Below are 288,358 nucleotides of genomic sequence, written 5' to 3'. Positions count from 1 at the left end.
AACTTCAGTCGGAGGTAGTCTTTATCTGATTGCGCCTGTGAAGTTGACCAAGGTTTTGCGTTCAAAAGGAGCAGAGTGCGATCAACCTGCTCGAGAAAAATCCCCACCATCTTAAATCAAGTGGAGGGAAGTGTGTCAAGGAAAAACTTTCCTGTCGTCTGTTCTCCCTGCACTCTTTTCCTCACTCGTCTTTCATTTGATGTGCTCACGAGAGAGACAATACTGACAGAGAGATAGAGAACGTGCATGCATGAGGAAAAGATTCATTATTGAGATAATGAGTCCGTGTGGGACAATATAAGACAGTTCACTCCCCCTGTGATTGTCTCCAGCATTCTAGGAGAGGACACTTTTCCAGTTCGGAGCAAGAGGACAGCCAGCATTGCCACGGCCTCGTTATTGTGCCACCCTGCCGACGGTTGCCATTGCTGCTGCCATGCAGAGTTCTGTTAAAGAGCTCTGCCAATGGCAGTTTTCTTCCCTCCATAGAAAAAGAAGAGGTGACAAATCCTGCCTTTGATTGAAAACTACATATCTCAGCTTCACAAAAACGTTTTGTGGAAAATCAGTTTGCATTAATTCTTTTCTATAATCTGACCTGAGTTCTTGACTATGCTTTTGTATTTTTACCTCGTTTACATTGATGCATAGATCATACATGTACAAAGGTGTACATTTCCTTATCTTTTTTTACATTTTACCAAAATTCCACATTCAACATTTACTTGGCACTCGTTCGTTTTGCAACCAATCACAGAGCTAGCCTTCCTGATCATTTTACTCAGTCTGTTGGTGTCACCAGCTCAGATGCTGCAAAGTACAATGCACTCGAGAATGTATCACTCTATCGAATGATAGAAAATCTCCATTCTTTTTCTGCACACACTAGGATCTCAGCTTCCTTCCCGCTCATCCCCTCCTTGTATAGAGGTTTGCAGACAAGCGACCGCTCACCATGTGCACATGTGCACCACACCTTGTTGGCCATTTTGGAAGTGGGCTATCCTGACATGTCAAGTGAGTGAAAAACCTGCTAAACATTATGTAGATGAGAACTATGGCAACTATAAGTAAACAAACAAGTCTATATTCACTCTCAGAAGAAGAAAAACATTTTCACGGCAAGCATCGTGCTCGTTATGTGGAGAAATTGGGCAACGGAGGGCTGAAGATGGATGTTCAGTTACTCTATCCGAGTGTTTTAAAGCCTGGCACTCTCTCTGACTTCATGCTGCAAGACTTATCATTACATTATCATGTTATACAGATGAGATATGAAGGCCTACAAAAGCTTCCATGCTTATCAGTATTTTGTGTCAGAATGGGTAACAAACCTCAGTCACTGGACTCTGCCTGGAACTGTAGTCATTGGATTTAGTGGACCGCAGTAACTGCTCAGGTATTTACCAGATTTTTTTGGCAGATGAGGGAGATGAGAAAGGAAACGTCTAGAAAATAATAATATAAAAATCTTAATGCAAAAATTTGAATCTTGTTTGAAACATACTGGTGATCTTAAAAATTCAAACAAGTTATAACTGATACTTTTTGATCTGATTCCACTGTTTCAGTTAATTGTTTTGGGGTTTTTTCAGCTTCTTCTCTGCAAAGCAGCAGGAAAACAATAAAAAATAAATATTCTCTCTCTGTCCTTGATGATTGCTGCACCCAACAGCAGCAATCATCAAGCAGAATATAGATGTTGACAGGAGGAGAGGAACAAGAGTGAAAGGGCAGGTTTACAAGATGGTATTGAGACCTGCTATGATGCGTGGTTTGGAGATGGGGCACTGACAAAAAGACAGGAGGTGGAGCTGGAGGTGGCATTGCTGAAGATGTTATGATTTTCACTGAGAGTGAGCACTATTGGAATTACCAATAGTGCTCAGGTTGAGCAGTTTTGAGACAAAGTTAGTGATTAAAAGATGAGATGGTTTGGACATTGGATGAGGGATAGTGGATATATCTGACAAAGTATCTGGATGATGAAACTGTCAGGGAGAAGCAGATGGTAGGGAGAAGTTTAGATGGAGGCAGATGATCCACTGTAGTGAGCCCTAAAGAGAGCAGCTGAAAGAAAAAGAAGAAAGAAAAAAAAGGAAAATATGATCTCCTCTATATCCTTCATTTAAGTTATCCTGTAACAAAATAATAACAATAATAACAATAATAATAAACAATTAAATTACATTTCCTGTTTTTCACTCTTGACTATCAAAATGTCTGTTATGAATTTTTTTAAAATCACATTTTCTGTGAATTTACCAAAAGTACAGGACAGTCTAGGCAATAAACTACACATTTTACGCATGTATTACTTGGAATTTCAGCCCAAACAGTCATGCTAAGTTAATTTCATTAACTGCAGCAGTATTTCTTTATCACGTGGGAAAATTGAAGGCATAATGTTGACATTGCACTTTTCCCCCCCTTATATATCAGGGATTAAATGTCTGTTTAAACTTCTTTTCACCAACAGAAAGGGAGATTTACTGGACTGGTCTATTTAAGATCAAAGTGAGCTGTTTGTAGCCCAGAATGTAAAATGAAGTTGATCCCCGGACTAGAATTTAGTAAATCCCTTGCAACCTTATATTGTATACTGTTTGTAACATGTAGCGCCTTTTTCTAGATATGTAAATGAATATAGTGATTTATTTCACCTGGATAAAGTAAGATCATTCCGTATTAGGTACGTATCAGGCATCCAAAGATCAAAAACTCTGATTTAAAGGCTATGTCTACATGATGGGCTCTTTTCAAAAATGCTATTAGACACAATATGGGCAGGACAGTGCTGCAGTGGTTAGCACTGTCACCTCACAGTATGAAGGTTCAGTCAACTGGCTGGCTCTGTGGTCTCTCTCCAGGTACTTTGACTTCTTCCAACAGTCCAAAGTCATGCTTGTTAGGAGAATTAGTGATTCTAAATTGGCCATAGATTTGAAAATGAGTGTGAATGTTTTTCTGTCTATATGTATTTGCTGGTGAGACACACTTGGCGATACATAAACGACAACTTAAACTAACTAGACTGGAGATGCAAATGACTCTAACCTGAAGGCAGCCGACGAAGAATACGCACACAACAAACGTGGAGGACGCAACAACTAGCAGGGAAAAAACACAGAGCTAAAATACATACTGAGGTGATTAGGGAATGTGAAACAGGAGGGAGACACAGCTGGGAGAAACTGGGGCTAACAAGACAGGAGGAGCAAAGCTGGACATACTGACATAAGACACAATCCTTCAAAATAAAACAGGAAACAATACACAAGGACGCAGACTAAGAAACACAGACTTAACACGGGCAGAACTAAACATAAACCAGAATAAGCATAGAACATAGAACATCATCATCAAATAGATGAAGAAAATAACCAAAAATAAAAAATCAAACTAAAACATGAAAACTCAAAATACTGGGTCAAAACTGGCCCAGAACTGTGACATAAACGAATATGCGTAAAAGGAAAAAAAACATTTACAGAAAGTTAAAAAGAGATATTTCAGGGTCAAAAACACTACAGCATTTCTTTCTTTTCTTTTGGATTCTTCTTTTCATGCACTGCTGTGCGGTGCATCCAGATTGCTGAAATAAACCTTAAAGTATAGATTTTTCCATAGAGTTGAGCCGTCAATTTAGCACCAATGGCTGGTGTGATTTTACCCCAGCTGGTTTTGGATCTTGTGTCACAATAGGAGAATCAGAAACGTTAATCAATAGACTCTCCCCCTTCTTGACTTCCCCCTTTTCTTTCTCCTCAAAACAAGTGAACTAAACAGCAGTCCACCCTCACTGACATGGAAAAACAACTTTATGGCAAGAAAACCTGTTGCACCTTGGTTAATATGTCATGTTGTCACAATGGATTTTGCCCCATTCTTTGTCTTTTCATCAGATTTGACACTTTTCCTTTTTTTAACTTCCCTAAAACAAATTATATAAGGCATTGGGGTGGGAAAACCTTGCAAGAGAGAGGGGAAAAGAGCTTGCAAGGTCGGAGATAAGTGGAGGCATTAACTTGTGGAATGAAACAGAAAGAGAGCAACAGAGGTGCACATGCACCATTCATTCTCCATTCAGAGCCGCGGCTACAGTGCGGCACAGAGGAAGCACACTGGGACACTTCCCTTGTCATTAATCACAGTGACAGGCCTTTTGTTGTCACTTAGTAGCTGTTTGCTGGGGAACATTACTGTTCCTGATTACAAGCTCTACACACCACAGTCGCATGTACTTGTGGGACCATGTATGAGTTGGTTTTGACCTTGCTTGAACCCACAAAGATAATTGTTATCTTGCTACAAATTCTTCCTTGTCTGGTCAAAATGCCATCTATTGCAATTTAGCTAGAATCAAGTCAATGCAGAAAGAAAAAAAGGACTATATATATATATATTTATATATCTATATAGATATATATATTAAATTCCTTTTTTTTGTCAAAGTCTATCTCAAAGGTAAGTTCTAGACAGCCAAAGATGACTTTTATTCAAAGATTTACTTATTCATAATTTTTGAGTATTCAAATCAGTAGTGTCAGTGAGTAATGTGTGATAATAAATAAAAAATGTTGAGTCGTGTATGAAGCAAAGAAACACAAAACTAAACCAAGCCAAATAGCAATAGACATCGCCTTGGAGTTACATAGATCAAGAATTTATGGTCCCACATGCAAGAATTCAACCAAAGAAGAGTCCAGTCTTGCTACAAGGAAAAGTTTCCGATTGAGAACCTTACACGGGATGTTTCTGGCAGCCTTACCTTTTGTCCTCGCGAGTAATCTGGTGCTGGTGCGTGACGTACCTTTTATTTTGAGCCTGAGCAAGGCCTCACTGGCATAAGGGGGGTTCATATCCAAGAGATACTTCAAAAGGGGACTGACCTGTAGCTGAGGAGGTAAGGGAGTTGTGTGTGTATAAGGGAGTTGTGTGTGTATTCAATCCAGAGTAACTGTTGGGACCAAGTGGCAGTATTTTGAGAGGTGATGCAGCCTCGAGCTCCTGGTTCAGCTGCTCAGTTTGCCCATTGGTCTGTGGATGGTAACCAGAGCTGAGGCACACCTTGGCTCCTAAGGAAGAACAGAAGGTTTTCCAGGTTTGTGAGATGAATTAAGGTCCCCTGTCTGAGAATATTTCATTGGGGATACCACGGAGTTTGAAAACATAATTTACAAGGATGATAGTCTTACCATTGGGCGGAGGGAGGACAGTGAGGGAAGTCTAATGCCATGTGAGACAAACGAAACCGTGTGGGGTTTGAAACTGGAAAGTGGGGAAGCTACCTTACAGCAAAGGGTAAAAGTTGCTAAATCCCAAGAAATGTTGAAGCTCTCTCTTCATTTGCCCTCCTGAAATAACAAAGCCCAGAAAAGAGACTGTAGAGGTCTTAAATTCACACTTCTCTGTCTTAACATTAACATCTGCCCCCTGGAATTAGTCAAACACAGAGGCAGGGGTTACTTGTTTTTTACAGTGATGTCATTAAGTCCCTGCTAAGCTATACAGGGCCTCTTTGGTGACAAAGAAAATACCTGCACCTACCGGGGAGGCCTGCTACCAGACTCCTGAATGTATTTCTCCATGGACTCCCTCTCAGGCCGCAGCAAGTTGTACAAGCAGCTTGAGGGGAGTGTGGTGGCAGGAAGGAGATAAATGGAGCAATCGTAGTGGCGATGGGGCAGCAACAGAGCCTTCTCTTTACTGAACCCTCTAAAGATGGCATATTTCTTGGGTACCAATGAGGCCAGAAGGAGTGGTGCACAGGTGATCAGTGGTGGCGGGGCCTGAAGGGAGAGCAGATCTAAGGCATCAGGTGTGACAGAATAAACTCTAGTGTGTTCACTCCAGATGGGGTTTATGATTCTCCAGCCAGGGAAATCCGAGGATGAGTGGAATATCTAGAGATGTGATTGTGTAGAATGCTATTGTTTCCCAGAAGTGACCAACTGCACAGGCTCAGTCTAGTGAGTGATCTTGTCAAAAACCTTGATATTTGGAACAGTGGCAGGTAAGTTGGAGAGTATGTTGGAGAGGGATCAGGGGAAGGTCCAGATGATGGACTATTTCAGCGTCAATAAGATTCAGTGCATAGTTAGAATCCTCAAAAGCACAGAGAGGGTGAAAGGTGTGTTGGTGACAGAGTTTCACTGGGAGTAAGAGGCGGGACTTGGGCAGGGAAGAATCGCCCACCAGTACCCCCAAAATTACTGGGCGACTATTTGGCTGAACTGGACAGGAGGCAATAAAATGACCAGCACGGCCACAATATAAGCACTCCTGAGTGCAAAAATACCTGTCTCTCTTTCCACCAGAGTGAGCCTCGACTGGTCAATTTGCATGGGTTCGGTTGGGTCCTTTGGTCGAGGGGAAAAGGGACCGCTGAGCGGCACCGCGGGTGGTAGCGTGAGAGGGCGCAGAAGTCTGGTAAGTGGCCGCGTGTTTCTTACTCTCTGTCTATGCAAAGAGCTAAAGAGACTAATTCCTTGAATGAAGGGGGTTCATTGTGAGCTGGTCCTTCACAGTTGGAAAAAAGGGAGTTTGACTGAGCCGGTTTTACCACCATAGATAGGCAAACAATCTGGTGAAGAGGGGCATTTTTATGAGCTGGTCCATATCAGATCTTCAGGCTACTCTTTGGGGGACCGGCCAAGCTCCATGGGCAAAGCTCTGACCACTAAGCGCTCTAGCTATCTAACCAGGCTTTGGCCCAGTCTGGGTCCTAGTAATCCTGTCCCAGACAGCGTAAACTTGATTTTTCTTATTTCATAGACCTCAAAATCAGAGTTAGTCCAACTGGGACCAATCAGGTGTGCGCTGGTATCAAGAGCACTTGCAGAAAATTTTGTGATAATAAGCATGAATAACCATCTTATCATGTTGGAGGGGTTTTGTGTCCCTGTGATCCCAGGGGATATACTGTCAGGGGCTGTCACAAAGTTGAGACTCAAAGAAAAGCAAAGACCTAGTGTCAGTCTGAATACAATACAAGAGATCCATTTTTTCCCTAACATTTCTTATGCAATTCTGAAGTACACAGCAGCCTGTAATAATAATTTGAATTACATGTGGATGTTGTCAGCCTCATTACCATTTGAGACATTCACTCACCAAAACAACTGGAGAAAAACTGTGGATAATGACCATGTAATGGCCATTACTTTTGAATACACATTATGATGGTTACGCATTAATTGACCTTTGAAGTGTTAGACAATATGCAATTTGAAATTTCTCTCTTGCTACTCTAAACTATCTCTCAAAGCCACATGCACTTTTTTGGGTGATTGTGGATGCAACCTCTTGCCCCATACCACGCTTGTTTGTGGTTTGTCTGTTGAAGCCTAATAACGGTAAAGCCTATTTTAACAAGTCAATTCTCCACGCAGTGTGTTTAATTCAAGCCGCTCGCGGGCACATACATTTATGGTTTTATTCTCTTTCAGTCCCTGAAAACTTGAAGAGTCCTGCAGAGGCAATCATACCAGACACTTTAGAAAAAATAAACCGATCAAAACTTGATTTTTTGTCATGAGATTGTAACAACAGAGGGCAGTATGGTGGTTAAAAAACAGTTGCCATAGAGAATAATTTCTTGGTTGGAACCTTTGGGTTGGCGTTCTGTATGGAGTTTGCAAGTTCTTTCTGTGTCTCTCTGTGGTCCTGTTTCATCCCAGAGTTAAAAAACAAAATGCATTTTAACTGATAACTGATGGCTGCAGGTCTGTAACAAGTATTTCAGATGTGTTATACCTTTCTCTATTTGCACTGTGATAGTCCGAATGCATCAATATTTTTATATAAAAGATGAATTTAGCTTCTGAGTCTGAAAGGCAAAGCTGGTATGGAAGTGCCTTAAGCCTAGTTAAACTCTGATCTCCAACAGGGACAGATTCCTTCAGTTGGCAAAAGAAAAAAGTGGTATTGTAAAGGAGTATGTGCTGAAACATGGTCTTAGACATGTTTTTGTATGCTCCTACTGTACTTTTAAATCTTCTCTCATGAGTGTCATTCAGTGGTATGTTATGGCCCGAATTCTGCCTTTGACTGGCATTTATTGACTTGACTGTCATAGACATAAAGTACTGTGAAAAAGTCTTGAACAGTCCCTATTTCTGTATATTTTGCTTCCATATTTGCTTTATTGAAGCAGTGTGGAAATCATCTTGACCAAAAACAGAACAAAAGGCAACCAAGTTGCAAAGATTTTTGGACTATCCTATAAGAAGCCTGGAACAGTATTGATGAAGACTAGCAAAATAAATTAGTAGAAAGATAAAATGTTGTTATCCAGAATATATATAGATCATGAAACAAAATTTTGGGTGCACTGTCTATTCAGCATCACATCTATTTAACTGAAGAACAGTAGAAGATAAAACACATTTTGTTGACAGGTACACATGTTGCCCTCTCATTTATGCATGGCCATAGTCCCTAGACTTGCAAGTAATGTTCTTTGGTCATTCTGTGATGAATCTGTGATGGCATGCTGATGTATCCAGGGTGTACGCCATTCCTTGCCCTATGAAAACTGGTATAAGCTCCTACCACCAATGATCCTAAATTAGATAAGTGGTTGAGAAAATGGTTAAATTTTTTAAGGGACATAAAAAAAAAGACGATCAAAAACATTACCCATGTTTCTCAAAAAGTGGATTCTGTTCAAGTGAACAGAATCCACTTTTTGGGATTTCCTTACCTGATTGAGCATGCATCAAGATGCTACCCATGTTTCTTTTGCTGGCGCTTAAAATCAACTGCTCTTATCTGCTTGGACTACACAAAACCTCTGAAAATGACTTGTGGTATCAGCACCAAGACAGGCGGGGGATGAACGGGAGGGCCTTCTAGTGAGGTCTGGCCGATTGAAGATTTACCAATGCAGCAGTCTCGTGATGACACTCTATGCTTGTGATAAAAATTGCTGGTCATGGTGCCCTGAAACCATGTGCACCTACTTGAGCGTTGTATTGTTGAGTGATAGGCCTTATTGAGTGAGTCGTGACACTCGCACAGAGGAGGGACACACACAGTTGTTGATGCCTAAGAGCCACTGGGAAATGATTTTCCACGCAGCTCATTATAGCCCCATGGCAGGGCATATGGGATATGATAAAACTCTGTAGCTAATAAAGGCCTGATTTTATTGGCCAGGCATCTGAGCGGATGTGCGCTGATGGTACGAGTTTCAGCTGGTTAACCAGCCGTCCATGCCAATGCGCCCAAAAGCATTTGAGCGCATTATCAGGCCATTTCACCTGAGTGCACGGGGATATTGCTTTGTATTAGTTCCAGTGGATTATGCAATATTCTGACCACCATTTCTGCAAAGAGTGGGGTGCAGGCGCTGTTTCAGGTGATCTCCTCAATCGGCATCTCAAAAGAGGTGCTCACTCCCCAGGGCATGTTGTTCATGTCTCACACGCTCAATCAATTATTAAATATATTCAGATCGGTTTCTTCCTCCCTCAGACTGATGGGTTGGTGGACCATCTGAATAAAACTTTAAAGTCCATGATTCATAAGTTCATTCCTGAGGATGAATGCAGTGGGATTGCTGTTTAGACCCTCTGTTGATCTCAGTGCAGGAGGTATCCCAGGTCTCCACGGGATTTTCTCCCTTTGAACTGTTGTTACAACTAATTAAGGAAAACTGGGAAGAAGGTCCAAGTCTGGTGAAAAATTAGATTCAGTATGTCCTGGACCTGAGAGCAAAGCTGCACCTGCTGGGTAGGTTATTACGAGAGGATTTGCTCCAGGCCCAGGAATGTCAACAGTGCCTGTACAATAGAGGGGCTAGACACAGGCAATTTTCACCGGGAGACCAAGTGCTTGTGTTACTCCCTACTTCCAGCTCAAAGGCACTCTGCAAGTGGCAAGGGCCCTTCGTGGTCACATGGCAGGTAGGTGATGTTGACTATCAGGTGGTACAGTCGGACAGGGGAGGAGTCACACAGGTATATCACCTAAACCTCTTTAAAGCATGGAGAGATCCTGAAATCACTTCTATGGTGAGCTTGGTGGAGGAGAGAGATGAGTTGGGGCCAGAGGTGCCAAATTCCACAATTCCCGCTTCCCTCCATTGTGACAACCATCTCACACAGGCCGAGAGAGTGGATGTTGCTGCATTGCAAAAGGGATTTGCGAATGTGTTCTCCCACCTGCCTGGACGTACGAGTACAGGCGTACAGGCATTCACGACCCTACAGGTTACTGAACATAAACGGTAAATTGTTCAGAAGGAATTGGCCAAGATACTGAGAATGGGGGCAATAGAAGAGTTGCGCAGCGCTTGGTGTAGCCCCATAGTTCTGGTTGTGAAGAAAGATGGGTCTGTACGGTTCTGTGTTGTTTACTGCAAGGTGAATGAAGTGTCAAGGTTTGGTACCTGACGAACTCCTGGACCATTTAGGCACCACTTAATTTTTCATGACACTAGATTTAACGAGGGGCTACTGGTAGATTCCCTTGTGTGTAGGGTCCAAGGAAAAGACAGCCTTCTCCACTCTGTACAGTTGGTACCAATTTGTCAAACTTCCGTTTGGCTTGGTCGGAAGCCCCTGCCATTTTCGAGCGCCTCACGGATCGGGTGTTGCTGCCGCACACTGCATATGCTGCCGCCTACCTGGATGATGTGATCATCCACAGTAACACCTAGGCAGAGCATGTGCAGTGGGTGGCCACGGCCCTGGAGTCTCTTAGGCGGGCAGGGCTCATGGTTAAACCAAAAAAGCGTGCAGTTGGACGGTGGGAGATATGGTATCTGGGGTACCACTTGGGAGATTGGCAGGTGTGTCCAGAAGAACACAGCCGCCATTGCATCCTGCCCACTCCCCAAAACCAAAAAGGAGGATCAGAGGGCTGGGGGCCGTTTTGTCCTAGCAGGTAAAGGGGGGTTGACCAGTCGTGTACATAAACCGGAAGCTGACCAAATGAGAAACGTGGTACCGCACTGTGGAGTAGGAGTGTCTGGCAATCTGGTGGGTGGTCAAGCCCCCGGCCTCAGCCAGGCAGTGGGGATTTGTAGCAGGGGTGGTCTTTTTTCTCTGCTGCGGTTGAGGGGTGGTGCAGCTGCATCAAGGGGCAGTGCCAGGGAGGCTGAGGTCCAGGTGGAGGTAATCAGGCTGATGAGCTCTCTTCCCTTTTTAATGTCGCCAGGGACCAGAGACAGGAGAGAAGTGTGGAGTCAGCTGAAAAGCTGACCACACCAATGACGTTTAGGTGCCGAACCCTAATGTGCGTGTGTGCGCGCACCTAAATAAAAGTGGCAAAACAGCCAATTAATGTCGTGTAGGGTCTGAATTATTCACAATATTGTTTTATGTTTCATACATATTCTGGATAACAAAATTTTATCTTTTTAGTACTTCTACAGGCTTCTTACTCCAACGCTCTTAATTGAGGACAAACTGAAGAACTATGTTTACCTGGTTCATTTTTGCTTCCAACTTGAACTGGTGTTAACTGGTACACACTTTCATAAGACTTTATAAGACTTTGGCCCATGGGAGATTTACTCAGGTTTTAACACATGACCGTTTATCCCACAGTGAATGTGACGAATTAGTTAACTTATCACTCAGTTTTCTGAGATGCCAACAGATCCCAAATGGTGATATGCAATATGGTTAAAATAATGATTATTTTCTTCGTCTGGGTGGCTCAAGCACTTAATGCTCTGCCCTAAACAACTCTAATCCTTGGTGCACACTAGAGAATGCTGCATAGAAGAAAAATATTTTTTGCCTGTTACCACTTTTAAGAAAAAAACTGATATTTGATCGGGTACAGTCACTAAATGAGAAGCTATTAATCACTGTACAGTGGCTATTTTAGGCCATGTCAGACTTCAGTTGGTAGCCATAACTAACAGGCTAGTTTACAGAATAGGATGTGAATGCTGAGCATTAGAATATTAGTTATGTGTTTAGAGATTTGAAGATCAAGGGTAGCCCACACAACAGGGACCTGTCGGTCACTTAGGGCCTCATTATTTTATTGAGTGCTTCTAGCTGGGAAATGCCCTTTGGGTATTAAAGTAACAAAAACAACTCAATTAATATCTTCCCTTAATGCCAATACAAGGTATGTAAAATAAAGATTAATTTGGCCAAGACTGTTATTTTAGTCTGTAGTTATGCGTGTGTGTGAATGTGTGCGTGAATGGGTGGATGACTGGTTGTGTAAAGCGCTTTGGGGTCCTTAGGGACTAGAAAAGCGCTATACAAATACAGGCCATTTACCATTTACCATTTATGCAGCAGTATACCTTACGGCCATAAAATGGTTACAAATACAGACTGAATAACCCCAAGTTGGTGCAATGTCCGAGTTTTATGAGTATCCAAAGGGAGAAATGGACTACTGACGCTATTAGACTCAGCCTGTCACAAACTCAAATGTTGAACAAGTAGAACTTCTGTCACGTTTGTATGATTACATCAGACTCTTCGTCTCGGGAGCACTGGACCTAAAACTGATGGTAATACAATTCCACTGCTGTCAGAACAGATCAATTAGACCAACAGGGTGACAACACACTACCCTTGACCATGCATTTTGTACTGATATTTTTTTCTTCTTCCAGAAACAAGACATTGATGATATGTCCCCGACCTCAAAACTGCCCCTCAAACAAGATTTATTCATCTACACTGCAGCTTTGTGCAGCATTTTCATCCACAGTGATTCTTACGTGCTGCAATCTCTGAAAGCTCAGGACATGAGGAGCATCACCTGAGTAGAAAAGCGCTATATAAGAACCAGTCCATTTACCTTTTACCATCTCTTGAAATTAGATTTGAAATACTGAGGATAGTCTTATATTTGAGGACTCGGCAATTTTGTGTTTATCTGTATTATGGGTTGTTTATGACATTAATGCTTTAGACTAGTAAATGTTACAGCTGGTCTTAATACTGGATCTCTATCACGTTTTGCATTAGCACATGTTATGAAAATGTTCTCTTGATCTGCCTTTGATCTAATCGCAGTTTGCATAGGAGGCTGATATCTTGAAAACAAATATAGTGTGGTCCCAGGTTAGGGGAGGCAAAGCAAGTTAATGTAAAAGTTAATTTAATACCTATGATATGTTATTAATACTGAAGAACAGACTTCAATGAGAGCTAAATGATAAAGATATATTATAGCATTGTGCTCTGAGGAAATTTGCTTTTGGCCACATTTCCAGACTCAGCACAGAAGACAGAAACTATGTCCTCATTGCAGAATATTAAAAACAGCAAATAATATATGAGAAATACAGTTTTTAACAGAAAATAATAATAAAAATAAATAATACGTTGACTGTTTGGACTTGTTTTTGAAAAATTGTGCATTTAGCATGTGGCTAAAACAAAACTGAATCCTAACCATAGTACATGTAATTCCTGGGAACCTAGTAGGTGTTAACATGTTAAACATGTAGCAATTTGGGTATACAGGCATATCCCTAATACCTTCTCTTGAACCTTCACTGTGTGGATTGATGGTCTTCCACATGCTAAAGGTTCAGATTCTAAAAAGTCTAAAGAGTTTAAAAAGATTTAGTGATTATCAAGAAAACCTGTGCAGTGGTACATGTATACAACAGCTTCCCAGCTTAAAAAGAATTGATTTCTCATAAAACAGATGTTGGAATAACAGGTCATCTCATATTTAATTCAGTATACTAGCGACATTGTACATGAATTATTCCTACTGACTTGAGAGGAAGGCAGCTTTGTCTAAACTAGGATCAAATTTAGTTTTTGCAGTCAATTTGTGAATTTACTAATCACAACAACAATTTCCTACCTTTATATTGTATTGGTCATAAAAAACAAACAAACAAACGAAGAAAAATAAAATATGAGAAGCTCGTTTTTCAGGATTATGGTAAATAAAGATAAAGAATACACAAAGCAAGACAACGAATGCTGAATGTACAGCAAACTTGCCCTTTATTTTATTATTATTGAAAAGTCCAAAGTAATGAATTATTTATCTTTCTAAAACAGGACCCGACAACCTTCACTGCTCATCGCCCTGTACCATGGAGCCCAACTGGTATTTGGCACAGGATACCAGAATTGGTAGGTCCACCACTGGCACCTTGTTCTTTTCACAGATGACAGCAGGTTGAGCTACAGCACATATGACAGACATTAAAGGGACTTAAGAAGATGTAGAGAATGCTGCCCAGAACATCAGAATGGCTGATTTGCTCGTGTCTCAGTGATAGTCGAATGGAGTCGAGGGGACACACAGACCTCTACAGACCAGAGAGGTCTGCCCTGGTCCAGATCTGGGAGGAAAACCCCCAGGACAGAAGATTACCCCGATGTTGGTGTCTTTGAATTCAGCCTTCTGTACGTTGATCATTTTCTTTTCCTCCCCCTGCAGGCTAATGTGAAGAATGACGAGTTAAGATACACAAGTTACACAGTTCTTTTCAGAAGCTATACTCATCTCTTATAAACCATCTACAAATTCAGCTGATGAGTAATTGATGGAACTTATATGCATGTTCAATATGTGCATTGCACACATACAGACGTTCTCGCTTCCCTCACACATAAATGGATTTAGAGTATCTGGTGTTTTTCATCCCTCTGCATTATCTACACTCTTGGCAAACAAATGAATAGCCTACATTCAGGCAAGATAAGCTCATCCTCTGTATGTTTGTGTGTGTTTGCGGGTTTACCCAGTGCTTTAAGGCACCGCAGGAATTATGCCCCCAAGATGCTAAATTTTGGACTGATTCATTATCCCATGTTTTATCCTGACAATGCTTCTGGGTCAACACACTCAGCTCTGAACTCTATTTGACCCCAACCTCCCATCGTGCAGCGCTCCTAGAAACCTACCATGACTTTCCACAATTAGTACCCACACAAAGATATACACACACATATACATACACGCACACTCTGTGCAGAGATGCTGACACAAACACACACCTCAGTCGTTTTTCTGCCTGGGCTGTTTGCTCTGTTTCTCAAAGTGACAAAGAGCTCTTGGGCTGTTTGGTGACAGTCCTTGTTTACCTTCCTTCACTCCTCCTCCTCCTCTTCCTCTCCCTATTTGTTGCTCTTTTTTTTTTTATAAACCACCCCTCTGAGAGAGTCTGTCATGGATAAAGCGCTCCTAAGACACAGACTAGGATTGAGTGAGGACGACCCTGTTGTTTCTGCTGCAAGCTGCACAATACATGAACATCTATTTCTGTCTTCCTTTATTCAAGAAAGTGTGTGTGCGTGTGTGCGTGTTTCTGTGCTGCCTCAGAGCTGATGGGTCACACACACAACAGGGCTGTCACAGTTTATCAGCTGCATGTGTCCCATATTGATTCTAATGCCTCAAATGTAAACTGATGAAAGGAGAATCATGAAATTGACATCACTGTTTCTAGCTGGTAAAAGAAACCTCAAGGGTGCAAAGATGGATGGCTCCCTGTAATTATGCCTATACTTACCTATACATGCGAGCAGCGCACTGGTAAGGGAGGCAGGCTTCCTTTAGAAGTGGAAATGAGCAAGGAGATGTCTTTGGAGATGACAGGAGGAGGTGCCCACCAGTCAGATCAGTGGATTTTTAAAGGCTGTCCTCAGCATTATGCTCCCTCGCAACTCGCTCTCACAACTATTCCCTCAGCAATATTACACTTAATAAACAAATATCTGTTTAATTTTTGGGAGATATTGTCATATAAACAGTGTTTGTTCATTTCCTCTTTATTCTTGATTGCGATGACATAATATGTTTTAAAGTTAGCTTTAAATGTAATTATGCTTTCGACCTTTGATGACAGCCAACTAGATTAACTCACCAACTACACCAAATATAAGTGTAAGGCAAAACTGCAATGGGATTATATATATATGAAGGTCCATCCATCCATCCATTCACTTCCGCTTATCCTTTTCAGGGTCGCGGGGGGGCGCTGGAGCCTATCCCAGCTGTCATATATATATGAAGGTCTTTAAATGAAATGCATGCAAAGTATGGAGGACTTTGATTTTAGTTCATTAGTACTAATGTCTTGTCAGGGAGCTTTACATTGGTGGTCTGCTTCAATCAATGAGTGAAAAGAAAAACACTGAGAAACAAAAAATAAATAAACACTTTCCTTAAGACCTTAAAACAGAAGTTTGAAGGACAAACTATTCGGATCCTATATTTAAATGGTGATTCAGATGAATATTAAGGTGATCCAGACAAACCAAAACAAACTAACACAAAGCCTTCTTGTAAACTAAACCAATTATCAGTTAAGTAATTGATCCAAATATAATTTGTTGAATAAAATTATTCGTATCTTTAAAAATACACATACATTTTAAAAGAGAGCTCTAGAGAAAAATACATTTTGATTTGCAGCATCAACCTAGTAGACAGACAGACAAAATGAATAAATAAACAGTTTTCAGGTTGGTAAGGTCAGAGGAGGATCAGGAACTCGGAGATCTGGAACAAAAGATACAGAAAGAGGCAGAGAGGGAACGAGAGGACAGAGAAGACCAAGTACAAACAAGGAAGAGAGAGGAGACACACGTAATGTTATTTAATAGTGCTAAATAAACATGGAGAGAGTGAAAGAGGGTAGAGTGCATCATGGGTCACCTAGGAGAATCAGCCTGTAACACTTGTGTTAGTTTTATCCAAAAGGAAAGACATAATCCCTCCATGTGTGCTGCCCATTAGAACACTAGAGTAATGAAGCGAGCCTGGATCCTCCAGACTCGCACATGATTTTGTCTTTTAACAAAAGCACAGTGCCTAAGTGCACTCCCCATCAGCTGTGTATAATACAGATGATCAGTGCGCCTAAAGATGTGCTCGAGTAAAATGTTCTGCTTAGAAAGTCCTCAGTGTTTAGAAGCAAAGCTTGCTGCTTCAGCTGATTGTGTTTAAATGTCAGATAGAAGAAAATGCTTTTGTCTAAATCCAAACACAGCCAGACCTTGAATTTAGATTTTACAGTTCCTCAGTGCATGAGAATCTGCTGTAAAAGTTGGATGTGTTAGGATTGGGTCAGCTTAAGGCTACATGCATGCTGAACAAGAGCTGTTTTGTAAATGATGAGGGTCAGAGGTTTAGCTAAAGCCTTTGAACATCTTTGAAGTTCAGTGGAAGAAGTTTTATACATACTTAAAATATACAGAGCAGTAATCTGTTTCCGTTTTAAAATATGTAAAAATGTGCACCACAGGGGGAAAAAGCTGTAAAGAGGCAAAAAGTAAAAAAGGAACAAATAACAATGAAAAAAAGAACACAATTGTATCAGGAGCACATCTGGTGCCCTGCCACCTGCTGCTGCAGTGTAAGTGGTGTTTAACAGAAAACAAATGTCTTGCTTCATTATTACGTGCAGTCTAAGGTCTGACCCAGGCTTTGATCCCATCTAACTAACCTGCTAGTCAGGCGGTGAAAGGGCTAAATAACCGAACATGTAGCTTCAGCTTCAAATTCTTGCTGTTTCTCTCACAACAAAGGCAATCTCCAACACTGGCGCTGCTGCCAGGACTGCTGCGTTTTCATTTAAGTATAATTTATTTTTCATGCAGCATGAACACAATATCCTGTCAAAGTATAGCCCTTTCCATTTCTCTGCATTATATGTCCCCATATCATTGTACTGTGTAGGTCAATTTTATTTATAGTGCTCCTTAAACTAGTGTTTTTGTCACAATGTGATTTATAGAGAACAAAGGGCACAGAAACGGACAAGAACAGAGATAATGAAAGCAGGAGAATAACTACTCTGCAGACTCGAGGATACAGACAAGAGATTGTATATCAGTGTTTCAGTTATTCTTGTGTCACCTTGTCACATTTGGTTGTTAGGGTCAGCCAGTACAGCTGAAGGAGGTTTTCTAAGGCTGCATGGAGGGTCAGCTATTAGTGCTTTTGTTTAATGCTTTTTAGTTTTTATTATTTATTTACTGCCATCAGTTTACCTTGTTTTAGAGGCATTCACAGCAATACTAACTCTATACAGACTAGTTTTATAGTCTGTTACCCAAACAGATAATCTGTGGATATGGGCCTACAGGGAACAGGGAAATACAGTCTGTGCAAACAGTCTGTCGAGTGATCTGCTTGCCTCTTTTGTGAGGGAAAGACCCGACAGCAGAGTCACTGAGAATGAGGGAACAACTCCATGTGCTGATTTAGGGTTTAAACAGCAACTTTATTACAACTAGTGACAGGTGTTGTGTTAGCGTGAATGACTAGAAAGGAAAAGCATGGTGTAAGGAACAGTACAAAGAGCCCACAGACACCGCCAGTTGTCCTGTGGGGGGTCGTAGCTGTCATGGTAGCAGGGGGAGAGCTTACAGTTTTGTTGCACCTGATCTGGGAATAGGAGAAAAAACAAAATACATAAGTAAAGTAAAGTTTTTTCCCTGAGCTGTCACTTTTTTGCTTGAGATATATGCAGATATGTTTTTTTTTTTAATTTATTTATTGGCATTCAAATATCTCAGTGAATACAGAATAAAGATCTACCACAAAGCAAGAAAGCACGAGACATGACTAATCAAAAGGTATTGGCTGAAGCATTTGCTTATTACGCCAACCCTTTTAACAAAAGATCTTTTAGCATGTAGCTCATGTACACAGGGCTTGAAGCAAAGAGTAAAACAAAACAAAACAAACAAACAAACAAAAAACAAAACAAACTTTCCACCTTAGATAAGTAACCACATTAAATTAAATTTCATGAACATAATCAAAGCAAAACAACCAAGAGTTTCAGTATTATTATTTTGCTCCTTTCATTCTCGATTTATATATATTTTTCTAATACTCTATTTTAAACATATTTTTAAACAAAGAAAATGAACTCCACCTTTTTAAATCACTGTCAGAACTATTCCACAAGTTAACTCCTCTAACAGAAGCACATCTCTGCTTTATGTTTGTCCTCATCTTGTTTTTTTTTTTTTTTTAAAGAAATCTGTTCCCCTTAAGTCATATTGACTCTCTCTGACTTCAAACAGCTTCTGAGTACTGTGGCAAAGCAAGTTATTTTGTGCTTTATACATTATCTGTGCCATTTTATATTCAACTAAATCATAAAATTTCAGGGTATTCAGATTAATAAACAAAATGTTAGTTGGTTCTATATAGTTTGAGTGTTTTATAATTCTTATAGCTCTTTTTTGTAACTTGAAATTAGGAAGCGTATTTGTTTTATATGCATTACCCCATGTCTCTAGACAATAAGTCATATATGGAAGCATATATGGTATGTCATCACATCGGTTCAAAACCAGAGAGTTTCTGTTAGCCCCCCTCAGATGGTAAAATGGGAATTTAATCTTCAGTGTTTAGAAAGTAATGATGCTTCTCTGATCTAAAAAAGTCAGTGCTACAAGATGGCATGTAAGACAAATCGTTAATTCCCTTTCAAGTTCTTTAGCAGAAAGTAAGGCTTTGTTAAAATCCAGATCTATTATAACCAGCAGACATGGTGCTCAGTGAATCCTGACTAGTGTTTCCTTGGATGCAGAGACTATAGTGATGTAACGTTGAGGGTCTCTACTCTTTTACTCTACTTCATTTTAAGGGGCTTAAAAATATCTGCCCAGGGGAGTTTCAAAAAATGGAAGCCAAGTGAACTTTTGTCATGGTCCTGGGTCGCAGGACCCAGTGTTTCTGAGTTTTCTTATATTTTGATATTCATTGTTTATCATTAAGTCTCATTTAATATTCCAAGTTCGTTTCTATTTTGCCTAGGTTGCCTTGTTCTAGTTTATTATCTATCAGATTCCCCTTGTGTCTTCATCCCCTGTGTTTAAGTCCCACTCGCCCTTCATGTGTTTCATGTCTGCGTGGTTTATGTTCCTGTTTTATTTTGAAAGTCTTGTTTCTATATTCATCATGTTTAGTGTTACCTTTCCCTGTGGCGTCATGATATTCATTTTTGTCAGCTGTTTCCCGTGTGTTTCCACTTCTCCTGATCACCTCCTGTGTGTATTTAGTCTGTGTCTTCTCATTCTGTCCTTGTCTCCACGTCTTGCCACAGTTATCATAGCTGTCATCATAGTTGCCATAGTTTACCCAGTTTAGGTTTTCAGTTAGCTCTCGCCCCTGTTTACCTGCGCTTGAGTTTTGTATTCATGTTATATAACAGCCACTTCATCATCACACTGGCGTACCTCGCCATGACAACTTTGTTAAAGTCATTGTCATTTTGTAGTTTCACTGGTAATCTCTGGGCAGATATTTCTTCCTGTATACATACACTTGCATCAGTTCAACTGCAGCCTCTTTTTGAGATGAACCATTTTTCTTAAATCCATGATCCATTCAAGACGTGGATTTTAGCTATTTTCTTCAGTGTATCTGGAAAGTATTCACAGCGCTTCATTTGTTCCACATTTTGTCATGTTACAGCCTTTTCAAGAATGGATTAAATCATTTTTTAAATGTATTCCATATTGGAATAATATGACAAAATGTTAAATAAGTGAAGCTCTGTGAATACTTTCATGATGCATTGTACATGATCCATTAGATCTAAAATATGTAGGACAAAATTTAATCCAGACAAATTGATTAAAGAGTAAAAATACTGACTGAAGTTTAAAAATATAACTGCTTCTTACTTCTGTCCAAGCTACAAATGAGAGCTATAAGTTGTCTTTATTTTAAGCTACCTGTGAAGCTGGTTAATGGGTTTTAGACAGACGTTGAACATTTTTCTGCGCCTGTATAGCTCATGAGATGGCTTAATTTGAAATAATAATAATAGTTTTCAACAGGATACTTTAACTGGAGAGCAGGTGTTGGTGTAATTTTGCAAAGTGAACTTTACTCCGATCTCTAATCCATCCATGACCAACTCACTGTGGAGCTGTGGGTGCGATTTAGAGAAAGGCTGCAAGAGAAAGAACACGACTCTGAGGCTAATTGGAGAAGGGTTGTTTCATTATTTGTATTTTTTAGTTTTTGCAGGCAACTGTGTAATTAATGTGGTCAGTGCTGAATGCTAGGTAGAGTAATGATAAAATTTATGCTCGTGGAAGATCTAGTCTAATTTTTATCTTAGAGACTCTTCAGTGGCACCAGAGTGCTTCAGCTGTGGAGGCAGGCTTATGAGGTGATGGAAAAAAGGGGGATGGTGAGTGAGAACAACGAGGTGCAGATGTTTCAAAGAATAAATGGCAGATAAGATAACTGGCTGTGATAACTAAGTTAAGTCAGTTAGGGACAGATTGGAAGCAACAGCAGAGAAAAGTGGGGTTAATTTTGGCACCTGATGTTTGTTCAAATTTAGTCCTCACAAAACGTGAATTCATTTTAGTCAATAAAAACCCAAATCATGTTGCTCAACAACCAGGCGGCACAAGCAGGAGGGAAAGACTATTAAGTGTTATGACTGGATGATTTTGCTGCTATCATGAACTGTGGATTGTGACAATATTATTCTTATAATGTTATAATATAGTATATAGAAAATTCATCCATTCATACACGCATTCCTGTATACTTAAGTGTTTTCTATCTAACATTCAAGACCTGAAGCCTTTATGGTTTGCTGTATGAACAACACAAACCAGGTGGTTGCAGGCTTGTGGTGGTTATAAGTCGAAGATTAAATGAGTAAAATACCAGAATGTAACAGCACTCGTAAAAAAGACCAGCGGCTGCCACTGCTGTCCCTTGGGCTTGTAGTAGACAGACCCATGGTAACAATCTCAAAAGCCTAGCTCATTGTCTTCTGAAGTTATAGCGTTCACAAGGTTTTCAGAAAATGAAATTAGAATTTATCAAAGATTTTTAGAAGATGCATCCATGGTGTCATTTTGAAAATCCTTCTTGAGTTGTCGCATTCACAAGATTTTCAGAAAACTTGACCTCTGATCTTGACCTTGATGAACTGCTGAGCCTGCCATTGGGATGGCAGCTAGGATATGGTCCGACCTGGCATCCCCTTCCATCACATCATTTCCTTAGGGATTAATAAAGTATTCTGATTGTGATTTTGATTATCATCAGTGTTCCTTGTTACTGTACTAAAAGAGTTATTAACAACCTAACCACCATCTTCTCTGCATCACACATATTGGCCAAGGTGGTTAGCAAGAGGAAACATAACTGTTTTGAAGGAAGGAAGGTTCAGGGCTGAAGCAATCAGCATCATGGGCTCATCCGGTTAGAATAAGAAAAAGCAGCCATCTGATTCAGAATTATTCACAGGGTTCTCCTTTTATTCTCAACTCAAATCAATAAGGCAAAGAAGGAAGGAAAGAAAGACACACATGGACTGCTCTCTCTAAAAAGGACAAAGTATGATTTAAGTAACTCAAAATGATACATGAACTCAGGAGACTCAAAGAGAAACTCACCTCAGCTGCTGCCCCATGTGGGAGTGAAGAAAGAGTGAGGGGTAGGTGAGTGCAGTCCTTATATAACGAGTGACAGGTGAGTGCAATTAAGGCCAAGCACCACACCCAATCAAAGGTGAGGAAAAGAAACAAGGTGCATCTGGTGAAGTGAATGTGCTAGAAGGTGAGCCTTTACAACAGCCGCCCCCATATTTCTACTGAGAAATATGTTCAAAGGATCAGAGATGCTCCTTTCACAAAGCGGGGGCAGAAGAATCAGACATGCTACAGGTCTATTACCAGGGGGTCGACCTAGAGGTCGACAATGCAGGCTAGACAGTTCAGGGGGCCGACCATGTAGCCAGCGGTGGCGGCAAAGCAGGTCCAAATGCCAACCACCTGGGATGCAGCGGCAGGCCCAGACCAGCAGACCGTTGGGCAGTTTTGCAGGTGCTGGGGGCAATGTACGGGGCTTGGCAGAGGCAGGACCAGGTGATGCAGGAGCAGGCAGCGCCCTGACCACTGGCGGGATGGCAGCCACAGGCGGTGGAACTGGTGATAGTGGCACTGCCGGTGACGACGTAGGTACTGCTGATGGTAGAGTATGAAGTGGCTGAATGAATTCAGAGCCATCAGCGGACACAAGGATGTGCTGGAGCGGTTCTCCTGAACCTGAACTGGAAGATGTGAATAAACATTGGGCATGCGTGGAACTGCTCTGGGGTTGGAAGTCTGTGATTGGACCTTGGAGTGTCCACCCTAACCGGGTTTTGACTGCTGCAGGAGATCCAAATGGTCCATGTCTAACTGGTGCAATAGGCGTAATAAGGTGGGTATTATCAGAGCCTATGAGCAGTAGGGGAGCTGCTTTGTTAGTAGGTTAATGGGATACCTTGAAGATGCTTGTATCTCCGTTGAAGAGAGGATACGGGGTAGGTGTGGTCTGAAAGTGCTAAGTGACTTGTAGAGAAGGCATTATTAATTGTGTATGTTTTCTCTGGATGTGCGATGGGTGAGATTTTGAAACTTACGGAAGAACCTTGAATAGTTTCAACTTCTTGACGGACCGTTCTAAGTGATAATCTCTCTGCTTCCCCAGTTAGGTTGAGATGCTGTGCAGCTGATGTTAGAAGAATGGTACGCTGGGAGCCATCATCAAGTACTGCATATGTTTCAAGAGTTCTTTTGCCATTTCGCAGGAGCACTTTCACAACCTTTAAAAGGACACTGGGACAATCACTAGGTCTATCAAAGTGTAGTGTCCTCACTACAGGATTAGTTTCAGTTTTAGGTCTCTGATTCACCTCACATAGGATCTGTAGATGTCTTTCCATGCAGGTGGCACATGCTTTCCTCAGATCACACTTCGCAGCCTGATGAGTTCTAGCACAACGCCAACACCGTTTGTTTCTCTTTATCCAGTTTATTTTCTCATCCTTTGTCTTGTTAATGAACTCAGGGCACTTGCTAATGTGGTGTTCAGGTGAGCAGCAATATGCACATCTAGCCTTAGTCATTATGATGGGTTGTGCTGCCTGTACAGGATCGGATGCATTTGTTCCATGTAATATTGTTGTGAGTGGAGAGGTGTACTTATGGGCAGGTCGTGGCTGGTTAAAGGATGAAACAGGACTGTCCTTTCTTGGTTGACACTTGCATTCAATTTGCAACCAGGATGAGAACAAAGGTAAGTCATACATCATATCTCCTGGTTACTGACCTGGTAGCCTGGCTGGCCCTGGGTGGGTCCGGGATGGGCGTGAGGTTCTGGGGGCGCTCCGTCTCTGGGCTGGGGCCCGGGCCGGGCCTCGGGGGCTTGGGTTCTGGTTGGTGTGTTGCCGGGGTTGTGGGCGGGTGGGTGCATGGGGGCCCGGCCCTGGAGCAGGGTGCCGCCGGTGCGTCGAACCACCTGGGGGGCTCTTCAACTGGTGGGGGAGATTGTCACATCTTGCAGGAGCTTTCCTCTCTTCAGGAACTCTCTCTGCAGGAGGGGGAGATACAGGAGAGGTGGAGGAAGATCTCAGCCTGGGCGTTTACTGTCTTATGTAGTCTGGAAGATGAGTGGATGGTGGGGTGGGTGCAGTTTTCTCTGTGGTGGGGTTGGGTGGACTGTCCCGGGCTCTGCGGGGCCGGGAGGCGCTGCTGCACTGGGCCCCGGTCTGGATGGGCCTGGGCCCCCTTTCCCTGGCGGGTCGCAGAGTGTGGGAGTGCCTACTGGGGTCAGCGGGGGAGCTGGCCCCAGGGAGGGGTCACCTGCCCCTCCCTTCCTTCCCTCCCCATCTCCAGCTGCCTCCCTCTTCCCGCTCCACCACAACCACCCACACATGCAGGGCCTTGGAGTAGGGGTATGTCACCAGGGTGCAGAGGAGGCTACCCCCCCCTCTGTCCCCTTCTGGCTGCCTCTGCCTCAATTTTATCCCACAACTTAGACATTCACATTATTCACACTCTCATTACACATACATATAGGATCTTGGGGGTGGGCACAATCACGGAGTCCAAATTACCATCAGGGTGTACACCTCACCCCTGGCGTCGTTGCCCACCTCTCAATTTTAAACACACTTAGACATTGAGGGCTATCAGGAGGGACTATGTGCTTACCTGCTGCTCCTTGGCAGGTTGCTCCATGCCCTCCTGGGTTTTAATTGCACCTTAGAACACACATGCATCAACACTACAATGAGCGGGTGGAGGGAGGTTTGGAGTCTTCTCCCACCCCCATTCTCTGCGGCCTGCTGGAGCGGGAGGGCTAGGTGGAGTTGGCTGTCCGACTGCGGTCTGGAGTGTGGGGCCTCCCTGCTGCTACGGAGTCGGGGTGGTCTGCCTCTCCCCACCGCAGGGAAAAGGGTAACACCACCTGGGTCTGGGTGCAGTTCCCCCCTCCAGGGGCAAGGGTACCTAGACCCGGTTTGTAGAGTACGCTTGGGGAGTGTGATCGTGTGTACAACGTCTCTTTATGTCTGTCTCCACGTTGGTTGAGTGTGGAGTAAGTGCATATGAGAGCATGAGGGGGGGAATGGATGTTTGTGTCTGTGTGTGCCTGTATGTCTGTGTCTATATGTCAGGCTGGGTATCAGACGCCACCTCTCTGGGGACACCTCAGGCCCTCCAAGGTTTGGAGGCCTATCTCCACCTACCACCACTTCCCCTGCCGGTGGCGGACTCCCTCAGGTGTCGGTGCGTTGGTGGTTCTTTGTGTTTGGGGATGGGCGTGCAGGTACACACCGGCTCACTCCTTGGCGGCCGCTTATCGGGGCCTGGAGCCTGGGGCTCGCTCGGGCCCCTTCGGGGGTGGGGTGCCCTTGGCCTCTCGGCCTGGGGCTCGGTCACTCAGGCACAGCTGGCGGTCGGCGGAGCTCATGGGCGCGTCACTGCAACTCCCCCTGGCTTCTGCTCCGCGGCTGCTGAGTGAACCCTCATCTGGGACTCTCCTCAGCTCTTACTGGAACAGTGGCGCGGCTGCCCCTCTGTTGGTCTTCCATGGTCTCTTGTGTTCTGGGGGCCTCTGGATGTCTGGAGTTTTGATCTCCTCCATACCTGCTTCATACCCTGGAGGACGGGGCTGTGGCCCCCCCACACTCCCTAGCAGATCGTTACATGGAGAAACCTTTGGAATACAAGCGCGCTGATCCACACAGGTATGCACACGGGTGTTCACTGCTCGTAGACCCAAATTACACCTTTCTTGGCTGCTACTTCGAAGCACATCTGTCCTGCGTGCTGCACAACAACATTGAATATTTAGTATTTACTGCTGTTTACACTTAGCTAGATTAATGCGATGGTGTTGTGTTTAGTATGTTGCTTTGTTTTTTTTGTTTTTTTGTCTTTTTTTTGCTTGTTTTCTATTCTTCTCTCAACAGGTGATCCAGGAGATTTTTATTTTTTTTCTCCCCCCCTTTCTCACTGTCCCTCTCCCCTTCTGTTTTTCCTTTCTTTCCTCTTTCTTTCTCCCTTTCCTATCCCTCACTCATGTCTGTCCCGTCTGTAACATCTGAAAATAAAATATAATAAATAATAAAAACAAAGATCGACCAAATGGACCAATACGGCAATGCCACGATGATCCATTTGGCAAAGTAAATCCATTGGGTATCCTTGTTGGTCTTCAGACAACAATTCTGATGGCTAAAGAACCAAATGGGACAGGCGAAAAAAAATAAATACATCATATCTCCTTGTTCCCTGTAAATATGCCGTTTGAAGCGACTGGAATGCTCTGCGGGCAACTTTTCAAGTAGGCGATCGACATGCGAGCCACAATTTAGTTCTGTCCGTCCTTGTTCACCCATAGTGCTAAGCAAACCAACTAAAGCTTGTACACGAAGAGCAAAATTATCCAGAGTCCGACCATCACCTGCTCTGATAGGAGGAAGCTCCAGTATATTCCGTAGCTCTTTCAATGCTAGCTGTCTTGGTTGCCCATAACGCTCATCAAGAGCTTTGATGGCTTGAGTGTATGGGTCAGGAGCATAGGAAAAGGAAATAGCTAACTGTTTAGCTTGGTCTACTTTCAGATGATCAAGAAGGACATGATATTTGAAATGCTCTGTGTCATGAGGGTCAAGCAGGTTAGTAAGGGCCATTCGTAACAGCCTATACTGGATTTCATCTTCTCTGGTAAGGTCTGGGAAAGAAGGACCCTCAAGTTTATACACATGTGTTCTAGTGCTAACAGGGTGACTAGAACTAGCAGTAATGGGTACTGAAGGGTTTTGTGCATGCAAACCATCAGATGTAGCTGGTTGCTGTTTTACAGGAGGGTGCTGCCTTGGTTCTGGAATGCAAACGAGAGGTTGAGCAGGGTCTTCATCTAGAGGAACAGCAGGTTGAACACATGAAATCTGGTGGGGACCTTGCAGTGGTGTGGCCAGGAAATTAAAAGGAGTCTCATCTGGTGTAGGAAAAACTGGTCTAGGCAAACCACTTGAAGGAACTGCAGCATCTAATATTGTTGAATTAGGGAAAGAAGGGCTAGCAGCCAGAACTGCACCAGAGTGACGGCTAACCTGGGGGGGCTGAGAGGGTGATTGACATGTTGCTGGATCAATCACTGGGAACTGCTCATGTTGCTGATGTGTTTGGGGAATGGCTTGTAAACCGCAAACAGAGGATTTGCTTTCATCAGAGACAGTGTGAATTGAAGATCTGGAGGAACTGCGAGAATGGGGAGGAGATAACTGAATCATGAGTTGCCTAATCTCCCTCATTGTCATCAGGAGTTCCCTCATCACCTCATCTTGATTGGTGGGTAAAGGAGCAGGGGATGTCTCTGGTTGCCTTTCTGACTCTCCGACAGGATCTTGCAGCCCATGTGTGTCTTTGTCACTGTGCTGGCATTCGGTTTGACTCTCTGTCTCACATGTAGCTCTTCTAGCTCCAGGATACTGAACGTCATACTGCTGCAGGTAGGCAGGAGGTCGACTATCACGACTGGATCTTCTTAAACCTTCAGTCAATGGCTGCTTTGAATCCATGACGCTAATACCACTCCGGCTCGGAGGACCATGTTTTGAAGGAAGGAAGGTTCAGGGCTGAAGCAATCAGCATCATGGGCTCATCCGGTTAGAATAAGAAAAAGCAGCCATCTGATTCAGAATTATTCACAGGGTTCTCCTTTTATTCTCAACTCAAATCAATAAGGCAAAGAAGGAAGGAAAGAAAGACACACATGGACTGCTCTCTCTAAAAAGGACAAAGTATGATTTAAGTAACTCAAAATGATACATGAACTCAGGAGACTCAAAGAGAAACTCACCTCAGCTGCCGCCCCATGTGGGAGTGAAGAAAGAGTGAGGGGTAGGTGAGTGCAGTCCTTATATAACGAGTGACAGGTGAGTGCAATTAAGGCCAAGCACCACACCCAATCAAAGGTGAGGAAAAGAAACAAGGTGCATCTGGTGAAGTGAATGTGCTAGAAGGTGAGCCTTTACAACAATAACTATTATGCCGATAAGTGCTAAGGAGTGCTTCCATACAAAGTGAAGACTGGAAATGATCTGTGAAAGCAGAGTCCGCATCAAATTGATATCAGTTTACTTTAAAGACCAAAATTTAGCCACAATATGCAAACCACCAGAAAAAAACTGCTGTTTACCCAGCTCAAGTCATTGTTAATGGGAGACAGATACGCCCCTAAAATGGAGACAATTCAGTTTCCTACGACTGCTAAACAAGAAGTGTTTTCAGTCAGAATAGCTAATGCAGCCAAAAGATGGCAGTAATGTAAAGGCTAGATGGGAAAAGGCCTGGAGGTTCATGACAGCGCTGTTTGAGATGTAAGGATAGAGATGACCTTATTGTGTTATGTTTTAATTTCAGTCTATTTTCACATTTTGTCCTGAGAGATTGCCACTGCTGAAAGGAAAGGATAGAAAAATTTAACCCTGTAATGCCAAATGTATCATATTTGACATAACGACTTTGATACCATCGTCAGTATGATTTTTTGCATTTTGAAAAACCTGACATGTACAGTTGCACACAGATTTGCTGTTGGGAGCAATAAACTGTGCAAAAATGATTGATGTAGCAAAAATGATTGATGTAGCAAAAATGATACATATTAGTACTCACATGTGCAAAATTATATTTAATTCCTTTTTTTAAATGTGTCAGATTATTCAATAAACACTCCACTTTCAAAAAAGCTGAATTTTCTGGCAATTATTTCATGGTTCAATCAAGTGCCAACACAGCTCACGGCTCTCATAATTAACTTTCATCTTTGCTGTCATAGCTTTCAATAACTGTAGGTCAGCAGTGGACTTGAGCTCAGGCCCCTTCAGCAGTAGATACGATCACCTGCACAACTAGGTGAGCCGTAATGGCACCCATACAAATTTAAAGAAACTGTTTCTTTAAAAACGAACTAAGTGTTTCTCCACGTCAAAGGACCTTTTCTATGCTTGCCTCATTCACGCTTCAGCTCTGTGAGGCTGATACCGATCCTCTCACTCTCAGATACAGACCCCTAAAAGTTATTTATGTATTTGATTAAAAGGTGATGGAAAGACCTTTGTGTCATTTACAGTATCTTACCTGGAAAATGTGAGTTTAGATTGATATTATTTGACAGCTTCCATTTTACTAGGATTTTGGCCTGATAGTGCTCGATCTATTTCTCTGTCCATATTTTCTCTCTTCCTGATTTAAGCTACAACAAGCAATGTGTCGTATGCGCACTGTCTCTGACCCTCACGAGCACACACATATACGAAGGACAGAACAGAAACACACTCACAGTGTCTGACAGGGTCTCAGTGGAGACATCCCCTGTCAGTCTGTCAACTCTCGGGGTTTCCAAACAAGCCAAGACAAGCTTTCTTGAAGACAAGATACAAGACAACTCATCACTTTTGGCTAGTGGTCTTTTGGGATGCCAGTCTTATGCAGAAATGTCACATTCACAAAGAACACAAAGGTGAAAAAAAATAAATAAAGACTGTGGGTCATCAGGCTGTCTTAGGACTAATTCATGTCTTCATGAAAATTGATTGATAGGAACTGGTGTGTATTGTGAGACTGCACATGAGGCTTACAGGCAGCTGGCTAATTAGAACTAAACTGTATTAACGCAACAAGAACCGTGACCCCTGCTGAGCCTTGTTCTTAAATGTACACACACACAGAATATGACCTCATTATTGATGCTCTTCTTGGTTAAGATACTCTCACGGTCTCTGCTACTCTGGACTTCACAGAATAAAAACCCCACACAGATATAGTGACCAATTATTGTTAAAAACTTAACACCTTGTTATTTCTGCTTCAAGGGCTCAGTAATCATGGGCAGGGATGTTGATTTTTTCCCTGACACTAATCACTGCTGTTTTAAATGGGATAAAATATAGAGATTTTCTAAAGATGGGTATTTGAGAATTGCAACAATGTATCACAAACACAAAGTTCCACATATTGTGGGAGTCAGTTCCTTAAATGATAAAATACTGTCTATGATAGTCACTTGAAAAAGATACTTTATGTATATTTCAAATAAAATAGGTAAAGGTCGGATTATTTTACCCATCAATCTACTCCCAGTACACAATAATAATAAGTAAACATAATATGGGAATATACAGTACATGGAAAAAAATACTTTACCACAACTCAATCTTTCATTTCAGGTGTTTTTACTTGCTTTGTCTCGAGAATATAATATCAAGCACCTAGCCATGTAATCTGCCATTACAAACATTTGTGAAGGAACTGGTCATTCTAAAGAGCTCGTGGTACTAAAATAGAATGCTATATTTACAAAAGTCAATTTGTGAAATTTATATCCCCCCTATATATTCCATGATCAATTTTAAGTACAGGGTGGGCCATTTATATGGAACCATCGTAATAAAATGGGAATGGTTGGTGATATTAAAGTCCTGTTTGTGGCACATTAGTATATGTGAGGGGGCAAACTCCTCAAGATGGGTGGTGACCATGGTGGCCATTTAGAAGTCGGCCATCTTGGATACAACTTTTGTTTGTTCAATACGAAGAGGGCCATGTGACACATCAAACTTATTGGTAATGTCACAAGAAAAACAATGGTGTGCTTGGTTTCCACGTAACTTTAGTCTTTCATGAGTTATTTACAAGTTTCTCTTTGTTCACAGCCATTGGCATGTCGAAGAGGTTAACATGTGAGGAACGGATCGAAATTGTGTTGCTATCTGGTGAACGCAGTAACCGGGTCATTGCAGCAGATTTCAATGCAAGACACCCTATGAGACCACCCATCTCCCATGCTACAGTTAGCAAACTGCTTGCTAAGTTTCGTGAAACTGGTTCAGTGTTGGATTTGCCAAAATGTGGACGCAAGAAAACTGTCACTAATGAAGAAACATCAGTGGCTGTCCTAGCTTCATTCAGCAAGAGCCCACAGCGTAGCACTCGCTGCATGTCACTGGAGAGTGGCATTAGTCAAACATCACTTCGGCGGATATTAGCTACTCACAAATGGCACCCTTGCAAACTCCAGCTACTGCAGCATCTCAGCGAGGATGACCCAGATCGGCGCACAGAATTTGCAGAATGGGCAAAACAAAAATTGGAACAGGGCCCTCAGTTCACGCAGAAGATTTCGTTCAGTGATGAGGCAAACTTTTATGTGAATGGTGAAGTTAACAAACAAAACCACTGCTATTGGTCTGACACTAACACACTTTGGATGGATCCCTCCAAGACTGCTGGAACAACAAAAGTGATGGTTTGGTGTGGTATATGGGGCACAACGATAGTGGGTCCATTCTTCATCAATGGAAACCTCAAGGCCACTGGATATTTGAAATTGCTACGTGATGATGTGTTTCCCTCTTTGTGCATTGAAGCTGGCACGTTCCCTGAGTTCTTCCAGCAAGATGGTGCACCACCACATTATGGGTGCCAGGTCCGAGCATTCCTAGATGAACAGTTTCCTGGAAAGTGGATTGGTCGTCGTGGGCCAATTGAATGGCCCCCAAGGTCTCCCGATCGGACCCCCTTAGACTTTTATCTTTGGGGTCATCTGAAGGCAACTGTCTATGGTGTGAAGATACGAGATGTGCAGCATCTGAAACTACGGATACTGGATGCCTGTGCTGGCATTTCTCCTGCGGTGTTGCTATCAGTGTGCGAAGAGTGTGAGAAGAGGGTTGCATTGACAATCCAACACAATGGGCAGCACATTGAACACATTTTACAAGTGGTCAGAAACTTGTAAATAACTCATGAACGAATAAAGTTACGTTGAAACCAAGCACACCATTGTTTTTCTTGTGACATTACCAATAAGTTTGATGTGTCACATGGCCCTCTTCCTATTGAAAAAACAAAAGTTGTATCCAAGATGGCCGACATCTAAATGGCCACCATGGTCACCACCCATCTTGAGCAGTTTGCCCCCTCACATATACTAATGTGCCACAAACAGGACTTTAATATCACCAACCATTCCCATGTTATTACGGTGTATCCATATAAATGGCCCACCCTGTAGTATTATTGTATGCTGGAAGTGGCAGTTCACATAAAGTTACAGAGCAGTGTTGCAACGTGGTGAAATGCATAAGATTCAACAACACTGCTGACTTTCTGACATTAGCATTGGTTTTCATGGCCGAACAGCTCCTGTCGGTGTATTGTGTTGTTTGTCCAATACTTTTGTCCATTTCATGTACGGCAGAAAATAAAGGAAGCAGAAAAGATACTGAAACTAGTATTAATAATTTGGAGAATACAATCAGCATATATTTTAATACCAATAATCCACCACTGTCAGGTTTCTTTTTTTTTTTAACACAATTAGTTTGTAAATATATTTCACTACTTCATGCAAAGATGTTTCCCATTAAAAGCCTTCCAGGGTTTTTTTATTCATAAAGAAGATACATCTCAATCATTTAAACTACATCCAAATGACACCTTTAGTACAGCTAGAGTAATTCAAAGGAAAGAACATGGATCAAATGTAAAAGGCTGAGCAAAGATGAAATTAATGAAGTGTTTAGTATTTAATAAGTAGGTTAAAATAAAATGTATCGGCTAAATGCACAACATCAGCAGGTTAGTAGGCATGATAATGTGATAGTATTATGATTATTGGATAAAGAACTGAGGAAATGTATATCATCCTTATGAGGTATGTTTTATAATTATTTGATCACCTTCATGGTTTTTTTTTTTTGTAATCTTGTTGATGCTGTACTAACCGAGCAAGCCACGAACTCAATCTCAGCAACCATTCCAGCTCTGTGACAGTAATCTGATTACTGATGACTTACAATTATACTACGAAGAAAAAAACTTACATAAGGATGGTAAACAGGAGTGAAGCAACTTACAGTCTGTTGTGTTTCATTCAGTTAAATAAGATACATTAAAAAGTGAGATGTCATGATTGCTGCGTGTTCTTTGAATAGTTCATTAAAAAGAAAACTACAAAAATGTTCAATAACTTGCTAGCACCAAATTACAAAATTATCACTCAGTATTTTTTTGTAAGATTATTATAAGAAGGACATGCAGAGGGTTGTTGGGACAAAAGAGGATGCTAGAGATAAGGGAAGTTGGAGGCAGACAAGTAAATGCACACTTCTTCACAATAGATAAAAAGTAAAATTTCAAATGAAAATGAGATGGAATGAATAAAGGTCTTAAAATTACTTTTAACTAAGAAAAAAATCAAATCATGTAAAGGGAATTCTCTTTGGAGAGCTGCGCATACCAGCTGTGGTTCGTATAATGTAATGAGCCTGCGGCAAAAGGCTCTGAAAGAAATGCCAAAAACTGCGTATTAGTGCAATACACCTGTAATTCCATTTGTTGTGTTTTTTAATGTCACTAAAGATGTATGCAGTGCAATTATTCCATTCCCCCCAAATTACCATGGCATGCATGTCCATGATGAGTGCATGTGAACTTCTCAAAATTCAAACTAAATTTTTTAGCGAGGTAATTGTAACAAAACATTTTAAACCTCTGATATGATGAAGCCAGCAGCAACAGACTTCTAAGCATTTCATATTTAAAAGGAACAGAACAAAAACATAAACAGCTAAAAGGTTGGTTTTTTTTCACAATACCTGTAAAACTTATATGAGTTACTCAATAAAGATGCCCTCTTCACATTTGTCTCATACATAAATAAATAAAGAATATCATGAGACTTACGAAGTATATATAAAATAAATATTTCATATGTTTAGATTATGTTTATTTATTTATTTTATTGTAGGGGTGCTTGATGCTCCACAAGAAAATACTGACTCAAATCAGCAAAGTAGCAATCAGTAACATATGTTGGTAAATTAGAACAAATAATCAAAGAAGAATTAATCAAAGTATAACATACTAATTAGAATGAGACGTCTGTCTCTGTCTTGCCTGAGCAAACTGATTTCAGAGCAGATTACATCACCTCAGAGAAATGTAATCTCACTGCACATCAAGCTTGGCTTGACAGACACGTCTGACAGCTGGATTCTGTTTGGCTGCTCAAAGGAAGCATCGCAGATTAACAGAAGAAGACTGCAGAACAGTGCAATGTTAGCTCATTAGGTCCAGCAGACCTGAATGCTTTTATAGGTGTTGCAGGGTCACATGTAGTTACATTAGCTGCCCATAAAAAGATTCAGTCGGAGGAAATAAATTTGTAGAGACAATTTAAATCCAACAATGAATTTAGTGATTAGAATTACCTTTAATTAATGAAAGTTGGTCAAAGCCTTTATTGGCCAGCTCAGTATCTCCACATGGACATTGATAAAGCACTTTCTTTTGGATGTAAAATCTGGGTCACTTATAGTCCTGTGTTTCTCTGAAGCACATTAAAGAGGGGGGCTATTTACATTTATTTTTTCGCCTGTCCTGTTTGATTCTTTTGCCATCAGGATTATTGTCTAAAGGCAAAGAAAGATGCCCAACGGATTTACTTTACCAAATGGACCACCCCGGGCTTGCTGTATTGGTCTATTTGATTCACCTTTGCTTTTATTGTTTATTTTATTTTATTTTCACTTGCTATACACAGGACAGACATGACTGGGGGAAAGAAAAGGGAGAAAGAAAGAGAGGTAGGGAAAGAAAAAACAGCGGGGAAGAGGAACGGTGATAAAGGGCAAAAAAAAAAAACAAACAGACAAAAAATACATATATCAATCACCTGGATCACCTGTTGAGAAAGAAAAAAGTGAAAACAAGCAAAAAAAGAGAGCAATATAATAAACAACATCATCGCGATGACCTATGTGAATATAACAGTAAATACTAAATATTGAATATTATTGTGCAGCACGTAGGATCGACAGCACACAGTGTGCTTTGAGGTAGGAGCCAAAAAGGGTGTAGTTTGTATGTGTGAGCACCCGTGTGTACACCTGTGAGCATGGATGCGCTTGTATTTAAAAGGTTCCTTCATGTAATGATCTGCTAGAGGGTGTGGGGAGCCACAGCCCCATCCTCCAGGGCATGAAGCAGGTATGGAGGAGATCCAGGCTCCAGACATCCAGAGGCCCTCAGAGCACAAGAGACCAAGGAAGACTAACAGAGGGGCAACCGTGCCACTTGTGCTATGGGCTTGAAGATGGCCTCTAGCGTTGTCTGCCACATCCCCATTGAGTTCCTGATGAAGACTCTTAGCGTCCTGTTGATCTTGTATAGTTTTGCATTCCAGGATCCAGGTTTAAGGCATCGAGTCAAAGGCCTTCTTGTAATCAATCCAGGCAGTGCACAGGTTGGTCATCCTAGTCTTGCAGTCTCAGCTGACTGCTCAGTCTACCTGTAGTTGGTGTTTTGCGCCTCTTGTATTCTTGCCAATCCCTTTCTGTGCCCTGCTTATACTGGAGACCCTTTCTTGGATGTCTGCCACATGGTTACTGGACCTGGTTCAGGGAGGTTGTTTTGGTCTGCCCTCAGATCCACTAGCCACTGAGCATTGTCATTATGGGTTGCGTCCTTCTCCCATATGCTCTTCCAGTATTGTTCCGTCTCCAGCCTTGGTGGTGCTGTTCTCATATTTTCCCCCTACCACTGAGTGTACACCTTGGCTGGTTCTGTGGAGAACAGCTGGTTTTTTCTCCTGCCTTCGATCTCTCTGGTGTACCTCTTCAAGCGGCTGGCCAAGGCTGTGAGTCTTTGCTTGGCAGTTTCCAAGGCCTCAGGTATGGACAGCTTGCTGTACTTCTTAGGCACCGTCTTCATTGCACCTTTCTGCAACTCCGTTAGTTGGCTAACCTCCCTCCGTGCTACCTTGATCTTAGCCTCTAACCTCCTTCTCCATGGAGGGTACTGCCCCTTGTGGCTGTTCAACTTGTAGCCAAGCATCACTGCCGCCGTATTGTAGATCAGCTTGTTAGTCTCGGTAATGGTAATGTGTGTCTCGGTAATGTGTGTCTCGGTAACACACACACACACACACACACACACACACACACACACACGTAGAAAAATATTTAGTATACACATCCAGAAATGCATATACTATTATATATTGTACATATATTTATTAGTTTCAGATGTAGCCATTCTTGTATTTTGCTTGTTTACATTATTGTATTTTGCACAACTCTGTTGCTTGTGAAGCTCGCACACAAGAATTTCACTCACATGTGCTGTACCAATGTACCTGCACATGTGATGTGACAATAAAAGTGATTTGATTTGATTTGATTTGGTGGCCGTAGGTATCGTCCGTAGTGCTGCATTAACGTCATCTAGCAGACCTTCTGAGGGTACTTCACGTAGTCTTGGTAACTGGTTACAAGGGGTCCAGGTTTCAAGCTTGGCCATGATCTTATCTTTCAGGTCAGTTCCTCTCGCACTTAACGATTCTTCTCCTATGGCACTTGGGGCTTGGTACCCAATCTCGGGTGGGGGTGATGATATCTCCCCCCTGACCTGGCATCCTGGCTCCTCCTTGCCGTAGCATTTATGTTGTACCTCGTCAATCTCTAGCTGTGAGAGCAGCCCCTTCTTTTGAATGTTAGAACACTGAGCTACTAGTTGTTTCGCCATCATTGTGAATGTTGGGTATCGAAGCATCCATAGGTCCCTATAGATTGATGATTGAGGTGGAGCAAGGCAGAAAGTTGGTGCCTTATTCGCTGGCTGCTCCAGTCTGCATGAAAGCAGATAGAAAGTATTTAGATGTAGAAAAAATGCTTGTGTGAATGAGCCACTTTGTATAAAATGCTTAGGGCTCAAATTGAGTAGAAGAGCGATATATGACAAACAGTCCATTTGCTATTTACATAACTCCAGTGTCATTCTACATTGTACAAAACTGAAAATATTGTCTGGAACAACAGCCTATATAAAAGCTGTATTTGAATGATTTGGTATACTCATTTTTTCACTGCTACTGTATCAGGTGTACACAAAAAGTTTCAGGAACAGGCCAATAAAATTAAAAATCATATAAATTTTAATCATTAAATTTGCCAGATCTCACAGTTCATAATAGTCTTCGTGGGTGTGTCCCAACAGCTTGCATTGGAACTGTTATACTTAGATCACTCCCTGGAAGTTCTTTTCTACCCACTTGCACTGTGTGTTCTGTAATTTCATTATTAGACAGTCCACTGTACTCTTTCAAAATGATTAGAATTTTGTGTGAGGATCGTTACCTGTGATGAGAGGCGTGTCTCTACATAAGCTCGAGCAATTTACAGCAGATTTCAGTTGAAGAGTCCGCAGTTTCCAAGCCCGAGGGTGAAGCATCAGGTAAGGAGAGAGACTTGGAGCTTGCTTGTTATTTTTTCCAACATTCACAATGTAGTGTACTGTGGATTTGTCCCTCAGGGTGATGCTGTCTGTGTGGAGTTCTACATCCTAAGGCACCTGAAGGAGAAAATGACCTAAAGTGTGGTGCAAGCCAGCCTGCTGCCCTGTGCTGGCAGACAGCACACTGAAAATAATTGTTTTAGCCATGAAAACACAATCGGCAATTATCGTTTGCCTTACCCCTTCTCTGGAACTCTTGTTTTCTAAAAATGATAATAGGTATACTGAGATCCAGCACTCACCGCTAAGTAACAACTGCAAAATGATAGAAAAGGACTTGCACTAAGTAGTTATGCCATTATTAATGAGCCCTGAGAGTCCACTTGCTTTGTTGAATTCTACTGGCTTACTGTAACAAATATGAGTAAATACAGTTTAATAAGAAGAGAGGAGATATAAGAGAAACTGAACATGATTTATTGATATGGTAATTAATATGTGCTATTTGGTGATTAGATTCTCAATGTTAGCCTTTTTCATGAACAAGTTAAACAACCACATCACTGTTATATTATTGCAGTGCTAACCAAGCAATGTTAATTGTTCAGTTAAGTAGTAGTTTTATGACTCTCAATCATAATACCGACCTTCCTACATTTATTTAGAATGAAAATGTGGTCATTCACTAGCTCGTGAGGCAATGTCATCCCTTCAGGGCAAGCAAAGCAAGCCAGTGCTTGTCTAGTGAAATCTAAAAATAGATAAATGGACTGGTTATATAGTGCTTCCCTACTCTACCTGGGCACTCAAATTGCTTTATATGCATGCCTTTTTCACCTATTCAAACAAGCATTTTTTTCCAAGCGTAAGTGCTTTCTATTTAACATTGACACATATTCACATTTTGATAGCATCTTGGCCAAGGATGTTTAGCATGCAGACTAGATCGAACCAGCAACATCCATCCTTTAAATCATTGTCATCTTGTGTCTATAGTTGGCTATTGTTTCTGGAAGAAGAATTAATACCCCCTAATTAATGCCCTTCGATTGAAACTGATACCAGTACAGATTGGTACTGATAGGTGTTCTCATGGGCATGTCCGTGTCCTAGTAACAATGACTGAAACTCGTCAAGCTGATATAGAAAAAATTTAATAGCTTGTTTAACATGATAGCAATAAGAAGCTTTGATGATGGACAGGGGAACTCAAGCACAGGCTCCATCAACGCTTACAGATTAGCATCTTTGAGAAATCACTTGGTTGATCAAATGAATAAAGTTTAAACGTGTTTAAAAGTTATTTTGGTAATACACCACCTTCGTTTTCATTAATTTTTAATCATTGTGTGTGTGTGTGTGTGTGTGTGTGTGTGTGTGTGTGTGTGTGTGTGTGTGTGTGTGTGTGTGTGTGTGTGTGTGTGTGTGTGTGTGCAGTACATTGTCTCTATTTGCCTTTTTGTACATTCTGTATTGCATGGTACTGGGCACTGCTTTAAAGAATAACTCCAATAAAAACTGCAAAGGAAATGGGAATTATTTTGTTGTGCAGTAATAAATATATATGGAGAGAGGTCCAAAGGTGCATGTGATGGACGTGGAACATGAGCTCAGGGAAATTTAAATAAGCTACAGTTTTTGATTTACACTAAACTGCTTTAAAAAATGATCTTGAGTGTATCTTTAAAAATGATTTATATGTATCATTAATTATTATTTCCCTTCTTTTTTTGATAGAACTATCTTTGTATCAAGCTTAGTCATATCCAGAATGTTTTAGCCTCAGGTTTTTTCAGCACGTTATGACTAAACTTGTCTCTGTGAGCCTACCTGTTAAGTGCAGCACCTCTGCCCCTCAGCTGTGTAAGCCACAGCACCCTGATAAGAGTTCACTGACCTTTGTGTTGGAGTGGGAAGCAGAGAATTGGGAGATGACAAGCAAAACAGACTAGGAGATGCAAAAAAACAGAAGAAGAAGCAAGCAGTATCTTTACAGTCAGGCGTTTCAGATACCCACTGTTGCCAGAGAGGGGAATTGAAAACGATTATCTCGAAGAAGCTGAATATGTCAGGGCATTGGAGTGGACTGTAGGGTGGGAGATTCTCACTAGTGCTGAGTCTGATCAAACAAGCTATCCAGATGAGAGGAAGATTAGATGAGATGATGGTCTCGGCGGATTCAACTGGCTGACTCTATGATTGCAAACATGTACTGTGGTTACTTTTGTCTAGGGGTATAGTGCAGACCGAATCCATCTCAACTTAATTTAAACACTTTTCTGTAGGGACAGTGTGTGCTGCCTTTAACCTTGTGCCATAAAGTCTTAAGTAAAAACTGGTGTTCACATAATAGCCAGGAGCATGAACAAATACAGACCTGGTCTTGGTTGAAAAATTAGGTTGAGGACCTGTGTATACCATAATGGCATGGCAACAAAATATAAAAATTGCTCTCACTTATCACTAAAATTTAGCAAGAGGAAGCAGTTTGCAGACAGGACTATAGCTTATATTTAACATAGCCAAATGTTCTTCGATTGATTGATTGTGACCTTTCTGTGGGAAGGGTGCATGTTTCTTCTGTATCTCTGTGGGTTTCCTATCCAAGTCATCAAAGACATCCTTGTTAGATTAATAAGTATGTAGTTGTCTGTTTTTCTATGTTGGCTGTGTTATGGAGCAACCGTTTGCCATATGTCAGCTAGAATACGCTTTAATTAAGACACTGAAATGATTATAAAGTATATAACTTAAAATAAGTACTGCTTAAGTACTCCACCTAATCCCCGCGTACAGACAGAGGCTGAAGCTCTCCAAACCTGTCGTGAGGACCAAATAATTGTGGAGCAACGAGGCTGTGGAGGAGCTTCGCACGTGTTTGGAGTCTACAGACTGGGACACAATGAAGGCTGCTTCTAACAGCTTGGACGAGTTTACGGACACCGTCACCTCCTATATCCACTTCTGTGAGGACAGCATTGTGCCATCACGCACCAGGGTGAGTTATAACAATGACAAACCCTGGTTTACTCCTAAACTCAAAAAGCTGTGGCTGGAAAAGAGAAAGGCGTTCAGAAGCGGAGACAGGGACTGCTACAGAGAGGCCAAGTACAGGTTCACTAAAGAAGTGGACGTTGCTAAACATCAGCACTCTGAGAAGATGCAGCAGCAGATCTCAGAGAATGACTCGGCCTCTGTGTGGAAAGGTTTTAGGAATATCACAAACTACAAGCCTAAAACCCCCCACTCCACTGATGACTTGCTCTTAGCCAACACCCTTAACGACTTCTACTGCCGTTTTGACGAGCCATCAGGCAGCCTTCACACCTCCAACGGCCCCAACAATAGAGACACTTTGGACACTAATTCCCCCACCTCTCCCCCCTCCATAGAGCCATCACCACCTTCAAACTGTTCACCTACAACACCCCCTCCTCACCCCACACAAAAGAGGATTTCACACCACCTCCTCCGACCACAACTCTTCATATTCATGAAGCAGATGTGAGGAAGCAGTTTAAGAGTCTGAATGCTCGAAAAGCTCCCGGCCCAGACGGTGTGTCTCCTGCCACCCTCAGACACTGTGCAAACGAGCTGGCCCCAGTGTTTTCTGGCATTTTCAACTCCTCACTGCAGGCATGTCATGTGCCTGCCTGCTTCAAGTCCTCTACCATAATCCCTGTCCCCAAGAAACCTAGGATCACTGGACTAAATGACTACAGACCCATGGCTCTGACATCTGTGGTCAAGAAATCTTTTGAGTGCCTGGTTCTCTCCTATCTCAAGACCCCCACGGCCCCCCTCCTGGACCCCCTGCAGTTTGCATACAGAGCCAACAGGTCTGTAGATGACGCCATCAACATGGCCCTACACTTCATCCTACAGCATCTGGACTCCCCAGGAACCTACGCCAGGATTCTGTTTGTGGACTTCAGCTCTGCCTTCAACACCATCCTTCCAGACCATCTCCGAGGCAAGCTTTCCCAGATGAATGTGCCTGATCCCATCTGCCGGTGGATCACTGACTTCCTGACGGACAGGAAGCAGCATGTGAGGCTGGGAAAGAATGTCTCGGACTCCCGGACCATCAGCACCGGCTCCCCTCAGGGCTGTGTTCTTTCTCCCCTGCTCTTCTCCCTGTATACCAACTGCTGCACCTCCACCCACCAGTCTGTCAAGCTAATCAAGTTTGCAGATGACACCACCGTTATTGGGCTCATCTCGGACGGGGATGAGTCTGCCTACAGGAGGGAGGTTGAACGTCTGGTGTCTTGGTGCAGCCACAACAACCTGGTGCTGAATGCCCAGAAGACAGTGGAGATTATTGTGGACTTCAGGAAGCACACAGCTCCACTCCCCCCCATCATCCTGACTGACACCCCCATCACCTCTGTGGACTCATTCCGCTTCCTGGGTACCACCATCACCCAGGACCTGAAGTGGGAGCCCACCATCACCTCCATCATTAAGAAAGCCCAGCAGAGGATGTACTTCCTGAGGCAGCTGAAGAAATTCAACCTGCCAACACGGACGATGATGCAATTCTACACTGCAATCATCGAGTCCATCCTCACCTCCTCCATCACCGTGTGGTACGCTGGAGCCACTATCAGGGACAAACAGAGACTGCAGCGTGTTGTGCGCTCTGCTGAGAAGGTGATTGGCTGCAGACTCCCATCCCTGCAGGACCTATACACCTCCAGGACACTGCGGCGTGCAGCTCGGATCTCAGCTGACCCTTCTCACCCTGGACACAGTCTGTTTGACCTGCTCCCCTCAGGCAGGAGGCTCCGGTCCATTCGCACCAGAACCTCTCGCTATAAGAACAGTTTCTTCCCCTCTGCTGTTGGACACATGAACAATAAACGTACGACTGTTCCCACCACTAACACATGACCCTACGCTGTGTTCACTGCATCATTCCATGTTTTGGCACTGATCACCACCTGCACTCATGTATATATCTTTCTACGTAGCACTTTTAATTCTTATTCTCATGTATATATCTCATGTATATCTCATGCATATATCTTTCTACGTAGCACTTTTAATTCTTATTCTTACTTCTATTTTTTCATGTCTATTTAAGCGCAATTTATGACAGTATGTTTGCACTGAAGCACCGCAGCAATTTCCTAATGTTGTAAACCTGCTCAACATTTGGCAATAAAACCCCTTTCTGATTCTGATTATTGTTCACATAATGAATCACTCTCCTGTTTACCATAAAACTACATTTAAATCATCTGCCCAATTGGCATGTTTTGATAAAATCAACTTGAGTTCACTGGCCATCATTTCCATTAACTTTTTCAGGGCATTTCAAAAAAGTTATTTGGAGAAGGAGGAAATTGAAGATTGGCTGAACTATGAACATTGTCTACTTTTTCACTTATTTTACGTTCAGTCTTTATATCATAAGTCTGCACCACTGGTGGAATGACTCTTTATATCATAAGGCTGCGTACTCAATGAGTACGTGCTGATGTACCCTGTTTGCTCTAAGAGTGTCGAGAAGGTTCATCATTTTTACTTTACAGCTGGACCAACAGTCATTAAGTTTAAACTTTTGAACTCACTTTAAACCTTAAAACTGTCAAAAGGACGATAAGGAAAGATTTTGGACTCCTTAAAGGAGGGGCAGATATGCCCCCACCTGCTTTTTCTGTATGTGTCTTTGTGGGTCTCTGCTGTATGTGCTTAAAGGCTCTACACCCTGAGGTTTTGCTTTTCTTGTTTTGCTCCATGTTGTCTTGCTGTTCTGTGTATTGTGATGTACTGTTTTCCTGTTCATATGACATATATGCTTCAAGAATTTCACTCTTTTCCAGAGGATCTTTTTGAGTGATTTAATTTTAATTGGATCTAAAAAGCTGGATCACCAAAACCTCATTGGCTATCGTGTTGTCTTTAAAATTTGTGACCCGACAAACCATCTGCCTGCCTGCCTGCCTCTCTATCTCGATCTATCAATCGATCGATCGATCAATCGCCAGGTCTCGAGGGCAGCAGCCTACGCAGAGAAGCGCAGCTTTACCTCTCCCTAGCTGCCTCCTTTAGCTTGTCCGGGTGAACACCCAATCATTCCCAGGCAAGCCGAGAGATATAATCCCTCCAGCGTGTCCTGGGTTTGCCCCGGGGCCTCCTCCCGGTGGGACATGCCCAGGACACCTGACAGGAGGCATCTTTGTCAGATGCCCGAACCACCTCATCTGGCTCCTTTGGATGTGGAGGAACAGCGACTCTACTCTGAGCTCCACTCCGAGTGGCCAAACTCCTCCAGCCACCCTTTAGAGGAAACACATTTCTGCTGCTTTTATCTGCAATCTTGTTCTTTCGGTCACTACCCACAGCTCATGATCATAGGTCATAGATCGACCGGTAAATTGAGAGCTTCGCCTTTACACTCAGCTCTCTCTTCACCCCAATGGACTGGTACAGTATCTGCGAGTGTTCTCATCACTCGTGAACAAGACCCCAAGATACTTAAACTCCTCCACTTTGGGCAGAAACTCGGCCCTGACCTGGAGTGGGCACTTCACCCTTTTCCTGATTCTCATTCCCACCACTTCACACTTGGCTGTCAACCCCTCCAGTGCGAGCTTGAGGCCTACACCCGATGAAACCAACAGAAACACATCATCTGCAAAAAGCAAAGATGAGATTTTGAGACCATTTTGAGTCGGGGCAGTCTGCTTCTCTCCACCCCAGGGAAAATGGTAACACCACCTGGGTCTGGGTGCAGTTTCCCCCTCCAGGAGCAAGGGTACCTAGACCCGGGGCTTAGAGTACGCTTGGGGAGTGTGATTGTGTGTACAGTGTCTATTTATGTTTGTCCCATGGACTAACCTCAAATCCCGTGGTGATAGATCCTTCTCTGTGGCAGGTCCCAGACTTTGGAATAGTCTCCCCTTAAATATTAGATCTGCACAAACACTTGAGCAATTTAAATCTTTACTAAAGACACATTTCTATGCCCTGGCTTTTAACACACTATGACCCAAGCATTTTGGTCTTATTTGAATTAGTTTAGTTATTGTTTTAATTCTTTTACTGTCCTATTATTGTTTTTTACTGTTATTATTGTATTACATTGTTGCTTTTTTATACCATTTTTATATTGTTAAGCACTTTGTGTAGCATCGGCTGTTTGAAATGTGCTATATAAATAAATTTGACCTTGACCTTGACCTTGTCTCCACGTTGGGTGAGTGTTGAGTAATTGCATATGAGAGCATGAGGGCGGGAATGGATGTTTGTATCTGTGTGTGCCTGTTTGTCTGTGTCCATATGTCAGGTCGGGTATCAGATGCCACCTCTCTGGGGACATCCCAGGTCCTCCAAGGTATGGAGGACCATCTCCCCCCACCACTTCCCCTACCAGTGGCGGACTCCCTCAGACATTGGTGCGTTGGTGGTTCTTTGTGTTTGGGGATGGGCGTCCAGGTACACACCGGCTCACTCCTTGGTGGCTGCGTATCGGGGCCTGGAGCCTGGGGCTCACTCGGGCCACTTCAGGGGTGGGGTGCCCTTGGCCTCTCGGCCTGGGGCTCGGTCACTCTGGCACAGCTGGCTGCCGGCGGAGCTCACGGGCACGTCACTGCAACTCCCCCTGGCTTCTGCTCCGCGGCTGCTGAGTGAGCCCTCATCTGGGACTCTCCTCAGCTCTTTCTGGGACAGTGGCGCGGCTGCCCCTCTGTTGGTCTTCCTTGGTCTCTTGTGTTCTGGGGGCCTCTGGATGTCTGGAGTTTTGATCTCCTCCATACCTGCTTCATGCCCTGGAGGACGGGGCTGTGGCTCCCCACACCCTCTAGCAGATCATTACATGAAGGAACCTTTTAAAAACAAGCGCGTCCATGCTCACAGGTGTACACACGGGTGATCACACCCACAAACTACACCCTTTTTGGCTCCTACCTCAAAGCACACTGTGTTCTGTTGATCTTACGTGCTGCACAATAATGTTTAATATTTAGTATTTACAATTATATTCCCATATATCATCGTGATGTTGTTTATTCTATTACTCTCGTTTTCTTCTGCTTGTTTTCTTTTTTCATTCTCAACCAGGGGAAATTAAAAAAGTATCTACTGTTATCTATTGTTAGCTAGTTTATTGTGATGGTGTCGTTTTTATTATGTTGCTCTTTGTTGTTTGTTTTCTCTTCTGTTTTTTTTCTCCATACAGGTGATCCAGGTGTTTTGTTTGTTTTTCTTTTTTTTTCTTCCCCCCTTTCTCACCATCTCCTCTCCCGTCTATTTTTCTTTCTCTCCCTCTCTTTCTTTCATTTCTTTCTCTCTGTCCTATCCCCCAGTCATGTCTGTCCCGTCTTTAAAAAATGAAAATAAAATAAATATATAATTATAATAAAGGTCAATCAAATGGACCAATGTGGCAAGGCCATGGTGATCCACTTGGTAAAGTAAATCCACTTGGCATCTTTCTTGGCCTTCAGACAACAATTCTGATGGCTGATCCAAACGGGACGGGCAAAAAAAGAAAAAAGAAGTGAAAGGCTTCCACCACTTGGCTACAACGAAAAAGTCTGTCCATAAAAGTTATGAACAGAATGGATGACAAAGGGCATCCCTGGCAGAGCCCATCACCCACCAGAAACGAGTGCAACTTATTGCCGGCTATGCGGCCCAAGCTTCTGCAATAGTTGTTTTGCTTCAGCCACTGTCGAGCTGCTTTCCAGCTGGCTTGTCAGTACCTATCAGCTGCTTCCAAAGTCCCACAGGCTAACCAAACCCGATAGGACTCCTTCTTCAGCCGATGGCTCCCTTCACCAGGGCTACCACCACGACAGTCACGAACCACCTTGCAGCCGCAGCTCAGTGCAGCAGCAATGGATGCGCTGAACATGTCCCCAGTCTCCCTCGGAATAATGTTGAAGCTCTACTGGAGGTGTGAGTTGAAGTTGTCATGGACCTGGGTATCTGCCAGATTTTCCCATTGCACCCTCACTATACGTTTACGTGCACCAGGTCTGTCCAGCATCCTCCCCTGCCACCTGATCCAACTCACCACCAGGTGGTGATCTTCACCCGAGTGCCCAGAAAATATGGTCTGGTGATCATCAACCTGCAACCTAGTGCCACGTGCACTTATGGACACCCTTTTGTTCGAACATGTGGTTTGCACAGAAGTCCAGTAATGAAACACCGCCCAGGTTCAGATCCGGTAGGCCGCTCCTCCCAGTCAAGTCCCTCCAGGTCTCACTGTTGTTGCCCACATGAGCACTGAAGTCTCCCAGTAGGACAACAGAGTCCAGCATCCCACTCATGGACTCTATACAACATGCCACATTCACCCATTCAGACAAGTACTGTCTTTGAAGTGCTTTCTAACTACCATTCACACTCTGATGGATGCATCAGAGAGGAACTTGGGGTTAATATCTAGCCCAAGGATATTTGGCATGCAGACTAGGTGGAGCCAGGGATCGAACCGCCAATCACCAACCTTCCGATCAGTAGATGACCTGCTCTACCTACTGAGCTACAGCCACATAAATTATCTGTGGTGTATCACATCTTTGGAAACCTAAGTTCAGTTTCTCCAGCCCAGGCCAGTCAGTTTAACTAATTGTGTGTCTGTGTCATCTGGCATAATTGATAAATAAAGCTTGGTATCATTGGCATAGCAATAAAAATGTATGCTACAGCTTCAATCAGTGTCTCTCTATTAAAGTGAACTAGAACAACAACAACAAAAAAACCTAGAATAAAAAATAGAGACTTTTCTGATATTGCAAAGATGTATTTATTTTTGCTTGGGGACATGCACTCACTGGCTACTTCATTTGTTACATCTTGTTATTACTGGATTGGACCCTATTTTGCTATCATGTCAATTCTTTGTGACATGGACTAAACAAGGTGTTTGAAATATTCCTCAAAGATTTGGCCCATATTGATGTGATAGCATCACACAGTGCAGACTTGTCTGGTTTCCATCCATGATGCAAATCTACTATTCCACCACATTCCAAAGGTTTTCTGTTGGATTGTTTGATTGCTGCACAGATAGACCAGTAAACTGACAACTTTGCCTTTTTGCTGCTAATGCACCAATTGCAGAAAATATATTTGAGGATAATCTACAAATTAAATTCAATTATATAAACAAAAAACAGAAAAAAGTCATATGAGCTCTTATCCATGCAGGAAATTATGATGCTCATTTACACTACAGCGCATCAATTGAGTACAATGTAAGAATAACAATAGAATGAGAAGAATGTTTGTTATGTTATGTTTTTTGAGCAGAAATACAATTTGAAACTTTTTTTTTGGTGTCATGACACAACAGTTTTGCATTGGACACATTCACGTGTGTAATGTTTTCCTGCAACTGAAGTAAATAAAGGCTTCTTGTGGTATTTTGGCTCACAGTATAGCATAGTGACATCTATTAAAGTAACACAAATAAAGTAAGACACTGATGTTTTTCTGTTTTTAAACAACATCTGTTGTGCTTTTAGTGTCATTCTTGTTAGTTTATGCTCCAGATGACTTTACCTGATCTGACCCGTGTTGGTTTAAATCCATTTGATTACACTGAGATGAAATAAAAGGAGCTGAACTGATCAAAAAATTAAAGTGAGAATAGCCACCGAGTCAGGGACTGTGCTCTGAGCCGCTCTGTCACTATTGCGCTATATTTAGCCAACACACACCAACAAGCCCCAAAACAGTAAGCGCGCACTGACCCCCACCATCTGCTCACTCTCTCTCTTTCACACACACACACAAGTATACAGACACACACCTTATGGTTTTACCGCCAACTGCTGCTCACAGACCCCCCAGGTAAACCCAGGTGGACTTATTAAGATTCACGTCATGAGGTGTTGTTACACACACACACACACACACACACACACACACACACACACACACACACACACACGCACACATACACGGGAGGGGGACTCCAGCAATAGAGTTGTTAGTGAATTTGCTCATTATGGTGGATACATATACTGTATATAACAACAAGGCTTTTCAAAGACTTACTGGGAGAGCAGAGAGCTATGGGGAGCCATTTTAATGAGCTTGGATGTGGAATTCTGTGCATGTGTGTGTGTGCGTGTGTGTGTCGGGGGGGGGGGGGGGGTTGAAGTGAGTGTGTATATAACACATCTATCATGCATTTCTCTCCCTCACGCCTTCAATTATGGTAAAAGGACAAAATGACCCGACAACATTTGTATTGCTCCTGTTTGCGCTCACATTTATATTCATATTCTGAGTCACACACTTATACGTGTAATACCTGGCCCCTTAGAGTGCTGTGTTTCACACACTGTGGGATGGATTTTTTTTGTTGTTGTTGTTATTGTTGTTTTTGGGGGTTTTTTTTGGTGGTTACTACCACCTCCTTTAGACAGAAGTGAAAGAACACTTTACACAGGTGCACGACTGCTTGAAAATTAACTGCCAAAGATGCAAAAGGTGACCGAGACAGCAGCTCGTGGGATTTTTCTGGATCTGTTTTCTGCTTACACATTTTCAAACATAATGTTAGCCCAGGCACCAAGTCAAGCTCAATGCCACAATCCTGGCAGGTCAGCCAATCTAAGTGCCAGCCCACGTCAGCATATGGCTCAGCTGACACCCTCCCACATAATCATCTTGTGAACACTTTATATTAACTATCTGTAACAAATGATAAATTGATAGTTTAAACACCTTTAGTTATTTACCATTAGCAAGAAAAATAAAAATCAATATGTTTTCTTTTTGCTATACAGACCTGCTCTTGGTTTATATAAACCTACGAGCTGTTTCTCTCACTAGTTAGTTTTGATCCCATTTTTAAATTTTGATAGCTATTTATTTCTTTTTAGGCAGTACGGTTGGGTTAAAAAAATGACCCAAGAGTGCGACCCATCTCACTCTTGGACACAGAAGTCTGATAGACAGTGGTTTTGGGTTCAAATAAAATTGTTTCGGGTTTTTTTGTACACAAATTAATGACATAAACATAAAATATAATTTTACTATTGATTAGACGCTAAAATAACTAATCATTACTTTATCATTTATTATCAATTGCTATCATAAAGTTATACCAGATGACCCTTTAGGAAGGACTACTTAATCTGCTTTAGTCTTCCCACAGTTGCTGCAAATCTGCAAACCACTCAGCAGTCCACCTTAACCTCAGCTCATGTTAAGTCATAGCTGTTGTCGATATGACAGTATATGAGTGTAAGACAGCATATAGGATACGAGTGTTTTTCTGCTGCTCTACCTGTATATATGTAAATTCATGTAGATGTGCTCTACCTGAATTTGCATATGCGCACATGGTTCCAGAACAGTACCATAGAGCCTTGCATAAATTTCTGCTGTAAATTCAATTCAAGTCAATTCTATTCAGTATTATTTATATAGCGCCAAATCACAGCAACAGTTGCCTCAAGGTGCTTTATATTGTAAGGTTAAGATCCTACAATACTGTATTTTTTGTACTTTTTAACTGGTAATAAAAAAGTGTGGACTGAAATGTGTTCATCTTTGAACTCGTTTGGTCAGTTATCTGGTTACAATGCAGCCTCTTATTCTACAAATCCCTGGAGAATCTGACAGAAATCAGCGATTTGTTTTGGTGTTTTTGGCATGTCGATGGTGTTTAAAGGTTCAGAGAGCACTCTTTGCTCTGCTTTGGAAGATTGGAGCATCCGGGTGAAGATGACAGTGTTGTCATCGCAAGCGTGCAAGCCTATTAGACAGGCAGACTGACAGTGCAGCCTAGTGGTAAAGAAACGAAGCCTCACACACGAACACATACACACACACACACAAACGCTGCAGACGAGGGACAACTCAGCTATAGAGCATAACAGCATCTGAAATATGATGCACATCCATCCGCATCTGTGTGTTTGTGTTTATGTGTGTCTCGCTCCAGCCAGACGTTGCACGTAGGCACAAAGCTCCCCTATACATGCTGTGGAAGAACCATTATGAACTCACACAGACACCCCTGTGTCTCCAGGCCTGAGGAGGGTGGAGGCAGGCGTTTGGCAGGTGCAGCACTGCCTCAGTTTGGCCTTGACACTCATGTCAACTAACCTCCATCCTCTTTGCTTAGTATGCCAGCTGTCTGTATGTTCACACTCAACATTCACGGACAGGCCTCACTTAAAGCCTTAAATATTTTGCAGGATGAGTAATAGTTTACTTCTGTGTGTGTGTGTGTGTGTGTGTGTGTGTGTGTGTGTGTGTGTGTGTGTGTGTGTGTGTGTGTGTGTGCAAGGCCAATCAAGCAGCAGCAGTAGAATAAGCCCTGTCGTGATGGCAGCCAAGCTGTGACAGTGTTGTGCTGCCATGTCCCAGGGCTCACGGGGCGTACAGTTCTGTTTGGAAACTCAGCACGCAGCAGGGCTGGCAGACCCCTGAGCAGACCTCTGTGACACACAACACAGCTACAGCAGGAGGATGAGTGGCTGGCCCTGTGCAAAGGGGAACTGTGGAGAGAAATGCATTCTTTACTTAGATTTATTTATTTCATAATTTAACAATAAAACATATTTGGACTGAGAAGCACTATTATTAACTGAAGTGATGTCTTCAAAAACATTCCAATAATTATTTTTAAGGTTTTTAGAATTACAATATTTTTATTTATTGATGAAAGTCATGTTATTTTTATTATTACTAACAACTGTAATATAATAATAATGATAATAATTATAATCATCATCATAATGTGTGCAAATTATATCTAACAAAAATCTCTATTATAATCTCTTTTGGATTTATCAGTGGAAGAATTACTTAATGGTAGTATTAGTTATTATTTGTATTATCTCCATTAATAGGACTGACAGTTTTGATATATCATTATTTTCACTGATACAAATAATAGAAATTGATCATTAGTGACGGCAGTAGCAGTACTAGTAAAAATAACTGTACATTGTTATAATACTCTACTACAAGTAATTGAAGCTGGAGTAGTAGCTAGGAAAACCAAGCAAGTACAAGTAATTTTAACACTGACAATAGCTGACACATAACATGATTTGTTATGATTTATTGCTAATATTACTATTATTTTAAGAAGTAGTACAGATGTAATAGTAACAATAACAGTATAATGAGTAATCAAGTAAATATAATAATATAATTATTATTATTCTTTTAAATCTATGTGTGGAAAAAAAGAGGTGAATGTGCAGTAGTAGCAAGTAAGCAGCAAGCAGGTGAATTCTGTACATTAGGTGAATTAAATAAGAATAGACAATATGAATGGCCAATATGTGTTGGCCCTGCGACAGACTGGCGACCTGTCCAGGGTGTACCCCGCCTCTCGCCCTACGACAGCTGGGATAGGCTCCAGCGCCCCCCGCGACCCTGAAAAGGAGAAGCGGAAGCGAATGGATGGATGGATAGACAATATGAACATATTTAAAATTAAAGGAATTTGAAATGTACATTATGCCGGTGGGTTTAGAGTGTCTAGAAGAGAGTCCTGTCTCAGTCACATGGGTGATGTGAGAGGGCGGGTGTGTGCGTGTGTGTGTAGGCGGGGGGGGGGGTTAGGGCCCGGGTGGCTTGGGGATAGAAGCTCCTCTTGAGTCTCTCTGTCCTTGCCCGGAAGATGCAGAACCTTCTACCAGATTGCAGAAGTTGGAACGGTTTGTTGCCAGGATGGGACGGGTCCTTCAGTATCTGCGCTGCTCTAGTCCGGCATCTCCTGATGTAGATGTGATGTTCTGTGTGAGGATGCTTTGCACAGCGCCTGTATAGAAAATCGTGAGGCTCTCTGGCGAGATCCTGAACTTCCTCAGTTGTCGTAGGTGGTACAGGTGCTGCCTAACCTTTTTGGTCTGGACCTGAATGTGGGCAGACCATGTCAGGTCTGAAGAGATGTGGACACTGAGATACTTGAAGGACTGCACCCTCTCCACTGGAGCTCCATTGATGATAATGGGCTTGTAGTCTCTGTGCTGACTCCTTCTGAAGTCCACCACCAGCTCCTTGGTCTTGCCAACGTTCAGCTGGAGATGGTTGTCCTGGCACCACGATGCCAGATTCTTCACTTCGTCCATGTAGGCTGCCTCATCCTTGTTGGAGATGGCGCCCAACACCGCTGTGTCATCAGCAAACTTAACAATGGTGTTGGAGCCGTGGGTGGCCACACAGTCTGAAGTGTAGATGGAGTAGAGCAGTGGTGAGAGGATTGTGTTGTGTTGATGGTGATGGTGATGCTGTTAGAGACGCATCTACCCACCCTCACCACCTGAGTTCTACCAGTGAGGAAGTCCAACACCCATGCACACAGACGGCTGTTGAGTCCCAGATCCCTCAGCTTTGTGAACAGTCTGCAGGGCACTATTGTGTTAAACGCTGAACTGTAATCAACAAACAGCATTCTCACATAGTTACCCTGTTTCTTGTTCGCAATCTTGTTTGGTTTTTATGATCATTTTAGGATCATCAGTTACTGCTGTAGACTTTCTCTCGTCTTAATTTAAAAGATAACTTTTCACTTTTATAGTATAATGTAGTTTTTGCACTATTTATATTCCATGTGCTACGATTGGCATGCTAGGTTGGAGCCAAGGCGTCTGTTATTATGCCCGTCCATTTAATTTTTTTTTCGTCTGTTTTTTTTTTTTAATTAGCTGCAATTTTTTATGTGGAAAAAAGTAAAGTAGTAGAGTAAGCAGTGTTATTATTATATTATTAGAAGAAATGGAAACTAAGAACAAAACTCTAATTATCCATAATTAATAAATAGAAAACAATAAATAGAAAACAGGTTTGATGCTATTTGTCACCAGTAGACACACAGCAAATGAAAGTGCACCAAAGACTGTATAGAAAAAAATTCTCACTACTGATTATTTATTTATTTCCTTTTTTAGTGGAGTCGGAGCAAACCTTATTTGGCAGCTAAGATTAGCTATTTTAGTTAGCGAGCTGTTAATTAGTGGTAAGTAGCACGCTAATAAAGTACAAGAATTTCACTTCAAATCAAATCAAATCAAATCAAATCACTTTTATTGTCACATCACATGTGCAGGTACATTGGTACAGCACATGTGAGTGAAATTCTTGTGTGCGAGCTTCACAAGCAACAGAGTTGTGCAAAATACAATAATGTAAACAAGCAAAATACAAGAATGGCTACATCTGAAACTAATAAATATATGTACAATATATAATAGTATATGCATTTCTGGATGTGTATACTAAATATTTTTCTACGTGTGTGTCTGTGTGTGTGTGTGTGTGTGTGTGTGTGTGTGTGTGTCTGTGTACACATATTTTACAAATTAAATAGAGTAAACAATAAATAAAATATATAAAATAAAATATACAGAGTGAGACATGTGCAAAACAGTGGCATTACTGTACAGTATGGAGTGCATAATGTTAAAGTTCCAGTAGTGAAGCTGAGGTGTCTATGACGTGTTCAGCAGTCTGATGGCCTGATGGAAGAAGCTGTCTCTCAGTCTGCTGGTACGGGACCGGATGCTGCAGAACCTCCTTCCTGATGGAAGCAGTCTGAACAGTTTATGGCTGGGGTGACTGGAGTCCTTGATGATCCTCCCCGCTTTCCTCAGGCACCGCTTCCTGTAGATGTCTTGGAGGGAGGGAAGCTCACCTCCAATTATCCGTTCAGAGCACCGCACTACTCGCTGGAGAGCTTTGCAGTTGTAGGCGGTGCTGTTGCCATACCAGGTGGTGATGCATCCAGTGAGGATGCTCTCAATGGCACAGTGATAGAAGGTCCTGAGGATGCGGGGGCTCATGCCAAATCTTTTCAGTCTCCTGAGAAAGAAGAGGCGCTGCTGCGCCTTCTTCACTGTTTTGTTTGTGTGTACTGACCACGTAAGATCCTCAGCCAGATGTACACCAAGGAACCGGAAGCTGCTCACTCTCTCCACAGCAGCGCCGTTGATGGTGATGGGGGTGTGTACTTCTCTGCACCTCCGGAAGTCCACTATCAACTCCTTTGTCTTTGCGACGTTGAGGGTGAGATGGTTGTCTTGACACCAGTGGGTCAGGGCGCTGACCTCCTCCCTGTAAGCCGTCTCATCACTGTTGGTGATAAGACCCACCACTGTAGTGTCGTCCGCAAACTTCACAATGATGTTGGAGTTGTTAGTGGCCGTGCAGTCGTAGGTGTAGAGTGAGTACAGGAGAGGGCTCAGTACACACCCCTGTGGAGCACCAGTGTTCAGTGTGACGGGGGATGAGGTGATGCTGCCCAGTCTGACCACTTGGCGTCTGTCAGACAGGAACCCCTTGAGTGGGTTGGCAAACTACAATATTTATGAGGTAAGTCCATTAAAATCCTTCACAAGGCACCAAAAATCCAGACATGGTGGTAAGGACTAGTTAGCGGAGGTGAGAGCTAACAGTCAGCCACTGGCTACAGCTAACTCTCTGAGCAGGCAGGTCTCTAATTTTAAGCCTGAACAAAATACAACTTTTAACACACTTCACCTATTGTAGAGTTGTTCAGTAGGGAGGAAACACTACGCACCAGGGTGTAAACATGCACTTTAATGCTGTAAGGTTGGAGGACCTGCAATTTTTGGCACTTCCTGTGTTGGCTTCATTTTTAAGCTCCAGAGGTTGGTGCTTCGTGTTAACCTTGAAACAGTAGCTGAGCAAACACTCTCACCTCAAGGTCTGTTCAGCAGCTTGTCTCCAGTTTTCAAAACATGCGACATGAGCGGACCCAGAACTGCTAAGGATATTTTGTCAGCTGTATATTGTTAGTTTTACATCAGTTCACTGCATTCACACCTCATGAATGTAAATGTGGTTAAAGTGACATTTGGCAGACTGACCAATAAAATCAATTTTTCTGTCAGCCTTCTAAACCAGTGTTTGCACGCACATGTGCCTCTGCATGTGCAGCAATTTTACTTTACTGTGGCTCAGGTCACTGCAACGAAGCATATTGAGAGTGCGGGAAAAAAAAGATCATTGACCTGGACACGTGCCGTGATCTTGCACATTTCCCACCATCGCATGAATCAATGCTTGATCACAGTGCTAGAATTACAGTGCTTCTCACACACACAGACACACATATGTGAAGTTGCGCTGTGCTGCACCTGGTCATAGTGAAGGTAATAGCTTTATGAATGCAATATGGATGATCGATAACCGATCATTGTCCTTGGGCCTTGCAGACATGCTGCTGTTTTCAGTTTATCCCATCAGTCAGATATTTGCCACTGGGTAGGTGAGAGTGTGTGTTTGTTGGGGAGAGGCGAGCCAATGACAAATGAGGGTAAATAGAGGTAGAGAGAGAGAGGGAGAGAGGGAGGAGTTGGGGTGTAGCACTGTGCCAGCTCATGACCCAGAGAGATAAACAGAAAGTGAGAGTTGGCCAGGCAGGTAGGACAGGGAGGGTGTGGCGTTCCGAGAGAGCTTTCACTCCCAATGCCGCGCTCTAATTGGCTGCCACCGTTCTGACAGACGCGGCCGTCCCTCCCTCCCTCCTTCTTCCTGCCGAAACTCTATCTATGTATGTGTGTGTGCATGAGGGAGCTGGCAGATTGAAGAGAGCCACAGAGGCAGCCTCTAACTCCAACCCAATGAGCTCACAGCCTTCACACACACACGCAAAATCTCTCCTCAGCGCTCTGCTCTCACTCTCTCTTCAACCCTGGGACACAAGAAGAAGAAGGAGGAGAGAGCACAGAGAGAGAGAGGAAGAGGCAGTGAGTTGCAGAGAGGGAGAGTGAGGGTGAGGGAGTAAGAGAGGAGAGAGGGAGAGAGAGGCAGAGGGAGACTGGCGGGGTGTGAGGGAGAACACCATGGCTTCAGATCCGGGGCTGGCTGCGATGCTGCTATGGACTATATCACTACAGGCTGTGGGCACCTCGGGAAGTAACAGCAATGAAGGTAAGAAAGAGAGAGAGAGTCTTTGTGTGTGTGTGTGTTAATTTGAACAGACAGAATTAAATAATGCATATAGTCAGACAGCGGGGATTAACTTCATACATGTGGCGCTCCAGTGTGAAGAACACAGCGACAATGAGTCAATGCATGACACGCACGCACACAAACACATTAACAAATGTAAACACACACTTCAGAGAGGATGTCTCAACCCAGGGGCAAGACATCAAAGTTTGCTTTGCGGAGCAACTCAAGGAAATCCGCCTGATGTCTGCATGTGTACGTATGAACTCGTCTTGACATTGCTCATATTTGGCCGGGTTGCGTGTCAGCTGCAGTAACAGCGCATGTGTCTGCTGAGGGCTTAGGCGGTGACGTGAAAGTGTGTGTGTCTGCGCTCTTTTTTTATCTGAACCGAAAATTTTCATGAATCCTCACTTGTGTGAGCGTCTTGAAAAAGTGTGTGTGTGTGTGTGTGTGTGTGTCCTATACTCTTGTTCCACACACTTTGTTCCCTAAAGCCCAGCCTGGGTTTGTTTTCTTCCATCCTCTTGTCCTTCATCTTTCCACCATGAGACGGAAAACTGTTGTTATCACTTGTTCAACTAATGCTGCGCGCACACGCCACAGAGTCCCCCGACACCTTCCTTTATATTAGTTTGTGAGTGTGACACGGTCCTTGACATAGGTCTGATCTCAGGAGGCTGAGTGACAGCAGCGGCTCAACTGTTAGGGCCTCTTCTTCACCCCTCGTGACAACACTGAGCTTTATCTGCTGCAGGAAGACAAGAAAAAAGCAGCAAAAAAAGATGACTGTGTGTGTGAGAGTGTGTGGGGCGGGATTGCCTCAGTGGTGGAGAAGTATCCAGTATGAAGTCAAGTAGGGTGAGGTGAGACACGTTCAGTCCTGCGATATCTGCATGTCACATTTTATTTACCTCTCCATCCTTCGGCGGTCCCGTCCTGATTGGTGCTGATTGGACCACAGTGTTCGCTCATATCCACTTCCATGTAAAGCACTCCCATTCTTCCTGTGCCTTTGCTCTTGACATTCAGCAGACGGTGACTGGAGCCCATTGCTCAGACATATATGCTAACTGAATTTAAGAACTTGTCCGTCTCACTCCAAATCTAAATGTAAACGCAAAACAAACAAACAAACAAACAAAAAAACCCAAACAACGCTCCCCCCAAATTGGTAGAAATTCACAAAAGTTTCACTGTCCATCATTTTAGGTCCAAAAGTGTCTCAATCCACCTTAATAAAAAACTGTTGAGAATACTGGCGCAGTGCAAACCCATTTAAATCAACATGGTTTCATATTCTAATATTCCAATTCGCTGAGGTAAGAGTTAATATTAGTTTTCTTAGAAGATTTGGCTTAATTTGACAGGAAATGTGGGAAAAATAAAAAATGATACAAGTGCATCCCTTTGGTATTTTTTGCCTAACAATGAAGACGATCATGTTTGGAAATCCCCCCTAAAAATGCTTTAAAGTAAATGTTATTCCTCTTATTCCCACTGCTTCTAACAAATACAATTTAAAGGTCCCATTCAGATGGTGCAGAAGCTTAGAAAACACGGAAACAGATGTTATGATAGACAGTAAGTGTTTTTATTCTGGTTCTCCCTTTAGTACACTTAGTGTCTTTGTTCTGTCACAGCAAAGTTTGAAAAGCTCAGAATAAAGCTGCTTCTACTGAGCGATTCAAGATCTCAGTCAGAGGACAAATGATTCCTGCTCACAACAAGAAGTTCTCACTCTATTTAAAGAGGACCTCTGAGTGGTGATAATATCTGTCTATCTATCTATCTATCTATCTATCTATCTATCTATCTATCTATCTATCTATCTATCTATCTATCTATCTATCTATCTATCTATCTATCTATCTATCTATCTATCTATCTATCTATCTATCTATCTATCTATGGTCTTATCATCATTTATCGAAATAAAGACATGCAATTAAGCTCAAGTCAGAAGTTGATGCAAAAAAGATAACAATTTTTTTATTTCGGTAGTTTTGTCTGTATCCCGCTGAATTAAAAAAAAGAATTAAAACGATGAAACGTTAATTCTCTCCTTTGCTTTTCTGCAGTTTGACCTGAGGGCAATTCTAGATATTACATGTACATGGAAAAGATAGCTAAAAATGCAGATAAAGCGCTAAGAATTACATTGTTGAAAGAGCGGGCACTGCAACCGTGCAGAGCTCTGACTGACTTGAGTACGTATATCAGAGCACGAGCCAGGGCCAGCCATTTTGTTTTTGTTCATCGTATTCATCGTGTGCAGATCCATACTAATGGCCAGAGGTGTGTATGTGAGGCTGCCTGCGCTTTCACACACAGTGAGACTTTGAATTGTATATATTCAGCTCATCAAACCTTAAGTGTCCTTCAAACATCGTCATTTAGTTACTTGGAGCAACTCTGTTTGTGTGTGTGCGTGGATCTGTGTTTAGGAGGGGTCAGACCTCGAGGAACAAAGAGACAAAGGGAAAGCAAATGATATTTTGACATCTCATGTGTCTGGATGTTCTTCAGCTGGAGATGTGCAATATTGAATCTTGCACCGAATCTATTGTGTGCCCGACAGCTACAGTAATTATTATAGAATCAGATCACTGCTGTTTTCTAGGCAGAAAAAAAGAGCAGCTGTAGGCAAACCTGCCACGATGTACGGCTTGTATGCTTAGCAACGTATTTCATTTACAGAGATGGAATTTAGAATATCACGAGTCACATAAAGCAAGGAAGTAAAGTGTGAAAAGGCTGTGCAGCTTGTACAACTTTGTGCCTATGAAAACAACATGGTATTATGGCACAGTGATAATAGTTTTGGTACACAGGCAACGCTAAAGTGAATTGGTTAAAAAGTAATTAACATAAAAACAAATCTTCAATATTAAACAACTTTGGAGACGTGATTTTCTTTTGACACAATTTAGATGCAGTCTTGCAGGTGAGCGCTGTTTTTGATTTTCCTTTTAATCTTGAATATAACCTATAAAAAAGAAAATTAAAGAAAAAATTTAAGCAAATTATTCAAATTATTGTAATGAAGCAATCATTAAAAATAGCACTATATCTTTATCTCTAATGTTGCGTGCTTTATCTTTAATGCTTGAGATTTTAATATTTCTGTGTAATATACAGAAGCCAAAGTAAAAAAAAAAACACTTTAAGTAGCACAATTATTTTTAAATTACATTAAATACAGAGAATCTATATGATTTTGAAATGTTCCAGTGAATTATTAAACCCACCAGCTCCTCTCATGATGAAATGTTGTCAAACATAAAGTCGTTTGTATTCTATTCCATTCTTTTTTTTTCCATAAAGTGATTTTTTAATTTCCAGATTCTGATTGTGTTTCGGAATAACACTTCTTCATGCTTATCATGTTCATCACTTTTTTTCTGTTGACCAAGACAAACAAGCTGGAGTCAGGTATGTGATGGTCACTGGTCTGTAGGAACGAGCAACCAGAAAAAACGAGGAAAAATATCCGTCTTTAATATTCAAATTGAATTCATTTGCAATTGTGTGGTTACACTAAGTGTTTCAGTTCATGTTCAGTGTGTGTTTATTTTTATATAATTTTTTTGCAAGTCTCTTGAAGCTGTGAGCTGTAAACATCAACACCAGCAGCAGACGCTCCTCTAACTTTGAGCTGTTTGCTGCAGTAATAAAGCTTTCTAAGAATCCATTCACAGAGGAAACACTGACCTATTTTTGACAGGTTTTTGAGGGATGAAAATGACCACATTAAAGTTACTGGCACAAAATACTTATCATCTGTATTTGTATCTGCCTGCAGAAAAGTCATTATAGGCCAAACAGACACACTCGCACAGGAAGCAACACATTTTGCTGCATCTCCCACATATTATTGCAACTTTTGCCTGTACGGGGGTGGTGGTTTTCCCTGCGCAGTTTATCCTGTCTGTGAGTACTGTCCCTGACTCAACTCCGGCACACTGTTTCACACTGTCGCATTCCCATCGAGGACACAGAGCGTTCCTTCAGGTAGTTGTCAGTACTGAGGAACATGAAAAGACCCATGCAGAGAGCAGGACTCACTGCTAATGAGCAAACTGTAGGTAGATGATTATTACAACATACCTCTGCTGCAGGAAGACCAGCTAGGGAAACGAGACCCAGAGGCAGAAAACAATGAGTCGCAGCCAGGATTATTTTTGCTTTACTTTTGAAAAATTTGAGCACATAATTTAAAAAAGGAAATGAAGAAGGAGAAGTTGAAAGCAGCTGAAGTGTTGGGAGTTGCCGTTTTTGCTTCTCTTTGTGCGATAGAAGGCAAAAACAAATTTTTGCTTGTGTGAAAAGAAAAGCTTTTGAATTTGATCACTGCTAGAGTCAGCTCTGCTGTTTATATTGATCTCTCCTCACTCAATGGAGAATGTAGCGCTTTTTCATTTTTTGTCAACATCACACGGAAATAAAACGTAGCACGACTTGACAGAATTAATAGCTTAGAGAGGAAACCTTTCTATAACACATTACAGAGTTAAGAAAAAGCATTGTTGCTATTAGATTTAAGCACTGAAGCTACTTCAGCTCCCAACATCTACCAGGTTGCTGGAGAGCAGTTTAAAGGCAGGGTTAGGGTTAAGTTCTCGTCTGTGCCTTTATTTTCACATAGCCAAGTGGATGTTTCCTATCAGAGGCCCAAATATGTTCAAGGGACCCAATTTAAGGTAGCAGCATACAGTTTCTGAAACTATGCTTCTTAGCATGTGGCTAAAATGTACCGCTACCCGCAAGTGGGTTCTGATCTTTTGGATTTAGAGGGAGGAAAAAAAGAAACCAATAAAACATTGTTGCTTTAGAAAAAGTGCTAGGAATTGAGCTTTGTTCATATCAATTTATTTATGTGTTTATTTACTTTTTATTATTTGGGATACCCAAAAAATAAATCTCATATTCGAACAACTTTAAGGTCAAAATAAATTCCGGAGACTTGATTTAAATTACCTCTAGTTTTGTATTCCAGTGTTTGCCCCTTCCTGATTTCCAAGTTGTTTATTTAATTTAATTTAATTTTATTTTATTATTATTTCATAATTTTTATTTATTTATAATTTGTTTTTATTTATTTATTTATTTTATTTTACTATTTTATTTTTTATTTTTTTTATTTTATTTGTATTTATTTTTTATTATATTTATCTCACTTGAATATTTCAGGTCATCAAACAAATTTTGATATTAAGGTAAAATAATACTTAATAAAATATAAAATGCAGTTTTAAATTATGATTAATTAATTAAGATTGGGGGGACTACCCGCACCTATTCGGGACTATGTGAAAAAGTAATTCTACAGTATTGAGATCAGTTTCACTTCACACACCCAGGCCTGTTACTTCCAGAAGTGTTAAATCAAAAAATCACTTAAATAGCGCCTGCAAAGTAAAATTAAAGCTAAAAGAACTCAAAATTCAACACACCTTGATATAAGGTAACAGACGAGTAACAATGTCACTGAGTCTAGAAAGTCTAGACTTTAAAAGGTTACAAAGATATGTCGAAGGCTTTGTGATTCCACTGAATCACTCTGAGAGTTATCCACAAACTCTTTTGGAAATTTTGGAACAGAGGTGAATCTTCACAGGACCCAAAATGATCAAAATTAGACCAAGAGTGCACTGACGACTCATCCAGGAGGTCACAAAGGAATCCTGAACAACACCCAAAGAACTGCAGCCACCACTTGCCTCAGTTTAGATTAGTGTTCATTATTCAATAATAAGAAAGCAAAAATAACACAAATTTGCTAGAAAAAACAAAAAACCACTGTGATGACCAAGACTTTTGGGAAAACATTCTGTGGACAGACGAGATGAATTTTCTGCAAGGTTTGAGTGCCCCTACATCTCACGTAAAACTAATTCATCCATTCATCTTGTTCTACTTATTTTGGGTCGACTCGCAGAGGGAGGAGTCTAAGGCGAGAAGCTCAGACCTCCCTCCTTCAGTTTATCTGGGGGGCACAGAGGCATTCACAGGCCTGCCAAGAGATGTAATCTCTCCAGCATGTCTTGGGTCTGCATTTCATTAAAAGAACATCATACCAAAAGTCAAACATGGTGATAGTGTGATGATCTGAGGCTGTTTTGCTTTTGTTCTACTTTCCACCAGAAAATCCTAAAGGAGCACGTCCTGCCTTCAGTTTGTACCCTGAAGCTCAAAGGCACTTGGGTTATAGAGCAGGACAATGATCACAAACGAACCAACGAGTCCACCTCTGAATGGGTTAAAGAACAAATCTAAGGCTTAGAGTGTCCCAGGGAAAGTCAACGTTTTAAGAAGACTTTCCACAAGGTTTAGAAATGCGTTTATGGTCATTTCTGACCATTATTCAAAATCACACTTGTGAGGTCAGACGCTGATATTGGACAAGAAGACCTGTCTCGCAGTCTCCACTCTAATTCATGCCAAAGGTGTTCTGTCAGGGTGAGGTCAGGACTCTTTGTTGGCCAGTCAACTTCTTCAACAGCAAACTTACTCATCCATGTCTTTATGGACCTTGTTTAGTAACAAGTGACCCGTTACTGTAATCTGATTACTTTTTTCAAGTAATGTAAGGGATTACTATTGCAAAAAAGTTACTTTCCCATAAACACGCTGCATTACTACGTTACTAAACCGTGATTTTGTTTGTGAGAGTGTCTCATGACAATGACGTACGAGCGTGCGTGCGTCCGTGGCAGCAACGTGTGCAGATCAACAATGGATCATATGGAGTTCAGCTAGAGTACAACCATGCAGCGTTTAAAGCTTGGAAGTACTGACATTACTTTAAATTTTATTCGGTAAAAAGTGACAAAAACATTAGCGTCTGCTGTACATTCTGTGTGGAAAGAAAACTTGGTTGTTCAGCGAAAAATTTAACTTCAAATCTGAGCTGGCGCCAAGCACGATCCCACGGGAATGGGAAATTCACAGAGAACCCCCCGGATCCTCCCACTGACATAACCGCTGTGGCACCGGGCAAACCTCCACCCGCCCCACTCCTGCTAAACAGGTGACAACAGATTTAAGAGCGACTGCTGAATCTTTGATTTTATTTATTTTTTGCTGTGTTTTACTTGCATCTCTTTGAAAGAGTGAGTGTAAACACGCTTATCCTTCTCAGGGTCGCGGACTGCTGGTAACCTATTCCCACATTTATTTCCCTTTACTGTCAGCACAGTTTGTCCAAATAGTGCCCTTTTGTGCTACCTCACAGTCCCCTCTAGTGGTGGTCCTTGTGCCAACCACACAGTCCATTTTTCAATTAATCAATTAATTCCCAGGATATGGTGCAAGTCTATTCAAAACCTCATACATAAAACAGGTAAACTTGAACACAACATGACAGACGGATTGATTGATGAGGCAGACAGAATTTCAGACAATATTTTATCTTGCAAGCCTTTTTATTGATATTTCCTTCCAGCCCTTTGCCACACAAAGCGGCCAAACTATATCCTGAAGTCTCATGCATAAAAAATACAAGCCCGGCCTCACCAATCAATCAGTCTGTCATGTTGTGTTTCTTTCTCACCAACATTCTTCTTTTGTTTGTTTTGCTCTATCACTTAAAGCTGTCTGGTCCCGATCAATAATGGAGTGGGGAGCATTAAGAGATATATAACACAGCTTTGTTTTAGTTAGTCACGATTTTACCTTGAAAACGAGGAATAAAACAGTCTTTGAAGTCAGAGTTTTATTAATTATGCTTTAACAGCAAATGACTGCACTTTACTTTAATGTATTGCATTTGAAGTGAGCATAAAATGTTCTTCTCCTTTTCTTCTGAGTTTGGGCTCAGTACAGTTTACAGTGTCATCCTGAGCAGGGGAGTGCTGTCAGAGTGCATTTAAAAACAGAGAGGGCACGAACTGCTCCATTCCTTTGTCTGTTGGTGTGTCTTCTAACAGGTTGCTGTTGGCTGACCCAGCAGCCCCCCCCCCCCCCCCCCTCCAACACACATATCAGTTCTCCCCCAGGCACCAGTCTTTATTGAGACATCAGACTTGTTAGCCAGCTGTCGGCAGAAATACAGGAGCTAGCTTTCAGATCAATACAACTGGCTCTTGTAGCCCTCCTGGAGCTGAAGCCGACTAGGCCTCACAAAACAGGGGGCTCTCTAGAGCCCTTTCCACCCATTAAAAGGAGCTGAAGCTGGGCTGAGCAGAGTTCAGCAGCCTCTGTGCCGGCTCTGCTGCTCTTTCTGATTGGAGGCGTGTTGCTGGGTAATTCACATTTCTGTGCTTTCTACCATGTGTGCTCGAAGATCCCTCACTGGGATGGCTGAAGATAAAGTGAAAGAGTGAGAGACAGTTGTAGGTGATGCTTGACAGCTCTGTAATGGGCTGCTGTTGTGGCTGTGTTAGCACATCCCTCCTGGAGAGAGACCTCTATGATGTTCCCTTCATGGGGACTGATGAATGACGAAGATCTGGCTCTGGAGCATCAGCTTTGTCTCCTCTGTTATAGACTGGAAGAGGCGTACAGGTTGTGTTAGAGACAAAAGAGAGACTGTGTGATAGAGGAATAAGGGGGGAAGGGACAATGTGAAAGGAGAGAAAGGAGGAGGGATGGAAAGAGTCACAGTGAGAGAACAAAGTGAGACGAAGAGGGGAAAAGAGAGGGAGGCTTGCTGTCTAAAATGTGTCTCTTCAAGTTCCACCGGTGAGTGTCTTTATCAACACCAGTGGAGAGTGTCTAGCTGATAATTTGCTGCTCTCAATTCCCTTCAATCCATTAAAGGATTTAAATGTTCATTAAGTTTAATAGAAGCCCAGTGAAGGTCTAATATGCTCTGATAAACGCTGGCAAACCTGCCAACCTGTTCAAATTGCTGCTGCAACAAAGAGCCATCCAACTAATAAGGTCAAACTCAAAGTTTGTGCTAGGCTCACTTTGTGAAGAGAATTTTCTGAGTCACAGCAGCTCAAACGGCAACAAGCTGAGAGAGAGTAAATCCATGTCCTCTAAAGTAGAAATAGATTATTTTCAGTGCTGTTCCGAATGACCCATGAAATACACACACTTTTCAATTTTTATGGTAAATGGACAGATTCTTATATAGCGCTTTTCTACTCTCCCGGAGTACTCAAAGCACTCTATACAACACGCCACATTCACACCCATTCTCTGAACTTAGTGTTTTCTAAGTACATTTACACACATTCATGCTCCAATAGATGCATCAGAGAACAACTTGGGGTTAGTATCTTGCCCAGGGATTGAAGGAGCCACGGATCGAACCACCAACCTTCCGATCAGTAAGTGACCTGCTCTACCTCCTGAGCTACAGCCACCCTGAAATTTTTAGATCTGATGCCACTTCAGATGGGAAGACATTGTCTGTCACTGCACTCTGAATGTGACGCTTAGAGGAGTACCATTGTCACTGCTTTGCTGCCTTTGTTAAGAAGGAGAGTCAAGAAGAGGAAATTACCACTACAGCCCTCAACACACTGTCACATTGGTCTGAACCATCAATCACAAAGTGATATTTTACTTCTACCAAGGCGGTTTGTCTTATCTGCTCATTAGCAGTACTATTAAAATGCTAAACTAATGTCAAAACTAATTAGGAATCAGCCTAAGATTTTAAAATAGAGAGGCACTCTTTTGATGATTGTTAAAAGACATATTTTTACTAATTTAAAGAAAAACAGTGCAAAACTAAAAAAGTTTTACTCACAACAGTTTTGCTGTTAGAGCTTTATTTGGTTCAGTATAACCATTAGCTTAAAGATGCTAACGTTTGGAGACTGATATCGGTGTGCTCATTTATTATTCTGTTTGCTTGACTGCTGCTCCAAATCAAGGTAAAACACTTTTAAAGCATGACTTTAGTCAAACTGAAATGCAGATTATTCTTTGGGAACTTTGGATTTTCTGCTTTTGCCTGTGTGCTCCTGTTCCTCCTGCTGTCTAAAGTGATGCATGCTCGATTAATATTAAATGCTTACCTAGTTGAATAACCAGTTAAGGCAATACTAAGGTGGAAGTACATCTAAATGTCTTCCTGCTCTTCATCCCATTCAAACGGTACTGTTAATTCACCAACAGATGAATACTTTAAAGCAACACTAAAGAGAGGTTAAAGACAAAAACATAAATGACAGTCCCCCAGTATGACCTGTACTAGTTTCTGTTGCCACTATTTCATCAAAGTGACACAGTTTCACCATGATAAGGGTATCACAAATACCTTCATCTGGCAATGATTATATGAAAGAAAAGCCCACACGACTCGTAAATGTGTATTTGCAATACGAGGCACGGAGCTCATTGAGCAGTCGCTGTTGTGTGAGTGATTAAATGAAAGAGTCGGTGACCCAAAACCTACTGACTATTTGCCCTGGTCACTGGCCAGCCACCTAAGTGGAAACAGTTTGCTCAGCCACTGCTGCTGTGTCAAAGTAATTTCCTTTGTTGCACCTTCCTGAGACAACTGGCTTTGGATGAGAGTCAAAATAGGTCCCATTTAGACAATCCTCAAACTTTGTTTCCACAGATTGTATAAAGTGTGTAAAGAAGCCTGGAGCTTCACCACACAATCTTGGTGCTTTTTGGCCAGATATAATGAATATTCAACAGAAGTGAATGAGAACCGTACGCACAATAAAACTAGTGACTTATCAGTTGGCACGGTAAAGCACACCCTGCTTTACCTACCGTCCTGTTTGACTCTCACGGGAACCGTAATGTACAAAATAAGTATCATTGCAGCATGAGAATATGAACTGGAACTGGAGACTGAGACCATAATTTCATCAGCAATCTCTGCACTGGGGTCTCTGATCAATGGATGGGTGGTTGTTTAGCTTCATCTTCAAATTCACACTTACAGTTGTGGTCAGAGGTTCACATTCAGTCATCATGGGCATGAATATCATGGTAATTTTAGAATGACTGTACAGCTTACACTACTGGTCAAAAGTTTTCCAGTTATTTATTGCAATTAAAATCATTCATGTCCAATGAATTGCTTGAAATGGTACAAAGGTAAGTGGTGAACTGCCAGAGGTGAAACTAAGGATGCAGCAATGGAGGTTGATCAAGTCTTGAAAACTAGTGCTACTAATTCCTACAAGTGTTCCAGCTTTTCCGGATTACTTCCAACCCCCTCTGTCTGCATAAAAGCATTGTTGGAACACACTGTTGTACCATACTCTTGTAAGCATTAGTTGAACTGTATTGTACCACAGAAAGTAGTGTGTTGCTACAAAAATGGTGAGAAAAAGGCAATTAACAATGGAAGAGACACAGACCATCATAACACTTAAAAATGTAGGTCTTTCCTACAGAGAAATTGCAAAGAAAGTCAAGGTGTCAGTGAGCACTCAGAAACTGGGGCAAACTGATAGGTGGCTCACAGGACAACAGCTTCAAGCACAGCTTAATAGTGGTCGTACAGGGAGTGCAAAATTATTAGGCAAATGAGTATTTTGTCCACATCATCCTCTTCATGCATGTTGTCTTACTCCAAGCTGTATAGGCTCGAAAGCCTACTACCAATTAAGCATATTAGGTGATGTGCATCTCTGTAATGAGAAGGGGTGTGGTCTAATGACATCAACACCCTATATCAGGTGTGCATAATTATTAGGCAACGTTCTTTCGTTTGGCAAAATGGGTCAAAAGAAGGACTTGACAGGCTCAGAAAAGTCAAAAATAGTGAGATATCTTGCAGAGGGATGCAGCAGTCTCAAAATTGCAAAGCTTCTGAAGCGTGATCATCGAACAATCAAGCGTTTCATTCAAAATAGTCAACAGGGTCGCAAGAAGCGTGTGGAAAAACCAAGGCGCCAAATAACTGCCCATGAACTGAGAAAAGTCAAGCGTGCAGCTGCCAAGATGCCACTTGCCACCAGTTTGTCCATATTTCAGAGCTGCAACATCACTGGAGTGCCCAAAAGCACAAGGTGTGCAATACTCAGAGACATGGCCAAGGTAAGAAAGGCTGAAAGACGACCACCACTGAACAAGACACACAAGCTGAAACGTCAAGACTGGGCCAAGAAATATCTCAAGACTGGTTTTTCTAAGGTTTTATGGACTGATGAAATGAGAGTGAGTCTTGATGGGCCAGATGGATGGGCCCGTGGCTGGATTGGTAAAGGGCAGAGAGCTCCAGTCTGACTCAGACGCCAGCAAGGTGGAGGTGGAGTACTGGTTTGGGCTGGTATCATCAAAGATGAGCTTGTGGGGCCTTTTCGGGTTGAGGATGGAGTCAAGCTCAACTCCCAGTCCTACTGCCAGTTTCTGGAAGACACCTTCTTCAAGCAGTGGTACAGGAAGAAGTCTGCATCCTTCAAGAAAAACATGATTTTCATGCAGGACAATGCTCCATCACACGCGTCCAAGTACTCCACAGCGTGGCTGGCAAGAAAGGGTATAAAAGAAGAAAAACTAATGACATGGCCTCCTTGTTCACCTGATCTGAACCCCATTGAGAACCTGTGGTCCATCATCAAATGTGAGATTTACAAGGAGGGAAAACAGTACACCTCTCTGAACAGTGTCTGGGAGGCTGTGGTTGCTGCTGCACGCAATGTTGATGGTGAACAGATCAAAACACTGACAGAATCCATGGATGGCAGGCTTTTGAGTGTCCTTGCAAAGAAAGGTGGCTATATTGGTCGCTGATTAGTTTTTGTTTTGTTTTTGAATGTCAGAAATGTATATTTGTGAATGTGGAGATGTTATATTGGTGTCACTGGTAAAAATAATTGAAATGGGTATATATTTGTTTTTTGTTAAGTTGCCTAATAATTATGCACAGTAATAGTCACCTGCACACACAGATATCCCCCTAAAATAGCTAAAACTAAAAACAAACTAAAAACTACTTCCAAAAACATTCAGCTTTGATATTAATGAGTTTTATGGGTTCATTGAGAACATGGTTGTTGTTCAATAATAAAATTATTCCTCAAAAATACAACTTGCCTAATAATTCTGCACTCCCTGTAGTAAGCAAGTCTCAGTTTCAACTGTGAAGAGAAGACTTCGAGCTGTAAGAGGCTTGCTGGACCATGGAACACCACCATTGGACTGCTAACAACTTGAAGAAGGTGTTATGGCTGGATGAATCAAACTCTTAAATCTTTGGTTCATGATGCAGGATTTCTGTATGCTGTCAAGTAGGCGAAAGGATGATTCCACAGTGTGTGGCATCATCACCATCAGGAAGTATGATGGTCTGGGGCTGTTTTGCTGGATCCAGGGTCGGTGACTTGTACAGAGTGAGAGGCAGCCTGAACCAAATTGGCTACCACAGCATTCTGCAGCGCCATGCAATACCCTCTGGTATGTGCACCTAGTGTGTCAGGGGTTCATCCTACCGCAAGATAATGAGCCAAAACTCTATACTGTACAATCATTCCATCCTGGAAAAAGAATAGTTCAAAGAAATCATTAAAAGTCCAAACCTCTGACTGCGACTGCAGGTAGAATTTAGAATCACTAACCGACTTAACTAGAAAGATAGAAGACCTGCATTTACTTCCCTATTTAGACATGAAAGTGACTTCTTTTATAAAGAGTTTGAAAAACGATCCAGTCTTGATTTCATATTGAGTGCGGGAGAGTGCATTCCATCGGTGACTACGGCAGGTAAGCCAAGTGCTCATGTATGATGCAGTAAGCCCCAAAGCAACTATGAAACAGGCTGATGGATCTCTCCCAGGGCCTGTTTCCATAAGGAAATAATGCGTTTTACACCAGTAATCTGTTCATATATCACAGCCCTGATGAAATTAATACCTGGCAAGGGGAATGATGAAAATCCAGACACACATGTACTCTGCACGCGGGGCTACACATATGTACATGTGCATGCTCCCACACACACATCTAACTGAGTTATCTCAGTGGGGATGATATTAATGTCTGGAAAATGTGAAGCGTTAGTCTAAAGGAAACAGTTCAAGATATTTTACTTTTATACACAGATAGGGGAGAAAGATAAAAGGGGGAGAAAGTGAATACATTAAATGAAGAGTATTTTGGTATTTTGGCAAAAGGTTTGGAAAAGTCTATCTCAATGTCTTGCATCAGCATCTAGCCTATGAATTACCTTCTCCTGAAGTAACCTTAGCATTTAGAGTAAAAATAAATAAATAAATAAATATATATATATATATATATATATATATATATATATATATATATATATATATATATATATATATATATATTAGGGGTGCAACGATACACAAAATTCACGGTTCGGTTCGGTTCGATACTTTGGTGTCACGGTTCGATATTTTTTCGATGCAAAAAAAAATGTTCATGCCTTTTTAATTTGTCATTTATTAAATTTTCACGGCACATTCTGCACCACATCTCTGTGCGTTCATCATTTGTTTGAAGCCAGCTCACCTCCTGCAACCACTTTTCCGAGAATACTTCTTTTGTGGTTCGGACTCCTTCTGACATTTCTTTGGAGGTGGAGGAACATCAGAGTAATTGCTTAAAGGAGCTTCTTCGACATCTTTAAGACTTCTAAACAAATGTCTGTCCTCCTCCTGAAAATCTTATGTATGCAAACACGCGTTGCAACTTCTTATCTTGTGCGCGTTTTTTATTTTGACAGCGAATGCGCACCTGCGGACCACTTATGTGCACCCCTGGTTATTTAGCTCGTCATATTGCAGCCACAGAAATTATTTTGTCCATGAAACCATAAAGCTGCACTTTCTTTTTGCCTTATAGTCTGATTTGTCATAACTTTTCCGTTTTGTGGTAAGCTTTTCTTTGGCTGTCACTTCTTCACCCTGACCTGTCTTATTTGGCTCAGCAGAACTAAAATATATATCCTGCTGCTTTTACACACTCACTCACATAAGCTCAGCGATTCTCTGCGCGATCAACCTCTCACATGTTTAAGCTGCGGGAGATTTCACTTGTCATGTTTGCAGTGTAAGCTAACGATTAATAAGACGATGTCAGAGGAATTGGTGCGCAAATTATCATCACTCACCAATCAGTGCTGTCACTCTCTATACACAGTTCGCGCGATTGCAAAGTAAAAGCAAAAAACAAGCGCAAATTCAAACCGATTTCAATATGTCACATATTGACAGTGGCTCACCGATGCCAATGACATAATTACCCAGCTACATTTCTGAAAGAATGCAAAAGCATTGACATATATTTTTCCTTCCTACAATAGCCCGACGGGCAGGGCAGAGATAGATTTTGGTAGCCCGACTGAAAAAAATCGCTAGCCCCAGGACGTCGGGCTACCGATATTGCGAGCCCTGTATCTGATTGAGGAATCACTCATCTTTGGAAAAGAGAGTTTATTACAGAGAAATGTCTCTTTCCAAAATAAAAGCTATACTATCCGCTTCTTCTGGGCTATATTCTCAGCAGCATATTAAACATATCAGGTCCCCATAAGGAGAATCATGTGCTAACGGCTGTCTAAATGACTCGGGTAAAGTTTGTAGCATGTGTGCTTGTTGTTTTTGTCTGCTTCCACTTGTCTTTGCACTAGGATGATGTCGGTGTAAATGTGCAGTCATATTCGTTGTGTTCCCACTAGTGCTGTCAGCGTTAATCTCGTTGAAATGACGTTAACGCCACAACACGGCGAATCTCCGTTAACGAGCTACCGCGGATCGCCCCGTGCATGGGGCTGGATGGCCAACACGTTAATGAGCTAACTGCGCTAACACACTAGTTCCCACCCATGTAATTGAGCATTGCGTGGCACATCCAACATACTGTTTTACTTTAGTCCATGACGCGCTTACCTTCAGGGTCATACGTCACATGAAAACCAAAATAATTCCAAACGCCAGATCTGAATGAGGGTGGGGGAGGTTCAATTTGCCATGTTGCAAGGAGAGCTTAGCTTCTGTCTCGCTAGCTTGCCCTGCACTCAGTGAATCTGCGTTGACTACTCCGCCTAGGCTGCACTGTCGAGCGCAGATCCACTGAGCGCTCAACACAGACAGCATCATCAGAAGGAAAGTTGATAAAATAAATCACAAATTTTGTATTGTTCGATACATATGCGTACCGAACCGAAAGCACTGTATCGAACGGTTCAATATCGATACGAATATCGTTGCACCCCTAATATATATATATATATATATATATATATATATATATATATATATATATATTTAGCAAAGAGGAAATTTTTTAAGGCTAATCTTAAAAGTAGAGATAGAGATAGTAAATGAAACCACAAACAAGCCTGGCCTGTGTATGACATCACTCAGATCAGTAGCACAGAAGCAGCATTTTTAGATCCTGAGCTCTTACACTGAAAAGTCTAAAAGAAGTTTATCTGAAACCTCTGAGTTGGAAGAGGAAGGGCCAGTAGAGAGCTGTGTTACCTACTATGTTTTTTCTCCTCTTGATCCATGTTCTTCCAGTACAACTACCTCTGTGTGATGATGTGAGTGTGTAATCAGTGCAGTGATATCTTGTATAAATGTATAAATGTAGGAAGATCAAAGATTTTTAAGGTGAATGTACGAGCAAAAAGAAAAAAAAGATAAGAAAGAAAGAAGAATAGCCAAGTGGGGAGAGGAAATGCACAGCTGTCTCGGTGACGTGCGGTGGCTAACTCTTTCAAAACAGGGAGTCCAAACACTCTTTTATTCCCCTCTCTGTTCTCTGACATCATTCGTCTTCTGTTCAAAAACAGCCCTTTTCAAATGCATAAACTCATTCATCTACTTGTGCTCAAACTAGATTAACAACAAAGCTGGTGTATCCCTGCGAGTCCCTGAGCAGAGGGCGTGCTGCAGGCTTTTGCGAGCTCCAGTTCGCTCTCTGCACTGGAACGCTCTGCACTTCGACGCATGGCTCCATGGGGAAAACAAACACATTAACACAGCAGCATGTCATTGTGTTGTGCACTAGAAATTATGGTTTGATACTGATTTGCGCACCTTACTTCCTGCTGCTGATGTTTCCATGCTCAGGCTGCTTTTTTTTGGTACTGGCTAATGATGCAGAGAGTCACTACTCTGTAGTTCATTCAAATCTACAGCTCTCACTGGGCTGCACAGACAGTTAGGTCCACCAGCTCTGGAGCAGTTTTCACTATTCTGCTGCAGATTTCTAAAGAAATAATAATTTTAATGATTATGCAAATTTATTTCCCATTTTATATGTTGTTTTGAATATCTTATCAGCTGCAAAATAGTAATTTTATCAAGATAAGACATACTTTATAATGTAAAGGTGCTTTTCAATTGACCTTGCTTAGTAGATTACTCTAGGCTTCTGATAACTTAGAACATATAAATCATTATTTTGTTATTGTGCTATACTGAAAAGATGGAGCCCATTTTACAGCAAAATATTAATTTTAAATTTTGTTTTGTCATTTTGATTTTATTCTTTTGACAAAGTTTTGAAATTTTCTGCTCATTATTGCCTACAATATATTGAGTAGTAGAATAGAAAAAGCTACATTTATAAAAAATACCCTTGAACATTTTACCATTTCACATATATCGTGATACTTTACTTAGGCAGATCCTTTGAAGTATTATATAAACCTTGCCATATGAGCAGTGTTTGTCTCTTTATTCCATATTTAATGGTGACTTGAACAAAATTCTGTCACAAATACAAATTTTAAATAACTAATAATACATAATAATAAATAAATAAATAACGGCTCTGCAAGCTGTCCAATGCTGACATTGTGATGTTGTGGGGTCCTGTAGCTCAGGAGGAAGAGCAGGTCATCTGCTAAAAAAAGGTTGATCATTCGATCCCTGGCTGCTTCAGTCTGTGTGCTTAATATCCTCGGGTAAGATACCAACCCCAAATAGCTCTCTGATATATCCATAAGAGTCTGAATGTGTGTGTACATTAGAGAGAGATCACTTAAGCATAGAACATGTACTTGTGTGAATGAGGCAAGCTGTACAAAGTGCTTTGAGTATTTTAGGTATAGTAGAAAATACATTTAAGAACCAAATCTTTGAATTGTTTTTAGCCATTTTCCGGACTTTGCCCTATAATAAGGTTTTTTCCCTCCCTGCATTTTCTGTTATGAAATTCTCTCCACATTCTTTGAGTGCCACATATTTCCTTATGTCCCTGGTGTCCGTATTTCATTCCATGTCTTCCCTAAAGCTTTTAGTTCTATTGAAACAGTGTTTTGTAATTTTCCTGTACTAATAGGAACTAACAGGAATGCAGCTCAGCCAGCACTGATGGACAGGTTGCCACAATTACAGATACCTACTGTAGGTCTAGGCAGGAAATATAGCCCGCACCCAGAGGGAACACCTGGTCAATGGTTGCCTAAAGTGTAGCATAAAAAGTCATTCATTGTATTTAGTTGTGTTCTTATTGCCTGGCTCCAAAATGTTCCTAAGGCTCTCAGCCTGGAGGCAGAAAACCAGAGAAAACCTTGGGTTATACATAAAGATTTTCATGAAACTAAGTCATGAACACATACGGTACAGGGCATGTGTGCCCCAATTCCTTTCTTCTTCTTTTTTTTTCAATGTTATCTTGCTACTGATACTGCAGTCTCTTTTCCCTCTTCAAGCATGGGCCCTCCAGAGCAGACATAGTGAGGTGACCATGGCATGTTAGACACACTGACTGACAGTAATTATCACCATTCATCATTAAGCATAAGCTAGGGATGATAAGAGCTCTTTATGTAAAATGTCAGCCCGCTGAAATGATGAAAATGATTAAAGGGCATTGGTTTGAAATAGAGACATACATGCTGCACTAGGGCTGAACTGAGCTGACAGCGCAGGGGCTTGTTGATAGAGCAGCCAGCGTGCAGGAAAATAAATAAAGAAGAAGTGTAATTTTACGTATTAATGAGAAAGGCATGGTGAGAACGGAGCTGGTATGGAAACATCACAGGGATCTCTGGGCTGGGCTGCAAGTCGAGTCCGTATTGATAAAATATCACCGTCATCTTGACTTAACTATTCTCTCTGCTCTGTCTCGCTGCTCTTCAGTTCAACACAGCTAACCTCTGCATGAACTCTCTCTGCCATAAATCAATAAGTTGAGCATACTTGGTCAGCTTTTTCAGCAGCATGAGCTACAAGTCAGGAGATCTGTTCTGTTCAGCAGGTGCTGCAGACAACATCCGTCCAGATCTCTGTGGACACCGTGAGCCACAGATATCATACTCTGTCATCTGCTTTCAGACTTTTATGTCTCTTCTCTTCTTGTCTACTGCCCCCTCCTCTCATTTTGCCCCACCACTCCTCTTTACCTGCTCTATAAATAGCTTGCCATGTCTCTCCTTTGCTGCGTCTACATCCCTCTGGATGTTTTCCCTGGGGAAGCCAGGCAGGCCCAGGCAGCAGTATAGCCTGCTATTCACACCTCTCTCCTCTGGGAATGGATGAGTCTCGCTGGCCCTGAGCATCCTCCACCCTTCATCATGCAGCAAGCATGATGCCTTGCAGGGATATATATACAAAGCAGGGTCTCACGCTCAAGCATGGGAGCACCTGGTAAAGTAAGATGTGAGAGATTGTGCTGGGTGGGGTTTGAGTAAACTGCATCATCTCATCAAGCATCCAGCAGAGGAGCAGGTACTGTGCCTGCTCTTTCTGACCCAATCTTGTGCTTGTGGATAGCGGTAAACTGGGCCGTGTTTACGGTGTATTCTGCTGTTTACTTGTTGAAAAAGCGCTGTGTCCAGTGCATTTTGTGCTGATAATATGGAAAAAGTTGTGCAGTGCACACTTCTATGCTTCATTTCCATAACAATCTTGGAAGCTCTGGCAGTGATGACGATGACAGCTTTCTTGTGTCTCCAGTGTTCAAATACCCCCCCCCCCCCCCCCCCCCACATAGCATATTTAGTAGTTGTTTAAAGTCTCCTCTTCTGTTATATACATACTGTTAAAGCGGCAGATGCTCAAGTTAAACATGGCAGTAATAATTCCTGTGAGCCAAAAGCTCTGACATGAAAAAGCTCTAAACGTTCAGTTTCAGATAGTTTTTTTTACTCTTATGTCTTCATGTTAATGAGAGGTGATATCTTTAATATGCTAATATAAGACTTACAGCTCTAACAGTCAACACAGAATCCTCAATCACCTTTTTTCCCCGTTTAGAAAACAGATGCCTCAAAGGCAACCAGCAGCACTCAGGGCTTAAAGTTAGGGTGAGTGTGGAAGCAATATAAACTGCAATTCCTGTAGTGGCCACTAGAGGCTGGCTTTACCTGGAATCTATTCCCATAGACTAAAAATGCCCAACTAAAAAGATGAAAAAGCATTATTTACTGTCAAATGTTTTTTATGGATTTTGTATTTATTTTTTATTTTCTGCCTGTAGGTGAAGTTTTCCCCTTCACAACAACTATTACGATTTCATCAATCATGTAATAAATATCTGCCTTACTTGTTTTTATTTTAAGAGCCTTCTTATTCATTCTTGCCAGTGTTAGGATGATAGTAAGACCTTAGTGAAAAAAAAACACATTTTTGTGCTGTTAAACTTGACACCTATAGCGCTGAGCTGGAAAAAATCAACAAATCAAAAATGCATGAACCAGGTAACGATTGCATTAAAAAAGTATCAACCATGCGGGGGAATCCTATTACTCTGGGATAATGCTAAAAATCACTTTAGTACACCTAACAGATTGAGTTTTCAGTCCTCACTCTCTGTCTGCTGGAGTCCCGTGGGGGCCCTGCTGCTGTACATGGTGCCAGGGATCTGTTTATTTTCATGGATATTAAATGTTAAAAATGAGCTTTGTTAGGCATATTGACCTTCTGTTTGACTGTAGAATTATTGCACAGCTGCTGGACTCTGTATTGTACACCAATTTCTGACCAAGTAATGGCTGGCTCAGTTTTAATTAGATTTTTATTTATTTATTCATTTACTTTAAACTTAACAAAGTCAGTCATGTCCTCAATATGGCAGCACTGAACTGATATTTTTAATTTAGCATTTTTTGGTGCTCTAGTCAGACCTGCGTATTTAACAGTAAAGTTATAATAGTAGATTCTAAGCAGAAACCCTTCATTCAAATTTCTACGTACCTTATTGTCAGGGGCATTTTCTATAGTAAAAACCATCAACCCACCATTCTGTGACTGACTCGAAATATTAGTGGATCTTAAAAAACAGAACTTCAAAAGGTACATTTTTTATATATTGTATAGTCAATATAGTAAAATATTTAACCTTTTTTGTTATAATTTTGATGATTTTGCTGGTATTTTAAAAAGGAATCCAGTGTTTTAAATTGTTAAAATATTGACAATACAGTTTCTTGGTTAGGATTCCTTTAACAAACTGCATCAGTGCAGCATGGCATGGAGGCAGTCAGCTTCTGGCACTGCTGATGAAGCCCAGGTTAGTGTGATATTGGCCTTCAGTTTGTCTGTTTTTGACTTCACTACCAATTAGTCAGCATGTGGCACTGTTACAGCCCAGGTAAGATGCTTAGCTGTTCTCTCTGTTTAAGGAGTAGCTTGATATGAGGAAGTTGGTAATCAGCCTCAGTCCAGTTCTCATCCTTGAATCTGCTTTTGTTGACCCATGAAGGAAAATAAAACAACAGAGATGACTGCCACACTTTTCCTTTCCAGTTAACTTTCTGTTAATGTGCTCGTTCCACTTTCATTAGTTTTGCTCTCCATTTGGGAACTAATAATAATACGTTTTTATTTTTTTCTCACTCAACATGTGTTAATAGACCTCTCTGCATTGAATCATACTTGTTATTAATCTCTGTCTGTCTTCCACATCATATCTTTCATCCTGTTTTCCTTCTCTCACCCCACCCTGGTTCTGCCGGAGGTTTCTTCCTGTTAAAAGGGAGTTTTTCCTTCCCACTGTCACCAAAGTGCTTACTCATAGGGGGTCATATGATTGTTGGGTTTTTCTCGTAATGTATTATTGTAGGGTCTACCTTACAATATAAAGCGCCTTGAGGTGTTGTTGTTCTGATTTGGTGCTGTATAAATAAAATTGAATTGAATTGAATAACTGTGTTTCTATATAAGTATTTAATAACTGAATGTTATGAATGTCCAAAATAAAGCAAATACAAATAATACAATTAAAATATGTAAACGATGTCAGAAATAAAGAAAAAAGAGATTACACATTTTTGTGTATACCACACAAAAAAAGCAGGGGGGAATGGACTAGATTTAAATACCATTTAAATGTGGTAATTGTTTCTGTAAACTCAGAGCATATGTCCAAAGAAAACTTGCAATGCAAGTAACACAGAAACAACAGACTAAAATCTATCAAAATTCAAGGAAAGTTTACAAGAAATTAAACAGTTGTTTCCTGACTAAACGCTGAACTTTAGGCCAAAAAATTAAATAACGATTCAAAAAATTAAAAAGTCGGGTTCAGGATTAAATTTTTGACAAAATACTCAAAAATAAAAAATTTTTGTATAATTATGTAAATTTATGCAAACATATCTGAGCCATTCAAAATACTTAATGTGAATAAAAAAACCAAGTGTATATTATTTTTTTATTTTTTATCCAAAAATTGGTGTGTGTGTGTGTGTGTGTGTGTGCGTGCGTGTGTGTGTGTGCGTGTGTGTGCGTGCGTGCGTGTGCGTGAATGTGTGCGTGTGTCCACACTGTTTCATACCATTTCCACTTGTTTGTTCTGTCTACCACTTTAAAACCTATTGGTGGCACTTATCATATGAGTTCAGAAGCAGAGGGTGAAAAGTTGAAACAAAGTCTTTTCTAAAGGGAACATCTGCATCTGCGTGTCATTATAAGTCTCTCAGCCGTCTTCTCCCGCCATCGGTTGTACTGCTTTCTTGGTACCAAGGACAAAAGGCTTACACCACAATGGAGACATTCGGAGGAAAGAAGAGCCTCTGGGGAGAAAAACTTCAGGGAGAGTCTGAAGAAAGATGAGACGAGGAAGAAGAGGGAGGAAGGTTAGTGTAGGTGTGGAGGTAACGAGATGAAGCTTTAATGATCCCTGTGGGGAAAATGGGCCACTGCAACAAATGCTAAAAAGACACAGCAAGAAACACAGAAAGAAAATGGAAAAAAAGAGCTGAACACCATTGAACAAAGCACCGTTTTTACAGCAAGTTAGACATATGGAAAACTGCCACAAAGGACAGTGAGTATTTATTCAGATGGGGAGATGTGAGGATATGTAGAAAAACATGCTGAGAGTAAATTAAGAAACGACAAGGACAATGAAGGCATAAATGTGTAAAATATTCATTTTCTCTTAAAGAAAAATGTAGCCCATATATCTCTGTTACATCATTGTTTCTCTATTGTGGCTCTACTAAGCAGGGCTCCTCTGTAGGCTGGCAGTGTTCTCTCCTATTGATGGTTTCTTACTGTTTACAGTTTTAAAAATAGAGGTAAAGTCTATAGTCATGTATCTACAGGTCCAAGTGATTGGACTCCACACTGAAGAAAATATTTACACTCAAAATGCTGACTTTAAGTGATTTGATGTAAATTCTTCAAGTAATTTTTTTGCATAAGTACAAAGGAAAACATTACATTTAAATGAAATGTATTGGATTGGTATGCATTCAATTTATACTAAGCATATTTTCCTTAATGATTAATTATGTGAATAAATAAACTTTTGCGTTTATACATTTCAGTTACATTTTACTCAAAATTATTATAATCAGTTTGTTAGGTGAGGAGGTGATTATTGAAATTATTCATGGCCAAAAAGGTACCAGAAAGTATGTTAACTGGCATCAGCTTTTACAATGCACCATAAATACATTAAAATGTGCTTAGATTAATTAAAAAAAATGTACCATTATAATAAGGAATTAGCTGATGTACTCAGGTTTGTAATCCAATCCACATTTTAAAGGCAAACTTCATCAAGAAAAGATGCAGTCACTGCATTGTCGTTCCTTCCCTTAATGGCTGCTCCACTCTGTCACAGATCACTACCTTCTTATCAGTGATGAGCATTCAGTGTTGAACTCTGTGTGTGTGTGTGTGTGTGTGTGTGTGTGTGTGTGTGTGTGTGTGTGTGTGTGTGTGTGTGTGTGTGTGAGAGAGAGAGAGAGCATCTCTCTGTCTTTCTCGAGTCTTTAGTTTATTACACAGTGGATGAGAGCCAGCATTAAGGCTGTACACATGCAAACCTTCTTGGAGCCTGCTTGAAAATTCTTATAGCCTGAAAATAAAAATAGGTTTTCTGTAACAGTTTTATTTTAAAAAAGCAAACAAACAAACAACAACAAAAAACTATATGAGGGTTTTTTAAATGCATTACACACAATATTTACTAATACTATTAACTCAGTAATTATCAAAATAGTATTAAGCAAGAAGGTAGGAAAAGAAGAAAAATGACCACAGAATGCTGGCATAATGTGTAGTAACATATGTTGTGGGTAAGCATTTGCAGCAACACAAACATGTTATGTATTGGGTGTGATCCCAGCCTGGAGTTCTGCTCCCATGTGTTGTGGTTTATTTACAGCTCATTTGTCATCCAGGAAGCCACATGATTTTGTTCCCTTCTCTGTAAAATGAAAGTCAATACTGGCTGAAGAAACTTTACAGAACTCAGTTTACAGGGTTTTTCTTCTTCTTCTGATGCCCTCTTTAAATCTTGTCAAACAAAACTAGACTTGGGGAAATTTAGTGAAGCAGCCCAGATAACTTCAGTTGAGTGACGGAGAAGAATCTAATGTTGACACATTCATCAGACTCATTTTACTTTAAGATAAGTCTTGGAATAGTAAGCAAAGAAAAAGCTGCTTTGCTATGAAGAAAATCTTTAAAGAGGGCCGTGATTCAAGCTAATTCTGATAAGGTTATATTCTGTGAATCTGGGTCTTGACATGACAACTGAAAGTTGAACAGCCCTTTGAAGTTTACCAACATGTGCTAACCCTAACCCTTACACTTTACACTCATTTTCCCCTCTGATCTGTTTTCATGGCCTAAAGTCAATTATTATTTTGCACTAGTACCTAGTACCTATGCAACATGAACGCCACAACAATGTCTTTAAGGCAAATGTGGTGTATGGCTTTGTGTCAGACTTGGGAACCTCGGTCATGGTCTTTTGTGTAGCCATTTCCCTTGTTGTCAGGTTTCAAAAATGGTGGTTTTGATTTTTGTGATGGAGACATTCTCATGACTCATCGAGTGACCCCACTGTTGACATCACATTGGATCACCTCAGATCGCTTGGAACCCCAAGCAGTTACAGAGAGAGTACCTGGTACCAGGTACTACCACCTAATGGAAAACTCCAAAACTGAGTTGTGGAGTGCAAAGATGACCCAAGTTGGTACTGGAGGATATGTTCTCTTTCGGTTGATGCACTCGGTACAACACATACTATGGGATGTCATAGCCCCGCATGTCTTGGCTGAAGACATGTCTATTCATGCCTTTAAGGCAGTGTTAGTGGATCTGTGTGCTAGGCAGAGTTATGTCCCCAAAGTGCAGACTCACAGGCAGGACTGTGAGTTTATAGGTAAACAACTAAACGGGAAGGTTAACTGGGAGATCCTAAACAGGCAGAATTATACATGGAATTACTATACAGACAGGAAACACAGCAAGAAGGAGATCACAACACTGGACAGAAGGAGACAGAGACATTATATACACAAGAGGGAATCCAGGCAGAGAGGAAACACGGCTGGACATAATCTGACTGACGAAACAGGGAAGCAGAACAGAACATCACCTACACAGGACTATCACAATAAGACAGGACATACACTGAGACACAGACTATACAAACAATTGCACACACATGACACTAGGATACAAACAACAGAGTGAATACAGCGGATGAAATACTGAATAACTGGAACATAAATAACTTCATAAACCAAAACTATACCATGAGCCCTACTCAAAACTCAAAACATGATAGGGAGATGAACTGTGATGACTTATGAGCAGCCCTGTAACACAGTTCTCCCTCATTTCGATAACCACTGCTCATCGAGCCCAGCTGCACAGGGAGGCAACCTTGTGTTGCACCCCGTTTGCCTCCTTCAGGGAACAGATGTTACAGGCGTAACATTTTTAGTGTATAGCCTGCCAGCACTCCTCCATCGTAGATCACTAAAATGGAAGCCAGTATTTGAATGAAACGTCTTTCAACAGGTAAAAATAAAATGTAAACACATTCACAATCATGATAAATCTATTTGCACTTCTTCCAGCTCATAACTTATTACCCCAAATAAAATCACATTTTCTTTCTTTAGTTTCTGGACTTTTTCTCACTCTGCAGCATAGCTGTGCCTGATAAGCCATGATTGTACGTTTCTTTTCTATACAGCAGGGCTGTCAGTTAAAAATTAAAGAGGTCCAGTTCAAGAAAATAACAAAGTTCCAGAATGTCATAAAGTTCCACCTGCTTCAGAATTCAGTGCAAGATATTTCAATATATTTAATTCTTTCTCATTCAAAGTTAATCAAGGTTTGCATTCAAAAGTTAAAAAAAAGAACTTTTAGAAAAAGCTATCCTAAAATTAAATGCTTAATTTGAAAAAAAGGAAAACTTGTACTCTGCGTTTCCCCTTTTCTTCTTTTTCCTTCACATGTAACCCATCTCAGCTTTAACCCCTCTTTTCTTGCTGCTCCCCTGACTTACTTCTTCAGGCTTCTCTCATCTCCTCGTGGAGTTTTCTGTTTTCCCACATGCACTCTAAATAAATTATTTGATTGGCTGAGCAGCATCACATGGAATGACTCACAAAGCATGTGATTGGTCTGTGTGTTTCCTGTGTACCAGAGCTGTTGAATATATCCATTAACATCTACCTTATTCATGAACCCATTCAGAACAGCTGTGCCAGACTGAAATAACCAGCAAAGAATGGCATCTGGGTCTGGATCTGGACTGCTGTACAACTCATTGGTGACCGAGGATTCACACTTTCAATCTCAAAAATGCCTGAAAACTACTTTACTTTAATCACCCACCATCATTGGATACTCAAGTGTCCTGGTGTGGTGCATTAACACGATCTACTAATAATATGCTCTCTCTTTGCTTGTGAGCACCAAATGAACAATTTGGGAATCATATCAGTCTCCCTTAATTCATTTCCACCTTTCATTTCTTCATTTCATCTGCCTGACTTGAACCAGCACACCTCCCTGTGACTGTTACTGCTCATCATGAGCATTTAAAAAAAACCATACACTTGCATCTGGAGAGGAGGGGAGCGCTGGCGATGAAAAGAATGCTTGTAAATTATTTCATATTGGTTTGAGTTTTCTTGAGAGGCAGTAATTTATGTGGACTTGTTCTTATAATTGGAGAGTATGGAATTGGTGTTGGGACTGCGAAGCAATTCTAAAAACAAAACTAGAAAGGACAGACAATAGCTCTGTGTGTCCCAGTGTGTGCGTCTGTGTGTGAGAGAGAGACTAAGAGGAAATAAAAGAGAAAAAGCGAGCGCCAGCGTTCGGTGTTTTGGTGAAGCTCCTCTCATCTCCGTGAAGGCTTTTATCGTCCGTGGTCGCAGCAGCTATGAGGAGCGTTACAGGCGGCTCGAAGAGAGACAAGAGAAGGAGAAGCTTGTTAGAGCAGGGAGGTGTTGATGAGATAATTACACAGCTGTCACTGTGCCTGTCTCACACAAGAGCTGTGCCATCAATGAGTGTGTCTGTACATATGTGTGAGTGTGCATATTTGCTTGAAAGGATGTACACTTATGCGTTGGTCTATGCACATTTTTGATTGCCATCGAATGTTGCCTTTTATTTCTCTGCATGTACACATGCTATATGTGTGTGTGCTGATACACTTTGTGTAGAGTGATGGCTGCACTCTCCCTTCTGAAATGTATGACCATGTCTTTTGGGGTGGAAATGAAGTTTTGAGCATCTGCTGTGTTTTGCCATTTCCTCCATCTATACTCGCCTCTTTTTTTGTGTTTGTGTGTATACATATATATATATATATTTATAAAGACAACTTTGTTGCTATTGGCCATACCGAGCCATCGACAGCGCTGCAGGCGAGCCGTTCTGTGACAGCCCATAATCCTTCCACGTTGACTCCAGCCACACATGCACCCACTTTCAGCCGGCCACGACCACTGCTGCCTTTTCAGAGGCATCGGAAGGCCTGGCTGATTTGACACATGCCTGTGACATGAAGTGCCAGGCCGCAGGCGCTCAGGCACGAGCCCCGGCGCTAACCTACCAGTCCGATGGAGTCGTGGGGGCGAGAGAGGAGGGAAAAGAAATGGCACTGCGAAAAAGTTGAGCGCCGCCCTGGGAAATATGTGTTGTGTCTCTGAGTGAGTGGGAACAAGCTCCCAAGTTGGCGGACAGCTTTTTCATTTGGCGCTCCCCGAGATGTGGAGGAGAGCAGCACAGAGAGAAATTGGTGAAGGTGTAGGTGGGGGTGATGGTTTGTGTTCCTGTTATTAAGAGAATGCTGTGAAACAGGAACAAACTCAATTTCAAGCCCGGGGGTCCTCAAGGAGATGCACTCTCGGTCCCTCCGCCCGGCCAACGCCAAACAGAGGCTTTTAACCTCTTCACTGCTGCAGAGCTTTTGAGACCGAGCTCTGCTGCTGGAGCTTACTGGAGGTCAGCCTGTTCCCTCAAAAGCCTTGTAAAGCACTGCTTTTAGAACTTTGTGAAAACAGCGCTTGAAGGTGGAGGTGGGAATGCAATGAAGAAAAGGAGAATTAAAAAAAGAGGATTGAGCTTTTTTCCGCTTTCCTCCATACAAGATGAGACAAAGTGTGTGTGTGTGTGTGTGTGTGTGTGTGTGTGTGTGTGTGTGTGTGTGTGTGTATACAAAGTGCTAATTACTGCCTGTCCTCTCTTCTATTCACACAGTTGCCGTCACATTAAAGCAAAGCAGCAGACATGCCACTAAACCCTATCGCTTGTATACGAGTCATAATTCAGGCAGCCAGCGCAAATTAGATAAATGACTCCCACCACCTTCAAAGACAGAGGGATTTCTCATTTGAGTGGAAATTAAATTAATACCACTGGGAACGGCTTGTGAATCTTCACACGGTAACATGCCGCCTCACATATTTTCAGATTCAGGGAGTGGATTTATTTGTCTTTATTTTTTTGTGCTTTAATAATAACAGTATAGTGGAGCAAAATTCCCTCGGTGCAGCGAAGAATTATTAAATCCACTTGCACCGGTACGCTGCTTTCATTATGTCACTTTGGCGGGCCGGCGGAGAGCACTCAGGGGAGTGTAATTGGCGACATCCATTTGTGACCTTGGCTAGAGCGCAAGGGGCTACTGCATCATCGATACGATGCAATGGGATGTCGGTGCCTTGGCGAGGGAGAGGCAGAGAGAAGGCTGGGAGATGAGGGAGGGATGGATGGAGGGATGAGCGAATGGTGGCACTGCCATCTGTCTGTGTGTTCTGACCCACTGCCCTCCACAGCGGCCCAATGCCCAAATTAGAAGGAGTGACACACCAGCTAATTGCAACACGTGAGAAAAGCTACAGCCTTTGCACAGAGAAATTAGGAGATGACGAGACTCCACTTGGCAAGATTTTTATGGAAAAATACTTGTGTCTTATTACTCTAAATCATGAAGTGGAGCTTCAGTGAAGAAGAGTGCTCCATCCCCATTACTTCATTTTGCACTCATCCTAGTTGCCTCTATGAATTGTGGGTGTTCTTGACCCACTGCAAGCCACAAATTGACACTTGAGAGCAAAACACACAACTCCCTCTGCAAAACAGCAGCCAGTAAGCACTGTTCAGAGTTGGACTAACCCAGATTAGATCTCTTCATTACTTCTAAGAATGGCTGACTCCTGCTATTTGGAGCCACCAAAGAGCCAGACAGCCCAGAATCATTTTAATAAAGTGAGCTGCAAAATAAGTGATTTTGTGCATGTCCGTGTGTGTGTGTGGGTGTATGCACACGCATCATTTGCGTTGAAGGGCTGTCAACCCACACAGGTGTTTTCAATGATTCCGCCTAATTAGAACATTCTTCAGGCTACAGTTAGGAACAACTATGCTAGGAGACTCGAAAGTCACTACACTCTGAAAAGCATCTTATTGCTCTTAATTCATAATTATTACATAATTATCAGCACAAATTACAGTTAATAATAAAAATAAAATAATTGCTTTGCAGTCAGTTGCCATCTTCAGAGTGATTTTGGCGCATCAAGATGACACTAAAACAGCATTAAAACAGAAACAGCCTCCTATTGACAGAGGGGGCAAAAGTACAGATATTCTGTACTTTTATAGAGTAGCAGAAGTACAGAGAGTGTTAAAAAATACTTCAGTAAGAGTCGAAGTACTGATTCAACTTCTTTACTCACGTAAAAGTAAAAAAGAACATAAACAGAGAAAAAGAAGGAATTTAAAAAATATCTCTATTTTGTTTCCTACTCTGTAGAGAGTGACTTTGCCTCTAACAGGAACATTAGTAGAGAAGAGGCTAAAATGGGATCCAGCAGGTGGGAAGGCCTTTGAAACATTCACGGTACAGCAAACTAACCTGTTTATCCTGCACTAACCTGCAGAGGATTTTCATACAACCTTTAAATAACACAGTTAGTCGGCCTCAGCATGTTTCACAATATAAGAAAAAACCCTAATGTCACATGTACAGACCCAATATCTGATTTAAAAACATGAGGACTTACATATAAGCTTCACATTTACAGTTTAACACCACTGAGCAGTCCTCACCTTTAAATCTAAGCTCTCTTCTTCCTCTCCTGTCCAGTCTTTCTTATCTTTCTCCATCTCTGAGTAAAGTCAGCTTTCTTTCTTTTCTCTCCCTGTGAAATACAGCAGCTGGACCTTTAGCTGCAACACACCGTGAGACAAACGTCACACAGGTTGTGCGTTTGTTAATGTTTGATAGAAATGCTGCACTGAAATGACCTACTTAAATAAAATAAATTCTCTTTATGTGCGCTCCTCTCCAGTAGGGCTTGCTAGTTGCTTAAGTACTGCAAGAATAACTTACGGAGACCTGGAGTTGGTAATTAAAAACACCGAGCCACTTTAACCCCTGAATTTGGTAAACAATTTTGCTTCTTTCATCTCTTTTTACTTGGTGATTAATACTGAAACAGGACTGCCTTTCATGTGTCACTGTTCACTCTCATATTTGTTTTAATGTTTGAAGGCTTGCAGGGACGTCAAATAGTAACTCCCCTCAAAATCTGTTAAAGCAAAAGTAACGAGCCTGTTCTGAAAATATAAGAAGTCGAAAGTACAGATATCTGTTTAAAAAAGTAGGGTGTAAAAGTAAAAGTACAGAAACCTGAACATTCTGGTACGGTAACAAAGTATTTGTACTTTGTAGTGTCAAGTCAGGAGTTACATGTAATCTGTGATAATATTGTGACTAACTGCCGTAAATATTTAAAAATCAGTTGCTGTCTAACACTAACCAGAAAAGCTCAGTGTAGTCACTGGGCAACCTCCGATAGGACTGTATTCAAAAAAAAGACCACATAAGCTCTTATTGTAATAAATGTGCTGACACCTTTAGATGTGGAGGGAAAAGATTTTCTTTCGTGCTAGAAGATGGAGCCTTCTAAGATGTTCAACGCTGTAAAAGAGTGTGTTTTTTTGTTAACCTATATCAAACTAACCGGTGGGTGAAACAAAAAAAGGGATATTACTATATAAAGGCTAACAGAGGCACTTTAATGATTACAGGCACTTCTGCAGACACAATAGATACTTCACTCTTTGTTTTCACCCTTATTTTTGTTCCATGCCACATTTACTATGTGAACCAGTCTCTGCTCTCTCATCAGCCGTGTTTCCAGCAGCGACAAGCAACTGTTTCAGTGAACAAACTCTGATAAACACAAAAAAACGCAGCAGGATGCTTCAGATACAGTTTTCCTCAGACAGTGTTGACGTTAGTGTTAGAGCTGATACTGGACTAATCTTGGCTTTTTTCTTTTGTGTCTGCTGAATTTGAAAGAAATTTCCATAGTCTTTTTTTTACTGTATATTATATATACTGCATATTTATTGCAGTATTATGAAAAGATATGTAGGAGTGTTTGTTGTTAAAGTTATGGAGAAAGCCAGACGTCAGTCAAGCACAAAGTGCTCGCACAGTTCTGAGAGGACATCTAATCAGGCAGAAGAGAAAACACCTGTGTAAGTGTACCGTAGCTGTGCAGACGCTTTAAGTGCTCATTACGCGCATCAGCTTTTTTCCTGTCACTTATCGTCAATCAATGTCTGCGCATCTCTTCCTGTGCATGAAATGTCTCTCTGTGGTGCTTTTCTAGTTTTCAGACATCATAGTTACTCATGAACTATCACAGAGGAAGATATGTAAATGTCATCATTTCCTTTTTGCCGGCAGACTGCCATCTACAAAACATGCAAATGCACAAAAGCACAACTTCTGAACAGTCAGTGTCATCATTTCTGAACTTTCACTTTGCAGCATTTTCCAAGGAAACCACAGAGATCACCTCACGGTTGTTTTCTGAAAAATTATCCGTATGAGTAAAAAGCATGAACTCAGCCAGCTGAGGGGGAGGAGGCCAGGCCTTGGCAGTTTGCTTGCTGCTTTGAGGCAAAACGGTTGCATACGGTAGCAAGAGAGACAGGAAGAGAGCAAGTGTCAAGCAGAGAGATGAAGATGAGAGACCGAAAGCTAAGAAGTGTGAAGTGTTTTGTTAAACTCATTCTAATATGGGGAACAGCACTTGGCTGCTTGACAAGCAGCCTTGGGGCAGAGATCATATTAGCTGGAAGTGCTGGAGGGGTGAGATACACGCACATACACACACATACCTGCTTGAGCAGACTGTATGGACACTGCTGCTGTGTAGAATTAATAGTTCACCAAGATGCGATTTTTCCTCAGCTGTCCATCCCATCTTGTAAAGTCCTGTCACTCAGATGTGTTTTGATCGAATGTGGAGTGAGTTTTAGATGCAGCTGTATCGGATAAAGACACAAAACATACAGAAATTATAGGAAGAAGGACAAGTCTGTGTGAGCTGAAAATACTTTAACTTCCATTTGAAGTGAACATGACTCAAGCGCGTGGGTCTCCATGAAGATGCTGCTACAGGTCATTCACAGTAAATGGAGGTTTTTATTTTCAAATTCTAAAATGTCATAAGTTAGCTGTTTGCACTTTTTAAAAGCTTGATGACCAAACAAGCTTACTGGGTTGGTCCTGGGCTGTATTATATAGTGCTACCAAATTGAACTATTATATAATTATAGTTATTAAATTATGTTTATATTAAATATTTATAAAATTGCTGCTATTTCTGTGACATGACTTTCTCTAAAACCTTTTTTTTTTTACTTTTATTTTAACATTTAGCTCGGGCTTCCTATTTGAATTTTCTCTCTAGCCCAAAATGATCGAGGAGTTATGGGAACGTGGTTTGCCATTTGCCAAAAGCAAGGTGGAGCTGATTATGCTGCCCGTGTTCAGACAGCAGTACTTTGTGAATGCTTTGTGTTACTGTGACACACCGAATATCCCGTACAGCTCGTCTTCTCAACTTTCTAAAACAATGAGCATAATGGAGTTACAGTCATTTGAACAACACTTATGATGGTAAAAAAGAGTTCAGCTATGTGTTAGCTATTTCAGGTTGGGCTCATTTAAAAACCAAAAACAATTAAACAAACAAGCAAACAAACAGGGAAAAAACACATGCACCAAATGCTTAACTACCAGGTAAGAGAAAAAAAACTTCTCATTTCAGTTTTTTTGCTGTAACAAAGCTAAAGATAAGTTAAGTGTTAGTCAGTCTGACATAATTGGCTTCAAACAGAACAAATCTGCACTTAAATGCCCAAATAATACTGCAGTACTGGACTGGTATTTTTACTTTTACTGACCAAACAAAAGTGGTTTGCGCTGTAAGCCAAATTCATGCACCCTACATCCTTACCTACGGCCAATACTGAAGCACCAGTCAGCCTAGCATGTACATGTCTGGACTGTGGGAGGAAACCCACACAGAAAGGCCCCAGAAAGGTCTGAAACCACAGCCTTGCTGTGAGGCATGTTCACACTGCACCACTGTGCTGCCCTTGAAACTTCCAGCCAACAAGCAATAAACAAAAGTACCATGAAAAATAGAGACAGGCAAACAGTGTCTGATTGGTCGCCGCCTGCTTGGAGTGACACTTTGCCGTAATGTTTTGTCAAACTGTTTTGCACTCTTGTTAACCTTCTGTATGTCCGTCCCATGTGTTACATGCTGGTGTTTGGTACTTGCCTTTTACATGCCACTTCTTTCCTGACTTAAAACACATATGAAAATGGAGCATTCTGATTGGTGGTTTTCACCCATATAAACAAACAAGTTAATGCAGTGTTTCTATTCCACTCTGAAAAGCAGTGTTTCGTGTCCTGTTCTATTCTGAGCTCATACCACTGAGGTTCTGAGGTGCCGTGATGGGTGAAACAGGTCAAGGTGACATCACGGATGTGACACCTGGCTTAGAGTTGCCGTGACGACCGTCCCGGCTCATCAGTCACACCTGTCAGACAGGTGTATGTGTGTATGTGGGGTGCTCTGTCGGGTGCCAGTGCACACAGAGGATAGTTATGAAGGACAGGATGGATGGGGCAGGATGAGGAAAAACAATCATTTAAAGTTCACCACTTACCTCCTCCGGTGTGTTGTTCTCTTCTCTCTCTTTTGCAGTGAATCTACTGGACACGACTACAATCTCAGGAGACTGGGGCTGGCTAACATATCCATCACATGGGGTAAGAATGACATCTGATACCGGCATGTTTGCAGGGCAGTCGTTTTGTACTGCGTCTGCGCTTAATCCCAAGTCCATAAATTTAAACCCCAAAAATACCTGTTTGCAAGTTATTTCTATTTTTTCCCATTTGAAAGCATGTGAGGTGATTTTCCAGTTGGTGGGGAAGCCTGTTCTTATTAAACGCGATCCAGTTGTAACTCTGACACGAAAGGCTAATTACATGTTCGTCATTTGCAGTCAGACAACTACACACAGCACTCACCTAATTCCAACATTGGCTTTGACATCACTCTTAAGCCCCCTGCACATACTGGCAGCAAGGTGCGTATTGCAGAGTGGGATTTGGGGTGGAGGTGGCTCAGCCCCCAGGGAGACAGGGAGGAGAGAAAAAGATGAAAGAGAGAACGAGGTGAGAGCGAGGGCACGGCGTCGCCGCATTAGCATATTGTAATGCCACATGATGATGCCTGGGGTGATGAATTAGGACTCCAGCCGCGATCTTTATAGCAGAGAGATGCCACCGTGTCCCTGACTCCCTCGGCTGTCAGCGAAGTGCTAGAAACATTTAACTCACCTCCGGCCCACACAACAGAAGGCGGTGTGATTGAACGGCGGCCAGGAGGAACAGATGGATTGTCTTTCAAGTCCTGAGAAAAGAGCTGGAAGAATTGGATTAGAGCTTTGAGTGAAATCACTCCTTCGGCGTGATACCAGCGTGAGAAGTGAGTCTCCTCCATCCTGACAGGTCCATGTTCTAACATCTAGATTACATAAACTCAGCCTGTAGTGTTTCATTTAATTGGTTCAATATGCAGGAAATATTCACTCATAATTTGATGAGAGAGATTTTCTTTCCTCGCTGCTCCTGCAGAACAAACACTTGGCAGAGTAGATGTAGAGTAGGAGTTCAGCTTTGTGGCGCTGTAGTCAGGCTACATACACTATGATTACATGATTGTCAATGAAAACACAGATGGTGTGAATTCATTTGAACTTTTTGGGGGGAGCTCAGGCCATTTATATCCATTCATGCACAGCAAACACGACCTGTAGGTTAAGGTTATGAATCATAAATAAAAGAAACTACTTTGCAAAATCACTGATTACATGCCGGAGAAAGTAATTTGTTACACTGCTAGTTACATTACTTTCTCATTACAAAACACATTGTCTCATAATTACCCAACAGTTCCATACAGTAACACAAATCCCATTTTATACAAAGCCGACAGCACAGAGCAAAGTTGAAAACCAGCATAAAGAGACTTTAAAGTGATCATTGGGGCGAATCTACTTTAGAAATTAAACAGGTAGAAACGGAGGCTGCAGCCTACTGCTTTGTGTTACCTGTTGGTTGTTAGGTTTAACATCTCTCTGGGTTCATGGCTAACTTTGTGTTAACATGCTGTCTGTGCTGTTATCACTATAATGCACATATAGCCTGGATATACTTTGCTTTTCACCATCACACTCGTTGCCTTTTGTGCAATAAAAAGTAATGTTTGTATCTCCCCTGCAGACAGCTTCTCCAAAAAACAGTGGAAAAACAAAATAATAACAACAATAATTATTATTATTAGAATAATAATTGTGGTAACACATAAATTTTTAAGTCTTATCTAGACAAATCCTTTTAATAAAAATAGTTTCCTCAGTGGAAATGAAGTTGCAACAAAGCAAAAACATAAATACAAACCCTCCCCAAAGATTCACAGACATTAAAATATCAAAACATAGTCATTACATGCTGTACTGCTGGCTAGCTGTTATTTTAATATACTGTATTCAGGGATTAAAATGGGATTTGGAAGATGAGGGAATCTGAAGTTATTGGGTAGGTGTGTAGCACAGGGAAAAGACTCATTTAGAAATAGGTCACACAGTACTTTGTGTTATGAACTATTTTAATTTGTTTTTTTCGTGGACGGGCTGGATCAGCTGACCCGTGTGGCTGCTGGCTCTGAGGTTCCAGTCTACAATATATAAGCAGATGTTGCATCCGTCCTAGCAGCTTCCCAACCTTGCAAGCTAGTTTAAAGGTGGAAATCTGCAGTTTTTCCAAAGAGCATCCACAGTTCAAAGTGACGACTTGTTACTCTCCTACATTTAATCCAAATTATGATGACTGGACACCACAGCAAACCAGTGTCCTTATTATTCATTTTATGTCCCATTTGAATTAGGTGAAATAGTTGTATTTGTTGTTGTTTCTCCAACTCATCATGAACAGATCACGATTTTGCCCGACTTTAAAAGAAATACAAAGAGTAAGTACATGTAAGCTTTAGGTTTCCAGTTTATCAAATATCACTTGCTGAGCAGTCTGTACCTTTAAAAGTCATCTCTCACCTTCCTCTACTGTCTGCAGTTTCTCACATCTTTCTCCATCTCTGAGAGTGAAGTTATCACACGTATTTTTTTCCCCTTAAATACTGCTACTGCACCTTTAGGCTAGTGAGGCAGTTGGCCAAGTCGCACAGAAACATCTTGTGTGTTTGATGATATTTGCTGAGGGGTTTTTTTTGCCACTGAAGAAAAAGTAATTCAGTTTATGCTCGCTGCCCTTCCCCACCTGATGGGGATGAGACGAAGGAAAGGGTGTGTGCGTGCAGATTGTGCAGTAGGGTGACATCACTTTCAGGCTTGATGAGTAACTTCATGGCATCAGCTGGAAACCGTGCCAGCCTGCAGCTGACGGAGAATGAACTTGCTTGCTATCATTAAGTATTAAACTGTCTATCACATTTAATTACTTGTTAACTGACAGTGTTGGGATTTTGTTGTGGATTGTTCCAGCCCATTTCAGCTGCTCACTCCATTGACTGTACTGACCCATTTGCACGTGTGATTAAAAATTCTTCTGATCTTTTAATTATAATTTTGTGTTTCCGAAAATCATGCCTTGAATTACAAAAAGCCTTATAATATAACAGTAATACTCAACTTGAAAAAATGAAGGAAACACTTGACCAAGTCAATCAAACTTCTGGGATATTGATCGGGTCAGTTTGGTAGCAGAGGGTGCTCTTTAACAGTTTCAGCTGCTTTGGTGTTAATGACATTAACAACAACAATGAGACAACCCTAAAAACTGGGATGGTCTTACATACCACTGACATTTTTCCCTCTTCAACTTTTCTAACTGTTTTGCATTTGGCATTTGGTGGGATGTGATACCTCAAACGTATCGAGGATCCACAGGTTGGAGGATGCAACTTCTCTAGTTTGGCATTTCCTCTTCATTTTTTGACATTGAGAGAAGCTCTGCATTTCTCTGACGGCTCGTTTGTGTAAGACAAAACTAATGTTTGTAGCTGGATAAATACACATCATGCTGCTGACAAGTTACCTGAGATCAAGAGCGTATCCAGCGCTTGGTATTTCTGGCATGCTGGCATTAAATATTCAAGACTCATATTGCCACACAAATCTATCAACTATACATTACTGTGCATACATAGAATTAAGGTTGTTTGTATTTTCACCACTGATGGCCTCCAGCTGGATTTTGTCATTTGTGAGTCTGGGCACAGAAAATGCTAGGCTTGTTTAATGTAAGTAAGGAACTGCTGTCTTCCATGTGGGAGGTTTGATATACTCAGAGCAGTAAGTGCTACAGTAGAGTGTGTATGTTTTGAGCTTGATAATGATGCATTCAAAATGATTCCTCAGCAAAGCTATTGAAGCAGCAGCAGTGCTTACTGCTGCTGCGGGTCAGCTTCTGCTTTCAGGTTTTTTCAGCCATGGTGAGTGAAAACCAGAAAAGTACCTATGTTTAATGGTTTGAGTCTCCTCGCTAGGACTGCACCAGAATAAATATACAGTATGGCTCAATAAATGATAAAGAATTTAGAGGTCCTGATGCACAGCTGTTTACAATAGGTGGGCTAAGGTTAACTGTGAGCATGAGCGCAAGTGGTGGTGCGATTTGATCAATTGTACCTCAGCACAGGAATCACATGGTATATGTATGGTATGTTAGAGTTAGGCTAACCCTAACCCTATGGCAGGAGAAGCACTGAAAATGTTAGGTGATTCACACTCCTGACACCGGTTGGTGCTCACGGTTGTTCTTGGAAACGGTGGGCTGTGCCACAAGCGACTGCTGGCTCACGGTGCACTTTGATGTCATTCTTGTTAGACAAACTGAGTAGACGTGGACACCTGAGTTTTTGTAGGCAATAATGTGAAAGCATGCCACGACTTTATAGGTGTTTCTATGATATATTAGCATCTCGTGCAGTCAGGACACACAGTGGGGGTACTGCTGCAACGGTGCTGCAACGGTGAAAATTTCAGAAAATTTTGTTCCCTGCTTAAATTTCTTCTTGTCTTGTTCTTGCCAGAAAGAAGTGATTTTTTTTTCTGATCAGCTCCACCTGTGGTGTAGATGAAGACCTGCCTCAAGCATGAGTAAGCATCATAATGGATTACTGTACTCATGTCAGACTGGATGAGCAGTGACTAATGTATCGCTCATAATCCTAGAATAAGGGCTGCTTTGATACAAAACTGTCTTCATTAAATCATCAATACTAACATGTAATTTTTGACTGCATTACTATCATTATATATATTATCAGATTCTTTGATAAACAGTTGAATGCACAAGCCTGCGACATGAGATTTTCAAAGGAAAGCCGACCAAACTTATTTTAGTAAGTGGCAGACAATCTCAGAGCTCAGTGTTCTTGCATATGAGCTTCCAGTGGTGCCTAGATTGTAAAATTGAGATCAACAGTTTACATCAACTGACTGACTGAGCACTGTAGTGTCATAAACCATAAATGTTTTGCTTCGTGTTGTAGTTTTATGAACTGATTGTTGCCACCATGAGCTGGTAAATATGGGCTATGTTTGTGGCTAGAAAAAGTTGAGGGACTATATTCTTTGACTCAAGAAGCTTTATGTTGTAAAGTTGAGACCCTACAATAACAGAGGGAAAACCCCAACAATGAGGCAAGCATTTGGCAGCAGTGGGAAGGAAAAACTCCCTTTTAACAGGAAGAAACCTCCAGCAGAACCAGGCTCAGGGAGCTGCAGCAGTTGGGGGTGAGCAGAGGAAGAGACAACAAAAGACATCCTGTGGAAGAGAGCCAGAGATTAATAATAACTAATGATTCAATGCAGAGAGGTGAATAAGCACGCAGAGTGAAAAGAGGAGAATGAAGAAGAAATTCTTAGTGCATCATGAGAAGCACAAGACCTTGTGTGTGAGGAGAAGGACGTCTCTGTGGAGTTACTAACATCAGAGTAGAGGTACAGGGGTAGTAACTTTGCAAACTGTCTGTGACCTTTTAATATATAATATGTCGATAAAATCGCGATGACAAGAGATGTGCTTCATTTGTGCATTACTGTGCTTCTTGGCAATACTGTTGCTGGTGTTGTGCAGCACTTTGTTCTTAATATTTGTTTGTAACTGTAACTGTTTTTGACCTTCTCAGCTTTGTTGTATAGTGCAGTGAAGAGTGACAGGAAAGCAGAGGGAGAGAGAGGGGGTAGACATGCGGGACAGAGCTGGTCGCAGAACCCGGGCCGGCCGCTCTGCGCCAAGCAGCATGTGGCCGCCTTTTCCCAGTGAGCTAAACCAGAGCCTGCACTCCTTCAAATTTAATACAAACTAAGATATCCAAACCTTCTGCTTTAATATCTGATGATGATAATGTTATGGTAATAATAATATGTGTATTCATAGTCCGGCTTGACTTTTAACTGAGACACAGTGTAAGAGAGGAAAAGATTAGTGAGACCTCGTGGGTTCTTTGATAAGTATATTTTGACACTTTCTAACTCTCCCTGTCTCTCTGTCACACTTCCATACACACATTCTCACGCACACACATGCAGCACGTATACAGGATAAGGTCGTTTTTTGCCATCCTGACAGTTTACAGTGTTATGGATGTGCCATGCCAGCAGCATCCGGTTCTGGGCACAGCAGCTTTCTGATGTTCTTAGTTTAGAGAAAATACAAGTGCAGCGGAAGGACTGTGTCACAAAAAGCTGTTGTTACTGCACAGAGCGTGACTCCTACATGAACAGTCGCACTGTGTTTGACTCACAAAGTGGGTGAGAAGTTTGGATTCAGCAGTATTGTGTGAATGTACTGTGACATAACAAATGCATTAAGCATGGATCTGCTGATAGTCTGCTGGTTCAATTATGTTATTTTTATCTTGAAGTGTTGTTCAGGAAGGGACACACGTGTCACTAAGAGTGAGTGAAAAAGGCAAAGGTGAGAGGGAGAAATAGAGAGGTTGCCCACAGGGAACACAGGAGGAATAAGTGTCAAGTCCATGCCAGAGGAAGATGGATTAAAGCTGTCGTTGTGCGGTTTCCTGAATGTGGAGTCATTTTTAGGCGGAGGGCTAGAGATTGGATGCAGACATTTGCCGTATGCAGCGCCAACAGTCAGATTCATTCCCTTTGATTTGGTGCCTTAAATTATGTACGAATGATGCATGATATCTGCTTAAATGGTATAACTGTTGACATGTGAAATATTTTTTCTTTTAATTTCCTGTAAAATGTGTTTTTGAACAATCTTCACTGAAATTCTTCATCAGCTCAAATTGCCCGTCAACCTCTGTTTCCAGATTTAAAAGGGGGCATGTCAAGCTCTGTCTGAAATGGGCCTTTGGGTCCTCTCTTTCTAACCCTTCCTCCTGGCACTCTGCTTTAGCCAAGTGCTGGAAAAACTGATCAAACAGTGTTTTACATTACAAATGGATAACGACCCACAGCATGCTGCAAAAGCAACCCAAGAGTTTCTCACTGCAAGAAAATGTGATATTTATCATTTCCTTTAAGTCACCTGATGTTAACCCAACAGAGGATGCATCTTTTTATTGGAAGAAAAAACTGAATGTAGGAAGACCTCTGCCAGAGGTTTCTTCCTGTTTAAAGGGAGCTTTTCCTCCCCACTTTTGCCAAGTGCTTGCTCACAGGCGGTCACGTGATTGTTGGAGTTTTCTCTCTGTTAATGTAGGCTCTTCAGTTTAAGATGTAAGCTTCACTGCTGCTGAATTGGTGCTGTGTGCAAATCAAATTGGATTGAATTTGGTTTAATTAAATCAGATGTTAGGAAGGGAGGTAAAGTTCAAACAGAAACCTACACGTACGTGTACACAACAAGCAGCAGTAGCTGGTGGCTGAAAGGCGACCGTTATAATTCTGTCGGGTGGTTGCATGGTGGGTGACCTTGTGGTTCTGTGAACATTCTTAATACTTACAGATAAATACTAATAAAAAATAAACAGTAGTTACTTTAAGGTTTGCCTTGGAATCCGTTTGAACGTGAACATCAAATTTTGTCTCCTGGAACAACTTTAAAAACGAAAATAAAAATAAGATTGTATAAACAAACCATTAAGACACAAAATGAAAACCACCTGACTGTGTTTCCTTTGTGGAGCTAAACAGCTTCTGGGGTACTGACACACGACCTCTGGGGGTATCCTCCACTGTCTGGCAGGAGATCTCTTGAATCTTGTGAATTTCATGGCGTCTCTGTTCACTGTTTAGCTCAGGTGGAGATCTGGATAGTTTCAATTTCCTTCATCTGTCAGAAGTTTTAATGTTGCAAAGGGTTGGTGTATAAGACAGATTGTTCTTACAAATTGGCTTAACTGACACTAAGTTCTTTACAGTCATTAAATGGAGATAGGATTTTTCATAACAAATATTAAATAACCTTATTATATAAGTAAGGCAGTAAATTAGTTAACAAGACTAAAGTTTTGCTTCTAGAAACACGGAGAGATAGAGGGAAATGATGGAGAGAGACAGCAAGAGGTGAGTAGAATATTTTAGCACTGTTACAGCCGGATTAAAATGTTCCCAGCAAAATAGCTGGGGAATGTCAGCTCGCACTTACTCTTCAATCGATGTGTCTGTGAGTGTGTGCGTGCATATGTGGGGATGCATTTGCACACGCACGTGTGTGTTGAGGGGTTATGTCTTTATTAGCACCCTGACCGCTCCCATTGCAAGTCTCGTTTAGATGACATCATGACAGATCACGTCTTCAACTCAAGGGGCTTCTTTCCATCCAATTTATTCAGGCAATGTTAGGACGCCTCTGGGCTGTCCCAGGAGCATCTTTCTCTGTTTTGCCTTCTCTCTCTCTCAAACACACACACACACACACACACACACACGCATGCACGCACACACACACACACACACACACACACACACACACACACACACACTCGTTCAATCTCTAACACACTCTCTTGGAGCTTGTCAAATAGGGCAGGAAGACTTCATTATCCTCCAGTCCGGTCTATGTTGGCCATGACAGGTTCATCCGCCGGCCACCCCACAATCGATACAGCTGACAGTACAGTGTCTGTGTGTAGGTGTGTGTGTGTCTGAGAGCGAGGCAGAGAGCGAGTGTGATTAACTTCAGCCAGGAAAGCCATGATGTGTATGAGCAAGTGATGAGCTGAAGTGTCAAAAACCAACACTCTGTTGCCATTACTTATTATTTCTCCTTTTCCTTGTGTTTGTTTTCTTCACACGCATGCACCACACATGCACATGAACACACACACACACATTGCACATTGACATTTACATACTTGTTTTTCACAGCACCTTCCACTTGGTGACATGTGGCTGAGTAGAACAGCTGGGCAGTTTACACCAACCATACATTTCTGTTTTAGTTTCTGTTTCTAGGATTCAATATTCAAACCCTGGCATAGAGCGGAATAGCATACACTGTCTCACTGTAGCTGGCTATATAATTGTTGTGGTAGTTGGAAAAAAGTACCCAGTAGGCACTTTTGAACTTTCCATAGTTATAACTTCTGGAGGAAATCCTTCCTGCCGTTTAAAGTTCAAAGTTCAACACCCTGTCTTTTATGAGGGTGCTGTAGCTCCTACACCAGAGTAGGTGCTCTCCAGCACAAGAAGAAAGCCTGTAGGAACCGGTAAACATGCATGCATTGGTGTAGTACATACAAGTGACTTGAAAGACCACTAGAGGTCTTTAAAGGATGCCCAAATGGGTCAGAGGTGTATAAAATAAAAAGTTACAAACCCTTAAACAATCTATAAGTGCATTTCAAGAATATTTATAACATATAAAATAAAATGAATATGCACAGTATTCTCAGCCTCATGGTTTCCTCTTGCAGACCGTGGTGATCCAATGACACGCAACGGTGCAACAGATGAAATGCTTTGTAACATGGCAGATGCAACATGCTACCTCGATTTCACATTTTTCCAGGGCTGACACCTAACTTTAGTATTTAATATGAAATATAGATGAGCACAATGAATGGATGGATAATTACCTCTGCCAAAGGGATTCTTTTCTTGGTAATGTTTTCATGTCTTTCAGTTTTGAATGAATTCTGTTAATAATTTGTTAACAATCCATTAAAAATTTGGTTACATCCATCAAGTACTTCAAAGTCAGCTAGATGATTTATTGGTCAAAAACTGAGAAAAGCCCTACAACAGTCACCTCAAAGCTCTTTATATTGTAAGATAGACCCTACAATAATACATTTGGAGAAAAACCCAACAGTCATATGACCCCCTATGAGTAAGCACTTTGGCGACAGTGGGAGGGAAAACCTCCCTTATAACAGGAAAAAACCTCCAGGCTCAGGAAGGGGCGGCCATCTGCTGCGACCAAATAATTTAGAAGAGCCAGGGACATCCCCTCTGCCAGGTCACACCCTGTACGTATCTTCTTGTATACACACCAAATGTACTATAGTATTAGCTGTAGCTTAGGTGGCTGTAGCTTAGGTGGCAGAGCAGGTCAGCCACTAATCAGAAGGTCGATGGTTCGATCCCAGGCTGCCTCCTGGCTGCATGCCAAATATCCTTGGGCAAGATACTAACCCCGTGTTTGCCTACTGGTGGTGGGCAGAGGGCCCGGTGGCGCCAGTGTCCGGCAGCCTCGCCTCTGTCAGTGCGCCCCAGGGCAGCTGTGGCTACAATGTAGCTTGCCATCGCCAGTGTGTGAATGTGTGTGTGAATGGGTGAATGACTGAATGTAGTGTGAAGCGCTTTGGGGTCCTTAGGGACTAGAAAAGCGCTATACAAATGCAGACCATTTACCATTTAGCTTTTTCATTGCATTTCTCTGTTTCAGTAACAGGGAATGCTAGCAGACTCAAAGTGTAGCGTAAACGTGTAATCCAACCGTTAGTGCTCTTGCCTTGTCTTGTGAGTTTACAGCTGCTTCAGAGGTTTTCCTGAAGCTGAATTGATTAACATTAAGATAGAGAGAAAAGTTAAAATGAGCACTAACTTATAACACTAACTGTTTTTCACCAGAGTGTAATTGAAGCTTCTTAAGCAGGACAAGATGCAATTTAAAGTTTTGAGGGCAGAAGAGGAAAGCTGTATAAGAGCTGGTGCCAATGCATTAAAACAGAAACACTACCATACATATCCAGCAGTGTCACTGACATAGCTTTATCTTTTATTCCCATTCATTTGATCAAAAAATCGACTAAAAGTGAAAATCTGTTCTTAAAATGCTAATGCTAAACTTTTAATGATTGCAACTCATTTAACCACATTTTAATCATAATAATAAGTAAATCAATTGGTAATTCAAGTTATTAAGCTCCTGCTTATTTATATTGAAACAGGAAAAGGCTTCTCATAAAAAATGTATTTCACTGTACTGTGTTATGACTTAATTGATGATATTACAGTTAAATTAGTTTAGAATTGCTTTTCTCAATGAGAAAACTAACCCTCTGGGTGCTTTTCTGCTGCCATCAGCAGGACTATTCTCCAGGCCTGATTGCATACTTCCTTAAGACACCTTTAGCTTGTCTTTGAACTATCTCTGCTACCCTCTCGATGACCATCCGCTACAGTGTAATTGGCTCGACAACCTCCCACGAGACAGTAGCATCCTACAATTCAGCAAAACTGCTGCTGGATGGTGGTGGAGCTTACTCACCTCTGCAGCAGCTCTTTGGAAATATTTCTCTTAATAAAGATGTCAGGCGAAGGCAATGATGTTCCACAGGTGCTGGATCACTGGTAAAGACCCTCTCGTGGTTTGAATGCCCAGGTGTTTGAGTAGCTCAGGCTCCCCAGGATGCCACCATTGTGTTGCTGGCTTTAACAGGTGCAGCAGGGATCATCTGTTCAGAGTGAAATGATCTGAGAGTCAAAGCATTCTCCTGTTGCACCAGTGGAAGCTTAATTTTTTCTTTCTTTTTGCTTCTACATTTAGTTTGTGTTTTCTAGACAGAAAACACTTTGCTAGCATACCTAAACCCATTTAATGCATTAAAATAACTTAAAAAAAGAAGTTGGGTTTTCTTTCAGCCACAGTTTTTAGAACATAGAAGCTGGTACCTTCTTAATGAAGTCTCAAACATTCAATTTAACCTTACCCTAAGTGAAAGGTTTTTCCATTTGGTGTCCTTTTCTATGAAATTAGATGCATGTTAACCTGACCCAAAGCCTGCCCATACCCCTAAGGCTGGCCTTAAATGGAGTGCCAATGAACCTGGTGGAAGATGAGTTTGTTGTGCAATGTATTCAGGAAATACCTTTTGGAGTCATATCGACTAACAGTCAAATTTTTTATCCATCCATTTGCTTCCGCTAATCCTTTTCAGGGTTGTGGGGGGCGCTGGAGCCTATCCCAGCTGTCATAGGGCGAGAGGTGGGGTACACCCTGGACAGGTCGCCAGGCCGTCACAGGGCCAACACACAGAGACAGACAGCCACTCGCACTCACACTCACTCCCGCATCCACAGAAAGACCCCGGCCTGATGGTGGAATTGAACTCAGGACCTTCTTGCTGTGTGGCAACAGTGCTGCCCCCAAATTTTTATAAGACCCCAATTTTTCCAGTTATTTATTGCAATTCAAGTCATTCAAGTCCAATGAATAGCTTGAAATGGTACAAATGTAACGGGGGAAGGTAAAGTTACCAAAAAATAATGTACATTTCAGAATTATACAAAAAGACCTTTTTCAGGAAACACAAAATGGGTAAAAATTTAAAGCTGTTCTGCAGCAATAGCGTTTGATCAAGCCTTGAAGCTACTAATTCCTACAAGTGTTCCAAATTTTCTGGATTACTTACAACCTCCTCTGTCTGCATAAAAGCAGTGTTGGAACACACTGTGGTACCATACCCTCGTGAGCATCAGTTGAACAGTACTGTACTGCAGAAAGTAGTGTGTTGCTACAAAAATGGCGAGAAAAAGGCAATTAACAATGGAAGAGACACGGACCATCATAATACTTAAAAATGTAGGTCTTTCCTACAGAGAAACTGCAAAGAAAGTAAAGGTGTCAGTGAGTACAGTTTCCTTCATCATCAAAAGGCATTCAGAAACAAACTCTGACAGGAAGATCTGGCAGACCCAAAGCCACAACTGAATCAGAGGACAAGTTTCTGAGAGTTAACAGCTTGTGTGATAGGTGACAGGACAACAGCTTCAAGCACAGCTTAATAGTGGTCGTAGTAGCAAGTCTCAGTTTCAACTGTGAAAAGAAGACTTCGAGCTGCAGGTTTGACAGGATGAGTTGCAGCAAGAAGGCCAGACGTCAGAGTAAGACAAAGAGGCTTGCCTGGGCCATGAAACACTGCGATTGGACTACTGAAGACTGGAAGATGGTATCATGGACAGATGAATCAAACTTTTAAATCTTCGGTTCATCACACAGGATCGTTATAAGGCGTCGAGTTGGCGAAAGGATGGTTCCACAGTGTGTGGCATCATCACCATCAGGAAGTGTGATTGTCTGGGGCTGTTTTGCTGGATCCAGGGTCGGTGACTTGTGCAGAGTGAGGCACTCTGAACCAAAACGGCTACCTCAGCGTTTTGCAGCACCATGCAGTACCCTCTGGTATGTGCGTCTAGTTTGTCAGGGGTTCATCCTACAGCAAGATAATGACCCAAATATGGGTTCAAGCCCATCAGATTACCTTTGATGAGTCAGATGTTTAAAATACATTTTGGTCTATAAATTGATTTCATGATTTCTTTTTTAACTCCAGTTACTTATTTGTACTATGCTTTAATTTCAGAGTGCAATCAGGCATTAAACTGCATGATTTTCAGTGAAAAAAATGAAAAATTGGGGTGTTCTAAAGCTTTCGACTGGTCATGTATGTTGCAATGGTTTTTCAAGTCCTTCAGCAGTTTCTGAACATGTATGAGGCATTTTTGATAGCTTTAAAAATGCTAACTGTTGGAAGAAATCATCTTGACTGTTCCAGTGAAACTCACTCTCTGACAAGCTACACAAATATGGATTTTCTGTACTGTATTATCTCAATTTTCACTTGAGAAAAAGTAAACCAGTAGCTGCTCTTTTAGCCTGTGATTGACCCTGTGATATCGAAGTTGTCATCATTGATGACCCTGACCAGAACCAGAACCCTATCCCTAACCCTGTTTGATTTTCTCTCACATGTTGCCATTAAATAATAATTCTAACTGATACACAACAAAAACTATTCAGATAAAAATATTCTATTTAGTCTTTCTCTAAAATGTGTTAGGGTTAGCGTTACCCTCTGACCTGGAAAACAGAACATATAAAACATTCTTCTCACAAACACATGTTGGATTCTTCTCTCGTTAGCATAGAAAGGATGAAAAGGAGCTAATATAACTGCTCTGTTTTATTTAAGAATTTGTTCACTGTGATATTCTTTTTCTAAGTTCATTAGTAATAAATGTGATTTACCTTTAGCTTTAAAAAAAAAGACTTTTTGAGAAAATGATAATAATTTTAATACTAACAAAAACTAATAGTTGCTCATTCTAAAATCTAATGTATTTATCCACTTATTGGAGGCCTGTCTAGCTCATAAGTTCCCCTTATTACCCAGGCGCTGTTTGCCAAAACATTATTCTCACACAGTGTTTTGCTCCTGGTCAGCTGGCTTGAAAATTAATTTTGCTTTATTAACATTTATTTCTTGTTTGTATAGAACAAACAATAAATGAGTTTGGAAGGATGAGAAACATGAAAATGTATGCACAGACAAATCCAGATACATCTCCGGGCGTGGCTGGTCTGGCAATCTGGCATTCCCGGCATTTGCCCAGAGGGCTGATGCACTTGTGGGGCGAAGGGTCAATCTAATTACACAGACAGGTTCCGTTTAAGAGATTTTTTAATACAACAGGTCTGGCAGTAACTAGGCCAGGCCTGGGTGTGGCATATAAAACTGAACTCGGGGTATTTTTGTCTAATATTAAAATTTGTCTGATCTGAATCATTTAGGTGTGACAAATATGCAAAAGCACTTTGTGAAACGGATATCATCAAAGATGGAACTGTTCTCCTGCTGGCTGCAGTAGTGAACTGAGACCATAAGCTGACACTGCTGTGGACCTCTGCCGTGGACGCTGCCACTGTAGATACTTTTTTCATACATTCTTTGGAAAAACGATTGTATAACAAATTCACGTTTGTTTGAATATTTTTGCACACAGCTGCGCACAGAATCTGGTAAAAATTGCATCTCAGAATAGATATTAATAGCAATTAGACCATTTCCCCTACTGATCCCAGACCAGTGCAATTAACACTCCTATTCCAGAAAGGTTATCGCTGTCAAAGAGCCCACAGACACCCACACCCACACACACGCACACACATAGATGCGCACACAGGAGTTATTAAGTCTGTTATGGTTGTGTGGCTGATAGTATGAGAAGCAGAAAGGTGCGGGGCAGAACCTGATATTTCCACTGAGTTAATATTCAGACCTGTTACTTCACATAGAGCCCAGCATTAAGCCTGGAAATGCCACCAATGAGCTTCCACATACACATACATGCTCACACACACGCATACACACACAGTATTAGCCAGCCAGCAGACTCCACTTATTCTTAGTCTTCAGCGTCTCTTTTTGTTTCCCCTCCCTCTGCCATTCTTTGGCTGTCCACAGCTCCATCAAATATACTAATCTGAAATTAGATCTCTCAAGGAAGACACCATTCATCAGCTGTGTCTCCTTTGTCTTTTCTTTTTTTTTCATTTCTCTTCTAAAAACTTGTGTCTGCTTTAATGCAGGTTGTGGAGTGGGGTAAAATATTATTAGTATAGTCTGGCCGTTAAGTGCAGAAGTCTGACAGATAGTGTGTTAGTATTTTACACAGGGCATGGCAATAATCTGTGGATTTTAGTAGCCAGTAAAGATGTGCAATCCAGTTTAGTACAGCAAAGCAACACATTGTTCCATTATCCAACTTTTGCAGTAAAAATGGAACAAGCTAACACATTGTCTAAATATTGAACACAGTTAATAACTGTCATGCAGACATATATATGACACTTCTGAACAGTCACGGCTCACAGGCACAACTGCCAGAGTACTGCTGCTCACTATTTCCAGCAGTTGCATCACAGGATCTTCATTAGTTACACAGCTCGTACTGCTAATTGTACACATTATATTTGTTGCTGCTGGCTCCCTTCTTAATGCCCAAATGTTCCCTCATTACTAAACAGATTTATGAATCTATAATTTATGAATCTATACTTTTGACCCTGTGTGGATTAGAGAAAATCCAAAGTAAATGAAAACGTGTGCCCCTGATTCTTGTTTTCTAAAGTGATTTAAGATGTATGCTGTACAATCAGTCCCCCGGGGAAAAAGAACAGTTTCAAGAAATGATTAAAGCCCCAAATTGTATGTAACCTTCTGACCACAACTGTATGGTGCTGCCAAAAAAAAACTGATTACAGCGACTGCCAAAAGGTTGGATGTAAAACACCAACTTGCCTGTAAACACTTTCCAACTACTCTCCAAGTCGTATTGAACTCTTTCTCTTAGCAGGTCATCTGCCTTTACACACCCTCATCTGTCACACCAGAGGAGGGTGCTTGCATGTCGTCTGTCATGACATTTTTCAGAAAAACGTCCTTTGTCTTTCTCTTTTCCTGCAACATTCAACATCCTTTGTCCAATAATATCCACAATCTCGTCTCTGCACATGTCCAAACCATCTTGCCTTTGCTTCTCTAACTTTGTCTCCAAACCTGTGCTGTTCCTCTGATGTACTCATTTCTTAACTTGTCCACGCTGTCACAAATCCCCCCTGAAACTCCTCTCTCTCCACCTCTCTGCACTCTCTTCTTCACTTCTCTTGTGCACATTTGAACTCATCAGCCTTTATTAGCTCTGCTCCTTGCTCCTCACTGTTATACCTGTCTCTCTCTCTCATTCACACACGTTCTGTCTTGCTGCTGCAGACCTTCATTCCTCTCCCTTCCAACCGCAAAAAGTGTGACTCAAATTTGAAATGGAGACCAGTGTAAAAGATGAAGCCACAACTTTTACTCTGAAGGCAGATGCTCTGTGTTCATGGTTCACATTGCACTACAGCTTGGTGAGTGAATCGGGAGAGTTTGCAGACATTCATGCAAACTAAGGGGAACTGCAGCAATTTCCTAGTTAATAAAGTTCCGTTAGATTTTCTGCTTTTTAGCTAAATTGTCTGTTTCATATAATGGGGAAAAATCCAGTTCAGCCACCCACCTACATTAAAAATTAATTCAATTCATTGTAACAGCTGCCACATTAGTGTCAATCAAGGTGTTCATGCTTTGCTATTACTGTTTATTTTGATTATGTTTTTGCAGATTTTACAGGATTAGTCAAAACTACAAATGGAATATAAGGGTGAACAGGGCATCTGAGGTTATTTCATTGTAACCACATGGATGGAGGTCTATGTAAATAAGCATGGGTGCTTGGAGGAAAATACAAATAAGGACAAAAAGAGGGGACATACTGATAGGTTACAGTGAGAAACAGAACTTGTGTCATTTTTGCCTCAGTCTTCTTTTTATTTTTCATTAAGACGTCGATCAGTTCAACAACACTTTGTTTGCTTGTGTGGTCTGAAGCCTGGAGCATACTTGGTTGGAAACTTGTATGAGATGTGGAAACTGAGCAGGACGTATTATTCATCAGCACAGCAGACTCCCTGCGACAGCATGTGTGTTTATGCTACAGTCATGAGCACACATTAACCCCTCCTTTCAACTCCTTTCCTCTCTACATATCTGTGAGTCAGCCTTTGATTCTCTCTGTTATCTTTTTCAGCATCCATTCTCTTTCATATCACACATTATGAATAGACTGATATAGATTTCATGGTACAGGACGTCCAACTTCTGTGAGAATAAACCCGCAAGGTGTAGACGGCAGCTTAGAAACGACTGCTTTAACAAACGCTTTTATTCTGCTTAACAACAGCTTCTCTGATCTCCCGGCCACTCAGATGGCAGCTTCTTTGGAAACAGTAAATGGACGGAGACAAACAAAAGAAATTGAGATTAAAGAGAGAAAGGGAGTGTAAAGAATTGGATAAATCAAAGAATGTGGATCAGGGAAGAAATAATTGCCGCAGAGTTAGCAGAGGCTGAGCTGTTTGACTGCGTGACCCCATGACATCCTGATTGGAAACACAATTAGCAATAAATAAGGAGAAGTTATCACCAGCCTGGATTTTTTTTATCACTTTGTCTTTGCTTGTTATTTTTCCTAATGAAGAAGTGATATATCAGTCATGTTATCTGTCCTTTCAGGGCATGCTTTGGAGATCGGTGGACTGAGGTACAGACAGTCGGTGGTTTATCAAGCACTCTGCCTTATCGCTTCTGTTTACTGTTGTATCAAACTGTTTATCAGTGTTGGTATAGTTACTCAAGAAGAGTAATGGATTACACATTACTCATTACTTTTCTCTTAATAATACAACACATTACTCACCAGAAAAAGTAATTACTTGCACTGGCGGTTACATTTCTTTATTGTTATTCCATTAAATGATATCAAACACATTGTCTCATAGTTACCAGTTAACAGTATAAACCTGAGGCTACAGTCCAACACGCAGACAACACAGTTCTTTCTGTCCTGGACGCTGTTTGTATTTAGTTCTTTTTTCGCCATAAAAATGAGATTAATGTCCAAATCTCTACTCATGAAAAACTTTAGACCATTTTCCTCCTCCCACACATGTCCTCCCTGCACCTCTATGGATTTGCAGATTCATTCCTCAGTTAACTTACACTTTTTCTGATTTGTTGCAGTGCCAACTTATATTCTCTGGATCAAATCGTCACCACCACCGAGCTAATTTATTGAATCGGCTACTCTTTTGGCAAAGCTTTAACCCATTAGATAAAGTTCACAGACCTTAAAGTAACGGGCTGTCAAACCATGAATAAAAACATGTTCTACTGCAGTAGCTCAGTTTCATCTCAAAGAACTGTCACTGGGTTTTTTCTTTCTTTCTTCAGCCTCTTACAATTGCAATTATTAATCTCCACCCCTTCAGCCAGTGCTGACCTGGCTTTCATTGAATCATTGGCACTAAGTGTGATTACCACTATGAACTCAAGTGAATAAAACTCAAGGAAAAAAATGTTTTGAATGAGTGAGAATGTGTTTAAAGTTCTATAAAAACATTAAATATTTCAGTGTCTTAACAGGTGAAACTTGTTCAAGGCTTATCTAAAAAGTGACTTATTTAATAAATGGGTTCAGGACACTGAAAATTTGGTTCAGAAAATGGAAATTTGTCTTTCCGCAGATGAGAGAAATAGTTTTTTAAAATCTTTATCACTTGAACAAACCTGAGCAGTTTTGCCTTTTAACCCCAGTTATCGATGTGGAGGATGGTTATGTTTATTTTGATGTGGTTTAAAAAATGTGCTTTAAGAAAATCCAGTCAAACCGTGGCATGGCACTTTAAATATTTCCGGCGTACATTGTCTGGATTTCTAAAATTAAGCAAACTATATTGGAGAGGAATTTTGCCACATTTGTCATTTTGATACATGCTGCAGTCCAGAAGTACTTTGACCTAAAACCTCAGAAAATACGAGTGGCTTTTTACTCTCCGTCTGTCACATTTGCTTCCTCCTGATGAGAGATCTGATGATCTGAAAGGCAGGAAACAGATGTGTGATTTACAGCCAATTAATTTTGTTCTCTGCTGCATTTTGTGTCTCTGTTGTACTTCACACTCGTTCTCACTCTGTCTGACACACACAATGCCACGCGCACCTACACCACACTGTCAGCTGGCCGCTTTGTGAAGCACTGCATTTCTGTTGTTGGGGTGATAGAAAACTCCCTTATCGTGCTCTCAGAAAGATAAACATGCCCTGCTGAATCTTTCACTTCTTCTTTTCCCTGTCTGTTTGCTGAGGAATAGCTGCAAAGATTTCCATTATTCTCCAAACTAAAGTACAAGCAATCTGGTTCAATCTTGTTCCCTCCCTGCTTGCCGAACTGCTCCCAACCTCCTGACAGTCTGCCGTCAGCTGCTGTGATTTTTCACGCTAGAAGAAAATTACCAGGAGCTAAACTCTGAGATTTCCCAAGAAAAGTGGAACCAAAAAAAAGGTTGAGAGCACAGTGATGGCAAGACAGGAATAATGAGGGAGGTAGAGAGGTATACACCCCGCTAATTAGCTGGGGTCTTTACAAGTTCAAGGACAGTTTCAATTTAACTGATAAAGATGAGAGGATGAGGATGGCAGGGAAGGGTGAGGTTGGTTGAGGCTTTCTACATCTTAATTATCTAGTGGTGGTGGTGGGGTGGTGGTGGTGGGGGGGGGGGGGGGCATGTGTTGAGGAATCTGGGGAAAGGAGGGAGGGCACAGATTGAGTTCAGGATGAGGAAAGAAGTTGAAGGGCTTCTACGGAAAACCCAGACGTCTTATCAGAGGTTGAGTTCAGCTGGGGGTCGGCCCCAAGCTTCCTGGGGTCAACGATTTCCCTTTCAATTACTTCGCCACTTGCGCAAGGATTCTCAGCCCAGGAGGATCATGGATAACCCGGGGGTTAAACACACATGCATTACTTAATTCAAACACGCATACAAATTGGCTTCACTCAAGCTTGTGATACTCAGGAATGATCAGTCCTGAGTTTCTGTGACATCGTGGTGACGATTCAAACGTATCAACTTTACCTCTGATGTAACAGCTCATGGGAAGAGTTTCTATTCTCTTGGTGAAGGAGGAAGTCATTGTTTGAGTAGTTATTTAGAAGCGTTACCTGAGTGAACATTAATGTCAGTGGTCACCATGTAATAAAACACTTTCAAAGTTCGCAACAAAATAAAGATTTAAAAATCTTTCTCTCCTGGAATTATACAAATATTTCTCACATAGTTTAGTTAAAATTCTTTGATAGTCACATTGTATGCAAAAGGTTTCACAGGTTAGGGTCAGGATAACAAATGACAAGTAAATACTTCCTGTTGATGCTGACGTGGCACAAAGATTAAAAAGTATATATTTGTTAGCAAAACAAAGAAGCTTGCAATAGCTGCTGAGTTTGACAGCTACACTCAAAATTTGTCTCAAAGTGTTGTGTGCAATTACAGTGTGAACTGGTATGATTTTTACCCAGGAAGTAGTGTAGGAAATATGGGTGCCAGTTGGTCAACATATAGTCAGGGCCGTAAGCAAATGGACAATCACATTTTGTTGTTGTTTTGTTTTTTATTGCTTCTGTACAGATTGAGTGGATTTTAAACTGTATAGTATGTCAATAACTGTTTTGGAAATACATAGTGTCACATTTTCAGAGACACAAAAGTAAGTGGAAAAACTGACATCACAACTTAAAGAATTGTTTTGAGTAATGACTGCTTGAAGTGTTGAACCATGGACACCAAACGCTGTGTATCCTCCCTTGAGATGCTTTGCCAGGCCTTAACTGCAGCCACCTTTGGCTGCAGCTTGTTTGTGGGTCTCTCTCCCTTCTGTTTTCTCTTCAGTAAACTAAAAAGCATGCCTCATTGGGTTCAGTTCAGGTGACCGACTTGGCCATTGAAGAATCTCCTTTCTCATTGCCTTGAGAAACTCTTGGGTTGCTTTTGCAGTACGCTTTCGATTATTATCTATTTGTACTGTGACGTGCTGTCCATTCAGGGTTGCATTTTTCAGTATTCATCTGAATAAGAGCAGAGAGCACAGCCCTGTACACTTCAAAATGTATCATACCATTAGCAGTCACACCATCACTGAACGCTAGTGACCTGGTTCTGTTATAATGACAGTGGCTCTGTAATAATGTGTAATTGTGCATTTGGTGGGATAAAGTGGGTCCACTTGTCTCTTCAGAGGGTATCGTCACTGCAGTCGGCCATGGAGGGGAGTTTTCTCCATTCTGCCATCATAGCAAGGGTAGATAGATGTTAGAAAGAGCTGTACAACATCTTCATCAAAGCTGCAACATCCATCCATCCATTCTCTGCCGCTTATCCTTTTCAGGGTCGTGGGGGGGCTGGAGCCAATCCCAGCTGTCTTGGGGCGAGAAAAGCTGCAAAATATCTTTTGCAAATGTGGTGTTCATTCGTTAAGTAATGTTCCATAAAGCAGTATGTCAGCAGTAGTGTCTACTGCTGACATACTGCTTTATGGCACCAATTGTTCCTTTAGTTTAGAAGATCGTTTTCTGTCTTTGATATTGTTTGTGTTTTTCAATGGTAGTTATTATGGATATCTATGCCATGGGGAGTTTACATAGTTAATCATCAGTTTGAATAGTGGTAAATGGCAGATCTCACATAAAAGTTACAATTAAATTGATTTCTTATTTATAAAATTACCCATTTCATTCCATACAAATCACCCTTGTGAACAATTCACCCTTTATAAGGACCTCTATTTGCTTTATGTAACATGCAAAAATATTTTTTCAACAAAAGCATGAAAAAGGAAGAAAGCTACTCTCAAAATCACATTCCCCTACAGTTCTGGTTATTTGCATGAAGTTTTGACATCTCAAAAGTCTCCATGTTACCATGAATAAACCAGTTGACAGAATATCCCCACTTCCTCAATGAAAGTCTGGGGATGCTTTTATTTCTATTAGAGGAGCCGAGAAGGATGATATGTACCCTCTCTCATCTTCGTGTATGATGTTTCTGAGCAAGTGGATTTGCACATACAGAGAAAACTATAAGTAGGAAGAATATATAAAGTCCTTCTATACAGCAGTTTACTCAGTCTAGACTAGATTGTAGTAGGTGCTTACATGTAAATTGAACTTCACATGTGTTTATCTTAAATGACTTTTCCATGATATGATAACATTTATTTCATGCAATTAATACAGTTCACATATAATGCAATAATCTTTGACATGTCACAAACTGGGCCATCAGTGGAACCCAATCGTATTCACCATCTTGGAACCATAAACGTCAGTCGGAGGCTATTTTAGATTTGTGAGATAGTCATGTCCGGATCAGTCATTGTGTCACAGAAAGACTGAAACTGCCATCACCGGAGTCGTTTTTCTATCATGATTTGAACTTTTTTTGTACCCAAAGAGCAGACTGTGACTACAACTGAGAGTTTTATAATGTTTACTTACAAATGAAGAGAGTTCAGTGACAGGCAGTAGGGAGTACTGGGGCAGTATCTGTAGAAAAGGAGAAAGAGAGTATTAGATAAAGTTGGTCTCAGTCAGAGAATTGCCAAAATAAAGTGAGTGGACAAGTTGCGGTCTTACTTGTTAGTGCAGGAGAACAGTCCTTGGAACAGGGTTCTGGGAAGATCCAAGGTGAGCAGCAGAGTGTCGATGGTGAGTCAGTGGGCAGGTGAATGGCAGGAATCCACAGAGAGTATCTGTGAGACCGACAAAAGCTTGTGATTGGCTGTGAACTCTCGACTCCTTGAGGCTGATTTTCCAATGAATATGGATCAGACTTCAGGCAAGGAAATAGAAGACAGATAAAAATACTGAGTGGACATAATGAACTGGCAGAGAACGACTGCCACAGTTGGCCCTTAAATACACAGCACAATGAGTTGATGCTCAACAGGTGTGAAAGTGCAAGCCTATGTTCCCTCCATGGAAACACAGGTTTGCACCTGGATATTCAGCTTTTAAGATCCAACAGAGTGAGAGTTGGGTTGCACCCTGCTCACTCCTCCCCACCCCCAACAACAGCATCCAATACACACTCAACACAAGGCTCCAGCCTGTCTCTCTCAACCACCCAGGTTAGGAGGGAACTGAGGAGGATTAATGGCAAGAAGGCAGCGGGTCCAGATGGCATCAGCTCGAGGGTCGTCAGGTCCTGCGCGGACCAACTGTGTGGGGTGATGGAGCACCTCTTCAACCTGAGCCTGAGGTTGGGAAGAGTCCCACAGCTCTGGAAAACCTCCTGTGTTGTACCAGTGCCAAAGACTTCACGCCCCAAGGACCTCAACAGCTACAGGCCGGTGGCTCTGACATCCCACCTGATGAAGACCCTGGAGCGGTTGGTCCTGGCTCAGCTTCGGCGCCTAACAAGCTCATCACTGGACCCACTTCAGTTTGCCTACCAGCCTGGCATTGGCGCGGATGATGCCGTCATTCACCTCCTACATCGTTCCCTCGCTCACCTGGAGACCGCTGGAAGCACTGTGAGAATCATGTTCTTTGATTTCTCCAGTGCCTTCAACACCATTCTTCCCTCGGTTCTAAAGGACAAGCTGGTGAACTCTGGAGTGGACCATCACCTCACTACCTGGATCCTGGACTACCTCACCGACCGACCACAGTATGTGAGGACTCAGGGCTGTGTGTCGGACAGGGTCGTCTGCAGTACGGGGGCCCCACAGGGAACGGTTCTGGCTCCGTTCCTCTTCACCATCTACACTGCAGACTTCTCCCACAATTCCACCCAGTGCTTCCTGCAGAAGTTCTCTGATGACTCTGCAATAGTCGGCCTCATCACTGATGGGGACGACAAGGAGTACAGAGGACTGACTCAAGACTTTGTGGACTGGTGCCAGCTGAACTACCTCCAGATCAACGCCAGTAAAACCAAGGAACTGGTGGTAGACTTCCGCAGGCACAAGCATTCTCCACTGCAACCACTGAACATCCAAGGTATGGACATTGAGGCTGTGGACAGCTACAGGTACCTTGGTGTTCATCTGAACAACAGACTGGACTGGACTCATAACTCAGACGCCCTCTACAGGAAAGGGCAGAGCAGGCTGTACCTGCTGCGGAGACTCAGGTCGTTTGGGGTGGAGGGCCCACTCCTGAAGACCTTCTATGACTCTGTGGTGGCTTCTGCTATCTTTTATGGTGTGGTCTGCTGGGGCGGCAGCATCTCTGCTGGGGACAGGAAGAGACTGAACAGGGTGATCCGAAGGGCCAGTTCTGTTCTAGGATGCCCTCTGGACCCAGTGGAGGTGGTGAGTGACAGGAGAATGGCGGCTAAGCTGTCATCCCTGTTGGACAACGTCTCCCACCCCATGCAGCAGACTGTGACAGCACTGAGCAGCTCCTTTAGTGGCAGACTGCGGCACCCACGGTGTGGGACGGAGAGATTTCGCAGGTCTTTCCTCCCCACTGCTGTCAGACTCCACAACGAAGACTTTAACTGAACAAACACACACATCCACACATGTGCAATAACACTAAGTGCAATAATCTTTTCTGGCATCGTTGTATTTTTACTCAGTTGTATATAGCATTCGTATTCTATTTTTATCTTATTGTATATTTTTATTCTATTTTATTCTACTGTATATAGTATATTATTTTATTCTATTCTGTACAGCTGTGTACTGTATTTATTCTTATTGTATTCTAATTTTTGCATCATAACTTTTGCACTGTCCACTTCCTGCTGTGACAAAACAAATTTCCCACGTGTGGGACTAATAAAGGTTATCTTATCTTATCTTATCTTATCATTTTAGATACATGGTAAAATACAGAGACTAAATGGTGAACAGGCTGATCCATGTATAGCTCTCTTCTACTCGCCTGGAGTACACTATACAACATGCCACATATATCCAATCACACAAGCACTGTCTTTTAAGCTTCTTAGTGCTTCCTAATTCATTCATACACATTTAGACTCTTATTTGGGGTTAGTACCTTGCCTAAGGATACTTGGCATGCAGACTGGAGGAGCTAGGGATCGATCCAGCAACCTTCCAATCAGTAGATGACCTGCGCTACCTCCTGAGCTACAGCCACCTGTAAAATTTTAAAATGTAACTAAATGTTAAATTGGTCTTACAGTCCTACTTTTTATAAGAGTTCCCTTTTGGTAAGCCAAAATTTAAAAACTCCATATTGGGGGTAAATGTAAATCTAACCCTAACTATGAACTTGTCGCTAGCTACAGGATGGATGTCCAGAGGTGACTATATTTTTTATTTAATTTTTATTTAACCTTTATTCAGTGTTGGGGAGTAACGGAATACATGTACCGCCGTTACGTATTTAAAATACAAAATATGAGTAACTGTATTCCGTTACAGTTACCGTTTAAAAAGGTGGTATTTAGAATACAGTTACTTTGTTGAAATAAATGGATTGCACTGCGGTACTTCCCTGTTTCATATTGTCGCGGGTCAGGACTGTTTGGGTTTGTTTGACAGCTACGTTCTGTTGTTCCAGGCGGCAGCGTTATGGTTGCCATGGTTACAGGGCGACGCTCTCTCTCTCTCTGCGACTGTGTGTTTCCTGGGTGAGAGAGCGCCATTTCGTTGTTGTTGTGCTAAGCTAACAGGCAGAATGCTACAAGCATAGCTCTAAAGAATGTAGCATCATGGGCAGTGTAGTCCGTGCTGCAGGGAGAATGGACTGCCATACACGTTATGGGTCTGTGAGCGCGAGGAGCGAGAAAAAGGGGAGTGGAAAGGTACGAGTTGTCATCGAGCAAAAACGGGAGCTGGAAGCATGTAAATATAATAATAACCACTGCAGCCAAGAAGAGTGCCTGACGAGCCCAGTTGTAAGTAAGCTATTAAGACTCGACTGTACACCGTGTTCATGTTTTCCTCCGAAACAATAAGTTTCGTTGGAGCAGCCTTTCAACACCTCTCTCTGTCTCTCGCAATAAAAGTTGACCCAGACAACAAAGTAAAGCTATTTTTCGGCTACGAGCCGACAGGGACCCCGCCGTATTAGTCAGAGGTCCCTTTACTACAGTTCGGAGTCGCGGACCTTCAGTAATAGTAATAAATCACACAGCAATAGTACATTCACGTTGTTGTAAAAAGCATGATAATATATTAAGTAATCCAAAGTATTCAGAATACGTTACTGTCATTGAGTAACGTAACGGAATACGTTACAGGATACATTTTGGGGCATGTATTCTGTATTCTGTAATGGAATACATTTTAAAAGTAACCTTCCCAACACTGCCTTTATTTAACCAGGAATGTCCCGTTGAGATCAAAAACCTCTTTTTCAAGGGAGTCCTGGCCAAGAGGCAGCACATTTCAAAACAAATACATATGAACAAACAAAGTTAAAATTACACAAAACAATTACACATTATTGAGGCAGTCTGTAGGCCTTTGAGTTTAGTTTTAAAAACATTTAAAGACAACAGTTCAGTCAGTTTCCAGTCTTTCTGTAACAGATTCCACGAAAAAGGCGCAGAGTGGACAAAGGCTTTCTTACCCAGCTCTGTGCGGGCAAGGGGAACAGACAGCAGCAGCTGATCATTTGAACGCAAGGAGTAAGAACCACTATTTGTCCTTGTGAGCAAAGTACAAATATAAGGAGGCAGCAATCCAAGCATAGCTTTGTAAATAAAAGTGTACCAATGCCTTATATATGTGCTTTGGGTGTCTCTGTTCTCTTTAGCTGCTTATGAAGTATTGTAAAGTGTATTTTACCTGTACACTCATCATTATCATAAAGTCAGGTGAATTGGACTTTCACCCTACACTGAAATCTGATTCTAGACCCTCACATTGACTAATTTGACTAAAAATGTGGGATTTGACAGTTATGTGTCAACCAGCTATACAGTTTCAGGCATATCTGCATGTGAAATGAAATGCAAATGGATGCTAATTAAAATGCCTCGTTTACATTTGTTGTGCTTGTGAATACAAAAATAGTCTGAGCGGTATGTTTAGTAAGGCAGAGGCCTCTTCTTGGAAAGATGCAGAACAGTGCCCAATGGTGCATTTAAATACATGATTTTGAACTTAATATTCTTGTTTATTGTACTTCATAAAAACTGAACATTTTCTGGGTATCTGTAGATAGACGAATTTAGGAGTTCAGCTGACAGGTACTGTATATCTGCCTCCTCCATACAGGAAAGGAGTGAAAGGGGCTTCCTGTGATTGACTTTCTATCTAAGGCTGAATGTAGATGCAAGGAAGTGTAACACACATAAGCACTTTTGGAAATACCAAAGCATTGCACTTACTATTCCTCCTGTAATGCTATAATTACCCACCAACGGTATTCAGTAAACAGTGTAAATCAGATCACATGCATGTACATGAGGCGGATTACATTAAAGGAAATGCTCCCCATCGGAATTCCATAAAGTGAATTCCAACAATGCTGAAATGTAGATCTTGTGATCGCATGTGTGTATCGTGCACCAGCACGATCAGGTGGAATGAATCAGCATCTAAAATCTTAAGTTTAACAGATTAAAAACGAGAAAAAAGATGCTTTTCAGAGAAAAAGAATGTGAAGGTCAGGTTTTTCTGACTGGCAAACATTTGTCACTCCAACACACGCACAAGATAATGAGGTTTGAAATCACCACCAATCATCTGGAAACTGAGACCTTGCTCTTCACATTCTCTGAGATTCATATACAGCACATGACGCATCTGCTGCTTGACTGCCGCCTCTGTGACGGCACTCGCCTCATGTTTTATTTGATGTCAAAACTAATGATCACAAAAGAATGCATGATCATATAGGAAATAGAAACTATGAATCTGAGAAATGCAGGAACGTCTGACTAACCTGAGAATGTTTGCTTCTCTGTCGTGCTCTCTCTTTCCACAGTGGGATGCCATTAATGAGATGGACGAGTACTTCAGTCCTATCCACACATACCAGGTGTGTAATGTTCGTATTGTACTGTGGGGCTGAGTGTGTTAGGATTAACTGTTATAAGACCTTTACCTTGATCCTGGGGAAACTGGGATTTTTCCATCTAAATTAAGTTTGATTTTAAAACACAAACTGTGAATTAATTAATCATAAATCAGTTCTTTATTTTATTAGGTTATATAGATGGTGCACTACTAATACTGCAAAAATTACAATTCCTCATTATGTACCAAAGTTGAAAAATTTTAACTTATCTGTAAGTTTTCAGTCTGCACCTGAATGATTTTGACAGATGGAACTTTGACATGTATTTGTCTTCATTCATCGTCTTTAACTCACAAAAACATCCAATGAAATCCTAGGAAAGTATATCAGTAGGGCTGATATTCCATGTCCTGACATAGTTGGACACTTTATTGTTTATAAAACAGTTCCCATAGATAAAGCTATTATACTCGAACAATAAGAGAAATCAGCTTATACAATCATTTATTCGACAAAGATATTGATAGAATTATTTTTTTCTGAGTTGACTTCTATATACTGGCTAAATCTGAGCAATCCCATCATGACTGCAGGAACAGCCACTTTGAGCCAAACTGTTGCAGCCGTAACTGTAGATGCCGAGATGTTTTACATCAAAAGGTCTGGTGTTAAGTGACCAGTCCTGGACTTCTAGATGTTGTTAAATAATATTTTAAATAATATAGGGACTATTTTTTGTTTTTTTGTTTGTTTTTCTCCATCGTTCAACTCACATCACAGTTTTTTTCTGAAAGTCTTACCTGAATGGTGTAATGGGGCCGGACGGACGTGGTCCCAGCTAATGAAATTAATTCAAATTGAGAAAAGAATAACGAAATGCAAATATATGTGCGACATTTGTGTAGTTTATAAACACTTTACTTTAGAGTTTACTTATTAAAATGAAAAATTTCAACAATCTGCTTACTTAAATACTAATTATTTGCTCTTAAATATTAATTAACATTAACAAATTAAATTAGAAAATTGCCTGCCAGAGCTAGCAATAAAAATAATCATTTTTTTATTCCCCATTTAAAATTCTTATGTGGAAATATTCTTATTTATTTATTTATTTTATTCTAAACTAATGTTAAGGCAAATGACTTTTATGTACATGTTCCAAATAGAAGCTGTGAAATGACAACAGATCTTCCTCTGAATTAGGTCTGTAACGTGATGAGCCAGAGCCAGAACAATTGGCTGGTGACAGGCTGGATCCCTCGGGAAGGAGCCAGGAGGATCTACATCGAGGTCAAGTTCACCCTGAGAGACTGTAACAGCATGCCTGGAGTACTGGGCACCTGCAAGGTAACAGACAGACTGGAAGGGAGGGGGGGGCGTGAAGTCCAACATTTGTTGACTAAAGCTGGCAAAGAAAATGCACACAGAGTAACTTGTGTTCACTGTATTGAGTATGCTCATTATTCTGAGTATTATGTCAACTCAGAGTAATGGTATCAAACATTTGCCATCTGGTGGTCTGTCTTATGTGCTAAAATTAAAGCATTTTTCATCACAACACTAATTATGACCATCCGAAACCTGAGAAAATGAGAACCAGCTGCAGCTCTGAGGCTGTGTTGTTACTTCATTGAATGACCTAAATATAGACTTATGAAAGCTTTGCCATAGCTAGGAAGCTAACCAGAAGTAACAATGGGACTATTGTGAAGTTTACTCAAAATGATGCTAATAAAATAAACACTGATAGTCAAATTTTACTTATTAAATCTTAGTTATTTATCAACAAGAAGTTCTCAACACAAAAGTGCTCCAATGCTAGCAAGACTTGACAAACTTGTTTATGTACATGAGTCCTTAACTTGACTTTTGGACTGGTAATAGAACAAGATAAGAACAACACTTTTGAATTACTGTGGTGGTGATAGCATCTTGCATTGGGAGGGAAAATAACAAATTTTAGAGGAACTGAAAAGACTACATTATTTGTAGAAAGTGTTTCCAAATGCCACCTTTGGGAGGGAAAATGACAGACTATGTGAACCTTACATCAGTATTTTGGCTTTTGCAAAGCATGGAGATATGGTTCCAACATACCTCTGATATTGTAATATGATGAACAAGTGTGCAGTACTTATGACACCATATTTGTTCTGCAGGAAACTTTCAACCTGTACTACTACGAGTCTGACAGAGCGGTGGGCTCAGCCATACGGGAGAACCAGTTCATTAAGATTGACACCATCGCTGCTGACGAGAGCTTCACAGGGGTGGACCTGGGAGTCAGACGACTCAAACTCAACACAGAGGTACGAGTAACTCAGCAATACTACAGGTGAATGTCAGTCCAGGCTTTCAAAGCAAAATCTCACGTTGGATTGTAAGTTAGCATGCACACCTCCACACAAGTTCAAAACAAGTTGGAAGCATCCACATCCACAGCAGAGCCTCTTCCAGTCACGTCACTCAAACTGTTTTGAGCTCGCGTCTGCACAGCTGTGAGAGAAAACAAATAGCAGCACTTGGCTCAGTGTTTTCAGATGTGATTTGATATTGACAACAGCTTCAAATTTGATATAGGATAGTGGTACTACACTATTATTGATACCTAACTCTGTTGGAAGCAGAACAATCAGTATTAGGACATTTACTTAGTTATCAGCTAACGCTAGCAAGCTGGGTTAGCAAGCTTCATGAAACCATTGTATAAATGCAATACAGTGTTCTAATTGTACTAATACAAACAGAATGTTACTCAGCAATACTGAAGCCTTTTCTGAGTCTCATAGAACAGTCTCATAGACTGTTTAACTCCTCTCTGGAGGGGAGAGGGAGGGGAAACAGGAGGACAAAGGAGGGGGGAACAACTAAGCTGTAGTGCCTCTTCACCTCACTGTACAATACCTTGTGCAATACTTTTTGTAAATAGTCAACAGTGCAATAGATTCAATACTTGAAATGTGCAATTCACTTGTATTTTTATTTTTTATTCCTATTTATTCTATTTATCCCCTTTGTATATTTTATTTATATTTGTCTCTGTATTTATATGTGTGTGTGTGTGTGTGTGTGTGTGTGTGTGTGTGTATATATATATAACAATTCTGTAACTGTAACTTCGGTCGTTGCTGTGCTTTTTTTGGAAGTCAAATTTCCCAGAGGAACCCACCCGAGGGATTAATAAAGTTCTATCTTATCTTATCTTATCTTATCTTATCTTATCTTATCTTATCTTATCTTATCTTATCTTATCTTAGAAGGCCATATAACAACCACATTAACACAGCTGAGAGAGCCAGTAGTGTGGTGTGACTTAGCCTCAAAATTAGCTATCAGAAAGAGCTTTAGCTATAATTTTTATATGAAGCTTATAACAGGCCCAAATGTTTTTTTCTATCTGGGTGTAAACATGTCATTTTCATGACTGAGGTTAGGATTCAGAACAGTGGAGTGTGTATGAAGTTCCACAACAGGAACTGTAGTCTTTTTATATCTTAGATTTAGAAATTTAAAGCTGAATTTTTGCCTTGTTTCAGGTCATCTCACCATATCACCTTGCAGCAGGAAAAAGATTAAAAGAAATATTTAATTAGAGTATTTAAATTCAGTTTCTTTTTTCATGTAGATATTAATTTTTATTTTTACAAATATTATTGTGGCCAATAATATTGTTACTAGATCATTAAAAATAAATGAATTACATTATAATAATTATACTTAATGATATATATTGTAGAGAATCTGTGACTTTCACAAATGAATCCAAAGAAGTAATTATATATATATATATATTTTTTTTTTTATTTATACAGCACATTTAATAACAACAGAGAGTTGACCAAAGTGCTGTACAAAGTAATAATTAAATAATAACATTAACATCAACAACAGGTAAGAAAATTCAAAGAAAATTAGGATAAAAATAATTAGTAACTCTCATGCAGTATCTAAAGCCAAAGTGAAAAAATATGTTTTAAGATGGGATTTAAAAAGAGTGACAGTTGGGACCTTTCTAATGTGGAGAGGTAGATCATTCCACATTTTCGGCGCCACAACCGCAAACGCCCGATCCCCTCTATGAACCATCCTAGACTTGTGTAAGGTGAGGAGTAAACGATCACTTGATCACTTAATGTGCATCTATGTTTAAGTGGGGAGGATTAGCACACAGGAAAATTATAATTTTTGCCTCATGACAAATGCTGATCCATGATTGCACAGCACATGTTTAATTCTTACAAGAAAGCTACAGAAGCAGCCCTGGAAAGATAACCTGGAAAGAGCAGCAAAACTCATAATTAGCTGACTAATTAGCAAACAGTGTTGATGCATCATAAGCTTGATGAGTTTGTTTGATGGTGAAATGCATATTTAATTCATCAATTAGGTGTGCAAACAAAGCTACTGGTTGTGCAGCAGTGATGGTTTTTCAGCATTTAGACATGTCCCTTTTAAAGGCACAATAAGTCAGTTTTGAGGTTGCTTAATAGAAAAAATGAAAATTGAGCTAATGCGTTCTCATGAATGTAGAATTAATCCATTAAAAATAATCAAGAGCGAGTGCAGGTTTGTGGAGGCTGCCATGTTTCCCCGTCATATTGAATACAGTGGCTGAGATGGACATCGCCATCGCCAAACATGGCGCCATCCACCGTGTTTTATGTCTGTAGCTAGAGACCAGCCACATATGTAGTATAGCTTATAATCAATAGCTCTTTCAGTTTATTAGACATGCAAACCTCCTGTCTCTGGACACCTGACAGTGAGCCAGCTAAACAACAACAGCTGGTTATAAGCTAACACCATGCCAGCCAATTAGGTGGCATAGCTGGGACATAAAAAAATCTCACTTTCTCTATGATAAACAATGTGATTACATTCTTGCATTAGTATAAGAATTTGAATAAGTGTCCGAGTACACCAATGTTCTATCCATTTCCAGCAGTATTCCACTACAAAACTAACCTCAGCTAATGTCAGCTAACAGTGTTAGCTCGGTGGTGAGTACCCTTCAGTAATAGTAATAAATCACACAGCAATAATACATCGGAGATACTGAAGTGGCACATAACCCAGATAGCTACCACAACTAAAACAAGGTACTTGCAGTAGGCTAATGTTACTTTTTAAACAAGAACTTACTTCCAGATGTTTCTTTAGGTTTGAGGTGGAGTCTTTTGACTCTGAGAGCAGCTTGGTTGTACAATCAGATTTCGCCCGTCCCTTTCTTCTTTAATTGGAGATTATCTATCGGAATTTCAGGAGCAGGACCAGGAGCAGGACCACGCCTCCAAATACTCACCTTCCAGTTGTCATCTATGTAGGTTCCCCCAGTTCTGAAAGCTGTTCATTCTCGTTTACATGCCCCACCTTCCCTCCGTCCTTGTTCTCAATTCTTTAACTTCTTCATTTCTATTTCATGCATGGGGCTCTGCCAGGCCCGGGAGCCATCGGCAGTCCCCTTCGAGGCCTTCCCCAAACCGTAGCTCAATTCATGTCAAAGCGTTCACTTTTACCTACTAAAACGCTGTTAAACCTAAAATGAGGACGTGGGCCCAGCTAGTGAAATATGAAGTGGTGTCAGAATTTTCAAGTAAGAAATGCATTCCTGTCCGTGCACTGCTGGCTCGGTTGTGCTGGCTCAAGGTCCATTGTTTAACTGATGCCACCAACATTAACATTAATTAAGATATATATACATATATATATATATATATATATTTATTAGGGGTGCAACGATACACAAAATTCACGGTTCGGTTCGGTTCGATACTTTGGTGTCACGGTTCAATATTTTTTCGATACAAAAAAATGTTCATGCCTTTTTAATTTGTCATTTATTAAACTTATAAATATATATTTTAACTCAAAAGTACAGTTTTTAAATTTAACCCTAACCCTTGTGCGTGTTTTTTATTTTGACAGCGAATGCGCACCTGCGGACCACTTATGTGCAGCCCTGGTTATTTAGCTCGTCATATTGCAGCCACAGAAATTCTTTTGTCCATGAAACCATAAAGCTGCACTTTCTTTTTGCCTTATAATCTGATTTGTCATAACTTTTCCGTTTTGTGGTAAGCTTTTCTTTGGCTGTCACTTCTTCACCCTGACCTGTCTTATTTGGCTCAGCAGAACTGAAATATATATCCTGCTGCTTTTACACACGCACTCACATAAGCTCAGCGATTCTCTGCGCGATCAACCTCTCACATGTTTAAGCTGCGGGAGATTTCGCTTGTCATGTTTGCATAGTAAGCTAACGATTAATAAGACGATGTCAGAGGAATTGGTGCGCAAATTATCATCACTCACAGATCAGTGCTGTCGCTCTCTATACACAGTTCGCTCGATTGCAAAGTGAAAGCAAGAAAACAAGCGCAAATTCAAACGCGATTTCAATATGTCACATATTGACAGTGGCTCACCGATGCCAATGACATAATAACCCAGCTACATTTCCGAAAGAATGCAAAAGCATTGACATATATTTTTCGTACAATAGCCCGACGGGCAGGGCAGAGATAGATTTTGGTACCCCGACTGAAAAAATCGCTAGCTCCAGGACGTTGGGCTAGCGATATTGCGAGCCCTGTATCTGATTGAGGAATCACTCATCTTTGGAAAAGAGAGTTTATTACAGAGAAATGTCTCTTTCCAAAATAAAAGCTATACTATCCGCTTCTTCTGGGCTATATTCTCAGCAGCATATTAAACAGCTGTCTAAATGACTCGGCTAAAGTTAGTAGCATGCTTGCTTGTTTTTTTTCTGCTTCCACTTGTCTTTGCACTAGGATGATGTCGGCGTAAATGTGCAGTCATATTCGTTGTGTTCCCACTAGTGCTTTCAGGTTAATCTCGTTGAAATGACGTTAACGCCACAACACGGCAAATCTCCGTTAACGAGCTACCGCCGATCGCCCCGTGCATGGGGCTAGACGGCCAACACGTTAACGAGCTAACTGCGCTAACGCAGTAGTTGGTGGGAACATCCGACATACTGTTTTACTTTTGTCCATGACGCGCTTACCTTCAGGGTCATACGTCACATGAAAACTATAATAGTTCCAAACGCCAGATATGAATGAGGGTGGGGGAGGTTCAATTTGCCATGTTGCAAGGAGCTTAGCTTCTGTCTTGCTAGCTTGCCCTGCGGTCAGTGAATCTGAGTTCGACAGCCTAGGCGAAAGAACAGTTCAATACCGATACAAGTATCGTTGCACCCCTAATATATACATAAAAGAGAAAAAGAACGCTATGTAATCCATTTAGTTCAACGAAGAAAATGTATTCTAATTATCAACTTTTTAAACGCTAACAGAATACTTGCTTAGGCTGCTGCCCCCGCGACCCGGCCCCGGATAAAGCGGATGAAGATGGATGAATGGATGGATGTGTCTCCTTTACGAGAAGAAAAAAACCTTTCATCTCAGGCATTAAGCTGTGAGCACAGCCACATGTTGTACAAACCTAATGTTTGTGAGAAGCAACCAATCTAAAAAAAAAAAAGTGTAAGTGGCTTTGAAGGGAAAGGTGCCACCCCAGCTTGTTTCAGAGTATACAAACTGAGGGGGTGGCCAGTCTTCTATCTGTCTACTAGTAAGAACAAGGTTTTTGCCTATTTTTAGATGCTTTTGCTGCAAACTTTTAAAATAATGTTGTAAATTAGCTCCTTGGTGTTAACAATAGTCAACTGTGATGTGATATCTTATGAAAAACAAGCATATAAAAATGTAAAATCATCTGTTTGCTCATTGTGGTCGGAAGCACAGCAGTTGATTAATGACTGCTGCCAAAGCAAAACACCAAACACGGGTCCAGAGATTAAATTACAGCTGCATTCATACTGTTCCACCTGTTTTGTTAAGAAACCTCTGTATCAACCACTGTTTATGTTTTATGAAAAATAAATAAATAAATAAAACAACTTTCTAAACTCTAGAAAGTTACTACATGCATGCTCATGTACACTTTGGGCTTTAAATTGTGCACAGGAAAGTTCCTGCAAAATTAAGAGCATCCTGCCTTTTAAGAAAAATTGCTTGTCCTGTCTTCTTACAGGTGCGCGGTGTGGGCCCTCTCAATAGGCGGGGCTTTTACCTGGCCTTCCAGGACATCGGCGCCTGCATTGCCCTCACCTCGGTGAGGGTGTACTACAAACGCTGTGTGGGCGTGAACCGTAACCTGGCTGTGTTCACTGACGTGGTCACGGGGGCTGACTCATCATCTCTGGTAGAGGTCAGAGGTCAGTGTGTGGATCACGCTGAGGAGAGGGACACACCCAAAATGTACTGCAGTGCAGAGGGGGAATGGCTGGTGCCCATCGGGAGGTGCGTGTGCTCGGCTGGATTTGAGGAGCACAGGGACTCCTGCATAGGTAAGTCTACAATGAGTCCACTGACGATAGGTCTTTACGGTGCATGGTGTGTTTGCACTTTTGGTTTGGTAGTATTTATATTTGGAGCTTTGCAGTGGAGGCAAAGCTGCTGCTCTGAGCAATCATAGTGTGTCATTTTTAAAATATTTTATTCCTTATTTCATGTTTTGAAAATCAGGGAACAAAGAAAATGACCATTCTAAGTGAAGGGCATCAGACACTGTTTATATTTTCTTTAATAAAAAAAAGCCTATTCACCAAATTGATCTGATAGTTTCCAACTCTTAGCCAATTTAGCAAAAGCTAAAAACTCAACCCTAACCTTAGATAAATGGTTAATGGATTGCTGCTTATGTAGAACTGCTTTACTCTATCTGAGGACTCAAAGCACTTTCACAAGTCACAAGTCTCATTCAACCATTCACACACACATTCATACATGTACACACAGACTCACACTCCAGTGAACTCCAGTAAACCCACTCCGGGGTAACTTAGGGTTCAGTATTTGGCCTGAGGATACTTCAACATGTGGAACCCAGGGATCAAACCACCAACTTTCCAATTAGTAGACAGCCTGCCTCATGAGACACCGATAACTGTACCTGGAAGGTTCTGTTATGCTGCATTTAACCTCGTGATAAACGGCAAGTTTTCAAACCTGGAAGATGTTAGAGTTGAAATATGATTTCTGACATGAATTTTGGCTGCACAGTTTCTCTCTGGGTATAAAGGGAGAGATTTGAACCTAACCCTAATCTTAAACAGCGACCTAGGAAAGGTTAACATGCATTCAAGGTTTCAGTTATAGGTCAGCCTTCATGACATGTGCCAACTGTGGGAACCATTAAGGAATTACTTTACAAAGAGATCTATTTAACTGTGCAGTCATAGTATCCATGGTAAGAAGTATATTTTTTGTACTTCCATATAAAAACTGTCAACTTAAAACCTTTGCTATTGTTCCTGAACAAAAACTGGAAATCCATTTAACAGACCACAGAATGCTCAAATGCTGCAAAAACAGAGAGTATTCGAGGGGAATTGGTGCGTTAGGATGAGATGGTGGACGGCGAGATGAGGGTGACCCACACTGTTAACTCTCCAGAGAGAGCTGGAGGTGAACAAAGTTAATCAGAGAGAGGTGAACTGTTGCTCAGCAGGGGCTGTGCACTTAAACCTGATGAAGTGGGTTATAAAACATGGCAGTTTGCCATTAGCTCGTGGTTTTTACTTTGCTGCTGGTTTCCAGGTGTTTTGCTTTTTATTCGACTTTTATTTCTCGTGCTTGCACATGTGATGTCAACAGGCGAAGAACAGGTTCACATCTACTGTTTGGGTGTCTTGAGCAGAGATGGACAGTAACGCATTACTTGTAACGCGTTACTGTAATCTGATTACTTTTTTCAAGTAACGAGTAAAGTAAGGGATTACTATTGCAAAAACGGTAATTAGATTACCGTTACTTTCCCGTAGGAACGCTGCGTTACTGCGTTACTAAAACCGTGATTTTTTTGCGAGAATGTCTCACGACAGTGACGTAAGCGAGTGCACCGTTAGTGACAACAGCTGTGTGCAGATCAACAGTGCATCATATATCGAGTGCGGGAGAGAGTATGAGCGTGCAGCGTTTAAAGCGTGGAAGTACTGACCTTACTTTGAGTTTGATTCCATAAAAAGTGACAAAAACATTAGCGTCCGTTGTGCGTGGGAAGAAAACTTCTTTTTACAGCGAAAAAAACCTCTAAACAAGCACCGAGTGCGCAACGACGTGATGGGAAATTCACAGAGAAACTCACGGATTCTTCAACTGACCGCGGCACACCTGCACCAGGGTAAACCTCCGCCTACCCCCAGTCCTGCTTTACAGGTGAAAATAGAGCAACAGAACTTTATTTATGTTCTGCTGTGTTTTACTTGCATCTATTTGAAAGACTGAGTGTAAACACAAAAAATATTTTATTTTATGTGCTGGAATGTGCAGAAAATAGGTTTAAATGTTAAACTCATTTATTCAAGTCAGAGAATGTTGCATATAATTAAATTTTTGCTTGATGCATAAAGTTAAAAGATTAAAACTGATAAAACAAGTTAAAAAAAAAAGATAATTTTCCATTTGATTACATTTTGTATGATGATTATGCAAAAAAGGTAGAATTGGGCTGAAAGCTCTATCGCTTTATCACCTCTTCAGGTTGTAAATCGTGTTTTTAAAAAGTAACTAAGTAACTAAGTAATTAATTACTTTTGAAAATGAGTAATCGGTAAAGTAATGGGATTACTTGTTTGGGGAAGTAATCAGTAATTAGTTACTGATTACTTTTTTCAAGTAACTTGACCAACACTGGTCTTGAGTAATAATCGATGCTCTGATAGTGCAAAGGCAAACACATTGCATGTTATGAACACGCATCACATTTTTTCTTTAAAGTTATCTTAAATGTTACACCCTATTGCACGGTGTCACAACTGACCAATTTAATCTGTATGTCTGAATTTGTGGTATGTGATTTTAATGGAAAACGACTTTGCTTCAAGTTTTGTTGTTAAACTAAAGATTAATTAGCATACAGGACATGAGTGCATTACTTTTTATTCAATTTCTATTCAAGGTTTCATTATCAAAGAATGTAATTTGAACTAAACTTCATCAGCTTAAAGTTGAAGTGAAAGAAAAATGCCAGTGAGCTACCCAGACCACCACGACTACACTCCACCCTACCTGCCTACTTAGAATGTGCTCTTTAATTGTTGTACATATATTAAAGGTATTATATGTATCCTTTACAATTTTATCAAATTCATTCCAGTTTATTAACTATTTACATGTTTCATAAACACTAGAGCAAGCACAAATGTTAATGGTTACCATTAAGAATTTTTCTAGTGATTGTGTACAGTAAATGATAGTTAACTGAAATGTAGTAACCTGCCAGTTTATTACATATTAACCATTGTTACTATGGGATATGAACTTTAGAACTATACAATGTAACTATTATCCAATATATCTACTATACATGAGCCAATGAAGAATTGAGTAAAATCTCACTCTACTCGCTACTGTTACTTTCTTTCATGCTCTGATTGCATGTTCACGGTAGTCTGACACCTTTTATGCTGAGCTCATTTCAAAACTTTAATCCTTATGGATGAGCTGTTAGAAAACTTTAATCTACAGTTTGTATGAATGTGGAAACTATAGGGTGTAAATATGCTTGTAATGATCAAAAGTAACTTGGGAATCTATAGGAACGGACTTTCTTTTGGAGTCATCAGAAGCACTGCAGTTTTTAGGTTCATTTGTCAGACCTGGAGCTGGCACTTGGTTCTTTTCACAGCACCATGTCTGATAAACCAACAACTCATCGTGCACTGCCTCATTTAACTGGAATTGTCACTAGTTTCCCGTCAGCTGGGACAAACCCTACTTCAAGGTCGTCAACACTAAACTCCATAAGTGCTGTTTGGGCTCAACGTTGGCAATGGAGACAAAGTAATTGTGTAAAAGGCAGCTTCAGTTACAAAGTAACTACTAATAGATTTCAGATCGCTTTTTAAATTATCAGTGCTATTCAGTCTTCTGATTAGGAAAATGATTGTGCGCATTGCAGTTCCACAGTAAATTAGCTATATGAACATTTCCTCGGAGCATCAGCAGCAGCGTGTGTGCAGAATGCAAAGAGCCTTAGAAGCAACGCACGAATGTGGAAAGGTTCTAACCTTTCTAACGAATCAAAAAGTCTCTTTGAAGCTCCGGCTGCAGATCATGTAAAGAAAATTTTAAATGAAACGAAAAAGTTCAAGGTCTGGTCAAAAGCCTTTCAGAGGTCTAACATTTTCCTCAAGGAGGTAAATACTGATGAAAACAGCCGCCTGTCTGCCCGAGCTCGCTTTTCTTCTTTCATTCACTGATGAAAAAAAACAAGTGAGAGGTTTAAGATGGAAAGATTTTTGATCTGCTATTGTTTGCCCTCACACTCAGTTTGTTTTGTCCTTTTTGATTTTCCCTTGCCAGGGATTTGATAGGCTGACCTCATTCAGAGACCTGTACATATTTCAGGTGGCAATTGGGTTACAGTAATTAAAATCTATTAATCATACAGCGCTGGATAATTAAACGCTAAAAGCAGTTTGTCAGCTAAACGAGCCGAACGAGACACGCAACACCGGTTTGCTAGCATCCCCCTCCTTTTAGCCTTCCTCCTCCCATCATCTACGCGCACTCATCCACACACCCACAAATCTATGTTGTGTCTGAGGCCAGCGGCAAACCCCCTCTCACTTCGACACAGTGAGAGCTACTTGTCAAAATGTGTTTAAAAGCATAGGAAACGGTGTGTGTGTGTGCACGTGTGTGTGAGTGAGTGTGTGTCCGGTTCAGAGGGCCACATACAGACCTTCTATAATTAGTTGCAGGCAATTAGCAGCAGCAGAGAAATGCAAAACAGAGCCCAGTAAAGAAAGCAGAGGAAAGGGGTGGAGGGAAAACCCACGGTGAGTTCATGTTTTGTTTATGGAACAGATTTTATCCAGATTTTTAATGTAACACACTGCTGTACTTTTTCTGAGGTTGTGGAGATAGGATCTTTTAAAGGGAGGAAATAACATGAAAAGGAAGAGAAAATAGAATTCTTTTACTTTGTGATAATCCTCAGCTGGAGGTGCTCCTTTATACCCTGTATTTTTTTGTGTCAGAGCACAAAGTGAGTTTTTGCAGTGGAAAGGGAGAGTTTTCAGTATATCTTCCGCTGATGTCTTGACTCTTCTGGTACCAAACTGGGTCGCTGTGCTAATTTGCCCTCACCACAGCCAGCCACAGTCACGCACACACGAGACCAGACGAGACCCAGAGAGGAGGGAGGGCACGAGATGGTGAAAGGAAGATGGCTTAAGTTGCTTGTGTGTGTGTGTGTGTGTGTGTGTGTGTGCAGAAGGGAAAAAAAATCAGACATGACTGTGTTTGAATATGTGCGTATATGAGCGTGCTTAAGTGGCTCTCCCCAGACAAAGATGCAGAGCTTTGGCAGAGAGCACGACATGGTGTGTGCGTGTGCATGAGCACAGGGTTGCGTGACATGCCGTTAAAAATGTCACAGGGAGGGAGGCAATGAAAGACGAAGGGAAAAAGAGAGGAGGGTAGGGGGAGAGACACGGAGGCGGAGCAGTTGACTGGACCCCTCGTCTACTTGCGTTTACATCAAAACACTGAGTGTGTGTGGGTGTAGCTGTACATGCATGCATGTGTGCAGGTGGATACTGTGTGTGTCTGCGTGTGTGTGGAGAGGCATGCCTCCCGGTGCCAGTGAAGAATGGGAGCTAAAGTGCCCCATACAGTGAGAGCGATCAAGGACACACTGATATGAGACACACACACTTAGTCTGGTCACATTTACTCAGCTCAGTCGGGCCATCCAACCCTGACACACACACACACACACACACACACACACACACACACACATACAAAGGGAAAGTGGGAGAACAAGACAGATAGAGCAAAGGGGAGGGTTCGTACTCACAGATGTGTATTAGCTCTGCTCAGTCAGTGGACCACAACGCGTCCTCCTACTCTGAGAACTCCGCTGTACCTCTCATACTTTCAGGTGATTTATTGTTCCAGCTGCAACGACGTAAAGTCAAACGTGTAGAGAAGACAGGTTTACTCTACATTTCATTGATGTGATGCATATCCATACATTAACACTTTTTTGTGATATTGTGATGATGCCTTTTTCCTTATCTGTCCTCCTCACATATCCCCAAAACATCATTAAAATGTGCAACAACAATAATGTTCTTTATTTGTCATTCCAGATTAAATTAAGTTTTTAAAGATCTTCCTGACATGCTCTCTAAGAATTCACTGACACACATTTGAATAATTGCTGTTTTTATAACTAATATCTTTCATGTTGCTCCAGCCTTCGTTTCCCACCTCCAAATCCCCAGTGGAGCATCGATACCACCAAACTCTGCACAGAGATTATTTTCGGAATTTTCCTCCAAATTGTAGCCACATTTGTTTTCTTTTTTAAAATGCTAAAGCCACTAAAAATAAAACACTTTCTTCTTTACAGACTCAGCAGTGTATAACCTACGTTAGTTTCATTTGTGAAAAAGACAAAGTTTCATTGTCAGAGAGGAAACAGTAAAAACAGAATCACACCTGAAATATTGCTTTGTAAACTTTGTCCAACTTATTACACTCGATAATCTAAGCAATTATAATATCCATCAATTGATCTTTCTGTCTGTCTGTAGATCACTTTAGTTTAACAACATTAATAATTCAATTTTTTACACTTTATAAATCCCTTCATGGATTTATTTCATCATTGTGTGTCATTATTAAATGATTATTATTTAAAATCCAGAAATGTGGATTTGCAACCTGTTATTTATGGTAGCATACAGACACCGTATGAAAGGAAATATTAGAAAAATGAAAGATAAAGAAATAACATAAAAAAGACTTAAATATTGATGGATTTTATTTAATTAAATTTTTCGCCACGGTAATGTATGTCTATAATTTTAAAGGGAGCGTTCACAGCAACATCAAATGTTGTTTAGATTGTGTTTGCTGTCAGTTGCACACTTTTGCTGATCTGCACTGTGGAAGTGTCTTTTCTACTTTTTATTTTTTTACTGAACGACAGCTGCCAGCTGTATCACTCTGCAGAGGAGCTCGTGAAGCTCCTCATGACAACAAGGTCACAGTAGTAGCAGGATGCAAACATTAGTGGAGCTCTCCTCAGCCGAGTCGGCCTGTTAGCTAGCAGCATGGGTGACAGACGTAAACAGGAGAGAGAAAACAGCTCTCTCCTGTTTACGTCTAACCACAGCAAGCTTTGTGTTTCTTTCTTTCTTTTGTAAGAAAATACATTACTGCTGTGTCGAATTTCTTTATGATCTTTTGTGAAAATCAAAGGAAATTTTGTTTAATTACGTTGAAGACAAAGTCTCTAAAGCTGATATCACCTAAACTGTACTTTTGTGGTGAACTGTTCCTTTAAATGATTTTTTGTCCCCCATACTCGGCTTAAATTGATCTCTTTGTAAAGATAAAATCATGACCAGAAGAATAATCAGATTTAGGAAATTGCAATGTCACTCAGAGCCAACAGAGCAAAAGAAGGGTTATTTCTAGTGTCTGATAACATTTAAATCTGACAGGATTATCTTACACTGCTTTTTACCTCCGTGGTGAGCTGGAGATTAATTAATATCAAGAGATATTAAAAATGTTATCAAAAGAATTATGTAAATACATTAATCACAAAAACATGCAGGCATTCGTGCTGAAACTGAGATTGTTTGAAAACCACCAACATTTCTAGTAATGTGACGCATCTTAGTCGTGAGTGATGATGATCAGGAAAATGTGTTGATCTGAAAAAGAAAAGCACGTCCTGACTCAGTTCTCCCGCTTTAGCCTTCAAATGATGTATGTGATTAAACTGTGTGTGTGTGTGTGTGTGTGTGTGTGTGTGTGTGTGTGTGTGTGTGTGTGTGTGTGTGTGTGTGTGTGTGTGTGTGTTTGACAGTGTGCCACCCTGGCAGCTCTTGAAATTCCTCACCTCTCCCTCTTAAGCAGACAACAATTATTGGCTCCTCCTTTCGCTGAGGGATTGTAGGATTGTTCAGGGCCTTTTTTGACTCTTGTGTCAGCAAACTGTTCTCCCTGTGAGGGTGGAGGGCTAGCTGGTGAGGGCTTAAGCAGAGGTTCGACCAGAGAAAGAAAAGAATAAAGGGAAAGGTAAGCAGAATAAAAGGGGGCGAAATAAAATAATCAAACATACAGTTTGTTTGAGTCACAGAGATTATGAAACAAAGTCGAATGGGAGAAGTAATGTGATCGTTATCTGTCAGTGTGGCACCGTAGAGAAATATCAGAGGATGACAGCAGCGGGCGACGAGGAGGATTTAATATTCTTCTTTTATATATTTATTATTTCATCAAACACACACGCAGAGCAGGTGAGGAGCTTTGTCCTTGCTTCTGTCTGTGAGTACCTCCTTCCTCTCTGCTGTCATTCTTCCTCACAGCTTTTATTTTCCACCTCAGAAATACAACATGATGCTCATACACACACACACACACACACACACACACACACACACACACACACACACACACACACACACACAGGTCCAAAGGTTTTTTTACCTGTCATTCAGCATGTGAATAATTGTTGTATAATTGTGTATATCAAATATCATATTATATAATAATTCAAACCATTTTTATCTATCAAATAAAAAGCCGGCATAATTTCAGCATGCAATTATTGGTGAAAAATGTTTTTTCCATCGAGATCAATATATATATATATATATATATATATATATATATATATATATATATATATTGTTCACACAACTTACAGTAAAATTTTACTTTGAATTTTGAACGGTATAATTGGAAACTGAGCAAAAGAAGCAATTTGCAGGAATTTGCACAAATCACTTGGTCTCTGGTGAATATCTTAAAAAATGTCTGTCAATTAAGTCAATTCACTGATTTAAAAGCAAATCAGAAAACTACAAAAGTTTTTTTGGTTGTTTTTCAGGAAAATGCAAAAAGAAAAAAAATTAAAAAGGGCTTTTCACACAGGAGTCACAAAAGTCACTTTACAAGGACAACAGACAGCTTTTTTGTGAAATGAAAGGCAGTGCAAATTAAACGTGGCTACAAGAAAAAGTGCTGGAATTAAAAGGAAAGAGAATAAAAATCATTTTTTAAAAATGCAACAAACTGAAGCAGTGTCAGACTTCTTACATGTAACTTTGCTAATGCTCGCGTGCTTCCATATTATTGGCTCACAGTGTCCTGAAACAATGTGTTTGTGTTTGGAGGATGTGCTGATGTGCTGATGTGCTGTGGAAACACTCACAGCTGTTGACGTTCTCTTAACATTTATGTTAAGTGTTGATTTGAGTTTTGATATGAAAAAGACCCGACGTGTCAGCTGAGGTGAAGGAGCTCAAAGTACCACTTTAAATTTTCACACATGGATAAACCATCAAAACCAAGTTTGATGCATTTATTTATTCGATCACTGAGGGAATGTGGTTAAAACTACTTACACAGCAGTTCTCTTCACATTATACACACTCCACTCATTCTTATATCCCGAGCATCCCTCTGTTAATGTGTGTGTTGTTGTTGGGAATCTTCAGTTGCTGTCTTGTTCTTTTCGTGATAATCAAAAAACAGGAAAATAATAAAGTTTGATTATTTGTCCAAAATGCCCCACACAGAATCCGACCTTTCAAATACGGTATGACTCCCACCTTCCCTCAGGCAAGTTTTCACACAGACTCGTTACATCTGTGCACACGTATAAAACAAACAAGAAAAAAAATCACACAGATAAAAAAAAACCTAACACTGTTTAGCAAAACCGATATCTGTCTGCTTAGGTTCACTAATACTGCAACTCCCTCTCTCTCTCTAGTCTAGCCTTGACAGACACACACAGTATGCATAGTGCCTTGTTAAACCCCAGCAGTGCAGCGTCTAACAAGTTTTCTGGTGAAAAGCCAGCTTTGCATTCTGTGCCCCTCAGGAGTCCAAAGGCTGCTGCTAGGATGGCCCCCCCCTCCGACAACCAATTATAAAATTTCACAACGATGTGTCTCATTTTGTTTCACGTGTTTGCTGACAGCCCTGATCAAGTTTAAAGGCTGAAAGTCTGAGACTATCTATGTATGTATGTACGGAAAGATGGAAAGACAGCTAGGCAACACTACAGTTCTTTGGCTCGTACCGCGTGACGTTGAGCTGCTACGTCATTAATCTGATGATCTGATGATTTCTTCTACGCTGCAGTGTTCTTAATGAAGATGCAGTTAAGTGATTTGGGGAACAGATGATTTGGTGAGAACTTCATTACTCTCCCGCTCACGACCACTTGAGTGGAACACAATATTCATAATTGCTGTCAGAATCAACTTGTGGCAGCCCGCTATCGAGAACATATAAGGAGCTCAAATTGAAATGGTCTCCAGAGTGGGAGAGACGGGGGACTACACAGTGAACAAATTAGTTCCATCCTCCTGGCGGTTTGTAAACAACTGCTGATCAACAACATTGTTACTGTTTGGAGGCAAATGACACAGAGGCTCCAGAAAAACACCCACACTCGCTGCCTGGGGGTGGGAAAGCTGCCCGGTGCGAGCGCACATCCACTCACTCACTCACAAATATGGCTTTAACGCACACACAGCCGATCCACCGGGGATCTGTATCTGTGCAGCTGAAAAACATTTCTTTTTCATCTCCAGGAAGATTGTACACACAAGGCAAACTGCTGAAAGGATGAGATATCAGCTGGCTATGAAACTTGGACTTTGCACTTTGTTTTGGAAGGGGAAAAAAACAAAATATGACCATCGTTTTGGTTTGGTTTTAATGTCTGTGGTGGTTTAGAGTAATAAACAGAACTTTTAGGAGCACATCACTTTTTTCTGGAATTACCTTGAACTTGCTGCCTTTCCATGCTGCTGTCTGTCTTTCATTTGGGATGGAATTTTTTTTAATCCCTAAAACATCTGCATGAGCTTTTCAACCACTCTTTTTTTTTTTTTTTAATATATCAATAATATGGCCAAACTGAAATAAAACAACCTTAAACACATGCTGAATTAATGGCACTACTTTCCTCTTTAGTATTATTTTTGTCTTTATTAGATGGTGGAAATGGAGGAGGGGAAGACATGCAGCAAAGGGCCTCAGGTCAGACTGGAGCCCGGGCTGGCCCTTTGCAGCCTTGTGGCATATGGTCACCTGCTCACCCTGTGAGCTACACTGGCACCGGGTGGTGCACCTTTCTAACCTCCTTACATCCACCAGGTCACTTTTACTTCAGCCGCATGCTAAAGAGGCAAATTTTCAGGAGCTAGATGATGTTACCTTCTTATGTTAACGTTTTACACTAATATCTGTTATCTCAAACCCCTCAAAAAAATCAAACCTTTACCTGATGGAAGTATTTTTTCATGCTGTAACTCCACGAAATCCTGTTTCCTGTGAAATGCCATTTCATTTATTTTCATTTATTTTACTTCTGTCTGATTATAAACAAGTAAAATTAGGAATCGAACAAACAACAGCGTATATGCACCTCCCCTCATACATACAAGATTTAACTAACCACAAAGTGACAATGTAACAGTATTACATAATAATAAGATTAATTTCAAGTAAATAAAATATCTGTGTATTTCTTAATTGACATGTTGTTGTTTTTTACCATATATTTAAATCACTGTATTCCATATTCTGTAAACTTATCCAAAAAAAAAAACCAAAAAAAAAAAAAACGTTTTTTGAAAACCTAATATCCCTCCTGGCTTTTCTCAGCTGAAAGAAATCCGGAACACCTGGCGATGATGTCACCAGCGTCCCTTTTGAAAAGCAGAGCCCAGAAAGTGGAATATCTTGACTAACATTGCAACGATGTCTCGGGAATGATAGTCGTATCCATTGTTTTGCTGATATTCCAGAGTAAATCAGACAAGCACAGAGCTGTGATTGGTGGGGCATGGCAAGAGGCAAAACTGAAACATTTCAATCAGCCAAATTAGGATATTCAACTTGATAATAACGCTGCTACATTTAAATACTCATCACATTCACGTCAGCCACACTGATGTTGCCAAACAAAAACCGCTTCACAAAAGCGCCGAACAACAGCCGTCACAGCTGCAGCGGCTGCATGCTGCGCTTTGGGAAACCAGGCACTGGGACCCTGTGTGTTATTGCACAAATGTGTGTGCGTGTGTCCAAATGTGTGAGTCTCATTAATGTGTCCAAATGTGTGAGTCCAAACGTGTGAGCAGCCTACATCTGTTTGTTAAGGGGCGGGAGCGTCAGTGGAGAGGGATTTGCTGTTGCCGTGCCAAGACTAATTAGTGTTTTTGTGTTGGTCCGGTTGGTCCTCGCCCGTGGATGTCCAACAAAGTAAGGAAGGAGGGGAAGGAGAGGTGCAAAGAGGGGGAAAGTAGATGAAAGGGTGAGAGAAGGAGAGACAAAGGAGAAGAGAAAAGGAGAGGATCTGGAACAACTGAAAGGGGAAAAAGGAGAGGAGGAGGAGGACAGCAGAGGAAAGACAGAAGAGTAATGAACAGATGGAAATGAGATAGAGGAAAATTGAGTCGGAGGATCGAGGACTTAAGAAAGGAAGACACAAGTGTTTAAAAGACGGGCGTGAAGGAAAGAGAACAGATGGGGAGAAGGAAAGAAATGCGGGAGACGGAAGGAGCAAGCAATGAAAGGAAAGTGGGGCGAAGAAAAATGAAAGAAGGGAAGAGAGAACAGGTGAAAAGAGCAGAGAAGTATAGAAAAATATAGGGAAGAAAAGGAGGTAATGAAGGAGATGGAGTAGAAGAAGTGAGGAGAGATGAGAAAAGAAGATCTGAAGAAGGAAAGAACTGAAAAGATGGGTGAGATGAGAGGAAGGAAAGAAGGGGAAAGAGGAGAATCAGTGGAAGAGAATAACTGGCATTATTAAACATCTAATTCTGTTAAGCCATCATGACTCTTTGTGTGTGTGCGTGAGAGAGAGAGAGAGAGATAACAGAATGAATCGTATCTCAGCCAGCCACAGCACAGTTGTGTCACTCAAACTTCCCTCCAATCTTTGTTGCGATTGGCCGAAGCCCTATCTCCACAGCAGGTGCAGAGGGCTGCACGTCAGCACACAAAGCAACTTTGCAGACACACACACACTTGCATACCCATGTTAGCGGCAACACAAAGACGCACACTGGCACGAACAAATCCTCTTATGTGCAGCCCATATGAATGCTTAATTCAGGGCTGAAAATATGCACACAAAAGGCCGGGAAGCTGCTGGCTACATTATTGATTGAGTGTGTGCCACCCTTGGCCTGCAGTAGCCACCCATGTCCCGGTCCAGTGTCTAAGAGCTATTAATGCTGACAGTAAAGAGACAGGCAACATGATAGCAGATCACTGAGAAGCTGGCAGCCTCCATCTGAAGGGACTGCGGGACTTCTTCAAATGATTTTCTGCCCTGACTTCTTGTTGAGTTAAACTGATGTGCACCCGGGGCGCTGTCATTTACTTCTCGCTCTTTCACGGCCTCCGCTGGAGGGATGAGAGTTTGTATGGATGTGCGTGCTCCAATGTATGTGTGTGTGTGTGTGTGTGTGTGTGCCGTGAATTGCAATGATGTTGGCATTTCAAGTAGAGGAACCAGCTGCGACATAATTTCACTCCTCCATCAATGTCAGTTGATTGCTTGGATAAATAAAAGTGAGACTATAGAAATACAGAAAGTTTATGTTGTGTAATCTGTCGTTTCTTATTCAAAGTCACAGAGGCTCTAATGCCGTTGCTTCACCACATAATTGGCTCTCGTTCCCGAGCCGAGCCAAACTTTTCGCCTTTTGTCTGCTTTTGCTCAAATGTGTGGAGATTGAAGTTGGGTCAAAGCTTTATTTGATTTCTTTCTTTCTTTTGGTGCAATAAATAGGTGAAAATCTGAGCTTTATTTGTTTTCATCCTTTTATATTCTTCATTTCTTTCCCCACAAAATTTCTGAAGCTTTGATTTTGTTTTTTTTTTGTTTTTTTGTTGTTTTGTTTTTTAATGAGCTGCTTTTTCTCTCTTAATGACGATGATTTTTCAAAGAAAAGCCTGCATTTCAGTGCCAACAGTAAGAGAAATAAAGAAATAGCCACGTTAAAAAAACCAAAACAATCATCGTCATCCTCACTCTTATATCAGTTTATAAACTATTTTTCACTTTCTTTTTGAAAACTCAAATATAATATGCCATAAATTATCACGTCATATAGTTTATGATTGTTTCTTTTTAGGCCTTTCCTTAAAACATTATTTTGAAATGCAATGGGAAACTTCGGAAGCAGGTGGGAAATATGGGCGCTGTTAAAAAAATGATAAACAGAGAGCTGATCACTTTAATTTTTTAGTGCACAAAACTACACAAAGTAAGTCTAAGCCTATGTTGAGCAGTGGATGACATTTTAAATCCATTTTAGTGAATGCACATGTAGTTGAGTTAAAATAAATTACACAGCATGTGCAACACTGCAACTCGCTAATGTTTTTTTAAAGCATGTATTGCGATATATCTACAATCCACTGTGGGGCCAGTTTGCACAGCTGGTAATCAGTGCGGTGTCAGAAGTAGTAATTAAGATTATTCATGCTATTTTTAAGTCTTTAATGATTAAGAATGAGCTGTGCTTCCTTCATATTCTATGCTGAAGCCATAGAGAAAAAGGAGTGACAGTTTGACACTGCAGTATACCAACACTGCTCTGGTAGACCCCACTGAAGACTGAACTTTTTCAGTGCTGCAATCACTCCCTGGTTAGTTTTAGATACTAAACTCCACTTGCTGAAGTTTAGGAAAAGATTGTGATGTGTGTTCAAATATGCTCCTTCACAACAACAACCCGGTTCACTGAACGATGATGACTTGGGAGTGACAGACCTCCACCATCAAAGGCCACCATGTGCCTAAATGAGCCACATCAGCGGCTTTGACAAAACGGCATTAATTGATGTCCGGAAACAAGCTCAGCCTGGATATTTCCAGGACGTTGACTGCGCTTGTTAATATAATAAAATAACTATAATGCTGCTATTAATACTAGGGTAATGTTTTAACCAAAAAGCTTAAGAATAATACCCACGGGGAGCCTTTTAATGATGGAGCAATCCTCTGCAGATGCAAGAACATGAAACTCACTTGTCCTTTTGACCTCCACGAGCGAAACACCTGGAGCTGTGAAAAACTTCTAATTTAGCAAACATGCTTATAACAACTGCATTTATTAGAGGGTGACGGTGATGTTGAATGGTTCTGACGAGCTCAGCACTTGGTGACCTGCATCCTTCATTCCTGACAGGAATTCTGTTTATCCCGTGAGGATTTTTACGATACTTGTGTTCAAACACTCGCACGTTCATCCTGAAACAGCAGTTTGTTACTTGTTCAGTACATACTTGCTAATCCAAATCCAGATTCTCGTCTTGTTACATTCTTGATGAATCACAGAGGGGTCGTACCTTGTTTTGAATGTTAAGTGTGTGAACTTTCTTCTTTTTTTCCACCCTTCTGTGACGGATTTGTTTTGACTGGAGCTGCCTGGTAGACCGGCTGTGACCACATTAGCGCAGTGTGACTCCTGCCTCCTCTCAGCTCTCCTCCTCCCGCAAGCTTTGTCCTTTTCAAATATATAAATAATCAAAAACAGTTGATTAATTTCCCCTCTGATGCGTCGCAGCGATCGCTAATGTCGGAAAAAGAGGAAAGTTTAGCCTCCCCGCCCCTCCTCCCTCCCTCCGCTGCATCTCCCCACGCCTTTCCCCTCTCGCTTGCGTTTCCGACACACGCGCTTCACACTGTCTGATCTTCTCAATCTGCTGCTAATATGCCTTTCAGAATGCCTGTTTTTTTCCCCCTTTTTTTTTAAAAGCTACCCTTCTTCTCGACCCCTCCCACCTCTCCTCCTCCCACTCCCTCCATTAGACACAGTTTAATGGTGACAGCCATTCAATCGGATAATTAACATCCGTTTAACGCTCATTAACCGGGATGTATTTGTCTCGTTTGATTTGTAATTACCAGGCCTGTTCCACAGGAAAACACTGTGGTAATGTTCCCTTTGTGATGGCTTCATTGATGGAATTGATTTGAACTCAGCGTGGAGGCCAACGGCGAGCTGAGGGGAGGCAGGAACGTATAGGGACTGAAGACATCGACGCCATACTTGTTATTTGTCTTAGTTTTTCTAAAATCAGTTCTTCTTACAGAAATGTTGACAACAAAAGAGGAATCAGTTGTATCATTTATCATAATGATACAAAAGTGTAGGGGTCATTACTCACAGAAAGCAATGTATCACACATGATGCTTAGTTTTTTAAAAAGCAATCCATCCCTTTACTCATTTGTTGTTTTCAGAAAGGAACATTTGTGACGTTAGTCCAGTTTCCAGTTGATAATAAGAAAATATTTCTTTTTTAATTTACAAAAAGCAAATTGTGTAAAAGAACTAACAAGCTTATTCACTACTGTGTTGATGGTGAAAGACAGCCCACAGAGCTGATGGCAGTGGATTTATTCAAGGAAAACTCCTGTAGATCTCTACTTCTTAACATTGTAAAATCAAGCTTGTTTTCGTCAGGCTCAGGGACCTCCTGCTGCTAGCTCTGTGTTAACATCGTAGAACTGAAGTAGGTGTGACGCCTCAAAAGCTACAGGTTTTCTGTCATGGTCCTGGGTCTTTTGACCCAGCGTTTTAAGTTTGAGTTTATTTTGTTCATTAGGTTATCTAAGTTCATTTGGTTATTAGACTCCTTGTGTTTTCTTCCCCTGTATTTAAGCTTCCCCTCACCCTTCGTGTTTCATGCTGCGTGTCTTATGTTATCAAGTTTGTATTATTATGCCTAAGTGTTTCTAGTTATTATTTTCCCCTCGTGTTTCCAACCATGTTAAATCTCCCCTGCTCTTCATGCGTTTCATGTCTGTGTCTTACGTTGTCAAGTTCGGGTTGTCATGTCTATGTCTCATTATGTTTCCTGTTTTATTATGAAGAGGTCTGGTGTTCTGTGTTCATCATGTTCAGTTTTACTCTCCCACTGTGACGTCATTATGTTCATGTGTGCCAGCTGTTTCCTCATGTGTCTCCACTTCCCCTAATCACCTCCTGTGTATTTAAGTCCTCTGTTTTCAGTGTGTGATTGTCAGGTCGTCTGTTGTCCACGCCATGTTTCCTATGCCATGCTTCCAAGTTTCTTGTCTAGGTTTTTCTTATTGTTTGTTTAGATTTCCCAGTTTAGGTTTGTGTTAATTTTGCTTCAGTTTGCCTTGCCCTTTGTTTGTACCTTTTTTTCCAGCCATATTAAACGGCTCACCTTTTGTTAACATTCAAGTTTTGTTCCCTGTTCCTTGGAGTCTGCATTTTGGGTCCTTTTTCAATTCATACAGTCTGCCCTCGCCAGACTGTGACATTTTCTGTCACATTTTCATGAGAAACAGGAAGTATCAGAGAATATTTTATCTCACTTTTATTCACTGATGAAACTGATAATTCACTTCATTATAATTTTTTTCTTTGTGCACAGGTTTTTATCTAGTTTTTGTTCTCATCGGGAAAAACAAAGGTTGTTGATGAAGACTATGACGAAAAGGATTGGTCAATGAAATTAGCACTGATGTCTAATTTGACATCAGACATCTAATTTAGTAGCTAAAAGCAAAAAGATTAGCAAACTGTACAGTTAACTGGGTCCTGGCAAACTTTATTGCTCAGTAAAATGCTGGTAACTCATTTGTGCAGTTACAGCCGATAATCTAAACCAATATCATGAAACTAGTTTGCTTTGAGTCCTTTTTTCCCTCTAGCAACAGTTTCTCTCTCAGGTCAGATAATTACTAGACAGATGACTTTAAATGTGTGTTTGGATCATATTGCCAGGGGAAGACAAAGCACTCAGTCAGAAAAACAAATGCTCTTAACTCGGAAGCTGTAAAGCTGGCCATTTTTCTCCAGTGGATGTTTTTCCTTTTATTTTGGGCTGTGGTGTTAAATGGCCAGCAGTATTTCAAAACCAGTCGGCAGGTTTAACAGCATTTGGTCTCATTTGTTCAAGCTCTAATAAATGTTTCCTCACATTTACTGTGACCCTGCTGACTATCTTTTCTCTATCAGATATACTAAAGCACCTGTTAATGCAGGGATTGGTCAAAAATCTGTTGTTTTACTAAAAAACGTGCTGTCTTTTGACCTCAACACAGCTCAGCTGAACCCATTCATAACTTAAATGTCCTTAAATGATCCTTAACCAGCCCCATCCATTTTCTGCTCAGGGTTAGAAGTATATCGAGCTTACCTCACATTGGAAGGTGACGTCCCCGTTTAAAGTGTGCAGTGAGATGTAGTAGTGCAGCTATTCAGCTGTTGGTATCTGGACTATTGATGTAGCAGGAGGGACAGTGCGGATGGTGAGTGTCCCATTTACAAAGCTGATCTTACCAGCACGTTCATCCATCACTCAGACAGCTTCAGCAGCTTGTTAGTGCCTTCATTTGCTCCCTGGGGAAGCAGCTTCGAAGCCTTTGGCAAAGTTTATCACTAGATTTTGGAGACTGCGTCTTTTATTATAAGGTCAGTGCTTTGCAAGGTTTAAGAGATCAGCGCTGGATATGTAAGTGTATAAGGAAACGCTTACGGAAGCTGTAACCCTAGGTTTTTTAAAGCTGCCATCTTTGGGTTTCAGTGGGGGTGCTATGGCAGGGATGACACCTGTTTTTGAACAACATGTTTCTTTTGAGATGCGATTTGACCTTTGTAAACTGGAGCCTATAAAATGTGGGGCAACATCTTTAATATGTGGGACAGGAGGATAAGAGATAAAAATGCTGTGCAGTCCCACATAAAATGGGACATCTGGTCACCCTGCATCCACACCAATTAATCTAACAAACAGATTTTACGACGCGAGCAAACTGAAGCACCCACAGGCAAAAGGAGAACAATTCAAACAGCAACAAAAGCAAAACAGACAAAAACGACTGTAGCAATGAGCTTAAAATTAGCGCCTATATTTCACAATGGGCACTGCAAGAAAACTTGACGTTTGTACAGCGCAGCAGTCAGTTAAGCAGGAGAAAAAGGGACCAAACAAAAAGCTCTACTAGAAAACCATTAAGAAATAACAAATGGAGTCAGCATAGCTGAGAATTAATTGAGGGGCATAGTGTGTGACCATCAGCGTACTAATGCATTTCAACTTCAACTGCTTGCTATGCACATCTCAGTGCTGTAAGGATACTTTAATGTGATTCATCAAATTTTGACTGTTTTTTCCTTCCTTTAATCGTTCATTGGACTTTTAACACAACATCACAATGTTTCTATTTTGCTCCTCCTTCAGAATTGATTTATTGATTTTATTTATTGATTTATTAGATATTTTCCCCAGCATTACAAAATTACCTTATTGGAGCAGAGAGGGCTCAGAGCCAGTGCTGCACCAACACTGTGAGCTTTCACCGGCCCGTCCAGGCTGTACTTGAAACCCCCACTCATCCGTGCTCCTCCCTCACAGTCTCCTCACGCATGGGACAGTGATGTGCTTTCTCCAGCTCCCACTTATTTACCCACTTATACAAGGAATAAATCAAGGTCAGCACACAATGCTGCACATGGCTATTAAGATTCATTGTGATGCAAATTCTGCTGTAGCGTTTGCACTACACTGACAGGTACTGACATGGTGGGCAATACGCAAACAGCCACACATGCATACACTCATGCATACTACCAAAGTACATACTCTGTAAACAGTTGGCCTAAAGGATCTGAGCCACTTCACACCACACCTCTGCCAGCTTCCTGTTCACCAGAAAACTGCATAAAAGCAGATAAAAGCACAGCTGTTTAATTATGACTGGCTTTCCTTATTGATAAGTTTTGACTGCATTTCTAAGAACTCCTTGTTTCACTGGAACAGCTTTCAAAGAAGTGGTTTGGTTAATTGCTCAGTAGTACCTGAGTGCAGAAAATTATACTACTTGTATATTTTTCGACTGTTGAACGATATAAACTTCAGCTTACGCAAGATTTAAAAAGTGGGCGGGGTCTCCTGTTGTCACGCTTTGTACTTTAGAACTCAGTTGTCCTGCAGGGTTGGCTGACTGACCAACAACAACACAAGCAAGAGTGGCCCACACACTGGTTGTACCGCATACTTTCTACATACCTGACAACAAGACTGACAACAGAGCTCCCCGGAGGCAGCTGGGCAGGCCCTGGAGTGGAGCACTCCCTCTACTCCACCTTAACCCTCTCAGGCTCAAATTAAACTTTTTGTTGCTAATGCACAACCAAGTCCTGCAGTGGTACTTCTGAGTAAAAAAAACCTCATAAAATATGTATGTGGGGTAATCAGGTTGTTAGTTTTTAACTGTTGCAAATCGGCAACGCCTGCCTCAAGAGGGTTAAAATTAGGTTTAGACCTCAGAGGGTTAAAATAGTTCTCTTGGCAATGAGGAGACAATAAATGAACAAAAATGAACTTTTTGTTTTTGGTGGGACTGGAAATAGTTTTTTATGTGTGTCTTAAACATTTTATGTACACATACTTTTTTTTTCATGTTGCTTTTCTCCAAAAAATAAGGTTAGGGTTAGGCTTGGGGGTAGGGCTGAGGTGGGGTCAGCTTAGACTTCGTAATGTTTAAAGGTAAAGTATTGGAATAAAGCTGAGATGAGGTGACAAATCACAGAAGTTTAGGGTCAGTTATGAGGCTTGGGTACGATTTTAATAATAAAACAGCAGCTACAGAGGCGGAAACAGTCTAAAAACACACAAGTTTAATGTACAGGAAAAACAGAGTCACCAGCTTTTATCCTTATTAAATAATACTAAAAATGTATTGTATTTAAAACTAGACAGTGAGGTGTGATTTATGAGAACAGCGCTTGTTGTGTGTCATGTGGAACAAAAATCGTTACTTGAACTGATTCTGTCTGAATCTTCTGGCTCCCAGGATGAGCATACATGTTGTTAAACATCAAAACAAGTGTTTGTTATAAAATCAACAAAATTAGCATTTCATGCTGCTGCAAAGCTGCGAACAACGTTTTGTTCACAGCTTTATTTTCAAACTTGTAGCATGTTTAATTCAATATGTTACAAGTTCTTTATCGCTCGAGGGTTTTTTTCTTCTCCTGCTATGAAGATGTCTGCCAATCCCTGACGCGACAAGCAAGTCGTCACACAAACGCAGTATTTGGATTTAGAACTTACTAGCTAAGCAAACCTAAATATTTCTCCTCTTGACATGTTTGGGGAATCTGCCTTTTAATTAATGTTGTTGACGTTAATTAATGTTCTGGAGGCTAAAATCATCTCTGTGTTGGAGGAACAGAAGCAGACGCAGGTGCAGGCGAGGAGGAGCTGCTGCAGGAATACTGGGCTAATAATTCACATCCACGCTTTATTGAAACACGAAAACAAACACACAAATGTCACTTTGAAGGGAAACAACTTTAAGAACACAGTGCTACGTAAAATGCTCATAATTCATCTTTATTCAGCCTTTATTTGTAGTAAGCAGTACTGCATGATAGTTGTGGCTCTGCCATTCTTCTTCATGAGTAATGTTTGACTCCTGCTTCATTCATTCATGGAAACATCCTATGATGCTGTCGTGTATTCTCTTTACTGACAGATTTTGTGCATAAGTGCATCAACCACCTCCATCCAGGAGTTCCTTATAGACGAACCAGAGTGGATCTTATATAAAACATAACTGGCACCATTTCTGACGACTGCTGAGTGTGGCACGTTCACTAAAGCGCCTGCCTCGTGCTTCTATGACTAAAATAGCACCAGAAGGAGATAAGTATCACATGCAGCTGATCTTTTTAATGAAGATCAGCTCCACATTATACTTTTTTGTAAAGGGGTAGCCCTGAAATGTAATATTATAGAAGTATTGGATTTCACACTTAGAGGGATCTTTGATTTTCTTCTCTTAGTCTTTGCAAATCCCCACATTTTTAAACGTTCAGCCTTCACTGTGGGCCTGTGGTACTTTTAACAACTGCAGATTATACCGTTCTTATTCTTTATCACACTGCTGTAATACAGTCATGTCCCCTGTGGGATCAATAAAGTGCCTATCAAACATCTTTCTGGGCTAAGAGCCCAGTAAAACAGGCTTCATATTGAAATTTGAAGCTGGAATCATAATGTGACATAAGTGTTGAAATTTGCACATAAAATCAAGAGCGCTCATTAGTTTGCATTTTCTTTAATATCACATTTGGAGTTTAATCTCCTATATCTTTGGAGAGAAAAGTGCTTACAGCTGCAAAATGCACTGAAACAATGCCTGAAACTCATTGTGAGAGCAAACATCAGCTACTGGTTGCTGTTGATTAGCTAAAGTAGAATTTGGCAATGCACATTCAGAAATTTAAATAGCTGGAAATGAGAGTGAACAAAAGTGACAATCTCTGGCCGTCAATCAAAACTTTGGGACTGCGAAAGAAACACTCCGAAACAGTTTCTGTTTTGTGCTGTGAAGCAATCCATCAGACCTTGTGACGCAGACAAAAAGCCAAGCAGGCCCTGCTATAGGCTGCTGGTTCTGCTCGTCTTTGCTTGGCACTGATGAGATTTTTTACTAGTTGATCATGTTACTCGTGTTTTGATGACGGCATTAGTTTTTGTAATTCCCAGTTATATCTTAATTTTTCCTCCATCCAGAGCATCAAATGAGCAGCACGTCAGATGTGAAATGAAAGGTTATCACAGCTGGTCCTGCTACAAAGCACCTTCTCTCTGCCTTTGCATATTCACCTGTGGGTTGATAGATTCACGCTGCGTGTGGTTACTGTGGCAGCATCAGACATCACCCTAATGTGTATGTTTGTGCGTTTTTTGCATTACCATAACCTTTCTGTGTGTGTGTGCGCGAGTGTGTGTGTGTGCGTGAAACTCCTGGTGAATCTGTCAGAGACTTCAAAGCTCTCGCCGCCTCTCCCATTGATGAACGAGCTGTTCCGATGTTTATCGTGACCTGCTTTTCAACTCAGGGGCTTCACAAAAAAACATCAAGGGATGGAGGGATTAACGGGATAAAAAAGGAGGAAGAGAAAACAGTCTGAGATAAATATTGTAAACACAAATAGTTTCTGGCTCCTGTTAGGGAGTGAAAGAGCAGAACACTATCACCCCCTGTCTGTTTATCTATAGATACACGTGAGTGTGTGTGTCTGTGTGTGTGTGTATACATATCCAAACAGTTCCTCTTTTTTGCAGATAAGTGTGGGTCTGTTTATGTGGTGGGTTGCTGTTTCAGTGAAGCTAATGCAATTTTTATTTAGAGGTTTTGATCTAAAGGAAATTTCAGCAGTTTAAAACTATATAATATACTGAAAATTAGATTTTCATAGTAAGATTTTCATATTTTGGGGTCTAAATTATTATCCCTCCATGGATTTTCTACAACTGATAACAGGGCCCAGGTCACAGAGGCAGCAGTCTACGCAGAGATGCCTGGACCCTGCCTCTCCCTGGCCACTTCCTTTATCTTTTCAGGGGGACATTCGACAACAGGGGCGATCGTGGCTCAAGAGTTGGGAGTTCGCCTTGTAATCGGAAGGTTGCCGGTTCGCGCCCCGGCTCAGACAGTCTCGGTGGTTGTGTCCTTGGGCAAGACACTTCACCCGTTGCCTACTGGTGGTGGTCAGAGGGCCCGGTGGCGCCAGTGTCCGGCAGCCTCGCCTCTGTCAGTGCGCCCCAGGGTGGCTGTGGCTACAATGTAGCTGCCATCACCAGTGTGTGAATGTGTGTGTGAATGGGTGGATGACTGGATATGTAAAGCGCTTTGGGGTCCTTAGGGACTAGTAAAGTGCTATATAAATACAGGCCATTTACCATTCCTTATGCCAGCCAAGAAACATAATATCTCCAGTGTTTCCAGGGTCTGCTCGGAGGTGCCAAAAACACCTCACCTAAGAGACATTCAGGAGAAATCCTAGTTAGATTGCCCATTTACCTCAACGTGCGCTTCTTGATATGATATGGACCCTCTTGAATGACCAAGCTCCTTATCTGATCTCTGAGGCTGAGCCCAGAAACATTTTGAAGAAAGCTCATTCCCACCAGTCTGAGGCGGTTCACAGCTGAAAAAAGGGTCGAGTGCCCTCTGCAGGTTGGGGATGAGCTTCTGCACCAACTGGAAGAATCTTAATTATTGATAAATGGAGAATTTTGTGCTGTTTTTTGAGGGTTTTCTTTTATATCTGAGTGTGTTGATGCCAAGGTAACAAACTAACCTTAACCAGCAGCTTGAGCTCCACTGTCTCTGTAGCAGGTCTCTGTGCTATTGGGCAGCTTTTTCTTCAGGAAACTGTACTTAAATGCAGGATTTTTTTTGTCCTGTCTGACAGGCCCTGTTTCTGGCAGTCACAGAGGTCACTACAGACATAGCATTCTGAAAGGGAAAGCACATGAACAGATGTGTTTTTATCCATTTCTAGTGCATTCAGCCCTGCAGCCAAATTGCATGACTGAACACAAGGCTGTGAAACTTGTGTAGCACAAGATTTTGTTTCCACCATCACTTTTAAGACCTCTGAACCAAATATTGATCTGTTCTACCTCCCTAAAATCTCAGGTTTGAGTTTTACCCAACTCTCACTTTTGGCAGTGGGTTAATTTACATGATTCTTCTTCTTTGAAATGTTCCCTCTGGGGGTCATATCTGCCTCCATCTCACCCGATCCCTGGCATTCTTCTCCATCACACCAAACCTCTGCATGTCCTCTTTCACTACATCCAAGAACTCTTTCTCTTTTCCTTTTGCCTAAAAGCTCAATATTAAGCATCCTTTGTCCAGTTCATTCACTTTCCCTCATCTGCACATGTGCAAACTATCTCAGTTCTCTAACTTTGTCTCTAAATGCTCAACTTGTCTCTCTGATATACTTCTTTCCAGCCTTGTTCATCCTGTTCACTCCCAGTGAAAATCGTAGCATGTTAAACTCCACCTGCAGCTCCACCTCCTGTCTTTTTGTTAGTACCATCATCCCATACGTCATAACAGGTCTCACTACCATCTTGTAAACCTTTCACTCTTGCTGCTATCTTTCTATCACAAATCACCCTGCACTCATCTCTGCACACACCACCCTGCCTGCACTCTCTTCTTTAGCTCTCTTGTGCACTGTCTGTCACTATGGATGGTTGAACCCAAGTTTTAAACTCACCCACCTTCATTATCTCTGTTCCTCACATCTTCACCTTTTCACCTGTCACAGACATGGTTCTTACTTGCTTCTCAATCCTCGTTTCTCCCATGCTTCCCTCCACCTCCCCAGGGTCTCAAAGCTTCAACAACTTTGTCAATCTACACAACTCTCCCATATCTTCATGGTGTGGCTCATCAGTTTTATCCCTCTGTAGTTACTAAAGCTCTGCACATCAGCCTTGTTCTTGTTCTTGTACCAGTACACTTCTCCATTCCTTAGACATCCTAAGATTATGTTAACACATCATGGCATAATCTAACTCAAGAACAGATGAGAAACAAAGTAACTGACATTTATCAGTCTGTAAACGGTTACAAAATAACTAAAAAGTCTTTGGGACTCCAACAAACCATAGTGAGAGACATTATCTATAAATGGAGAAAACTTGGAACAGTGGTAAACCTTGCTGGGAGTGGCTGGCTTTCCAAAACTATTCCTCACTACTCTGCATCGATGAGTCATCCAGAAGGCCACAAAAGACTGACGAGACAAAATCTGAACTTTTTGGAAGGTTTCAGTCCCATTTCACCGGCGTAAAACTGACACATCATTTCATAAAAGGAACATCATACCAACAGTCAAACATGGTGGTGACAGTGTGGGCCTGGAAAACTTACCATAACTAATGGAACCATGAATACCAGAATTTCTACCAAAAATCATAAAGGGGAATTTCCAGCTGTGAAGCTCGGGTCAAGTGCACTTTTTCAGCAGGACAATGATCCAAAACACTCAAAGAAGTCCACCATTTTGGAGTGACTTAATCAGACTTAAAGTCCAGACTTAAATCTGATCGTTCATACTTGACAACTAATGCAGAAGAATTTAATATGCGATTATAAATGATCAACCATCTTCATGAGTTGATGGAGACCAAAACTGAGTTTAAAGAACACTTTAATTCTTTAAATTCTCCAAAACACAGCTTCATATAAATACTGACATTGTTCTTAAAGTGTGACATATTTCCCGTAAACAACTTTATGATGCAATAGTGTATGAATTATGTATTTAAAGATTGTTTTGCTGCCCCCAAGTGGCAAAATAAAATATATTCGTCTCACTTGGGACAATACTGCTTACATACTGACTCGCTCACTGCTGACAACCAAGGATAAATACCCAGAATGAGCTTTGTGGTGGAATCCATGGACTTCGAAGTAAAGTCCCCCGAACCGTCTTAGCTGAAGTATGTGCTGCAAACACTGCAGATCCCTCTCGGTTTTGCAGGCATGTCAGCCTGATGTCTGTAAATAAAAGCCAGTCATTTTTGTCTCAGCACAGGATTTGTTCGTAAACAGCAGAATAAATGTGAGCTGGTAAAGCAAGCTGTTTCTGCCTCCTTACCAGCTGACCGACCTCAGCTCCCCATTCTGGTTTGTGTTCCCAAATGTGTCAGCCCCCTAAAACTGTTTTCTTATGGCTTTCTTTATGTCCTTGCGGCATCTTAAAGATATTTAAGATTTTCAACATGTGACAATATTACTGAAGATTATTATATATTTAGTTAGGCAATTTAAGATAACTCTGAATAGCATTAAAACAATATGTATGAAAAATTATGCTTTCTGATTTTGACAGTAACACCACAAGTAATATGTGGTGTTTAAATGTAGCGTTTGAAAAGCTAACAAATGTAATCATAGGTTGCTGCCAGCCTTGCATTTCTGTTATTTACTCTTTGGAGTCTCTGGAGAAAACAAAATGTGTGCACGTCAGAGAATTTTCAGCTGAACTTTTCTTTTTTTCCAGCTTTTAATGTATGCGTTTCTCATAGAAGTCTTCTGTTGCTCTTTTATAACATTGATTGTCCAGGTCTTTTGATGTGATCAGCCCTGACAGGTTTTATATGACAAACACACATCTAGAAGCACAGCAGCCCCTCACTCGATCTCTTTCTCACTCTTAATGGACGCCTATATCTTTGTCTGAAAGGACAGGCAGACAGGAGCAAGTCATGGTATATTAAATGGTGAATTATAAATAATAGAGATTGAATTACAGACAAGACTAACAAAACACTGTGCGTGCACCATTGTCTAAAACCCTAGTCATCAAGCCTGATGAAAGGTAATTAATTAAAATCCTTGTTGTGTATTGCAACCAATATCAGCTCCAGCTGTTTGTGATGTCATATTTTGCTAGCTTTGTTATTAGACTTGTTAGTCAGTCCCTTATACAGTACTGTAAGTTACCCACAGATGATGAACACGGCATCAATCTGCCATTTTGCTTAGAGTCTTAGAGAGCTGTTAAGTCAACTTTATGGTTATTTTGGAAGATAAACCTTCTGTTTGTGGTGCTATTAAATTACAGGGTATTATACAGAGGGGTGCTTCTTATGTATACACCACTCAGTGATAATAACAAAGCATCCAAAAATTTAAATTAGTAATTGTTAGATGCTAAAACTTCCGAAAGCCAGAATATATTGTTACTGGCTGTATTACTATTATGGAAATGTTCCTTATAAATTAAGTGCCTTTAGAATAGTCCTGTTTTACATTGAAATTTGTAGAGTTAAAAGACTGTAAATGACCAGTTTGGAACAGAAAAGTACAAAAACCCAACAGATGGCAAAAGAGATGTTTGATCACACAAAGTCAGGAGAGGATAAAAACTACAAATTTAAAATGCTTTTTTCCCCCAGAGTCTTAGAAAATGTAGGTTGACGATCTCTAAACAGCTTCTCTGTGTAGAGTTTATTAATTTAAAATCAGCGGTTCGAACTTTTGCTTCATGGAAAATATCAGTCATGATATCGTTTGAATTGTATCATTTACAAAGGTCGAGGAAGCTACCACACCAGTAATGTAGCTTTTTATACAGAGTGCAATGAAATATTCTCAAAAAATTAATTAATAAATAAAGTAAAAAAAACAAAAACTGACGTACAATATTTTTTGCTGATTTCTGTAAATATTATGTGAATGTAAAATGCTGCAGACATAATTTGGAACCAGTCTGATTTTCTGTAGCCGGAAACCAGTGGAATGCCCACCGTGCATCTGGAACAAGTTGCGAGTGTGAAGTATGGTGAATTTGCTCACAGATGAGGGTAGAGTAGATTGTCTGATTGGTGCAGCATCTGCTTTACTGCATTACAGTCTGTTGTGGTGAGGAAGCTGCTGAGTGTGAATGTAAAACTGTCCAATTACCAGTCGATCTACTTTCCTTCCCTTATCTATGGTTATAATCAGTGGGCAGTGAAGAAATGAAAGAAATTAACCTCTTCTGAAGGGTGTCAGGGCTCTATTGTAGAGATGGGGTGAGTAGAGCTGTTACTCCTCCACACTGGATAAGAGCTATATGATGTGGCTCAGGTATCTGACTGCTGCATCCTAGATGCGTTTCCGCAGGTCCTTCCTCCCTGCAGCTGTCAGACTGTACAATCAAAACGGCTCCCAACAAACACAGATGTTTACATCAGCGCTGAAATTTGCACTAATCAACCGAACAACTACTACTGTTATAACTTGCACATTACTTTCTCAGTTTATATATACTAACTAACTAACTTTTTAATGCACATGTACAATACACAATCTGTATTTTAAACATCTTTCAGTATCCTGCTCCGTTTGCACACTACAACCTGGGTTTGCTAATTATCTGTACTTTAATTTTAATAACTGTACAGTACTGTTTTGGTAACTATTGTCCATGATATGTAAAAATATTGTGTGTTTCTGTTCTGTGTCCTGTGTCCTGTTCTGTTTGTATATGTGTTTTTTCCCCTGTGGGACAATTAAAGGATTATTCTATTCTAGTCTAGTCTATTCTGTTCTATCTGGCAAGTATCTGATTTCTGTGTGCCTCTTAGGGGAGGTGTTTTAGGCCGGGACGAGGCTCTTGGGCCTAGGACATGCTTCTAAGCTGGCTTGAGAATGTCTTGGTGAACCCACTAATATGGATGCCTTTATCATTGAAACACTGCTGACACCTCCTAGGACAGACACTGTTGCTGCTTTCAGTTTCTTAGAATGTTTTGTTACTATACTTGACAGGTTTTAAATGGATTATTTCCTCAAATAATTGATTATAATTTACGGAGCCCCGCAGGGGACATGGGAGAAAAAAAATTAAGACGGACTTTTGAGAAATCTCGCAAAAGCCTCTTCCTCCTTTACCCCCTGAAAGTCATTTACATGTTACCTGTGTAAGTATCTCCCAAAATCTCTAGTTCATACCTTGTATATAAATACTGTATATTTTCCAAAGTGGGTGTAGTGTAAGACATAGTTGGTGTTGCAATTGTTAATTGGTCTCTGGTGTTTGACTTCCTTTTGGGTAAAAGATCAGAGGTTTTCTTGCTTTTCTTTGTTAAGCCTAAAGCATCTAATGAAGAGGTCTACTGACACATGGAGGGAACATCATGATTGTTTGGTTTGGTTTACTTTTGGAGCCAAGAAGTCCTCCACATTGTTTGTATTTTGTCCCCATTTCCATTTCATATTCATATGTCAGTCAAAGCTTACCTGTGCATACCTACTGAGTAGTGGACGGATGACTTCCCACTGCCACCAGGTTCAGACAGATAAAAGCTGTAATTTCAGCTGTGGGGAAGCCAGTGGGATTACATTATTGTGGTAGCAACTTCCCATTCACTGAAGATGGGTAGATTTTAGATAAGGACGGATTCTTATATTGTCTGTTTTAAATAACTAAAAGCTGCTTTATGAGGGATTCTCAAAATATAATATCATAAAAATAACTGCATCAAATGCCTGACCCTACATTGAATGGATTTGCTGAACATTTGCATGGGGAGTGGTTTTAATCATTTACAAACATATCTAAAAATGTCTTCAATAATCAGGAATACATGTCAACTGTATATTTTCTTATAAATTTGCTCTTCTTGATTTTCCATTTTATGTTTCTTTCAGTGTCTTTGATGTCTAAAGCCCTAAAATGGTCTTCTATTTGCTTTAGAAGGAAAGGTTAGGCAAAGACTGCATCTGTAAACTAAAACACAGCATTTTGGGGAATCGCAAATTACCATGTGCGAAGAAGCGCAAACAGGGTGCATCGTTTTCATATATGATGCTTTGCTGCGTGTACGCGAGGTTTACCCCTGCCCCATTTACCAAAGCAGAAGCCTATTAACTGCCTGGAAAGAGAATATATTTATCAGAGCCCCTCTATTATTAATCAGTGCAGAGTTAAAAGTGAATATGTATCAGAGCAGCTGAATAAGGTTGAAACACGGTCTGGATTCAGATGGTCTCACTGGGAGTATCAACAGTGCAGCGCCTTTTCAGCCCAAATCTGAACAGAAAGAAGTATGACTTTCATCTCCCCTGCTCTGCAGTCTCTGCGGTTACAAGGCCTGTAATTATACATAGATTAAGGGGGAGTTGGGATGGGTCTATGTCCTAAAATGAATGCTTTAGAGGAGATGACACAGTTTTGAAAAAGTTGAAGCTTCACGTTGATATGCACAGCTTGCTATAAGAGTGTGATTCATGCCTCTCTGAATGCACTCTCTCTGAATTTTATCACGGTCTGAGTGATTATGGCAATGCAGCTTCCCTGCAAGGTCTCTATTTACTCTATTTATTCTCCCTGCCCCTCTCTCACTCTTTCTCTGTCTCTATCTCCCCGTTTCTGCAGCCTGTGAGGTGGGTTTCTATAAGCCGGTGGCAGGCGATGGTCTGTGTGGTAAATGTCCTCAACACAGCCACTCAGAGACCAGAGCCGCCCTCTCCTGCCCCTGTGACACCAACTACTATCGGGCAGCAGATGACACACCGGCAGCTCCATGCTCCCGTAAGTACAAAAACACCGTGTACCAGAAAGCCCAGTCCCACAGGCAAGGTGTGGGATTGCCTTGAAAAAGTGAAAAGACGTGCACATAAACACACTCAAACAGCACACGATAACCATGACATGATGTGCTGAACTTATCTTTGCCTGAGAAATCGAATTTACTTTTTTTTCAGACATGATCAAACCTCCGAATGAACTCAAATCTCTCTTTTCTCCAGGCCCTCCATCTGCTCCAGTAAGCGTCATCTCCTCAGTCAATGGGACCTCCGTGAATTTAGAGTGGGACCGTCCTCTGGATACAGGGGGTCGCAGCGACTTGCAGTACAGCGTGTTGTGTATGAAGTGCTCGGGAGAAGGAGGGCCCTGTGAGGACTGTTCATCCTTCCCTGGAGGCATCACTGGTGGAGGGAAGGCAGGTGGAGGGGCAAGTGTTGGGGCAGGGGGAGGAGGGATGGTGGAGCGTTCGGGCACGGCTGCGGTCCGATTCGTTCCTCGCCAGACCGGGCTGAAGGAGTCTTGGGTGACAGTGCTCAACCTGGTGGCCCACACCAACTACTCCTTCCGCATCCTGGCCATGAATGCAGTGTCACACCTAACCAATGAGCCAACACCTTACGCCGTGGTCAACATCACAACGAACCAGGCAGGTAGGGTTCAGAACAATGACGTACTGGAAATCATTACGAGGAGTTTAGTAGGCAGCACAGTTAATCACAACCTTATGTATATCCAGTGTATTTGGCTTGTACTTTTCCTCAAAATAAATGTTTCTGTCTGAAGTGCGATGAGAGGAAATGATCTTGGTGAAGAGTCAGCATTAGGTTAGGTGTGTATTTGTGACTTCATTACTTCCTGGTCCCCACATATATAATAGACGTTTTTCTCCAGAGGAGCTGGAGAACAAGCCACACCCTCCACACAAGGATCTGTAAAGTGTAGAAATTCAAAAACAGAAGATAGTAATACAAAGAACTCACAAGAAACACAAAAAAGAAACAAAGAAAAAATTAGGAAATATAAAACTGAAAAAAATACAAGGAATGTAAACTAATATGGAGTACAAGGATGTAAATTCCAATTTGAAGCCTGTAGCTCAGTGATCACCATGCTAATGGCTACTTTCTCAGAGACTTTAAAGTAGAAACAATTGAGTTGTATGACAGAGATTTTGAAATAAAAGAGAAAGTGTCTTAACAGAAACTGAAAAAGTAATGACAGCAGAAAACGAACTGTGAGTTCAAGAGAATTCGCAAGTAGAAATGTTTGTAAGTCTTTTGGTAAAGATTTAAAGAGTTTGTAAATCTCTCACAAATACATTAAGGAGACTTTCTTTATTTTCTGTCATTTATATTCTGTTACAGTGGTGTAGTTTCTAATTAAAATAAAGCCAGTGAATATTAAAGCGATCCCTGTGAGGCAAAAGCACAGGCGTCAGACAATTATGTCTACTCTTGGATCTATGACATCACGGATGTGGTCATCTCAGGCCCAAGGCTTTAGTAGACACAGAATCTCCACCCTCCTTACAAATCTCATGCTCTGAGCCATTCAGAAATAAGTTGGCTTAAAGGGAGTGTGGTGTTAAGTAATAAAATAAATAATCATAAATACAAAATCTGTACGTGTAGCACATAAAGTAAATGGATGACAACGGCGTTACAGATCTATAAAGGTGCACTGAAGCAGGATTGTGACTGGTTTATATTGGTAGCATAAGATATGATTGCATCAGTGGTGCATGTTCATACATGCAAGTGCACACATCTAACCTGAAATAAGTCAGTGTGAAAACTATATAATAATCCGAAGCCAAAAGAAGAGAAATGTCATGAAAATTAAATGAAATAAAATGTTTAAATCTCAAGTTTAAAAGTCACCTGTGAGTTATTGGCGACTCACTTGCAGTCACATCATTCGGAGCCTTGGCTCTGTATCAGACATACTTTTCTCACTTTGTAGTTCTTTTACTGTCAAATGTGCAGAAGTGCCAAAATAACAATATTTAAAAGGAATGTGCTGTCTCAGTGACATTTTGTGCTGATAATGAAAAACAGGTTGTGCAATGTGCACTTTGTTTCTGTAAGGACTAGTTGGAATAGTTGCTACTGTCAGCAAACAGAACTCATGGCTAACTTTCTTCTATGCTCCACGCTGACGTCATGAACAGAACTCGGCCCATTTCTGTTGTGATGAATGTGACAGCAATGACTTGTAATCAGTCTCTGGTTGACTAGTTGGAAGTAACTGTTAGTGTCACTCACTGACTAATGCATGTCTCCAAAAGGACGTCTGGTACAAATGACAGGAGGTGAAAAGCAGTGTTTGGTCTTTTTAATACATCTGTAATACAACTTTGAATTAATTTTAAGACCAAATGTGAGTACAGCACACAAGTAAAAAGCCAAGTTAATACACTGATAACAATACAATATTTTTGTGCAACAGAATTACATTTAATCTAGGTTTAAAGTAAGACTTCATCAAGAAATCTTTTAATCTTTGTTAATTACACCTTGCCTTGGGCAACAATTAGAACCTCGATCTTATTAGCAGTTAAAATTCTAGAAACTCTAGAAATAAAGTTGGACGCCATCAGCGAGTGAGTTGCAGCTTAAAGCTAACAGCAGGTGAAAAAACAAACAAAACAAAAAGCCTGTCAGAGTAGGCCTTTACTTACTTTATAGTAACCTCATCTCCTTACGCTCTGTAACCATGGAAAAACATCTAGAGTTGACAAAACCTTGTCTTCCCTGTTTCTTGTGCAGCCCCCTCTGAAGTGTTAGCGATCCGGCAGGAGAACACCAGTCAGAACAGCGTGACTCTGCTGTGGCACGAACCCGATCAGCCCAACGGAGTTATCCTCGAGTACGACATCAAATATTATGAGAAGGTACGCCAGTTGCTACATCTGTACCACTCAAGCCTTAAAAACAGTTCTGTAGTCACTTGTTTGAGGCCGATGCCAACCTATTGTGCTTATTTTCCAAAAAGAACTTACGTGAAACTCTTCAGGCATCTCATGAGAGGAAAAACTGTACCTGTAAACGCATTGTCTTCAAAGGGCCTCGACTAAGCTGAGGCACAATATTGTGAGAACAGAGGAGTGACGGTTGGACAGACGCAGGATAACTTAATACAAGAAAAAGACCCTGCTGGCAGCTGAGCTACTTGAAAGGAAATGGGGTTTTGAGAGAATGAGAGCCAGAAAGCGAATGAGACGGTGTAGTTTTTCAACTTAGCGAAAGGGACAGTGGCAGCGAGCGGCTTGGCGGGCGTGACCTGTCGATAAGCTAATTGCCACAAGTGTTTGCCTGAATGTGCATGTATGTGCATTTGGGTGAGTATGTGTGGTTTTCTGTGTGTGTGTGTGTGTGTGTGTGTGTGTGTGTGTGTGTGTGTGCATGCATGTATGTGCATTTGGGTGAGTATGTGTGGTTTTCTGTGTGTGTGTGTGTGTGTGTGTGTGTGTGTGTGTGTGTGTGTGTGTGTGTGCATGTATGTGCATTTGGGTGAGTATGTGTGGTTTTCTGTGTGTGTGTGTGTGTGTGTGTGTGTGTGTGTGTGTGTGTGTGTGTGTGTGTGTGGTTTGATAGAAATCAGCTAATTGCAGAGGGAGCAGCCTGAGAGCCGGCGGTCTCATAGCCAAACAAGCAGGATGGTGTGGGGAGTTCTGAAGGATTAGCTCGTCTCTTGCGCTGCTGTCTTAATCTGGCCTCGCTCAGGGGTGAGACGCCTGTGGGGGATTTTCAAGTGGACAAGTCAGCAATGTGCTTTCGTAAGGTTTTTTAGTACTGTACTGAACAACAGTGAGCCACGGCGAGGATGGTGGCTGCTGCAGCTGACGATGATGAAAACAAGAGAGAGCCAACACTTTATAATTTGGCTGTTATCCTTCCCCGGGACACCCAAATGATTCAGCTGCTCTACTGTCTCCAAGCACCTTGTAACTCTTTATATTGTTTTGTTGAGTGTTTTTCCACCACACATTTAAAATATGTCTAAATTATTGATAATGATATGATAATGATGAACATGATCAAGACTTCAAAATAGGAATATGATAAACTGCACATCCCCTTTTTGATGAATATGTACATGAAAACAGCTGAATTTTGTAACACAGATAGGTATGCATAATAATATTGACAATTCACTTTTAACTAAAAGATGCATCACAAATGAATCTAATATCAAAAAAGAAACAAGAAAATAGGACAAACACGATTCAGGGTTCATTTTTCTGACTGACAGAAGCAGATGAAAAGATTTTCTGAGGCATTTACATGGCAATAAAGTCTAACTGACAGAGCAGGTTATATTCATTTCCTGTGTTCAGCATTGGCTCTAATGAGTCTACTAGTTAAAGAAGACTGTAAGAAATAAAGTGAGTGTTGTGATAGCTGTGGTAGATTCAGTGTGATCTTCCATTTTTTTCAGTCGTCTTTAAAGGCACTTACAGGATAAATCTGGGCTGCAATTTCTTTATTGTCACCGAATCCTATAATTCTGCCTCATAATTCATTACATATTTTCTACGGTGTCTGCAAACCTCAGATCCAGGTCCTCTGCTTCATACTGAAGAGATTCATCATAAGAAATGGGCCTCAATAATAAAGTGTCATTTCCAAAAAAAGCTCAGTTACTTTTTTAAAACAATGGTGGCACTGTAGCTTTGATTAAATATTACTCAAACAGGTGGAAATGCTGCATCTTGTTGAGGTCTATTGTCAGCCATGGATCAATACACATTTGGCGCTCTGGTGGGTTTTCATGGAAGAATAATAGCACATTTGGAAAGGAGTCCAAATAAACTATAGTGTTCATGCATTCATGTGATAAATGTAGTTTAAATTGTTGGTTTGAAGAATATCATCTGCCTGTTGTTTAAGTTTGTTTTTGTTAAAAATGGAATACACAGTAAAAAGTTTTTAATTGCCTACAAAACACAGATGAGGATGCAATATAAAAAGAAAGAGAATGAGAAAAAGTCGGGTTGCTAAGCAGCTTGCAGATGTGTAGCAGCTGTGGGCAGATAAAGCATCTTAAATAATGTGTGCTGTATGAGATTTACTAATTGTATGTGTACAGCAAGGTAAGTTTCCATGTATGGCACTATTCACACTGAGCTAAGTGTTTTATAGAGGCATAGAAAGAATAAATAGCATTTCTGTTGGAGAGCTACTGGGATTACAACTGATTTTGGTTATTTATCTATCAGAGATGATGATGAACACTGATGATGGATCAGCCCACTAATTTGGCTGAATCAGTAGTTAGCATTTCCTTCAATTTTTTGTGTCCATTATTCTTGGCTTGTTTGCATCCAGTGTGTGCATGAAGTGTGTAAGCAGAACAGCCTGCAAGACTGTACGTTGGACTGTGTGTTTTTATATTGGGACATATATATTTGTCTTTACTGTGTGGTTTTATTTATTATTTGTAGAAAGGGTGTATATAAAATGTAAATAAGAACAGAATCCACTGACTTGCAACTCTCATGGCATATCATGAAATGAAAACTATGACTAAGAAGACCTGGGACCCAGGACTGTTGTCTAGATCAGACAAGAATGGGACAGCATCCTCTCCCAAAAATCCAGTACAGACTGTTATTAAAAGAAGCGACACTGGTAAACATCCCAGCCTAATTGCGTTGCCTTCATCTAATTTAAATGAGCTTAAAATTGCAATTTTTCTAATTTAGAATTTGGGACATTTCTGTGTTCTATTATAAACAAAATACGGGTTTATGTAAATCATTACATTGTGCTTTTGTTTACATTTTAGACAGTCTCTCAGCTTTTGGGGGTTATGTCATTATTCTTCAAAAAAACACATTTTGAATGAAATGTGGGATTTTGTATCACTGCTTTAGAATTCACTTGTTCATTAATAAGAAATAAAGCCACTCATGTAATTGTGTGTTAAAGTAAATATTTTAGTTTTATGTCAACCCAGAGTGTTATATATTGCAATTTTTGTATCTCATTGTTATGTTTTTTGCAGGTGGTCCTGGATGCAGTAATATATATATAAATATAGAGGACCTGGGTTTGTCAAGAAAGAGACTTTGATTTGCAGCTTTGTGTTTTCCACTTGATTTTTTCCCCCCAGTCTGCTAATATTTAAATTTTTATTCACTTTTCATTGTGGTATTCAGTCACAGGCTTAGTCACAAAAACAGTCTAGCTTAGTGTAGACCCTAAAGGTTTCTTGCTTAGATTTGGTCTTGCTGTTGTTACAGTTTAATGCATCGCGCACTGATGCCAAATAACAACTTGAATGTAAAACGTGCTTAGCAAAGCATTTGTTTAGGAACATTACTCCACACCTCGAGAATAACAGCCGACTGATTTAATTAATTTCTGAAACACATTTTTGGAAGTCACACCAATCTTCACAACCCTAATCTTTAGATGTATTTGTCATTCTTGCAGGATAATGAAGAGCACAGTTACTCCACTCTGAAGTCCAAAAACACCAGCGCCCGAGTGTCAGGGCTGAAGCCAGGTACCAAGTATATCTTCCAGGTCCGAGCCAGAACCTCAGCAGGCTGCGGACGCTTCAGCCAGAACATAGAGATCCAGACTGGGAAAGCAGGTGTGTGTATGTGCGTGTACACTGGTCTGCGAGGAGAAAAGAAAAGAGAAAACGCTGTATCGCTAAATTGTTTGGTAAAATCTCCTGCTCTCCATGAGTCACTAGAAACCTTTGATACACTGGGAAAAAAAAGTCCAGTAACAACAGTTAAATGACTATCACCTCAAAGTCAAGCCAAACAGCACAGCATGGTCCTAGGCTGGAAAGGTTTGGGTGATAACTGCCCCAGTCCACCCCTCTGTTCCATTGATCTGTGCTTTGTTAGAGGGTCACCCCTGTCAGCAAAGCTGCAGCCTACACAGGCTTCAAACAGCTAAACACAGTGCTGCTGTGGGGTAGAAGTTTCATGTCTTTCACCTGAAGTAAGAACAACACAGACTGTTACAGAAAACTTCTATTCGAATATTTTTCTTTCCTAATAAGGGATTTGGCAGATAATGTCCTGAGCAGGCGCTAGGTCTGCAAAGCTCAACCACCTGCCTAGTTGGAGTCCCAGTGCTGTTTCACTGACTAATAGCCTCCTTTCGGAGGCTGTTCACCGGACCAAACTCTCGCTGACTGAACAAGAGGGCTGTACACATTCCATGAGCCTTCATGCTGAGTAATCAATAAGTCCCAAGTTTTGGGATTAGGCTTAGTCAGTGCACCACTTTAGTCCACGCTGGGTGGATTCTAATGAACAATGGGCATATGTACGGTTCCCAGAGGACAAAGATAGAATAACTTTTATTTTGCTGATACCCAACTTTCATTTCCAAAGGTCTTTAGCTGTTTTTGCACATGAACTGCAGCCCTGGGCTTTCCTTTTGCGTGCTTGCATAGGCAACAGTCGAGTTCATGTGTGACAACTGTTTTTGACAGTTATAAAATGGACTGGTTAAATTTGGTCACTTAAAATAAAATATTAAGGCTTTGATGATCCGTATTTAGTTCCAACATCAGATCAAATTTTTAACTTGTCTAGTAAATTATCCTTTGGCAGAATTCTGTATTGTTCTCTATATATTGTGAAGGTTTGCAGTGGGACCAGTTTGAGGACCATTTGGCACCATCCTGTCTTTTCAGGATTCAGCTTTTTTTAACATCCAGTTCATGTCAGTGTTTGGTAGTGGAGGTTATTTTGCCCTAATCAGTTGACAGTGGCTGGGTAGTCATACAGGCTGTGACATTGGCTCAGACTGTTAAATCTAACATCTATGTGTCAAATCTATATGTGTTTTTTAAGGTTTGCTATTTCTGTTAACCGACTTTCAACAGCCCAGTCCATCCATTTCATCCACATGTCTTGCCATTTCGTTTGCAATCAATTCTGACTCCGGCGCAGGATGATGACATCTCTATTCTTAATCCTGACAAGTACAAGACGCTGATTTCATCAGCTGTTTCTGAAACAGAGAAAGCAACTACCAATAGCCACGCAAAAATGTGGGTGAACGTTAGGTCAGCTGTCAATATCACATAATTACAGAAAATTGCCAATAATTTTCTCACACAAAGCTGTAATTAATTCTACCATCATCAACATTTTCAAGCAGACCTTTTGGAGAAAAGGCGAAATTAGTTTCAAACTCATACTGGAAACCTTCTACTGTCACTTTCAATTTACATGATATATACAGTGGGGCAAAAAAGTATTTAGTCAGCCACCGATTGTGCAAGTTCCCCCACCTAAAATGATGACAGAGGTCAGTAATTTGCACCAGAGGTACACTTCAACTGTGAGAGACAGAATGTGAAAAAAAAATCCATGAATCCACATGGTAGGATTTGTAAAGAATTTATTGGTAAATTAGGGTGGAAAATAAGTATTTGGTCAATAACAAAAATACAACTCAGTACTTTGTAACATAACCTATGTTGGCAATAACAGAGGTCAAAGTTTACTATAGGTCTTTACCAGGTTTGCACACACAGTAGCTGGTATTTTGGCCCATTCCTCCATGCAGATCTTCTCGAGAGCAGTGATGTTTTGGGGCTGTTGCCGAGCAACACGGACTTTCAACTCCCGCCACAGATTTTCTATGGGGTTGAGGTCTGGAGACTGGCTAGGCCACTCCAGGACTTTCAAATGCTTCTTACGGAGCCACTCCTTTGTTGCCCGGGCGGTGTGTTTTGGATCATTGTCATGTTGGAAGACCCAGCCTCGTTTCATCTTCAAAGTTCTCACTGATGGAAGGAGGTTTTGGCTCAAAATCTCACGATACATGGCCCCATTCATTCTGTCCTTAACACGGATCAGTCGTCCTGTCCCCTTGGCAGAAAAACAGCCCCATAGCATGATGTTTCCACCCCCATGCTTCACAGTAGGTATGGTGTTCTTGGGATGCAACTCAGTATTCTTCTTCCTCCAAACACGACGAGTTGAGTTTATACCAAAAAGTTCTACTTTGGTTTCATCTGACCACATGACATTCTCCCAATCCTCTGCTGTATCATCCATGTGCTCTCTGGCAAACTTCAGACGGGCCTGGACATGCACTGGCTTCAGCAGCGGAACACGTCTGGCACTGCGGGATTTGATTCCCTGCCGTTGTAGTGTGTTACTGATGGTGACCTTTGTTACTTTGGTCCCAGCTCTCTGCAGGTCATTCACCAGGTCCCCCCGTGTGGTTCTGGGATCTTTGCTCACCGTTCTCATGATCATTTTGACCCCACGGGATGAGATCTTGCGTGGAGCCCCAGATCGAGGGAGATTATCAGTGGTCTTGTATGGCTTCCATTTTCTGATGATTGCTCCCACAGTTGATTTTTTCACACCAAGCTGCTTGCCTATTGTAGATTCACTCTTCCCAGTCTGGTGCAGGTCTACAATACTTTTCCTGGTGTCCTTCGAAAGCTCTTTGGTCTTGGCCATGGCGGAGTTTGGAGTCTGACTGTGGACAGGTGTCTTTTATACAGATGATGAGTTCAAACAGGTGCCATTCATACAGGTAACGAGTGGGGGACAGAAAAGCGTCTTACAGAAGACGTTACAGGTCTGTGAGAGCCAGAGATTTTCCTTGTTTGAGGTGACCAAATACTTATTTTCCACCCTGATTTACGAATAAATTCTTTACAAATCCTACCATGTGAATTCATGGATTTTTTTTTCACATTCTGTCTCTTACAGTTGAAGTGTACCTCTGGTGCAAATTACTGACCTCTGTCATCATTTTAAGTGGGGGAACTTGCACAATCGGTGGCTGACTAAATACTTTTTGCCCCACTGTACTTACTTAACTTTGAAGATATACAGAATGGACAGAGTGAGCATGTTTTGCTATTACTTTGTACACACTAAAAATTAATAATGTGAAAAAATGTACATGATGCAATAACGTCTTTCACGGTAAGTCATAGTAATGGTAAAAGAAAGTACACCATTTCTGCTTCCATAGGAAATCCAACTGAAAGTAGAATCCAAGTGCTGCTGATAAAATGCACTTGCTGAACTTGATTATCTGCAAGCGTGAGCACCTTTATAAAAGCCGAAATTTTAGCAGTTTATTGGTTTTGGAGCATTTGTTAACTTAGTGTCAAGGAGAAAAGGCATCATCAGCAATTATTGCTGCTCAGTTGTCTTGGAAGGGTTATAAGACCAAACTAGCAAACAATACACACACACACGCACATACATAAAAAAAAATCCCCTCTCGCCCCTGCTGGTGGTCTATCCTTCGAGCTTGGATCCTCTACCAGAGGCCTGGGAGCTTGAGGGTCCTGTGCAGTACCTTAGCTGTTCCTAGGACTGCTCTCTTCTGGACAGAGATCTCTGATGTTGTTCCTGGGATCTGCTGGAGCCACTCGCCTAGCTTGGGAGTCACCGCACCTAGTGCTCCGATTACCACAGGGACTACTGTTAACGTCACCCTCCACATCTTCTAGGGTTCTTCTCTAAGCCCTTGGTATTTCTCGAGATTCTCGTGTTCCTTTTCCTGATTTGCTATCACTCAGTATAGGTCAGCTGTCAGCCATCTTCCTCTGCTTGTCATTTTACCTCAGGGGCATTTTGAAACATCTGCACCTGAGATCTTCCTGGTGCGGTAAATCCCAGACTCTATCAATCTTGTGCTACCTGATATTCCTGCCAGTTCTTTTTGTACTGATGAACGGGTACATGGCTCAAAACATGAGTGTTTTGAGCATGGTATGAGCCCCATCAGATAGAGGAAATGATCAACATCCAGAAATCCTACCAGTGGCTGGACAAAGCTGGACTGAAAGACAGCACAGAGGCACTAATCATGGTAGCACAGGAACAAGCTCTGAGCACAAGATCCATAGAGGCTGGGGTCTATCACACCAGGCAAGACCCCAGGTGCAGGCTGTGTAAAGATGCCCCAGAGACAATCCAGCACATAACAGCAGGGTGCAAGACGCTAGCAGGCAGGGCATACATGGAACGCCATCAGCACGTGGCCGGCATAGTGTACAGAAAAATCTGTGCTGAGTATGGCCTGGAAGGCTTGGAAGGTCAAAATGGGAGCCGCCCCCTAGGGTGGTTGAGAATGACTGTTCCTGTTTGATTTCCAGATATAGACTGACAAACTGGTGATGGTTAACCAACCAGATATAGTAGTGGTGGAGAAGCAGAGTGATAGACGTAGCGATACCAAACGACAGCAGCATCACAAAGAAGGAACATGGGAAGGTGGAGAAGTACCAAGGGCTCAGAGAAGAGCTCAAGAAGATGTGGAGGGTGAAGATAACATTGGTCCCAGTTGTGATTGGAGCACTTGGTGCAGTGACTCTGAAGCTAGGCGATGGGCTCCAGCAGATCCCAGGAAAAACATCCAAGATCTCTGTCCAGAGGAGATCAGTCCTAGGGACAGCGAAGATACTATGCAAGACCCACAAGCTCAATTGTTTATATTATGAGAGATCACAAAAACCACATTGTGTCACAGGGATCTTCACACCTCGGATATTTGCATTTGTTGGCTTGGAGACTATATTGTTCACTAGCCTCAAATTTTGATCAATATTTCTTTTCACTCTATAAAAACTCTGTCTTTCTTGTTCCCACATTCACTGCTACTAAGCTCATCTGATAGTTGGTGCACACTTCTAACACTTACTGTGTACTTCAGTGTTCACTGAACCAAAACGTTTAGTTTTATTATGCAGATCAACTCAGACATCGATGTATCTATGTATGACAGTGTACTTAAAGATATAGATGTAATCTTTTATGACAACATTCGGTCTTTCTGGGTATTTGACCACATTAGCTGGATATTTCCTACCTAATGTGATGGACAAACAGGAGGTGATTGTTAAATGGCGAGGCTATTTAACAAAGCTCCAAATTTCTGTTTATCTTGTTTAACCAATGACACTCTACCTGCCACCTGTGTTTACCAGTGTCTGTGTTTGTGTAAACTGTGAGCATTTGTGGCAGCGTTCCCTCAGCTAACACACTGTGTTTGTGTGTCTCTGCAGTTCCTTTGCGTTACAACACCATGACCATCATCTGGATCTGCATGGCCCTGGTGTCTGGTCTGGTCACCTTTCTGGCCATCATCATCTGCAGGAAACGGCAAGGCTACACTTTACCACACTACCCATCTCTGCTGTGTGTGGAACAATTTCTTACACTACTCTTACGACCATGCCTCTTTGTGTAGTTTCTTTTGATCAAATCTCTCGTGTGCGCTGTATTTCTCTCAGCTGTTGCCACCTAAAAATGTGGGAGAAGATATTGTTTAAGCCTGTGTTTGAGAAGTACCATTAGTACCTTTTAGTACCCCTTATGACGTTAAAATGTTTGTAATGCTAGATGCACAAGAAGTCTGCATGCTATATTTTCAAGCTTAAGTATAATGTATAAAGGAGAATTTTGAAGGCTAATATTCCTTAGCCCTTGCTGTCTTATTTAGCTAATTTCCTAACTTGTAATTTCCACCTCATAGTGGTTTTAATTATGTTGATTCATGTCCAGTAGCTTGCAAGCCAAATATTCATACTTATCCCACCCCCCTACCCCTCCCTTTTGATGTCTTTTAGTTACATCTCTGTAGAACTGTACCAAATAATTAATTTCATTGCCCTTAATTAATTTACACTTCAGTGCATATTAGGTTTTTCATTGCCAATAGAAAAAGTGGGAAAAAATATAATGAGTTAGAGAACTCCAGACAAGATCCTGCTGTCGTGACTGGAGAGTTTTTAGCATATGCCACTGAGGCAAAAGAAAAAGAAAAAAGAAGAGTTGGTATTTGAGTTTAGGGGGATGGCCACTTTACTCATGAAAATATTTAACTACAAGGCAATAATAAACCACAAGGGAAAGGTTTAGTTTTTACAAAGAAAGTAAACTGCATTAAACAGCGTTGCAAAATATTAATAGATATAATATATCTATTATACTGATTAAAATTTTAATGCAATATATATCTAAGAAAATAAAACAAAGTAGCCTAGCTAATGCTAGCAGTCATGCTAATGCTAGCATGCATCTCATTTGTTACTCATCTCACTTTTTTAGCTGATGGTCAGTATTTAGTGGACATACCAGGCTCTAGAGCTCTAGACCTACATATTTACCACCTGCTTTTTTTTTCTAATGACCTGCAGGGGGTGAGTCCTGCAGTTGCAAAAACACTTTTTAAGAGTAATTTGAGGTGAAATTCCTTCTTGTTCTGTGATACTTTCCTGATGACTTTATGGGTTCAGTCACTAGTTTGAGGGCATATTGAACACAACATCTTTTAAATTATGGTCCAAATTAGAGTCAGAAATGAGAATAAACCAAGATTTACTTATAACATGGGTGCAGTGCCCCTCAGTTTTACAGTGTGATCAATCATCCTGTTTTAAAACACCAAGGTGATGACAGGGAAACCTCTCAGCTCAAGGCTCTAAAACAGAACTTTACTAACATTAGGTACATGGTATACATATACCAAAGTATACATGTAGGTTGGTAAATGGGTACCAATGGTAAAATCCATCTTATATATACAGTCTATGCTAATAAGCACCATAATCACTTTGTTGCACTCTGGGTAGGTTGTCAGTCACTGATTTATTATACATCTTTATCAAAATAGTAAACTAGGATATTTTTACATGTAAGCAGGAAATGAAATACCCTGCAGTGCATCAGTGTAGACCTAACATCAAAAAACACATGCCCTAAAGCTACAGTGGCAACATTTGAACGTGTATGAGTGAAGAAGTCATTTTCCTTTTCGCTCTTAAATGTACTCCTGGGATGTCTTTGCTTTGCCTTGTCAATATGAATATTGATTCTAATAATGTTGAGTTTTAATTATGTGGACATGCCCATAGAAAAAGGTTTTCTATTATAAAAATGATACCTCACCTCGCCAAACTAACAGAAAGGAATTTTACTCTTTAACCTTTTACCATCCTCCAATTCACCAACAACCAGTCTAGAGTTAGGGGTAGGGTAATTGGAACCCCTGTGTGGAGAAGCTTTTAACAGAAAACATGCCAAAATGATGTATATATAATGTATGAAACTATAAGAAAAGTCCCCTTTTTTCTACATTACATTTTATTCTGCAGCTATAACAAAAAACACCTAGACCACCTCAACCAGTCTACCCCTTGACTGGTTGCCAGTAACACCGTAAAGTCTCACTGCTTGTTGTTAATAAATGACTAAGTGTCAGTAAGTGATGAATAGCTTTGTTAAACTTAGTAATTAATTATGAGCAAATATTGATTTAGTAATTTTCAACTATACTTAGAGTTTGAAAGTGTTTTCCACTATTGTCCTGTATTCATCCCTCTGTATATGTATGGGCATGTGTGTGTGTGTGTGTTTTTGTGGCCGTGCGTGTGTGTGTGTATGTGTGTGCTTTGTATAGACACTGTGGCTATAGCAAAGCCTTCCAGGACTCCGACGAGGAGAAGATGCATTACCAGAATGGTCACGGTATGTTTGGCCCATTTCTCAATTATTACTAATAATAGATTAGATGGCATTCTTTGACAAAGTCGCATTTTCATCCCTGTTTAATAAAGTTCATCCTCAGAGCAAACAATTTTCATCAGGCTCTGAGTGATTACAGGAGAATACACTCCTTGGCCCCTGCATGCTGTGTATTCTTCCACTCCCTCTGTCTGCTCTTTTTTCAGTGTCATTTCTCTCCTCTTTCATCAGGTTTTCCCTGCACACACCGGTGACGGGGCTCAGATGCGATGTTGCTCTCATTCTCCAATATGTGACCAAATGCTAATGTTGTTTATCTTAGTGTCATTCCCCGATGCGAGGTTCTATATCGACCCACACACGTACGAGGACCCCTGCCAGGCGGTCCACGAGTTTGCCAGAGAAATTGAAGCTTCCAGGATCAAAATAGAGAAAATCATTGGTTCAGGTAAAACCATGAACTTGTGTGTGCTCACACACACACACACACACACACACACACACACACACATACATACATAGTGAGAATCATTGGCTATGCTAACTTAAAATCATTGGCCGGTGTAAAGGCTGTGGTGTGCAGCAGAGAGGAGGATAGCAAAGTGGAATCAGAGCGTTGCGTGGGGCTGTCAATCAAAGCTCCTCAGACAGGAAGAGAATACTAACACTGTGTCAGCCTCACAATTCACTGTGCTACATATGACTGCTGCAGCCAGAGACAAATAGAAATGTATGACACAGACGCATTCAAACAGTGCAACCACCAGTTTAAAGTTCTGTTGAGCTAAAGATAAGAATGGATTGCTAATTAGCTCTTGGCAGCTTTTGCACATATATGTGAACAGATAGTTTGTAAGTGGGTTGTTTTCTCTTATCTACCCTGGCAAATTAAATGACATGTTCTCATTCACACAAATGGCTTAGGCGTGGGTGGAGGGTGCAGGGAAGCACGACGAATATTTACCATTGTGGAACAGATTTAAAGGCTGAATATGTTTGATGTGCTGCATTACTGTGTTCCTCTGCCATGTTTTCAGGGGAGTTTGGGGAGGTTTGCTACGGACGTATGAGGCTCCCGGGAAAACGAGACATCCCAGTGGCTCTAAAGACCCTGAAGGCAGGATACACAGAAAAGCAGAAGAGAGACTTCCTGGCCGAGGCTTCAATAATGGCCCAGTTCGACCACCCCAATGTCATCCGTTTAGAGGGGGTAGTAACTCACAGTACGCTCCATCAACTACAATATATCATTGTGAAAAATATAGATCATTTTCAAAACTATTTGCTTTCAGACACAGGTGTGGCAAGACCTGTATTAATTCTGAACTGCTTATTCCACTATACTTGCAATTGTGGCACAGAAACTCTAGAGAGGGAGGCCTGCCTGAAATGCTTTGGCAGCACACGTGTCGTCAACATTATCAACTATAGCATGCTAGCTGGGCTGGGGTACCCTTCCAGATGGGCAAACACTATTACAAAGGATGTGTTTATTCACTCTAATGCTTGATTTACAGTACTTCATTAAATCCCGATGCCCTATGCAGTTTCCTAGCTTGATGTACTCTTTAAACTCCTCATTGTAGCTATGCAGACCACAACATGCATATTACTACTAAATGATGATAGTGTATAGTTAAACAAAGTTCAGTATTTTTGTTTTTCCCATTTTCATAGCTCACATTCCAAGTCCAACATTAACAGCTCTGTTTAAATCTTAATAGCGGAGCAGTCCTGGCACATCAGCAGACAAGTGTAAAAGCAAACAACACAAGTCTCTAAAATCTGGCAATGATTTTATTTATTTTTTTGCTTTTTTGGCTAATTGGAAACAGAGGCAGAGCCAGACTTTTATCTGCTGAGGCTCTGGCCACGCATCGGACCAATCCAAATAACCAACGAAGAAAGCCTGGGAGCTACACATACTCACAGAACCAGGCTTGCAGCTAGCAACTAATATTTTGTCTAGCAAAAATCTTTAATGCAGAATTACTTCACAGTTGTAGTTTTGTCAGGAACATTCAAACAGTGCAAGCACCAGTTTGAATTCTAATTGTCCCGTTAGATTTATCAAAAAATGAGAACGTGACTTTTTGTGGTCTTCCAAATTAAGTATTAATATCAGCCTTACCACACCTCTAAAAACGGTTTGACGAGGCACTGCAGCTTCTCTGATCACACATGTACATAAAGTCAATTTTGTCTATTGATTAAATAAATAAAGTTTCCAGTGAAAAGCCAGTGTTACTACAGTGCATCCAAATAGTATTCACTGTGCTATAATTATTCCACATTTTGTTAAGTTACATCTCCACGATCTCCTCCATGATGTGGAGAACCACACACCTGCTTATTTATAATGTCCCGTAGTTTACATTGTATGTCATAAACCAAGCCATGAAGTCCAAGGAATTGTCTGTAGACCTCCAAGACAGGATTGTATTGAGGTACGGATCTGGGGAAGGTACAGAAATAATTCTGCAGCATTGAAGTACTCAGTGAGCACACTGGCCTCCATCATTCATAAATGGAAGAACCCTTTATGAATGATGACTCTTCCTAGGCTGGTTGCTTGGCCAATCTGAGCTTTCAGAGTAGAAGGGCCTTAGTCAGGGAGGTTACCAAGAACCCGGTGGTCAATCTGACAACCATTTCTGCAATCAGGTCTGTATGGTTGAGTGGCTGAACAGAAGCTACTCCTCAGTTAAAAGCACATGACACTCCTCCTGGAGTTTACCAAAAAACACCAGAAGGACACTCAGACCATGAGAAACAAAATTCTCTGGTCTGATGAAACAAAGATTGAACTCTTTGGCCTGAATGCCAAGCATCATGTCTGGAGGAAACCAGACATTCACCACTCGGCCAATACCATCCCTACAGTGAAGCATGGTGGTGGCAGTATCATGATGTGAGGATGTTTTTGGGCAGCCAGAACTGTGGGACTACTAGGTTGAAGGAAAGATGAATGGAGCAATGTACAGAGACATCCTTAAAGATAACTTATTCCAGAGTGCTCTGGACCTCTGACTGGGGAGAAGGTTCATCTCCAACAGGACAATGACCCTGACCACATAGCCAACATAACAAAGGAGTGGCTTTGAAACCACTCTAAGTATGCTGTTACAAGCTTGGCACACTTATTTTTGCCAGTTTCTCCCATTATTCTTTACAGAATTTCTTAAGCTCCATCAGGTTTTTCAGATCCCTCCAGAGATGTTCAATTGGGTCCAAGTCTGGACTCTGCGTGGGACACTCAAGAATATTCACAAAAAGTTGTGGCTGTAATTGATGCTTCAACAAGGTTTTGGCCAAAAGCTGTGAATACACTGTAGGTATACTTTAAAGGCTAAAATTGTACTTCTAGTTTCTATTTCATTGTATATCCTTAAATCTCATACTACCATCATATTTAAATATTTTAATCAATTCAAACACCAAAATAAACAGATGAACACACTGTGAAGCTGTTTGGAAAGCCTGGAGAACTATTGATCAAGACTACTAAGAAAGTCTAACTCCCTAAAGAAAATAAAGCAATGCGGGCATTTAAAGACTTTTGCACACAATTTATGATGTAGGCATCCCTTTTGTAACAGCATATACACTGCCAGGCCAAATGAAAAGTCTGTTTCATTGGATCACCTTTACTTTTAATGACAGGACACATTAATTGTAGCATAAGTTTATGCAGTTATTTCCATCCAGAGTTGCATTAACTGTGTGTCAAGATTTTCTATTGATGATGGGAAAATTGGAATACTGTATAAATTCTTCTCCGGCAAATCTCAAGTTTTCTAAATGGGGCTAAGGTCTAGAGTCTGTGGTGGTCAATTCATGTGTGATCATGTTGTCTCAGTGGGCTCAGAGTATAAACTTATACCTGTAGTAGTAAACCACGGTGATGCAGATCAGCGTGCAGCAGCAGACCGTCATGGAGATCAGGAAGGCCAGCCAGTGGGGGCTTCGTTCGGTGGGGGCCAGCGGGGGCAGCGTGGGCTGCAGGTCTCTGTTGCACAGGTCTGTGTTGCAGCACTCGATGGTCCTCCTGAAGAAAAAGATCAGTTATCTGGTAATACTGCCTGAAAGCGTAAAACTGGACTTATCAGACCACATGACCTTTTCTCAATCCAATCTTTTTGCTCCCGAGCAAGGTGAAGCCTTTTTTTTTAGTAACTTTACTTGTTAAGTGTTTTTGTTTAAGCTAAATAGTTACTTAGTCCCAGTTCCTGGAGTTCTCTTCATAATGTGCAGGTGGACATGCTCTTACTGAAACATAGCTTAGGTTTATCTTTTTACAATTTGAGTTCATCAAATGTTTCACTGATTTCCAATCAGGAACATGTGATATTTTTCTTGATTTCTTACTCATACATGATGTTTCACCACTACCCTTCCATCCCCTTAGTTGTTTTCCTTGCTTGGTGCAGGCCAGTAATCGTACCCTTCTGAAAAAGAGTAGTATCTGTTCCACAACCATGGGGCATGTTTTCTAGCATAAAACGATCATCACTGCATTAAAAAACAACCTGTTGCCATGTGAATCATACTAATCAAAGCAGTAATGATTCAATACAAGGCTTTTATCTATTTTGGTGACTTTTAGCGCCTCTTTAATGGAAATGGTATGAGTTGGAAATCTATGGATTAGAGAAATAAAAATCTAATTATATGGTTTTATGGTTTATATGGTTTTGTTGAGATTTAGATGTATAATTTAGCTGTCTCATTTTGGTTGAAGAAGATTCACATTGTGCTGGAATTCCATACAGCATGTAATTTAATAAATGATACTGTAGATAATAATGTAGAGGAGACAGCCAGTTTGGGGGTGGGTGGGTTGTACAATGTGCAGCTTTGAAATACTAGAAGAACATTCCTAGATGATCACAGATTCAACATCTCTCTCTTGCGTATTTTCCAAGTTGTATATATAACTGTCAGCAACTTTTCACAATTTATTTGAACAAATTGCTACAGTAAGCAGCTACCAGCGAAGTGTCGCATTCAGACCTTCCTTGAGTCTAATTAAATTGTTGTCTATTTGTGTGGAAGCACTACAGACTCACAACTTAATTAGAATTAGTATGCAGTGTCGCTAAAGACAAGAAACTCTTCCAAGAAACCACCTGTATAGTTAGACACTGACAAGTAAGAGAGAAGGACAGAATATTACAGGTTTTTGAGTGATCGAATCCCTTTAAGAAAATAGAGGTAAACACATTAAATAATAGAATTAAGACATTGCATCTGTTTTTATTCAGCACCTGCATCACTTACTGTACAGTGTGTACAAACAAATAAATAGCTGATATCCAAATAAGCTCATAAGGTTTTTGGTTGGTGTTTCCAGGCAAACCAGTGATGATCATCACAGAGTACATGGAGAATGGTTCTCTGGACTCCTTCCTCCGGGTTGGTATTTAAACTCTCAGTTAAAGAGCTCTATACTCCTTTTTCCTTTAATGCCATCTCATTTCAACTGTTTTAGTGCACTTCTGACTGTTGATGAGTTGTTCAGCTAACAGTTTGTGTAATGTCTTCCTTCCTTTGATTTTCTCCTAATGCGTTAGTGGAGGGGTTTGTGCTACTCACTTTCAAATGCTAGCTGCATGTCCAAGAACTCAACCCACTGTAGCATCAGAAATAATATGGTAATAGACCAAACACAAAACAGCAATCATGTTCAGCAACTATTGAAATGTTCATGAAACTTTAAAGAAAAGTGTTGCCTTTTGGCAACCATCTTGGTAATGCCTGGGACAGTTATTGTGAAGCTCCTATCTTGGATGGGGAAAGACCCATAGCTGTCCTTTCAGTGATCACTGGCACATAAAAAATGAGATCTGTCTTTTAAAATGCTGTTCATTCTAAGATAAATGTGTCTGGCTCAGTCTACATGAAACAAATTCCATCTTCAGTTTTTCTATGCAGTAAACCAAGAAAATAAATCTTTATCATGAACCGTAACTACGTGCATATATCAATGCAGCATTATAATTGTCTCATATTTTACCCAGTTTCTGTTACTGACTTGGTCTTTTTTGGGCAAAAACTGGACAACCACCATCTGCTCTGCTGTGAAATTTCACTATATATTTATGTTCAGGACTCACCGAGTGCCAAAACTCTGTTTTAAAATCTCTCCAATAACACATAACGTGGTTGTGCAAATGAGTTTGTGCCTGGCTGTAAACTGCCCCTGGCACACACACACACACAGAAATGGAAAATTAAAATAAGGCTTTGTTTTTCATTTATACTCAAATATAATTTTGAAGCAACCTATTCATGAAGCTTTGATTCACAACTTTCATTAGTTTTCTGGTGTTTTGTCAATTTCACTGTTTCCCCTATTAACATTCGTCAGATGGCTAGTGAACCACCACAGGTAGGTTAGGAATAGATTTGTGTTTAGACACGTTGGATAAGCAGTTTCAAAAACTGCTCGTGTGGCCTTTCAGATCATCTCCCTCACGCATTTTGGCCTCTCACCTCTGTGATAAGATTTCCATTTGAGTATGCCATATAGGGAAACACTACATACAGTGCGTTGGTATGAACCTAGCACTAACTTTACCAGTCATAACCAGTAACTGGTGAACTTTTAGCACTTTAAACTCACCTTAATTCTCATTAAAAACACTGAATCTTGTGCCCTCATTAACATCTTTGAAAAATAGCACTGACACCACAGCAGAGATCAATTCAGTTGTTAAAATGGAAAAAAAAAAATCCTATCTTGTGATGTTGGGCATTTTTTCTGTTGATGTTTGGTGTTTGCATGTTTCAGAGTACAGTGACATTACTGACAGTGTGATGCAGAGCTGTTGCAAGGAGTTGAGAATAGTGTAGAGGAGCAAATATGAAAGTTTTCTTTACATCATGTATAGGTTGGTTTAACATTGTATTACATTGACAATGTCAAACAGCTCCTGTATTTGCTCATATGATAATACAGCAGATTATTACTTAAAGCAAATCCCTGTCATGTTTTATTCTCTTATCTTTACTCTTTGCTCTATCTTGATTAAAATCTCTTCTATTATCACTGCTTATCTTCTCAGCTGCTATGCCATCGCATTATTTTATTTTTTTTGATCTAGCCTTAATACTCTACCTCCCTGCCACTCCCTTCCTGATCTTTAAATTTTTTTTGTTCCTTCTTGCAGAGACACGATGGCCAGTTTACCATTATCCAGCTGGTTGGCTTGCTGCGTGGCATCGCAGCCGGCATGACCTACCTGTCTGACCTGGGCTACATCCACCGCGACCTGGCCGCGCGCAACGTCCTGGTCAACAGCAACCTGGTGTGTAAGGTGTCTGACTTTGGGCTATCCAGAGTACTCGAGGATGACCCAGACGCTGCATACACCACCAGTGTGAGTTTTCACATTGAGGCAAGCATTAATGCAGCGACACACTCACACACACACACACACACACACACACATGCATGCAGGTGTGATATTGTCTCCTATTAACTTTGCTATAACACACAAAATGACATATGATTTAAGATGAATGAATGACATAATAATTAAAATATTTGTATAATAACACACTTAATGTAACATAATATTACTAATCACTAGGAATGATCTTTTTTTAACAATAGAATATGCATTTAACTTAATAATGTTTATTTTGCTTATAAGTGACAGTGAAAACTGGAGCAGTGGAGTATAGGCTAATGGAGATCATAGATCACGGTTCACTTTTCCTTCTTTTTAACTCAGTTGTAGTTGTCTCATTCTAAATGTAAAGGTTTAACAACATAAAGCTGTTTATATCTGCAGCTTATTAATACAATTTGTCCTGCCGTTATTTAAAAATGCTTCTGTTGTGCCTTATCTCCCATAAGATCTTGCAGCTTTTAAAGAATAGCCACACTAGCACCACACCAGAAGCTGGTATATCTTGATTCCCGCTGATTCCTTTGAGGCCCCAGTTTTGTGTAAATGCCCAAATAAATTGATGGAGCGCCTTTAATTGTGTTGCTCAAGGCATCAACTTCAGTAAAATATAATCACATTCTGACCTTTAACTATCTAATGATAAATATCTATGCTACACTTTTATGAACACATCGAGCTTCTGAGATTATTATCACAGCATGTCTGTTCTGTCTCCACAACTGTAGAAAATACATTATCCAACACATCTTAAACTATAATTGGTGTTTAAAACCAACACACACACACACACACACACACACACACACACACACACACACACACACACACACATACATATATATATATATATATATATATATATATATATATATATATATATATATTAGGGGTGCAACGATATTCGTATCGATATTGAACCGTTCGATACAGTGCTTTCGGTTCGGTACGCATATGTATCGAACAATACAACATTTGTAATTTATTTTATCAACTTTCCTTCTGACGATGCTGTCTGTGTTGAGCGCTCAGTGGATCTGTGCTCGACAGTGCAGCCTAGGCGGAGTAGTTGACCGCAGATTCACTGAGCGCAGGGCAAGCTAGCGAGACAGAAGTTAAGCTCTCCTTGCAACAAGGCAAATTGAACCTCCCCCACCCTCATTCAGATCTGGCGTTTGGAACTATTTTGGTCTTCATGTGACGTATGACCCTGAAGGTAAGCGCGTCATGGACTAAAGTAAAACAGTATGTTGGATGTGCCACGCAATGCTCAATTACATGGGTGGGAACTAGTGTGTTAGCGCAGTTAGCTCGTTAACGTGTTGGCCGTCCAGCACCACGCACGGGACGATCAGGGGTAGCTCGTTAACGGAGATTTGCTGTGTTGTGGCGTTAACGTCATTTCAACGAGATTAACGCTGACAGCACTAGTGGGAACACAACGAATATGACTGCACATTTACGCCGACATCATCCTAGTGCAAAGACAAGTGGAAGCAGACAAAAACAACAAGCATGCATGCTACAAACTTTACTCGAGTCACTTAGACAGCCGTTAGCACATGATTCTCCTTATGGGGACCTGATATGTTTAATATGCTGCTGAGAATATAGCCCAGAAGAAGCGTATAGTATAGCTTTTATTTTGGAAAGAGCCATTTCTCTGTAATAAACTCTCTTTTCCAAAGATGAGTGATTCCTCAATCAGATACAGGGCTGGCAAAATCGGTAGCCCGACGTCCCGGGGCTAGCGATTTTTCCAGTTGGGCTACCAAAATCTATCTCTGCCCTGCCCGTCACGCTATTGTAGGAAGGAAAAATATATGTCAATGCTTTTGCATTCTTTCGGAAATGTAGCTGGGTAATTATGTCATTGGCATCAGTGAGCCACTGTCAATATGTGACATATTGAAATCGCGTTTGAATTTGCGCTTGTTTTTTGCTTTCACTTTGCAATCGTGCGAACTGTGTATAGAGAGCGACAGCACTGATTGGTGAGTGATGATAATTTGTGCACCAATTCCTCTGACATCGTCTTATCAATCGTTAGCTTACTACGCAAACATGACAAGTGAAACCTCCTGCAGCAAGCTTAAACATGTGAGAGGTTGATCGCACAGAGAATCGCTGAGCTTATGTGAGTGCGCGTGTAAAAGCAGCAGGATATATATTTCAGTTCTGCTGAGCCAAATAAGACAGGTCAGGGTGAAGAAGTGACAGCCAAAGAAAAGCTTACCACAAAACGGAGAAGTTATGACAAATCAGACTATAAGGCAAAAAGAAAGTGCAGCTTTATGGTTTCATGGACAAAATAATTTCTGTGGCTGCAATATGACGAGCTAAATAACCAGGGCTGCACATAAGTGGTCCGCAGGTGCGCATTCGCTGTCAAAATAAAAAACGCGCACAAGATATGAAGTTGCAACGCGTGTTTGCGTACATAAGATTTTCTGGAGGAGGACAGACATTTGTTTAGAACTCTTAAAGATGTCGAAGAAGCTCCTTTAAGCAATTACTTTGGTGTTCCTCCACCTCCAAAGAAATGTCAGAAAGAGTCCGAACCACAAAAGAAGCGCGTATTCTCGGGAAAGTGGTTGCAGGAGGTGAGCTGGCTTCAAACAAATGATGAACGCACAGAGATGTGGTGCAGAATGTGCTGTGAAAATTCCACTCTAGCGGACAACAACAGTGCTTTTTATATGGACGCAAACGCGCGCTGCAACTTCTTATCTGGTGCGCGTCTTTTATTTTGACAGCGAATGCGCACATGCGGACCACTTATGTGCACCCGTGTAAATAACATAATGTTCTGCCGGGTGTGTTGTTGGTTTTCTCTCGATTTCTGAGTCGACAAGCGCCTTTGTTACTGGGACCAGTCATTTTAAGAAAGGCCCCCATTAGAACCCATGAGAAATGCAAGAAATGCATTTTTGCTCAGTCTGCAATATCTTTCCCAGAACAAACACCAATTGCAAATAACATACAAAAAATAAACCTGAAAAATCTGTTTAGAACAGCGTACTATGTTGCAAAGAGTGAACTACCACAGGCACAATTTAGCAGTCTTTGCAAACTTCAAAAAGCAAATGGCCTAGATCTTGGTTCCACTTGCCTCTTACTTGTGACTTCAGTGGAAATTTCAAATTCAGGATCTGACACAGACTGATAAGACAGTTCTTACAAGTTCATAGAAATTTCTGTTCAATTAGAACCAAGTATTTGAGTTGATGATTGTAATTTTTATACAATGTTGTAATTTGTTTTTCAACAATTTTTTGATTAATGTTTTGTTTCCTTTACAATATTATACTTTAATGTATAATATTATAAAGGAAACAAAACATCAATCAAAAAAATGCTCTCTTTTTTATTCGGGCTACTTAAATTTATTTTGGGCTACCAGAGATTTTGAAATTTTGCGAGCCCTGAGATATTTTTTTTTTTTTATTACTTTTTTGTTTCAGCAACATTAAATTTAAAAACTGTACTTTTGAGTTAAAATATATATTTATAATTTTAATAAATGACAAATTAAAAAGGCATGAACATTTTTTTTGTATCGAAAAAATATCGAACCGTGACACCAAAGTATCGAACCGAACCGAACCGTGAATTTTGTGTATCGTTGCACCCCTAAAAAAAAAATAAATAAATAAATAATATATATATATATATATATATATATATATATATATATATATATATATATATATATATATATATATACTGGTTTTCTCATCACTCTTGTAAATCAACCATTGCTAAAAATATTGTATAAATATTGTATAAATATATATATATATATATATATATATATATATATATATATATATATATATATATGAAAGTATCATGTTAATATTGCTTTGTTCTGAGCAATAAAGTATTTCATTTATGTATGGATCCTCTGATTGCTGTGTGCTTGACAAAGTGCTCTTCAATTTGAACTTTATTGTTTAAAATGATGCTTTAAATTTGTACTCAGTCAGCACAAGCCACTGAATTTTGTTCTTTAAAAACATATCTTGATTATATTCACATATCAGATAATTACCAGAATGAAAGTAGAAGCACGACAAACAAAGGCTGGAAATTAAAACACTTTTTATTAGGCGGTACAAATGGATTTTGAGTCAACTGAAAGAGCTACTTTAAAGAATACTCTCATTTTAAACCAGTTTGAAAGAAATATATTGAGTGTTAACTAAAAAAAAAAAGTAAAAGATTCCAGTGCTTTCAGATCCAAATCGGCTTCAACCCATGTGTCTATTAGTCTGTAAAAGCACAGCAATCAGATTATAGACACCAAGGTGATTATGTACAGCATCACCCAGTGTGAAGGAGAAACTGATTATGGATCGTGATATACAGACATTATGGCGTCACAATAACACTTGATTGTAGCTGAAGATTAAAACATTACTGCTTGGAAATTATGGAGGTATAAAGCTCTTCTATGGAGTCAAAGGTGGCAGCAAAGTAACTTTGAAGGAATTGAAAGTACGGAAACTTTGGCCTGTTTTAAATGTTTAGCAGAACACCGAGTGTCTGTAATTGGCTATATTTGGTGAGTAACCTTCAGAGGCTTAAAATTACCCACAGGGAGTGATTTGTTTGTTTAGGAAGTGATGTATCCATTTGTCAACTTAATTAAGTGCTAGTTTAATATCAAGTACAATGCAAGTAGTTCACTTGCTAACACTTGCAAGTCTATTCTTGTCCTGAGAACATACACATACACATCGTTGCCCTTTAGTGTGTGCTGTTATTTTCTGCTTTCATTAACATTTGCTGTTAAACAGTGAGCAGGCATGTAGCTCATTTATGAATCTGTTTTACTTTAGTAGTGATTTTATTTAACTAGAGGTTCCTTCCATGGTTAAAATGTTTTGCTCTTTTTATGTTGCTAAATCTCTTTTATTGATGTCATTACTTTTCACTTTTGATATCTGACTAACATCCTACAATACAGTCGAAGATTTTAAAATATCATTTCAGATCAGGCTTTAAGTAGCTTTAGTATTTAAATGCTGTCCTCCCATTGAAGTTTTAGCTACAGATAGACACTTTTACTTAAAGGAAGTGTGTGTGTGTGTGTGTGTGTGTGTGTGTGTGTGTGTGTGTGTGTGTGTGCCTCTGTGTTTTCTTCCTATATTATACTGAAACCCTTAGCAGAATCCCTAATCACATCATCACTACTTTTTCCTTCAAAATGGTCACAAAAGCTGTTACTCATGACATGACAGCTAAATTTCATGTGTGTTTTAATATACATTATTGGTGCTCTAGGGCAGCAGTTCTCAATCCTTTTCTCAGACAAAGCCCCCAAAGCCTTGTCGGATAAAAACCACCAGCTTATATAACCCTATAAGTCTAGTCTATTTTAACCACTTCCATTTGTTTCACTTTTTCCTGTAAAGTGTTTTCAAATGATCATTATGTAGGTCTGATAATACTTTACCACTCGTTATTTAAATAGATCTGCTAAATAACTATTTTCAAAAATATACAAATTACTACTGCAAGTGATTGAAACTATGCATCTATTGTTTTAGCTAACCATGATACTGATTTATCCTTTAATGACATGTTTACCTACTTATCTATTAAATTGACTATATTTAAACAATTTATTCATTGCTGAGAACTATCAAAAACATTCAGGCTAACTACTTCTTGCCACAACTACTGCAAGCTTTTCAAATTACTTTTAGCTTATCAATTTAACCCTTTATTGATTAGTAAACTATTTATCCATTTATCTAATAACTGAAACTAAATTCTGGTGCTTTTTATCCATTCATTTAAGCTATTTAGTCAATTTATTGTAGTTGAGTAAGAGTCTCTGACTCCTAAATCTAAATTGTAAGCAGGTTCCACAGTAGAGGAGCCGGACAGCTGAAGCTCTGCCTCTCATACTACTTCTGAATACTTTAAGACCACAAGTAGGCCAACAGTCTGAGACCGTGGAGCTCTTTTAGGATAATAAGGTGCTATAATGTTTTTGTCTAATAATTAAAGGTTTTGTATGCAAGGAGAAGGATTTTAAATTAAATTCTGAATTTAACAGTTACCCAAGGAAGAGAAGCTAATATGGGAGAAATTTGCCTGTTTTCTATCCCCAGATTATTTAGCAGATTTAGTACTCTCACTCTAGCATTCTGGATTAACTGAGGACTTTTCAGGGAGCTTTTAGAGTGAATGATAATAATGAATTACATAAGTCCAGCCTAGTTTTTCAGCATCACTCTGAGATAGGAATTTCTCATTTTAGCTATGCACATTTTTATTTAATGTGCATGCTGAAGGACATATCCTGATCAGAAATAACTCCAAGACTCCTGACAGAGTTACAGGAGCAATGTCATCTAAAATGATTAGACACCATCTTTCTAATAGTTTCAAGAGTACAATAAACTCAGTTTTGCCTGAATCTAGAAATAAGAACTTACAGGTAATCGAGCCCTTTATGTCATTAGGGACTGCCTGTCCTTAATGACATTAATTGATTTGTATATTCTGGCTTGATGAATGAATAAAGCTGTGTATCATCTGAATAGAACTGCTTTTCTGTTTCTATTTTTAGCATGACAACGATACAAAATGTACTGCCAATGCAGTAAAATTATACCTGAATAGAAAAATATACAGTGTAACACTATCAGTCGTGGATTGGCCTCCCCAGAGCCTCAACCTTAACATGACTGAAGCAGTAAGAGATCATCTTGACAGAGTTCAGATCTCAGGTCCAAAGAAGAGCTTTTGGAAGCACCTTCAAGAATCCTGGAAAACTATTCCTGAAGAGTATTTAAAGAAATTGCTTGAAAGGGTACCTAAACAAATTGAGGCTGTGAGGACGAGGAAAAGTGCATCATACCAAATATCGAATTTCAAGTTTGTTCGAAATGTAGAAACTCTGGCTGTGCTTTTATGTTTGCACATTTTTAAAATAGATTGCTGAAACTATTTTCCATTTTCCTAGCAAAATAAAAAGTGATGAAGGGTGGCACTACACTTTCGCCCACTACTTGATTTAGTATTTATGTTTATCCATTAATGCGACTCATTAAATACTTTAAGCGACTTTTTTACTGCCACTATAACAATTTAATATATAAACTTTTTATGCATTTTATTTTTTACTTTTAGGCAACCAATTAAAAATAGTATTTAGCAATTTAGTATTATTAGACCATTTTAACTATTTACCCAACACTTTAAGCTATTTCAGCATTTCATTTGTTAGTTTACTCTGATCTATTTAGCCCACTTAAAGATGCTTATTTAGGATATCCATCTGTGTGTGTGTGTGTGTGTGTGTGTGTGTGTGTGTGTGTGTGTGTGTGTGTGTGTGTGTGTGTGTGTGTGTGTGTGTGTGTGTGTGTGTGTGTGTGTGTACAATAGCAGGATGTGTTAGGGTTGGGACAGGACACAGGCTCTGCGGACACAATGGCAGTGAAACGTTTAGCTCTGGATGTGGTCTGTCTTACATTTTTTCTCCAAATCTCCTCTGTATCCTTGCTTGAACTTTTTTGTCTTCCTGGCAGGGTGGAAAAATCCCAATCCGGTGGACAGCTCCAGAGGCCATCGCATACAGGAAATTCTCCTCCTCCAGTGATGTGTGGAGTTATGGCGTGGTCATGTGGGAGGTGATGTCCTATGGAGAGCGACCATACTGGAATCTCACTAACAGAGATGTGAGTGGTGTTTGCTGATTTAAATACCATTTAGCGACCAGAGATAATGTGATGTTTATTTTTATGCTACACATTGTAGCCTTATGCATATTCTGCTGGACATGTACAGGTGATCAAATCTGTTGAGGAGGGCTACAGGCTGCCTGCTCCTATGGGCTGTCCTGCTGCTCTACACACACTCATGCTGGATTGCTGGCAGAAGGATCGCAACGAGAGGCCCCGTTTTTGCCAGATAGTCACCGTTCTTGACAAGCTAATCCGCAACCCAGAGAACCTGAAATCTATGGACACACTCTGCAGGTAGGTGGGCAACGGAATAAATCCATATTTGCAGCGGCACAACATGAGTGCATTATGTCACATGCCGAGGAGTCTTTTTGATTTAATTTGGCAAGACAGCTCGCCAAAATGTAATCAAATATTGGTTCATGTGATTAGCGGATTAAACTGCAAATCAAAGCAAGACACCACCTGCGAGGGCCTGAGAAGATGATCTCCGGGACCATATATGGTGACTGACTGTTAAGCTACTAAGTAACCATCCTGGTGTGGGAAGCAGAGTAAATCCAATCTCATCCCGCTGCTATCAAGCATGGGCGCGGTGGGATAAAGTTGCAGCCTAAAGTTTCCCTCAAAGTTGTCTGGCAGATGAAGTGAGCGGTCATGTTCGTTTTCCAATAAGCTCATCTCTGATAGACACGCTGTGCATTAAGTAAAAGCCTCGCTGTGATATTGACATTGATCCATAGTGAATCTGGGAGCAGGTTTGAAAGGACACCCAGGCTAAAGCTAGACCTGTGTAAATTGCTCAGTTCAGATCTCAGGTCCTATGGAGTCAATGGTGCATGACACTGTGAGGTGAGAGAAACAGTAGGAATATTAAGAGGCAGAGAAGCAGGAGGAGTGTTAAACATTTCTCCCTGTGTTAATCTACCCAAAGCAGCCATCCTGCAACCACGGTCACCACCTCTTCTCAATCATTTTAACTGCTATCGATTTCCTGTCTCACATACTCGTGCATTTCAAAAGCCCCTTTTCCCTCAGGATTCTCCCCCTTGCTCACTTTTTGACTCCTCTCCTTTTCAAGCTGCCTTCAACTAATCTTTTTGTCTTCCGATACATCTTCCTGTCTCTTCCACTTCTGATCCACTGCCATCTGTCTTTATTCGCTGCAGTATAAACAGTCCTACACTGATGGAGAGAGCTATCCCTGACTTCAGCAGCTGTAACTCAGTAGACGAGTGGCTGGACACCATAAAGATGAGCCGCTACAAGGAACACTTTGCAGCTGGGGGGTACCACACTCTGGGTCACGTCATAAGCATGAACCAAGGGTAAGCGCTTCCTGGGGAAGTCTCAGCAGCTCAGAGGCAGTAGTGAGCTGTTAGATGTAGTAAAATCAGCTTTAGTGCTGATTTTACCTGTTGTAGAGTTCTGCTTTGCAATTTTAATTTATTTTATGTATTTTATGACTATTGCTTCTTTTATTAATGTTGTTCTTTTGTAAGATGACCTTGTGTTTTTGAAAGGCGCCCTCAAATAAAATGTATTATTATTATTATTAGTAGTAGTAGTAGTAGTAGTGTAGGTGCTCTACAATCTCTACCAGCTAATGTGAGAGAAAATCACCTCACACAGACCTTAAACTGCTGGACAGGACATAGAATGGCATAGCTTGTGCACAGAAAAGAGGTAATATGTTATATTATAACACTTATTGATTATCATCTCCATTCTTCTGTCCCATGAGCCTCTGAGCTCAGTCGAACACATATTAAAACCTCCCACAAATCTGACCCAGGGGTCAGGAACTTATGCCACCCAGCCTTCAAGCCTGTCCTTCAGCTAGCATCAAACTACATTAGCACAGCTTTCCTATAATATGAAACTAAATCGCTCAGACTCTCTCACACCAATTTCTTGAGTGTCCATTAGTGTATATCCAAAAAAAGGCCATCTCAAGTACGAGGCGTTATAATATTTGCAGCTGATGGAATTACCGTATTTTCCAGACTACAAAGCGCACCTGAGCGCATCCTGTTTTGTACATACATTAGCCACTACTTTGAAGTTTGTTTTTCGCGCTACTTCGTACGGCACTACGTTACTTGGCGGACGGACATGTGACCAACATACCACTCTTGAACCCCGATACTGTGTGTCTGATCACATGTCCTTCCGCCAGGCAACCTAGTGCCGTACAACAGCGGAACAAACAAAACAAATCCTCTTATGATATCACGAAAATCATGGACAATCCATAGAAAAGCCGCACCTGACTAAAAGCCGCAGGGTTCAAAGCTTGTGCAAAAAGTAGCGGCTTATAGCCCGACAATTACGATAGTCCCTTATATAGTAACACTAGGGTAATGTAAGGCTCACTGAGCTCTGCCATGTCATATCTTTTTTTATTTAATTTTAATATCCAAATTTTGTTGATTGGGATTCTGTTGAAAGTAAACTGCTGGTATGAATCCACAAACCAAGCTGTGCTGCCATGTTCATTTTAGAGAGAAGAGGCTTCGTCTTGGAAAACCTTCTAAACAAGCTGTAGTTGTTCAGTTGTTTTCCTGATCACATGTCATAAACTTTAACACACTAACTGGGGCCTGTAGAGTCCAACTTTCATAAATCTTCAAATCTGATTTGTTTTTGTGTGTGTGCCATATAGGGATATCCAGAGGCTCGGGGTGACATTAATGGGCCATCAGAAGAAGATCATGACCAGCGTCCAGCTGATGAGGGCGCAAGTCCTCAACAAGAGTGTGCCGTCGGTGCACGTATAATTCCAATGCCGTGGTTTCTCTGCTAAAATCTGGAAACCCAGGCTTCTAAAAGGTCACGAGGGACTCCACTGGAAATAAAAGGATCAGAAAACTGGGAGATGTTGGGAACTTTCCAAGACTTTTCTTCAAGAGATGAAAGAACAAAATGTGAAAAGTTTTACTGACAGAACAAGTAAATAATGACTTCTTTGGGAAAAGTCCAACCTTTTATTTTGTTTTTTTTCCCAACCCAATTAAATTTTCTGAGTTTAAATGTCTTGTTTGTAAATGAAAAGACTGCCTTAATTAGCACAAATGATTTTATTGTATTCTACAAAGAGAAAATAATTTATCAATCATGAATTTACCAGAGAAATAGCAAGAGTGGATGGAGTGATGTAGTAAGTGGGGGTGGGGGGTTTAAATGTTTCGATGGCGCTTGAGAAGCTTGAAAAGAATGAGGTCCACAATGAAGCTCGAGCCGGGACAAAAAAAAAGTTGAGGAAAGTGAAATAGGGCTCACCCGAGTTGCCAGATCGCCTCCGCAGTGTAGAGGACCTATTTCACCTCGGGCTATTAATACCAACAACAGGCACATTTCTCCACCGCCCAACCTTGATGAATGACCCCAGGAGAGCCCAAGAGCCCTCTGCCCAGTCTGAAGCTGCACGGCGCACAACTATTGTACTCGGAAGATGTGTGTGATTCAGTTACAGTGCACTTTATTCTACAATCTCTCTGTGTTGTAGAGGTCTTGCAGTTGTGTCACAGATCTCTTTGCAGCCACAACTGCAACTAGATCTTCCTCCAGTCCTTTCAAAAGTTAGCTGTTTTAAAGAATAATAAGGAAATAATGAAGTAAAACATTAATAAACCCAAGAAGTAGAAGAGAAATCTAACATTTATTGGGGTTATACAGTAAATACATTGCTTATGAGATTTATTTCAGTCTTTTCTTCACTGCGTCAGAAAGCAGAAAAGAAAATATGTTGAAATATTATGCACTGTTATTCCATGTGCATAATATTAAGCAATGCTGGCCATTTTTATGGTGTGGTAAATGCTATAAATCGGATGTATTTTAAGTATATTTGGGCATATTTATTCCAAGTGCACTGTCATCTGAAATTCATTTCAAATCAGGTGTAAATGTGACGCAAGATGAATCCGTTTAGTTTGTAATGACCTTGAGAACAGCAGGTTGATGAATTGACCTTACTTCTTAAGTTCACTTGGCAAGAATGTGAGATCAAGCTAGTAAGCGTCGAACTGTTTTCATGCCAATGGTTTTAAAGTCTGTTTTCATCTTATTGTACTTTTCCTACAACATATGTTGTAGGATATCAAAGCAAATATTTCCTGAAACAAAACTATGTTTTATTGTTGCTTGAATGGGTCAGTGTGTCAAATTTACTGGAGTCTATAGGCGGAACTGAAATAGAGGTTTTAAACCTAGGATTTCATTAGTGGCCTGTAAGCACATGTTGTATATAAATGATACATGACACTCATTGGTTTCTGAACATTTTGATGCCTCAAAGTTAGCATTTTGCTGTGTTGCTTTTGGAGCCAGAAATTAGAACATTTACATAAAGGGTTGTGTGGTTAAATAGAGGTTAAGGGTATTAGGCTTGGTTAGCGAGTTGCATTCAGAGAGTCTATGCTTGCAACCCACAGTATCTGCTAATTAGTAGCAGACTAATAAAATACTAGAAGTTCCCTCAACAAAACTGGAGTACAAATTTCTTAGGCAGGATGTAAACCACAGCAGGCCATATTATTTACCAAATAAAATAAAATGCTACAAAGGGCATCGACAGCACAAACATGGCCAAGAAGTCCAGTTCAATGAAAAAAATTAGAGGAGGTGAGGATTTACGAGTGTACTGACAGTACACCTGTAAATCAAAGTGGCTATGCCTCTAACATCAGTATCCAGATTAACACATTATGACAGGAGAAGCTGTCATAAAAGCACCAGGCTGTAAATTTACTTTTAGCTCTCCTAAAGCTGGGAATTCAACGTTCTTCCTGAGATATTAGAGCGATCCAATTTTTTCCGACTTCACAGTGACTTCAAATTTAATTTCCCAGAGGTTACAACTTTATAATACAGCAGTTATTTTAAAAAACGTGTCAGTTTTAGACCACTTCTTATTTATATAGGTGGAAGGGTTATCTTTCACATGGCCTGCCAAGTTACAAGGCCATGAATGGATAAACCTAACTCTGGCTTTTTGCATTGAAGTGAGGCTTTCATCTGTAGGACAGCAAAGGAGTCAGCTGCAATGTGCTACCTCACCATTAAATCTTACACGGTAAAACTATTTTAGGCTGCTTCCTTATTCACGCGTGATTACCATAGTGGAGATTTCCATGTTTGATTTGGCAGAGGTTTTATACCAGATACACTTTCTGAAAAAAACCCAAAGAGCATCCTCCCGGGACCAGTGAACTTTTGCTTTTTAGGTAAACATTTAAACCACTACACTATAGAGACATTGTTCCTTTTCATTTTTAAAAAATAAATTTGTTTTTTATTGCCAGTTCACAGAGCTGTTAAGCTATGTTTAATGAAGGAGAGTGCTAAGCAGATATTTATCTGTTAGCAAGAAAAAAATCTACAAAATGCAAAATAAGTTACATGCATTTGTGAAATAAATGTAGCACAAATTTATATATTTGCCGATTTCCGTTTTCACATAAGAGAACACCTATTTACTGAATATGGGTGTCAGTGTCCCAAATACTGAGCACCCAATGTTAGCTAAATCTATTCCATGTTGTTACCACCATTACACACAACAAATGTTTGTAGTCCTGATCAGGTCGATCTCAAAGTTCCCCATAAATGACAATGAAAATTACTAAGCATATTGTACATTTTTATATTTTGTACTTAAATAATCCCTTAACTAGTATTCCAGTAATAAGTTACTATAGCTTGCAATTGAAATTAAATATTAGAGTGAAAATTGCAAATTCTGTATCTTCTGAATAATATTTTACTGGGTGTGTTACAACTGGAAGCCCTCATACTATTTTGGCAGTTCATGAACAAAATGCTACAAAGCGTGTTTAGTTCAGTGAAACTTACTCCTGGGATTGAGCACTGACACTATTCAGTGCGATAAATCTGTATCCCAGCGTTCTGTCTTTCAATAATGGGATATAATACACATAAGCTACGCAAACTGTAAAATAAAGTGTTACTTCTGATCAAATGTGATCACACTGTTTACCTCAGTGTTTGAGGGAAAGGTTAAGAAGAACATGTAAGTAGAATGTTTATTTCGAGACACTATGAAAAAGTACATAATCAGTCCTAATTTATACCCCCCTCCCCCCGAGCCATCAGGAGAATGTCTTTTCTTGTGCACCTTGGTAGGTTTTTCCTCTAGATGGTTGATGTCAGTTTTTATTAGAAGAACCTCATGATATTTCATGAATATGTATTATAGTGGCATTTCACTGCTGGTTTATTTTTCCTTTAGGATGCTTTTGAAGATACTGGACTGAAAACCCATATTTTATAAAGTTAGGATATGTTTTTGCTAGATGACTTGATTTATAATGTATACAGCAAGTTCAGTCACTGGAAGGAAGAAAAAAATAATAACAACCGAATTTATTCACCTTTCATTATTTATTCATGCTCATTTGTTTTCCAAATAATACAAATCAGAGAGGTTTTATTACAGTCGATGAATCATTCTTGTTGCTAATGATAAATCATTAATGTGCAAACTGTCCATAAATACACAATAAAGGAACGTTTGTCTGTGTGTGACTGCAACAATGATGTTGCGACTGTTTTTAACACAATGGTTTTTACTGTTTTTAATTGTTGCTGCACTAGCTTGAGTCATGAATGTATGCGCAACTTAAGCTTCATCAGAGCTGTTGGTGTTTTTTCACATTTGTTGTTTTAGTCAAATGAGTCCAGAACATGAAGTGTGATGAGCAGTTATCACTTTCTAGTTATTATATGCTTGACTGCATGAGCTGAGGGACTTTCCTGCTGGCACTGATTATTTTGTTATGCAACTGTGATTGATTACATCACTGTCAGGCAGCTGATCTGGGATCTTTTAGATTAGCAAAGCTGCTAGTTGAATTTCTACCTGCTTTGCTAGTATTAAAGACCTCTGAAAAATAATTTTGTAACTGCAGTTGAAAACATGACTGGTTTTAGTAGATTTCTATTGAGAAATAAAAAATATCCTTAAACTAAAATATCTATGTGACAGCATCCCATCCAACAGATGGCTAAAGAGCAGCCAATTTGCACCATGAAAATGAAAACAATTACATGTTATTTTTAAATGTATCTGTGACTAAGTTAAACACAGCATCTCTTTTTACGTAAGATTTGTGTGAAATATACTAAATGTATGTGAGTATATATATTTGAAACATTTTTTATTGCTATAATTCACATTAACAGTCACATCAAGGCACTATATAACTGCAAAGAAAATGCCGTACATTAACAGTGAGAAAACCCAAACAATCAGATGACTGAATATGAGCAGTGACGGTGGGAAGAAAAAAAAACTCCCTTTTGACAGGAAGAAAACTCTGGCAGAACCAGGCGAAGGGAGAGCCAGTCATCTATTATGAACGCTTACCGGTAAGCAGAAAGAGAAGAGAGCGGAGGGAGACAGGACCAGAGGGACACTGTGGGTGACAGAGAGCTTGGGTTTAATAATTACCAATGATTAAATGCAATAGTGGTGTATAAATAGAGTTATACACAGAGACTGAAAAGAGGTGGGTGAAGAAGAAATGCTCATTGTATCATGAGATGGACTGAGCATCAATAGCCCACAATGACACCAGAAATCCAATATCAGCAAATTCCATGTCAAATCATAACCTCATGGGGTGGTTATAGCTCAGGAGGTAGAGTAGGTCATCTATGAATCAGAAGGTTGGTGTTTCTATCCCTGTCCAGTCTGCACGTCAGATATCCTTGGGTAAGATGCTAACCCCAAGCTGCTCTTTGATGCAGCCATCGGATTATGACTGTGTGTAAATGTTAGATATAAAGCACTTCAATAGAAAAAGCATAGAAAAAGTGCTTGTATGAATAAATGAATGAGGTAAGCTGTATAGAGTGCTTTGAGTGCTCAGGTAGAGTAAAAAAGTGCTGTATAAGAACCAGTCCATTTACCATGGCTTTAAAGACGGAGAGAGAAGAGACAGAGAGCAGATAGAACCAAATTATAATATTCAAAAGGTTTAATATGATATGTTTTGAGTTGAGCATTTACAAGAATACCATTATTGTTAACTGTAAAGGATGTGCATTACCAACTAAAACTACACAACTGAAAATATAATATTATTATTATGTTTTGTTACTAATGTGAGAAAATTAGCACACATGTGATATATTTTAATTGTACATAACGACTGTGATCTGAGAGGCATGTTTTAAACCAGGCATGTAAAGTACCAATGGAACAATAGATTCTAGTCTCTTCAAGAAAATATCATCAGCGATTATGTCAAAGGAAGTATAGTTAGGAGTGCAGAGTCTGCTTACATCAGTAGACCACGTGTGATTTTGACCAGGGCTGTCTCTGAAAACCATACTGAAATTAAGTATTATTAAGGTGAGTGAGGTAAATCTGCATAGCAACACTTTTTCATACATTTTTGAAAGCAAAAGTAAACTAGCACTAGGACCATAATTATTTTCACTGAAAGCGTCTGCACTTGGTTTCTAAAGAACTGGAATTATCACAGCTGTTTTGAGGGGTAAAGGAACAAAGCCAGTGATTAGGTTTTCCCTAATCTGTGTTAATGCCAGTAAAAGGCAAGAAACTGAGAGGACAAACTGGATTTAACCACATGAGTGGGAAGTGGGTTAAAATAACAAGTGGAAAGTTTACATTTCTTAATAAATTCCAATATTTCCTCAACAATCAGGAGTTTAAGCTAGAAAGAAGAGAAGGGGGATCATTCAATATATTACCTAGAAGACTCAGCTGTTGGCATATTACTATTAAAAATTTGTCAAGTTGTCAAAAAATATTGTTTATAGTAGAGAAAAAAGTCCAAGTATTCCTTTCACCAGACCTTATTAGTGTTGCATAATATTCAGGTTTATCTGTAGACACAGCATCCTTGCAGTGGTCAGTTTTGGGAAGGTTACTTTTAAAATGTATTCCACTACAGATTACAGAATACATGCCCCAAATGTATTTTGTAACATATTCCGTTACGTTACTCAATACCATACCAATAGCAACTAGATCTTAATATAAAATGAGTAACAGTAGGTGGACATTAGGTAAGGCTGCACTTTTCGCAGCGATCTTCTATAGAAAACTATTCCGCGCGTATATAAAACAGGTCCGCAGCTCCGAACCGTAGTAAAGGGACCTCTGGCTAATACGTCGGGTTCGTGTCGGACTCGTAGCTGAAAACTAGCTTTACTTTGTTGTCTGGGTCAACTTTGCTAGCAGAGACAGAGAGAGGCGTTGAAAGGCTGCTCCAAAGGAACTTATTGTTTCGGAGAAAAACACGAACACAGAAGACAACAGAAGTGCTCCAAAATGCTAGGAGCAGTGTTGAGCTTTTGTTACCTAGTGGCTACACAAGCCAGGAAGTACCAACCGGATTTGGTGTGTGGTAGTAACAGGTAAATTAACATTTTTTGGAATTATTTGAATATATGTGAGTGCTTGTGTATAAATACACAAACAATACACATATGCTTTCATGCTTTCAATTGTGTAATTTAAGTGCTCTAGGTAGCTCTGTTTTGGAAGTTCAGTTAACGCTAGAAATGTGTTTTGGACAGCCGGTTCTCTAAAAAGAGCCGGAAATCCCATCACTACTAATGCTGGGCTTACACTGTGCGATTTTTTCAGTCACGCAATTCAGCTCCTGCTCAAACTGTACGATTGACACGCAGGGGTTAGAAGTTCATAGGTCACGATGCAGGGTCTCACAGTATACGGCCTGATGCGACCCGAGTGCTCAAACTGTGCGTCCATAAAATGAAGGTTATAACAGAAAATCTGTCACTCTCTCTCTCTGTCTTTCACTCACACAGACACACCACCACCATCAACTTTGCTAAATTGCTAATGAAAAACATTGATCAAGCAGCTGTGATTGAGCAGCAATGTAAATCCAACTATTTTCACGGTTGTTGTGGTCGTGATAATTTTGTGAGGCCACATCGAAAAGGCTCGGATGAGCTTTCCAAAGTTCTACAAGTTGTGCCTCCATCACTTGTGTCCAGATCACACGCTGCACTGCCGTGCTGCTCCATCTCTCCATCTGCCGTGCCAGGTAATATTCAGAGTATGTTTTTTTTGAAAGAAGGAAGTTATAATTTAAGGGGTTTTTGTAACTTCAAAACAATGAAGGTACGTACTACAAGAAAAGGCTTTTGTGTTTCTGTTCAAGGAGTGAAACTATGGAACAAACTGAATATGGAATTAAAGCAATGTCCAAACATAAAACTGTTCAAAAAGAGTTATAAAAATATGATCTTCTCGATCTATAAAGAAAAGGAAAATATTTAAATATTTAAATTAAGTGAATGTCTCTATTTAAAAACAAACAAAAAATTCATGATGTGATATTATAGTATATAGTATATCAGAAATCTGTTCACTATTTTTATTACAAATTATATCAGTAAGGAAGCTGACTAAATATTCACTGATAATTTATGGGACAGGGGTGGGATTAAATAAGTGTACACTTCTTCCCACTCCCTTTCAACATGTAAATTAATCAGAATGTTTTTTTGTATGTAATTTGTATAGTATTTTTTTTTCTCTCTTATTTCTTTTCTAAATGTACTTGTATATTGTTCACATGTTGAAATAAATTACCAATCAATCAATCAATCAATCTTTTTCACCGACATTTATATGTTTGCGTGTGCGCAGTGTGAGAAGCTGACGCCCTCACGACAGTTGTGAGGATTTCAAACCTGTTTGAAATCCTCACAACTGTTGTTGTGGCCGGACCAGGCGTAGCCGAAGCAGAGGCCGGACCAGGCGTAGCCGAAGCAGAGGCCGGACCAGGCGTAGCAGAAGCAGAGGCCGGACCAGGCGTAGCACAGGCAGAAGCCGGACCAGGCGTAGCACAGGCAGAAGCCGGACCAGGCATAGCACAGGCAGAAGCCGGACCAGGCAACGGCATATTTGTAATTTGGAAAGAACAGTTTGGGGCTTACATCAAACTTCTTCCATTCTTTCCATCTTCACAAACATTTCTGGCATTGTAAGCTTTCAGAGAGAGATTGTGTGGAGAAGTGCTGCATCATTTAAGCAAGACCCTCATACTGTCCAAAAATTATCTTTAATGGATGACTTTCCTTATTTCAGTGAGGGCAGTGTTCAGGAAAATTCATTTAGAAAACACCCGTGTTAAAGCAAACCATCATTATGTGCTCTGCTTGGTCATATACAGGGAGTATATTTATAATCACCACGAGGTTTTTGAGAACTTGCAACTTGACAGAGCCCTGAAGATCACCCTGCAATACTCAAGCTAAAAGCTACTGTCTTCTCTATTATACTGATTGGAGGAGCTTTTGACTAAATAGCTTTTTTGTCTGTGGGAATGAGCCCTGACCCAGCTTTGAAACATTATTTTGTTTACAGCCAGAAAGGGAATGGTCTGGTGAATCTGTTTCAGAGTAATTGTCCTTTCCTTCACCTTAGGAGGGCTGCTCGGAGATAATCCTCTCCTTAGTGAAACGAGACCTAACACAACATCATTAATCTCATCTCAAGGCCATGTTGCTTTGTTGCCATTGAGTCCCACGCCCAATTATCAGATGCTACCCTGTCTTCGTGATGATGCTTATTCCCACATATCACTGACAACAATCTCTGCTGTCCCCTGACTGACTTTTCTTGAGTGGCAGTTATAGCACTCTGTATCTGTAGTCACAAACCCTCAGAGCACTTGTGTCCATGCGTCCCCCCCGTCATGTTGGTTGCGATCACAGCGCAAAGCCGATCATGACAGCAAGTGGTTTTGCCATTTCTTATCGCCTCACAGCAGGTCCACGTTGCCAGCAGAAAACAATATACACGGATTTAAGCGTTTATTGTCAAGTTTGCTTCTGTCGTTAAAGAAGTACAACAATAAAAATTCATTAACACACTCTCAAATCTATGTAAATCTCTGCAGAGTTGTAATGAAGTCTTTGTGAATAACCTTGGAACAATGCATGTTCATAACTCACTGCTGTAATTCCCTCTATATATTTCATCAGGAAAACACTGAAAGAAGCTCTCATTGGAGACTGCCTCAACAGTTCACTTTATAACTGGTTTAGTTTTTATTCCCCACTGTGAGCTCTAAACAGAACATCACCTCCACTATTACACAGTAGTTTATTTGACTGGGAGAAAGGTTTCATCACCAGCTGGATTAATTTGTCACTGTTCTACTTGAGATACAGTAGGGCTGGGCAATATATCGAGTTTTTAAATATATCGATATATTTTTATACGAGATATGAGATGTGACAGTTACATTATAATTACACTTGTGGAACCGCAAGTTTGCCTCTCTTTCATCCACTTTTGTCTCTACGCAACGTTACTCTGCCTCGCCTCTCTCCTTCACTGAACATAACTCCCCTATTGCTTCACCTGCAGGCAAAGACAAGATGGACACGGCAGCTATCAAAGAGGAGCTGGTTGATAAAAAGAAACCATTTTGAGATTACTATTTTAGTGCTGCAGCGTTACTCTCGTTAAAACATCATTAACGTCGTAACTGTATTAACGCGGCAAATCTCCGTTAACGAGTTACCGTGGATCGCCCCATTTGTGGGACTGCACGGCGTCAACGCGTTAGCTTTGCGGTTAGCTCGTTAACGCCGTGCAGCTAGCACTACTAGTATTTTCACAGTTTACAACAGCGGCATGAAGTGCAAAATGAAGAGTGTGTGAAACTGCGTGCTGTATCCGAGACCGCGAAGTCTCCCAGCTTCCTGCCCCAAAACAAATCAACTTACAAAACTCAAAAAAAATATACCGTATTTTTCGGATTATAATCGTACACTAAAATCCTTTCATTTTCTCAAAAATCGACGATGTGCCTTATGTAGGAATTCTGGTTGTGCTTACTGACCGCAAACCGATTTTATGTGGTCCACGGCGCTCAGCAATTTGTCAAAAATGTTTTAGTACGACTTTGCTAAGCTACGAAGCCGCACCACTTGATGGATTGTCGGAGCATTATGACTGGCGTAGACAGGAGCCTCGCAAGACATGCATACTGTGCTTCAACATAATATTACCGTATTGTGTGCGTATAAGGACAACAAATGGCACCTGTAAGAGACACAGTTAGGAAGCGGATTTCAAACTCCAGGCTGTCAGTCACGCAGTAGAACTTGGGAACAGAGCAGCTGCAAAATCTGCCTTTGTTATTATGCTCAGCGTTTAGTTTACATTTTGACTGCACAATTGTGTTTTGTTATATACAAAAACAACATTGCTTTATTTTATTTATGGATAATTATTATTTAATAAATGCTGATAATTTATTTCTGACTAATTTTTTCATGTACATCTGTGCTGTATGTTAATAAAAGAGCCTGTGTGACATCTGGGACACAGTGAGAGTAAGAACTCTCTTTTTGTTCTTACTTTATGGCTTTAACAAAATATCGAGATATATACCGTGTATCGCCATCCAGCTAAAGAATATCGAGATATGAATTTTGGGCCATATCGCCCAGCGCTAGTTAATAGAGAAAAGAAGAATGAGATGCTCTTAGTTCAGTGTTAAAGAGCCTAAAACAGGTCTTTGCATCAACATGGAAATATTACATTTCTGTGCTGACAATTGTTTTTAAAGATCATATTCAGTGGTTCGGGGTTCTACAAAAAATGCTAGTAAGTTTGTTTACATGTATTTAGATGAGCTTTCTTTAGATATCGTTAATAAGCAGTTGAACTGGTGTCAGTTGAGTGCAGAAGTCTCAGAGAAGGAAGATTACCCTTGTTCTCTGACCTTAGCAAACACTTTGTCTGATGATGTTAATGGTGATGTTCATTTTGTAAATGTTGTTCCCATTAGAGTCAAAAAGGCAGGATACACTTCAGGGACAAACATCCTTAGCCAGATAAAAGGTAGATATAGCCCCCATAATATTACCCATTGGTTTGGAGATCATACATACATGAGCATTAGCATTTTGGCTATCATGTTGTATTTTTGAAACTATAAATTATATGGATCTGTTATGGCTGCCAGTATCTTCAATTTGGTTAACTAAAGGATATTTTAGTGTAAGTATTAGTTTTGTTTAGTAGAAAAAGTGGTGTTGCCATCTCTCAGTGATTCAGAAGATTTTCCACTTGGGCATCTCGTGACGACAGCCTACGCTCAGCCTTTGACAGAATGATAAAAATTTATGATGACTTGATGCGCCCTGAAGCAGCGCTGACCTACCCGCATTTTAAATTAATTCATGACTGGCTTTACCGAGTGAGTCGTGACACTCGCACAGAGAAGGAACACACCCAGTTGTTCCCTGATGGTGCGCATTGTGCCCGGAATGTCAGCTGGTTTACCTGGTTAAGCTGCGCCCATTACCGTTAATGGAGATCCCATTTAAGCATATTAGCATGGACTGGAGTGCACATGGACATGGCTTTGTGTTAGTTCTGGTGGATTATATAAAGCCAAATCCCAAAGCAGTCTCACTGCGCACCATTTTTGCAAAGAGTGTGGCGCAGGTGCTGTTTCGGGTCATCTCTCAAATCAGATTCCCGAAAGAGATACTGAACAACTACAGAACATCATTCATATCTCGCACAGTAAAATGCTGTACAAATCTTTGGGCATTAAATCTGTTCGGCCCAGCATCTACAACACTCAGACTGATCGGTTGGTGGAGCAGCTGAATAAGACTTTAAAGCCCATGATTCGTAAGTTCATTCAAAAGGATGAACGCAATTCGGATCACTCGGGAGGTGCTTGAAGTGAATTACTGAAAATCACGGGGGTGTTGGAACTGATTAAAGAAAACTAGGGGTAAGGTCCAACCCCAGCTAAAAGTGAGATACGTCCTGGATCTGAGAGCAAAGCTGCACACAATGGGGAGGTTGTCACAGGAAAATTTGCTCCAGGCCCGGGAACGGCAACAGCGCCTGTACAACAGAGGGGCTAGACTCAGGCAGGTTTCGCCAGGAAACAAAGTGCTTTTATTACTCCCGCCTATCAACTTAGTGTTACTCGCCAAGTGGCAAGGACCCTTCCTGGTCAAACGGCGGATGGGTGATATTGACTATGAGGTGGTACGGTCGGACAGGGCAGGAGCCTTACAGATATATCACCTCAAACTTCTTAAAGCATGGAGAGAAACTGAAAATGCTTCTCTGGTGAGCCTGGTTGGGGAGAGAGATGAGTTGGGGCTGGAGTTGCTAAATTCCACCATTCCCACCTCCCTCCATTGTGATAACCATCTCACACAGGCCCAGAGGGTAGATGTTGTTGCGTTACAGATGTGTTCACCAAAAAGGAGGTGAGACAGTTCCTGGGGCTGGCTGGGTACTACCGCCGGTTTGTTCCTGGCTTTGCGGAGCTGACTAGCCACTTGACTGATCTCACCCAAAAGGTTTCCCCCAGATCTGGTCCAGTGGATGGAGCAGTGCCAGGCGGCATTTGTGCAAATGGGAGCCACTGCTCCACACACCTAACTTCTCCCTCGCTTTTACTCTGCAGACAGATGCCTCGAACAGAGGGCTGGGGGCCATTTTGTCCCAGCAGGTAAGGGGTCCACCGCCCGGTCCTCAACATCAGCTGACAGACCAAAAAGGAAAATACTGCATGATCGAAAAGGAGTGCCTGGATATCCAGTGGGCAGTCGACTCCGTCCTGTATTACCTCCTGGGAAACTCATTCACCCTCTGCTCAGACCATGCGCAGAGGGTACCAACGCCTGGATCACCAAGTGGTATCTGGCTTTGCAGCCCGTTAACTTCAAGGTGGTTCATAGGCCAGGTGCACTAGTCTCAAAAACTCTGGATGCAACACAAGGACAAACTAATCAACATATTTGTTCTAGTTGTACCTTGAGGTGGCTGTTGTTGTAATTTGGTGTAACATAAATACAACTGAATTGAAATTAATTCTGGGATATTTGTACCACACCATGAGCCATAGTATTAGTAAGATGCTCATGGAAAATACTGCTCATGAAAAGTAGAATGATCCAGCAGTACACACAGTGAGCAGGTCCAGATTAATGACTAATAGTGGATGAGGCCTAGCAGATGCCAGCTACCTGTATTGGGACACCTGTCAAACAACAAAGCAACATCTCTTATTCAATTACTATCTAGGTGTATGAATTAAAAAAATACACCCCATTCAGAGTTTTTATGAGTTGGGGGGAAACTACCCAAAACAATTCTATGTATGACTACTATATATATGGCTATTCGGTCTATAGGGATTAACTCAATTTTGGAATGAGCGGCAATGAGATGAGCAGCAATTTTGTCAATTTCAATGTTTGTTTCATTTTTCGGCTCTAAATACAAAGATGGCAACAAGAAAAAGTTTAGCTTAAAACTACACAATGAGATTTCACTAACCATTAGAAGTTCACCCTCTGTTGGTCTGCTGCCCCTCTGTTGGTCTTCCTTGGTCTCTTGTGTTCTGGGGGCCTCTGGATGTCTGGAGTTTTGATCTCCTCCATACCTGCTTCATGCCCTGGAGGACGGGGCTGTGGCCCCCCCACACCCTCTAGCAGATCATTACATGAAGGAACCTTTAAAAAAAAAACAAAAAAAACAAGCGCGTCCATGCTCACAGGTGTACACACGGGTGATCACACCCACAAACTACACCCTTTTTGGCTCCTACCTCAAAGCACACTGTGTTCTGTTGATCTTATGTGCTGCACAATAATGTTTAATATTTAGTATTTACTGTCATATTCCCATATATCATTGTGATGTTGTTTATTCTATTACTCTTGTTCTCTTCTGCTTGTTTTCTTTTTTCTTTCTCAGCAGGCGATCCAGGTGATTGATATATGCATTTTTTTTTCTTCTTCTTTTTTTCTGCTCATTCTGTTGGTTTTTGTCTTTTGCCCTTCTCCCCCGTCACTCTTCTCAGCTGTTTCTCTTTCCCTCTTTCTTTCTCCCCTTCTTTCCCCCAGTCAAGTCTGTCCCGTATTCAGTAAGTGAAAATAAAATAAACAATAAAAGGTGAATCAAATGGACCATTACGGCAAGGCTGGGATGGTCAATTTGGTAAAGTAAATCCGTTGGGCATCTTTCTTCGCCTTTAGACAACAATTCTGATGGCAAAAGAGCCAAACGGGACAGGCAAAAAAAAAGAAAAGAAAAGAAGAAGTTCACCATTCATTTTAATTTTTGACCATTCTTCCAAATGCTCATTCGTGAGGTCAGACAATGACATTGGAAAAGAAGACCTAGCTCGCAGTATCTGCTCTACTTCAATCCAAAGGTGTTCTATCTAGGTCTTGAAGTCAGGACTCTGTACAGGCCAGTCGAGTTCTCCCACACCAAAACTAACTCATCCGTGTTTTCATGGACCTTATTTTGTGCACTGGTATGCTCTTATATTGGAACAGAAACTGACCAAAATGTTTTGATATGCAGGGATAACTAAGGGGCTGAGCTGCTTTACCTGCCATAGCAGATAATAGCAGTTAGGTGGAAAGAATGGAAAGTTGATTCCATATTTACTTGGTTCCAAGCACATTCAGATTAATAAGTGACACCAAATAATTTCTGTAATAATAATAAGAAGAGAAAGGTGTATGAATTATGCCTTACAATTTAAAAAGGACTGAATAAACACAGCAGATAGATACGTTAATGATAACTTAACACATCTAAGCAAAAATCACTGTGTCAAAATGGAGTTAATAATAATATTGTTTACTCAATGGTAAATATGAATTCGTCTGGTGTCACGACTGTTGAGTAACATGAAAAGCTTCCAGTGATTGTCAGTGCAGACAGTGAGTTTGACAATATATTGTCTATGCACCATTTTTCCCAAACATCATTTAATATGCATATATTCACGATTTAATTGTGTAGCTCTGTAAACAGGTCATATATTATACATAAAGTACACACAGACTAACAAAATAAACATACATATAGAAATTGAAATGAAATACAGGTAAGTAAACGTAACACTCCACATAGTCACCTGGATTCCGTGTCATATGTGAACAGGTCATAGTGTTAATACTGAAAAGAGAAAAGAATCTGTTGAATTTTCCTTGTACTGAAAAGTCAGGGACCCATGTGACACAACTGAAAGAGCCATGCACCACATCTCATGCAATGAAGGGGCTCTGCAAACTGAACCTTGGCATTAGGTCATGTCTTTTATTCAGAAACTCTGACCCATGTGTGTAAATATTTAGGAGACCTGGTGACATAATGTGTATGGCGAAGTGCTGTACTGAAGCCAGGCTTTTAAAATGAAACCTGAGGAATCACAAAGACGCCTGTGCTCACATATCAGTTTTCACATCATATCTTAAAGATTAGTGGTGCGTCACTAACCCTTTCCCTGGATTTTGAGGCAAAAACTGAAATGATCATCATTGGTTTATGAAGTCCACAATAACATTACAGAACAGATCATTAATATGATTCAGTTCAAATACTGTGAATATATTATATCACCAATTACAACCAGTGACATTACTGGTTATAGCGATCATTTTGGCAATCTTTGAAACAGTCATATGTATCAGAACTTTAAAGACTGCAGTAACACTTGTGTTATATTGCACAATGGATGTACTGGAACTACTGCAGGACTACATGAATGGAAGGAGCACTGATGAGCAAGCAGATTTGATTGATTGAATCTTTATTTTGAACATGTTGAAAAAGTATAAAAAAAAACATTCATGATGTGCTTTGCATTTACTGTGCATGGTTAACACTGTGAAGTCAGTGTCAGTGATGAATCTTGGCAATCAGAGGACAAAACAAATAATCTCTGTAAAACACTGGTGTAGAATTAGGACTCGGAGCTAGGTGCTACAGGTCATCATCAAGTGTCAGAATGGCTGAGTGGTCAAAGGCGCTGTGTTTAGGCTGCAGTCTCCTCTGGAGGCGTGGGTTCAAATCCCACTCCTGACAGGAAATTTCTGCTGCTATGTTAACTCAATTTCCCCCTGGGATTAATAAAGCTTGTCTCATCATCAGTTGTAACTTAGTCCTCAGGATACTCAATTTAAGCATGCAAAAGAAAACACATTTGCAAGTGTATTGTAATTTATACAGGCAATGTTCCCTGCAATGGGCTTATGCACTATTTTATACTGATTGTAAAGAAAAGATGAGACAGGAACGTCACACAGAGTTTTTGAAGTATGTGAACTTTTTTCTCTTTTTTTGGAGCCAGAATTAGTGATTAGGTTGGAGGGTAGAGTCTTGCTGCATCCATATAAACTATGAGGTTGCACTGCACAGTATGTACTCGGACAGAGTGTAACAGAGAGCAAGCCGTACTGTCAGAGAATTCCATTAAAAATGCTCCAAAAGGCACCAACAGCATAAAAAAGGCAGAGAGGTCCAGGTCAGTGAATTGAGAGGCCTAGCTGACTGGTTACATCTTCCCGTGTCAGCACAGAGACAGTCTGTAACTTAGCCACAACTTTAGGATGTGTAATAAAAAGGAAAAAAGGTATCTCCTCATTTTATAAATTTGTATCTTTTGTGAGGACAAACCAATTGTTTCATAACAATGAGCTTTGTGTGTCACTTTGTTGGGCCGAAAGTGTCTCCATAAGTGTTTGCCAAATAAGGAATGTATGCTGATGAATTCATTCTAATCACTGTGTAAATGTTTGCCACACAGTAACAGATTTAAAGCTGCACTCATCCAATTATTCACGTGTTTGTTCAGAATAAATTACATTAAGTCATAAAAGTTTTAATTAAACCCTGCAACCAGGTAGCCTTCCTCTCACTAACTAAACATCACCACGGTTTTCCTTTAAAGAGTTGAATGAGATGGGTGTGATTTTACTTAACACTGTTTTCTCTGAAATCACCTGCCCATCGTTGACAGTTTAATGAATCCATGAAATGTATTTACAATTTTGTTTGTCTTTGTCTGTCTGATATAAATATGTTAATTATGAAACCTCCTTTCATCGAGGGATGATAAATGCATTTAACGCTATCACATTTGTTTATGTGCAGCACTGTGTTTTCCCATATGGAAAAGATATATATAAATCTTATAAAGTTTGTATCTGTCTTGTGTGAAACTTGTATGAAAAGCATACAAGAGTGAAAACAGATATAAGATCCCTTGAAAAATTATATAAATGAAACTTGTATGTTTTGGATACTTACTAAAACAATATATGAAAGCAATGAGAAAGTGGCCACTTTCATGAGTAAATCATATAAGTTTTTAATATTTCTTTTCAATATGGGTTGCTTGATTGGAATCAACCTTAAATTAACCTTTGATGTCGGCCGGTCAATGTAGATAATCAATGAAATAGAAGAAAGAGAATCTTTAACACAGCATATAAACTCTTGAGAGTCCCAGAGGTACTAGCCCAATTTCTAAATCACTTTTAAAAAAGAAGCTGCATGCTGAGTTGTTTGGGTTGTACTCATGCCACGTAGCAATAACAAGGAGCCGATGTGAAGATCTGCACACATCAGAAAATTCAACTTGGGAAGGGCAGCACTAGGATACTCTCAAAACAGAAGCTTCTCCAATGCAATAATTAGGGCCGCATTAATTAAAATTTTCATACTACCACTCCACCAAATGCTTTTGTGTGACATAAAAATAGTGTCTCATTATAACGACGAAACAGAATTATCTCTCAGTTCTGTAGTTAACTGGATGGAGCTTTGTAGTGTACTCCAGCTCACTGTTTTGATTTCATGGTCAGGCGGAAACTTTAACAATTTTAAAATATGTTTGTACTGTTAGGTCATCACCCAGTCGCAGAGAAGAGTTGAAGTTGAAGTGAAACCGAGTGCCAAAAAGAAAGAAAAATATCATCCACGTCAAGGAAAATGCAGTTGGAATTTTGGAGAACTGCATTGGAGCACTTTTACTCATTAAAAGTTAAAGGTTAAAGATCCTTATCCTTACACTGACAGACAGAATCACAGAATCATAAATTAAGCATTGTGTTGTTTGTTTTTTCCTGCTGAAGTAGACAGTACTGGCTTTTGAAACCAAGGATCTGTTCATTCTTTTCTACATAAGGCTGAACAGATGCATTTGTGTTAAGTATATCATTTTTTAACTCTTGGTAAAGCTATAGTATTTGTAAGATGTATTTGGTTTTACAACAACAGCTAGGCAAGTTAGGTAAGCTAAGTAGAGCTAAGTACTAGCTTGTTTGTGTTGCCCACTTATTCATGCATTTATTCCAAATGCAGTGACAGCAGACTAATCACTCTAGTCCAGAAATCTCTTCACTCACAGCCTCCAGCTCCATCCTAAGGGATCCTCAGGTAAGATGAAATATGCAGTATGATGTCTGCAGCCTTTTCAGTGTCTCCTGCTAATCAGTCTGGAATACCTCCACAGGGACACATCTGAGTGACATCTTGATCAGGTGCCTGAACCACATCAGCAAGAGCAGCTATTTAGACTTCCTCTGACATACTGTCAGAAGAACCTAAAAAATCGGACACTGCTTGCACCATAAAACCCCTCTTAGCTACAGCATGTAGCATTATACTTTTAAACTGTAAACTGAAAAAAATATTTAGATACCACACAAATGAAGCAAATAAAATCTGGTTATAATGTTTTCAATTATCCAACATCAGGCCGGGGTCTTTCTGTGTGGAGTTTGCATGTTCTCCCCGTGTTTGCGTGGGTTCTCTCCGGGTACTCCGGCTTCCTCCCACCGTCCAAAGACATGCATCTTGTGGGGATAGGTTAATTGGAAAATCCAAATTGCCATTAGGTGTGAATGTGTGAATGAATGTGAGTGCGAATGGTTGTCTGTCCCTGTGTGTTGGCCCTGCGACAGACTGGCGACCTGTCCAGGGTGTACCCCGCCTCTCGCCCTATGACAGCTGGGATAGGCTCCAGCGCCCCCCGCGACCCTGAAAAGGATAAGCGGAAGCGAATGGATGGATGAATGTTTTCAATTATCAGTGGTTTGTCAGCAAGACCACAAGTTCCTGTCAAGAAGTCTAAGGAGCTTGAAGTCTAAGGGGGAGGGGGTCACTCACATCGTGGGCCCTTTGACCTCAGTAAAACACATGATAGCGTGGGGCTAGATTTCACAATGGGTTCACCCAAAACCTCGGCTGATTGTGACCCACACTCGCTTTCACACCTTGGCTCGTGTGATTAGGATTATGGTTTTCTTATATCCCGCATCAGTGATTTTAAAATTTTGAGTGTAAGGTAGACCAACATTTTGAGACTTTTTATTATTTTTATTTATTATTGTTATTATTAAGGGCAGCACAGTGGCACAGTGGCTAGCACTGTTTCCAGAAAATAAAATACCTTGTTGTACCTTTAGAGTTACAATATTTTGATGCTAGGAAGTAACCCCCATAACATTATGAACAATTTGTCCTCAAAGCTAATGTGCTAGAAGCAGGAAAATCTGGTGATTTGAGCAAACGGATCAGAGCATTTCCAAAAGTGCATTTCTTGTGAGGTGTTCCAAGTCTGCAGTGGTCAATATCTATCAAAAGTGGTCGAAGGAAGGAAGAGCAACAGGGTCATGGGCAACCAAGTGATGCACATGGGGAGCGAAGGCTGGCTCATGTGGTCTGATCCAACAGACCAGTTGTAGCTCAAATGTCTCAAAACGGTTAGTGGTGGTTCTCGTAGAAAGATAAAGAATCCACAGTTGGTCACAATTTGTTGCATGCATAAGCTGCTGCAAAGTTAGAGACTAATCTGATCCCAACGATGGGAATTTTCACATTAGAACTGGGCCACGAACCAATGGAAGATGGTGACCTGGGCTGATGACTCATGTTTTCTTACACCAAAATGCACTATGGGACGAACGCAAGTCAGCAAAGGTACAATGTTCTCCTGGGAAACCTTGGGTCCTGCCATGTATACCCTTTAATAGCAACATTATTCCATTTAACCTTGTTAAGCAGGATAATGCACCTTGGCACATTCTAAAGTAAAAATGGTTTTAGGAGAACAACAATGAGTCTGAGGTGTTGACTTGGCCTCCAAATTCATTAGCTATCTGTGGAAAGTGCTGGACATACAAGTCCAATCCATGGAGTGCCACGCCAGTACTCACACACTGGAGTGTGTAATGGTACTTTAATAATTTAGTAATTAGCCCCAGAACACTCTGTATTTGTACCATAAGATGTTGATTATGAAATCAACAAACAAAACTTGGTTTCACAGGCAGCACTTCGATTATCTGTACTGTATACTTCAAAATTCACATCATCCAAATTCAAGGTCAAAACTGCTATCCACAGCCTTTCTGTTGCAGTATACGCTTTTCTTTTTGGATCTGATGTCTTTATTTGTCAGCATGTTATTTGTTTGTCTATGAGTAGGAGGTGTTTGATGTTATATCAGAGCTGCTAAATCAGAGCCTCTACTGGAAGTCCATGTGTGGCACGGCATTGGTTGAAATCCTTTATGCTGATATAATGGACTCGCCACGTTTAGAAAAACATATGCTCAAAAGATGTTAACCAATCGATACATTAGTTCTGTGACCTCAAAGAGATCTGATATCTAGGCAGAAATTACAAACATAATTCATTATGAATTATTCAGATGATAATGAGCAGTGCTCTGTGACCACTCACCAAGCAAATCAAATTATACAACAAATGCGGGGGAAGAAAGCTCCTTCAGCAAATATGATTACAGTACTGTGATAGCTCTAATGTGTTTTGTTTGTCACGGATGTGTACAGATGGAAAAGCAGTGATCACACACGATAGCACATCAGTAAGTTGGTCAAAAGCAGTGCCTGCAGTAAGTACCATTCATCTAGCTTTGGAGTGTGATTGTTTGAAAGTCTGAAATTTCATGACCCAGTTCCCATGCAGGTTTTTCAGAAGTGGCATCAAATGAAACTGTTCACAGGGTGATCATGTGGTGTTAGCAGAAACATCAATGATTCGCCTCACATCAAACACATCATTCATATCAGCACTAACACGGACAATGGCGGGAAATCAATTGTGTGGTTGCGTTTTCTGTATGTGCTTCTACAGTTTGTGTGTGTTTTGGAGGAAAATCAATGCCTGAAAAAAGAAAAAAATTACAGACTGTAATGTTTTCGAACCCTGTCAGTCCTCTTCCCTGCAGCCAGGACAGCTCATCACTTCATCACACCATTGGCCGTTTCTGCACAATAACAAGAGTGCTATTAACATATATGGAAATGCTGCATGATAACAGGAAGCTTCCCCTTCCCTCATGCCCGCTGTATGCACCCGTCTGTGTGTGTGTGCCTGAGTGTGTGTTTTTGCATGCTTGCCCGCTGTGTGCACTCGGATTCTCTGTTCAGAGGGAATTGCTCGCTTTGATGTTCTCTGATGCAGGCAAGTGCTGATACCCCTATTAGCTTGCATGGAGCTGATGCAAGCTACACTAGTGGTCGTCTCCAAAAAACTGGTTCATTTCAATGCAAAGCAGAGCAAGATAGAAATGAGCTACATTCAAGAGCAGCCCGGGGATGTCAGCACAAAGAGACAAAGCCGCACACTTTATTTAGGAAGATAAGACTCTGGAATTAACATGGTGATAATGATGAAGATAAAGCCGCCTTCTTATGACACAGCTAAAGGGGCTGCGATGAATCAGAGAGGTGTGGCTTGTGGTAATGGTGGGTTGGAGGTGAGGAGATAGGAGCTAAGGCAGAGAGAGAGAGAAGGACAGGAAAAGTTCAGGAGATATAACAAGGAGTGGAAGGAAAAACAGCTATAGATGGGAGTTGGGTACAGCACAGGGCATTTTCCAAATACATATTCTTTTTATCGTAAATTTGGAACACATAGCCATGGAAGCCATGGAAATACTGGCCAGAGAGAGGTAACGGCCCCATTTTAGAGACCCGGAAGGCTACATTAGGAAGTTAGTGAGGCAGGTTTGTCATCCAGGAGACCATGATTCAAATCGTTGTGTTCCTTATTTGAAGCCTCAGGAAGTTAAACAGGCCGGTAGGTTTTGCTTTGATGGGCTGTGACTGACCTTGACTGAAAAACACCAATGATGTTTGTACAGCCTGCATGCTCACTGCATGAGATGTAATACTCTCTGTTTTTGGTGTCACAAACTACTGCTTTGAGCAGTCATTTATTCAACTTTATTCATGGTCATTGGGGATCACCTAATCAGTTGGGTTATCTCTCAGTTTTCACCTTTCAATAAAAACAACCTTTACACAGCTGTAATCTGTGTAATCTGTAATCTCCCTGGACTGGTGACGGCACCAGAAGGTACAAAACTTCAAGGCTGACTATGCTAGAGAAAAACAGGGCTATAAATTCTGGTATTAGGAAATGCGCTCTCTTTCCCCTTTCTTTAACAGTAAAGGATAGACAACAACCTAGAGATGGCTGCCATGGTGAAGTGGGAAGGGTCATCTCTGATCCGGTCTTTAAGTCTGATGTCACTAGCTGTTTCTAGGTCCAAATTCTGCTTCAGGTCCCAAAGTCAAACAAACACTGCGTCATCACTGAGAGTTAAAACTGTCTAAATTCTTTCATCTTTAATAAAATGATCAGTGTGGCTGCTCTACCAGGTGTAACAATAAAGTTTAACATCCAGGTGAGACCTGAGTCTGGGAACCACTCCTGGTGGGCGGAGCGGGTTTTTGCCCCTTTCATAAGCTCAGGTGTGGGCAATTAGCTGTTCTCTAACAAACCTGAAACTGTGAGTGCTTGGTCCAAGCTGGGCAAGTTGGTGTTTTTAATTCCTTTCTATGAAAGCTTGATGCGGGTCCCACTGAACTTCTGTTAGAAACACTGCGTTCCTGTGAGAGTAGTGGACTTCACCGCCACTGACCCACATTTATTAGGGTGTGACGCAAACTTGTGGACAGGTAACGAAACCAATACAGTTGAGGGATATGCCTGCTGTGTTTTACTGTCCAGCGTACCGAGCTGCTGCTTTGCCAAGTGGATTTCTGGCTGCGGGTAAAAGGACCGGACACATCAGTGTGTTTTAATTTGTGTTAAACTAGTGTAATTCGACAGACTGTGACTGCTGCAGCTGTCGGTTTTGTTTCTTGTTTTATTTTTCTGTATCAGTAGGCACCGCAGATATTGATGGTTTTCAGTGTGTCATCATATTTTTTTTAATATTTTTTTTAATATGTGCATTTATATCACTGCAGGCGGTGAATGCGCTGTGTGGAAAACAAATCCTTTTTTTGTACTGCTGCTTTTGCAGCACTGTGGTGGGCCCGAGTGAAGACTACACTGAAGGTTTGCTCTCTTTTTCTATCGGGTCGTTAAGTCTGACGTCACTAGCCGTGTCTGGGCCTGAACTCCGCTGCAGGTCCATATATCAAACGATCACTATGGCATTACTGAGAGTTGAAAAACTGTCTAAAGTCTTTCATCTTTAATAAAATGATCAGCGTTCTGCTCTACCAGGTGTAACAATTGAGTTTAACATCCAGGCATCCATGAAAACGGAATTTATGACATTTAACGGAGTTAGAAGTTAGCAGGAAGTTAGCTCGCTAGCTTCAATCTAAATACAATATAGCATGTCCTGACTGCAGGGTTTTGGAAACAAATTCAAACGTACAGCTCTGTTATCACTTCCAGCATAAATGAAGACAGAAAACTAAACAGCAGTGATGTTTATAGGGTTACTGAAGTTTGGCTAGCTGGTATATAATGATGTGTATAATGACTGCTAGCGACACAGCTATGTTAGCATAATATAAACAAGTTAACTTTTTTTCCACTCGATAAAAGTTAACGTGAGTGTTCTCGGTGGTCAGGAACAAATGTAATCGCATGGCAGGATGCTGTAAAAGGTCCAAACTTCAGCCAGGAGAACAACTGAGATAATCCATCCACAATACGAAGTTAGTCATTCATAGGGTTGCCAACTCCCTGAAAAATAAATAAGGGACACCTCGTGGCCAGGGCCGGGCGACCCAGTTGTCTTCACCCTTCCCAGTGTGGTGAATTTTCTAGCTCTTTTTTTGTGTGTGAAATAATTTTTTTAACCATTTGACTTGAAGTTGATTTAAGTAGATGCATATTCTATTCTTTGTGATATGAACACATGTGAAACAAATGATCATTTAGCCATTTATTTTTAGCTCAAAATGACAACATTAACACAATAAAACAGGTCTCTTTCTTAAACAGAAGCCTGTCATGCTTAACTTTTGAGAATATAAGTAAATCTTTCTTTAAAAGAACTCTGTCCTGCTTAACTTAAAATAATAGAAAACAATAGAAAGAAAAATATTCTTGTAACAGTGCACATTTAGTGCATTTAGTACAATTGGCTTCAGTTGAGGTATTATTTCAGCTTTTCTAATGCTAATCAGCTGCTCCCGTTTGAAAACCCACTTGTTCCCATGATTACGCATCATAACTCATCATCATTATTCATCTATGTATTACTTTTATGTATTAGTCATCAATTTGTTGTAATCATCTATCCTTGCAGTTGTTTATTACACAAAATAAGTTATATTATCACACTTCTGGCCACATAGCGCTGATATTCACTGCACATGCCCATCTTAACTTTTTCCAGCCAGGTGTTTTCCTTTTCCCATTCTTCCCTTTCTCTGAGGGGAACAAACATTGCTGCTCTAATGCTGGGCTCACACTGTGCGGTTTTAGGCCCATTTTGAGCCGATTTTTGAGTGATCGGACCGATTTTGGCCTTCATCGTGCGTCGTGTAGTATACGTGGGGTAACGAGAAGTGATTAACACCTCATGACCAGCTCCCGATCATCAATCGCTCGTGAGGGTGTCACCACAGGCGCTCACACTGCTCACGCGCAAACACGTAAACGTCGGTGAAAAAGACGGAGCAGCACGGCTGTGCAGCGTGTGATCTGGACACAAGCGACGGAGGCACAACTTGTAGAACTGCGGAAAGCTCATCCGAGCCTTTTCGATGTGGCATCACAAAATTATCATGACCACAACAACCGTGAAAATAGTTGCATTTACATTGCTGCTCAATCACAGCTGCCTGATTAATGTTTTTCATTAGCAATTTAGCAAAGTTGATGGTGGTGGTGTGTCTGTGTGAGTGAAAGACAGAGAGAGAGAGCGAGTGACAGAATTTCTGTTATAACCTTCATTTTATGGACGCACAGTGTGAGCACTCAGGTCGCATCAGAGCATCGGGCGGTATAGTGTGAGACCTGCATCGTGACCTATGAACTTCTAACCCCTGCGAGTCAATCGTGCAGTTTGAGCAGGAGCTGAATAACGCGACTGAAAAAAATCGCAGTGTCTGCCCAGCTTTAGGTGTACTGTCGTCCGAGACTTGCACCGCAGTGTCGGCGTTTGTTTCCCTGTTGGCCATGCTTCTTGTTGTGGTCATCTGTTGTCTTCCGGTATTTTCTCCGCAAGCGACCTTTCCTCGACCAATGAGATGAGCGGTAATCTGAATTGTCATACTCGAATTGTCATAAGTGTGCTGTCAGCTCATTGGTCACAAAGCAGGAGAGGGGCTGGGAATTATGTTTTCAAACAAAGTGTTAATTCCATAAACATTTATAGACTACTTTTGATTCTCACTGTATTACGGGACAAAGTGCGTCCCTTATTAGCTCAATACGGGACGTGTACTTTTGTTTCGAAATACGGGACGATTCCGTTTTTTAAGGGACGGTTGGCAACCCTAGTCATTCATATAGGGCTTTGGAGTTGACGTCACGCCGCAATGCATTGTGGGAGCGCAGCTCCATTTTCGGGGTCTACGAATCAAAACAAACGCACTGTGTTGGAACGACGATGACAAGAAACACGCTTAAAAGCAGCTCAAAAGAAAACAGACGGTATAGAGACCGATTGCGTCCAGAGGCGAAGCAGCGGTACTTGAAAAAAAATTGAGTGCATCGCAAATCTGGACCCATATGAAATACGGCAGTGGAGTAAAGACCCAGACGACTTACCGCCACTGTCCTACCCCGATATCTTCACGTATCTTGTTTGTGGAGTAAGCGCTTACACAGCGAACCAGTTTCGTAATTACAAGTCACTGGAGGCGCACATCCAATTTACAAATGGCTGGGTGCAAGATTTGGCTATTTTCAAGCCGCCAAACTCTGAGTACGTCGTCATTCATACCAAGGTAAGTCAGCTGGAGTGCATCGAGTGAAATAGCCATTTTCGACCCCCCACCATAATTAATGTTATACATTTATCATTGAACTGCTAAAATATCGTTATCATATTATATGCCCATAATTGTAAAGTAGATGCAAATTAACACATTGATAATCGGGTAAATTATTAACGCCAATTTGTGTCCTCCCTGTCTCATTTCATTTGTCTTTACATCAACCAATCAAGTCACTCCATTCGATGTTTGATCGCAAATTCTATAACTTCCGAGACCACCAACGATGATATTATTCAGCTATAAAGTGTGATGTGAACATATTTAGAACTTACCGGAATGAAAATGTCTTGAGCACACCAGCTGATATCTGGAGACGTAACAGAACTTGATATCAGCTCATCTCACGGCTGCTATCCAGGCTAGACGCCTTCGTTTGGTAATATCCGATACATGAGCTCCTTCATGTTGCTTCCAGGTTGGGAAAGCATAAAAAGACAATCCAAACTTATTCCCGTGCCGGTCGTAAGATCAAACATTGCAGCCGACCACACAGCAAGTACGAACCATGGCTATGCTTTCGCTCCTTACTTAGACCCCCAAAATGGCGGATCGGGCCAAAATCCTTTCCACGCCCACCCCCGTGACATCACGCTCCAAAGCCCTATACTGCTGCATGGGCTGGGCTGTAGTTACATCCTAAGGTTTTAAAATCTGAGCTTTAAAATGAATAGTGGTAATAAAAACTGAGAGGCCGACAGTGATCACTGTTTTTAGGGGTTTGCTCAGATTAAATAGAACAAGATACAAAGCATTAAAACATGTTAAAAGCACAACAGCTGGAAGCAGGGTCAAACGCTTAAAAATCGCTTAAAAACTGGACTACAGGGAGATATTCACAAGGTGCAGAAGATGAAACGTGGGGTCTAAAGGCTTTCCTCCAATTTTTGATCAGTCATGTTGGCATCTATTTCTGTGACCCACAATAAAAGTGTTTACTGCCTGGGCTCTTTGGATCGTTTGGATCTCCTGAGTGAAGAAAGAAACATGATAGCAAGTTTTAACATGAACCTTTAACTGCTATAATAAATTTAAGATAATGCACTTAGTACATGTCTTCTCTCTCATAAAATGAACCCAACAAGCCCCATAGGTTCACGTGATCTCCTTCGTTTTGTTAAATAAGTAGTCTCTCTTTTTTTTTCTTTTTTTTTTTTTTGGCTTCAGTTTCCTATTTGTCTTCCTCCCCATAGTAAAAGCAGCCTTCATCAAGCAAAGGCAAGTGTTGACCTTCTATTCACCCTATTCTTTCCGATGCCTTGCTATTGATGATGCCACACATGTAACCACTAAGCTGCAGCAGAAAAACTTTAGAGTGAAGAGAAATAATCGGGCAGAGGGGGAAACAGCCTCCAGAAAATAAATGGATAGACTTTGAACTTGCAACTCAGCAAGTTTTGTCTGTCAGAAGTAAGCCCAGAGTTCCTTCCTATAATAATAATATATATATATATATATATATATATATATATATATTTTTTTTTTTTTTTTTTTAAACATACTGTCAAGTTAGACTTCATGGACTAATCCAGCTTGACAGCAAACTTAGTGTGATGAGAAGTTCAGATGCTTGAAGCCAACTGAAGAAAAATAAGACAAAACAATTATTGAAAAAAGAAAAGACAAGGGGTGACTTTCAAAGTTTTTTTTTTTTATTGTTTTGTTTTTTTTTGCTAAATGAACAGCAAAAATGTCCAGAACAGTGGCAGTGGAGTGAGATGGGAAGTGTATTAAAGCTCAGACAATTGCACTGGTGTAACCTTTCTTTTGCATGTTGGGGAAAGGTTACCGGGGATTGCTTTGGGGATTGCAGGAAGCACAGAAGCAGAAGCAAACACCTTCAAAATACGTGGCACAACCCAGCAGAAAGATTAAGCTGTAGCAAAAATCGATGTAATAAACCAAGACGTAATATTGCAATGTAAAGCTGGGACTGAGAAGACTTGCTTGCTCTTGTCTGTCATTTCACAATGTGTCATCTACGACTGCAAGTGCTCGCAGTCATTTAAACTCGGCAGAGATTTAAAAGGCCGGACGTGCAGCAACTGATAACAGCTGTTATCAGTTCAAACTGCTAGAGGGTGAAATGTTAAATCTGAAAACCAGCACCTTCTGTGTGAAGATTAAGAGCTACTTTGCTTGAATTTACTTTTAAAAGCGACGTTGATTCAGCATTATTAAAACCAGAGATAAAGCACGATGAGTGTAATGTGTATGGTGTGTTGTTTCCCATTCAAGAGATCAGGTTTTATATTTCCCACGATACGCATTTTCAATCTTTATGTGCACATTTTTTCCATTAATGATCATGTAGAGATAGTAAACCAACGAGGGTTGTTATACATTTAATTTGACTAAACATGAGAACCCCGTGTTTTACAAACTGCTCTAAGGCAGCTGGCACTAAACTGGTTCTCTCTGCCAAGATCCTTCAACATACAAAGCCCACCAAAACACACACACACGCGCACACACACACACACACATCCTGCCCCCAAATTCAACTTTCAAGGGCTTAATTGGAAACCTGATTTTCAAGCGGTGCCAAAGGCACGTCGCCCCGACTAAACTAACTCCTTCCGCTTGGGGAAAAACAGGAAGGGTGAGAGGAGGACGTACGAAGAGTTCAGAGAAGGATAAATGAATGCAAATGCAAAATATAAGATCCAGGCAAGAATGTGCTAATGGATACTAAGATTAGTTTATGAAGATTTCTAGGTCATATCTGAAATAAATGGCATGTATTTAGCACAGGAGCGGAGGAAAACAAGCTACTGTCATGTAATGTGTAGGAGTCACAGTGCAATCAGACACCTGGGTTTTTAACATTTTCATGCTTTTATGGGTAGAAATGAGGAAAACTGAGCTTGAAAGTGTTTGATTTCAAAAACATATGCGTTTATTTGGATGAGAAATTAATTTTGCTGTGAAAGTAACCAGTGTAGGTTCAGGCTCTGATGCAGCGGTAAGCATCGTTGCCTTGAAACAAGAAGTTTCTGGGTCTCCTTGAATCTTTTATGTGTGAAGTTTCAAATCTGTGGTCTTCTTTGATCCACCGTTCCTAGCAATCATTAACCAGCCATCTCAAGGTGCTTCACTTTGCAAGGTAAAGACCTTCCATTATTAAACAGAAAACACCTATTGCCTATGAGCAAGCACTTGAAAACAGTGTAGAGGTGTGCAGAGTGTTTGGTGGACCCAGGTGCTGACACAGACGCAGGAGGCAAAACTTTTGCTAAGCTCAAAGCGAGCCTTTAATCAGGGCTGATACAGAAGGCAAAATAACAAACCATAAACTATGGAAATGACAAAACTAAGAACCTAAACTGGGAGTAACTAAAGGCTAAGAACGAAGACCAGGACTGAACTATGACAAAGTATTGCGGACAGACTATGAACACGACATGAAAAACTGTGAACAAGATCTCGGTACTGGCACACGAAGGTGCAGGGAAACATGACTGGAGAAAGTGACTATGAACATGTCCAATACCGACTCTTGCAGGCTAGAATCCTGACATGCGGCTAGAAATAACAGGGTGCATGAACAGACAACACAACACTGACATGAAGACACACTGGGCTTAAATACACTGAGGAAGTCATCAAGGAATTAGAGACAGAAAGGGAACACAGCTGGGAGGAATAAGACCTAATGAGACGGGGGAACAAAGCTAGAAACACTGACATAAGACAGGAACATGAACCTTCAGAGTAAAACAGGAAACAAGACACCACTAAACAAAGACGCAGACACGACACTGAGAGACAGACTAAGATAAGATAAAACTTTATTAATCCCTCGGGTGGGTTCCTCTGGGAAATTCGGTAGACACTGAACTAAACCTGCAATAAACATGAGAACACAAAACCTACCTAAACAAGAATAACTGAAACATAGATTCATAATGATCATCATTATCATAATAAGAAAAGAATCCAAAATGCAAAAACACACCAAAACATAACAACTCAAAATACTGGGTCAAACTGACCCAGAACCGTGACAAGAGGAAGACCTCCCTTCCAAAAGGAAGAGACCTGCAGAAAAAGGGTGGGGAGGGGCAGCCATCTGCTGTGACTCACTTAAGATGAGTTGAAAGGGAAAAATGAAAATGGTTTGTGGGTTTTAATGACTGCGGGATACCATAACTTATAGCCCACACAGCTGACTACAAGTAATGGTATTAAGTGTAAACTAAAAGTCAGTATCACTCACTGTTGGTGTGTCTGTGTCTGGCTTTTGAGGACAGGTGTCCACATTAATCAGCATTGACTTTCTGGTGCCATTTTGAGACTGATTTTATTTTAAAAAATTATTAATTTTTAGGTTTTCCTTTCTATTGATCTATCTAGGCTCCACAAAATCAGATTCATGGGTATTATTGAGTGAGTGAGTGTGTGTGTGTGTGTGTGTGTGTGTGTGTGTGTGTGTGTGTGTGTGTGTGTGTGTCGATAAAGATTGATTGATTGATTGATTGATATATTGTATCTGCATTACATTTGTGGTCTTAAATGCTATTATATAACTGGCTTTGTTAGACATTAAGCAATGGTTAAATAAATTATGGAGGAACTACATTGTGTGTGGTAATTATAATAATTGTGAATTTTCTTTGTTTCCATATATCTACAAATTAGCCTTGAAAGACTGTTGTATTCACTGCATGCTGTTTTCCATTCTTAATGTTACATGCATTTTAATTTCAAACACATTTTTGTGATGCCTCTGCTTTATATATTAGACAACAAAAGCAGATTTTAAATGCAGACTGGGAGAGCAAGGCAGGAGTTTAATGAAAGCTTAAAATGTTGCCCCAAGATAAGAGCTTTTTTTTTCACTTGGTGTGCGTAGCCACCAGATATTAATTTAATATTATCAATAACAAACACACTTCCACCAAAGGAGACGGCTTGGTGCAAAGTGAAACGTGTGCACATCTCAGCATATATGTTGTAAGTGCAAGTTTGCAGGTGTATGAAGGTTTGCATGTTTATCAGTGTGTTTCTGTAGAGCGTGTGTGTGCATGTGTGTGTGAGAGAGAGAGCAAGAGGCAAAGTGTTGTGTGTGTTTGTCTAGAGCAGCAGAGTGTGGAATGTCCCAGTTAAACAGCAGATCTTGCCAGTGCTTTGTGTTCACAGCATGTGACGGCACCCCTGCTGCTATCTGAGAAGAGGGTTAGGAGACAGAACATGTCGAATGGAGCAACGCCTCACAAACACATAAACACCATGAGCGTGGAAAAGATACTGTATATCGATAAAGTAGATCTGGGTGATTTAAGGAGAATAACACAAACTGACATAATCTCTGTAGATTAAAGTGTGAACTTCACTGCTACCATGAAATGTATTTGGCTAGTTTTTGATCTGTTTGATGGAAGTTACTTTCCTCTATTATGAACTTAGTCTTACAGAGCTAAATGATTTGGGGTATGTTTGGGGTCTAGATGTTTATTTTGAGCTAGTCTATCCTAGAGTTCAGTCAAGCAATGACTAAAAAGATGGCAAACTTTGGGGGACTTTTATAGGCATTCTCAGAAAGCTTATTAACATTTTGTGCTTTTTTTTTATTCCTACAACACTTTAATATTTATTCCACTACAACGTTCCACTGAAACTGAGTGTATATAGACATGTAATAGAGGAAGCTTTCACAGGACTCTATGCAGGTAGGTACAACCTCAGTGACTCCAAAGGAAGTAGCAGAGTAAGTAGCAGCCAGGTGCTGCTACTGTGTGTGCTACTGATTAACTGATCATCACCAAGTGTGAGCAGCTCTACAGAATAAGAGGTTTCGGAGGTTTGCTGGTCTGGGGGACTCATGTGTGTGTTTATTCAGTGACCTTTCCCTAAATTTGGCTGAGAAGTGTTCATACCAAAATTAGACCAAATAGTGACTGAACACAAAACTCAACAGAAAGTGAAAACAAAGTGAAACTAAGTCCCAAATGGGACACAAAAGGCAGTCTTCCATTTTTAAACAGGATCGTAAACAGGACTTTTGTAGTATTACCGAAGCCACTGTATTTAAGGCACCAGCACCAAAGGACACCCTGTGCAAATCTCTAAGACACCAGCAGCTTTGACAAAACTGTATTTGACGTTCTGGGAATGAGACGGGGTTGGTGTTTTTTAGCCTTTTCTTCCCCACTGAACCCCAGGAGATCAATAAGAAACACTTTAAAGGCTTTCTTTTTTTAAAGACCTTGTCAACTCACTCCTTTCATATCCTCTACTTCATTTGGAATTCAAATCAACTGTAAAAAATAAAAAGGCTTCATGCATATAATTCATATATTAAACACAAGCAGCACACCATTCTTGAGGTGTTGTGTTTCTTTTCTCACTGCCTGAAGCTAGAGAGAGAAAATTATTCCTCTCCAGATGTGTTGCATATGGATGAATGAACGAGTGCCAGGGAGATCAGGCGCTACCAATATGCAAATGGGGAGACTAATCGCTCCCAAAATAAAAATGACCAACATCAGCAGGATTCCTGCCTTCCTCAAAAACACAGCTGAACACTAGAGTTCAACCAACACCAGCCTTTGAAGCCTTATACTTGATTTAGCAAGGAAACTGCTGATTGTCAGTGCTGACCTAAACATCTGCTTTGCTTTGTATAGAACACGAAGTCATTGAAGTCAAACAGGTAAAGCTTTTTTATTGATGGATATTGGATAAAATAACTGTGTGAGTATGAAATGGATTGTTTTGAGTTTAATTTTTAATGGAAAAACTTAATACTGATTAAGTCATCATTAGTGGGTGGGATATATTAGGGAGCAAGTGAGGATTTTGTCTTGTAACTTGATGTGTTAGAAACAGAAAAAATGGGAAATGGTGATGATTTCAGTGAATTTCACAAGAGCCAAATTGGGATGGGTAGACTGGGCCAGAGGCTCTTCCAAACTACAGCTCCTGTGGGGTGTTCTGGGTCTGCAGTGGTCAGTGTCTAAAAGCAGCTATAAAAAGTGGTCCAAGGAAGGATCAGTGGTGAATCAGTGATAGGATAATGGTCACCCAAGGCTCAATGATGCGAGTGGTCCAATCTAACAGACGACCCACTGTAGCTCAAACTCCGAAGGTTACAGATGCTGGTTGTCATAGAAAGGCGTCAGAGTACACAGTATATTACAGTTTGTTGCACCATTTCTTTTACACAACACGTCTCATTCACCCAGGTGCTTTTTTCTGTCTATCTTTCTTTCTGTCTAACTTTCACACGTCAGTGAATGCATTTGGGAGAAACTCAGGATTGACTGGAGCAGGAATCAAACTACTAACCTTTCAGTTGGTACATGAACTGCTGTACCTCCTGAGCCAAAGCCACCCCAAAAAGATAATCTTTTTTTTAATTCATAGGAAATCAAAATAAAACAAGGTGCAATTACAGACATACAAACCAGGGCAAAGTCATTGATATAAGACAGGAGTGTCGAATGAAAAATACTATATGTTCAGAATAAAATCAAAAAATCAGTTCAACCAGTCCAATCTGGATCGATGGTGTAGCACACACGCACTGGCCGAGATCTGTGTGCTTTTTCATATCTGTCTGGCATGGAAACACAACATCGTGACAAGGAATTCAGCCTCAGACGTGACACTGTGTTAATGAGTGATTTAAACACACAGAAACAAGCACACGGAGACCAAGGAGAGGCCTGGTTTGACACATGGAGGATTACATCTTACTAAACACCTTTATACAACTTTTTTCCCCTACAGCTCTGCTTCCCCTGCCTTTCATGTATTCATCAGTTTAAAATGCATTTCAGTGTGTGTGTGTGTGTGTGTGTGTGTGTGTGTGTGTGTGTGTGTGTGTGTGTGTGTGTGTGTGTGTGTGTGTGTGTGTGTGTGTGTGTGTGTGTGGCTACTTCAGACCAGCACAGAGATGAGGGAATGTTCATGAATGAAATATGCTCTCCTATACAGTGAGGAATGAATAGAGTAACTCTTAGACGTATACACAGCACAGGCATACAGAGCTGTGTTTCCGTCACTTCAAGTACATTACATCGACCTCCATACATTTCCTAACTATAACAACTATTTGCCGCACCTTTTATATTCATAATAATGTTTATAAATGATGTTAAACTCTTATTCCTAAATCCCACAGATCTGGACAAGCTTCTGTAGACAAGACCTCACCCAAAATTTATATCAGTCATTAATCTGCTCAACTACCAACACTCTGGGGGATCCAGTTTCAATCTTCATGCTTCATTTGGGATTCTGCTCTACAATGCCCAAACTAAAAGTTAGATTTATTTACATAGTTGTAATAAAAAGTCTGTGTGTGTGTGTCTGTGTGTGTGTGTGTGTGTTTTATTTCTTTTTTTTTCTTTTAAATGATCTGTACTCACTGAAGGTCAGGGTACACCAGGTCATGGTCAAAGAGTGGAACAGTCCATGTTCACAGTCTCTGTGTTGGTTACCTCCAAGAAGACTGTAGGTATCAGATCTTAGTTACACAGTCAGTGTTTGGATGATTGGAAACTGGGAGAATCACTACCTTGTTGAGGGAAAATGGTAAAAAGTGTCTATGATCAAATATGTCCCAGCTTTAATAGCTACAAGTGTTTTCAGTGCTGTAGCCACAGCGCTCAAATATTTTCACCTTTTAAAGTAATGTGGTTAATGCGTTCACAGTTGTGTTTCTGAGCACCTGACAAAAGACTAGTAGTCACCGTCAAGAGCACTTCGCTCTCGCTCTGCAGGCCTACTTGTTGTTCCTAGAGTATTTAAAAGTAGAATGGGAGGCAGAGCCTTCAGTTTTCAGGCCCCTCTTCTGTGGAACCAGCTTCCAGTTTGGATTCGGGAGACAGACACTATCTCTACTTTTAAGATTAGGCTTCAAACTTTCCTTTTTGGTAAAGCATATAGTTAGGGCTGGACCAGGTGACCCTGAATCCTCCACCTATTGCAGCCTACACCTATGCTGCAATAAGTGTAGGCTGCTGGGGGATTCCCATGATGCATTGAGTATTTCTTCTTCAGTCACCTTTCTCACTCACTATGTGTTAATAGACCTGATCATGACCATGAATGTCATGGCAATTTGGACTTTCAATGATTGTTTGAACAGTTTTTTGTTTGATTTTTTGTTGTTGTTGTTTATTTGTGTTTTGTTTTTGTTCCAGAATGAAATGATTGCACAGCATACAATTTTAATTATTAAAAAATAAGGAAAAAAAACTTTGTCTTGTCCAACCATAACTCTTTTCTCCAGAAGCCATGTGGTTTGTTCATGTGGGCAAATGCAAATTTCAGTCAAGTTTGAAGGTGTTGATTTGGGGTGAGGCTTCTTTCTTGGTTGGTACCCTCTGAGTTCACGGCAAAGTATTTATTTATCTAGCAGTAAATTCCTCAAGGTTGACTCAAAATGCTTTTATAATGTAAGTTAAAGACCCTCCAATAATACAAAGGAAAGAGAGAAAACCCTAACAACCATGTCACTCCCTATGAGCAAAGATAAAACTCCCTTTTAACAAGAAGAAACTTCCAGCCAAATAGTCTTAGGAGGTCAGGTATCCAAAAAATGTGTATTTGCATACAGTGGTACACTGATAATTTTGGAATCTGCAGTTGTTTAGAAGTTTCTCCATGTGTAAATTTACAATCCTCATTCTTAGATAGTCACCGAGTTCCTTAAACGTTCCCACTGTTCTGAGTACTGGTCAGTCCAGTGAATGCTTTCAAACAAATCCTTTTTATGCTGGAAAAGAGAAACTACCAGTTGTACTCAGTCATGATCTGGTCAAAAAAAAGTTAACAGGCTTTGGCCTTGTCAAGTTAAAAGTCATTACAGAACCTTCTGCAGCACTTATTAAATATTTAACTGAGTGTAAGTTACTACTAAGATACATATTTGGTCAATTGTTACCAAGGATATTTGCTGTGGTTGTTATTTTTTTATTAATATTAATGCTGAGTGGCTCTTAGCTAGGAGGAGTTCAGGGATAGTGTGATTTGGAAGTAGTTGCTAATAACATGCACCACCTACCTTTATGAGGTTCATGTTACCAGCAGCACATTTTATAATGCTCAAGTCATGGCAGCTGCAATGTAAAGATTTAATGTTGTTACACACGAGAAAATGACCTAAAATATTCATAATCAGCAGTCTCAGCCCAACTTCAAATCTTTTGGGTAATCGCGCGTTTCAGATTTCCACAGAATCTTATTAGTGGAGTGTCAGACAGAGTGGGAAGGACTGAAGAGCTAATAAATGAAAAGGAAGAGACCAGTTTTAGTCCCCCACACGACTGTTGCGAAATAAACAAAAAACAAATTCGGACATTGTTTTATTTCCACAAATAAGAGTGGTAGCCATTCCATTAGCTGTAACAGCACTTTAATTAAATGCCTGGTGGCAGCCATTTACCAACGATGACCTGGGGTCTTGATGCCTTAAGTGGAGGAGCAGAGGTGTGACAGTAGCTCATAGCAGTTCGTGGCAGGTCATAACAGGTATTGGTTTGATGCTAATTGGGGCGGCATTGCAGTGGGCAAATAAGGTAGTGCTAATTGGTGGTCAGGGACACATTTCAAGGACACTTCCAATAGAGGCATCTGCGCACTCACGAGCAATTGCAAACAAACACATACACACACACACGTACGTGCACAGTCCCTGGACAAACAGTGGCATCTGTGCTTCTCTGCGGCAGTCTGAGGCTGAGCAGAATGCCTGCTTGTTTTCTGCAACAAGATACACTTTCTTTCTAAAGGGATTCCACATTCACTCTTGATCCGCTCTGTAGAGATGGTAACTTTATAAGGGCATTTGGGTGCACGTATGTTTGCATCATTCCAGTCCTGCATGCCACAGATGAACCGTTGTCAGTGAAAGGGAAAGTTCCAGACATGCGAAGGGCAAACTCATCAAGCTCAGAAACCCAGCAGGATAGAAAAACACAAAAGCCTCCATCTCTCCTCCAGACTGCTAAGAGCAGGATTAGGCCTTCTTACCACAGAACAATGGGCAGACTGTTGAGCTGATAACATAAAGTTAATCACTTATATTTTTTTCTATTGGCATGGGCTTCATGCTTGCTGTTAACTCTTTGAGAAACATTAGCCGTACCCATGCCATCATCACGTGATGCGATACGCTACTGTAACAGATGGTAAGCCCAGCAGGCTCCAGAGGGCCACAAATTCCTTTTACCATGTCACTGAAAAGCACAGGTACCAGAGGGTAGGCCTAGACTGTTGGCATTGATGAATGGGATGAAATCATTTTATATATTAATTTTAGACTAACTACTGATTAATCTTCTGACATATACATTGTCATTGGCTAGGACCAGTGATCTTTTCAAGATTAGTCATACATAGTTTGGGTTAAGTTTAGCACCAGCGACATTAGACAGTTGTGTGTACTATGCCAAACATTTTTATTATTATGTAGCACTTGGTAGCTGTGGATCAGGAGGCAGAGTGGGTTGTCTACCTGTTGGGACTCCTAGGTCCTGCGGCTTGCGTGAAAAGGTTACTAAATAATTGACAGTAGCTAAAGTGTTTGCATCTTTATTGTTTCCAATCAAATTTCATTAAACATTAGTGGCTCATTGGTGGCAAGCATGTGAGGGATCCTGCTGGCATCAACCTTAGTTTGTGAAACTTCTGACAGGTGAAAAGGAAGCAGCTGGTGACTCAATGGGGGAGGAATCTCTGCCATGCACAGTGGGGGCCATCGCATAATGTCGGGTCACTTGGAAAAGATAGAACTAGTCAATGTGCAGATCGAAGATGGACTAATTTATTATGAAAATTTGATGAGTTGCTCTTTCTGAGATTTTCTTCATCCAGATAAAGGGCAGGGAGTATATTGCATAGCATGCTCTGGAGCCTTGTGATTTGTAATACTAAGTTACATAAATAAAAAGTATTCAGCTTGAGGTCCGTTTACACTGAGTTAAAATGGTTCTGACCCACCCATGGGCTCAACAACATTTCTAATGATGCCTTGTGGCTGATCTAAGCAGCAGATCCTTTAAGGTCTGTAAGTTGCAACGAAATCAGACTTGTTCCAGCAACAACCCAAAACCCTTTGGGATCGTAGGCTCAGTATTTACCTACCCTCAGACTGCTCTCAGTACACACAACTGCTAAGTAGAAGCACCCCATAAACTCACAATTGTAAAATTGTTCTGATCCACGTGTTTGGCCAGAATCAATCTCAATCCGAGCTAGGGTCATATTCTCAATTTTTATTTCTCCCACATCCTATACAAGTGAGATAACCTGCCACAGCACAGAACTGCCTATTTTAAAAGAGCAGAAGTACATTTGTTCCATATATGGGTATTTTCCTTTTTTCTCTTTCAGATTCTATTTTTGTGCTTTTATTTGTGCAGACTCAAAAAGAAAGTCGGCACAAATGTGCAGTGTAGGCAGTTGTTGCCAATGCTGGAATAGCAACTTTTTCCACAACTGAATTAGGCTAACTACCATCTGAGGGGATGTGCAAGCACGTCTGTATTTGTAGAACACCTGCACAGGCTAGATTTTCAAAAGCCTGAAAGCCGATCCAAAGGGGGGGGACAAAGCTCAGATTTTTTTTTTTTTTTTTTTTTGGTCAGACTGCTTAATTGCAATATGCTAAAAGTTTATAGTGAAATTATTTTCTAACAATGAAATGCTTAAATTAATAGAAATAAAAACTTCAACCTAAGCTTCAAGATTTAATGAGTGAACTGGGGAGCATTTTTGGCTTTTCACAAGGACATAAATAACAGAAACCAACACTGACTGAGGGAGGTTCTGGTGATGATTATCACTCCACTTTCTCTTTTTCCCGTTTGAATCTGTAAGTTTGAGGATTTTCTAAAATCACACACAGTGTTGTTTGTCTTGAGAGAACATGTCTTTGATGCACTGCTGCTGTTTCTCCTTTTATCACCAAAGGATGTCAGAAACCGGAAGGACTGCACTGTTTGAAAATATTCAATCTAGTATGAGTAAAGAAATCATTGACAATCCCCCCCCCCCCCCCCCCCCCAAAAAAAAAAATTCAATATTCAAAAGTCGACTTCTAGAAAATATATCTGCCTTCAAACCTCGAGCTGAACTCTTGCTGAGTTCTTCAAAATGCACCGCAGTTTGAACTGTGGTGGAACTCATCCTATTTATACTGTCTGTATGTGGTGAATGCCATACATTACAGAGCCACAGACTTCAGTGGTCTGACAGTTGAACTTGTTCTCTGCGTGATAGTTGCAGGTCAGAAAGGTCTTGCAGTGCTGCGTGTCTGAATGGGACCATTGCATGACTGATTTTTCCAGTCTGAAAAACGTGTGTGTGTTTGTGTGTGAGTCTGTGTGTGCTCTCACCAACTGGTCAACTTACTCCAGTCTCTTCTCTCCTCTTTGACTGCACGCCTCACTGGGCTAACACTGTCTGGAGCTCCTCCTGAGTGTGTGTGCGAATGTGTGTGTGTGTGTGTGTGTGTGTGTGTGTGTGTGTGTGTGTGTGTGTGTGTGTAAGAGAGAGAAAGAGAGAGGGAGAAAGAGGCAAAGTGTGTGTATGTATTATAGAGAGAGACGGAAAGAAAGACAGCCAGCCCCTGGGAAGTAGGATGGTGTGATAACACTCAGAAATGATAGTTTAGCCCTGGAGAGCACTTGACACGCAATATCTCCTTCCTCAGATCGACACACACACTCACACACACACTCACAGCTGTCACAGTGAAGGGTAAACAAGCAGTGCCAAGGGCTTTGAGAGCAGGCAGGGAAAGGAGACTCAGCCTCATCTGTATGTGTGCGTGCTAGCGTCGGCGTGTGGGTGGGAGTGGCGTCTGTGTGTATGCCTGTGTGAAACATAAGTAAAGTGGACCAAATTGACTATATTGCCACTCAAACAATAGACAGTGTGAGACTAGAGAGAGAGAAAAAAAAGTAAGGAGTCTACGTGAAAATGCAGCTTCTAAATCTCATCTCACCTTCTGTCTGACTTTTCCCAATTCCCACCCCTGCCTTCACCTGCAGACAGCGTGATGGAACACAAAAATGTCCAGCATAGTATAGACACTTCGGGTGATATGGAAGTGTATAAGTCTCACTATATGCAGCAGCAGGACTTTTGGTCTGAAATTGCCAGGTGATGCCCTAAAATGTTGTGAAATTATCAGGGTGTTTTTAAGAGCAAACAAGAGCTCTGCGCACAGGAATCAGTTTTCTCACTGTGACACCATTATGTGAAGGAGGGCTGAGAATGATCTAATTACCACACTGGCAGAATGTTTGTCTGCGTGAAGTGAAATAACTCCTAATCATTGAATCTGTGACAAAATGATGTGTTAAACAAGGTGCTTTCTGCTGCTCGATTTTGGATTCATTACTTCTAATACAGTCTGAACGGGGTTAGGGCTAGATATGGTTAAACATGTGTAAATCACGTGGTTTAGATATAGTGCTGGTGCCCTGGTGGCAGACCCGTTTTACAAACTATTTTAAAATGACTGTAACTCTGTTACTGTTTGTGACAAAATTCTAATGGTCTTGGGAAGAAAAGAAGATGAGCTTTATGGACATATTTGTATTGTGGCTGCACAGAGCATTCACAAGATACCGCTGTCTGAACAAAGGCAAAAAAAAAAATCAGCTCCATCTAGATTTTACCATGTGCACTTCCCATTACCGTAGCCCCTCAACCAGTGTGGGTTGAAGGGAAAATTCAAATGGTTCCTAAAAGGTGAGAATTATTTTGGAAATTTACAGCCAAAATAACCAAACAAGACCAGCCGACCTGTATGATACTTGGGCGATAACGGGTTTTAACCATTGCACTTCAAGAACCCACTGAATTGGTCATAATTTGACTACTAATGTTGTGCATAGAGAAGTGCTATTGGTGTTTTGGTAGATAAGTTTAGAGCAGCTACAGTAGAACAACAATGCACCACAGCCCCAACATACAACATTGCACATTTCACTACACTGCATTTAAGGCTTAGTTTTTGATATTTGTAACTTAGAATGATTATTGTTTTTATACCTTGATTGAAAAAAAAAACTGGGAGAACAATTTTTAAAAAGAACAAAAATATTGCATGTCCTAATAGCCTAGGGTTAGGGTCAGTGATGGGAACAACAGCGTTACAATTAACAGCGTTACTAATGGTGTTCCGTTTTTCAGTAACAAGTAATCTAACTAATTACTATTCCTATCGTTACAATGCCATTACCGTTACTAACAAGACCGCGGTGCGGTTGCGTTACTATTTTTCAACAAACAGACGCATCTTATATCAGTTGAACGGAATTAGCTGTAAGTAATCTGGGCACTACAGCTTTAAGCAGCTGCGCGCTCCCGCGGACGGCAATCACTTTCTGATAGACAAATCACTTTTTGGCACAACACCTGGAGGTCAGGTGAAAACAACTGCATGAGTGCTGCTGTTTGACTGAGGAAGAATAAAGTAGTCGTGGTAAGCCAATCACACGACCACTTTAAGATGACAAAACAATAAGGTGATATATACCAGTTTTTAAATTGTGTTGATAGTCCACGTAAAACCAGAGACATGATAAACAATATACACGTGTGTTTTTTTCTCAATAGTTTCGTCACGTTTACTGTCTAAGGACAGCGCAGCGAGCACTCTCTGCTTATGAGCAAAAAAACAAAACAAAACAAGAAACAGCCCGTTCGTGTTGGTGGGAAAATGCACCATGTAGACCAATCAAAAAATAATATGACAACATGACATTTGGTTGTTTAGGAAGAGGGGGAAGTTTTAGGAGAGAGAGAGAGAAAGGCAGCAGAAAAAGAGAGAGAAAGAGCGAATTTTGAGATGTGAGGGATTTGTGACGTTTAGCGTGTTTGGAGTGTGTAGTTAATGTGTTGTCTTGTGTAGTTAGTGTGTAGTGTTGTGGATAGCACTCTTGGTGGCGCTGTCACTTGGTGTTCGCTCGCTCTGTGGTAGAGTATCACTTCCTGTTCCTGCTCAAACACAGTGGTGTTTCTGAGTAGCTTATTTGCTTAGCGATTTAATTAACAACTTTTAAATACATTCTTCTTTCATAGTATAATCTTCACGTGCTTCCTCCGAAGCACACTTTCTGTGTACTCACTACCTAATTTATAGCCTAAGTATTCACTCACTGTCTCTGTACTGTCTCGCTAGCCTAGCTTAGCTCGTAGCCGACTCATTAGCACCATGGCTACTTCACCTGTCCCTCCTGCACTTTCTTGCTCATTGTGTCAGATGTTTAGTTACTCCTCGGCCTCCTTTAGCAGTAATGATATCTGTAACAAATGTAGCATATTTGCAGCGCTGGAGGCCAGGATTACTGAATTGGAGACTCGGCTTCGCACCCTTCATTCACCCGCAGCTAGTCAGGCCCCTGTAGCTGGTGCAGCCGAAAATAGCGTAGGCCCCGCTAGCTGTTCCCCGGCAGGTCCCAAGCAGCTGGGGAATCAGGGCGGCTGGGTCACGGTGAGGAGGAAGCATAGTCCTAAACAGAAGCCCCAGGTACACCACCAACCCGTTCATGTGTCTAACCGTTTTTCCCCACTCGGCGACACACCCTCCGGGGGTCAAACTCTGGTAATTGGCGATTCTGTTCTCAGACATGTGAAGCTAGAGACACCGGCAACCATAGTCAATTGTCTTCCAGGGGCCAGAGCAGGCGACATTGAAGGAAATTTAAAACTGCTGGCTAAGGGTAAACGTAAATTCAGTAAAATCATAATTCTCGTCGGCAGTAATGACACCCGGTTACGCCAATCGGAGGTCACTAAAATCAATATTGAATCGGTGTGTAACTTTGCTAAAACAATGTCGGACTCTGTAGTTTTCTCTGGTCCCCTCCCCAATCAGACCAGGAGTGACATGTTTAGCCGCATGTTCTCCTTAAATTGCTGGCTGTCTGAGTGGTGTCCCAGAAACGATGTGGGCTTCATAGATAATTGGCAAACCTTCTGGAGGAAACCTGGTCTTGTTAGGAGAGACGGCATCCATCCCACTTTGGATGGAGCAGCTCTCATTTCTAGAAATATGGACAAATTTATTAAACCCCCCAAAATATGACTATCCAGAGTTGGGACCAGGAAGCAGAGTTGCAGTCTTACACGCTTCTCTGCAGCTTCTCTCCTCCTGCTACCCCCCAAAAACCCATCTCCACAGAGACTGTGTCAACTCCCAAACAGACAAAAAACAAACTAAAAACCAGCAACAAACGACTTAAACATAAACAATTACAAAGAAAGAACAATAAAGTATCCACATCTGAACCAAAGAGTAAAACAGTGAAATGTGGATTATTAAATATTAGGTCTCTCTCCTCCAAGTCTCTGTTAGTACATGACTTAATAATTGATCAACAAATTGATTTACTCTGCCTTACAGAAACCTGGTTGCAGCAGGATGATTATGTTAGTTTAAATGAATCAACACCCCCGAGTCATTCTAACTACCAGAAACCTCGAAGCACAGGCCGAGGGGGCGGTGTGGCAGCAATTTTTCACACCAGCCTATTAATTAATGAAAGACCAAGACAGACTTTTAATTCATTTGAAAGCCTGATGCTTAACATTGTCCACCCCAGCTGTGAAACTCAGAAACCAGTCTTACTTGTTATCATCTATCGTCCACCTGGGCCTTACACAGAGTTTCTGTCTGATTTCTCAGACTTTATATCTAATTTAGTTCTGAGCTCAGATAAAATAATTATTGTGGGTGATTTTAACATCCATGTAGATGCTAAAAATGACAGCCTCAACATGGCATTTAATCTGTTATTAGACTCAATTGGTTTCTCTCAAAATGTAAAAGAACCCACCCACCACTTTAATCACACTCTAGATCTTGTTCTAACATATGGCATCGAACCTGAACATTTAACAGTGTTTCCTGAAAACCCTCTCCTGTCTGATCATTTCCTGATAACATTTACAATAATTGATTACACAGCGGTGAAGAGTAGACTTTATCAAAGTAGATGTCTTTCTGAAAGCACTGTAACTAAGTTTAAGAATATAATCCACCCACTGTTATCATCTTCAATGCCCTGTACCAACACAGAGCAGAGTAGCTATCTGAACGCTACCCCAACAGAGGTCGATTATCTTGTTAATAATTTCACCTCCTCACTACGTACGACTCTGGATACTGTAGCTCCTGTGAAAACTAAGGCCTCAAATCAGAAGTACCTGACTCCGTGGTATAATTCTGAAACACGTACCCTAAAGCAGATGACTCGTAATCTGGAGAGGAAATGGCGTGTCACAAATCTAGAGGATCATCATTTAGCCTGGAGAAATAGTTTGCTGCTTTATAAGAAAGCCCTCCGCAAAGCCAGAACATCTTACTATTCATCACTGATTGAAGAAAATAAGAACAACACCAGGTTTCTCTTCAGCACTGTAGCCAGGCTGACAAAAAGTCAGAGCTCTTTTGAGCCAACCATCCCTTTAACGTTAACTAGTAATGACTTCATGAACTTCTTCACAAATAAAATTTTTATCATTAGAGAAAAAATTACCAATAATCATCCCACAGATGTAATATTATCTACAGCTACTCTTAGTACCATTGATGTTAAGTTAGACTCTTTTTCTCCAATTGATCTTTCTGAGTTAACTTCAATAATTACTTCCTCCAAACCATCAACGTGTCTTTTAGACCCCATTCCTACAAAACTGCTCAAAGAAGTCCTGCCATTAATTAATTCTTCGATCTTAAATATGATCAACCTATCTCTAATAATCAGCTATGTACCACAGGCCTTCAAGCTGGCTGTAGTTAAACCTTTACTCAAAAAGCCATCTCTAGACCCAGCAGTCTTAGCTAATTATAGGCCAATCTCCAACCTTCCTTTCATATCAAAAATCCTTGAAAGAGTAGTTGTCAAACAGCTAACAGATCATCTGCAGAGGAATGGTTTATTTGAAGAGTTTCAGTCAGGTTTCAGAGCTCAGCACAGCACAGAAACAGCTTTAGTGAAGGTTACAAATGATCTTCTTATGGCCTCTGACAGTGGACTCATCTCTGTGCTTGTCCTGCTAGACCTCAGTGCAGCGTTCGATACTGTTGATCATAATATCCTATTAGAGCGATTAGAACATGCTGTAGGTATTACAGGTACTGCACTGCAGTGGTTTGTATCATATCTATCTAATAGACTCCAATTCGTGCATGTAAATGGAGAGTCCTCTTCACACACTGAGGTTAATTATGGAGTTCCACAGGGTTCAGTGCTAGGACCAATTCTGTTTACATTATACATGCTTCCCTTAGGCAGCATCATTAGAAGACATAGCATACATTTTCACTGCTATGCAGATGACACCCAGCTCTATCTGTCCATGAAGCCAGATAACACACACCAATTAGTTAAACTGCAGGAATGTCTTAAAGACATAAAGACCTGGATGGCCGCAAACTTTCTGCTTCTTAATTCAGATAAAACTGAGGTTATTGTACTCGGCCCTGAAAATCTTAGAAATATGGTATCTAATCAGATTCTTACTCTGGATGGCATTACCTTGGCCTCCAGTAACGCTGTGAGGAACCTTGGAGTCATTTTTGACCAGGACATGTCCTTCAACGCACATATTAAACAAATATGTAAGACTGCTTTCTTCCATTTGCGCAACATCTCTAAAATTAGAAATATCCTGTCTCAGAGTGACGCTGAAAAACTAGTTCATGCATTTATTACTTCCAGGCTGGACTACTGTAATTCATTATTATCAGGATGTCCAAAAAACTCACTGAAAAGCCTTCAGCTAATCCAAAATGCTGCAGCAAGAGTCCTGACAGGGACTAGAAAGAGAGAGCATATTTCTTCTGTTTTGGCTTCCCTTCATTGGCTTCCTGTTAAATCCAGAATTGAATTCAAAATCCTGCTCCTCACATACAAGGTCTTAAATAATCAGGCCCCATCTTATCTTAATGACCTTGTAGTACCATATCACCCTATTAGAGCGCTCCGCTCTCGCTCTGCAGGCCTACTTGTTGTTCCTAGAGTATTTAAAAGTAGAATGGGAGGCAGAGCCTTCAGTTTTCAGGCCCCTCTTCTGTGGAACCAGCTTCCAGTTTGGATTCGGGAGACAGACACTATCTCTACTTTTAAGATTAGGCTTAAAACTTTCCTTTTTTCTAAAGCATATAGTTAGGGCTGGACCAGGTGACCCTGAATCCTCCCTTTGTTATGCTGCAATAGATGTAGGCTGCCGGGGGATTCCCATGATGCATTGAGTTTTTCCTTTCCAGTCACCTTTCTCACTCACTATGTATTAATAGACCTCTCTGCATTGAATCATATCTGTTATTAACCTCTGTCTCTCTTCCACAGCATGTCTTTATCCTGTCTTCCTTCTCTCACCCCAACCGGTCGCAGCAGATGGCCGCCCCTCCCTGAGCCTGGTTCTGCCGGAGGTTTCTTCCTGTTAAAAGGGAGTTTTTCCTTCCCACTGTCGCCAAAGTGCTTGCTCATAGGGGGTCATATGATTGTTGGGTTTTTCTCTGTATCTATGAAGCGCCTTGAGGCGACTTTTGTTGTGATTTGGCGCTATATAAATAAAATTGAATTGAATTGAATTGAATTGTGTGTCAGAACAATGAGAACAATGTTTTTTTTTTGGAGTGGCACAAATAATTTGTGTGGCATCTTGTTGAATGCAGAACAGCTGATTGTTATGTAAATAGTTTGAAATGGTTATTTGAAAAATCAAGGTAAACGGGAAATGGATGCAAATAACTTTGTTGTTTGCAAAACTTGTGCATATGATTTTAAAATTGACAATTTATATTTGCATTTAAAGTTCTGAAATATGATTCAATAAACATGTTTGTGGTTGTTACAGTAAAAAATTTAACTTTCTACTCTGATTTTACGTTTTTTGTCTGATTTTAGATCAATTGTGTTAATACAGTCAAAATGACAACATAACTGTAAATTCAGACACGTGAGGTTGTGCTGAAAAGAATGAGACCAAACAAGCAAATAAATAGTTTTTAAAGGTGAAATGTGGAGGGAACATCAAAAGTGGTTAAAATGGCCAATTATAACCTGGACCCCAGAGGGTTAAAAAACTTTTTTAAAGTAACGCAATAGTTACTTTTCAAGTAATTAATTACTTTTAGAGTCTTGTAACTCAGTTACTAACTTTTTTGAAGAGGTAACTAGTAACTATAGTTAATTACTTTTTCAAAGTAACTTGCCCAACACTGGTTAGGGTAATCACAGATGATTTAGACCTCAGAGGTTTAATCAGACTAAGTTGATGAAGTTATTTTAAGCTCAGTTCAAGCTCAGTTTTGGCACCAAACAGAACCAAAAGCCGAAAGACAGACCAAACACTTTAGAACAGCGTGGGCTAGATGTGTCCCAGATAGGGATGGGTATCGTTTAGGTTTTATCCGATACTGGTGCCAAATCGGTACTTTTGAAACGGTGCCGGTGCTTAAACGGTGCTCGAACCGGTGCTTAAAGAATGGAGAACACAAAATTGGTCCAAAAACCTCTCATGTTCAGCTGTTTTTTTGTAAAAAGATAACAATGTTAGCCTTTTCTGCAGCTATGTGGCATATATGGTATCACTCTTGGCTGGAAGCAGTGCTTAAACAATGGAAAAAACACAAACTTTGTCCAAAAACCTCTCATGTTCAGCTGTTTCCCACTTTTTCTTTGGTCATTTTAGCCTTTTTGTCCAGGGTGAAGGGAGTATCTGCCATCAAACAAGAAGACAGCCGCATGTAGCTATGATGATGTTTGCTAGTTCACCTTACGTGCATTAATGTAATAACGTGGTTAGCCTACTCAACGTAAATTACACTCGAACAACATTAAGCGACTCAGCAGAGAAGAACGGCTGCTGCTGTCATCATCATCCTCATCATTTCTGCTACACTGGCAGGGCTAGGGGCCAGGACTCTATTCTTCGGGTTTTTGGGGGATGTTGCTCCGGGTCCGATAACTGGCAACCCACCCAACGTGCACAGTGTGAGGTCTCGCAGCAAGCTATCAAATACGGCGCATTTCTCGGCTTTAAAAAAAAAAACGCTATGCGTCGCCAGGTGTTTCATCGGATTCGAGGTGTTACCTCCTTTGACAGTATCACAGTATCAGCTTAAAGCACTTGTTGCAGGCTGCTGAGTTTGCATATTTTGCTGTGAAGTACAGCCAGACTTTTAACCGCTTCGCCTTGGACATTTTTAATCTGTAGCTCTGCTCTAACTCAACGTACGTACCTGGCCCCGCCTACTATCCTGGGAAACGTAAAATGATTGGCTAGAAGTGTATCACAGCTCAGGAAAAAAAAGCACCGAAATAAAGCACCGAAATGTGCGCTGCTTTTCGGTCTGGTTACTACCGTTTATGTCAGAACCGGTGCCATCATGGCACCGGACACCGGTACCCATCCCTAGTCCCAGAGATTAGCCATTCTTGAGTTAGGATACAACAAATGTTGGACGGGCCAAATTTGGCTCAAATGTTTCAAATTTACCTTACATCTTGTCATCTTGAACTGCAATCTGGACCCAAAGCGTACACTCAGACTACCGCTAGTAGTTTAAAATTGGTTTTATTGAAAGATGAAGTACTCATTGAACTGGTCAGTGGCTCGGGAGGAAGTAAGTGGGGCTGAAGTTTGTATCGAAGAGGAGAAGAAACATCAAGAGTGGCCAAGATAAACCTGGAAAGAGCTTTCAAAGTTTGCAGTATGTTTCAGGGGCCTTACTTGTTGTTTTCCTGAAGAGATGATATGAAGGGGCAACAAGGAGAGAGGTGATTAACAAATGATTTAGTGGAGACTAAGGAGATTGGAAAGAAAAGCATCTGGACTTCTTTAAGTTGCTTGAAGACGTGACCTGGATGACTGAGAACCTTCACAGACATTTAGTGGAGAGCATGGACAGGCGAGTTAAAAGAACTGATTCTTACATAACTTGGGGTTAGTATTTTGACCAGCAATTTTTGGGATGCAGACTAGAGCAGCTGGAGATCGAACCACCAATCTTCCAATCACTGGATGCCCCATTCTACCATCTGAGCTACACCCAGCCCTTGTTTTTGTAATTACAGTGGCAGGCTGTTGATCTCGGGCATGTTAAAATGGATGTTTTTGTCAAACTCCTTGGAGAAATACAGGTAAGTCAACTTGGAAGTTTCACACCAGCTTCAGGCAGCTAGAGAACAAACAAGAATCGTAAATTAAAGGACAAAATGTATAAGACCTTGGAATTAATAAAGCGGTGCTACAACCATGATGGTGACAATAATATAACAGACAGTAGCAGCGCAAGCCAATCTCCCAAAGTGAGTTGTAGACACATGCAGGATCCTATGAGACAAGTAGACTGGTTGATAGTGGCTTTTTGCACCTCTTATTCTCATGTGTTGAATACCTATTCTCTGTGTCATTCCACTTTAATAGACATAACTTCATTTATGGACTGTTTTGATTTCTTTGTATAAGCGGATTATTTCGGTTGTGTGGAGATCAGGGAAATATTTTACTGCTACTATTCATAACCATTATCATTAACCATTGCATTAATTCTTATTCTCATCAAAAACATTGATTGAAGCTGTTGGCATTATGTTATAATTTGTATTACTGGTGTTATCATAATCACGTACTAACCTTTTCATTACAGTTGTAGTTGTAATCATTTTATATGCACTTTGCATTTCTGTGCTTATTTAAAGAGTTGAAGCTCAGTCAGGTAGTTGAAGGTCGTGAACTTTGTTTGACGCTATGATCAGACAATACATGGTGTAAGGGATGTTGAGCTATGGAAAGAACACGCTTACACAACACATATTTTACATTCTTTTATTAAGCCTTGAGTAGGGGCATTTTGGTAAAACATTTATTCAATAAATCACACATACTTTTAGTTAAGATTATTACACATACCACTGAGAGCTTCTGTCGATGCATTTAATAATTACTTTACCTAATGTATCTTCATGGAAACATAAGATTTAAGATAAAAAGCACATTGATTGCGTGGGTCAATTCATTCAAAGGAATAGTTTTTGAAGAGAGGCAGACCTCCCACGGGTGTGTCGTGGGGCTGGGGTCCTTTGCCGGTCAGCCAAATGGCAATTCTGGTCTGCAGTTCTAAGAAGGACTGCCTTAAGCTGAGCTAAAGGAACAACCACTTCTTCTCCTTGGACTGCGAACAATGGATGCTGGAAACCTATAGAGGCTTCAAAAGATGAAAGACTAGTTGAAGATGAAGTTAAGGTATTATGTGCATATTATATCCAGGGCAGATGGGAGCTTCAAGAGGCAGGACAAGACGATACGAAATAGCATAAGGGTTCGATGTAGCTCTTTATTCACTCTGTTTGTCAAATGGATTGTGGGTGGAAACTTCAAAGTAAGCTGAATTTTGCTGTTTTGCATTTTGCGTCATAAAATGCTCTCCAAACTGGTGAAATAAACTAAGACCATCTAACAAAATACAGAGTAAAAGGTAATAATATATGTACAAGTGATTTTAGCTGTGATTCACTCACCAGTATTCCCACTGGAGGCCACTGAAGCTTTTGGCCACATTAGACAAGAAACACCAAAATGCCTGGGCTGATCACAATAAATAGCTTCAATCCTCTGCTGCTGTTCCTCTGGCGAGAGTTTCACCCACATGATTTTCATTTGTTTCTACTGATTTTAAGGTGAGGAGTTTGAAATGCTGGTGCTAGAACCGGTGTTATGTTAACCTAGTCAGTTATCTGTAGACAATTCTCTACTCCAATAGCAAAAGGCACTAATTCATCAAATGATTTTAGTTCATCTTGAGATCTCTATTGATCTTTAATTGGCTGTTCAATGAATGACAGAATGATGGAGCTGTGGAGTCCTACCTGGTTTATTTACTGATTATTTACTTCTGATTTATTCCCATGATGCTAGTTAACAAGGCGTCAAGCTGTTTCTTCTTCATGTAGGATGAAAATAATATAAAAATCAAATAAAAGTAGTTTTGATAAGTGGCTAACTCAGTAGGATTAGTTAACATGTACTTCCGACTTGTTCTCTATGCTCACGGTTATGTTGGGTCAAGTGTAGCAGTCATGATCCACTCCACAGAGGAAGCCGAAAGAAGAAGAAGCAGCACCACAGGTCAGATCACATAGCAAGCAAATAAAGAAAACATGGAGTCATTTTTACGCACTTCATCACATCTAAGAGTCCATCCATGGGAACTTTAAGATTTATTTTCTATATACAGGAAAAATGAGCCAACAAATGGTGCAGCCTTTGGCCAAAGCTATATAAAATAGAAAACAGCAAGTCTTACATTAAAAGCTGCCCTTAAGATTACTTAATTAGTAGTAAAGTAGTAAATGAAAAGATGCAAATGCCATTAATTTTTTAATATGTAGCTAATTTGAAAAACAATTAAGTTAGTTTTTTGGTAAGATGTGAGGATTTGCTGCATATTCTGAAGGTTAAAACACACAGTTACATAAAATCTGCTATTATAATTACAGATGTAAAGGTAAACATAAATAATGGGGCATGAAAGAAACAGAAGGTGAGGAGTTGGTGTCAGTGTACTAACGGTAAACTTTTTAAGCGTTCAGTGAAGGATGTCTGGTAGAAATGAAAAAAATGAAAGGACTTTTATAAGCGTTCTATTACATTTGTCAAATTATGCTCCTCCAAGGACAAGTGCCTCTCTGCAAGCAGCAAAGCAGAAAATCACCCAGAAAACAGAAACAGTTATGTCTGGCAGAAGTCATACATCTCCTTGCCTTTCATTGTCTGAGTACTGAAAATGTATGAGGTGAAAACTGAAAGTGATCAAGAAGCACTGTCAGCCTCATAACATGCTCTCTCAGTTACTCCATCACACCAGGTGCTTTCGTTTTTATAGTGTTTTATGGAAGCTCATTAAAGAGGCATGTCAGATACGAACATTTCTACACCACAATGCAGAGGTTACATGGAAGAACAAGCCTTGTAAAGCGGAGGCTAAGCTTGACATAACTAAGATCTTTATGTTTGGGATTCCCACTGAAAGTTGAGCCTTCAAAATTCAATCAAAGATCATTAATTTCACTCAGAATCAGAACTGAAGGATTCCTTTATCTGCATGATAACATACAGAACTGATGAGAGAAATAAAAATCTAACATGTAATTAAACTGTTATTATCTACCACGCGTTTGTCTTTATGAAATGAGACCCTTTGTTTTACCCATATGTGGTGTAAGATAAGGGAAGTAACTGAATGTAGTAGCATCACAGCCATAGTCATGTGCATCATTCAACTATTGTTAATTTTAATTGAAATTATTGTAAAATATCTTCTATTAATGCAAGCCTGAATTGGTTGTGGAAGCGATTTTGAGCCAAGGTGGAGGAGTGGGCTGCTGCCTATGCATAACAACAGGGAACTATAGCCAGAGCAAAGCAGGTGAGCTGGACAGGTTTTTGACCTGAGGAGAAGAGCTAAGGAGGGTTCTGACAAAGGCAGAGCAGTGTGGATGGTGGATGAGAGGTTACAGGTCCAGTGAGCATAGGCTGATGTGGACGGTGTGATAAACTTTTACTGTTTTACTTTTACAACAGTTATAAATAGTAAGATGTCCTAGCTTTATGGAGAGCAACAAGTTACTTTTCCAAGCCAGTAAAAAGTTTCTAAATTAGTAAAATGCCATTTCTTCTCCAGCTTACGAATTATCTGCATTAAGGCATGGCAATTCATGCCTTAATGCAGATAATTATGGTGAATTATGGGAAGAGGTCAAACATTTGATGCTTCCTTTCATATGCACTTATCAAATGATGATTTGCAACAGTTTGATGGTCTGGAGAATTTATTGTGCGTTAAAGCACTGTCATTGTCTTCCCAGGAGTATATATCCCTGCAAAATCACCACAAGGACAGACGTGCAATGCTTAGAGAAAATGCAAAAAATGCAAGAGCTACATCTCAGACTCTTTAAACCTCAATTAGCATGTTAAAGTCATCTCCCTCCTGCTTTAATGACTACCGTCCTGTTGCACTTACTCCCATCCTGATGAAGTGCTTCGAATGACTAGTCATGCAGCACATCAAGACTGTCCTGCCCCCCTCCCTGGATCCCTTCCAGTTTGCGTATCGGCCCAATCGCTCAACCGATGATGCCATCTCCACTGCACTCCACTCAGCACTCACACACCTGGACAAAAAAGATTCATATGTTCGAATGCTGTTCATAGACTTCAGTTCAGCATTCAACACTATAATCCCCCAACAGCTCATTCAAAAACTGGTCCAGCTGGGGCTCAACACCTCACTGTGCAACTGGCTGTTGGATTTCCTCACCGGAAGACCTCAAGCAGTACGGGTCGGCAGTAATACATCCAGCACCATCATTTTAAACACGGGGGCCCCGCAGGGATGTGTGCTGAGCCCCCTCCTCTTTACTCTGCTGACCCATGACTGCACTCCATCACACAGCTCCAACCTCTTCATCAAGTTTGTGGACGACACAACGGTGGTGGGTCTCATTAGCAACAGGGATGAGACCGACTACAGAAGTGAGGTGAGACGCCTGGCCACATGGTGTGCTGACAACAATCTCTCTCTGAATGTGGAGAAGACGAAGGAGATTGTTGTGGACTTCAGGAGAATGCACACCCAACATGCTCCTCTGACCATTGACGGAGCGTCTGTGGAGAGAGTGAGCAGCACCAAGTTCTTGGGTGTGCACATCACAGAGGATCTCTCCTGGACGTACAACACCACAGCACTGGCCAAGAAATCACAGCAGCATCTCTTCTTTCTCCGCAAACTAAGAAGAGCAGGAGCTCCAGCCCCCATCATGTACACTTTCTACAGAGGCACCATCGAGAGCATCCTGTCGAGCTGCATCACTGTGTGGTTTGGAGCCTGCAATGCGTCCTGCCATAGAACCCTCCAACGCATAGTGAGAGCTGCAGAGAGGATCATTGGTGTCTCTCTCCCCTCCCTCCAGGACATTTACAGCACCCGTCTCACTAAAAAAGCCCTTTGCATAGCGGCTGATCCCACGCACCCAATGCAAAGCTTCTTCAAGCTGCTGCCGTCAGGGAGGAGACTGCGGAGTCTCCAGGCCAGGACCAGCAGACTGAAGGACAGCTTCATCCATCAGGCTGTCAGGAAGCTAAACTCCCTCCCGATTCTGCCCCCCTCTCCCCTCTTCTCCACCACGGTCTCACTGAACTCTGTCACACACACACACACACTCACTCTCTGACGCACTCACTGGCCTGCTCCAGTCACTTTGTGGAGCATTGGACTGCCATTACCTCATAAGACTTTGTTGTTACACTATCTCATACCGTACACTACTAAATCTCCATTTGCACTATTTGCCTATTTTGCACCACTATGCCTTCTTACTTGAATATTGTATATTGTATATTGCATAGCTTTTTTTTTTTGTTATACGTAAAATTGTATTGTATTTATTTAAATTTTTACTTTTTAATTATTTTATTTGCATTTTTCTAATCACTAGGGTTTGAGAGTAACGCAATTTCTATTCTGTGTATGTCCTGTACATGTGGCAGAATTGACAAATAAAGTTGACTTGACTTGACTTGACTTGACTTAAATGTTAAGGTTCATGACAATATAATTTAAAAGAAAAAGACTGAATAGGTATAGATTGTTTGGAAGGTGCTGCCAGGAAAAACCTTTATGTTGTGTCTGAACTCAAGACTTCTAAAAAAAAAAAAACATCCTTTGGACAGATTAAGCCAAAATGGAGATTTTTGGTCATAACGCATGCATCATATTGTGGAAAACAACAAAGCAAAAAACAAATACTTTTATGCCAACTGTCAAGCACGGTGAAAGAGAGGTAATGATTTGGATTTGTTTTGCAGCTATGGGATCTTGGCATCTTTTACTCATTGAATTGTCCATGAACTTACAGTCAAATGTTAGGCCATCTGTCTGACAAATAAAGCTTAACCAAAACTGGGTCGTGCAGCTGAACAATGATTACCAGCACACCAAAAAAAACCTACAACCAAATGCCTTAAAAACAAGAATCAAGGTGTTGCAGTGGCCCAGTCAAAGTCCAGACCTCAGCCAGACTTAAATGCCGTGGTGTGACCCTATGAGAGGTGTGGATAAATGAATGCCTCAATGAACTGCAGCATTGTGATGATGAGTGGACCAAAGTCTTTCCACAATGATGTGACAGAGGAATGAAGTTATAAAGAAAATGAACAGTACAAGTTATTACTGCTAAAAATGGATCCAGAAGCTACTCAATCATGGGGTGTACTGTACTTAGTTTTTCGCAGGACTGCATAAAGTTCTGTGAAAACTTTCTTTTTGTCATGGACATGATTGTCCATGAACAACTAGTATTGTAATAACCACTGAAATAAACAATGGGTAAGCAACACAAAGAAAGAAGATCAAATTTAAATACAGGCAATGCTGTGAATTGTATTTCATTGTGTAATTTGTTTATTCTTTGTAGTGAAGTAGACAATAGAACTTGAATAACTGGCTGTAACAAAATAATCTGTATCTAAACCAAGTGAGGAATAGTAACGGCCAACCACATAGGGAGACTGATTGAATGACTGAACTCATGTGAGGCACAAAACCAGGAAACAAACAGAAAGCAAAACAAACCAGAATGCATGAAAGCGAGAAATTTTGCAATGCAGCAGGAAATAACTCGACCGACAATCATAGCAAAATCCAAAACCACAGCAGTAGGCCCACGTATTAAAATCAGTTGGCCCAGAAAACACGTGGTCCACACAGTCCAGTGGACCACAATCAATTTTCTTAGAGAAGTTAAAGAGTATTTCCAAAACATACAGATTTGCTTCACAGCCATGTAATTCACCACAGCATGGGAGCACCTGGAAATTGGTATCATGGCAGGGTGCACATCTCCCCTCTAGCATTCGCTATTGCAATGGAGGAAATCATTAGGCCATCAAAATGGGTTGTGGGTGTAGAAAGCCAGCAAGTAGGAATTTACCCCCACCCAACGGGGCATTTCCAAATAACATGTCGACCAGCTACTAGAATAGCAACCTGCACAAAAAAGCTCCTTGCCAAAAAGCTTCTCATTTTGAAACTAAAATGAAGAGTGAAGCTATTAATATGAACCTAAGCTCCTGCTAAAAAGAACGTGCTAAAACGAGTTTCTATACAGCTGATAATGCAACTACTGGTAGTAAATCTTGTTGTATGACCTGTTTTCCTCTGTAAACTGTTTCTAGAAATAATAAAGTATTGTTTATTATTGTTGTTGTAGCCACTCCTAAAGGATGCCTCCAATCCATAGAGAGTCCAGAAAGAAATGTTAGAGAAAGAGGGAGAGACTCTGCCAGCTACCTCCATGACAGACATGACACTTGTAAAATATCAAATTGTCATTCAGAAGACAGGCCCGGCCTAGATCATACCGTTTTACCCTGCTCATGCTTGACTTTTTGAAACAAATATAAGGTTTTATTCAGTAAGACTTGAAACTAGTGACTGGGAACATACACTCATCGGGACAGCGCTTACAAGGAGCCAATGATGATTTCTCACTGACTTCTATACATTTGGCATATTAATTTGGCAAACCTCCTGTTCGCAATTAAAAACAAAGCATCTTCACATTAACTTAATTTTTCGGACCAAGAAGTATTTTCTTTTTTTATACAAGCAACCAATCTAGGGTTAAGGGTATGGTTTTGGTTCAAATAACATAACTTTTTATTGAATTAATGACTATTTGAATTGCCCAGATTGAAAAGGATTTACTAGAAAAGTTAATGCAGGAGACCTTATCTGGAACAGGAAATCTGCTATCTCTTCTACTTGCCTATTTAGCATGTGACTAAAGCAAACCCAAACTTAGCGCTAACTTTAGGTGACAGCTAGCTGATATTAAGAGTTCAATCCTTGGGTAAAGGTATCACTTCTAAGATTTATCATTTATTGCAAGAATGGTCAGCTGACCCTCTCCTTAAAGTTAAGGGCTATTGGGCCCAGGACGTGGCATTGGACATATCTTCAGTTGAATGGGATTCATGTTTTCATAATGTTAACACTATGTATAAAGAAACGGGTAGTAGATTTATCCAATTTAAGATAATCCATAGGTGGCATCGAACACCGCAACAACTGTATAAATGGAACTTGGCCCCCAAGGACGATTGTTGGAGATGTGATGGTCGAAACGCTTCGATTTTACATATCTTATGGAGCTGTTCGGCCCTTTGGGATTGGTGGGAAAACATAATGGAGGTAATTATCAGTGTTTTGAAAAGGAGATTTGGTATCTCACCAAAACTGTCCATACTTGGTATAACCACAGAACTTTCTGATGGAGACTTTTCCAGTTATACAAAAAGATGGATTATTCTGGCTCTTACTACGGCCAAAAAGAACCCCCCTCCATATGAAGAGTGGCTAATGACAATGGCTAAGTTGGCGTCTTACGAAAAAGTGACTTATGGTTTATTAGATAAATTGCATCAATATGATTGTATTTGGTCCCCCTTTACAAGCTGGATTTCTGTAACTTGAAGAACAGGAGTAATGAGAGAGTGGTGATGTGGGGATTAGTGTGCGAACAAAGAATAGGACAACCTCCCATTGTCTTTATTTGTTTGTTTGTTTGTTTGTTTTTTAAATTATTTATTTATGTATTTATTTTTCAGTTCTGTTATCGAAGTTTAAAATGAAATAAAAATTGTTGATGACAAAAAAAAGAGTTCAAGGTGACTGTGGCTCATAAAGTAGATCCACCAACTGAAAGGTCAACAGTTGACCCCTGACTTCTCTAGTCTGCATATCAAAATATGCTTGGGCAAGATGTTGAACCCCTAATTGCACCCAATGGATCCATCACAGTGTGAATGTATGTGATAGTTAGAACACATAAAGGCACAGAAATAGGGCTTGTATTAATGTATGAGTATTAATGAAGGCAGCATATAACAAAATAGTGCCAAGCTAGAGTACCAGTCGATACACCATTTAATTGTCCAAAATACCATATATGTCAGTGTCAGCTTCACAGAAATTATGAAGGTCTCAGTACATGAGCATAGTCTTGAACATGTAATCAAGTCACTGACGTGCATCAGCCTTGGGGTGACAAACGGAGCTTTATTGTTGCTGCCAGCTGATCGTCTTCTACACCAACACAGCTGGAAAGTGCTGCAGAAATTCACCACGGGGAGAGAAGTTTTATATCTTCTACCCTTCGTGTGGTAGTAAGTAGCTGGTGTGTTGTGAACACTAAACGTTATGAACTTTTCACGGGCCACAAGATGACAGAACATTTTGCTGAATCTGCAGCCCACAGATCACAGCAGGGAGAGAAAAAGTCCTTCGGTGTTGACGGCCCACAGCCGCAATCACCATCGCCCACAGCTAATGTCACACAACCTCTACAAGGGAAGGAATTTTTCATCACAGCGCTTACTTTGGTTTGTGTCAGAGCTGTGTCCCAAGGCTAGAGATAAAATGGTCTTCATAAAATTGTATCAACAAGAAAACACACACACATGCATGCTTGGATGCGTTCAAATGGCAGTTCCCACCATCAAACTGTTCTCGAGGGTGATCAGAAGGAATTTGCATATATCCTTAAATGTAAACACTGAACTCTGTAATTATGTGAAGCACTGAGTGTGTGTGATAGACTGCACCCATAATTGTTTGTATATGGGAAGAGGAGGCATGTTTTCAGCAGCAGTGAAAGGGGAGGTGCCCTTATTGAATACAGACCCTCTGGCAGCTGTCTTAGACAGCTGTAGCAATTCATAAAAGATACACTTACACACACACACACACACACAAACACTGTGTTAAAACTGAGAAGGCCTCCTGGGGATGATACCTTCCTCCTCATGTTTCTGTGACACAGGCGATGATAATTAGACTAATTCAAAGTCTCCTCAGAGTGAGGGATGGAGATGAAGAGAAAGCAGCTAGGTAGGCATAGAGGCTCAGGGTTGACTGAGAGTTCATTCAGCAAACTGCCATACTGTAGCATAACATTATTGCACCAGGAGATCCATACCCCATTGCAAGCAGGAACCAGGAGTGACCAGGGGCTAAACTGGGATTGGAGCTGCAGGGGGCCTTTAGACTATGACCAAAGAAAAAAAAGCTAGAGGGTGAAAGAACAGATAACACTGTCCCCTGAAGAGATGAAGCTTGGCCTCACTGAATAGTTCCTAAAACTCAAAAGTTCAAAAGCTTGTCTTGTGACCACATGTTTTAGATTTTTAAACACACAGCTTTTTTGCAAATTATGACAGCTTTCAGTGTTAGAGCAAACTTCAAATTAACAGACCATTAAAGCAAAATCATTAAGTGGAACATTAATAGCTGCACAAGGGGACTAAAACTGAGTGAGAGAGAGCCACACCAGGAAACAGGAGGTCGCTGAATAAGCTAAAAATCTTGACTATTAGTCATGATGACAAAACACATCCTAGATTATATGTAAGCGGGGCTATATGTTCAAACATTCCGCTGGCAGATGAGGTGAATAACATTTGATCATTTCTTCATCATGGCACCTGTTTGTGGGTGGAATGGAGCAAGAGAAAGATTTGGCCTTCAACGTTAATGTGTTTGGGGCAGTAAACATGGGCCAAAATATGACAAGGGCCAAATTGTGATGTCAGAACATGTCCAAAACTGCAGATGGCCAGTATCTATCAAAAGTGGTTTTAGGAAGGAACTGTGGTGAACCAGCTACAGGGTCATGAGCCCCCAAGGCTCACTGATGCACATGGGGAGTAAATGCTGGCTAATGTAGCCGATCCAACAGATGACCCACTGTAGCTCAAATTTTGTAGATAGATAGATAGTTAGTGTTTTTTAAATTAATTAACTGCTTTGATGTCGTAGAGATTCTTTATACAAAATGAAGACAAAACACTATGGAAGGTTACAGGGAGCATCACAGTGTTTGTACAATGACAACACTGATGTACAGTAAATACTGCTTGAGGCTTGTTCATCTGTTGTAGCACAAAATAACTGAAGCCTCTTCTAATGGGGCATTACACTCATCTAAACAGCCCTGCTGAGACTCATAAACCTCCACTGCCCATGTTTGTCACTACTGTAGGCTACTGGTGTGCTGCAGTCTGTTGTTGCAGCCAGCTTCATTTAATTGTAAAAGTCATGTTTTTAATTTCAACAACTCTGGGAGGCTTGTTTAACATTCCTCCTGTTCTGTTCTGTTTGTATTTTTATTTTTAAAATGTGTTTCCACTGGTTAGGAAGGTAGATTGCAATTAACAATAGTCTCACATCCCATGATAGAAAACTTCATTTAATCTGTGTCTGAGGCATAAACTCAGAACCCATTTCTTTTCCTCTACAACATACCATGCTGAAAATTCAAAACCTACTCAAAACTAACTGGACCTGTAGGTTCATATCTGATGTTAACATACATTTCACTGGGGCTTTACAGGCTGGAGAAAACCTGCTGGACTGTATGGACAGGGCAGACCGTCATCAGATCATATTAGACAACACCTCTGGTGTGACTGGTTCATATGTAAGTTTCAATAACAATTCAATGTTATGCCGCCCTGAACCTGTCTTTGGGGCTGTAATGACACAAACTGGTGACACAATGAGCTCCAAGCTCATCTGAATTCAGCCATTCAAGTCTGATAAAACTCTTGGATTTTAACTATATGTCAAATCTGACTAAAGTGCAATAAATTTAGGTCAATTGTCATTAACGCAGACAATCTCAAGCTGTGGTATCAAGCCGCGTAATCAACGAAATGTTAATGTTAAGGAAAATTATTTATTTTGTAATCACATTTTTCCACATGAAAGGACTTTTTTGAGTAGAACACAAAAATTGACAGAAAAAAAGTTTAGCTTATTGTGAATATGCTTGTTTTTATTCTTACTAAGATTTTGCATTAAGTAAGGAGAAATAGTCTGAAAGAGTAGGATGGCTGTTGTGCTAATTAGCTGGAGTTGGAACTGTTGGTTGACCATAAAGTACCCCAACTAGCTGTTCCTCCCTGTTTCCAGTCTTTACACAAAGCTAGGGTAGGCCCGTTCAGCTCTTTAAGTTACAACCAAAATGCATCCTCTGGTGCTGACAAATTTAGCCAATGCAGGTGCAAGGAGCTGCAGCCACAAGGTGTTTGGTGTCTGTCTGTCTGTCTGGTAATCCTTAATCCAGGTGCTGGACACCAGAGGCAAAGGGAGATACCAAACTTTCCTGTCTGACACTGTAGCAATCGGACTTATTGTTTGAAGCCAAAGAAACATACCCAAAAGGTTTGTTTTTCCCAAGTGGACCATTATGTCCCCAAGCCCACTGTGGACCCACCCAGGAGCAGAATGGCTAGGAAGGCAGTAGCCTACGTCCGCCGGCACAGGTGCTGTGGACTTCAACTGTAGATATAGTCAGGCGGTGGATGGAATACTTCAAGGACCTCCTTAACCCCATTGACGCGTCTTTTGTAGAGGAAGCAGAGGCTGTTTCTCAGTACTAAAAAAAACTGAAATAAACCAAACAAAAACATTATCTATATCTCTTAGAAATGATTTAAGCGTCTCATGTTTAACTTCCACGGAGTGGCGAACTCGTGGGGTGTTTGAAAACAATGTGCTGGGAGTCAGGCGTTCTCGCCGGCTCTAGTGAGCCTCGACCTCCTGGTCAACTATCAAGCTGGTGGTGTAACAGATATCTCTGAAAATGTGGGAGCACTTTTGCAAGTAGGTGATTTCTTGGTAAATCAAGCAGATATTTGAAGTTTACACATCTACATTCTCGTCTGAATATTTTCCTGTTTATTTTTGTGAGACAGGAAGAGTAATATTTCAAACTTTACTTGCAGTTTTGGCTGCTCTCTTTTGCTATTGCCTCATTTTAATATTGGATGAAATGCATTCTAGCATATTTGGCTGCACCAAGTCCACAGAAGTCACCACCAATGCATGCTCAATAGAATGGGCAGAGCAAGAGCACATCCGGGCATTTTGTGCGTACTTGACTTGATGTGTACTTTGAATTGGAACAGTACTTGGGCTGTGACTGATGATGTCCACGAGAACACAAGTACACACAAGTACACACAAGTATGCATGCTGAAAAACAGCCAGAGTCAAGGTATGAGGGAGACGACTTGCCCATCACTGGGGGCAAGATCACTGAGCTAGTTAAACAACTGCTTGGTGGCCGAGCCCCAGAGGTGGACGAGGTTCACCCTGAGTTCCAAAAGGCTCTAGATGTTGTAAGGCTGTCCTCATTGAAGTGCCTCTGAAACATTGTGTGGTGATCCGGGGCAGTGTATCTGAATTGTCAGACTGAGGTGGTGGTTACCATGTTTAAGAAGAGGGACTGGAGGGTGTACGGGTCAATCTATGCCCCTACCATCACCTACGGTTAAATCAGTGGGTAGTGTCCGAAAGAACAAGATTGCGGATACTAGCAGCAGAAATGTGCTTTCTCCGAAGGGTGGCTGGCCTCTCCCTTAGGGAAAGGGTGAGGGGTGTATTCATTTAAAAGTGGCTGAGAGTAGAGCCACCTTAGTGTCAAAGGAGCCAATTGAGTTGGTTCGGGCATCTGATTTGGATGCCTCCTGGGAGAGGTGTTCCAAGCATGTCCCACCACAAGGAGGCCCTGGGGCAGACCCAGCACACACTGAGGGGATTACATAGTCTTGGCATTCTGCCATAAAAGCTGAAGGATGTGGCTGGAGAGGGGGAGGTCTGGGAACTCTCTGCTTAGGCTGCTGCTCATGCGACCCGGGTCCAAGTGAGTGGAAGAAAATGGATGGATGGATAGAAAATGGATGGATGGAAAGTCATTTGTCTGACCATCTTCAGCAGCTCTTTCATATAGTTTATAGTTCTCTCCTTCCTGATGTGTCTTCTGTCTTTTTCCATCTTTCCAGTGGGATAGTTGCCTCTCTCTCTAACTTTGATGCAGTCTCTCACCTTGGTGAATTTTGAATTCTACCCTTTTCACTGAGTTAACATCACAGTTACAGATATATCTGACTGCTCAGGTGGAGGCTGGATTTCAACCAGGTGAGAGGTGTTTTATAGCAAGCTATTCCATCATGCAAACCTAAAATCTGTATTAAAGCTGACCTGTACAATGTGCAGAAAAACACACAATTATGTACAATCAGATCGCAACGTATGTGCATGTTGGATTTATACAGTAACTGTGTCACGTTTAAATGCACACAACATGACTGTTTTTCTGTTTCCATGTAACTCTATTTTTTCGCCTGAGAATTATATACTGGAATATTAAGACACTTCCGATCGTTCTAATTCCCATTAATGGTAGCAATTGACAGACATTTCATTGTTGTTTTATAAAGATATGAGAAAAGAATAAAAACAAACTAGATGAAAGTGATTTGTGGGATTGCAGAGCTGTGTGACTGCTCTTGTGTTCATTATCGATGGATTTTTACAATATGACTACAATTCACTGCATATCTATCTGCTCACTTAAAAAAATATCTTGATTGCTTGAATGTGTTTTGTATTGTGGCTCCCCTGCAGGTTCTCAAAGGGAATCTAAATACATATTTAATGAGGTCATCTGCAATAATAACTGTGTCCATGGGCCAGATTTACTAATGCTCTCCACAACGGCAAAGCCATCTTTTGGCATGAAAAAGCTGTTGCTGGAATGGAATGATGAGGTGCAGCATCATTTGAGACTGAAAGGCATGAACACAGCAGGTATTTTGTTGACTGGCAATGTTATCAGAAAACTGTGTAGATGTGATGGATGGCTCAAAGCTCAGAGTACAGTGGTAAAACTTTGGCTCAGTCCTATAACTCACTCAGTCCTCATTATAACAGAGAGTCCCTTTCTGTGCTTCATTAATATGACTAGTGTTTTATTGAAAGCCAGCATAAGTGTTTTTAGTCACATTTCTGCACAAAGAACAGTACATAATTTAAATGTCTCTGTACGTCTTTTCTCAGCAGTGCACACACAGCGATTTTCATGTAGTTTCTTTTTTTTAACTTCTCTCTATCAGTTATACTGAAATGTCCATCAAAATGCAGCTGTTAATGTGACTGTGTTAGTGTGTCACACTTTATATTAAGTACTTGCAGCCCCACGCAGCTTGCAGAAAAACAAGAGTGATGAACATTTGCAAACACAATAACAGTAATTTTATGAACACATCCATCCTTATCTTTATCATTAGGGGCCTGAACCCTATACCAACTGTCACAGGGCGAGAGGCGGGGTGCACGCTGGACAGGTTGCCAGTCTGTTGCAGGGCTTTCATGAACACAAAAACACAAAATAATGTTTGATGCTCTCCTTCATGTTGCATAGGTGAGCTGTTAGACAGAGATTTCAGGTTCTTGTGGTGGAATAGTTTGTCAGATAGTGCTCATCCGTATTAATTCTGCACTCCACTTAGTACTCAGTCCTCTGGATCCCAAACACAGTTCCAGAAATTTCTAAAAGACAATTTCAATTTCAATTTATATAGCATTTATATACAATTTATATATGGTAGACTGGCTGCCCCTGGTTGGGTCCGGGGCGGGCATGGGGTTTTGGGGATGCTCCGTCTCCAGGCTGGGGCCCTGGCTGGGCCTTCGGGGCTTGGGTCCTGGTTGGTATGTCGCCGGGATTGAGGGCGGGTGGGTTTATGGGGGCTCAGCCCTGGCGCAGGGTGCCGTCAGTGCATCGAGCCACCTGGGGGGCTCTTCAACTGGTGGGGGAGGCTGTTATATCTTGCAGGAGGTCTCCTTTCTCCAGGAACTCACTCTGCAGGTGGGGGAGATATAGGAGAGGTGGAGGAAGAACTCAGCCTGGGTGTCTATGGTCTTGTGTAGTCTGGAACAGCGGTCCCCAACCCCCGGGCCTCGGACCGGTACCGGTCCGTGAGTCGTTTGGTACCGGGCCGCGAGAGTTGAGGCTGAGGTGTGAAATGTATGGTTTTCAGGGTTTTTATCGGTTTTCAGCGTTATTTTGTTATCGTTTTTATCGTTAACTCTGTTTTCCTTTGTCTTTTCACGTGTGTTATGAATAAATCTTCTTTTTTTCGGTACTGGTACTAGTTTTATTTTGCTGTATTTATCCGCAACACCTTAAAGGCCGGTCTGTGAAAATATTGTCGGGCATAAACCGGTCCGTGGCGCAAAAAAGGTTGGGGACCGCTGGTCTGGAAGATGAGTGGATGACGGGGTGGGTGTTTTCTCTGTGGTGGGGTCGGGTGGGCTGTCCCGGGCTCTGTGGGGCCTTAAAGCACTTGTTGCAGGCTGCTGAGTTTGCATCTTTTGCTGTGAAGTACAGCCAGACTTTTGACCGCTTCGCCTTGGGCATTTTTAATCTGTAGCTCTGCTCTAAAAGAACGTACGTACCTGGGCCCGCCTACTATCCTCGGAAACGTAAAATGATTGGCTAGAATCTAAAGTGTATCACAGCTCAGGAAAAAAAAAAGCACTGAAATAAAGCACCGAAATGTGCGCTGCTTTTCGGTCTGGTTACTACCGTTTATGAAAGAACCGGTGCCATCATGGCATCCGGTACCCATCCCTAAACGGAACACAGACAACCTGACAAAACCTCAATACACACAGGTGATCAGGGGATGTGGAAACACATGGGTAAACAGCTGACACAAATTAACATAACAATGTCACAGGGGAAGAGTAAAACTACAAATACTGAACAAAGAAACACAAGACTTTCAAAATAAAACAGGAAATATGGAGAGATGTAGACATGACAACACGACCTTGACCACATGAAACACGCAAACAGGAAACACATGACATACTGACACAGAGGAAAACAACAGACTCACACAAGGGGACATAGATGGAAACCTAAACTAGAATAAAACTCAACTAAATCCTAACTGATAATGGCAACACAAGAACTAAGCATATATTCAATATAATATAAGAAATCAAAAAATACAAAATGAACTCAGAAATCTGGGTCACAGACCCAGCCCCTGACATGGGCATTGTAAAAAGTCTTTGAATGTTACCTACATTCTTGCAGAAGTTCAATATGTAGTCCAGAACATAGCAGGAGTCATAAAGAAAGAAAAAGACAGTGCCAGGAAAATAAAACTGTACCCAACCTTAATGTTAGGTCTCTGCATACTCCTCTCTTTTTTTTGTCATGGCTGTGGCAATATCGTTTGAGCTGGGGGAGTTTTCATTCATGTGAGCAGGGCACGATCAGAGGGCTTGTCATTCACCTTGGATGGAGCCGGTGTTTAAGGCTACCAATAGCCATAATCATACCAATCCACACAAACCCCCCTCTGCCTGGGCTCTCTGCTGCCAAGGGCACAGATTACCACAAAAAAAAAAAAAAAAAACAATTTGGAGGGGCCGGGGCGTGCTGCGACCATTGGTGTCAGAACGGATATGAAAGGCAGGTTCTTTGTTCTCTCTGATATTTATCTGGCAGAGGCCGAGCAGGAGAAGAGATGTGGCCACAAAGACAGGTCTCCCAGGTCGACTGTGTGGTATTAAACTGATCTATGCATGCATCCAAGGGAGATAACACCACACACTGCAAATCTGCTCAAAAGAGAAAAAGTGGTGCCCAGATATACATTGAGTGGAAGGTCTGCCAAAGACAGCACTTCTTAATAAGGGATGTATTCAAGGACTCTTCTAAATAAATAGATAAATGTTTCTTATAAAAAAGGAAAGACTCCTGTTCTTATAAGATAAGATAAGATAAGATAACCTTTATTAGTCCCACACGTGGGAAATTTGTTTTGTCACAGCAGGAAGTGGACAGTGCAAAAGTTATGACGCAAAAAATTAGAATACAATAAGAATAAATACAGTACACAGCTGTACAGAATAGAATAAAATAATATACTATATACAGTAGAATAAAATAGAATAAAAATATACAATAGGATAAAAATAGAATACGAATGCTATATACAACTGAGTAAAAATACAACGATGCCAGAAAAGATTATTGCACTTAGTGTTATTGCACATGTGTGGATGTGTGTGTTTGTTCAGTTAAAGTCTTTGTTGTGGAGTCTGACAGCAGTGGGGAGGAAAGACCTGCGAAATCTCTCCGTCCCACACCGTGGGTGCCGCAGTCTCCCACTGAAGGAGCTGCTCAGTGCTGTCACAGATACCTATATACCTATATACCTATATACCTTTAAAAAGTGACATCAGTACAATAATTAAATAAACACGTTACTGCATTTACATTTCATTAGCGTAATTCATGAACTAATAATACCTTCTAGATTTTATTGTCTCAAGGCAAATCTTTGCCTTTTAGTGTTCATCTGAAGCCTTGCACATTAATTAAACTTTAAAAAAAAAGTTTTCAAAGACTTGTATGGCTGTACAAAAGTTTGCACTACACCAGGCTGTTTGTGAAGCAGATTACCCTTGACTGGCTGCCTGTAAGTCTGGACAGACTGCAGTCCCAGCCTCACTGGCACCAACGCAGAGAGGGAGCATGTCAGCAGCAAGGTGAAAAAGTAGCACTTACATAAAAGAGAGCAAGCCAGAGCGAGCCTCTCCATGCTTCTCCCATTCTCTGCCTCCTCTGGGTTAAACCTATGAGATCAATCCACAGCTGTGAAGTAGGTAGGGCACCTTGAAAATGCTGCTATTTATTTGTTTGAAATGTTCCTTTCCTTTCTAGTCCTCTTAAGGCCACTGGGGATTCCACCATTGATTTCCACTTCAATAACTTGACCCCTGACCTCCAGAAGGGACGTGACGTCCCTCAGCTGACTACTCACAGCCAGGTGTAGTGAGGGAAATCTCCAATCTTCTGTTGTACAGTCTCATTCATTTACAGAATTTAAAGAGCTTTTTCACTTAGGTTAATTACAATCTCTATTTGAGTCCACAGTAAGAGTGTAGCGGGCTGGCGGAGACTCACAGCTGTTTCATGTTTTTCCAAACGCTCAAAAGGCCAGTGACCTCTATTTCAGCTGTGAACCCTGGATAAGGGAAAAAGAAAATTGAAACATTTACATGCATCTTGTAGACTGAGATAATTTTTGAGTAGCCACATATCTCTTCTGACGTGCATCTGTTTCAGTCTGCAGTCTCATCTTGCTACGTGTAAATGCTGTTTGAGGAGTCTTTTGCTGTTTACAGATGGACTCCCTCTCTGTAATGAAGTCCGCACCACCTGGAGGGAGGCTGTCAGCCACAGGGATTACCCAGCTCTGCAATCTTTGAAAATTGTGTTAGCGCACACGAGTCAAGATCAGTGCAGAATACAGAGGTTGGGCTGTATAACGCATCAATCAATATTGTCTTAATTATGCAGAGCTCACTGCTATTGTGGGATCACACTCAGAAAGAAGAACATCAATTTGCACAAGTTATTGTTGTTTCTTCAGGGAGTTGAGACAGCAGAGTTTAATAATGGCACAGCAAAGGCATCGTACATGTATTGTTTGTATCAACGTTTCACTCTCAAAAGACAAGAAAGGTAGAGGAGCAACAAATCAACAACACTGATGCCTCTGTGGGGTGAAGAAATTGAAATTGAACCAACATGAAATTAAGTTTGTTTCATAATTTATTGAAAAAGCACATTGACAATAAAGGCAAGTAATACTTAACAATATGCTGAAATGGTTTTAATTTTTGTTTAATTTCTTTATAAATTATCTTTCGATTTCATTTGATAAAGAAAGAAATTTTTCAACATCTACAGTTTAGATGATGGCAGTTATGGTGATGTGTGCTCATGTTACAAAGTGCAAACCATTTGTTTATGCAAATGGTTGAAGCAGGAAATGCACTTTGACCTGATCTACGGCGAAAAGAGCCACTGGTGTGCAAATGTGAACACAGCAAAACAAATTAAATTCAGAATGCATGCATTAGAATCCATTGTGTTGTTTTTGATAAATTAATTGTATCTTGAAGAGGAGAGGCTCCTGTTTTTAAAGTGTTTTACTCTATAGTACACAGCATTTAGCAAGCTTTTTGCTTAAACGGTGATGGCTATGTATCCTGTTTGTTATTATAGCCAAATACGTTACCCAAGTTATGCATACCTAAATGTGTATGTAGTAGCTGATACTGCATAATACGTATAATTTTACAATCCTGGAATAGAACAGGATGGTAATAATAACTGAAGGAGCTGTAGTAGTTTAAATTATTCTCTTCAGTGAAGAGTGTGAGTAGAAAGAAACAGAAAATTCAGGGATAAATTGAGCGTTATTCTAAACCTAATACTTTTATACTTAGTCTTCCATGAGGTTTTTGTATTTTTATGAGTTTAAATCCAGTACAGTGACATTTTTTACTGATCATTAAAAAAAAGTCTGCAAAAGGGAAAAAAGTGTGCTTCCATTTGTTAAGATAATGATGAATTCTCTACATTTAATTCCACTACTTGCAGACTCTGTCTTTCATGCCCTCAGTGTTTGTGGAATAATTTTTTATCTGCCAAATAAAAGTGCACATAAAGACAATAACTGACTGCCAGAAATATTAGCTTGAGATTCACATTTACAAACAATGGGATACAAGAATATCCAGATGCGCCAGTCCAGAAAAGCGTCAGGAGGCTCGAACACAAGCTGTGTGTTGAGGTGAGTCCAACTATATCCAGCTGTTATCTCTTAAGCACTAGCTCAGGCTGTGGTTGGGAAGGATCCCAACCCTTCACCATGCAACACACATTACAGTGCCCCCTGCAGGTATTCAGACTGGGCCCCATGGGATGTCTAATGATCTTCCTCAAGTTCCCTCGCCAGGCTTGTTGGGACCTATCCCAGGCAGGGTGAACTGGTCCCTTGTTCTCTTTTCTGTAGGGGTTGTCTGAGTTGTTCTGCATCTGACCACTCACCCAGGACCAATTTTGCCTTGGGAGACCTTACACGGGCAAAACGCCCTGACATTGATCACATAGGTGGCTGTCCTTGTATCCCCTCAGTTTGCTGCCTGTACATTGGAATTTTTATCAGTGGACAAGAGGATTGCTTTATGTGTTTGGGGTGCTTATTGTTGTTACTGGGTGCATTCAGTTCTTTATTACTGTATTTCTGATGTATACTTCCAATCCAGCTAAAATATTTTGGTTAATTATGATTCCGATGGGTGACGCTCAGGCACTGGATGGAACAGCTTTGGGTGTGCTTTAGTGCAAGGACAGCCTGCAGAGTGTAGCTACGCTAAACCGAAGCGCTTGTGTTTTTGTATTTGCAGATGAGCACAAGTAGTGTGAGGATGTATAGGCAGAGCGATGTAGATGTATAAGAAATGTATTAGAGTAAGGTACTGTCAATGTAAACACAATGCTCATGTCAGATTTTGTGGTTTACATAATATACCTGAATTTGTGTGAAACGGGATATTACTTCGCAGATGGTTAATACGGGGATCGAGAGAGTAGTCCCCAGTTGCTACGTTACTAGTTGGGTGAGCATGCGAGTGTGCAGAATATTGTAATATGAACATTGGCAGGGAAATAATGAGTAAATGAGTACTTTAGCACATGTTCAGTAGTTACGTGAAAAGTTATCCTGTGTGTTTTAGTGCAGGGACAGCCTGCAGGGTGCAGCTACACTAAACAGAAGTGCTTGTGTTTTTATATTTGCAGAGCAAATGAACAAGTAAAGAGAAACGATTCTAAACTCATGCACGCCTGGAAGTGTCGTCTGTCCAAGTGTGCAACAACAAGCTGTCTGAAAATGGAATATTTAGACAACTTAACTGTATGAAATACAATACCTGCACCTAGACTACCTCTAGCAATAGCCAGTGGTTGGCTTAGTTCACCAAAATGTATGTCTTGCATTATCAAATTTTACGAAAAATAATTTTGTTTTTGTTTATCCAGTGAAAAATAGCACAGAAAACAGAAGTAACACTCCTAAGGTCACTTTCTCTCACTACTGCTGAAATTTCCCCATCATGCAGCCAATAGAGACTCACACAATTTGAATGAATGAAGCAAAATTATTAGTTTATTAAAAGAATGCAACACTGTGTTTTTAGTTATAAATTCAGTCGAATAATCTGTCTTAATCTTAAAAAACAAAGGTGGATTTTACTGCTATTTAGGAGAGTCTATATAGATTCATCGCTGTGGTCTACAACCAAATATCTCTATGATTTACCATAATGGCTTTAGTGGCTTTAGCTTCCTGTGCAATTGAATGGATTTCCCTGCTATCAAACCTCCTGGAGCTGTCTGTGTCACAGGCTGGGTCTCCGACCCAGCACTCTGACTTTTCTTTGTATTTTTTGATATGTTATTAGTTTTTGTGTTATTTCCTATTTTGCCTTTAGTTTAGGCAGTTATTGGTTATTGTTCCTGGGTTTTCTATGTTTTGGGGTTTGGTATTTATTCATCACGTATTAGGTCTGTTAAGTTGTGTTGTCATGTTTAGTTTTAGTATTTCCTGTTTTATTCTGACAATGTCATGTGTTCTCTGTTAATTGTATTTAGCTTTTCTCTCCTGGTCCTGTCAGCTGTTTCCCCATATGTTTCCACTTCCCCTGATCACCTCATGTCTGTATTTAAGCCTTTTGTTTTCTTCATGCCATGGTCGGGTCGTCTGTTTATTCTGCCCTAGTTCTAGCCTGGTTCTGTTTATTTGACCTCAGTCTTAGTTTCGGTTTTTGTCTGTTATGTATTATTAGTCTTAGTCATGGTCTTTGCTTGTTATTTTCCACCACAGTCATAGTTTAGGTTTTGGTCTCAGTACCGTTTTAGTATTTTGTTTCTTAGTGTCTTGTCAGTTTACTTTGGTTTCCTGGTTTACTTCCGCCGTCATCTAATAAAGCCTCACCTTTCTGTTAAAACCTTACTACTCCTCGTCGTCATCTGCTTTTGGGTCCTGTTTCCACACACATCGGCGCACCCCGCCGTGACAGACTGGTCCAAGAGGCTTTATTGGAAATACAGTACAATTATTGCAACAGTAAAAGCTTGAAATTTCACACTGACTTGGCCTACGTCTGAACTAATCGAGATAAATTTGAAAACGCCGTTTTCTGTCTAAAAAAGCTTTGTGTCCACACTATCTTTTTCAAGGGTTTCTGACCAGTTGTTCATCCAAACTGAAATGATCGAAAATGCTACATTCCTGTATTGTGCGTGGGTGAACTTTCAGACCTGCATTATTTCTGTCTGAAATTTATTTACTTTCCAGCGCTTTGAAATATCGCGGCAAAATGTCGAGGAAAAGCACCACGTTTTTTAAATGGACTAAAAATGAGGTGGAGTTGTTGCTGCGAGTAACACGAAAGTACAAAGTTGTAAAAGCAAGTGAGAATTAAAGAATTTGAAGAAAAGCTATCTGGAGCAGGTACAAACTGATATTAATCTTTAATAGGGCTGTCAAAATTGAGAGCAAACAAAACAACTGCTGTATAATGCCCTCTGCTATCTTAGTTTAATTGGTCACATGACTGCATCATATGACTAAAACACGTCATCATTTTAAAAAGTCTCTGTTTACGCAGTCTACACTGGACCGCGAAAACAGTGTTTTCAAATGTATCCGCCGTGGAGAGCGTTTCCAAAAAGCTTCATTTGCCTTGACCAAAAACGCCGTCTCAGTGTGGACAGAAGGTCAAAACGGAGAGAAAAAGATGCGTTTTCAAACTAAAACGTATTAGTGTTGGACATGGCCTTACATCCTGTTTGGCTTATCATGAGAAGTATTCAGTCTTGTTTGCAAGCACAGCTGGGAAACAAAAGGCTTTTAGCTTTTTATTCAGATCACATACATGTGGAGGTGCCCAGGAGAGAAGACAGTGAGCCTGGTTATTCAATCAGATAGAACAACCTCCTTCTAAACATCAGTAAGACAAAGGAGCTGATAGTGGACTTCAGCACTAAGCAGGAGAGGAACTACCAGACCCCCGTCATCAACGAGTGCCCAGTGGAGAGAGTGGACAGCTTCAAATACCTCGGAGTTCACATCACGCAGGACCTGTCATGGTCCTGTCACATCAACACCGTGGTGAAAAAGGCCCGACAGCGTCTCTACCACCTCAGACGCTTGAGAGACTTCCAACTGCACTCCAAGGTGCTCAGGAACTTTTACTCGTGCACCATAGAGAGCATCCTGGCGGGAAACATCTTAACCTGGTTCGGGAACAGCACCATGCAGGACAGACGAGCTCTACAGAGGGTTGTGCGGTCAGCTGAGCGCACCATCCGCTCCGAGCTCCCTGACCTGCACTCAATCTACAGCAGGCGGTGCTGGACCAAGGCCAGGAAGATCGTGAAGGACCTCAGCCATCCCAACAACAGACTGTTCTCTCTGTTGAGGTCAGGAAAGCGATTCCGCTCCCTGAAGACCAACACAGAGAGACTGAGGAGGAGCTTCTTCCCGCAGGCGATACGGTCTCTCAATCACACCACCACACAGTACTGACCCACACATACAGTTCTTACACACACTGGACTTTCTGGACTTTGGTTTTGCACAACACTGGTCACTATATTCTTCATTTCCGGTTAATACTTGTACAGCTGCTGTTATTGTGTATATATTTATTTATATTTAGATTTCTTCATACATTCTTATATAGTTCTATATTGTGTATTGTGTATTTTGTTGTACAGTTATTTTATTTTCAACTTTAATTTATATATTTTATCTTATTCTTCCCAGTTAAATTTACCCTTCATTCTAATTTGTGTTGTACAGTTATTTCATTTTTAACCTTAATTTATATTTTATTCCTTCCTAGTTAAATTTACCCTTTTTAATTTTTCATATTTATTTCCTATCTTATTCATAGCCTTTTCCTTTTTTGTTTTTCTTTAGGTCACGAGCAGTTGTCCAAGCATTTCACTACATATCGTACTGTGTATGACTGTGTATGTGACAAATAAAATTTGAATTTGGATTTAAATGGATGGAATATTATTTATATAACACGTTTTCTAAAAGGCTCATTCACACCTGCATTACTGCATTGGGGACAATTTGGTATTCAGTCTCTTACCCAAAGATTCTTCGACATACAGACTGTAGTTGCCAGGGATTGAACCACCAACCACCCAAACATCTACCACCTGAGTCTAAGGAGCTTGGAAAGAAAAGCGTCTGGACTTCTTTAAGTTTCTTGAAGATGTTTCACCTGTCATCCGAGAAGGTTCTTAAGTTATAGGAGCAACTGGTGGAGTGTCCCAGATTTTAAGAAATATGGGAGTTTCCCCCCCAAGAGGGTCATGGATCACCTATTGATCCTCTAACTCAGGGGTGCTCACACTTTTTCCGCATGTGAGCTACTTATAAAATGACCAAGTCAAAATGATCTACCCACTACAAAAATCCAAAACATATACTTATTTATAAATATATTGAGGATTCTTTATATCTACAATGAATATACATGCATAACCGCAATATCCAATATTTCACAACACAATTAACTATGTAAATTTTTTGTCATTACCTGAGTTTACTCTGATGACTTGCACTGAATTGAATCAGCCAGGGATGCATAGTCCGGACAGTAGCTGCTGACGGCCAGGTTTAAGAGAAAAAACCGAGAGCTAAAAATTGGAGTTAACTCGCTGACTAGCTTGTCAGTTTTACTACACTTCGCGCCGCTGTTTGCGCATGCGCAGCGACCTAAGCGTCAGAAAAAATCTGATGTCATCTGACTGGCTTCCCTGTATCAATCAAGTGACGGGATGGATGATAGGCTGGCATCTATTTTTTTAATGCCATGCGATCTACCAATACTACCTTTGCGATCGACTGGTCGATCGCGATCGACGTATTGAGCACCCCTGCTCTAACTAATCACACAAGCCAAGGTGTGAAAATGGGGTCACAATTAGCCATGGTTTCAGGTGAAATCTGGCCCCACCCTATCATGTGACTTATTGAGGTCAAATGGCCCAGGATGTGAGTGGGCGTTAAGGCGTCTGGGAAGGATCTCAAAACTGGATTATAGGTGTCATAAGCCACCACCTCTGTTCAAAGATGGTTGTTCACAGTAGATATAGGCTCATTGGGCCCAACACTCTAAAGGCACGCCATAGAAAAGCCACCTCGACAGAACAAGACTCCATCTGCATCTAAAGGAGAAATTTCGCTCTTTCAAGGACGCTAATGTTCACATTTTGGGCAGAGAAGACAGATGGTTTGAAAGAGGATTGAAAGAAGTCATCTATGTCCACTGTAACTTTCCAAAGCAGTAATTTAATGACTGCTGACATGCTTGTGACACAATTAATTGACATCTCTAAATTGTGGTGTACACTGCTGTAGTGGAGTGGGAATACATATACTTCATCGTATGTGTTCTGTGTGTGGAGAACTGACGCCTGCATAGCTGGCTTTGCTGTCTAACACTACTGGCACCAAATACAGTGTTCAGTAGAACAATGGATGATTTGACCAGTGTCCAGAAGGTCAGCAGAGACAATGTCATGCTATCAGCAACAGTTTCACATCTGGAAAAGCTTGGCTGTTACAGCACACCCCACCTCCCTTCATTTCTTATTGTGGGCATACAAAGCAGTGGACCAAAATAGGGTGTAATTGTGAGTGAGAGGGATGGGCGTGTTATTTTAGCAGAGTCACACAGTAGACACCTGCTTTTTCTCTCCAAAATACACTGGCTCTGTCCCATCTGGCTTCAGGCTTTGAGTGGTTTACTGAACAAATACAGAGAGAAATAAAATCCTACCTTTCTGCGCCTCACCCCCGCCCCCAACCCCCACCACCCCCCACCCATATTCCCAAATCACCCCAGCTGTCCATCTCGTAGCAGAACGTTCTACCTCGTCTAGATCTAGCCTGACCTAGATCCAGTCTGAAAGGTGCGGCTATATTTCATTTCTCATCACCTTCTGTTGTCAGTTAATAACCTGCAACCTGGGAGGAAGCATTGCGCCGTGGCAGATAGATAGTGCCAACTCACTGTCATGTACATTCAATACAGAGCTGGGGATAATTTTTTTTTTCTGATTGAGCCTTTTAAGTGTTTCGCCAGGCAGGAAAACTGTCCAGGGAGACTTAATTTTCCCAACGAGATCTGTGTCCGGAACATGAAACGTTTACCTGGACGCAAAATCATTTTTACATCACCGAGGAGGCAGAGAGAGGGGGGGGGGGGGGGGCAGGGGTAAATGACACGTGTGTGTCTCGGGGCTGATACAACGGATAGAGTATGATGAAGGGGTGATGGGTAGGTGTTCACGATGATGGCACGAGATGAATCGCAGAGAGAAAAGTGACATCCGTAACCTCAATAATCATGTCAGTGGCACAGCAGGGGAGCAGAATTCAGCTGGCTCACTGAATAGACAGCCTAATTGCCCAAATAAAAATCACTTACCGAGGCCCTCCACGCCTGTGCTAAAAGGATTGGGAAAGGAGAAATGAGGTAACCCGCCACTTCATTGTACCGACCACGCCTTCAACCTCCGCTCCATCCACCCGCGGTCTAACCACTTGAATACCATCTGCTTGTTGGCGCACTAGAGAGGGGTCAGAGCTGGGGCATCTGAGCAGCCAATTTTGGCACTTTAAAATCTCTCCAAGTACCAGCACTCTTTCTCAGTCACATCTCACGCGCACACAGGCGAGGTAAGTGAAAACTGCTAATCACCGTAGCAGGGTGCTCACTTTAAAAGCCAGGCGAGGATGCCTGTCAGTCGGAGGGGCAAGCGAGTGGGGGCCGGTCTCAAAGTCGAGAGGAAATGAGTCGATGAGTCTGCCCCTGTGTTTTTCCCCATCAGCCCCTGTTAAGGTTTGAAGGGTCAATCAGCTGTCCTCCAATCTTTTTTGAGCCGCTCCTCTTAAATTCTGTGATGGCTGCTGTTTGAAACATGAACACAGAAAATGTTGAGCACATCAAAGGCTTCGCTCTCTCCCTTTTTCTCTATCTCACATCATCTGCCTCTCTGATGTGTGCGAGAATGAGTGTGTGCATGCGAATGTGTGCGTGCGTCTGTCTACGCACAGACAACCCGAGAGGAGGACTGTTGCCCCTGGGGTTCAGATCTGATCAAAGCAGAGTCTGTCAGTTTGCAGGTACACAAACAGCCAGTCTGTACACACTCTGCACAGAACAGAGAGGGAGAGAGAGTAGGCGAGAGACACCAGCACAGAGCGGGAGAAAGAGGTTTGGGTAGAGCTGCAAAGATCAGAAAGCATCACGCTGTCTTAAATCGGGGTTATGTGGAGGTCAGAAAGCCTCAGTGAGCACTGCTCCTCACTCGCATCCCTATACAAGAGCAACCAAAGGGGACTGAGTTAAAGTCTGGACTCTGTCAACAGGGACAAACTGTTGCTTGGCTAAAAAAGACGAGACTTTCTCATCTCAGCCTTAAAAATTACCCTGAGGTTTGTAGTTGACGAGGTGTCCAGCCAGTCATGGTTGTGCGGTTCACTGCTGCATGATATATTTTATTTGAAGTTAATTTAGCTCTGATCCAGTACTGTCAAGAAACATATCAATGTCCTGGATGGCTATCAGAGGAAAAATGGAGCATTTCATTCACTCGGGCATTCCTAAAACTTGCTCAGAAGGAATACCAAAAATAGGAACTCATCCAATGTTAGTCAGAGTTTAGCAGCTTATAAGAGAGGGGAAATGACACCAAGTTTAAAGTGACAGAAAACATTTACTCTGACAGAGGTCGTGGCCTTCCAGTAAAGTCAGTACAAACCATATAAAACAGTTTATTCCTTGTAGTGTGGAAGATATACAAACGAAAATACCACAAGCAAAACTTTATTTTTGCCCCCTGTTGAGTAAAAACTGGCTTCCTGTTCTTTTAGCTTGCTTTTGAAATATTGGCTGTTTCAGTCTGATCACCAGCCAGCTGCTAACTTTGCTGGATAGGCATTAAACAGACCATTATCAGACCTTTCTCGTTATTGGGAGTCAGGAGACTCAATCGACAGTTGTGGGCTGTGGTACAAAATACATTAAAATAAACTACGTTTGCACTAAAACACCCCACGTAGCTAAATAAAAGTAAGTTGAGCTCTTTTCCCTCTTTTTTTCTGGTTTCTTATTACAGAAAACCACTTTCCTACTATAGTGATTCAAACTAGAGAATGCTTTAAACGATTGTTAGTGCAGTGTTAACTGCTATTGTAATTTTGTGTTAATTTTATCATCAAGACAGAGAAGGCATGGGCATGAGTTAAATGGTGAACACATAGGATATCAAGAAAGGTAAATGATGAAGAAGAAAGCATATTTAACAGTTCATGTTCATGATGGGAAAATGCAGGTGAATTGGTGAGGGGAACTGACAAGGTGTTTTGTGTGTCCTCCGGACAGAAGAAAGGAGACCAGGAGACTTGGTGGTGGAATGAAGAAGAACAGGAAAGTATTCAAAGGAAAACATTAGCAAAGAAAAATGGTAGGCAATGAGTACTGGGAGATAGTAGGAAAGATAAAGGAATTATCATAGATAATTGGCAAACCTTCTGGAGGAAACCTGGTCTTGTTAGGAGAGACGGCATCCATCCCACTTTGGATGGAGCAGCTCTCATTTCTAGAAATATGGACAAATTTATTAAACCCCCCAAAATATGACTATCCAGAGTTGGGACCAGGAAGCAGAGTTGCAGTCTTACATGCCTCTCTGCAGCTTCTCTCCTCCTCCTACCCCCCCAAAAACCCATCTCCACAGAGACTGTGTCAGCTTCCAAACAGACAAAAAACAAACTAAAAACCAGCAACAAACAACTTAAACATAAACAATTACAAAGAAAGAACAATACAGTATCCACATCTGAACCAAAGAGTAAAACAGTGAAATGTGGATTATTAAATATTAGGTCTCTCTCCTCCAAGTCTCTGTTAGTACATGACTTAATAATTGATCAACAAATTGATTTACTCTGCCTTACAGAAACCTGGTTGCAGCAGGATGATTATGTTAGTTTAAATGAATCAACACCTCCGAGTCATTCTAACTACCAGACATCTCGAAGCACAGACCGAGGGGGCGGTGTGGCAGCAATTTTTCACACCAGCATGTCAATCAACCAAAGACCAAGACAGACTTTTAATTCATTTGAAAGCCTGATGCTTAACATTGTCCACCCCAGCTGTGAAACTCAGAAACCAGTCTTACTTGTTATCATCTATCGTCCACCCGGGCCTTACACAGAGTTTCTGTCTGATTTCTCAGACTTTATATCTAATTTAGTTCTGAGCTCAGATAAAATAATTATTGTGGGTGATTTTAACATCCATGTAGATGCTAAAAATGACAGCCTCAACATGGCATTTAATCAGTTATTAGACTCAATTGGTTTCTCTCAAAATGTAAAAGAACCCACCCACCACTTTAATCACACTCTAGATCTTGTTTTAACATATGGCATCGAACCTGAACATTTAACAGTGTTTCCTGAAAACCCTCTCCTGTCTGATCATTTCCTGATAACATTTACATTTACAATAATTGATTACACAGCGGTGGAGAGTAGACTTTATCACAGTAGATGTCTTTCTGAAAGCGCTGTAACTAAGTTTAAGAATATAATCCACCCACTGTTATCATCTTCAATGCCCCGTACCAACACAGAGCAGAGCAGCTATCTGAACGCTGCTCCAACAGAGGTCGATTATCTTGTTAATAATTTCACCTCCTCACTACGTACGACTCTGGATACTGTAGCTCCTGTGAAAACTAAGGTCTCTAATCAGAAGTACCTGACTCCGTGGTATAATTCTCAAACACGTAGCCTAAAGCAGATGACTCGTAATCTGGAGAGGAAATGGCGTGTCACAAATTTAGAGGATCATCATTTAGCCTGGAGAAATAGTTTGCTGCTTTATAAGAAAGCCCTCTGCAAAGCCAGAACATCTTACTATTCATCACTGATTGAAGACAATAAGAACAACCCCAGGTTTCTCTTCAGCTCTGTAGCCAGGCTGACAAAAAGTCAGAGCTCTGTTGAGCCAACAATCCCTTTAATGTCAACTAGTAATGACTTCATGGACTTCTTCACCAATAAAATTTTAATCATTGAAGGAAAAATTACCAATAATCATCCTACAGATGTAATATTTGTCACAATCTGAGGAGACAGACCGTGCGGTGGTGTGTGTGGTTGACCCAGGTGCGAACACAAGAGAGTAGATCGGAGTAAATTTAAACTGAAAGAGAGCCTTTATTATGGCTGATGACAGGTTTCAAACAAAGCAGAAATACCGTGACTAAACTGAACTTAAACTAAACTGGAAGCAGATACTGATAAGCTATGAAGACTCAGAAAACCATGACGATGACTGTAAAGACTGGCCGTGAGGACATGGAGGGTGGGAACACAGACGACGCGACAGACTGCATGAAACACAGAGAGGGATGATCAGGGGAGCACAGCTGACACACATGAACCTAACGACAGGACAGGAGAAGTAAAACTAAATACACTGACATTGAATACAGACTTTCAAAGTAAAACAGGAAACATGGAGATTAGATATGACATGAACTAAACATAACCACGCAGACATGACGCATGACAGGTAGACGCACGAAACAGGGAGACTGAGTACAGGGAGATGACATAAACAACTAAGAAACAAAGGGCTAAATAGCACCCTAGAAATTAACTAGATGAACTAAGCTAAAGCATAAATGAATACAAAAGATACATAAAACTCAACACTGGGTCACACGAACCAGGACCATGACAATTATCTACAGCTACTTTTAGTACCATTGATATCCATTTAGACTCTTTTTCTTCCATTTGCGCAACATCTCTAAAGTTAGAAATATCCTGTCTCAGAGTGACGCTGAAAAACTAGTTCATGTATTTATTACTTCCAGGCTGGACGACTGTAATTCATTATTATCAGGATGTCCAAAAACCTCACTGAAAAGCCTTCAGTTAATCCAAAATGCTGCAGCAAGAGTCCTGACAGGGACTAGAAAGAGAGAGCAGATTTCTCCTGTTTTGGCTTCCCTTCATTGGCTTCCTGTTAAATCCAGAATTGAATTCAAAATCCTGCTCCTCACATACAAGGTCTTAAATAATCAGGCCCCATCTTATCTTAATGACCTTGTAGTACCATATCACCCTATTAGAGCACTTCGCTCTCGCTCTGCAGGTCTACTTGTTGTTCCTAGAGTATTTAAAAGTAGAATGGGAGGCAGAGCCTTCAGTTTTCAGGCCCCTCTTCTGTGGAACCAGCTTCCAGTTTGGATTCGGGAGACAGACACTATCTCTACTTTCAAGATTAGGCTTCAAACTTTCCTTTTTGCTAAAGCATATAGTTAGGGCTGGATCAGGTGACCCTGAATCCTCCCTTAGTTATGCTGCAATAGACGTAGGCTGCCGGGGGATTCCCATGATGCATTGAGGATTTCCTTTTCAGTCACCTTTCTCACTCACTATGTATTAACAGACCTCTCTTTATTGAATCATATCTGTTATTAACCTCTGTCTCTCTTCCACAGCATGTCTTTATCCTGTCTTCCTTCTCTCTCCCCAACCGGTCGCAGCAGATGGCCCCGCCCCTCCCTGAGCCTGGCTCTGCCGGAGGTTTGTTCCTGTTAAAGGGAGTTTTTCCTTCCCACTGTTGCCAAAGTGCTTGCTCATAGGTAGTCATATGATTGTTGGGTTTTCTCTGTATCTATTATTGTACGATCTACTGTACAATATGGAGCACCTTGAGGCAACTGTTGTTGTGATTTGGCGCTATATAAATAAAATTGAATTGAATTGAATAAGGGAAAAAATTGTAGTGAGCAGTGTGTGAGTCTGGACAATAAGGAAGGTGACTTGTATCATTTAGGTAGACAGAGAGATCGAGCTGGAAAGGATGTGCAGCAGTTTAGGGTGATGGGATAGTGATGGAGATATACTAACGGGTGAATTGAGTGTGTTTAGAAGGTGAAAGGAATACTTTGAAGAGCTGAGAAAAGGAGATTGAGGAGACTGGATAGAGAACAGTAAGGCGACGTTCATACTGCAGGCGAAAGCGCGTCAAATCAGACTTTTTTTACCCTATGCGACCCATATCCGATCATGGACTGACAGTCTGAACAGCACAAATCCGATATCTTCAAATCCAACCTGGGTCACTTTCATATGTGGTACTGAATCCGATACATATTTGATGTTTTAGAAAGCGACTGCTGTTTGAATGGTCAGGTCGCTTTAAATCCGTCTTTTACGTCACTGACACGAGACAGACGCCAATTATCAGCACCAGAGAAGCGCCCAAGAAGACATCATGAACGGTTCCTGGCCATCCAGTGTTAGTGAAACTGTTGGGAAGACAGCGTTGGAGAAACATGAACATTTTATTTGTACTGTATAATCTGCAGATTCTGACAGAAATCTGCAACTATCCTTTGAAGCACCGCTCCTCTCTAAACAGCAATAAGGATCATTATTAGGCCATATGTAAATAACAAAATAACTTTATAACTTAAAGCAAAATTGGAAAACGTAAAGTCCAAAACAAGTCTTCATATTAACAACCATCAGTCAAACAATACTGTTTGCTCTGGGTCTAAACAGAGCGCGTTGTGTGTGATGTCTTCTTTTGCACATGCGGGCCGCTTTGAGTGTTCACACTAGAGCTTGTCAAATTTTATCTGTAGTGTGAACAAGCAGACAAAAAAATCGGATTTGATCAAAAAATCGGAATTGAGCATTAAGGCCTGCAGTGTGAACGTAGCCTTAGTGAATCAGAAAGTGCAGTGAATTAGTAAGGAAGCACTGATGGCAGCTTTGAAGAGGATAACAAATGGGATGACATATCTATTGAGGTATGGTGATGTCAAGGAGTGAGGACAGTGGACCACAGTCTTGGAGGAGGAATGAAGAAGAAGAGCAGTTGTATTGATTTTCAAGACCAAGGGTGATGTGCAGAGCTGTAATGATCACAGAGGGATAATGAGCTACACCATGAAGGTATTGGAGAGAGTTGTTGAAAGACAGTTGACAATCAATGAGCAGCAATACAGATCCATGCAGACATAAAACACACTACAGCTATAATGTTTAATTTGATCGAGAAGTATAGAGGTCCAAAGGACTTATTCTGTCCCTCTTTGGATTGGTGATCTATAATAGGATGCCAAGACAGGAATTGTGGCACTGAATCATGAGTGGCAGCATGTGAGGCCAGTGCAGGACATGCCCATCACTGTGATAGTATGTGCTAGGGAAAAGCACTATTGGTAAATTTTAGCATGTTTTTAGAAGGCTGTGTTCTAAATCTCAGTACCAATTTGAAAATATACAAATGTGCACATACATAATGACAAGAAACATTTTGAATAATGGGTGCTTTGGTTTTTTTGTTATTTTCCTTTTTATACAGCATCGCAGTGAACTTGAAATCAAATAATCAATATATGATCAAAGACTTTTAGCTTTAATTCAAGGGATTTCGCAAAGGTTTTGTATTAAGAAGTCTTTACTCAGGCTCAGAACTAATTGGATAAAGCATAATTTTGTTTTTAATACTTGTTTGAAATTCCTTTGCAGTCATTGATTGCCTGAAGTCTAGAACCCATGGACATCACCAAATGGCAGAAACATCTTTTTAAGAACTCTGCAGACACTTTAGATGTTTTCTGTGAAATTCTAACCTGCCACGCTGTTCTTTACTGTAACCAGTGGTTTACACCTTGTTGTAAACCTTCTGTTTTTGCATTCATGAAGACATCTCTTTAATGTAGATACACATACTGTTGATAGTCTTCTTGATTTGGTTCGATGTATGTTTTTCTTAAGAATGAAAAACTTTTTATATTTAAAAATTTTAATTTTTATTGTTTTTTCAGCCTGAAGATGGCCTTGGTCGGCTACATCATCATCTCATATTGAGAATCCAAATGAAAAGATACCAAATATAAATTCAACAGTATGAATAAAGTCCAGATAATATAATTTAATTCATTGTGAAATACAGAGGGAACAGACCTCACCTGGCCACAAAAACTGACATAGTTGTCATTCAGTCGTTCAATTACTTTTTGTAAAAAAAAAACAATTCATGCAATATTTTTGTTAAACTCCTTGAATTAATGTCAAATGTACTCAGTATCTTATTTATTAATGGAAATTATGTCTTTAATTTTGAAGGATACATTGGAAACCAGGATTTTTCAGATCTTGCGATATCCATGCCTAACATTTATAGTCTTGTAATACAGACATAACTGAACTAAAGGTTTTACATTAGCTGTCCCACATGCTACAGTATAGCACACTGTACACAGCAAATCCAGCATGTCCAAATTAACACTGTCAGATTTGATTTCAACACTATTAAAGTGTCTATATGGGTCCACACCAGAGAGTGTTAATTTAACTCTTTTTGGAGAGTTGGTACGTTAACTCTGATTTAGTGTTAAACACCAAATCTGTCTGGAGTTGATAATTTAACACTTGGTGTTAAGAGTTTATATATTAACTCTCAAAGAGTATTTTAGTTTAACTACGTAAGAGTTATCTTCTAATTCATTCTAAAAAGCGGGAATTTTACTGTTCTGAACTTCTAGAAATTTCTTTTGGAAATAAACATTTGCTAAAAAGATGCAATGGTTTTTGAAAAACATTTATTCTGAACTGTGCACCACAATTTCAAAACATTTTCTGAAAGATGTAACAGTGTACATGTTCTCACTTTCATTAGAATTTTGTTTATCAAAAGGTCTGACATGGTAAATGCAAATAACAGCATCTCATCACTTATTTCTTCAATACAATATGCATGTCCTTCATTCATCCCTTTGTGGAACTTCAACGCACTTCTGCTCTCCCCCATATTCCATCTTCACAAGCATATCCTGTGTGGAGATTGAATAAAAATTAGTTGACACTAATTAATGGCACAAATAATCCAGTAAACAATTGCAGCACAGTAAAAAAAAAAGGAATCCTCTTTGAGCCATTACTTGTGTAAAGTATTTTCCCAAAAGACAAGGACACAGACAACAGGTAATACTGAACTAAATGTAAAACCTCAACCTTTTTAATTTTTACCTAAACCGTGTGCACAAAACTCTGGAGGGATCTATGCTAACGTAGAATCCAGTCAGGACGCCTGCTACTGCTGTTTGCTCGTTTTTTGTTTTTTTTTATGGGCGATCGTTTTCAGGCTTCAAGTAGCACCATTATACCAACATTTCACATTCTAGACATTGTTTTAGGTGTATTTGACCAAAAGTTTGACTGAAAATTCACATGCAAGCTTTTTTCAAGGCTGTGGTATTTGCCCGCAAACAATACCTTTCAGCTAGCTAAAACAGAATATTATGCTATCAGCGAGCAACATGGCTAATGCCTTTCACACAGCTTTGTCTCAACTCCAAAGAGCCACAGAAGTAAAAGCTCATAATAATAATTGAAACAATCTTTGAAAAAATGACTTACCAAGCATGGCAAACAACTCAAATATGTAGAGCAAAATGTTCTGAAACGGCTTCACTTCAGCTTCGATTGGAGCCGTGCTGGGGGCGGAGTCTGTGAATTTACTCTATTGGTGTCATAGCCCCTCTAGGAGTTCAGAGTTAAGAGGTCAAGAGTTAATGTTTCCATTGTAACACCTCCAGATTTGACAGAGAAACACTCATTTTTAACACTCGATTTTAACTACTATCATTTTACACCTCAGAGTTACATTAAAAGAATGTGACTCTGCTTAGAGTAAAATTAACTCTACTTTTGCAAGGAGACTATTAACACCAAAAAATTTAACACTTTTGAAGTTGCTGTGTATATGCAGTTAATCGCTCCCCTGTTTTCTACTCTTTGTATCTGGCCATTGACGCATCACTGACTTCATCAGCTCCAATGTCATTGCAGACGCATCTTCGGCAGCGAGACCGGTACGTCAATACTCCCAAAACGACGCACACACTGACTTTGCTCAGACTTACGAAGTAGCATTACATTTGGTGTGAGGCTAAAAGGTTGTTTAGATGAATTAAAGCGTCTAGCATTCCCAGCACATTGCTGACAGCTATGTGTTTCTCAAAAGGGGAAGGGTAAAAAAATGTAAGTTAAGGAACCAGAGGGGAGAAAATAGAGCACGTCAATTGGCTGGGAAAATGAGAAAGTTTGTCCCTGACGCCCCTGTCAGAATGAACGATTAAGATATCTAATATGATGTTTAAAGCTGTGGGGCAGGCGAACTGATAACGGCTCGATAAGGCCCCTCTCTTCGCTCATCCTCACACGCTAATTAGCTTCTTGCATCTTTTCTGTTGGGGCAGGAGGGGTATCTATTTAAAAAGCTTTTGAAGGAAGAAACAGGCACCTGCATCAATCATAATTATTTTACTCTTACTAAAATTAGCAAGAGACGAGGAACATGGTCTCCTTCAGAAAGAAGCAACGCAGAAAGAATGAGTGTAGGGGAGAGACAGAACGAAAGAGAGGGATGAGGTGAATCGATAAATATCACTCCGGCTGATTGGACCTAATTAGAGACACAGAGAGGCATTCTGGACGAGACTGGCTGGAATTGAGTTGGCCAAGTTGTCAGAGCCAATTAGGCCACGGTATTATTGCAGCAGAGAGAAAACACACAGATTAGATTCAATTTTGTGTGCTTGTGTGTGGGGGAATGTGTGTGTGTGTCTGTGTGTATCACAATGAGGATGCTTCCAGGGAAACATAGCCAGGTGAATGTAACCATCCTCCTGCGGTGTGATAAACTATCATACAACAATAATAATAATCTCTTGCAGCTTATCACACTCACATGGGCACGCATCAACCCAACACTGCAGCTGTCAGCTGCTGGGCGTGCAGCTGTGTAGATCTCCCAAACACACACTTTTACCGGGAACTTTGACTTATTGTGGCGTCAACTGTGCTTGTATTTCTGAATATGCTTGTATGCGTGACTGTGTGTTGTGCGCACGTCTGTACACGAGTTCTGTGCCAGTGTTTGATTCTGATGATTGCGGCTAAAAGTAATCACTTATTATCATGATGGAATCCTCAGAGTTTCCACTAACGCTGCTACAGTAAATCTGAAGGAGGATGAGAAAAGCTGTCCCAAGTTCAGCCAACTAAGCAGCACACAGCTCAGGTTTTGGCAGCAGGTAACATTTGTGTGTGAAAATATTGCTTTGCAATCTTGTGTTTTAGGTGGAATAGAGGAGTGTGTTGGTTCAGCCTGACAAGTGGAGGCAAATTTAGGCAATTATTCCCAAATCCTCAAGCTGTTTTGGATTGTCTGGTGCAATGTAGCATGGTAGCACAACTCTGCCTTCAGCTTTCTACATTTAAAAAAAAAAGAAGATTTAGATCTTGGGGAAATCTCAAAGCAGAAACAGCAGTATGATTAAAATGGGGGGGGGGGGGGCATGCTAGTGTCTCTCAATGGAAAAACTTCAGACAACAGAACAGATGCAAAGATGGCTTTATTTGTGATGCTGCCTGTGGCAACGCTGCCACAAGCACTGTTTAAATCATCAAAGTCTGAAGGACTTTCTCATTTTTACCCTTCAGCTGTAAAGTTGATGGGGTACTGTTGTCCACCCCACCGGGGTTGGACACCCAAGTTTGTGAATGTGATAACTTGGAACAAGGCAACGTGGGATTTTGAAATTCGTACAAGTGCGTCTACTAAAAATCTCAGATGAGTTTTGGTCTCCGTGACCACAAACGCAAGGTCAAGAAAACAGCAGCAAACTGAAAAATGCAAAAGCACACAAAACAAAAGGGAAGTTGAATAAAACACAATGGAAATAAACAAAAGCTCAAAAAAAGTTTTTGGGGAGACAATCAGGTGATTGAACAGCTGTGGAAGCTAACCGTAAACTGCTAATAGCAAACATGTTCACTAGTCAAAAGTTTGGACACACCTTTGTTATCGTGATCGTTTGTCCACCTTTGGAGATCCCCAGTCGAAACACTTCATCTTTTAGTGTATTTATCAAAGCATTGGATGATCAAAAATGAGCATTTACATGGAGACGTTTTGTTCAGGTAACCGCAGTCTGCAAAGAGTTAGCTGCAGCCAACTTTACAAAAGAGAGTAATCTATCTTAGCAGTTACACATAGTTTAATATGAGAATGTGCATCTATCTGATTGGTTAAAACAGGTGAGGAGAAGTTATAGTTCCCAAATCCCATTCCTAATCCCAGGTAAAAATCAAACCCAACACCTCATTTACTGTTTTTTTTTTGTTGTTGGTTTTTTATTTTTATTTTATTTATTTCATTTTATTTTATTTTATTTTTTCCATTTTTTAGAGTCTCACTGAAGGCATCAAAACTATGAATTAACACATATTGAATTATGTAGGGGAAAAAAATAACTCAAAGGATGTTTTATATTTTATATTTTCAACATAGCCACCCTTAGCTTTTATTACTGCTTTGCACACTCTTGGGATTCTCTCAATGAGTTCATGAGGTTGTCACCTGAAATGGTTTTCCAACAGTCTTGAAGGAGTTCCCAGAGATGCTGCATCTCATCCCAAACCATCTCGGTTGAGTTTAGGTCAGGTGACTGTGGAGGGACCATGAATCTAGGGACCATCTGTTCACCTTTTTGTGTCGCATAAAGACCAAAGATGTCAAACTTGGACTCATCAGACCAAAGCACAGATTTCCACTGGTCTAATGTCCATTCCTTGTGTTTCTTGGCCCAGACAAGTCTCTTCTGTTTGTTGTTTTTCCTTATTAGTGGTTTAGATTAGAAGGCAAGAAATTCCACAAATGAACCCTGACAAGGCACACCTCCGTCCATCCATCTTCTTCCGCTTATCCGGGTCTCAGGGGCAGCAGCCTAAGCAGAGAAGCCCAGCCCTCCCTCTCCCCAGCCACCTCCTCTAGCTTGTCCAGGAAAGCACCAAGGTGTTCCCAGGTCAGCTGAGAGATATAATCTCCCCAGCGTGTCCTGGGTCTGCCCCAGAGCCTCCTCCTCCCAGTGGGACATGCCCGGAACACCTCGCCCAGGAGGCGCCCAGGAGGCATCCTTGTCAGATGCCTGAACCACCTCAACTGACTCCTTTCGATGTTGAGGAGCAGCGGCTCTACTCTGAGTCCCTCCCGGATGGCTGAACTTCTCACCCTATTTCTAAGGGAGAGGCCAGCCACCCTCATTTCCGCCACTTGTATCCGCGATTTCGTTCTTTCGATCACTACCCACAGCTCGTGACCATAGGTGAGGGTAGGGACGTAGATCAACCAGTAAATCAAGAGCATCACTTTTATACTCAGCTCGCTTTTCCCCACAACGGACCGGTACAGCGTCCGCATCACTGCAGCTGCAGCACCAGTCCATCTGTCGATCTCCCGCTCCCTTCTCCCGCAACTTGTGACCCGGAGTGGGCACTCCACCCAACGTATGTATAAGGATCGAATGGCCCGTAGCTATGGGGAGTTTGGCCTATTGCTACGTCTTTTGAGTTAGTTAAAACTTAACTTGAATTGGCTAGATGCTGATATACCACAATCACAACTTTACTGACATCTGAATGCATGAACATATGACAGAGAGGGTGAGAACGTGCTGACTTAGGTGCTTCTCTGGCTGCAGCATGTTTAAAAATGAACTTGCTTGACAGTATTTTGTATTTGACTAATTTAAACTATCATAACAGTTACCCTCAAGCCTAAAACTGATGTTACTGTGACCAGTGGCAACACCAGACAGGAAAAAAGGTTCATAATTTGCAGTTTGGTATAAAAAATGAGACGTGAGCAATGTTTTAGAGATTGGAGTCACCCATTGGAATATACAGAAGCAAGGGTATTGTCAGCTCTTGCTAGGTCGTGTTTTTGGTCATGTCAAACAAAATGTTGACAACAATGAACTCTACCATAATTACACAGGCTAATTCAGAGTAATTCAAATACAAAGAACATGGACTTTAATCATAAGGCAGCTGAATTTAATTTTAATTACCTTGTGCTTGTAGCCACAGGTCCAGCATGTCACAAAAAGGCTGATTACAGATCCACTGAACAGACCCGGACAGCAGCAGGCTTTCTCTGATGATTTATTAATAATAAAAAAAACAGCAAGAGATGGGAGCTAGTGAGGGGGTACCAGGGAAACTCTGCAGGTCCACAGATTTGCACAGGCGATCAGAGGGAAATGGGCAACATGTGGTTAAATTAACTGTCTTACTTGAGAAAGAAAGAAAGGTGGTTTGAGGTGCTGGGGGAAAGTTCCTCAGAGATTTCAGAGATGTTTGGGTCCGAGAGTGGGCAGGCTGGTGAGCAGGTGTCATTACTTGGCTGGCAAGTGACTAGGAGAAGAGAAGAGAGGCGAAGATGCTCACAGCAAACATTTAAAAGTTCTGGAAATACTTCAGCCCAGAGTTTACCATATGGCAATGACAATCTGGCAGGGGACCACTGAAACTTCCAACCTTCATATGTGCAGTGTGCTTGACTGAGGAATGAGAAACAGGTGTGGAAAGGTCTTACATCCCAGTAATCTCAAGTAACCTCAGGTAACAGACACATCTCAACATTAACTGCTTGGAGAGGATGACATACATCAGGCCTTCGTGATGGACCTGATGCAAACAAACTACTACAGAGAGATAACAATTAGAAGGGGAGCATATATCTGTGATTGATGAAGTTCTGCATCAGATAACCTAGCCTTCACAATTTCCTGCTCAAAACCCAACTGACATAGTCTGGAAAGCAGAGTGGATAGCCAGCATATGCTACAGGCATAATGCAGCAAAGCATTATGCCTCGATGCTGGAAAACTATTCTAGATGGGTAGCTCATAATGCAGCTAAGAGAATAAATTATCAGTTATGAACAGTGTTGGGACTAACGCGTTATTAAGTAACGCGTTACAGTAACTACGTTATTATTGTGGTAACGAGCACGGTAACTAGTTATTATGCCAAAACCAGGAACGCGTTACTCGTTACTGGGATTTACAGCTGCCTCTTCTTCTCTCATTCTCTCCCCCTCCCTCTCCTGTTTCTACTTCAATCATGAAACTGATCAATGATCAGCTGATCGGCTTTTCTCTCTTGTTTATTTATCGCCCACTTCGCGCCAGAAAGAGGAAACCAGTGAATGTCGCGCTAAACAACAGCAGCGCGTTTAAGCTTGATCAGCTGTTGTTAGAATTCATTTAATATTAATTTCTAGTATCAGCTGATGTTTGCTGGAGCCACAGCTGTAAAGCTGCTGGTCATGATGTCGATTTGTATATGTGGTGAGAGGGAAACATGAAGATGAAACCAGGAGATGTCCTTACTGAATCATCAGAGCTGAACAGTGATGGAGAAACAGGTTTACCTTTTAGGTGACATGAATGAGTTGAAGGGAAGTTATGAACTGTTTCTGAGAGACAAATAACACCAGGATCCTTTTTTACGTAGCTGACAGCTGGTAACTGTGCAGGGGCGGGTCTAGCAAAGTGTTGCCAGGGGGCCAGGTAGGACATTAAAAGGGAAAGGGGGGCACAAAGAAATACTTTTCTTTCTTATTCTCATTTAAAATGTCTCGCTTTTAGAAAATAATTATCTGAGTCTTATAACAAACGATTGATAGATTGAAGCATATATACCATCAGAACAGTGTACATCACTGTCACAACAGTGTTTGTTTTCATTCAAAGGCTTTATGATTTTTCCTATAATGGTGGGCCAGTCTCTAGTCAAAATGCCCGGGCCAATTTTTTGTTCCAGTCCAGCTCTGTATGCAGCTCATCTGCAGTCTGGTGTTACCTACATCTTCCTATTCAGAAGGCAGAATTTCCGAGTTCTGAGTACAATCGAAAGCACCACGACTGCAGTTTTTGTGTTGCATGTAAAAAGCGCACATGACGCTGTGACGTAGGCTAGAATCAGGGCAGTGGTCAACGACGGTCCAGGCGTGGGATTTCTCTCGTGGAAATATGCACATTATCTTTTCCTTTCTATTGGTAGGTGGCACAGTGCACTGTGGCAAGTAAGCAAGCTAGAAGACTGGCAAAGTTATGGAAGCAACACATTAACAAGAGAATTCTGAGTAAAACCAAAGTTACTTTCCCTAGTAACTAGTTACTTGGAAAGTAACCAGTAACTTGAAGTAACTGGGTTACTTTTGATAGAAGTAACTAGTAATGTAACTAAGTTACTAAATTAAAGTAACTTACCCAACACTGGTTATGAAATACTTTTATTAACAGTGATGGCTACTTAAGAAAGAAATCTGGAAATGATCAAGCACTTGTTCACTACTGAGTTCTGTGCCATTCATTACAAAAGTGAATAATATAATAATATTTATTCAAAATAGCTTTTGATGGCACCTACTGTGCAACGTTTCCTGTTGTGTGAGCGGGATCCCCACCACACCTGGTATGACTTGGATTGCCAAAACTACTAATTAGTATTTCATTTGTGGAGATGTGACCAGCACAGTCTGTTAGTTAGCAAGAACATATTAATATATCATTTATATAATAAGGAATATATCAGAAAGTAAGTCACCACCACAGTGTAGTAAGTGCACAGTTTGGACTTGGCTGGACCACACAGGGCTTGGTGGAAGGAGAAGTAAAGTGTGAGTCTTTGGTGGTTCAGTCGCTCATCTACCCTGTTCCTAACCCTCTCCCCCTGCCTCCTCTTTGGATCATGTATTCCCTGCTCACTGTATCTGTCAACTCTACATCAGTGTCTGCTTCTTTGTTCTTTTCTTTTCTTCTTCATCTGCTTCCACCACTATTCTCCGTCGACATTGCCTCATCCCGTTCCTCCTCACTTGAGCCTAATCTCATAAACTGAAATCTAAGCTCTAACATAGGAAAATGAGCATAAACATGAATAAATTCTTTAGTCTGAATATTCATGTTTTTATTTCTTGTTTTTCTTCAGTGAAGTTAAAGGTGCAGCTGTTGTTTGGTTACAACATGTTAGTTTCACTGTAGTGCAGCATTTGACAATTAAAAGCTACACTTTAGCTATTAGCAGGGGCTCACGCTCAAAGTAGCCATTGTTTTTACTTGAATTCTTAAATCTCTCCCTGCATCTATTCTCTTATGATGTTAGTTACACCTTCCTGCTTCTCTTCCTCACTCTGTTGTTAGGACTGTTGTTCCTTCTGCCTTTTTCTATGCCTCCTGCTAGCAACAGCAGCTCCTTTTGACTGTGAATGCTCATTATTAGTTGTTGCTATTTGTTCCTACTATTAATGGTGACGCTGCAGCGGCAGCCCCGACAGCTGGCATTGAATAATATTTCCATTACATTTTGCTGCATCTATGTCAAGTTCTTTCTTCTATTTCTATTTCTTAGTGTCTCAGCTCCAATGTTTCACTTTTTTTGCCCATCTTTATCACCCACTTCTTCCACACTGAACTCTGTTAAGTTCTGTGTTTCTGAGTTTGCTTATATTTCCAGTTTATGTTTTCTTGTCTGTTAGGTTGCTCTTGTGCCCTGTGTCACCTGTGAGAGTCTGTTGTATTATCTGTGTGTTCTTCACCCTTGCACTCTGTGTGTCCCTCACTCTTCACGTCTTAGTCGTGTCTCGTTTCTTTCCCTTACCTGTTCCCCTGTTCCTCTGCTTTGTCTCCCTGTTTGTTTATCCCCGTTGCTGCGCTGTTTCCTGTTTTAGTCTGACAGCCACTCTTTCTGTGTTCAGTGTGTTCAGTTTTGCTTCCCTGTCTCTTTATGTATAATTCATTCCGGCTGTGTTTCTGCTGTGTTCCCACTTCCCTTGTTACCCTCACATGTGTGTATGGTGTCTGTTTTCCTTGTGTCCCTTGTCGGGTCTTCTGCTTTCCTCGTTTCATGTTCCAAATTTCCTGTTCCGTGTTCCATGTTCAGTATTTACTGTTTAGTTTTAGTTCGACCAGTTTAGTTTTATTAGTTAAGTCCCCGTTCCTGTTTTCCCTCTTGTTTTTATTTTTGTTTAGCCTTTGATCGGGTCGCCTTTTGTTAAAACCACTCTTGCCTTCAAGTGTCCACATTTGGGTCCTCATCCTCTCTCCTCACAATCTGCCATTGCAGATTGTTACAGTATGTTTGTAGTATCCAGATCATCTTTCCCCGTGGGCAGTGGCTGATCAGGTCTCATGAGGGAGAAAAAGAGGCATGCCGGAAAAGGGTATACAGTTTGGTACATTCCAGTATGCTGGGCCATTGCCAACCTGGCTAAAGAACTTTTCCACCAGTCTCCATCCACCATCCCTGCAAAAGGAAGATCACACTGCCAGCTCCCCAGATTCGACGTCGCCACTCAGCTCACCCGCCTCAACACAGCTGTTCTGCCCACCGGGGATCCCGCTGGCCGGACTGCCAGAGGTTCTGCCATCCAGCCCACCAGCTCCCTCCTCTTGAAGGAAGCATTGCTCCTACCATCAGCACGCCATCCCTCAGCTAGACTCCCGTGGACTCACCCAGGCAAAATTGTTTTATCAGTTCCTGGGAATAACGGTCACATCCAGTCAGAGGCCATTCTGCGTCCCAGCACAGCCTTGCCGTGGTGAGGGAATCAGACTCCGCTTTTCCTGTACATTCTGTTGCTGAGGGGCTAATCCCAGCGATAATAAATCCTGTGATTACTGTTGATAAAAGGCAACAGTACTGACTCAGCAGGGGTTGAGCTAAGCACTTCGGATTTGTCTGAAAATAAAGTGTCAATGTTTTTGGAATCTGTGGGTAAAGGGATAGCAGTTGATTTTTCTAAGCCAGCAACTGCTTACATTTTTGGTCCTGCCTTTGCCAGTTTGGTTGATCCCAAACACTATAGTAAGAAATGTTTTGTTTCAGACTTGAAAGAAACTCATCATTCCAAGCCATATCTTCCTCACCAGACTAGTCATGGGCTTCAATGAATACGACTGTCACAAACTGTGACCAAAGTACTCTGAGAAAGGTCTGCCCCATTGGTGCTAATTCTGTGTGTGTTGGTTCAGTTCACTGTGTTCAGCCGGCCATTTCAAACATCATTTCAGTGCTTATGGAAGTTTTTTGTATTCCTACACTGGCCCCGCCTGAGGCTCAATATAGTGGCCAGACATGTGCTCATTCCAGTACCAAACTACTAAGATACAACCAATTCTAAACTCGCTTTTAGGTTCTGAACCTGAAATAAAAGTGACTGGTGATTCCGCTGAGACTACTAACTTTTGTGGCCCTTTGTTGGTACCTGTAAAGAAAAGAAGTTGCTTTTCCTAAAGACTGTTTGGCTCTCCAGACTGTTTGGTCTAGGGCTGTCACTTCAAACCATCCCTGAAGTGCCTCCACTTCCTGTTTCCACTCCCAGGGCAAAGTGGACCCAGCCTTCCCTTGCACCCATTTCTGTTCCCCAGGTGAGGTTGGCCGGGCTCCAGCCGGTCCCTGTTCATTATCCCAGGGCAGCTAAGTTCCAGCCTATCCCTGCCAACTTACCAATGGCTTTTATGGGGGTGGCTAGGGCTCAGTGGGTCCCTCTCTCAGTTCCCAGGCCAGCTGTCATCCCATCCACTTGGGTGGAGGTGCTATAGTTCCAGCAGGTGCCTGCACCTGCTACTGTGTCCATTAGGGGCTCAGCTGAGACTGTCAAGCCTCCTGTGACCACTGGGGGGTCAGCTGAGCCTGCCCAGCCTCCTGAAGCAAAGCCAGTGGGTCTCTCTCGACCTGAACCCAAGGGGCATGAAGCAGCGGAGCCTGCTGCAAGCGCTGCGCAGCCTCAGCCAGAGGTCTTCGCACTGTCTGGCCCAGCCACGTCTCAGCCAGAGGTCGTTGAGTTGTCTGTTACTGCTCAGCCCAAGTCAGAGGTCAGCACACCTGTGCCACGCCACATCCTGCACCCTCCAGGCATGCCACACCACTCATACACCTGCCAGGGCTGCCACTCCACATCCTAGACTGCCAGGCCTGCCATGCCACGTCCTGCACCACCTGTACCAGCCATGCAGTAAATAGAAGTGGATACCATACAGTAGCTTAGGAAAAGATCTGACAAGCTATCCTTAATTCATGTTGATTATCAGAGCACTTCAGGTGACTGGTTGGACGACATAATATCCTACAAAATATTTAATTGACAATTTTTGTTTTTCTAAATTAATTATAAAGTGTCTTATTTACATTAATTAAAATATAGGAACTTACCAGCCACCCCGGCCTCTTTGAGAAACACAGTGACTGAAAAGAACAGAAATTGGTATTTCTGCATTATATTGTACACTTTGTATGAAAAAAAAGTCATGCACACTTTGTTCATAAACGCTTCTGGGAAAATTGGGTTCAATTGTTTTTGTGGAATGATGTTTTTACTAAGCTTATTTCACGTTTTAAGATAAGATAACCTTTATTAGTCCCACACGTGGGAAATTTGTTTTGTCACAGCAGGAAGTGGACAGTGCAAAAGTTATGAGGCAAAAATTAGAATACAATAAGAATAAATACAGTACACAACTGTACAGAATAGAATAAAATAAAATACTATATACAGTAGAATAAAATAGAATAAAAATATACAATAAGATAAAAATAGAATACGAATGCTATATACAACTGAGTAAAAATACAACGATGCCAGAAAAGATTATTGCACTTAGTATTATTGCACACGTGTGGATGTGTGTGTTTGTTCAGTTAAAGTCTTTGTTGTGGAGTCTGACAGCAGTGGGGAGGAAAGACCTGCGAAATCTCTCCGTCCCACACCGTGGGTGCCGCAGTCTCCCACTGAAGGAGCTGCTCAGTGCTGTCACAGTCTGCTGCATGGGGTGGGAGACGTTGTCCAACAGGGATGACAGCTTAGCCGCCATTCTCCTGTCACTCACCACCTCCACTGGGTCCAGAGGGCATCCTAGAACAGAGCTGGCCCTTCGGATCACCCTGTTCAGTCTCTTCCTGTCCCCAGCAGAGATGCTGCCGCCCCAGCAGACCACACCATAAAAGATAGCAGAAGCCACCACAGAGTCATAGAAGGTCTTCAGGAGTGGGCCCTCCACCCCAAACGACCTGAGTCTCCGCAGCAGGTACAGCCTGCTCTGCCCTTTCCTGTAGAGGGCGTCTGAGTTATGAGTCCAGTCCAGTCTGTTGTTCAGATGAACACCAAGGTACCTGTAGCTGTCCACAGCCTCAATGTCCATACCCTAAATGTTCAGTGGTTGCAGTGGAGAATGCTTGTGCCTGCGGAAGTCTACCACCAGCTCCTTGGTTTTACTGGCGTTGATCTGGAGGTAGTTCAGCTGGCACCAGTCCACAAAGTCTTGAGTCAGTCCTCTGTACTCCTTGTCGTCCCCATCAGTTTCATTACCTAATAGTGAGATCTACTCTTACCTATGGGAGTTTATGAAGGGCAACAGTCCCAGTTGCTGATGTGGCTCCTTTGAAATATTAATTGCCAACCACTGGTCTGATTGGACTGCGTCTGATATGTTTCACAGATAATGTCTACACATTTCCACTTTCTATAGGGATTTACATGACATGCTAAATAGTTAGACTCTAGGTAAAGGATTGGGTGTCATTAGTCACAAATAGATGGCATGAAATGATATATGAACAGAAAGTCTGTTATAATAACAGCTAAATGACTTTAGGAAATTTGCGTATTATTCATACACTGTTTTATGACACCAGGCTGCAAAAGTTATCCGAGACACATTTGCAGATCCATCATTTTCTCTGCGTGTATTGGATTGCACAGACATACACTGCAGGTCCTAAAGCACACAGTATTTATTTAAACTAGTGTGTGTTTGGGAATTTAACACTCAACTTTCCACTTATAAAAGGAAGAGCAATTGTTTCTTGTTTTTAAGTAGCACAGAAGGACTTTACATCAACTAATCAGTTATAT

At 40.9% G+C, this 288,358-nt stretch overlaps 1 protein-coding gene, 2 long non-coding RNA genes and 1 other non-coding gene across 9 annotated transcripts; 2 read left to right on the top strand and 2 right to left on the bottom strand.

Annotated features, from left to right (window-relative positions):
• Nucleotides 1–56,045: 56,045 nt before the first annotated feature.
• Nucleotides 56,046–194,745, top strand: epha8 (eph receptor A8). 6 transcript variants are annotated; one of them, XM_085455673.1, is made up of 20 exons: nucleotides 56,046–56,423; nucleotides 91,090–91,154; nucleotides 118,964–119,017; nucleotides 120,203–120,346; nucleotides 121,159–121,308; nucleotides 127,058–127,373; nucleotides 157,826–157,981; nucleotides 158,200–158,628; nucleotides 160,747–160,871; nucleotides 164,419–164,581; nucleotides 170,003–170,135; nucleotides 172,399–172,466; nucleotides 172,786–172,911; nucleotides 173,501–173,686; nucleotides 177,817–177,878; nucleotides 179,636–179,845; nucleotides 187,426–187,575; nucleotides 187,685–187,875; nucleotides 188,751–188,909; nucleotides 190,247–194,745. In XM_085455673.1, the coding sequence occupies exons 1-20, from the start codon at nucleotides 56,336–56,338 to the stop codon at nucleotides 190,359–190,361; spliced, it is 3,090 nt and encodes a 1,029-aa protein (XP_085311799.1). In that variant the 5' UTR covers nucleotides 56,046–56,335; the 3' UTR covers nucleotides 190,362–194,745. The 6 variants fall into 6 exon arrangements, with proteins under 6 accessions (XP_085311799.1, XP_085311797.1, XP_085311800.1 ...); XM_085455671.1 differs by having other exon boundaries at nucleotides 179,636–179,863; XM_085455674.1 differs by lacking the exons at nucleotides 56,046–56,423; nucleotides 91,090–91,154 and adding an exon at nucleotides 116,681–116,924 and having other exon boundaries at nucleotides 170,003–170,099.
• LOC146708830 (uncharacterized) lies at nucleotides 111,660–113,817 on the bottom strand. Its single transcript, XR_014920378.1, has 3 exons — nucleotides 113,684–113,817; nucleotides 113,546–113,593; nucleotides 111,660–112,333 (listed from the first exon to the last, which is right to left on the bottom strand). It is a non-coding gene; the product is annotated as an uncharacterized LOC146708830 (long non-coding RNA).
• Nucleotides 194,746–206,408: 11,663 nt separating the features above from the next.
• trnal-uag (transfer RNA leucine (anticodon UAG)) lies at nucleotides 206,409–206,491 on the top strand. The gene has a single exon. It is a non-coding gene; the product is annotated as a tRNA-Leu (tRNA).
• A 68,687-nt stretch (nucleotides 206,492–275,178) lies between these two features.
• On the bottom strand, nucleotides 275,179–276,329 carry LOC146708827 (uncharacterized). Its single transcript, XR_014920629.1, has 2 exons — nucleotides 276,013–276,329; nucleotides 275,179–275,426 (listed from the first exon to the last, which is right to left on the bottom strand). It is a non-coding gene; the product is annotated as an uncharacterized LOC146708827 (long non-coding RNA).
• Nucleotides 276,330–288,358: the final 12,029 nt, after the last annotated feature.

Source organism: Copadichromis virginalis, linkage group LG5 (genome assembly GCF_057382275.1).
Source record: "Copadichromis virginalis isolate Kocher_CV1m ecotype Utaka linkage group LG5, C_Virginalis_male_GT1.1, whole genome shotgun sequence".
Lineage (NCBI taxonomy): Eukaryota > Metazoa > Chordata > Actinopteri > Cichliformes > Cichlidae > Copadichromis > Copadichromis virginalis.
The sequence above is the reverse complement of the archived record's forward strand: the minus strand, read 5'-3'. Positions and strand labels throughout refer to the sequence as shown.

What these genes read in the sequence shown, in the direction of transcription:
- epha8 (XM_085455669.1), top strand. Translation starts at nt 116,739, where the DNA reads ATGGGCAGTGTAGTCCGTGCTGCAGGGAGAATGGACTGCCATACACGT. An exon ending in CCACACTACCCATCTCTGCT is followed by an intron (nt 170,136 to 172,398) that starts GTGTGTGGAACA and finishes TGCTTTGTATAG; the next exon opens with ACACTGTGGCTATAGCAAAG. An exon ending in CTCTGGACTCCTTCCTCCGG is followed by an intron (nt 177,879 to 179,635) that starts GTTGGTATTTAA and finishes TCCTTCTTGCAG; the next exon opens with AGACACGATGGCCAGTTTAC.